Below are 280,837 nucleotides of genomic sequence, written 5' to 3'. Positions count from 1 at the left end.
TCTATATTCATATTCTTGGTTCTTTCGGTAAAGTCACGTTGAAGGAAAACAATAAAATAATGAAATATATATGAAACAATAACACGTTCTACTTATTTAAATAGACTTCTTAATGAATGTTTCTCCTACAACATCAGAGTGCAGCGCCACATTCAATACGCACTACAATGTGACAATAGTTTAAAGCGATTTGAAGCATGTTTTATTTTTTGGGGGGGGGGGGGCAGAGCTTTGTGACGTCATATTTATTTAATTAAGTCGAACGTGTCTATATTTATTTAAAGTTGCGCATTTTGATGTGACGTCACATTTCTCACCCCCACCGTCGTCACAGATCGTCAGAAATGTCTGACCCCCCCCCCCCCCAGGTGCGTGACGTCATTTATGGACGGCCCCAAATAATCATTTGTGTCTTTGTGTTTCTCTCCCATGTGATGGGATTTTGTAGGGTCAACGTTGAGCTTTATGAGGGGCACGGGGTGACCAATAAGGGTCTGAATTGGTCTGTAATAAGGTAAGGGGCACTGATCACAAGGTTGTATCGCCTGATGAAGCTGTTGTAATTACTGGCGAAACGTCGTACTCGGCTTGTCAATGTTGTGGCTTGGCTCTCAAACACACAACCGGTGTGCTGTACTAGTACACTACACTATACACTACACTATACACTAGTGCTGTACTAGTACACTACACTATACACTACACTATTCACTAGTGCTGTAATAGTATTCTACACTATACACTACACTATACACTAGTGCTGTACTAGTACACTACACTATACACTACACTATTCACTAGTGCTGTAATAGTATTCTACACTATACACTACACTATACACTAGTGCTGTACCAGTACACTACACTATACACTACACTATACACTACACTATACACTATACTATACACTAGTGCTGTACTAGTATTCTACACTATACACTACACTATGCACTACACTATACACTACACTATACATTACACTATACACTACACTATACACTACTAGTACACTACACTATACACTACACTATACACTAGTGCTGTACTAGCGACGAATTGGCCACGTTCTGTTTACGTGACAAACATTACGAATTGGTTGTTAGGGGCGGTGGCGATTTTAACCACGCATTTATATATATTTACACGTGATCTCACCCCCCAAAAAAACCTGTATTATGGATGTAAATAAATATTCCACATGATGTACTGTACCGCTCCAGTGACGCACACGCGTGCCGTATTTTAATTGTCTAAGTTGTACGTAGTGCATAATGTACCCGATGTAATATTGGAGACTGAAATCAAGCGTGGCTACTTTTATCGTCACGTGCACGGTGCTGAGCGGCGGACGTGGTGACAATCTTGTTGGAGCGGTACTCTTTGGTTCTATTCGGTAAAGTCACGTAGGTAAAAAAATAAAACGACAAAAAAAATCACGACGTTTCGGCCACAACACAAGTGGCCTTCATCAGGTGAAGGGGCCGGACTGTCCTCGAGACAGTCTGGTCCCTCGATACAGTCTGGTCCCTTCACCTGATGAAGGCCACTTGTGTTGTGGCCGAAACGTCGTGATTTTTTTGTTGTTTTATTTTTTTACCTACGTGACTTTACCGAACAGAACCAAAGAGTATGGATCCTTGCAGTCACGAAAGCTTCAAATCTAGAATTGTTGGAGCGGTGTTTGCCGGTTTCGCCGGATAACGTTGGAAGCAGCAGTTGTATAATAATGATCAATTTTAATAGTGATCAATTACAATATTGATAAATTATAATCGCGTTGAACTATAATCATGATTAACTATAATAATGATCAATTTTAATAATGATTAACTATAATAATCATCAATTTTAATCATGATCATCTATAAGCATGATCAACTATAATAATGATCACTTTTAATCATGGTCAACTGTAATCATGGTCAACTATAATAATGATCAACTATATTCATGGTCAACTATATTCATGGTCAACTATAATAATGATCAACTAAAATCATGATCAACTAAAATCATGGTCAACTATAATCATGGTCAACTATATTCATGGTCAACTATAATAATGATCAACTATATTCATGGTCAACTATAATCATGATCAACTATAATAATGATCAACTATAATCATGGTCAACTATATTCATGGGCAACTATAATAATGATCAACTATATTCATGGTCAACTATAATCATAGTCAACTATAATAATGATCAACTATAATCATGGTCAACTATATTCATGGCCAACTATAATCATGGTCAACTATAATCATGGTCAACTATAATAATGATCAACTATAATAATGGTCAACTATATTCATGGTCAACTATAATCATGGTCAACTATATTCATGGTCAACTACAATCATTAGGGGCCGTCCATAAATGACGTCACGCGATTTTGTACGATTTTTGACCTCCCCCCCCCCCACGTTCGTCACACGGCGTCACAGAAAGTCTGACCCCCCTCAAATATGACGTCACAAAGCTCTGCCCCCCCCCCCAAAAAACAAATAAAACATGCTTCAAATCGCTTTGAACTATTGTCATTGTAGCGCGTATTTAATGTGGCGCTGCACTCTGATGTTGTAAGAGAAAACATTTATTATAAAGTCTATTTAATTAAGTAGAACGTGTGGTCTATATTTATTTAAAGTTGCGCATTTTGATGTGACGTCACATTTCTCAAACCCCCCCACTCGTCACAAATGTCTGACCCCTCCCCCCAGGTGCGTGACGTCATTTACGGACGGCCCCTAATTAATTTTGCGGTCGCATTAATTAACAAAGGTGGAGAGATGTTAACTACCTCGCCAGGTCCGCAGGAGGTCGTGGGTTCCATCCCACCCCGACGCCTGCTGCTGTATATTTGGAGTTTGCGTGTCTCTCTCTCTCTCATCGTCATGTCCACACTGGTGACGATGATGACGACGATGACGATATTAAGCCCACTTCGTTATTTTACCAAGTTAAAGCCACCCTGCCGATGGACAGGGGTGGCTTTAACTTGGTAAAATAAAATCATTAAAACAAATCTTGATTATGCTTATGCACTCGGTACAATATAATTATACTGTGTTGCGTCGTTTAATATTGCGGCCGCGCATATAATTAGTCTAATTAATCTAATTATAACATAAAAGTTTATTCGAATACGATTACATTAACTCAAACATTGTTTATGACGTCATTGTTGCCGGTGGTTACATTGCGCGTCACGGTCGCGTTAGGTTTTGGCGCGTGTATTGCGTCATCCTGATGCGGATGCGTGACGTCACGACGCTGGCTTCCGCTTAACGTCATCGCAACGTCCGGGGAATCGCGCAGCGGGGGGGGCGGGGAACCCGCCACGTGACGCGGCAGCAGCCAATGAACGCCGCGAACGGGACTTGGGAAACACACCGGAATCGATTCCTGACGCCGACGTTACTCGCGTTGTTTGAAACTTACGAATCGATTTCGATATCCGTGCACGATTTTAACATGGAATCTGAAACGATACGCAATCGGGATGTCGAAGTAGTGGCGTTGGGTGGGTGGGAGTTTGGTGGGGGGGGATTGGGGAGTTGGTGGTGGGAGGGGTTGGAATCGATTATGGACCTTACGCACCGATTATGAGAATCGATTCCGCACGTGTTGGGCTTCCTTCCTCACCCACGTGGTGGCGTCTTTAATGATAGCGGCGGCTGCGAGGCTCAATGAGGTTCGACTTCTTCGCGAGATTTAAACTCCTCGCCAGGTCTAAGATGTCTTCGGCTAACGGACAGCAGTGCACGTACAGGGACGCGCTGGACCCAACGGGACGTGAGTTGTTGTTTTTGTAACATTTAAAACAACAAAAATTTTAACAACTTTTCATTCATTCCGTTCGCAATCGTTGCGCTGTCATTCCGCTACCGGCTTGTCTGGGTTTAACCCCCGAACGGGAAGGACATCTTCGCCTGTTAGAAACGTTCAGGGCTGGCCCTGCCCGCGATCCATCCTGGGTTTAACCTTGCGGGCCGGACTGTGTGAGGAGCTCACAAACTCCTTGAAAGATCTGGGACGCAGTTCCCATCGTCGGCGGTGAGCTCCTCCGGCAGGCGAGGCCTTCGTTGGCTGGGTCACGTAGCCCGCGTGCCCAGCCACCGCATGCCCCCAAAGCAGCTTCTGTTTGGCCGCATAGAGGGGGCTAAACGGGCGCGACACGGGCCGGAGAAGAGATGGAGCTGATGGGTGAGTGAGTGGGTGCGTGAGTGAGTGGCTGAGAGGGTGGCTGAGTGAGTGGCTGAGTAGGTGAATGAGTGGGTGGGTGGCTGAGTGGGTGGTTGAGTGGCTGAGTGGGTGGGTGAGTGGGTGGCTGAGTGGGTGGGTGAGTGAGTGGGTGGGTGAGTGGCTGAGTGGGTGGCTAAGTGGGTGAGTGGGTGGCTGAGTGGGTGAGTGGCTGAGTGGGTGAGTGAGTGGGTGGGTGAGTGGCTGAGTGGGTGAGTGAGTGGGTGGGTGAGTGGCTGAGTGGGTGAGTGGCTGAGTGGGTGGGTGAGTGAGTGGCTGAGTGGGTGGGTGAGTGGGTGGGTGAGTGGGTGAGTGAGTGGGTGGGTGAGTGGCTGCGTGGGTGAGTGGGTGAGTGAGTCGGTGGGTGAGTGGCTGCGTGGCTGAGTGGGTGGGTGAGTGGCTGTGTGGGTGGGTGAGTGAGTGGCTGGGTAAGTGTGTGGCTGAGTGGGTGAGTGAGTGACACGGGCTAGAGAAGAGATGGAGTGATGTGGTACAGGAGGACGTGGAGCTGAGTGGACTTGCCGATGACTGGTACCAGCGGTGTCAAGATCGGCCTCTGTGGAGGAGGCTCGTGAAGGACGCTACTGGGCAGTTGGAGGCAGTCGCCCTCCAACAACAACGGAGGGCGGAGGAGCAACGCTCACAACAACGAGCGGAACGCCGGGTGGCTAAAGCACAGCATGTTGGCACAGTAGGGGGTGTGCATCTACCGGTCATCTCAGTCAGCCAACCCATAGCACCCTCAAAGTGCACCTAGCCTGGCACAGGCGCCGTGGTGACGTCGCCACCACTTAGTGGCGAATGACGCCTGTTGGTATTGGTACGCCTGTGCTGGCCCTCCCCGAGGTCGACTCAGCCTCAAATGTGTACGTGGTGCAGCGGCGTGTAGTAAACATCGCCACTGGGGGGGGGGGGGGGGGGGGAGAGACAAAGGCGGCCGGGCGTGGTGTGCCGTGGCGGCCTTCATAGGTGCTACTCGCTAACAGCACTTGCCCCTACAGCCTGTGACAGGCTATACGGGGATCTTTGTCTTTTTCTTTTATTACACGCTTTTATTTAACTCACTCTGTTGTATCAAATCTTGCAACTCAATTTCAACCCACTTCCCAATGTGGTATCGACTGCAAACTTGGTATGCTTATGTCATACTGATGACAATACTATATTCTATCATAAAAAATAATATATATATTTTTAAACAATCTTTTTTATATGTTATGTTTCTTCTTGGGTCTAATTGTCCACGCTCAACTCACGTTGGCTGTGAATGACCACGGTCCCCTTACGTTGTGGCAAGCTTCGGGTCCACTTCCTGGAGTCGTGGAGTTTTGCCATTACTAGTACGGTACATTTCATTAAAGCGTGTTTTTTAAAAAAAAGTATTTTTAAATATTACTTATTGGAGAAAACATTCAAGGCTCGCCCTGCCCAGAATCCGCCCTGTGTTCAACCAGACTTGATTCTTCTAGATTTGAAGCTTTTTCGTGACTGCAAGGATCCATACTCTTTGGTTCTATTCGGTAAAGTCACGTAGGTAAAAAAATAAAACAACAAAAATCACGACGTTTCGGCCACAACACAAGCGGCCTTCATCAGGTGAAGGGACCAGACTGTCTCGAGGACAGCGCTGGAGTGAACACAGCCACGCTCAGACCGCGACCTTTAAGCTTGTGTGAGAGAAATCAAGGTGCCTTGACAAATGAATTGGCATGAAAATTAGCATTTAATTGGCCGACTTAGCATGATGAACGGTGTAGAGGTGGTGTACATGCGGGTGAACATGCCGGTTGGCGAGGGGGGGAGGGGGAGTTTACCTATTGATGGTGTGAAAAGGGAATTTTAAGAGCTGCGAAAGTTTGGGGTACCACTACTTGAAAAAATATACTGTACCATTGAAAATTAGTTTAATGTTTGGTTCGATTTAGAACATCTTTCCAATGGTTGCTTAATTTAAAACCATCTTCTCGGTTGAAATTGTGTCTGTGTTTGTAGATCTGAATTGCCTCATGAACAAATCTCTGATAAAAATCCGTGGGTTTGCAAAGAACCTTGGTATCGGAGAAAATTATATCGTGATCACCCACAGCGTTGTAACAGTGATCAGCTACGGCAGAATAATTCGTTCTGCCGTGTTTCAAATCTGATTTGTGCTCGCGAATTCGGTCAGAGACATGTCGCTTCGTCTCCCCGATATAGCAATCACCGCAGGTACAACTCAATTTGTAAACCCCAGGGTACTGTAACTCCCCCTCTCCCCCCCTCGCCAACCGGCATGTTCACCCGCATGTACACCACCTCTACACCGTTCATCATGCTAAGTCGGCCAATTAAATGTTAATTTTTATGCTAATTCCTTTGTCAAGGCACCTTAATTTCTCGCACACAGCTTAAAGGTCGCGGTCTGAGCTTGGCTGTGTATCACTCCAGCGCTGTCCTCGAGACAGCCTGGTCCCTTCACCTGATGAAGGCCGCTTGTGTTGTGGCCGAAACGTCGTGATTTTTGTTGTTTTATTTTTTACCTACGTGACTTTACCGAATAGAACCAAAGAGTATAGACTTGATTCTATTTTGAGCAGCTCAGCCACAGCCACCGAATGAATGCCCAAGCAGCTTCTGGGCCAGATGGAGGGGGGCTAAACCGCCCTGGCACGCGCTGGAGAATTAATGGAGCTGATGGGTGTGTGAGTGGATGAGTGGGTGAGTGAGTGAGTAGGTGAGGGAGTGAGTGAGTGGGTGGGTGGGCGAGTGATTGAGTGGCTGAGTGGGTGAGTGGCTGGGTGACACGGGCTGGAGAAGAGATGGAGCTGAGTGTTTTTTTTTTCAGTTTTATTTATTATTATTTTTTATTGATGTATTAGGTATAGCCCTGTGAGCCATTCGGCTCTTGAATCGGGTGCAACCACAACAAACAAAAAAACACGAACAAGAAAAACGTCTTAAAGTGACTATGTGTGACTTTGCAAACAGAAAATCCATGGGAAAAAAAACAGCAAAAATATTCCTGAAAAAATCACCGTACACTAATTCTGTGTGCAAAAAATCCCAGTGGGATGCAAGTCAAACAACAACAACAACCACAAGAAAACTTAGATTAAGGCCATCAGTCTAACTCCGTACTGCAACAAAACAAACATGTCCAAACCAAAAAAACGTTTTCGAAATCACCAAAAAATAAATCCATAATTGCAACGTAACAATGATCACAGGGTCTGTGACCGAATTTTTACAATAAACTACATAAATAACATGTAACACCAAATCCTAGAGCCATAGCTGGCTGCATGAGTTACCTCAACAACAGAAGCATCGGTCGGAGTATCAAATTTTTCAATGTACCTTTAAGATCAGCATGCTAATTCAAAATACAGATAATACTTTGCAGCATCATCCGGAGCGAAACATTTTATTTTATTTTACGCCAATGAATAGCAGTGGCAGCTAGGGGCGTACAACTCCTCTAGAGCAGTTTTGAGAGAAGATCTCATTGGTAGCGATTCAAGTTGCAGTTTATTGGCAATAGCATTCCAGACCCTGGGGGCATCAATAGCAAAGGCCCTTCCTCCAGTTTTTGTGCGGCAAAAGGGAATGTGAAGCTGGTAAATGAGCGAAGACCTGAGGTCAAATTTGTTCTTTGAAACAGAGAGGCGATCCAGCAGGTAGTCTGCGGATTTTTTTGTAAGTACATCGTGAATAAATAAGATCTGGTGCACAAGCCGTCGAACATTAAGAGATGTTGTTTGACTCAATGTAGAGATCTTAGTGGCGAGTCGTATATGGCCAGTTCAATGTAAATCTTAAGGCCGAGTGATAGATGGAATCAAGCTTCTTCAGTACAGTACTTGGGGCTGATTTATACACGATGTCACAGTAGTTAAGTAGAGGCAGTGTGGTAGCTTTTATCAATTCCAAACGGAACATTGGGGGGAAGCAGTGCTTGTGTCGATACAGAAAACCAATTTTTATTTGTGTCTTTTTACCAATATAATCAATGTGATCTTAAAAAATAACTTTTGAATCCAGGATGACCCCAATATACTTATAGATCTTGACTTGCTCTATTTCATAATTATTGAAGGAATGTAATTGGGGAAACATAACTTCCTGCTTTAGTCCTGGTGAGAAGCATAGCACCTTGGTTTTGGAGGTATTCAGGACTAGTTTAAGAGCAACTAGCTGATGTTGTAGTTTGTTGAAATCACCCTGTAGCTTAGCAATCACGTCATCCGGAGAGCGGCCAGCAGTAATCAATATTGTGTCATCTGCAAAAAGATTTACCCTGGAATGATCCAGGTCAGTGCCCAAGTCATTGACATAAAGAGAGAACAAAGGGGGCCGAGGATGGAACCCTGTGGAACCCCTTTTGTTATCTTAACACTGTTTGACCTCCAACCATCTGTGAATACAGTTTGGGTGCGAAAAAAGAGGTAATTTTGTAACCATTTTACTGCGTTTTTCGGAAAAACCGAGCCAACTTAGTTTACTAAGCAGGGTGTTGTGGTCTACTGTATCAAAAGCTTTGGACAGGTCTAGAAAAAGACAGGCACAGTACTGCTTATTATCAAGGCTACTGTAAATGTGATTCAGATGGTCTAATGCAGCAGAAGTGGTGCTGTATTTTTTTCGGAACCCAGATTGTTTTAGATGTAGTAGATTGTTGGTGGACAGGAAACTGCTCATTTGGTAGGTCAATAATTTTTCTAAAATTTTCATCAACGGGGACAAAATTGAGATCGGTCGGTAGTTATTTGGATCATCTTTAGGGCCCCCTTTGTGAAGTGGACGGACATAGGAATTTTTCCATTCTAGAGGAACTGATGCTTCTTTGATGGACAGGTTGACTATATGGGCTATAGGTTTGTATATTAGGTGACCAACAGTTAGTAGAGCAAAGACGGGAATACTGTCTGCTCCGGTAGAGGAGGACCCTTTGAGGTAGGACAGTTGTTTCAGAACATTACTTTTGTGGATTGGCTGGAAACTAAATTAGTTTAATGTTTGGACAGGGGTGTAGGAATTTGCACGAGCAGGGGTGACTCCCAATACATTATCAAAAAGATTACCAACTTCAGAAAAATGAAGGTTAAAATGGTCAACTATTTTTTTGGGATCTGAAAAATATTCCCCATTTCGGTTAAGCTCAACAGACAGATTGTCTGTTTTGGATGCCGTTTTGATACATTTGATTGTTTTCCAGAAAATCCTGGCATTTCCATGTGATTCCAGGAGAGTGGAGGAAAAGTAGGCATTTTTTGCATGATGTATTTTTTTGATGCATCTATTCCTTAAAATCCTGTATTCTAGCCAGTCATTGACCAAATTACTTTTCTGAGCACATGCCCAAGCCTTGTCCCTAGTTTTCATGAGCTTTGTAATCAAAGGATCAAGCCATGGTGGGCGGTTGCCTTTAGTTTTAAATCTAACCAACGGAGCATGTTTGTTAAGAATTTGGAGAAACGTGTACCTGAAGGTCTCCCAAGCCGTAGTCAGGTTGGGGATATCACAGACCTTGTCAATATCCGAGTGAAGCACATCATTAGTAAATCCCTGGGTGCTGAAGTGTCTCAGAGTGCTTCTCAACCAATTTAGGGGGGGGCTTTGGGTCTGGCTGATCTCACCACAAAAATGAAAGAGTGATCACTAAGGTTATTACCCAGAACACCAGTCAGTGTGAAATTGTGAGGGGCATTTGTCAATAGGACATCAAGCAGAGATGACTGTCCCGGATTTTTGAGGTTGGGTCTTGTGGGGACATTTATTACTTGAAACAGATTAAATTCATCTGCAAAATTTGTGGCCACGGCCGGCGGATTTAGCCACTCCTTTAGATCCTCGGTCAAGCCGAAAAAGGTTGTAGTTGTCAATCGCAATCTGCAAGTCATTGACGGCAGGAGTGAGAAATGTTTCTGTTAGACAAAAAATGTCCGGGTCAAGATTTGCCACTTCTAGTTTTAGTTGACTTAATTTAATCACAAGCCCTCTGATGTTGACATGTAGAACACCAACACCTTTCCTGCCAAAAAAATCTACAGAATCATACGAGTTATTTTCATTTGGGCCAAGATGAAGCTCAATACCACCCAGAAATAAGAAAAGTAGAATTAAAAGTTTGCACAAGTATTTTCTGTGAAAGGATGAAGAGCGGCGTACCTTGGACGAATAGCAGTAGCTCGCAAATGGTGTTATTTTTAAGAGCAGAATGAAGTTTGGAAGGAGTGCTGGTGAGGTAATGGGACAAAGATAGGGTTTAAAAGGATACAATGATGGAGTGTAGAAGTGTCTATGGAGCTGTTTCATTAGCAGGTGTAGTGGCAAATCGAGCAACAAGTATGGACGCAAAGTAACGAGGGTAGCCGTTTGTAGAGTTGAGTGTGGCACTAGATATGGCCGGGAGGGACAGCAGTAGGACAAACAGCAGGAGAATTGCCATCTCTAAAATATCCGGGGTAAACACAGATTTACACACGAGCGGAAAATAAAAAAATATATATACTTGTAGGCCGAGCGCGAGAAAAACGTCTTGCCGCACTCGTCACACTTGCACGGCTTCTCGCCCCCCACGTGCTAGGGTTGAACAGCGCCCCCCCCCCCCAGACAGGGTCAGCAGATTTTTGGCTGTTGTGGGCTCGGCTGAACCGCTTGCACCACCTCCTTTCCCCGCCGCAGGATGGTGCTCTTGCTAGCCCTCCTAGAGCTCAGCCCACGACTGGAATGTCGTTTCTTGGCCTCTCGTGTCTCTGCTGCCCGACCAGACGGCCCCACTGAAGCCCACACAGGGGACTCTTCATTCACGACCCTTGGACGTCTTGACGAGCTCCGTGAAGTTTTCAGGAACACAGCTTGGGGTCCGTGGCAATGTTGCCTTGGCAGGAACACAGCTTGGGGTCCGTGGCAATGCTGCCCTGGCAGGAACACAGCCTGGGATCCGTGGCAATGTTGCCTTAGCAGGAACACAGCTTGGAGTCCGTGGCAATGTTACCTTGGCAGGAACACAGCTTGGGGTCCGTGGCAATGTTGCCTTAGCAGGAACACAGCTTGGAGTCCGTGGCAATGTTACCTTGGCAGGAACACAGCTTGGGGTCCGTGGCAATGTTGCCTTGGCAGGAACACAGCTTGGAGTCCGTAGCAATGTTACCTTGGCAGGAACACAGCTTGGAGTCCGTGGGAATGTTGCCTTGGCAGGAACACAGCTTGGGGTCCACGGCAATGTTGCCTTGGCAGGAACACAGCTTGGGGTCCGTGGCAATGTTGCCTTGGCAGGAACACAGCTTGGGGTCCGTGGCAATGTTGCCTTGGCAGGAACACAGCTTGGGGTCCGTGGCAATGTTGCCTTGGCAGGAACACAGCTTGGGGTCCACGGAAATGTTGCCTTGGCAGGAACACAGCTTGGGGTCCGTGGCAATGTTACCTTGGCAGGAACACAGCTTGAAGTCCGTGGCAATGTTGCCTTGGCAGGAACACAGCTTGGGGTCCACGGCAATGTTGCCTTGGCAGGAACACAGCTTGGGGTCCGTGGCAATGTTGCCTTGGCAGGAATACAGCTTGGGGTCCGTGGCAATGTTGCCTTGGCAGGAACACAGCTTGGGGTCCGTGGCAATGTTGCCTTGGCAGGAACACAGCTTGGGGTCCGTCACACTATTAACTAGGCCTCACTCAGGCTGCGCCATGGGCGCGATCAACCAGGCCTCACTCAGGCTGCGCCAGGTGCACGATTTACTAGGCCTCACTCGGTGAGTGGGTGAGTGAGTGAGTGGGTGAGTGGCTGAGTGACACAGGCTGGAGAAGAGATGGAGTTGATGAGTGAGTTGATGAGTGAGTGAGTGGGTGAGTGGCTGAGTGACACGGGCTGGAGAAGAGATGGAGCTGATGCGATACGGGAGGACGTGGAACTGAGTGGACTTGCTGATGACCGGTACCAGCGGTGTCAAGATCGGCCTCTGTGGAGGAGGAGGCTCGCGAAGGACGCCACTGGGCAGTGCCAGGCTAGGTGCGCTTTGATGCGGCTGGGCAGTTTGTCAGTCATCTAAGTCAACCCCATGGCACCTTCCCTGTTTGGGGGGCTTTCGGCGAGGCCTATGACGCACCTCAGCGGTGCACCTAGCTTGGCACGAGCGACGTCACCGCCACTGAGTGGTGGCGGCTTGTTGTGAGTGTGGAGCCGTGGGTCTGGATTGGAACTCTGATGATGTCTGTGTCCTGTGCACACACTGTGTCAACCCACACGGTTTTAGCCCGTATTCTTGTTCAGGAAAATTTTAATTTCTACATCATGGGACCTCCTGTGCCAGTACCAAAATGTGAGAAATGGTTTCTCCCTTTTCTCTGGCAACGAAACAGCTGTGTTAAGATGTTAAAACACCAAACGGAAACAATTTACAAGGAATCATGTCTGCATTAACCACAATAGCTGGAGCACGCCACGTACCACACACACGTGTCGGTGATGTGCAGCGCGTCTTCTTCGAACGCTGGGGAGCCGGACAACCCCCTCTCTGTACCAGCGTGGACGGCACCCCCCACGTGTTCACCTTCTGAAGCGCTCGCTCGTCACCGTGGCGTGCGCGATGAACACCAGCACCAGCACCACCACGTGACTTTTCTTTAGTGTTGTTCGCGGCGCATTTAGCGCCACAGCGCGTGAATTTATAGCGTTTGTTTTATTTTGTGTTGCTGGTGACTTTGTGTGTTTCATATCGGAATCGCCTCCAGTGCTTTTGCTGCTGGCGGCAATAAAAGTTGTTTAAAAGTCTAAAGTCTCCTCACTCTTCTCTCACTCTCTCCTCACTCTCTCTCCTCTCCTCATTCTCTCCTCCCTCTCCTCTCTCTCCTCATTCTCTCCTCTCAGTCTCCTCTTTCTCTCCTCTCAGTCTCCTCTCTCTCTCCTCACTCTCTCCTCTCTCTCCTCATTCTCTCTCCTCTCATCATTCTCTCCTCTCACTCTCCTCTCTCTCCTCACTCTCCTCACTCTCTCCTCACTCTCTCCTCTCAGTCTCCTCACTCTCCTCACTCTCTCCTCACTCTCTCTCTCCTCACTCTCTCTCCTCACTCTCTCTCCTCACTCTCTCCTCACTCTCTCCTCTCTCTCCTCTCTCTCCTCACTCCTCACTCTCTCCTCATTCTCTCCTCTCAGTCTCCTCTTTCTCTCCTCACTCTCTCCTCACTCTCTCCCTCTCAGGGCCGCTGTCCCTGCGGGAGGCTGTGGCGCTGTTGGCGCGAGGGGTGTGCGCGGGACTGGTGGTGGCACTGCCCTCCGACACGGTGTACGGCCTGGCATGCCGTGTCGGCAGCCCGCGGGCGCTGCGGCGAGTCTACGACGCCAAGGGGCGCGACGGTGGCAAACCCCTCGCCGTGTGCGTGGGGGACACGCGGGAGGTGGGCAGGTGGGTGAGGGAGGGTGCGGGTGAGAGTACGGTGAGTGGGTGAGGGTGTGGGTGAGAGTATGAGTGAGTGGGTGAGGGTGCGGGTGAGAGTACGGGTGAGTGAGTTGGTGAGGGTGTGGGTGAGAGTATGAGTGAGTGGGTGAGGGTGCGGGTGAGAGTACGGGTGAGTGAGTTGGTGAGGGTGTGGGTGAGAGTATGAGTGAGTACACGGGTGAGTGTAGGTGAGTGTGGGCGAGTGGACGAGTGAGTTGGTGAGGGTGTGGGTGAGAGTACGGGTGAGTGAGGGAGGGAGTGGGTGAGAGTACGGGTGAGTGAGGGAGTGGGTGAGAGTACGGGTGAGTGTGGGTGAGTGTGAGTGAGTGAGTGAGGGAGTGGGTGAGAGTACGGTGAGTGAGGGTGTGGGTGAGTCTACGGGTGAGTGAGTGAGGGTGTGGGTGAGTGTACGGGTGAGTGAGTGAGTGTGTGGGTGAGTGTACGGGTGAGTGAGTGAGTGTACGGGTGAATGAGTGAGTGAGGGTGCGGGTGAGAGTATGAGTGAGGGTGTGGGTGTGGGTGAGTGTACGGGTGAGTGAGTGAGTGAGTGTACGGGTGAATGAGTGAGTGAGGGTGTGGGTGAGAGTACGGTGAGTGAGTGAGGGTGTGGGTGAGTGTACGGGTGAGTGAGTGAGTGTACGGGTGAATGAGTGAGGGTGCGGGTGAGAGTATGAGTGAGTGAGTGTATGGGTGAGTGAGTGAGTGGGTGAGGGTGTGGGTGAGTGTACGGGTTAGTGAGTGAGAGTACGGTCTGAGTGAGTAAGGGTGTGGGTGAGTGTACGGGTGAGCGAGTGGGTGAGTGTACGGGTGAGTGAGTGTACGGGTGGGTGGGTGAGTGAGTGAGTGAGGGTGCGGGTGAGAGTATGGGTGAGTGAGTGAGGGTACAGGTGTGGGGTACGGGTGAGGGGTAGTTGTGGTGGCAGTGGACAAATTTACGTACCTGGGCAGTGTGCTTATGACCAGCTTCAGTTTGACAGCAGAGGTCTCAACTCCGAATCAGTCGGGCGGCAATATCTTTTCATCGGCTGCGTAATTCTGTGCGGGCTAGAGAAGGGATGGAGGATGTGGACCTGAGTGGAGCTGAGTGGACTTGCCGATGACTGGTACCAGCTGTGTCAAGATCGGCCTCTGTGGAGGAGGCTCGTGAAGGACGCTACTGGGCAGTTGGAGGCAGTCGCTCTCCAACAACAACGGAGAGCAGAGGAGCGACGCTCACAACAACGAGCAGAGCCCCGGGTGGCTAAAACACAGCAAGTTGGCACAGTAAGGAGCACAGGTGGTGCAACTGCCAGTCATCCATGGCACCTGGGTCTGTCCCGTGACCTCCTGCCAGTGGGCGTTCCACACTTCACGTCACGATCACTTAGTGGCGGATGGCAGTCGTTGTTGTATATGGGTGAGAGTATGGATACATGTGGGTACAGGTGTGGGTACAGGTGAGAGTGTGGGTGAATGTGGGTACAGGTGTGGGTACAGGTGAGAGTGTATAAATGTGGGTACAGGTGTGGGTACAGGTGAGAGTGTGGATGAATGTGGGTACAGGTGTGGGTACAGGTGAGAGTGTATAAATGTGGGTACAGGTGTGGATACAGGTGAGGGTGTGGGTGAATGTGTGTACAGGTGTGGGTACAGGTGAGAGTGTGGGTGAATGTGGGTACAGGTGTGGGTGAATGTGGGTACAGGTGTGAGTGAATGTGTGTCCAGGTGTGGGTACAGGTGAGGGTGTGGATGAATGTGTGTACAGGTGTGGGTACAGCTGAGAGTCGGGGTGAATGTGTGTGTACAGGTGTGGGTGAATGTGGGTACAGGTGTGGGTGAATGTGGGTGAATGTGTGTACAGGTGTGGGTACAGGTGAGGGTGTGGGTGAATGTGCGTACAGGTGTGGGTACAGCTGAGAGTCGGGGTGAATGTGTGTACAGGTGTGGCTACAGGTGAGAGTGTGGGTGAATGTGTGTACAGGTGTGGGTGAATGTGTGTACAGGTGAGGGTGTGGGTGAATGTGGGTACAGGTGTGGGTGAATGTGGGTGAATGTGTGTACAGGTGTGGGTACAGGTGAGAGTCGGGGTGAATGTGTGTACAGGTGTGGGTACAGGTGAGAGTCGGGGTGAATGTGTGTACAGGTGTGGGTACAGGTAAGGGTATGTGTGAGTGAGAGTAGGGGTGACTGTACGGGTGTGCAGGTGAGAGCGTGGGTGAGTGAGTAGGTGGGGTTGGGTGCGAGAGTGCCGGTGAGTTTAACAGCTGAGGAGTGTACAGATGGCGATTCTGCCAAGAACGACGATTCAATACGGTTGTCGACGGAGCTGCTGCTGCTGCTGATGACCATGCTGCTGATGTTGATTTTGGAGGCGTTCATATTCTTGGGGGTGTTGTTGACGATGCCGATGATGGTTCCGGTGCGCCAGGCTCTGCCACGTCACGGTGTCTGACGAGGTGATGCAGGACTTGCTGCCGGGCCCAGTCACGCTTGTGTTCAAGAGGAAACCCGAGCTTAACCCCGCACTCAACCCCAGCACACAGGTAGAGGTCCACCACCACCTCCTCCACCACCACCATCTTTTCTCTACCTCGATCACCACCAACTCCTCCACCACCTCCTCCACCACATCCACCAACTCCACCACCACGTCCACCAACTCCACCACCACGTCCACTACCACCTCCACCACCTCCACTACCACCTCCACCACCTTCACGTCCACCAACTCCACCACCCACTCCACCACCACCTCTATGTCCACCTCCCCCACTTCTACCTCCCCACCACCTTCTTCACCACGTCCACCAACTCCACCACCACGTCCACCACCACCTCCCCCACCACCTCCACCACCTTCACCACGTGGTCCACGTGGTGGTGTAGTGGTGGTGCAGTGGTGTGGAGGTGGTGGAGAGGTGGTGGTAGCGGTGGTGTAGCGGTGGTGTGGAGGTGGTGTGGCGGTGGTGTGGCGGTGGTGTGGCGGTGGTGTGGCGGTGGTGTGGCGGTGGTGTGGCGGTGGTGTAGCGGTGGTGTAGTGGTGGTGTAGCGGTGGTGTAGCGGTGGTGTAGAGGTGGTGTAGAGGTGGTGTAGTGGTAGTGTAGAGGTGGTGCAGTGGTAGTCTAGCGGTGGTGTAGTGGTGGTGTGGAGGTGGTGTGGAGGTGGTGTGGTGGAGATGGTGTAGCGGTGGTGTAGAGGTGGTGTAGTGGTAGTCTAGCGGTGGTGTAGAGGTGGTGTGGCGGTAGTCTAGCGGTGGTGTAACGGTTAGCGCTACGCCGCGCTGCGAACCCGGCGACCCGAGTTCCATTCCCGCTCACGGCCAACACCGCCGGCGATTATCTGAGCCGGGCCTTGGGCCCTCCCCTTGGTCGACTGAGGCCTCAAACGGGTAGCCGGTGCGCGCGGTGTGTAGTAAACATCGGAACTGGGGAGACAAAGACGGCCGGGCGTGGTTGCTGGCCGCCCACCCCCTCGTGTGCCACAGTGCCGCTCGCCAACAGCGCTTGCCCCCAGCAGTCTGCGACATTGGGGGGGGCCGGGGGGGGGGGTCTTTGCGTGGGCAACCAGAGCTGAGATTCCTGCTCGCAGCCTTAATGGATCGAGTAGCTGGTGGGGGGGGGGGTGTGGGGAGACAAAGGCGGCCGGGCGTGACAAAAGCGAGGGGATGTGCGGGGGGTGGTGGGAGACGTAGGTCACGTGGGGTGGTGTTCGTGCGAGCTGCGTCACGTGGTTTGTTTGTGGGCCCTCTGGAGGACTCCGCTACCTGCAGCCCGTGGCCACCAGAGGGCGACTCCGCGCCAGGGAGTGGCCACGGGCCAGCGCCGTTGACCACTGCCCCCCAACGGGATTTATTTTTTAAAACCAAATTTTTTTTCTTTTTTTACAAAATGTTTGAAACAAATTATTATTTTTAAAAAATATATATATTTGTGTTGTTTTATGAAACACATTTAAAAAAAAATGTAGATGACGTGATTATTTAACGATTATTTTCTATTTGCAAGTTTTTAGTAACTCTTTTTGTTTAAACAATTTTTTTTAATTTTCCTATTTTTACTCGATTTATTTGAGCTTTTTTACAATATGTTTTACTGTTTTTAACTATATTTGTAACTATTTGTAATAAACAGCAATTAAAAAAATATATTTTTAAATTACATTTTTACAGTTTTTTTTTTACAAAAGATGTAAAGTAACTTTTTTACAAATAAAAACAATTTAAACAAAATATTTTAATTCTTTACTACTTTTGAAAACAATATTTTTTAAAACAATTTCTTCAACAATATGTTTTTTACAATTGCTTAAAAGATTATTTGTCCCCACTGATATCTTATGTAGCTCTTTTAAAAAGAAGCGGACCTGGCTATCAACAAATGATAGCTTGAAGAAGTTGGTGGCTTATCATCGTCATAGTCACGTGGACATTTATAGCAGCAGCAGCCAAATATGCTTAACGTGATGTCGATTCTAAATGTGGAGGGAAAAACCGGAGGACCCGGAGAAAAATCCACGCGACCACGGGGAGAGAGAAACACAAACTCCGAATATACAGCAGCAGGTGTCGGGTTCGGGATCTACCCCACGACCTCCTGTACACCGGGCGAGGTAGTTAACATTTCCTAGCCACCGTGATGATGAGAGAGAGAGAGAGACACAAACTCCAAATATACAGCAGCAGGTGTCGGGTTCGGGATCACCCCCACGACCTCCTGTATACCAGGCGAGGTAGTTAACATCTCATGACCGTTGCACGTGCGCCGTGCCGTCCTTCGCGGCCGCTCCTCGCTTCGCGGCACTTGCCCCGCCGGTGTGTTGAAGGCTACGCGGGGGACCTTTGTCTGTGTGTGTGCGTGTGTGTGTGCGTGTGTGTGCGTGTGTGTGCGTGTGTGTGTGCGTGCGTGTGTGCGTGCGTGTGCGTGCGTGTATGCGTGTGTGTGTGCGCGTGTGTGTGTCTGTGTGTGTGTGCGTGTGTTTGCGTGTGTGTGTGTGCGTGTGTGTGCGCGTGCGTGTGTGTGCGTGTGTGTGCGTGTGTGTGCGTGCGTGTGTGTGTGTACGTGTGTGTATGCGTGTGTGTATGTGTGTGCGTGTGTGTGTGTGTGCTTATGACTGGCTCCAGTTTAACAGCAGAGGTCTCACTCCGAATCAGTCGAGCGGCAATATCTTTTCATCGGTTGCGTAACGCTGTGTGGAAGCTACCTGGTCTGTCGCTCCGCACTAAGCTTCAGGTCTTCTCGGCCACGGTCATTCCCTCCCTTCTCTACGCTTGCGAAACGTGGACCCCCCTAATGGAACATCTTCGCCGGTTAGAAACATTTAGGCTGGCCTGCCTACGATCCATCCTGGGTTTAACCAGACTGGATTGTGTGAGGAGCTCACAAATCCTTGAAAGATCTGGGCAGGGTCCCATCGGTGAGCTCCTCCGGCAGGCAAGGCTGCGATGGCTGGGTTATGTAGCCCGCATGCCCAGCCACCGCATGCCGAAACAGCTTTTGTTTGGCCGGATTGAGGGGGCTAAGCGGGCGCGGCACGGGCTAGAGAAGAGATGGAGTGATGTGGTACAGGAGGACGTGGAGCTGAGTGGACTTGCCGATGACTGGTACCAGCGGTGTCAAGATCGGCCTCTGTGGAGGAGGCTCGTGAAGGATGCTACTGGGCAGTTGGAGGCAGTCGCCCTCCAACAACAACGGAGGGCGGAGGAGCGACGCTCACAACAGCGAGCGGAGCGCCGGGTGGCTAAAGCACAGCAGGTTGGCACAGTAGGGGGCACAGGTGGTGCATCAGCCAGTCATCTCAGTCAGTCGACCCGTGGCACTTGGGTCTGCCCCGTGACCTCCTGCCAGCGGGCGTTCGACACTTCACGTGGCCTCAGGGTGCACATAGCCTGGCACAAGCGTCGTGGTGACGTCACCGCCACTTAGTGGCGAATGGCGGTTGTTGTTGTTGTTGTTGTGTGTGTCTGTGTGTGCGTGCGTGCGCGCGTGAGCAGCTGGTGGGGGTCCGAGTCCCCGAGCACGCCGTGCTGCGCCAGCTGTGCCTGCACCTGCAGGAGCCGCTCGCCCTGACGAGCGCCAACGCCAGCGCGCGGCCCAGCTCCCTGCACGTGCACGTAGGTCGCGGGGACGGTGGTGGTGGCAGGGGTGGTGGCAGGGGTGGTGGCAGGGGTGGTGGCAGGGGTGGTGGCAGGGGTGGTGGCAGGGGTGGCGGCGGGGGGCGGTAATGGTGGTGCACGTGCACACGTACGTAGCCACCCGTGCCAATCGGAGGTGCGTGGTGGTGCTGGTGGTTGGCGCTGGTGGTGGGGGGGTGATGGTGGCGGTGGCGATGGTGAATGGTGGCGACGATGGTGATGGTGGCGTGGGCGGTATTGATGGCGTTGGCGATGGTGGCGGTTAAGGCTGCACGGGGCGGGGGTGGGGGACCTTTGTGCGCATGAGTGCAGGAGTTCAGGGAGCTGTGGGATTCTCTGGCGGTGGTTCTGGACGGGGGGCCACTGGGCGACCCCAGTGACCCGACCTCACGTCTGGGGTCAACGGTTATCGACCTCTCCATGCCCGGAAGCTTCAGGATCATAAGGGCCGGCGTGTACGTACACACACACTCTCGCACAGCTGCACACAACACACACAGAGTTTGCCCGCATAGCCTTTAACAGACTGTTGGGGCGAGTGCTGTTAGCGAGGAGCGCCTGTGAAGGGCGGAACGGCACACGAGGGGGTGGGTGGCCAGCACCACGCCCGGCCGCCTTTGTCTCCCCAGTGGCGGTGTTTACACACCGCACCAGGTACTCGTTTGAGGCTGAGGCGACCTAGGGGAGGCTCGGGACCGGTTCAGATTATCGTCGCCGGTGTTGGCCGTGAGCGGGAGTCGAACTCGGGTCGCCGGGTTTGTCACGCAGAGCGCTAACCGCTGCACCACAGCTCCCCACACAGCTACATGCACAGATAACAAAAACAAAGATCCCCCGTATAGCCTTTAACAGACTGTTGGGGCAAGTGCTGTTAGCGAGCGGCGCCTATGATGGCCAGCGCGGCACATGAAGAGGGTGGCTGGTCAACAGCCACGCCCCCTCGGTCCTCGGGGTCTCAACGTGACTCCACAGATCTCTATGCAAGCCTATGTGTGGGTCTGTATGCGATTATGGATCTTCACCTGGGTCATTGGTGACGGACGAAACCACCGACTCGCTACCCAAACTCCACGTGAAATAATTTTCTATTTTTGCAGCTTACCGCCCACTGAGCTTGTACGGCGATCACAAATGACGAAGTGGCTGGCCATCGTCGTCATCACGTGGACATTTTTTTTTAGCAGCAGCCAAATCATCTGAACGCGTCGTGACGTCGATTCTAAACGTGGAGGGAAAAACCGGAGGACTCGGAGAAAAATCCACGCGACCACGGGGAGAGAGGGAGACGTGCAAATTCTAAATATACAGCAGCAGGCGTCAGGGTCGGGATCTAACTCACGACCTCCTGTACACCAGGCGAGGTAGTTAACATCTCTGCTGGGGGTGAGGGGGTTGGGTGACCACACAGTCACCCAACCCCCTTAAGTTCACAACTCAGAGGCCGTAGTGCGGTTGAGGTGGCTGCCCTGGCTCGGACATTAAAAGTGGGTGAGCCGGAATCATTGAGGGCCTGGGTTCCATTCCGGAATCATCGAGAGCCTGGGTTCCATTCCGGGTTGCAGTTGTCGACTGTGGTTCGACCGGGGTGAGGTTTCCCGCACCACCGATTTACCGCGGCTGGCTACGTATGGTGCGAAAGAAGTTTGGCGTACGTGGAGTGGGCGCGGTGGTGGAGAGTCTGCGTGTCTCTCTCTCTCTTATCATCATCACGGTGGCTAGGAGATGTTAACTACCTCGCCTGGTATGCAGGAGTTCGTGGTTTCGATCCCGACCCTGACGCCTGCTGCTGTATATTTGGAGTCTGCGTGTCTCTCTCTCCCTCCCCGTGGTGACGTAGATTTTTCTCCGGTTCCTCCGGATTTTCCCTCCACAGTCAGAATCGTCACCATGCGTTCAGAGTATTTGGCGACTGCTATACATTTCCACGTGATGATGATGATGGTGGTGGTAATCACACTCCGTTGAGCTGTCATTCGTGATGGCCAGGTCCCTTCTGAAAATTAGCTATGTAGAAGCTCAGTGGGGTCCTTGCACCTGGGTAAAATAACAAGTATTAAAGTTTTCGGTTTCATTCCTGGTCAGGAAGGAGAGCTGCTCAGGTATCTGTGGAATGTTTGGGTCACTCCAGAGGCCAGAGGTCCTGAGCCGGCACCTCCGAGAGCCTGAGTTACACTCTGGGTTTCAGTCGCACAGCCACAGAGATTACACCGAGGTCTCATAGAGACCCGTAGACTCGCACAGAGACCCGTAGACTCACACGGAGGCCAGTAGACTCACACAGAGACCCGTAGACTCTTACAGAGACCCATACACTCGCACAGAGACCCGTAGACTCGCACAGAGACCCATAGACTCGCACAGAGACCCGTAGACTCGCACAGAGACCCATAGACTCGCACAGAGACCCGTAGACTCGCGCAGAGACCTGTAGACTCGCTTAGAGACCCATAGACTCACATAGAGACCCATAGACTCGCACTGAGACCCCATAGACTCACATAGAGACCCATAGACTCACATAGAGACCCCATAGACTCACTTAGAGACTCATAGACTCACATAGAGACCCCATAGACTCACAGAGACCCCATAGACTCACTTAGAGACCCGTAGACTCACTTAGAGACCCCATAGAGACCCCATAGACTCACACCGACCAAATTTGTGAATAGACCGGGTCGATGGTTCTCAGGGTCCGGTCACCAGGTGGTCACCAGGTGGTCACCAGGTGGTCACCAGGTGGTCACCAGGTGGTCACCAGGTGGTCACATGGTTTCCGCTCTCTCTCGTGAGATCCAATCAGCTGTGAAAGGCGGCGGTGGCAGGGTCATTGGTGGGCGGTGGGGGAATGTGGTCCTTGCAAATCGGTGGCCTCATCGATTTGCAAGGGGCGGCCTCACAGTTTTAGAAACTGAAAATGCGTCTTCCTCTCGACGTTCTGGTTTCAGGGCGTGCGACAGGACCCTGGAGATTCTGCAGAAGAAACACGGGTTGAAGTTGGACCCCGGGACGGGGTGACGAGGAGGGTGAAGCGAGTATGAGTGTGTGTGTGTGTGTGGCGGAGGCGGGGGTTGGTGGATCATGGGAGGATGGGTAACGAGCGAGGGTTCTGTATGGGACCAGGCGAAGCTTCTCGGTGTCACTTCCCCTCTGCGGGCTCGTGCCGGTGACCACGTGTGGAACTCCACACACGTGGTCACGCTCCCTCCCCCCCACCCCCGCTGTAATAAATATAATATGGGGGGGGAGGGGGGGGGGTGTTAAGCAAGCACGGTCGACGATAACGCGCGTGGGGTTGCGTACGCGGGTGCGCGGGGTGGGAGGGGGGGGGGGAGGCTTGAACAAAGAGCGAGGTGCGTGGGTAGCGTCTGGAAGCATCCAGCAGCATCCCGATGCCTCGTGCCGACGATGCCACACGCCGAAGCGGCCGTAAAAATGTTTTTTTCTCCCGAGCGGGGGAGCGAGGTGTGTGGTTCTTGCCCCCCCCCCTCCGCCGTGACTTTTAGAAGGGCGGTGGCTGAGGCTCGCTTTATAGACTGGACTGTGGGGGGGGAGGGGGGCTCGCTGTGAAAAAAAGCTGCGTTGGCTTGTAACCTCGTAAGGGGTTACTTACGGGGGTTAATCATTGGCAATGCTGAGTGTGTGTGTCAGTGTGTGTGTCAGTGTGTGTGTTTGTGTGTGTCAGTGTGTGTGTCAGTGCGTGTGTCAGTGTGTGTGTGGCAGTGCGTGTGTCAGTGTGTGTGTGGCAGTGCGTGTGTCAGTGTGTGTGTGTTTGTGTGTGTGTCAGTGTGTGTTTGTGTGTGTGTCAGTGTGTGTGTTTGTGTGTGTGTCAGTGTGTGTTTGTGTGTGTGTCAGTGCGTGTGTCAGTGCGTGTGTGTGTGTGTGTGGGGAGCGGTAGTGTAGCGGTTAGTGTGCTGCGCTACGAACCTGGTGACCCAACTTCAATTCCAGCTCACGGCCAACACCGGTGACGATTATATGAATCGGTCCTGGGCCTCCCCTAGGTCGACTCAGCCTTAAATGAGTACCTGGTGCGGTGTGTAACCATCGCCACTGGAGAGACAAAGGCGGCCGGGCGTGGTGCTGGCCACCCACCCCCTCGTGTGCCGTGCCGGCCTTCATAGGTGCTGTTCGCTAACAGCACTTGCCCCTACAGTCTGTTGAGGCTTCACGGGGGGATCTTTGTCCTTGTGTGAGTTTCTGAGTGTGTGCGTGTATCTGTTGCTCAGATTTGTGTAAAAAAAACCGTCGGAAATTTTAATATAAAATGTCTTGCTTCTTCTGCCTCTTGGGTGCTGGATGTGTATATTTAAATAAACGTTGCTGATTTTTGATTAGTTCTCATGTGCTTGAGAACGTGTTTTATACGTTGAATTTCTTTCGCACCGTACATAGCCAACCATGCTAAACGGAGGTGCCGGGTTGGGGGGGGGTGAAGGACAGCAAACTAAACACAACAACAACAAGAAGCAGTTCTAAAGAAATCAGTTTGTCGATCTACATTTTAAAGTGCATCATAGCTCCCAGTGGCTTCCTTAATATCAGAAGAGCGTTCCAGACGGCCCACGATGATGATGATGATGATGCGGTGACCTCCGCCGTCTAGGTTCGATAGCTGAGCCAAAAGGCCACCGCTGCTGCTGCTGCTGCCGCAGGGATGATTTCTGCTCCTTGACGTGTTGTGCGTGCTCACGGTATCTGTATTCACGTGGCCGTGGCTCACATCGTCAATGGTTGTGCAGTGCGTCAGGTCGTGCCGGGCCGACTGGTTTGACCTGTTCGTGATAAAGGTTTTTGTGGGTTAAATCGCGTTAGTTATAAATGTGTCGCAACCCTCCACCACCCGACACGGCTAATCATTAAAAGAATAATGTGTCACGTTAACAAAACGCCAATTATTTACTTCTTCAGCTCCACGGGTGTGTTTGAAGAGTGAATCCACAACATTTAGAATTTGAGTCGGTACGACGTTTCGCTGCTAAAATTACATCCGGCATCGGGCGATTTGCCAGAATAGTGAAGCCACCCACGTGCTTCCGGTCTTAGATCGTGCAGGGTGACGTCATCGTTGTTGAACCCCATCAGCATTCGAGATCGGAAGCGGAGGTGGGGGGGGGTATTGTAATTATGTTATAGATCAGTCATCAGCCACTTAGAATGTGACTCTATAAGGGATTGTAATATGTATTGCGTATTAATGAATAATACGCTTCCAGGCTGAGCTGAGTCTGTAGCTATCACAGCGGTTGAAATTCTTTGTATTTTTCTCAATTTCGATTGCTCCTCTTGCTCCTCTAATTAATAATAGTAATAATTTGTTTTGCATAACACTTCGACGTTATCAAAATCAATTGAATGTCCATCTTGGCAAGCATGTTCTGCCACTGCTGACAGTTGTGTTTGAGATAATGTAATGTTCCTTTGGTGTTCTTTTAGTCTTACGCTGATATTACGTCCCGTCTGTCCAATATAACATTTACCGCATAAGCAATTGATCCGATAGACACTTTCTGTTGATAACTTCGGTAATTCATCTTTAGCACAAGACACCAGTTTTTTTTATTTTATTTTGTGTACCGTACCAAATCTCACTTTAATGTTTTGCTTTTGCAAAACACACGGGCTAATTTGTCAGTAACTCCCGAGATATATGGTATTGTAATTACAGTAAAACCTTGGATTGCGAGCATAATTCGTTCTGGAAAGGTGTTTGTAATCCAAGGCACTCGTATATCAAATCACTCGTATATCAGTTGTGATCACGTGACGCTCGGCAGACAAAGCGTCTATACGTACTACTACTCGTATTGCAAGACCCTCGCTCGTTTATCAAATTTATATTTATACCAAAAAATGTTGCTCGCAATCCAAGGTTTTACTGTATTTTGATCATCTTAACGTGACACATTTTTTTACTGACTGATGGAGGGTTGCGACACATTTATAAATAACGCGATCAAACCCCCCAAAAAAACTTTATCATGACTAATACCGGTCGCGAAAGCACCGCTAACCGTGTTAAACTCGTTGCCCTGTGCAGTGAGTCAGGGCGTGACGGCCGGACTGGTTGGAAGAGGAGGAGGAGGAGGTGGTGGTGATACTGGTAGAAACGAAGTTGTAAACTGAGTGTACCAGCCTGCAATAGATTAATGTGTCCGTCCGTCCGTCCCCTTTCAATACTTTAACGAAGTGAAATCTCGTGCTGTTGGGGTGTAAAAATAAAATCGCGCAAAATTCCAATGTTCCTACCAGCCCACCCTGCAGGGACCTGTTAATCGTGGCTCCGTGGCTACGTGGGTGTCGACCTCCAGTCCCAAAGCACATTCATTCACTCGTCGGTGTACATTTTGACAATGTTTCTGGTGTTTTGACCGTGGGAAGTCGCGCGCGCGATGGCGTTCGCGACAATTAATAAATTCGCGTGGCACTTTGTAAGGCTGCAGAAAAAACTCAATTTATTTTAACCGGCACTCGAAAACCAATGACGCGCGTTTAATGGTTGTCCACTTTTAACTTTGCATGTGAACGTTTTGAGACGAATTTCTTTCAAGCAGCATCATCATCATCAGCGGCAGCAGCGGCAGCCTCGTTATGATCACCGACACGAATGTCAACATCTGCGTGAATGGAAAATGAAAAGGCAAGCTAAGCAGTGCGATTGTGGCAACTCCACAAACTGTGAACCGTACAGGGGGGGGGGCAGTGGTTCTCAACCTTTCGTGGCTACTGTGACCCTCCACCCCCCCCTTGTTGAGTTTTGTTGCAACAGAGTAACACCCCCCCCCTCGCCTCCCACCCTTGCCTGACCCAACGGTGGTTCTGACTAAATATAAGGTACGAACGATGAACATCAAATAGCTTGACCAATTGTCCCGTTTGGCGAGGTGTAATCCGGAGGAGCTTCCAAGTAGCCGCGAGCGGACCAAAAAAAAAAATCAAAACGTGGACGCTCTGCACTTGTCCAGTTCCCCTTTGAAATCGCCGTTGCTTGCAGGACCGGCGAGTTTGGAAGGGGCCTTCGACGCGGCGATCCGGGTTACCGCGCGGATTCATTAAACGTCGTTAGTTTTATATTGGGCGGATTCGCACAACGTGGTTGTCCACCGATGATTCTCATGCGCGACATACGGTTTCGGGCATTGATAAATCTGAACCAATGACACCAGTGGGATATTTACCCGAGAATGTAGGGTGTGTAATGCGCGTGACGTCACTCCACGTCGACCAGCCCCCCCCCCTCATTAATAATCATGAACAGGTGACGTCCTCCAAATGGACCCGCCCCTCGTTAATAATCATGAGTGGGTGACGTCACTCCACATGGACACCCTCCCTTCATTAATTAATAATAATTAGCGGGTGGCGTCACTCCACAAAGGCAGAACCCTCACGTGACGTGATCTCCGTCACGCTGTTGAGACATCGAAGTAAAAAGGACGTCGTGATGAACAAGGGATTTTAACCTTAAAACGAAATATGTCTGTGTCACCGCGGCCTTACAAATTGCACAACGAATTGATGCAATGAATATATCACATCGCGGTCTGCTCTTGGCTTGCAAGTTTCAGATTTACTGCAATACACCCGTCCTTGGACGGGCAAAAGGCTATTGTATGATATAGTATATGCTATATCTCTGCAACCACGAACTGTCCATGAATGAAACTCTTACCACTTGAGAGGGCGGGGCATAGAGAGGGCGGGGCATAGAAAGGGCGGGGCATAGAGAGGGCGGTGCATAGATAGGGCAGGGCATAGAGTTTAAAATGATTACTGCTCGATGCCTCTCCCAGCGCACAAACAGCCCCTAGCCTCAGTCATTCTCTAGATGGTGACCCCAGTGAACACAAACAGCCCCTAGCCTCAGTCATTCTCTAGATGGTGACCCCAGTGAACAAACAGCCCCTAGCCTCAGTCATTCTCTAGATGGTGACCCCAGTGAACAAACAGCCTCTAGCCTCAGTCACTCTCTAGATGGTGACCCCAGTGAACACAAACAGCCCCTAGCCTCAGTCACTCTCTAGATGGTGACCCCAGCACACAAACAGCCCCTAGCCTCAGTCACTCTCTAGATGGTAACCCCAGTGCACAAACAGCCCCTAGCCTCAGTCATTCACTAGATGGTGACACCAGTGAACAAACAGCCCCTAGCCTCAGTCATTCTCTCGATGGTGACCCCAGTGAACACAAACAGCCCCTAGCCTCAATCATTATCTAGATGGTGACCCCAGCTCACAAACAGCCCCTAGCCTCAGTCATTCTCTAGATGGTGACCCCAGTGAACACAAACAGCCCCTAGCCTCAGTCACTCTCTAGATGGTGACCTTAGTGAACAAACAGTCCCTAGCCTCAGTCACTCTGTAGATGGTGACCCCACGATACAAACAGCCCCTAGCCTCAGTCATTCTCTAGATGGTGACCCCAGCGCACAAACAGCCCCTAGCCTCAGTCATTATCTAGATGGTGACCCCAGTGAACACAAACAGCCCCTAGCCTCAGTCATTCTCTAGATGGTGACCCCAGCACACAAACAGCCCCTGGCCTCAGTCATTCTCTAGATGGTGACCCCAGTGAACAAACAGCCCCTAGCCTCAGTCATTCTCTAGATGGTGACCCCAGTGAACAAACAGCCCCTAGCCTCAGTCATTCTCTAGATGGTGACCCCAGCACACAAACAGCCCCTAGCCTCAGTCATTCTCTAGATGGTGACCCCAGCACACAAACAGCCCCTGGCCTCAGTCATTCTCTAGATGGTGACCCCAGTGAACAAACAGCCCCTAGCCTCAGTCATGCTCTAGATGGTGACCCCAGCACACAAACAGCCCCTGGCCTCAATCATTCTCTAGATGGTGACCCCAGTGAACAAACAGCCCCTAGCCTCAGTCATTCTCTAGATGGTGACCACAGTGAACACAAACAGCCCCTAGCCTCAGTCATTCTCTAGATGGTGACCCCAGTGAACACAAACAGCCCCTAGCCTCAGTCATTCTCTAGATGGTGACCCCAGCACACAAACAGCCCCTAGCCTCAGTCATTCTCTAGATGGTGACCCCAGCGCACAAACAGCCCCTAGCCTCAGTCATTCTCTAGATGGTGACCCCAGCGTACAAACAGCCCCTAGCCTCAGTCATTCTCTAGATGGTGACCCCAGCACACAAACAGCCCCTAGCCTCAGTCATTCTCTAGATGGTGACCCCAGTGAACACAAACAGCCCCTAGCCTCAGTCATTCTCTAGATGGTGACCCCCGCAACATAAGGAGCGTTTTGCGTTCTGCGGTTCGGCAAGACTGAATCCGTAATTGCGGTGCGGCGTGCGTTTCAACGGCGTTTTGGCATCGATCCGCCGACGATTTGAGGACACGGGCTGCTGTTGATGTAAGAGGAAAGGCACGGGGCGACCACGCACCTCAGAGGGAAACGTGAGAAGAGAGGCGTTCGGGACGAATTCAACTCTCGTCTCGATGTTGTCCGTACAGCAGGGGGAGGGCGCACGTAGAGCATTTATAAAATGGTTAATAAAACTTGGTAACTCATTAAAACCGTTTGTAACTTTTCGTGTAATTGTAACATGTTGCCATCGTGAAATATACTGCTTTGAAATTGGGTCCATTATTTTTAAACACTCTGTATATTTTCACGCATTGATGAATCGCCTCATGTAACTCCAGGTGCTCTGCGTGTCCCCCGGTTGAGAACCACTGATATTGCGAGCCGATGTCACTCATCAATCAAATATAGTTTCACCGGTGGTGGCCGTGAGCGGGAATCCAACTCGGGTCGCCGGGTTCGTAGCGCGGAGTAGCGCTAACCGCTACACTACCGCTCCCCCTACCACCACCACCATCATCACCAACCCCACTGTTGTACCATCAACATGAAGACTGCCATCCACATCGTTATCACCATCACTGTCATCCCTATGCTCATCACCATCATCCCAGCCGGCAGACTCATCGCGAGCATCGATGGATGTTGCCGCGGTCACGAACACCGCCTTCATCGCCGTTACCACCACCGCCCATCGACAACAGCACGCTCGTGATATCGTTCTGATCGTCTCCAACGGCAACATCTGAACCCATCACTGCCATCAACAACCACCACCACCACCGCTGCCACTATTTTGAACGCCACCATCATTTACCAACAGCGTCGTGACTTCTAAAACTAAAAAAAAAAACCTAAATCAGCACCAACGCCACCCGGAACGCTCCCCACCACATCATCACCACCCCCCCCCCGTCAAACGCCCCCTCCCATCTGCCTGCTCCTCTTAAACACCTCCGACACAGGGGGCAGCAGTTCAAAGGTCACCGCGGGTACTGCCCCCTTACTACCCACGACGCCTGGCTTCGCCCTGTCGGGTACCAGCCTCCACCGCCTCGTCCCAGCGGCCGCGACTCCGCCGCCTCCGGCCCCGCCGCGGCTCCCGTCGCCTCCTTCCCCGTGACAGGTCACCCGGAGGCTGGGGAGGAGGCGGGGCAGCGCCGGGGAGAGCGGAGGAAGTCGTCCCGCCGGGGTTTCCCTCGCCGGCCCGGGTCCGGGGAGTTGGGGGGAGACGTGGGGGGAAACCTTGGAGGGAAGAGAGAGATGGGGGGGGGGAGAGATGCCAGGAGAGTTGGCGTGAAGCTCTATGCGAGGTGCACGTCACCATCCCTTATCAGTGCCCTACCTTATTACGGACCAATTCAGACACCTTATTGGTCACCCCGTGCCCCTTATAAATCTCAACGTTCATCCTACAAACTCCCGTCACAAGGGGGAAACACAATTTTTTTTTCCATAAAAGATGTTTTTTGGGCTATTATTTTTGTTGCCCGTGTTGAAACGGCTGTACATCGTATGAACCTGAAAATAAAAAAAAATTCCTGTACACGAATACGGGGTAAACCATATGGTTTGACAGGTATGCTGTATGTATCTATGTATCTCTATGTTTATCTTTGTATCTCTCTGTGTCTCTATCTCTATGGGTCTCTATGTATCTCTATTGGTCTCTGTCGATCTATATGGGTCTCTGTCTATATTATACATGTCAACCTCTCATCAGTGCCGACTTTATGACAGACCAATTCAGACCTTATTGGTCACCCTGTGCCCCTTATAAATTTCAACGTGCATCCCACAAAGCCCCAACACAAGAGAGAAACACAAATGGGTTAAAAAAATGAGTGCCCGCATTGAAACGGCTGTACGTCCGCCGTATGGACCTGAAAACTAAAATTTCCCCGTACAAGAATACGGGGCAAACCGTATGGGTTGACACGGTGTGCGTCGCCTACGAGTCTCTTTTGTGAGTCGATGGGATCTCTACAAGTCTATGGGTTGAGTGCAAGTCTCGAGGACCTATCTCATCTCTCTCTCTCTCTCGCTCTCTCTATCGATGCAGCAGCAGCAGCAGTAGCAGTCGTGCAGAGTCCCAGATGCGATTCGCCGCTGAGAGCCAAGTCCCGCGACTAACGAGGGAATACCGAGCACGCACATGGCGTCCGTTGTACGAGAGCCATCGTCAATTTCAAGTTATGGACGGCTAGACGGCCAGACGGAGACACGGGCCAGTCGTTTGGCCACCTCACCTGGGTCGCCCTCGTTAGCCGGCGCTGCCGATTTAGCGGCTGCCTCTCGGGCGCCTTGGTGGTCGGCATTCGTCTGTAGATCACGGGGGCTGCCACGATTCCCGCGGGGATTCCGCGGATTTCTCCTCCGCCGCCGCCGCCGCTGCCACGGATTTCTGCTCCTTGTTCGCCCCGGTCGGGATGTGGAAGCGGGTTTTCACGGTCGCCTGGGAAATTAGTTTGTTGGGGGGGGGGGGGGGGGGAGGGGTGGGAGTGTTTGTTGTTGTTGTTGACAGCAGTATATTTATATTCTTGGTTCTTTCGGTAAAGTCACGTAGAAGGGAAATAATAAAATAAATAAAAATAAAACAAAATTCTCACGACGTTTCGGCCACAACGCAAGCAGCCGTCCTCAGGTGAAGAACAGCGAGCTGTCGGAAAGACGGCGTCCTAATGAACACCGCTAAGCTTGGCAGCGTCTTTTAAGCTGGGTGGGAGGAGGAGAGCGCCTTGACAAAGAGGTTTACATATCAACAGAGGAATTTAGCATATTGATGACAAATGCAGATGTGGGATTAGTCACTCCTTGTGGAATGTGTAGGCGGTGGAGGGGGGGGGGGTCTCAAAGTCATATTAAGCTCGTGTATTATGTAGGATTAGCAGTAATAAAGGGAGATAATTTTTAATAATATAGAACTGCAACAGCCCAAACCACCGTGTGGTTGTTAACAAAAGTTTAATCGTTTTGTGGTTATCCACACCATACTGTACATTGTCAACCCATACGGGTTTGCCCCGTATTCTTGCCCGGGGAAATTTAGTTTTCAGATCCAGACAGCGTACAGTCGCTTCAATACGGGCAACAACAAACAAATAAATATATTTTTGCTTGTGTTTATCTCCCTCGTGATGGGACTTTGCAGGATGAACGTTGAGATTTACAAGGGGCACGGGGGTGACCAATGAAGTCTGAATTGGTCTGTAATAAGGTAGGGCGCTGACAAGGGGCTGACAGGTTTGTATATATATACACACACAGGGTACTTCAATAAATGTTAACACTTACATGGGACTGTAGTTTTTAATGGGAAAAGAACGGATAATACACCTTGACATGATAACAAAATGTGATGCTAATAGGTTCAAAAAGTCAAAGAGTCTCTCCCACTTACCCTTCGGTCCTTTCGGTAAAAAGTCACGTGGAGTATAAAATTAAATCACGACGTTCCGGGCGCAACACAGGCGTCCGTCATCAGGTGGAACAACCGCAGCAAGGAACAAACTGCTGTAGTGGGTAGAAGGACTCCCGTAATAAGAGGTTATGTAGGTAAGAGAGGGGGAGGGGGGCCAGGGAGGAGAGGGGGGGGGGGTGCTGCCGGATGAAGAGCAGCTAGTAAGGATCAAAGGGCAAAAGGGGAGATGCGGATACGAAGGCAACACCATAAAGCATCTAACGTTTTACCTGGTTAATAACATCCTTCCAATGATTGCTAAATTTCTACCCACGTAATCATTTTACCGCAAGAACCAAAGAGTATGGATCCCTACAGTCACGAAAACTTCAAATCGAGAGTCTCTCCCACTTGTTCGCCAGGGCCCGGGGGAAGGGGGGGGGGGGAGGCACGTTTCTTGGTGGTGTCGGTGCAAATTGTCGGAAGCGTTCACATATTTTTGAAGCGCCCTGGATTTTTTTGTTTTTTCCGTCCTGAGTTTAATCCGCGATAACCACCTCCGCGCTTCTAGATTTGAAGCTTTCATGACTGCAAGGATCCATACGCTTTGGTTTTATTCGGTAAAGTCACGTCGGGTAAAAAAGAAAACAACAAAAAATCATGACGTTTTGGCCACAACACAAGTGCCCTTCATCAGGTGAAGGGACCGGACTGTCCAGAGGACAGCGTTGGAGTGAAGACAGCCAAGCCCAGGTCGCGTCCTTTAAGCTGTGTGGTCGCGGCATCTTTTGAGGAAGGTCAGCGTCTCGATGAGCTGTGACTTCTTGTCCCGTTGTCTGTTGAAAGCTCTAACAGATAGGTGAAAGCCCTCCCCATAGAGGTTATCAATTCTAGATTTGAAGCTTTCGTGACTGCAAGGATCCACACTCTTTGGTTTTATTCGGTAAAGTCACGTAGGTTTTGCTTTTTTATAAAAAATAAAACAACAAAAAATCACGACGTTTCGGCCACAACACAAGTGGCCCTTCATGCTGCGACCACAAGCTTAAAGGAACGCGACCTGGGCTTGGCTGTGTTTCACTCCAACGCTGTCCTCATGACAGCACGGTCCCTTCACCTGATGAAGGCCACTTGTGTTGCGGCCAAAACGTCGTGATTTTTTTGTTGTTTTCTTTTTTACACGACGTGACTTTACCGAATAAAACCAAAGAGTATGGATCCTTGCAGTCACGAAAGCTTCAAATCTAGAATTGATAACCTCTACGGGGAGGGCTTTCACCTATCTGTTAGAGCTTTCAACAGACAACGAGACAAGAAGTCACAGCTCATCGAGACGCTGACCTTCCTCAAAAGATGCCGTGACCACAAGCTTAAAGGACCCGACCTGGGCTTGGCTGTGTTCACTCCAACGCTGTCCTCTGGACAGCCCGGTCCCTTCACCTGATGAAGGCCACTTGTGTTGCGGCCGAAACGTCGTGATTTTTGTGTTGTTTTATTTTTTACCCGACGTGACTTTACCGAATAAAACCAAAGGGTACACCTCCGCGCTGTTCGAGAAACGGAAGCCGCGGAAAGCTGATATTTACTTGACGTTACCAGCCGCGCAAGGGCTCCCCCCCCCCCCACCACTGCGCTTTCTGCGTAGCTCCTTCGGCAGGAGCCACCACGAATGGTGGCACCAGCGCGGCGGGCTTATCGCGTGGAACGAAAGAGGGGAAGACGGAGGATGAGGTCCCGTCGTGGACGCGGTTCGAACGACCGGATGCGACCGGGGAGGAGAATCCGACGCGGGGTTGTTGTTGTTGTTGTCGTCGTCGTTGTTTTTGTTGCCGTTCTTTTTGATCTTATCTAGGATCTTGTATCGCGTTTTTGTTAAAAGGGGGCCGTCCATAAATGACGTCACGCGATTTTGGACGATTTTCGACCCCCCCCACACCCCCCCCCGCCGCCCCTCGTCACGCGGCGTCACAAAAAGTCAGACCCCCCCCCCTCAAATATGACGTCACAAAGCTCTGCCCCCCCCCCCGCCGCCCCCCAAAACTATATTCCCATTTTGAAAATAAAACATGCCTCAAATCGCTTTAAACTATTGTCACATTGTAGTGCGTATTTAACGTGGCGCTGCACTCTGATGTTGTAGGAGTGTTGTTATAACAGTTAGTGTTGTTATAATAATTCTATATTTATTTAAAGTTGCGCATTTTGATGTGACGTCACATTTGTCAAACCCCCCTCCCCCTCGTCACACATCGTCACAAATGTCTAGTTGCATGACGTCATTTATGGACGGCCCCTAAGCGCTTTACAAGATATTCTTAGCTCTTTCGGTAAACTCACGTTGAAGGGAAACAATAAAATAATAAAATATATATAAAACAATAAAAATTCTCACGACGTTTCGACCATAACACAAACGGTCGTCATCAGGTGTGTCGGTTAGCATTTATTTATTTATTTTTAACGGTGTATTTATTTATAAAAAACGTCAGCGCCACGCGCAGCGATTTGGCAGTTTATTTAGAAGGACTAGTCCATCTATGTTCTGAAAAGAGGAGGGGGGAGACGAAAAATTAATGTATGCTGTCTGAAAGCCACTGTAAGCGTGAACAATCAATTTAGACCTGAAATGGTTAATCAAATCTTTCCAATGGTTGCTAAGCCAGAATCCATTTTCTCGGTTGAAATTGTCTCTGTGCTTGTATATGTGGATAGCTTTACAAGAATTATGAATGGTACATTATTGGTGTTGGCTGATGGGGAAAAGCGATGGGGTTTGAGTGTTGTGGTTGGGGAAGGGATGGCGAGGGAGGGTGATGATTGGGAAAGGTGGTGATGTTAGGAAGGTGAAGTGGAGGATGGTGAGGGAGGGTTATGATAGGGAGAGGTGGTGATGTTAGGAAGGTGAAGTGGAGGATGGTGAGGGAGGGTTATGATAGGGAGAGGTGGTGATGTTAGGAAGGTGAAGTGGAGGATGGTGAGGGAGGGTGATGATAGGGAGAGGTGGTGATGTTAGGAAGGTGAAGTGGAGGATGGTGAGGGAGGGTGATGATAGGGAAAGGTGGTGATGTTAGGAAGGTGAAGTGGAGGATGGTGAGGGAGGGTGATGATAGGGAGAGGTGGTGATGTTAGGAAGGTGAAGTGGAGGATGGTGAGGGAGGGTGATGATAGGGAAAGGTGGTGATGTTAGGAAGGTGAAGTGGAGGATGGTGAGGGAGGGTGAGTGATGTAAGGGTGAGGGTGGATGTTAGGAAGGTGAAGTGGAGGATGGTGAGGAGGGTGATGATAGGGAAAGGTGGTGATGATAGGAAGGTGAAGTGGAGGATGGTGAGGGAGGGTGATGATAGGGAGAGGTGGTGATGTTAGGAAGGTGAGTGGAGGGATGGTGAGGGAGGGTGATGTAGGAAAGGTGGTGGTGTTGGAGAGGAGAAGTGAGAGAGAGGGTGAGAAGGAAGGTGTGATATTAGGAAGGTGAAGGTGCAGAGGTTTTACGGATGCGGAAGGAAGTAGTAGATGGATACGCTTTTTAAAAAAAGGTGAGTTGTTGTTGTTGAGTAGACATCGTGGGGAAGAGCTACCCGGACGGAAGGCCGTGATCCCCGGCGTATTTTGATCGAGAGGACGTGGCACAGATGAATCCGATGAGCTTAAAAAGCTATTTTTTTTTTCAAACAGATGTTCCAGTTATGGGGCACGGAGTCAGAACGTGACAACAATAAACATTTTTTTTAAAAAATACGCGATAGTAGTCCATAGTATAGGAAAGGTAAACAAATAACTAAACAAAATATATACATATTCTTGGTTCTTTCGGTAAAGTCACGTAGAAGAGAAACAATAAAATAAAAATATACTATTTAAATAAAAATATATTATTTTATTGTTTCCCTTCTGCGTGACTTCACCAGACGAGGTAGTTAACATTTCCTAGCCACCGTGATGATGATGATTAGAGAGAGAAATGCAAACTCCGAATATACAGGCGTCAGGGTCGGGATCGAACCCACGACCTCCTGTGCACCTGGCGAGGTAGTTAACATCTCCTAGCAACCGTGATGATGATGAGAAAGAGAGAGACACGCAAACTCCAAATATACAGCAGCAGGCGTCAGGGTCGGGATCGAACCCACGACCTCCTGTGCACCAGGCGAGGTAGTTAACATCTCCTAGCCACCGTGATGATGATGAGAGACACGCAAACTCCAAATATACAGCAGCAGGCGTCAGGGTTGGGATCGGATCCACGACCTCCTGTGTACCAGGCGAGGTAGTTAACATCTCCTAGCCACCGTGGCCGTTCATCACAGAGGTACCTCTGAGATCCATTCTCTTTCAGTGCCCTCTGAGTGCAGCACTTTCCAACCTGCTCTACCGCATGAGAGCTATCGATGCTCACCGCACGGAACTCAACCCACGCCACAGATTGGCACGGTTGGCTACGTATGGTGCAAAAGAAGTCCAAGGGGCCGTCCATAAATGACGTCACGCGATTTTGGACGGTTTTTGACCCCCCCCCCTCGTCACACGGCGTTACAAAAAGTCAGACCACCCCTCAAATATGACGTCACAAAGCTGTGCCCCCCCCCCCCCCCAAAAAATTAAACGTGCTTCAAATCGCTTTAAACTATTGTCATTGTAGTGCGTATTTAATGTGGCGCTGCACTCTGATGTTGTAGGAGAAAACATTTATTAAAAAAGTCTATTTCATTAAGTAGAACGTGTTGCCTATATTTATTTAAAGTTGCGCATTTTGGTGTGACGTCACATTTCTCAAACCCCCCCCCCCCTCGTCACAAATGTCTGACCCCCCCCACCCCACTAGGTGCGTGACGTCATTTATGGAAGGCCCCCAATATACATAAATTAAAATTTTTAAACGATATTTTAATTTCAGATTTGAAGCTTTCGTGACTGCAAGGATCCATACTATATGGTTCTATTCGGTAAAGTCACGTTCATCATGCTAAGTCGGCCAATTAAATGCTAATTTTTATGCTAATTCCTTTGTCAAGGCACTTTAATTCCTCTCACACAGCTTAAAGGTCGCGGTCTGAGCTTGGCTGTGTTCACTCCAGCGCTGTCCTCGAGACAGTCTGGTCCCTTCACCTGATGAAGACCACTTGTGTTGTGGCCGAAACGTCGTGAATTTTTTTATTTTTATTTTTTGTTGTTTTATACTTTTACGTGACTTTACCGAATAGAACCAAAGAGTATGGATATTTTAATTCTCAAGAGCTGGAATTTGGCCGAATTAAGCCAAGCACTTTTAGAATATTTGGTTGCTGCTATAAATGTCCACACGACGATGACGATGGTGAGCCAATTCGTTGAGCTACCGCTTGCTACGTCACAGCTCAGTGGGGCCTTACCTGGTAAGAGTACAAAATTTCAGTTTTCAGTTTATTTTGGTATAGCCCCTGTGAGCCATTCGGCTCTTGAATCGGGTGCAACCACAACAAACACACAAAAAAACAAAAACACGAACAAGAAAACCATCTTAAAGTGACTATGTGTGACTGTGCAAACAGAAAATCTATGGAAAAAAAATCACCGTACACCAACGCTGTGTGCAAAAAATCCCAGTGGGATGCAAGTCAAACAACAACAACAACAACCACAAAAACTTACACCTGTATAGCAACGTTATTCAGGCGAAACTCATTGGCAAAATTGGCGAGGAGGTTACCACCACAGGTGAAGATCTAAACAATAAAACGTTACTAAAAAAAAATATATGTAAAACGTTGACTGATTTTGAAAAAAATATAATTAACATGAAAACATTGAAAACGTGCAGCTCTTGTCTCTCACGCACGCCGTCACCTCTGTCTGCATCAACGGCCACGAGGTGCTCAGTTCGAATTTCGTTCCTGCCGCCCGATTGGCTGCTGGGCGCGCGTGGCCGCTCTGCGATTGGCTGGGAGGGTCCTCCGGGGTCCACGGGGTCCCCATCAAAGACCGTCTTGTTCACCGTTTTCTCAGTCTGCAAGAACACGCGGTTGCAATTTAAACGCGCGCGCATTAATAGCGGGAGGTCTCGTGGTTGACTATATTCAATAATTAGGGGCCGTCCATAAATGACGTCACGCGATTTCTGACGATTTTTAACCCCCCCCCCTCCTCCTCGTCACACGGCGTCACAAAAAGTCAGACCCCCCTCAAATATGACGTCACAAAGCTCTGCCCCCCCCCCCAAATAATATAAAACATGCTTCAAATGGCTTTAAACTATTGTCATTGTAGTGCGTATTTATTGTGCTGCTGCACTCTGATGTTGTAGGAGAAAACATTTATTAAAAAGTCAATTTTATTAAGTAGAACGTGTCGTCTATATTTATTCAAAGTTGCGCATTTTGACGTGACGTCACATTTCTCAAACCCCCCACCCCCCCTCGTCACACATCGTCAAAAATGTCTGACCACCCCCCCCCCCCCAGGTGCGTGACGTCATTTATGGACGGCCCCTAATCAATAATGATATAATGATTATTCGCGATCCCGACAGATTTCAGAAGCCGAGCAGGTCTTGAGCCTGGATAGTGTTTGGATGGGTGAAACACCGGCGTGTTATAACAGGCGCTGTAGGCTGCGTGGGGCTACTCTGCGGACAGCAGATGGCGGTGCATCGTCAACGGAGGGCAGAGAAGCGACGCTCACAACAACGAGCGGATGGGGCTCAGCAAGCTGGCACAGTAGAAGGGTTTCAGCTGGCGGTGCATCAGCCGGTCACTTCAGTCAGCCAACCCGTGGCAACCTGCTGGGTCTGTACCCGTGACGTGTCGAAGGCAGCGAGCCTCCGACGCGTCACTGTGGCCCTCAAAGTGCACCGAGCCTGGCACACGTGCTGTGGTCGATGTCACAGGCACTCCGTCGTGCTGCTGTTGCGTTTGCGTGTACTGTCCACTATTCGCGTGTGTCTACTATTTTTTTTCTTTTTATCACGGTTCGCTGAGCAATTGGCCAGATGTTAACTCCATCGCCTGGTATACGGGAGATCGTGGGTTCGATCCCCACCCTGACGCCTGCTGCCGTCTCAATGATGGGACTTTGTAGGATGAACGTTGAGATTTATAAGGGGCACGGGGGTGAGCAACAAGGACTGAATTGGTCTACAATAAGGCAGGGCACTGATAAGGGATTGCCAGGTATGCACACATCGGGGTCACCGTCGCGAAGAGTCATTGTCGTCAACTCCACGTGACGGACGTGACAGGGCGGCCAGACGCACGGAACGGACCGGGGAGTTGACGATGTTTTAGTTGTCGGCATTTTCCCAAGGAGCGTAACGCTCCCCCGCCCGCCTCCACCGTGGATTACTCAACGTCACGAGGGTTTTCCCGAATCGCCCGAGGTTTATTCGAATGGGAATATTGGTCCCGTTGATAATGTTATCCACGATAGAGGTTTTTGGGTTAGATCGCGTAAATATGAGCCTGTCGTTAAACCCGCCACCACTCGACACAGCCAATTAGTAAGGTTTGTCACGTAAACAAAACGTGCCAATTTGTTACTATTTCAGCACAAACCCGTTGTGTGTTGGAGAGTAAACCCACTACAACGTTTACAATTATAGTGTAGTGTATAGTGTAGTATACTACTTCAGCACTAACCGGTTGTGTAGGAGAGTAAACTCACAATGCTTATAATTATAGTTTATAGTGTAGTGTGTAGTGTATAGTGTAGTATATAAGTTCAGCACAAACCGGTTGTGTGTTGGAGAGTAAACCCACTACAACATTTACAGTTATAGCGTAGTGTATAGTGTAGTACGCTAGTACAGCACTAACCGGTTGTGTGCTGGAGAGTAAACCCATAACATTTACAATTCTAGTACTGTGACGTTCCGCCGGTAATTACAACAACAACAACCAGCCTCATCAGGCGACAGCCAGAGAGTTGTGGAGAAACCCTCTTCCTGTTTTGTGATGTCACCAATCAGGTGCAAATGCCAGACTGGGGACAATGTAGTAATACAAATTACAATAGATATCCAATACTGGGTGGGTTATTCATAGGATAATCAACATACATAATGCGCACGCACTATCATATTATCATCATCATCATGAAGGAGACAACAGGAGGGAAATTCGGAGGCGGGAGTTGGGCTGTACCCTCGCCCTCCTACGCTCCCTCTGGCACAGCAGGAAGTAGGTGGTGAGCAACGCCCCGCTCTGATTGGCCGACACCGCTGCTGCCACCTCTGCGGGCCAGACGCCCATCGAGTCGGCCATGATGCGGAGCACGTGGGCGTCCAGAGGCTCCGGCCTAAGAACGGAAGGAGAGAGAACAACAACAACAACGACAACAACAACACAGCGGGCATCCCCGTCGGCACACCCGAGGGGGAATTTGCACGACGTTTCGACAGCTCTGAGCGACGACCGGCGAGGAAGATGCAGCGAGGAGCGAGGATCGTAAAGGCCCGAGGAGTAGCAGGGCATCGGTGGCATTGTGCGGAGTTTGACCTCTAATGTGGGGGCGGTGGGGCATGGGGTAGGGCTTTTGACCCTCGCATTAGGAATCCGTGGGTGTGCGTATATTACAATTTTTTTTTACTTCATCATAAGCTGCTGACGATGAATGAATCAAAGTGTCCCAGTTTGGGGAGGGTGGACTCGGGGTGGAGTGTCCTGGTGGGTGGACTCTGGGGGGGGGGGTGGAGTGTCCTGGTGGGTGGACTCTGGGGGTGGAGTGTCCTGGTGGGTGGACTCTGGGGGTGGAGTGTCCTGGTGGGTACCTGGAGGGTGGACACTGGGGGGATGGAGTGTCCTGGTGGGTACCTGGAGGGTGGACTCTGGGGGGGTGGAGTGTCTTGGTGGGTACCTGGAGGGTGGACTCTGGGGGGGTGGAGTGTCCTGGTGGGTACCTGGAGGGTGGAGTGTTCTGGTGGGTGGACTCTGGGGGGGTGGAGTGTCCTGGTGGGTACCTGGAGGGTGGACTCTGGGGGGGTGGAGTGTCCTGGTGGGTACCTGGAGGGTGGATTCTGGGAGTGGAGTGTTCTAGTGGGTACCTGGTGGGTGGACTCTGGGGGGGTGGAGTGTTCTAGTGGGTACCTGGTGGGTGGACTCTGGGGGGGTGGAGTGTCCTGGTGGGTGGACTCTGGGGGGGTGGAGTGTCCTGGTGGGTACCTGGAGGGTAGACTCTGGGGGGGTGGAGTGTCCTGGTGGGTGGACTCTGGGGGTGGAGTGTCCTGGAGGGTGAATTCTGGGGGTGGAGTGTCCTGGTGGTTACCTGGAGGGTGGACTCTGGGGGTGGAGTGTCCTGGTGGGTACCTGGAGGGTGGACTCTGGGGGTGGAGTGTCCTGGTGGGTACCTGGAGGGTCGACTCTGGGGGGGTGGAGTGTCCTGGTGGGTACCTGGAGGGTGGACACTGGGGGGGTGGAGTGGCCTGGTGGGTGGACTCTGGGGGTGGAGTGTCTTGGTGGGTACCTGGAGGGTGGACTCTCGGGGTGGAGTGTCCTGGTGGGTACCTGGAGGGTGGACTCTGGGGGTGGAGTGTCCTGGTGGGTACCTGGAGGGTCGACTCTGGGGGGGTGGAGTGTCCTGGTGGGTATCTGGAGGGTGGACACTGGGGGGGTGGAGTGGCCTGGTGGGTGGACTCTGGGGGTGGAGTGTCTTGGTGGGTACCTGGAGGGTGGACTCTCGGGGTGGAGTGTCCTGGTGGGTACCTGGAGGGTGGACTCTGGGGGTGGAGTGTCCTGGTGGGTACCTGGTGGGTGGACTCTGGGGGTGGAGTGTCTTGGTGGGTGGACTCTGGGGGTGGAGTGTCTTGGAGGGTACCTGGTGGGTAGACTTTGGGGGTGGAGTGTCTTGGTGGGTGGACTCTGGGGATGGAGTGTCCTGGTGGGTACCTGGTGGGTGGACTCTGGGGGGGTGGAGTGTCCTGGTGGGTACCTGGAGGGTGGACACTGGGGGTGGAGTGTCCTGGTGGGTACCTGGAGGGTGGAATCTGGGGGGGTGGAGTGTCCTGGTGGGTACCTGGTGGGTGGACTCTGGGGGTGGAGTGTCCTGGTGGGTACCTGGAGGGTGGACTCTGGGGGGGTGGAGTGTCCTGGTGGGTACCTGGAGGGTGGACACTGGGGGTGGAGTGTCCTGGTGGGTACCTGGTGGGTGGACTCTGGGGGTGGAGTGTCCTGGTGTCTACCTGGAGGGTGGACTCTCGGGGTGGAGTGTCCTGGTGGGTACCTGGAGGGTGGACTCTGGGGGTGGAGTGTCCTGGTGGGTACCTGGAGGGTGGACTCTGGGGGGGTGGAGTGTCCTGGTGGGTACCTGGAGGGTGGACACTGGGGGTGGAGTGTCCTGGTGGGTGGACTCTGGGGGTGGAGTGTCCTGGTGGGTACCTGGAGGGTGGATTCTGGGGGGGTGGAGTGTCCTGGTGGGTACCTGGTGGGTGGACTTTGGGGGGGTGGAGTGTCCTGGTGGGTGGACTCTGGGGGTGGAGTGTCCTGGTGGGTACCTGGAGGGTGGACTCTGGGGGGGTGGAGTGTCCTGGTGGGTACCTGGAGGGTGGAAACTTGGGGTGAAGTGTCCTGGTGTCTACCTGGAGGGTGGACACTGGGGGTGGAGTGTCGTGGTGGGTACCTGGAGGGTGGACTCTGGAGGGGTGGAGTGTCCTGGTGGGTGGACTCTGGGGGGGTCGAGTGTCCTGGTGGGTGGACTCTGATGGTGGAGTGTCTTGGTGGGTACCTGGTGGGTGGACTCTGGGGGGTGGAGTGTCTTATTGGGTACCTGGAGGGTGGACTCTGGGGGGATGGACTCTGGGGGTGGAGTGTCCTGGTGGGTACCTGGAGGGTGGACTCTGGGGGGGTGGAGTGTCCTGGTGGGTGGACTCTGGGGGGTGGAGTATCCTGGTGGGTACCTGGTGGGTGGACACTGGGGGTGGAGTGTCCTGGTGGGTACCTGGAGGGTGGACTCTAGGGGGTGGACTCTGGGGGTGAAGTGTCCTGGTGGGTACCTGGAGGGTGGACTCTGGGGGTGGAGTGTCCTGGTGGGTACCTGGTGGGTGGACACTGGGGGTGGAGTGTCCTGGTGTCTACCTGGAGGGTGGACTCTGGGGGGGTGGACTCTGGGGGTGGAGTGTCCTGGTGGGTACCTGGAGGGTGGACTCTGGGGGGGTGGACTCTGGGGGTGGAGTGTCCTGGTGGGTACCTGGAGGGTGGACACTAGGGGTGGAGTGTCCTGGTGGGTACCTGGAGGGTGGACTCTGGGGGGGTGGACTCTGGGGGTGGAGTGTCCTGGTGGGTACCTGGAGGGTGGACACTGGGGGTGGAGTGTCCTGGTGGGTACCTGGAGGGTGGACTCTGGGGGGTAGAGTGTCCCGGTGGGTACCTGGAGGGTGGACTCTGGGGGGGTGGAGTGTCCTGGTGGGTACCTGGAGGGTGGACTCTGGGGGGGTGGAGTGTCCTGGTGGGTACCTGGAGGGTGGACTCTGGGGGGGTGGAGTGTCCTGGTGGAGCCAGGCGTCCGTGAGGGCCTCGCGGGCCGAGGGCCGCAATGCCGGGTCCGGATTGAGCAGCGACTTCGTGAAACGGACAGCGTCTGAGTGGACATCAACAACAACATCGACATCTCTGAGTGGACATCAACAACAACATCGACAACAACAAAATCAACAACAACATCGACAAAAAACATCAACAACACCATCTTCGAGTGAACAACAATAACATCAACATCTCTGAGTTGACAACAACATCACCACAACAACAACAACAACATCACCTTCTCTGAGTGGACATCAACAACAACATCAACAACATCACCATCTCTGAGTGGACATCAACAACATCACCATCTCTCAGTGGACATCAACAACAACATCAACATCTCTGAGTGGACATCAACAACAACATCGACAACAACAAAATCAACAACAACATCGACAACAACATCAACAACACCATCTTCGAGTGGACAACAACATCAACATCTCTGAGTTGACAACATCACCATCTCTGACTGGACATCAACAACAACATCAACAACATCACCATCTCTGAGTGGACATCAACAACAACATCAACAACATCACTATCTCTCAGTGGACATCAACAACAACATCAACATCTCTGAGTGGACATTAACAACAACGAGTATTTTGGGCCACATATGATAGCTCAACAAAGTGGCCTATCACGTGCACATTTATCTAAACGTGGAGGTGAAAAACCAGAGGTCCCGGAGAAAAAATCCACGCAACCAAGGGGAGAGAGAGACACAAATTCCAAATATACAGCAGCAGGCGTCAGGGTCGGGATCGAACCCGCGACCTCCTGTATACCAGGCGAGGTAGTTAACATCTCCTAGCCACCGTGATGATGATGAGAGAGAGACACGCAAACTCCAAATATACAGCAGCAGGCATCAGGGTCAGAATCGAACCAACGACCTCCAGCATCCCAGGCGAGGTAGTTAACATCTCCTAGCCACCGTAGCGTCCCTTAAATTCCCTTGCCACAGGCAGTGAAACAACAGCAAAAAAAAGCAGTCCCAGGTCGCGTCAAGACAACACGCAGCCCCTCAACACAATGAATTGCACGTCAACGTTGAGCGATCGACGGCATCGCCAAGGAATCAAACGTGCAAATCACCCACCGTGTCCACCACCACCACCACCACCACCTCCCTCCCCTGGGTCGAGTCGGCCCTTAAACGCGCTCGCGAGTGCTACCTGCGGACAGGTGAGCGGGGATGGGGCTCATGCCGTCGGTGAGGATCTTGGTGAGCAGCGCCCTGATGTTGAAGGGCTCCACGGTGAACGGCAGCGTCCCGGTGAGCATCACGAACAGGCTCACTCCGCTGCGCGGCGGAGACAAGGGGCGACAAGGGGACAGAGTCGCCGGCGGCCGCTGGGGACCGACTGCTATGCCGAGGGTTACTTTATATTTTGTTGCCGCAACGGCCGAGGTCAGGCGCAGGGCGGCAGCTTCCCCGCGTCGCGTCCGGGCCGGGTCAAGCCACGAGGTGCCAGGAGCAGGAGCGGGAGTCGCCTTTGTCTCCCCAAAGCCGGCCCGGGCGAGTGACCCTATAGGTCTCCGTGTGACCTTATAGGTCTCCGTGTGACCCTATAGGTCTCTATGTGATCCTGTGGGTCTCTGTGTGAGTCCATCGGTCTCTATATGAGCCTGTGGGTCTCTGTGTGAGTCTGCGGGCTCTGTGGGAGTCTATGAGTCTACTAGTCTCTGTGTGAGTCTACGGGTCTCTGTGGGAGTTTATGAGTCTACGTGTCTCTATGTGAGTCTATGGGTCTCTATGTGAGTCTATGGGTCTCTATGTGAGCCTACGGGTCTCTGTGTGAGTCTACGGGTCTCTGTGTGAGTCTAGGGGTCTCTGTGTGAGTCTACGGGTCTCTGTGTGAGTCTATGGGTCTCTGTGTGAGTCTGCGGGCTCTGTGGGAGTTTATGAGTCTACTAGTCACTGTGTGAGCCTACGGGTCTTTGTGTGAGTCTACGGGTCTCTGTGTGAGTCTACGGGTCTCTGTGTGAGTCTAGGGGTCTCTGCGTGAGACTACGGGCCTCTGTGTGAGTCTAGGGGTCTCTGTGTGAGTTTACAGGTGTCTGTGTGAGTCTACGGGTCTTTGTGTGAGTCTACGGGTCATTGTGTGAGTCTACGGGTCTCTATGTGATCCTAGGGTTCTCTGGGTGAGCCTACGGGTCTTTGTGTGAGTCTACGGGTCTCTGTGTGAGTCTAGGGGTCTGTGTGCGACTACGGGTCTCTATGTGCGCCTACAGGTCTCTGTGTGAGACTACGGGTCTCTATGTGAGTATACGGGTCTCTATGTGAGTATATGGGTCTCTGTGGGAGTCTATGAGTCTACGGGGCTCTGTGTGAGTCTACGAGTCTCCGTGTGAGCATACTGGTCTATGTGTGAATCTACGGGTCTCTGCGTGTGAGCCTACGGGTCTCTGTGTGAGTTTATGGGCTTTGTGTGAGTCTATGCATCTCTATGTGAGTCTACGAGTCTTTGTGTGAGTCTACAAGTCTACGTGTGAGTCTACGAGGTCTCTGTGTGAGTCTACGCGTTTCTACGTGAGTCTATATGTGAGTATACGGGTCTCCGTGTGAGTCTACGGGTCTCTGTGTGAGTCTACCGGTCTCTGTGTGAGTCTACGGGCCTCTGTGTGAGTTTGTGGTCTCTACATGAGTCTGTGAGTCTACTGGTCTCTGTGTGAGTCTACGCGTCTCTACGTGAGTCTACGAGTCTCTATGTGAGTTTACGGGTCTCCGTGTGAGTCTACGGGTCTCTGTGTGAGTCTACCGGTCTCTGTTTGAGTCTACGGGCCTCTGTGTGAGTTTGTGGTCTTTACGTGAGTCTGTGAGTCTACTGGTATCTGTGTGAGTCTACGTGTCTCTACGTGAGTCTACGAGTTTCTATGTGAGTTTACGGTTCTCCGTGTGAGTCTACGGGTCTCTGTGTGAGTCTACCGGTCTCTGTTTGAGTTTACGGGCCTCTGTGTGACTTTGTGGTCTCTACGTGAGTCTGTGAGTCTACTGGTCTCTGTGTGAGTCTACGCGTCTCTACGTGAGTCTACGAGTCTCTATGTGAGTTTACCGGTCTCCGTGTGAGTCTACGGGTCTCTGTGTGAGTCTACCGGTCTCTGTGTGAGTCTACGGGCCTCTGTGTGAGTTTGTGGTCTCTACGTGAGTCTGTGAGTCTACTGGTCTCTGTGTGAGTCTACGCGTCTCTACGTGAGTCTACGAGTCTCTATGTGAGTTTACGGGTCTCCGTGTGAGTCTACGGGTCTCTGTGTGAGTCTACCGGTCTCTGTGTGAGTCTACGGGCCTCTGTGTGAGTTTGTGGTCTCTACGTGAGTCTGTGAATCTACTGGTATCTGTGTGAGTCTACGCGTTTCTACGTGAGTCTACGAGTCTCTGTGTGAGTTTACGCATCTCCGTGTGAGTCTACGGGTCTCCGTGTGAGGACCCCGGTTTAACCACTGCCAGCGGCTGAGACCCGGATTGGAACCCTGACTCTGAGCGGTGCCAGCCGAGTGCCTCCGCCATCTCCCAGTGGTCGAACCACCCCCTGGGCTGCAGCCGCCGTGGTTCTGTTGTGTGCGGACGAATGTTTACGAGAGACCAAACAAAGACAAAGGTCCCCCGTGTAGCCTTAACAGACTGTTGGGGCAAGTGCTGCTAGCGAGTAGCACCTAAACAAAGACAAAGGTCCCCCGTGTAGCCTTAACAGACAGTTGGGGCAAGTGCTGCTAGCGAGTAGCACTTAAACAAAGACAAAGTTCCCCCGTGTAGCCTTAACAGACTGTTGGGGCAAGTGCTGCTAGCGAGCACCTACGAAGGCCAAAATGACACGCGATGGGGTGGGTGGCCAGCACCACGCCCGGCCGCCTTTGTCTCCCCAGTGGCGACGTTTGCACACCTCACCAGGTACTCATTTTGAGGCCGAGTCGACCTAAGCGGGTGGCCCAGGCCCGGTTAAAATAATCCCCGCTGGGTGCTGGCCGTGAGCGGGAATCGACCCCGGGTCGCCGGGTTCGAAGCGCGGCGTAGCGCTCACCGCTGCACCACCGCTCCCCGCACAACAGAGACCCCCCCCCACACTCACACTGCGAGCCAATGATTAAACAGATTTCATTAAAACAAAAAAAACTTCGACCTGCCCAGACTAGCAGCGCCATCAATCATTATCTCGTTAACGCAGCTCGCAGCTGATTTATGAGCAGTGTGTATTCTTATTGTTGCTGCTGCTGCTGCTTTTATGCGCGAACGTGGTCATTAAATTGGAAGACGTAGCGGGCGGTCCAGCACCGGCTAAACATTTCGCCACTGATGTTCGCCGTGAGCGGGAGTGTAAACAGTGCAGCGCAGTGCGCTAACCACTGCGCCACCACTCCCCGTATCTTTGTGGTGCTTGCTTACGGGGAGCGTAAGCAAGCACAATAGACTGTTGGGGCAAGTGCCGTTAGCCAGTAGCACCTACACAGACAAAGTTCCCCCGTATGGGGCCGTCCATAAATGACGTCACGCGCCTAGGGGGGGGGGGGGGTGGTCAGATATTTGTGACGTTCTGCTTAATTAAATTGACTTTTTAATAAATGTTTTTTTCCTACAACATCAGAGTGCAGCGCCATATTAAATACGCACAACAATGACAGTAGTTTTAAATGGAAATATGGTTGAAATGGAAATATGGTTTTGGGAGGGGCAGAGCTTTGTGACGTCATATTTGAGGGGGGGGGTCTGACTTTTTGTTACGCCGTGTGACGAGGGGGGGGGGGTCAAAAATCGTCCAAAATCGCGTGACGTCATTTATGGACACACCCAGATCACCACACACACACAGATTACCACATACACACACAGGTCACACACACAGATCACCACACACACACCCAGATCACCACACACACACACACAGGTCACACACACAGATCACCACACACACACCCAGATCACCACACACACACACAGGTCACACACACAGATCACCACACACACACAGATCACCACACACACACACAGGTCACACACACAGATCACCACACACACACCCAGATCACCACACACACACACACAGGTCACACACACACACACACAGATCACCACACACATACACACAGATCACCACACACACACACACAGATCACCACACACACACACACAGATCACCACACACACACAGAGATCACCACACATACACACAGATCACCACACACACACACATCACCACACACACACACAGATCACCACACACACACACAGATCACCACACACACAGAGATCACCACACATACACACACAGGTCACCACACACACATATCACCACACACACACACACAGATCACCACACACACACACAGATCACCACACATACACACACAGGTCACCACACACACATATCACCACACACACACACACATCACCACACACACACACATCACCACACACACACATATCACCACACACACACAGCTCACCACACACACACACACAGATCACCACACACACAGATCACCACACACACATAGATCACCACACACACACAGGTCACCACACACACACACATCACCACACACACACACAGGTCACCACACACACACACATCACCACACAACTCGCACGCTCCCTAGCTCCGAGTTAATTAAAACCTCGCCAGCCGCGTGACTCCGACACGCTGGCCACAGCACCAAGGAGACGACACTGCTGCTGCTGCTCGTGGCTCACCACGCACGGCCTCCTCCTGCTGCTGCTGCTGCTCGTGGCTCACCACGCACGGCCTGCTGCTGCAGCTGCTGCTGCAGCTCGTGGCTCACCACGCACGGCCTCCTGCTGCTGCTGCTGCAGCTGCTCGTGGCTCACCACGCACGGCCTCCTGCTGCTGCTGCTGCTGCTCGTGGCTCACCACGCACGGCCTCTTGCTGCTGCTGCAGCTGCTGCTCGTGGCTCACCACGCACGGCCTCCTGCTGCTGCTGCTGCTCGTGGCTCACCACGCACGGCCTCCTGCTGCTGCTGATGCTGCCGCTGCTTCATTGTCACCGATGGGGCAACATCATTGGGCATTCCCCCGGGCAGCAGCGGTAATCGCTGACATAGCACGCGTGTGTGTGGTGGCGGAGGTGGTGGTAGCGGTGGAAGTGGTGGTGGTGGAAGCGGTAATAGTGGTGGTAGCGGTGGTGGTGGTAGTGGCCAGGGCCAGATCACGGTCCCGTGAGGTCCCTGGTCACGTGTCTTTCTTGCCTTCTTCCTCGCAAAATCATCCGCTTGACGGTCAAAATCTCGCTGTCTGACAAGGTCTGACACTATTGGCATAAGTGACAATGAGCTGAGACGCGTTTGGCAACGCGCTACTCCGCAGCTATTTTTTTTATTCTGCCTAAAAGGGGCAAATGTCCGCTCACCCTGGCAGTTTGTCAATGGCGAAGTTAGAAAAATCCGAAGTGCCACGAAAACATTGGGGAACGCTGACTGCAGATTAAGTTGCCTGCAACGTCTCAAGCAATGTAGTTGGGCACTTCTCACCCTCAGAGTCGGACATGAAAGACTTGAATTGGATGAGTTAATTGGCAAAGTTCATGTCCAGGTCTGATTGATATGCAGCGGAGAGTGCATTTACCTTTTCCACTATGACATCACTCTTAGACACCTGATCTGACATGAATAGAACTCTAAAGAGACTGGTCAAATGCTTGTAAGCATCCAAGCGATGTTCAAGGCATGCCACTAGCTGATCAATGACCACATTAAATGTTTCTCTTATGAACTTCTCCCTCCCCTCCAGTGTCACACCTGGCTCTGAGCTCTCATCTGCAAATGTTTTGTGTTTCCTGTTTCACTGAAGATCGTGCTTATATGACTGAGAGAGAACCTGTCACATTTAAGGCTGCCCTTTCAAAAGCCTCAAACTGGTCTCGCTGTCACGCCACAAAATCCCTCAACGGAGACAAAATCTGCGCTGCTACAGAGATGTCAATGTCACTTTTCTGTAGGCGCATGCTTGTAGCGTGGAACGGGTCAAGTGTGACGTCCCAGAAATGTGCCATGAACACCATCCCTAAGGTGTCCAATTTAGCACATAGTCCAGCGGCCTCAATTCGAGTATCTCTTTTCTCATTACCATCATTGCACATACCACCCAAGGCCTCTCGAATGTGGGTGTAATTTCTCCACAGTGCCTTGGTTGACTCTGCCCGAGCACTCCACCGAGTACTGGACAACGATTTTAATGTCAGTCTGACATCTGTCTTCCAAAAGACTTTCCCCCATCTGTGTGTGGATGAAGAGCAAAATGTGTACAGTGACTGCAACATGTAAAAAAAACTCGTCAGCTTCTGGGCTACTGCCGTCTAAGATGTTAACACCAACTAAGTTAAGTGAATGCGCTGCGCAAGGCACACACTCTATCAGAGGGTTTTTTTTGTTTCAGACGGGCCTGTAGCTCATTGTGTTTTTCTGACACGTTGCTTGCATTGTCATATGACTGACCTCTACAGTTTGAGAGGTCCAACCCAAGGCCCTCCACCATCACAGTCTGATAAACTTTTACCGGTGTGGCTCTCAATGGGCTCAAAGCCCAGGAATCGCTCCACCACATTCCCGCTGCTGTTAACAAACCGGAATATGAACGTCAATTGGTCCACCTGTGACAGGTCTGGGGTGGAGTTAACAATTATTGAAAAATATTTGGCATCCCGAATCTCATCTGCTCTTGTTTGGCGAGTTTTCTGACCCATTAGCTCAATGAGTTATTCACACTTTGTCGATGACAAATAGGACACCGTGCCTCTTCCTTTTCCACCAAACTTTTTAATATGTTCAGCTAAGAATGGGTCAAATTGTGATTACAATTCTAGGATGCCAAGGAAATAACCGTTATGGGTTGACCCAAACCCTTCATCATTTCCCCTAAACGCAAGTCCTCTTTCGCCCAAGAACTTGATCACTGCTGCAACTCGTTTCGAAATGTCCCTCCAGTATTTACGTTCGCCATCAAGTTGCTGCACGAGATCTGCATCTATAGCACTGCCCTTTGTCCGCTGGTGCAAGGCAAGCACGCGTGATGGTTTTTGAAAGAAGTTAGCAATGAGTGGAACACTTTGAAGTAAAACTTCCTCTCTTGCCTCCTCGTCTTTTTTGGCTTTCCTTTTGGAAGCACCGCGATTCCAACGTTTGCGGTCCATATTTCAGGACTAGCATGCCATTTATATGAATATATTTATAGCATATATCGATTCTTATTAAATAATAATTGAATTAATATATATTAATAATGGCAACACCCTTCAAATACTGTTGTTAGAAAACACAATCAAGTGGTAGTATTTTATAGTCTACTTGTACTTAAAGGCAGCTTTGAATAGAAAAAAGAAAAAAATAGAAAATCACGTAAAAAAATAACCCTTTGAAAAGGCTGTTAGAACATAGCCCTTAGGAGGGATTGTTGAAATAGCCTTTAAACAGGCTGTTGTTTTAGAATAAGATGAAAAAGTCTCTGAATATATGACTGTGGTGTACACCAAGCAAGAAAACAGGCATCTGTCTGTGGCTTTTCCTACCAAGTAATGTTGTATATACCTGCCTAACACACAGAGAATTATGTTGCATGAAATTCAAAAGATAACTTTTTTGTTTTTCATTGGCTGAACAACCAACAAAGGTTTCTGATAAGTCGGTGAAATTACTTGGTGGAGACTATGCACGTAGGCCACACCCCATCGATGGGGAGGGGCCACACCCCATAGGCCACACCCCATCGATGGGGAGGGGCCACACCCCATAGGCCACACCCCATCGATGGGGAAGGGCCACACCCCATAGGCCACACCCCATCGATGGGGAGGGGCCACACCCCATAGGCCACACCCCATCGATGGGGAGGGGCCACACCCCATAGGCCACACCCCATCGATGGGGAAGGGCCACACACCATAGGCCACACCCCATCGATGGGGAGGGGACAAAAAGCCTCATTAAGAGCTGTCAACAATTTGCATGTCAACGTGAGCATTGTCCCCTTCCGTGGATCTAAAAACAGACGGTCTATGGAAAAAATGAATGGGGTTTTCCTTAATCTTTCAGTATGGATTGGGTCTCATATATATGTGTAACGGTGCTATTGAGACGTACGGGGCGATTGTCATATCCCTAGCCGGCGCCTTCGGGGGGGGGAGGGGGATGTTTGGATCCCAACGGGTGGGGGCTGAGGGGTGTCCTAGGATCCCACAGAACCCTGCCCCTCGGTAGGGAATTAGATAAAAGACGGGGACCCAGGGGAGAGAGGGGATCTTCAACAAGCCGAAGCCAGAAGAACCAGTTGAAGATCGAAGTTCAGCTAGCTAGACACCCTGGGACTCCTCTGACCCGTTGCCCTTGTAAGGGCCAGGCAGAGCAAGCCAGTGGTTCGACCCCAGAGCCTCAGAGCCCGACGTCCTTTTAAGGGCCGGGTCCGTGTGGCTGGTGGTGGAGACCTGCGCCTTGACTGGGCCAGGTCAGCTAGCCTCCCTTAGAAGAGGGCCGAGGCATAGCTGGGGAGCAGGCGAAGTTTAGCTGGTGAATACCTCCCCTGAGAGCAACGGGTGGAGAGGCCTGTTACCTCTTCGGGTGCGAAGCTGTAACGGGGGTTTAAGGGTTAATAAACGGTGTCGTCTCTACATCGTCTCCGAGTCCCAGCAAGTCACTACATATGCGTTAGTGTATGAAAACATATAGCTTTTGGCATATTTTTTCATGTTTCACAAAACCACGGTGTATTTTGAACAATTTATTTGTCAACGGCTAACTAAGCTCTCAATTAGAAACAAGATGGCGCCGATGATGGCAGCCTCGGCCGGTTGGTGCGCCCTGTTTTGTCCAGTTTTGTCTTGAGAGGGGTCTGCTGTTCAACACACCCGTGCTGGTGAGAGAGGCCTGCTGTTCGGCACACCTGTGCTGGTGAGAGGGGCCTGCTGTTCATCACACCCGTGCTGTTGAGAGGGGCCTGCTGTTCAACACACCCGTGCTGGTGAGAGAGGCCTGCTGCTCAGCACACCCGTGCTGGTGAGAGGGGCCTGCTGTTCAGCACACCCGTGCTGGTGAGAGGGGCCTGCTGTTCAGCACACCTGTGCTGGTGAGAGAGGCCTGCTGTTGAGGGGCCTGCTGTTCAGCACACCCGTGCTGGTGAGAGAGGCCTGCTGTTCAGCACACCCGTGTTGAGGGGCCTACTGTTCAGCACACCCGTGCTGGTGAGAGGGGCCTGCTGTTCATCACACCCGTGTTGGTGAGAGGGGCCTGCTGTTCAGCACACCCGTGCTGGTGAGAGGGTCCTGCTGTTCAACACACCCGTGCTGGTGAGAGAGGCCTACTGTTCATCACACCCGTGCTGGTGAGAGGGGCCTGCTGTTCAACACACCCATGCTGGTGAGAGAGGCCTACTGTTCATCACACCTGTGCTGGTGAGAGAGGCCTGCTTGTCATCACACTTGTGCTGGTGAGAGAGGCCTGCTGTTCATCACACCCGTGTTGGTGAGAGAGGCCTGCTGTTCATCACACCCGTGTTGGTGAGAGGGGCCTGCTGTTCAACACACCCGTGCTGGTGAGAGAGGCCTACTGTTCATCACACCCGTGCTGGTGAGAGGGGCCTACTGTTCATCACACCCGTGCTGGTGAGAGGGGCCTGCTGTTCAACACACCCGTGTTGGTGAGAGGAGCCTACTGTTCATCACACCAGTGCTGGTGAGAGAGTCCTGCTGTTCAGCACACTCGTGCTGGTGCGAAGATGGCGCCGATGATGGTAGCCTCAGCCGGTCGGTGCGCCCTGTTTTGTCTTGTTTTGTCTGTAAAATCAGTGTTTTGCCAAGATTTTCGGAGTTCTCTAACAAGAGACGAACTTTTATATATCAGGGAAACAACTCCTGTGGATTTAATTCCTACTTTTCTGCTTCCAGCGGCAGAATTAGTAGGCTTTCTAGTCAATGCCGCGCTAGGCTTTGCTCAAGCAGCGAAACGCCGCCCAAGGGGTAAACGGTCGGGGGCTCTCGTACGGCTACGCAGACGCGGGATCCGAACAGTGCTTCCGAGCTTTTTCCTCCAACGTACGTTCACTGTACAACAAAATGGATGAACTTCAGCTACTGATGGTAAAAAACAAAGACTTTCTTTCATCTTCTGTTTTGTGCTTCACGGAGACATGGCTGTGTGATTTGATTCTGGACACTTCGCTACAACTAGCAGGATTCCATCTTGTAAGATCGGATCGTGACATAGCACTCTCCGGTAAGACGAAAGGCGGTGGTATTTGTTTTTACATTAACAGTGGCTGGTGTGTAGATGTCACAGTGATTCTGCAACATTGTTCTCCACTCCTTGAATCAATTTTTATAACCTGTAAACCGTTTTACTCGCCTCGCGAGTTCGCATCGCTCATTTTGGTCGGAGTTTATTTACCGCTTTGTCCTCAGGTTAAAGAGGCCCAACGCATGCTCGCCGATCAGATTCTGAGTGTGGAGCGAGCAAATCCAGATTCGTTGGTTATCGTACTTTAACAAAGGTAATCTCAGCCACGAACTCCCCAAATACATACAATTCATTAAATGCCCAACCAGAGAAGGGAACACTCTGGATCACTGCTACACTAAAGTCAGTAGAGCCTACCACGCCATCCCCCGAGCAGCACTAGGACACTCTGACCATGCCATGGTCCACCTGATTCCTGCATACAGGCAGAAACTAAAACTCTGTAAACCTCCTGTGAGGACATCTAAACAGTGGACCAGTGAGGCTGTGGAAGATTTGCGGGCGTGCTTAGACTGTACTGACTGGGATATGTTCACGACTGCTACCAATAGTCTGGATGAACTCACAGAGGCTGTGACGTCCTACATCAGCTTCTGTGAGGACTGCTGTATCCCAACACGTACCAGGGTGAACTTTAACAACAACAATAAGCCCTGGTTATCAGCAAAGCTCAGAAGGTTGAGGTTGGAGAAGGAGGAAGCGTTTAGGAGTGGGGATAGAGACAGATTCAAGGAGTCGAAGAACAGGTTTAGCAAAGCGGTGAGAGAGGCTAAACGACTGTACTCAGAGAGACTAAAACACCAGTTCTCTACTAACGACGCTGCTTCTGTCTGGAGAGGGCTCAGGCAGATCACCAACTACAAACCCAGAGCCCCCCACACCACTAACGACTCCCGCCTAGCCAACGACCTGAACGAGTTCTACTGTAGATTTGAAAGACAATTGGACTGTCCTGAACCACCCCTTCCCACCCAAGAGGCCCCATCCCCCACCCATACTACAGAGACGACTCTCTCCTTTCAGGAGGGAGAAGTTAATAGACTTTTCAAGAGGCAGAAACCACGCAAAGCAGCCGGGCCGGACTCTGTCTCTCCAGCCACCCTCAGGCACTGCGCTGACCAGCTGTCTCCAGTGTTCACCAACATCTTTAACACCTCCCTGGAGACATGCCATGTACCAGCCTGTCTCAAGTCCTCCACCATCATCCCTGTGCCCAAAAAGCTAAGGCCAACAGGACTAAATGATTACAGACCGGTCGCCCTTACATCTGTGGTAATTAATTCTTTTGAGCGCCTGGTCCTGGCACACCTCAAAGCCATCACAGACCCTCTCCTGGACCCCCTTCAGTTTGCCTACAGAGATAACAGGTCTGTGGACGACGCAGTTAACGTGGCCCTCCACTTCACCCTACAGCATCTGGACGCCCCAGCATTCTACGCCAGGATCCTGTTTGTGGACTTCAGCTCTGCCTTCAACACCATCATCCCTGCCCTGCTTCAGGACAAGCTCTTCCAGCTGAACGTGCCCTACTCCACCTGCAGGTGGATCGCAGACTTCATGTCTGACAGGAAGCAGTGCGTTAAGCTGGGAACACAAGTCTCTGACTCCAGGTCCATCAGCACCGGAACTCCTCAGGGCTGCGTCCTTTCCCCACTGCTATTCTCCCTGTATACCAACAGCTGCACCTCCAATCATCTGTCCGTCAAACTCTTGAAGTTTGCGGACGACACCACCCTCATTGGGCTGATCTCTGGTGGGGATGAGTCTGACTCTAGGTGGGAAGCTGACAACCTGGTGACCTGGTGTAGCCAGAACAACTTAGAGCTAAATGCTCTAAAGACAGTTGAGATGGTTGTGGACTTCAGGAAGAATACAGCCCCACTCACCCCCATCACCCTGTTAGACTCCCCAGTCAAAATTGTAGAGTCCTTCAGCTTCCTGGGCACTATTCTCTCCCGGGACCTCAAGTGGGAACTGAACATCAGCTCCCTCACCAAGAGAGCTCAACAGAGGATGTACTTTCTACGGCAGCTGAAGAAAATCAACCTGCCCAAGACAATGATGGTGCAATTCTATACAGCGATCATTGAATCCATCCTCACCTCCTCCATAACTGTCTGGTACGCTGCTGCCACTGCCAAGGACAAGAGCAGACTGCAGCGTATCATCCATACTGCTGAGAAGGTAATTGCCTGCAATCTACCAACCCTCGAGGACCTGCACACGACAAGGACCGCGAGGCGAGCGAGGAAGATTGTGGCCGATTCCTCCCACCCTGGACACTCTCTGTTTCAGCTACTCCCCTCCGGCAGAAGGCTTCGGTCCATCAGGACCAAAACCTCACACCATAAAACAGTTTCTTCCCATCTGCTGCTGGCCTGTTAAACAAGACCAAGGGCTTACACTGATTTTAACATTTTATCTACATAATGACACCTTGCCGACATTAACTATGTTAACCTATTTGTATTTTTTATTTTTAAATTATATCTTAAACCTATTTTATATTCGATATTTATTCAATTTTATATACTTCAGCCCCTTGGTGTTAGTTAGACTTTTAACCCTTATTATTATAGTAAGACTTGTTTAAAACTTATTTAAGATTTTAGATTCCTATATGTTGAATGTATGCACCATCCTGCCAAAGTAAATTCCGTGTCGGTGTGAACTTTCATGGCGAATAAAACCCTTTCTGATTCTGATTCTGAATAAACGACGAGCCCTCGGTCTCCCTAGCTGGCTATATACAGTGCAGCTAATTTGGTTGTAAGGCCAGCTACCTGGCAAAAATGGCAGCTAGCTAACTAATTTATGTTAACATGCTGAATCATATGGGCAGTTAGCTCGGGAAAATGGGCAGCTAGCTAAAGTAAAGGGATAGCTAGCTACGGTAAGTCAAATAACGAATGGCTTGCCATAATATGACGCCCTTCAAAATGTCCTGTTATGCAGAATTAACTGACTTGTTGGTGAATATTGTATCTTGTCACAGCGTATTGTAGCGTGCCAGCCAGTGGCTCAGTTGTACAGAAGCACCGCACTCTCCGAGAGCCTCTCGTTCTCAGCATGCACTGCGTGTACCAAGGGGCCCCAGGTGGTACGCTCGATGTGTGCACCCAGGGGCCTGGGGCCACTAGTGGTCAACTCACACTGTGAGTACCCAGGGGCCTGGGGGCCCTAGTGGTCAACTCACGCTGTGAACACCCAGGGGCCTTGGGGCCCTAGTGGTCAACTCACGCTGTGAACACCCAGGGGCCTGAGGGCCCTAGTGGTCAACTCACGCTGTGAACACCCAGGGGCCTTGGGGCCCTAGTGGTCAACTCACGCTGTGAACACCCAGGGGCCTGAGGGCCCTAGTGGTCAACTCACGCTGTGAACACCCAGGGGCCTGGGGGCCCTAGTGGTCAACTCACGCTGTGAACACCCAGGGGCCTGGGGGTCCTAGTGGTCAACTCACGCTGTGAGTACCCAGGGTCCTGGGGGCCCTAGTGGTCAACTCACACTGTAAGCACCCAAGGGCCCGGGGGCCCTAGTGGTCAGCTCACGCTTTAAGCGTGGAGGGGGCCTACTGGTCTGAGGCTTGGAGGCCCCCTGGCAGTCTGAGGCCCCGGGGTACTGGCCCCACTGGCCCGGTCCATAATCCAGCCTTGGTAGTGGTGGTGGTAGCGGTGGTGGTGGAAGTGGTGGTAGCGGAAGTGGTGGTAGCGGTGGTGGTAGTGATGTTAGCAGTGGTGGTGGCGGCGGTGGTGGTAGTGGTGGCGATGGTAGCGATAGTTAGCACGCTGTGCTATGAACCCAGCAACCCTAGTTCGATGCCCAGCTCACGGCCAACACTGGTGACGATTATCTGAACCGGTCCTGGACCTCCCCTAAGTCGACTCAGCCTCAAATGAGTACCCGGTGCGGTGTGTAGTCGTCACTGGGGAGACAAAGGCGGTCAGGCGTGGTGCTGGCTACCCACCCCCTCGCTAGCCGTGCCGGCCTTCATAGGTGCCGCTCGCTAACAGCACTTGCCCCAACAGTCTGTTCAGGTTACACGGGGGATCTTTGTCTTTGTCGTCGTGTGGTGGCGGTGTCTGGAGGCAGACCCTGGCAGCAGTGAGCCTTGACGACTGACCACGACCGACGTGCCGATGAGTCCTAATGACGACAAAGCCGGCTCAGCCACAGCTTGTCTACGACGTTACCGTGTCTATCTATATGTGTATACATTTACGAATCTTGCTCACTCCGTCTCTCTGGCCTATCCGTTTATGTGGCTATGAAGAAGAGTAATTTTTTGAAACGTCGCCTATTGTATATATTTGTCTCCCTTAATGACAATGTGTTTAGTAGTTATTTATTGGTTATTTGTGCTTAGAGAATTGTATTGCTCGTCCGTGGGGTTAAACTTAAAATCCCGAGTACATTATTTGTACGATTCTAGCGCATTAATATACACTTGGATTCCATACACCACATTAACACATACCTGGATTCCATACATCACATTAACACACACCTGGATTCCATACAATACATTAACACACCCCTGGATCCCATACACCACATTAACACACACCTGGATTCCATAATCACATTCACACACATCACATAAACATACACCTGGATTCCATACATCACATTAACACACACCTGGATTCCATACATCACATTAACATACACCTGGATTCCATACATAACATTAACAGACATTCGAATTCCACACATCACATTGACACACGCCTGGATTCCATACATCACATGAACACACACCTGGATTCCATACATCACATTAACACACACCTGGATTCCATACATCACATTAACATACACCTGGATTCCATACATAACATTAACAGACATTCGAATTCCACACATCACATTGACACACGCCTGGATTCCATACATCACATGAACACACACCTGGATTCCATACATCACATTAACAGACATTCGAATTCCACACATCAAATTGACATGACCGAATACGTGAACACGGAATCAAATTCCATACATCGCATTAACGGGTACGTCAATGCCATGCATCACATGGACATCCACTCGAATTCAATACGCAGCATTAGCATGTCGTCCGAATCCCGTATGTTAACATGTCACTGAATTCCACACAACACACGAACACACGTCATCAGATTCCGTACAATGTATAGGCATGCGGTGGGGTGCACAGAGGGTAAGACCCCCCCCGCCCCCGCCCTACTCACAGGGACCAAACGTCGGCCGGGGTCCCGTAGGGTCTCTGCGACAGAATCTCGGGGGCCGCGTACGCGGGACTACCGCACTGCGTCAGCAGCAGAGCCCCCTCGCAGGGACCCCCACCCCCACACGTGGCCAGCTCATTGCTCAAGCCGAAGTCTGGTGGAGGGGGGGGGGAGGTCGGAGGTTGTACAGCAATAACATCATCAGCAGTAGTAGCAGCAACATCATCAGCAACATCATCAGCAGCGGTAGTAGCAACATCATCATCAGCAACACCATCATCATCAGCAGCAGTAGTAGCAATATCATCACCAGTAAGGGGCCGTCCATAGATGACGTCACGCGATTTTGGACGATTTCTGACTCCGCCCCCCCCCCTTCGTCACACGGCGTCACAAAAAGTCAGACCCCCCCTCAAATATGACGTCACAAAGGTCCGCCCCCCCCCCCAAAATAAAACATGCTTCAAATCGCTTTAAACTATTGTCATTGTAGTGCGTATTTAATGTGGCGCTGCACTCTGATGTTGTAGGAGAAAACATTTATTAAAAAGTCTATTTAATTAAGTAGAACGTATTCTTTGTTCCTTCGGTAAAGTCACGTAGAAGGGAAACAATAAAATAATAAAAATATAAAACAATAAAATTCTCACTACGTTTCGACTGCAACACAAGCAATCATCATCAGGTATGAATACCACAGCAAGAAAATTTTAAAAAAGTGGCGCTTTTTTTAACGTTAGCACCACGTAGAGCGATTTGAAAGATTTGACAGTTTGTTCAGATGGACGAGTCCATCTGAACCAACTGTCAAATCTGAACAAACCGTCGTATCACTTTCCGTGGTGCTAACGTTAAAAATAACCGCCACTTTTTTCAAATTTTCTTGCTGTGGTTTTCACACCTGTTGATGATTGCTTGTGTTGCAGTCGAAACGTCGTGAGAATTTTATTGTTAAATTTTTTTAATTATTTTATTGTTTCCTTTCTACATGTGGTTTTCACACCTGATGATGATTGCTTGTGTTGCAGTCGAAACGTCGTGAGAATTGTATTGTTTTATATTTTAATTATTTTATTGTTTCCCTTCTACGCGGTGACTTTACCGAAAGAACCAAGAATATGAATCCCTGCAGTCACGAAAGCTTTAAATCAAAATTTAAATAAAACATGTTGTCTATTATCAAACCCCCCACCCCCCTAGGTGCGTGACATCATTTATGGACGGCCCCTAACATCATCAGCAGAAGTAGCAGCAACATCATAAGTAGCATCAGTAGCATTCGAAGCATCGCCTTCGATGTCAGTCAACATTGGTCACCCAATGGATAGACTTGGCCCACGGCATAGTAATGTGGAATTTCCAGCACATGCGTACCGATTATTTTGATGTTGTCATCTTCATCCAGCAACATGTTTTCAATCTTGAGATCTCTACAGACACAAAGACAAAGATTCCCCGTATAGACTTCACAGACTGTTGGGGCAAGTGCTGTTAGCGAGCATCACCTATGAAGGCTGGCACGGCACATGAGCGGGTGGGTGGCCAGCACCACACCCGGACCGTCTTTGTCTCCACCGTGCCGATGTTTACACACCGCACCGGGTACTCATTTGAGGCTGAGTCGACCTAGGGGAGGCCCACGACCGATTCAAATAATCGTCACCGGTGTTGGCCGTGAGCGGGGATCGAACCCGGATCGTCAGGTTCATAGCGCAGCGTAGCGCTAACCACTACACAAACGCTCCCCATTAACACAGGGGCTCACACATACTCATTTCACCTGCAACATCCCCCATCAACACACATCTCCCCCCCAGACTCACCTGTGAAAAACTCTCACAACCTCTCACCCACCTACCCCATCCCCCCACCATCCCTCCCCGACTCACCTGTGCATCACTCACCAACAGCCAACACCCCCCCACCGTACCCACCTCCTCACCTGTGCACCACTCACCTACACCCCCCCCCCCCACCTCCTCACCTGTGCATCACTCACCTACAGACAACACCCCCCCACCGTACCCACCTCCTCACCTGTGCATCACTCATCTACACCCCCACCCGCACCCTACCCACCTCCTCACCTGTGCACCACTCACCTACAGCCAACACCCCCCTACCTCCTCACCTGTGCATCACTCACCCCCACCCCCACCTCCTCACCTGTGCATCACTCACCCCCACCCTACCCTCCTCACCTGTGCACCACTCACCCCCACCTCCTCACCTGTGCACCACGCCGCGCGCGTGCAGGTGCGCGGCCGCGGCCAGCAGCTGGCGCGCGTAGCCGCGGGCGCGCGGCTCCCCGAGGGCGCCGTCGGTCGCGACCCGCGAGCCGAGGTCCCCGCGGGCGCACAGCTCCAGCACGAGGTAGAGGGCCCCGGGGCTGTCGAGGGCGTGCAGGAGGCGACAGAGGCCCGCGTGGGCTCCCGCGCGGCGCTGCACCGCCGCCTCGCGTCGCACGGCGCGGGACAGGTACGGGTCGCCGCGCACACGCGCCTTGTCCAGCACCTTGATGGCCACCTGCGGTAGGGCCGCGGTGGCGGTCAGTCGCTCAGTCGCTCGGTCGCTCGTCCAGCCACCCAGTCGCTCAGTCGCTCGGTCGCTCGTCCAGTCACTCAGTCGCTCGTCCAGTCACTCAGTCACTCGGTTGCTCGTCCAGTCACTCAGTCACTCAGTCGCTCGTCCAGTCACTCAGTCACTCGCTCAGTCACTCAGTCGCTCGTACAGTCACTTAGTCACTCAGTCGCTCGTCCAGTCACTCAGTCGCTCGCTCAGTCACTCGGTCGCTCGTCCAGTCACCCAGTTGCTCGTCCAGTCACTCAGTCACTCAGTCGCTCGTCCAGTCACTCAGTCGCTCGTCCAGTCATTCAGTCACTCAATCACTCAGTCACTCAGTCGCTCGTCCAGTCACTCAGTCGCTCGCTCAGTCACTCGGTCGCTCGTCCAGTCACCCAGTTGCTCGTCCAGTCACTCAGTCACTCAGTCGCTCGTCCAGTCACTCAGTCGCTCGTCCAGTCATTCAGTCACTCAATCACTCAGTCACTCAGTCGCTCGTCTAATCACTCAGTCGCTCACTCAGTCACTCAGTCGCTCGTCCAGTCACTCAGTCACTCAGTCGCTCGTCCAATCACTCAGTCACTCAGTCGCTCGTCCAGTCACTCAGTCACTCAGTCGCTCGTCCAGTCACTCAGTCACTCAGTCGCTCGTCCAGTCACTCAGTCACTCAGTCGGTCGTCTAGTCACTCAGTCACTCAGTCGCTCGTCCAGTCACTCAGTCGCTCGTCCAGTCACTCAGTCACTCAGTCGCTCGTCCAGTCACTCCAGTCACTCAGTCACCCAGTTAGAGGCCGACCGAAATTGAATTTCTGGTTTCGGCCGAAACCGAAACCAGACCAAAAGTTAAAAATTGACTTTCGGCCGAAACCGAACGTTTAACTTCACTTTCGGCCGAAACAGAAAGGTACATAACCGAAGTTACCGAACACAAGATTTATGAAATATGTCATGATGCAATGCTACATAATTAAAAATAAATCTAGAAATAATCATTCAGAGCTTGCAGTAAGAGTCGCTAAATATCAAATCTTTAGGTGTTACTTACTTAGTAATTATATCCAAACAAACGAATGTTGTAGTTAAGAAGCAACAGTTTTTACGCATTCAGCCAGACAGGCTGCCGTCTGTTGACCGGTCGTATCTACATTAGCAGACCACGGTTGCGGCTGTAACCTTGCTCCCAAGCTGCTGCTTACGTGTGTGTATGTACGTGTGTGTATGTGCCTCAAATATTGGAAGAAGTCACCCCCTGTGAGTGGCTGGCTGAAGTACCATCTGTTGAGGAAGTACTGAAGGCGATCCGGAGTCTGAGACCAGGAGAGGCAGCGGGCAGAGATGATCTCCCAAGCGAAATGCTGAGGGAGGGTGGCGTTTGTGCACAGACTGCCCTATATGACATCATAACAGTCTGGACCACTGGACGGGTTCCGCAGGATTGGAAAGATGCCCTGGTGGTCCCCCTCTTTAAGAAGGGGGACCGCACAGACTGTAACAACTACAGGGGCATCTCACTCCTCAGTGTGCCGGGAAAGGTCCTGGCAAGGATTATTCAACATCGCCTCGCCAGACACACTTAGGAGAGGCTTGCGGAGGCCCAATGCGGTTTCAGGAAAGGGCGGTCCTGCACAGATGCCATATTTTCTGTCCGTCTGCTACAGCAGAGGTGTATGGAATTCCAACAAGACCTACATCTCTGCTTTATTGACCTGGTCAAGGCCTATGATACCATCAGTAGGCCTGGGCTCTGGGTTGTTCTTTGTGCTTTTGGAGTCCCTGATCCTCTGCTCACGATCATTAAGGACCTTCATAGTGGTGAGCGGGCCCGGGTAAAACTACGTGGCCGGGAGTCAGAGACATTCCCTGTACACCTTGGGGTGCGACAGGGATGTCCTCTGGCTCCCACATTATTTAACATATATTTTGACCACGTAGTTCGTGAAGCCTTCAATAGCTGTACCGGGGGAATCTCCATTTGGTACAGATATAATGGGAGGCTGATCGATGCCCGGGTGCGGTCAAGGGATGGCTCCCTATTGCTCAACCACGTTATGTATGCTGATTATTTGGTAATAGCTGCTCATTCAGAGGAGGAGTTGGAGACGCTGCTGCTGAGACTGGAGCGTGCCACTAAGAGATTGGGCCTTACCATCAGCCCCACCAAAACTAAGCACCTGCCTGGGTATTTTGTTCCATCGGACACTCCACCCCCACAACTCCCAATCGGTGATGGGGCAGTTGTGGAGAGAGTGGAGAGTTTCCCATACCTGGGCAGTGTGCTTATGACCGGCTCCAGTTTAACAGCAGAGGTCTCACTCCGAATCAGTCGAGCGGCAATATCTTTTCACCGGTTGCGTAACGCTGTGTGGAAGCTACCTGGTCTGTCGCTCCGCACTAAGTTTCAGGTCTTCTCGGCCACGGTCATTCCCTCCCTTCTCTACGCTTGCGAAACGTGGACCCCCTTAATGGAGCATCTTCGCCGGTTGTAAACATTTAGGCTGGCCTGCCTACGTTCCATCCTGGGTTTAACCATGCTGCATTGTGTGAGGAGCTCAAAAATCCTTGAAAGATCTGGGCAAGGTCCCATCGGTGAGCTCCTCCGGCAGGCAAGGCTGCGTTGGCTGGGTCATGTAGCCCGCATGCCCAGCCACCGCATGCCGAAACAACTTTTGTTTGGCCGGATCGAGGGGGCTAAACGGGCGCGGCACGGGCTAGAGAAGAGATGGAGTGATGTGGTACAGGAGAACGTGGAGCTGAGTGGACTTGCCGATGACTGGTACCAGCGGTGTCAAGATCGGCCTCTGTGGAGGAGGCTCGTGAAGGACGCTACTGGGCAGTTGGTGGTAGTCGCCCTCCAACAACAACGGAGGGCGGAGGAGCAACGCTCACAACAACGAGTGGAGTGCTGGGTGGCTAATGCACAGCAGGTTGGCAGAGTAGGGGGCACAGGTGGTGCATCAGCCAGTCATCTCAGTCAGTCGACCAGTGGCACCTGGGTCTGCCCCGTGACCTCCTGCCCACGGGCGTTCGACACTTCAGTGGCCTCAAGGTGCACATGGCCTGGCACAAGCGTCGTGGTAACGTCACCGCCACTTCGTGGCGAATGGCGGTTGTTGTGTATGTGTGTGTGTACGTGTGTGTGTGTACATGTGTGTGTGTGTGTGTGTTTGCAGCCTATCGCATAGAATTGCCTAGCGCTGACTGACCGGCCGATAGGCAGTGATAGACGTAGCACTAGGCGTTACATTCTAAAATAGATCTTCGGTTGACGACCGAAAGTCAATATCAGTTTCGGCCGAAACCGAAACCAGACCGAAAGTTAAAAATTTACTTTCGGCCGAAACCGAAAGTATGCAGAAAGAGGCCATTTGCCAACTTTCGGCGCCGACACCGAAATGGAATATCGGTCGGCCTCTACACCCAGTCACTCAGTCGCTCGTCCAGTCACTCACTCATCCAGCCATCCAGTCACTCGTCCAGACACCCAGTCACTTACTCATCCAGCCACCTAGTCACTCACTCGTCCAGTCACCCAGTCACTTATCCAGCCACCCAGTCACTTATCCAGCCACCCATTCAATTACTCAACTCATCCAGCCATCCAGTCACTCGTCCAGACACCCAGTCACTTACTCATCCAGCCACCTAGTCACTCACTCACTCGTCCAGTCACCCAGTCAGTGATACAGTAATCCAACTCAATTATTCACCAAACCACTCATTAACTCACTTACTCACCCACTCACCACCCCACTCACTCTCTCTCTCCAATATACTGAACTCACCCAGCCACCCACTCACCCATCTACCCACGCAGCCACTCACTCAGCCACCCAACTAATCCACTCGCTCATGCCCGCCCCCTCACCCAGCCACTCGCCCCCTCGACTCACCCAGCCACTCGCCCCCTCGACTCACCCAGCCACTCGCCCCCACGACTCACCCAGCCACTCGCCCCCGCGACTCACCCAGCCACTCGCCCCCACGACTCACCCAGCCACTCGCCCCCACGGCTCACCCAGCCACTCGCCCCCCCCCCCTCGACTCACCCAGCCACTCGCCCCCACGACTCACCCAGCCACTCGCCCCCACGACTCACCCAGCCACTCGCCCCCTCGACTCACCCAGCCACTCGCCCCCACGGCTCACCCAGCCACTCGCCCACCCCCACGACTCACCCAGCCACTCGCCCCCACGACTCACCCAGCCACTCGCCCCCACGACTCACCCAGCCACTCGCCCCCACGACTCACCTTCTCGCCCGTGGGGTAGTGGACAGCCTCCCTCACCTTGGCGAATGCCCCCTCCCCCAGCACCCTGCCCAGGAGGTACTGCCCCACACGCTTCGTGTGCGAGTACAGATGAGGAGAAGGGGCACCAGCAGCAGTAGTAGCTGCAGCGGTAGTACCAGCAGCGGTAGTACCAGCAGCGGTAGTAGCAGCAGCGGTAGTACCAGCAGCAGCAGCTGCCGGGGCAGCAGCAGCTGCCATCCTCAGAGCCTCAGGCATGAGTTCGATTCCTGCCATCATCATAATAAGCTTAACTTAACGGGATTGATATTGCGTCTTAACCAAGGCGCTTTATAAATCATTCACAACGGCGGCAGCAGCAGCAGCAAGAATCCGCGTGTGGGTGAATGATTTAGACGAGAGGAAGCAATGGGGAGGCGAATTTGTGATGATGATGGGGGCGAATGAGTGATAGCCATGCAATGATAATAATTATTATTATTCTGATTGTAAACGATGAATTGATTGAATGAATGGGGTTACTGAGTGATAAGACTTGCAATTACAATAATAATTATGATAGTAAATTATGAATGGATTGAATGAATGGGGTTAATGAGTGATAGTCATGCAATGATGATACTTATTCTGATTCTAAATGATCAATTATAACTAATAGTCTGATAGTAAATTATGAATGGATTGAATGAATGGGGTTAATGAGTGATAGTCATGCAATGATAATAATAATTCTGATTGTAAATGATCAATTATAATTAATATTCTGATAGTAATTATGAATGGATTGAATGAATGGTGTTAATGAGTGATAAGTCACGCAATGATAATAATCATTCTGACAGTAGGTGTAGAGAAAAACCCCTCTTAACGACCTCTGTTAGCGACTAATCTAACACGCAGGCTGTCGCGAGCATCGTGGGAGTAACCGATAAACTAGCCAGATGTTTGTAGAAGAAAAAAACCCCAAAACATCCGAATTAGATTTGGCACGGTACATAAAATACAGACATTTTAATATCTGGTACAGGAGATGTGTTACCGAAGCTATCAACAGATGGTGTGCACCGGATCAATTGCACTTGTGGCAAATTCTGTGTTGGGCAGACAGGACGAATGATCAGCACGAGACTAAAAGAACATCAGATAAATATTTAATTCTCCCAAATACAACCGCCAGCAGTAGCAAAACACGCGTGCCAACGCAGACACTCAGTTAGATTTTTGGTAACGTTGAAGTTCTGTGCAAAAACTAATTACTACTGGCCAAGACTCATTCAAGAATCTATTCGAAATTGAGTGAAGTAAAAATAATTTTAACCGTGCGGAATGTTGCGGACTTAGTGCTGCTTGGAAGCGACTCATCAAATAACGCATTGTTTAAATGCATGCCTGTACAGGCCACCATACTTTAACGGGGGTTACCGTTGAACAGACAATATAACATGTACTGCCATTTTAGTGCGCACAAAATCGACAGGCGGCTACAAGAACAGTGTGCTTGCATAATGCGCATACATAATGAACGTTGATCGCCATATAAATAAACCAAACAGTAATGGATATCCATAGTCATTTAGACTCATTCATTAACCCCCCCCATCTCACGTCACTCAAGAAGGGCTCACAAGTGACGTCATCACATCTACCCCTCTATTGAAGGAACGAAACAATAGGATTTCTCTACAAATCGCCCGATGAAGCCGGTCGTAATTACTGGCGAAACGTCGGACTCGGATTGTAAATGTCGTGGCTTGGCTCTCCAACACACCGGTGTGCTGTACTCGTGACGGATTGGCCACGTTCTGTGTCGGGTGGTGGCGGGTTTAACGACACAAATTTACACGATCTAACCCAAAAAACCTCTATTGTGGACTAAATGCCTAACGAAGGGCCTCTACAGGGCCCAATGTGCAGTGTATAGTGTAATGTTTAGTAGTGTAGTGTATAGTGTATGAGTGTATAGTAGTGTAGTGTATATTAGTGTGGTGTATAGCAGTGTAGTAGATAGTCGTGTAGTGTATAGTAGTGTCGTGTGTAGTGTATAGTAGTGTAGTGTATAGTAGTGTATAGTAGTGTAGTGTATAGTAGTGTAGTGTATAGTAGTGTAGTGTATAGTAGTGTCGTGTGTAGTGTATAGTAGTGTAGTGTATAGTAGTGTAGTGTATAGTAGTGTAGTGTGTAGTGTATAGTAGTGTAGTGTATAGTGTAGTGTATAGTAGTATAGTGTATAGTAGCGTAGTTTATAGTAGTGTAGTGTATAGTAGCGTAGTTTATAGTAGTGTAGTGTATAGTAGTATAGTGTATAGTAGTGTAGTGTATAGTGTAATGTTTAGTAGTGTAGTGTATAGTAGTATAGTGTATAGTAGTGTAGTGTATAGTGGTGAAGGGAATAGTAGTGTAATGTGTAGTAGTGTAATGTGTAGTGTAGTAGTGTATAGTAGTGTAGTGTATCGTAGTGTAGTGTGTATAGTAGTGTAGTGTATAGCAGTGTAGTGTGTAGTAGTGTAATGTGTAGTGTAGTAGTGTAGTGTATAGTAGTGTAGTGTATCGTAGTATAGTGTATAGTAGTGTGTTGTGTATAGTCCTGTAGTGTATAGTAGTGTAGTGTATAGTAGTGTAGTGTATAGTAGTGTAGTGTATATTAGCGTAGTGTATAGTAGTGTAGTGTATAGTAGTGTAGTGTACAGTCGTGTAGTGTGTAGTAGTGTCGTGTGTAGTGTATAGTAGTGTAGTGTATAGTAGTATAGTGTATAGTAGTATAGTGTATAGTAGTGTAGTGTATAGTAGTGTATAGTAGCGTAGTTTATAGTAGTGTAGTGTATAGTAGTGTAGTGTATAGTGTAGTGCAGGGGTCGGGAACCTTTTTGACTAAGAGAGCCATGAAAGCAAAAAATTTGGAAATTTATTTCAGTGAGAGCCATATAATATATTTTAAAAGTGAATTCAACTAAATGTCAGTATAATAAGCCTCTGAATGTATTCTTTTAAATAATGTTGTTATAACACTCACCATTAATGCGACTTCTGGTGCTGCATGGATTTGCTGATGTCTTTGTAGTCGGGTTGGTACTTGGTGAGGTTAAGCTTCATGCAAGCGTTGAGGCTTTCATCCGTTAAACGTGATCGTAGGTTGGACTTGATGTTTTTAAGATGTGAGAATGACTGCTCACATGCATACGTAGATCCAAACATGGTCAATACAGCAATACTCACACGCTGCAGTGTGTGGTATGTGACAGGAAGCGCGTTCCAAGTTTTGAGAATCAGCTGGTCTTCGGGTTGGAGTTTTTTCATTTCTGTCCACATGTGCTTGCTCGCCAACTCCGCTTTCTGTCGTGTGATTCTTTCCAAATCTTCATTCAGTGACTTGAACTTATTCACCCACATGTCTGAGGCCTTCAGGTCAGCCACTTCTGCTTCAAAATCTCTGACGGAGACACCAGGGATGTAATTCAGGTCGGCTGTGTTCAGTGAACACTCGTTTGGATGGGTGATGAACTTAAAAAGACGAGTGTGCTCACGAAATTCTCCAAAGCGTGCTTTGAAGGACTGTAGGAGACTGGATGTGCAGCCAGCTAGCTGGTGGAGATCAAGGTTTTGAATGGGCTCACTTGCTGTGCATGCATCTTTAAATTGGCTCAGTTTTTCAAAATGTAGTAAACGACCTGTTTCAAGATCCGTGATGAAAAGCTCCAGCTTGTTTTCAAAAGCAAATACAGCTTGTTGAAGGGATAACACTGTATTTCCAATGCCTTGCATTTTCACGTTGAGCTGGTTCAGATGTTCAGTCAGATCTACGAGATAGTAAAACTTGAGAAGCCACTCGGTGTCGGCTAGCTCAGGATGCCCGACGCCTTTCATTTCAAGGAAAGTCCGGATTTCGTTCAGGCAAGCCGCAAAACGGCTAAGCACCTTCCCTCTTGACAACCAACGCACATTGCTGTGCAAAAGCAGACCAGGATAGTTATTTACAACTTCATCCAGCAGTGTTTTAAACTGGCGATCATTTAAGGCTCGGGCAACAATAAAGTTGATCACACGAATGACCAGCGACATCACTTCGCCAAACTGCCTGTCACACATCTGAGCACAAAGTGCCTCCTGGTGTATAATGCAATGGAAACTTAGGATGGGTCTATTTTCATGTTCACGGAGAAGCGCCACAAATCCTTTGTTTTTCCCCACCATACACGGAGCACCATCAGTACACACTGAGAGAAGTTTATCCATAGGTAGACTTTTTTCTTGAGCAAACTCCATGAAAGACTTGAATAAATCCTCACCTCTTGTGGACCCTTTTAATGGCAGAACAGCAAGACTTTCTTCGCGCAGTGTGTCACCAACAGCATATCTTGCAATCACGCTGAACTGCGACAAATGGCTCACGTCTGTTGACTCATCCAAAGCCAGAGAAAAGAACGGCGCTGCATTTATGTCCTTCACTTGCGTTTCCTCCACTTTGTTTGCCATCACGATGGTACGATCATGAACAGTTCTTGCCGACAGAGGCATGTCTTGTATCCGTTTGATTATCTTGTCTTTGTTCGGAAGATCATCAAAAAGTTCATTGGCTACATCCAGCATGAACGTTTTAGCATACTCGCCATCTGTGAATGGTTTTCCGTTCCTCACTATTGCTAAAGAACCAGCAAAGCTAGCCGAATTATAGTCACCTTGCCGGGTCCATACGCGGAGTTGCTGCTGGCTAGCTTGCACCCTGCTCAGAAGCTCTTGGCACGCTTTCTTTCTGCTGTCTCCCGCAGGGTATTTTGATGCAAAGGTAGCGTGGCGCGTGTCGAAGTGCCGCTTTACATTCGACCGTTTCAACGATGTAATTTTGTCATTGCAAATTAGACACACCGCAGAACCCGCTCTCTCCACAAAGGCGAATTCTTCGGTCCATTCGTCCTGAAATGTACGATACTCGTCGTCTTTTTTTCTTTTCGCCATCTTCTTCGTCGAAGGGTTAGCTTTGAGCTAATGACCGAGCAGACGCAGTCTCAGACTGATTCAAAAGGAGGCGTTTACCTGTTTTACCCAGCAACGGCAAACGTAGGCCAGTATCATCCAATTAAAATAATGGACAATTGCTCCTGCAGCCCTGAACAGGACATGCGCAGTGAAAAATCGATGGATGGATTAAAACAAGTGAGAATATTTTGTTTTATCTGCGAGCCATATGCAATCATCAAAAGAGCCACATCTGGCTCGCGAGCCATAGGTTCCCGACCCCTGGTGTAGTGTATAGTCGTGTGTATAGTAGTGTAGTGTATAGTAGTGTATAGTAGCGTAGTTTATAGTAGTGTAGTGTATAGTGGTGCAGTGTATAGTAATGTAGTGTATAGTAGTGTAGTGTATAGTGTAGTGTATAGTCGTGTGTATAGTAGTGTAGTGTATAGTAGTGTAGTGTATAGCAGTGTAGCGTACCTGGTGCGGTGTGTAAAAAACATCGCCACTAGGGAGACAAAGGCGGCCGGGGGTGGGGCTGCCCACCCCCTCCCTATCGTTTGCCACAGTCGCGGCCATCACAGGCGTTGCTACTCGCTTACAGCACTTGCCCCAACAGTCTGTTACAGGCTACACGGGGGAACTTTGTCTGTGTAGGTGCTACTGGTGAACAGCACTTGCCCCAACAGTCTGTTACAGGCTACACGGGGGAACTTTATCTGTGTAGGTGCTACTGGTGAACAGCACTTGCCCCAACAGTCTGTTACAGGCTACACGGGGGATCTTTGTGTAGTGAGCAGTGGCGCTGTGGTTAGCGCACTGGGTTCACAAAAAACGGTCCCACGATCTACATTCACGGCCAACATTAGTGAGGAATATCTCATCCTGCCCCACTGGGTTGTGTAAACATCGCCACTGGGGAGACAAAGGCGGCCGGGCGTGGTGCTGGCCACCAACACCCCCTCGTGTGCCACAGTACCGGCCTTCATGCTACTCGCGAACAGCACTTGCCCCAACAGTCTGTTACAGGCTACAAGGGGGATCTTCGTCTTTGGTGTGTACGCACCTGTTCAGAGCTCACCTGCTCAGAGCTCACCTGTGCGCGGTGCACCTCACTTGCCCGGCGCTGCTCAGCCACTGCCCCTCTCCACGGCTCGAGACTCCCACTCCCTGCTTCATCACAAACTCAGAGCCATCCCCAGGGCTTTAGAAACCCGCGGAAGTTCCCTTCGCATTCTCCCATAAAACGAACCGAGTGTAGGTGTGTGTGTGTCTGTGTGTGTGTGTCTGTGTGTGTGTCTGTGTGTCTGTCTGTTTCTGTGTGTCTGTGTGTGTGTCTGTGTGTCCGGCAAAACAACTCCCTACCTCCTCGCGATGCCAGCCGGGCAACACTGTCGTGGACAGTGCTGTGGGGGAGAGGGCCAATTCCGATTAGCCCTCTCCCCTCATGGCGTCTGTGACAACCACAGTGGCTAAATGGGGGCTCTGCACGGGTGCGAGGGGCTGGTAACCCCTCCACCTTCAATAAATTACCACTAAACCACGTGAAAAATATATAATTAATAAGCTTGTGCCGGAGACTCCAGGGGGACAGACGTCTATGACGTCTCCTCGCCAAACCCCATCTGGTGGAGCCAGGAGATTGAATTTTTACCCTCGGGGCTCATCCAGAAACAACAAAAAGCCACTACGTGTGGACACGTGGAATGTTCGAACGCTCACTGCAGAGGAGAGGCTGCTACTCCTCTGTCGGGAGCAGGACCGGTACCGCCTGGATCTCTGTGGCATTCAGGAGGTCCGGTGGACCGGCTCTGGCTTCTGCCACCATAAGGGGTGGACAGTCCTCTACTCGGCGCAGGAGACTGCCAAACAACAGGGTGTGGCTCTTCTTCTGTACAAAAGAATGAAGGGGACGTGAGAGTGTGGCGGTGAGTTGTGGGAAGCTGTAAGCCCCAGGCTACTTTGGGCTCGCCTTCCCATCAACCGGAGGTGAGGAGTGGTGGACGTGGTTACTTATGCCCCCACCGAAGACGAACATCCATGGAGGGATGCAGGCAAGGCCATTGAGTCAGATGCCTTCTATGACCTCCTGTCACAGGTGCTGGCTAAAGTGGCCCCTCGGGATAGAGGCATCTTGCTGGGTGACTTCAATGCCCAAGTTGGTCATGATGCTGGCACCTGGTCTGGAGTGATCGGAAGGCATGGACCAGATCAGCCCAATAACAACGGTAGGAGGTTGCTAGATTTTTGTGCAGCCCATGGGCTTGTAATTACCAACACGCTGTTCCGGCATTCTGCGCATCCACACAACATCATGGATGCAAGCCGGAACCCATCAAGAACATCTGCTGGACTACATAGTGACGGACCAGCGGATGCAAGCCCATGTTCTTGACACCAGGACCTACCTTGGAGCTGATCTGCCCTCTGACCATCGACTTGTCATCTGTAAGATGCACCTGCCATTCTTCCACACCGGTGGTGGGTATACACCCAGGACCCCATTCCAACCTAAGGTGGCCTGGTCTCAGCTAGCTGATGAAAGTTGCAAGCGAGAATTTCATCATCGCTTGCGGCTGGGGTTGGCATCGTCCCCCACTCCTCCAGATGTCGAGGGTAAATGGGCGAGGTTTAGGACTGTGACTCATGCAGCTGCAATGGTTGCTTTGGGTACGCGGTCCAGACCTCCCCAGAGACCCTGGCTGACAGAGGAGGTGTTCAGGATGGTTGAGAAAAAGCGACAGGCCCACTCTCATCGGCTACAGAATCCCACGTCAGAGAATGAGGAGGCTTACCGCAGCCTTCGCTCGGAGGTTTGGAGAGCCGCGACACGCTACAAGGATGGGTGGTGGTCGCGGGTTACTGAGGAGATGGAGTCTGCCCCAATGGCCCGCGATCACAAATCCCTATTTAACTCCATCAAAAAAGTAACCTGCAGTGACACAACTATTACTATCATAAGGGGAAAGAACGGTGATCCAGTCTCCGACCCCCAGGAACAGGTTTGCAGATTTGCTGAGCATTTCTGTGAGGTCCTGGGGGAGGGGGAATCCCTCAGCCTGGAAAACAACATGGGACAAATTGGGGATGACCCTGCTGAGGCTGCGGTGTGTCAAATATTGGAAGAAGAAGTCACCCCCTGTGAGTGGCTGGCTGAGGTGCCATCTGTTGAGGAAGTACTGAAGGCGATCCGGAGTCTGAGACCAGGAAAGGCACCGGGCAGAGATGATCTCGCAAGCGAAATGCTGAGGGAGGGTGGCGTTTGTGCACAGACTGCCCTACATGACATCATAACAACAGTCTGGACCACTGGATGGGTTCCGCAGGACTGGAAAGATGCCCTGGTGGTCCCCCTCTTTAAGAAGGGGGACCGCACAGACTATAACAACTACAGGGGCATCTCATTCCTCAGTGTGCCAGGAAAGGTCCTGGCAAAGATTATTCAACATTGCCTTGCTAGGTACACTGAGGAGAGGCTTGCGGAGCCCCAATGCGGTTTCAGGAAAGGGCGGTCCTGCACAGATGCCATATTTTCTGTCCGTCTGCTACAGCAGAGGTGTAGGGAATTCCAACAAGACCTACATCTCTGCTTTAATGACCTTGTCAAAGCCTATGATACCATCAGTAGGCCTGGACTCTGGGTAATTCTTCGTGCTTTCGGAGTCCCTGACCCTCAGCTCATGATCATTAAGGGCCTTCATGATGGTGAGCGGGCCCGGGTAAAACTACATAGCTGGGAGTCAGAGGCATTCCCTGTACACCTTTGGGTGCGACAGGGATGTCCTTTGCCTCCCACATTATTTAAGATCTATTTTGACCATGTAGTTCGTGAAGCCTTCAATAGCTGTACTGGGGGAATTTCCATTTAGAACAGATATAATGGGAGGCTGATCGATGCCCGGGTGCAGTCAAGGGATGGCTCCCTATTGGCCAACCACGTTCTGTATGCCGATGATTTGGTAATTGCTGCTCATTCAGAGAAGGAGTTGGAGACGCTGCTGCTGAAACTGGAGCGTGCCACGAAGAAGTGGGGCCTTACCATCAGCCCCACCAACACTAAGCACCTGCCTGGGTATTTGGTACCATCGGGCACTCCACCCCCACAACTCCCAATCGGTGTTGGGGCAGTTGCGGAGAGAGTGGAGAGTTTCCCATACCTGGGCAGTGTGTTCATGACCGGCTCTGGTTTAACAGCAGAGGTCTCACTCCGAATCAGTCGAGCGGCAATATATTTTCATCGGTTGCTTAATGCTGTGTGGAAGCTACCTGGTCTGTCGCTCCGCACGAAGCTTCAGGTCTTCTCGGCTATGGTCATTCCCTCCCTTCTCTACGCTTGCGAAACGTGGACCTGCCTAATGGAGCATCTTCGCCGGTTAGAAACATTCAGGCTGGCCAACCTTCGATCCATCCTGGGGTTAACCAGGCTGGATTGTGTGAGGAGCTCACAAATCCTTGAAAGATATGGGCAAAGTCCCATCGGTGAGCTCCTCCGGAAGGCAAGGCTGCGTTGGCTAGGTCATGTAGCCCGCATGCCCAGCCACCGCATGCCCAAACAGCTTTTGTTTGGTCGGATAGAGGGGGCGAAACGGGCGTGGCACGGGCTAGAGAAGAGATGGAGTGATGTGGTACAGGAGGACGTGGAGCTGAGTGGACTTGCCGATGACTGGTACCAGCGGTGTCAAGATCGGTCTCAGTGGAGGAGGCTCGTGAAGGACACTACTGGGCAGTTGGAGGCAGTCGCCCTCCAACAACAACAGAGGGCGGAAGAGTGACGCTCACAACAGCGAGCGGAGCGCCGGGTGGCTAAAGCACAGCAAGTTGGCACAGTAGGGGGCACAGGTGGTGCATCAGCCAGTCCTCTCAGTCAGTCGACCCGTGGCACCTGGATCTGCCAGCGGGCGTTCGACACTTCACGTGGCTTCAAGGTGCACATGGCCTGGCACAAGCGTCGTGGTGACGTCACCCCCACTTAGTGGCGAATGGCGGTTGTTGTTGTGTGTGTGTGCGCTGCGCTACGAACCTGGCGACCCGGGTTTGATTCCCAGCTCACGGCCAACACCAATGACGATTATCTGAACCGGTTCTGGGGGTCCCCTAGGTCGACTCAGCCTCAAATGAGTACCTGGTCCGGTGTGTAAAACGTCACCACTGGGGAGACAAATGCGGCCGGGCGTGGTGGTGCTGCTACTCGCTAACAGCACTTGCCCCAGCAGCCTGTTAAAAGGCTACAACGGGTGGAGGGTGGCGGAGATCTTCGTCTTTGTCGTGTTAGAGATCTCAAGATTGAAAACATGTTTGGCCTGATGAAGATGACAACATCAAAATGATCGGTACGTCTCTTTGAAATGCAAGTTCACCCTTTTAACGTGCCTCACACCGGGAAAGCTGCGGTAAGCCCCCCCCCCACCCCCACGAGCAGTTTCCGCGGATTTCTATTCGCCATGCATTATTGAGTTTGGCGGTGGTTGACTGCGATGCTGCTGTGGGTAACGTTGTCACTTGTAACACGAGTCCCTTACGCCAGCAGTTCCAGTGGGTGGTTGTGGTGGTGGGGGTGGTGGCGTTACGCTACTAAGGGGACATACATAAATGACGTCACGCACCTAGGAGTGGGGGGGGTGTCAGACATTTGTGACGATGTGTGACGAGGGGGATGGGGAGTGTTTGAGATACGTGACGTCACATCAAAATGCGCAACTTTGAATAAATAAAGACAACACGTTCCGCTTAATTAAATATATTTTTTTGATAAATGTTTTCTCCTGCAACATCAGAGTGCAGCGCCACATTAAATACGCACTACAATGACAATAGTTTAAAGCGATTTGAAGAGACGCGCAGACTCCAAATATACAGCAGCAGGCGTCAGGGTCGGGATCGAACCCACGACCTCCTGCATACCAGGCGAGGTAGTTAACATCTTATAGCCACCGCGGCGACCCGAGTTCGATTCCCGCTCACGGCCAACACCCAGTGACGATTATCTGAACCGGTCCTGGGCCTCCCCCCTAGGTCGACTCGGCCTCAAATGAGTACCTGGTGCGGTGTGTAGTAAACATCGCCACTGGAGAGACAAAGGCGGCCGGGCGTGGTGTTGGCCACCCACCCCCTCGTGTGTCAATGCCGGTCTGAGTTGGTGTTGGCTAAAAGCACTTGCCCCAAGAGTCTGTTAAGGCTATACGGGGGGAGGGTATCTTTGTCTTTGTCATAGATGGTAGTGGTGATGTTTATGGTGGTGGTGATGTAGTCACGTGGTTTGTGTCGATGGTGTGGCACGTTTACCCAAACGTCGGACATCGCGCGCCGAACACACACGCCGAGAGCTGCACCAGCAGAAATTCCAAGATAGAGGTAAAGATACCCCGCATAGCCCCTAACACACGGTTGGGGCAAGTGCGCCTGTGAAGGCCGGAACTGTGGCACACGAGGGCCAGCACCACGCCCGGCCGCCTTTGTCTCCCCAGTGGCGATGTTTACTGCACACCGCACCAGGTACTCATTTGAGGCTGAGTCGACCTAGGGGAGGCCCAGGACCGGTTCAGATAATCGTCACCGGTGTTGGCCGTGGTGGGGAATTGAACTCGGGTCGACGGGTGTCGTCGCACAACGCGCTAACTGCTGCACCACCGCTCCCCACACAAACCGCACTCACACAATCACTCACGCACTCACACATCCACTCACGCACACCCACACTCACACATTCACTCACGCACACCCACACACAATCACTCACACATTCACTCACGCACACCCACACACTCACACAATCACTCACGCACACCCACACACAATCACTTATGCATTCACTCACGAACACCCACACACACTCACACAATCACTCACGCACACCCACACACTCACACATTCACTCACGCACACCCACACAAATCACTTATGCATTCACTAACGGACACCCACACACACTCACACAATCACTCACGCACACCCACACACTCACATTCACTCACGCACACCCACACACACTCACACATTCACTCACGCACACCCACACAATCATGCACTTACACATTCACCCACACACACTCACGCACTCACACAATCACTCACGCACACCCACACACTCACACATTCACTCACGCACACCCACACACACATTCACTCACGCACACCCACACACTCACACATTCACTCACGCACACCCACACATTCACTCTCGCACACCCACACACTCACACATTCACTCACGCACACCCACACACACTCACGCACTTACACATTCACCCACACACACTCACGCACTCACACATTCACTCACGCACACCCACACACACTCACGCACGCACTTACACATTCACCCACACACACTCACGCACTCACACATTCACTCACGCACACCCACACACACTCACAAAATCACTCACGCACACCCACACACAATCACTCACGCACACCCACACTCACACATTCACTCACGCACACCCACACACTCACGCACTTACACATTCACTCACACACACACACTCGCGCACTCACACACCCGCATTCACACGCACTAACCCTTATTAAGGCACAACAACCGCTATTTGTCACTAAGTGGCGGTGATGTCACCACGGCGCTTGTGCCAGGCGAGGTGCAGGTCACGGGGCAGACCCAGTTACCACGGGTCGACTCACTGAAATGACCGGTAAATGCACCACCTCTGCCCCCTACTGTGCCAACTTGTGTTTTAGCCACGCGGCGCTCCGCTCGTTGTTGTGAGCGTCGCTCCTCCGCCCTCCGTTGTTGTTGGAGGGCGACTGCCTCCAACTGCCCAGTAGCGTCCTTCACGAGCCTCCTCCACAGAGGCCGATCTTGACACCGCTGGTACCGGTCATCGGCAAGTCCACTCAGTTCCACGTCCTCCTGTACCACATTACTCCATCTCTTCTCTAGCCCGTACCGCGCCCGTTGAGCCCCCTCTATCTGGCCGAACAAAAGCTGTTTCGGCATGCGGTGGCTGGGCAAGCGGGCTATATGGCCCAGACAACGCAGCCTTGCCTGCCGGAGGAGCTCACCGATGGGACTTTGTCCAGATCTTTCAAGGATTTGTGAGCTCCTCACACAAGCCAGCCTGGTTAAACCCAGGATGGATCGTAGGCAGGCCAGCCGGAATGTTTCTAACCGGCGAAGATGTTCCATTAGGGGGGGTCCATGTTTTGCAAGCGTAGAGAAGGGAGGGAATGACTGTGGCCGAGAAGACCTGAAGCTTAGTGCGGAGCGACAGACCAGGTAGCTTCCATACAGCGTAACGCAGCCGATGAACAGATGCCGCTCGACTGATTCGGCGTGAGACCTCTGCTGTCAAACCGGCGCATCCTCACCCACACACATACACTCAGCTCCACGCACACTCAACACTCGTGTCAGTGGGGGTTTTGTTTTTATTTGTAAATAAATTAATAGCGAATGTACAGAAGTTCACATTAAAATTCACTCCCTCCGCTCTTTGTGCAACTACAGTGACCCATCCCCCCCCCCCCCAAATACAAATCATCATCCATGGCCATCACCAACTCTGCTTAGGAATGTGAGAACCCAGGCAAAAAAAAACACACGGACCGATATCAATTACCCCTCCCCGCCACCGAGCGACGGGGCAACGCGTCACCACGGCGCCTCGTGCCAGGCTAGGTGCGCCACCGGGGAGGCCGTCGAAGGCCCCAAGGAGGTCACGGGAACAGACCCGGCTGGCTCTCGAACCCTCGCTGCAGCTTGCCTCCGCTGCGGTTCTCAAGAAAGGGCCTCTAGCACCTGTCAAGGTGAAGAGCCACACGGGTCAAATCGTACGGGGCAGCCGTGCACGCGTGTGTGCTGTGAAGGGCCGTTGCCTGAAACGTTGACCGTTATTATCATAAATATATATATAGGCTGAATAAGCAAAACCATGGACGTCGCTCGGAGTTGGCCAGCGTGTGCGTGCGTGCGTCAGTGTAGCGGGTCGCATTTCAGGCAACGTTTGAAAAAAAAAAGTGACAGGATAGTGGTGGTGGTGGTGGCGGCGGTAGCGGTGGTGACGGTGGCACGAGGGGGAGACTCCAGCCTTTGCCCAGCCCCCGCCCCTCCGCCCCTCTTGCTGCGAAACAATCATGAATCTGCATTAACAGTGGAGGAATCCGATGAGCTACAAAGCTCTTTCTATCACAGATGTCCCGTCCACTAAGGGGGGTGCGGCAGGACCCTACCTCTGAATACGACGACAGCGGAAGCGGCAGCGACAGTCTTGAGACTCGGGGGAGGATTTGTCGAGCGATGTAGCAGAGTAAAAATCACAATTAATATTATTAGTAATAATAATTTTGGTTTAAATAATAATCGTTAAATAATAACAGAACAATCTGTCGTGCAGACCCGGGGTCTTTAGACTCGGCGACACTTTGCCGAGTGAAGAAGCGGAATAAATATAATTATTATTATTTAATGTCACTTAATAATAATTATAACAGACCAGGGATGGGGCAAACACAAAATGTCAAGGCCGAGACGTCCGTGGTTCGAAACCGGTGGGAAACAAAATCCACGAGATATTTGGAGAGCCGCGTGAATTCGAAGCACACTGCAAACTTCACCACCCCTACCCACACCCACCACCCCTACCCCTACCCAGACTCACCACCCCTACCCAGACTCACCAACCCTACCCACTCACCACCCCTACCCACACCCACCCTACCTAGACTCACCAACCCTACCCACTCACCACCCCTACCCACTCACCACCCCTACCCACACTCACCACCCCTACCCACACTCACCACCCCTACCCACACTCACCACCCCTACCCACACCCACCACCCCTACCCACACCACCACCTCTACCAACACCCACCACCCCTACCTAGACTCACCAACCCTACCCACTCACCACCCCTACCCAGACTCACCACCCCTACCCACACTCACCACCCCTACCTAGACTCACCAACTCTACCCACACCCACCACCCCTACCTAGACTCACCACCCCTACCCACACTCACCAACCCTACCCAGACTCACCAACCCTACCCACTCACCACCCCTACCCAGACTCACCACCCCTACCTAGACTCACCACCCCTACTCACACCCACCACCCCTACCTAGACTCACCAACCCTACCCACACTCACCACCCCTACCCACACTCACCAACCCTACCCACCACCCCTACCCACACTCACCACCCCTACCCAGACTCACCAACCCTACCCACACTCACCACCCCTACCTAGACTCACCAACCCTACCCACACTCACCAACCCTACCCACCACCCCTACCCACACTCACCACCCCTACCCACACTCACCACCCCTACCCACACTCACCACCCCTACCTAGACTCACCAACCCTACCCACTCACCACCCCTACCCACACTCACCACCCCTACCTAGACTCACCAACCCTACTCACACTCACCAACCCTACCCACACTCACCACCCCTACCCACACCACCACCCCTACCCACACTCACCACCCCAACCACACCCACCACCCCTACCCACGCTCACCACCCCTACCCAGGCTCACCAACCCTACCCACGCTCACCAACCCTACCCACACCCACCACCCCTACCCACACTCACCACCCCTACCTAGACTCACCAACCCTACCCACTCACCACCCCTACCCACACTCACCACCCCTACCTAGACTCACCAACCCTACCCACACTCACCAACCCTACCCACACTCACCACCCCTACCCACACCACCACCCCTACCCACACTCACCACCCCTACCCACACCCACCACCCCTACCCACGCTCACCACCCTTACCCAGGCTCACCAACCCTACCCACGCTCACCAACCCTACCCACACCCACCACCCCTACCCACACCCACCACCTTTACCCACACTCACCAACCCTACCCAAACCCACCACCCCTACCCACACTTACCACCCCTACCCACACTCACCATCCCTACCCACACTTACCACCCCTACCCACACTCACAACCCCTACCCACACTTACCACCCCTACCCACACTCACCACCCCTACCCACACTCACCAACCATACCCACACTCACCTCTACCAACACCCCTAACCACACCCACCACCCCTACCCACAGCACCACCTCTACCAACTCCCACCACCACTACCCACACCCACCATCTCTACCCACACTCACCACCCCTATGCACATCTACCACCCACACTCACCACCACTACCCACACTCACCACCACTACCCACACTCACCACCCCTACCTACACCCCCTCCCCCCCCACAAACTGACTGCGAACAATCACAAGGGGCAGGACCCCCTCTGAACACACTAACAGCAGCAGCAAAAATAAGCAGAATCATAATAACGATTATTAAATAAGCAGAATTATTAACAATTTATTATTATTAAATAATCATAATTATTCGATAACTATGGAATCATTATTTAATAATAATATTACTTGGGCTACTGCAACCTTCCCCAGCGCCCCCAACTCTTCCTGCGAGCAATCAGAATCTGAATTTCTCGTGAAAGAATCCGATGAGCTACAAAGCTCTTTTTTTTAATCATCACAGATGTCCAGTGTCCACTGGACACCCCCCCCCCGCCCCGAACGAAACGAGGTCACAGAGCGGGCCACCCTCCCCCCCCCCGCCCCTTTAAAAAGAGTCACCGCACGCGGCTCCGGCAGAGCCCCCCAAAAGTTGGCGACGCCCCCCTCCCCCCCCCCCCCCCTTGGTGGGCCTGCCGCGACCTTCGCCCACCTCTTTGGGTACAAATTAAAACCGCTCCACGATTTCATTTTTTTTTTTTTATCGCAAAGTGCCGGCTGGTTAAAAGGGGCGACATCTCTCATCACGGAATCCTGCCCCCCCCCCCCCCCCCCCCCCCACTGGCCGCCACCCACCGGGATTGAAATTTTGATTCAAAGGAGGGGGTCCACAATTGTCGACGTGGCATGCTTCATTTGGTTTCCGATTCTCGAAGAGGCGGTCGCGACCTCCGAACGGGATGACGCCGTCGACGCCGCCACAGCATTAGCAGCTTCCGCGTACGCTGCAGAAGAAGTTCAACGTACGTGCGTATTGTTAACAACTTACACGCGTAGGAACGTTGAACTTCTTTTACTGCTACGCGAGTGTGCGAAAGAAATTCAACGTACATTTAACTTATTTTACTGCTGGGTAAATGTGCGAAATTAATTAAACATACAGACGTATGTATGCTGACCTTATTTTGACTGCTACGTAAGGTGCGAAAGAAATTAAACATACGTCTGTGTGCTTTTTGCCTCCGCACACGAATGTTGAACTTATTTTACTGCTACGTTACGGTGCTGAAGAAGTTCAAGACGCCGGTTCGACTCCCCTACCTCCCGGCACGGGCAGTAAGGTGCGAAAGAAATTAAACATACGTCTGTGTGCTTTTTGCCTCCGCACACGAATGTTGAACTTATTTTACTGCTACGTTACGGTGCTGAAGAAGTTCAAGACGCCGGTTCGACTCCCCTACCTCCCGGCACGGGCAGTAAGGTGCGAAAGAAATTAAACATACGTCTGTGTGCTTTTTGCCTCCGCACACGAATGTTGAACTTATTTTACTGCTACGTTACGGTGCTGAAGAAGTTCAAGACGCCGGTTCGACTCCCCTACCTCCCGGCACGGGCAGTAAGGTGCGAAAGAAATTAAACATACGTCTGTGTGCTTTTTGCCTCCGCACACGAATGTTGAACTTATTTTACTGCTACGTTACGGTGCTGAAGAAGTTCAAGACGCCGGTTCGACTCCCCTACCTCCCGGCACGGGCAGTAAGGTGCGAAAGAAATTAAACATACGTCTGTGTGCTTTTTGCCTCCGCACACAAATGTTGAACTTATTTTACTGCTACGTTACGGTGCTGAAGAAGTTCAAGACGCCGGTTCGACTCCCCTACCTCCCGGCACGGGCAGTAAGGTGCGAAAGAAATTAAACATACGTCTGTGTGCTTTTTGCCTCCGCACACGAATGTTGAACTTATTTTACTGCTACGTTACGGTGCTGAAGAAGTTCAAGACGCCGGTTCGACTCCCCTACCTCCCGGCACGGGCAGTTGAACACGACGCTGCAAGCTTCCACAAATGCCCCTCTCCAAAAGAGACAAAGATCCCCCGCGCAGCCTTAACAGACTGTTGGGGCAAGTGCTGTTCGCGAGTAGCAGCGCCGATGAAGGCCCGCACTGTGACACACGTGGAGGGGGAGGTGCGGCCAGAATCGCGCCCGGCCGCCTTTGTCTCCCCAGTGGCGATGTTTACGCACCGCGCCCAGGTGCTCGTTTGAGGCCGAGTCGACCTAGGTCGAGGGCTCAGGACCGGTTCGGATAATCGTCACCGATGGTGTTGGTGGCCGTGAGCGGGAATCGAACTCGGGTCGCCGGGTTCGGAGCGCAGCGAGCTAACCGTTGCGCCACCGCTCCCGTCACACACACACACAGACAGTTTACACGCGCGTGTTGTTCTACACAAGCACACAGGGGTGTGCACCCCCAAGGGCACAATCACCCAGAATTGTAAACTGATCTCACAAGCTAAGCAGGGGTTGAGCCTGGATTGGTGTTCGGATGGGCGACCGCCGCGCATATAGGGGGGGCGCCTCTACTTACGAACATTCGACTTATGAAACTTTCGTAAATACGAACACACCTGGTCCCTATGTCCAGTTACAGCTGTTCAGACCGGGAGTCGTAAGTTCAGCCGCCGTGTGACAGATGTCGGTGGTGGCATCTACATCTGCAGAACTTAAAGAACCAGTGGGATCTACAGAACATGAAGAACCAGTGGCATCTACAGAACATCAAGAACCAGTGGCATCAACATCTGCAGAACATGAAGAACCAGTGGCATCTACATCTGCAGAACATGATGAACCAGTGGCATCTACAGAACATGAAGAACCAGTGGCATCTACAGAACATGAAGAACCAGTGGCATCTACATCTGCAGAACATGAAGAAACAGTGGTATCTACAGAACATGAAGAACCAGTAGCATCTACAGAACATGAAGAACCAGTGGCATCTACAGAACATGAAGAACCAGTGGTATCTACAGAACGTGAAGAACCAGTGGCATCTACAGAACATGAAGAACCAGTGGCATCTACAGAACATGAAGAACCAGTGGCATCTACATCTACAGAACATTAAGAACCAGTGGCATCTACAGAACATGAAGAACCAGTGGCATCTACAGAACATGAAGAACCAGTGGCATCTACATCTGCAGAACATGAAGAACCAGTAGCATCTACAGAACATGAAGAACCAGTGGCATCTACAGAACATGAAGAACCAGTGGAATCTACAGAACGTGAAGAACCAGTGGCATCTACAGAACATGAAGAACCAGTGGCATCTACAGAACATGAAGAACCAGTGGCATCTACAGAACATGAAGAACCAGTGGCATCTACATCTGCAGAACATGAAGAACCAGTGGTATCTACAGAACATGAAGAACCAGTGGCATCTACAGAACATGAAGAACCAGTGGCATCTACATCTGCAGAACATGAAGAACCAGTAGCATCTACAGAACATGAAGAACCAGTGGCATCTACAGAACATGAAGAACCAGTGGAATCTACAGAACATGAAGAACCAGTGGCATCTACAGAACATGAAGAACCAGTGGCATCTACAGAACATGAAGAACCAGTGGCATCTACAGAACATGAAGAACCAGTGGCATCTACAGAACATGAAGAACCAGTGGCATCTACATCTGCAGAACATGAAGAACCAGTGGTATCTACAGAACATGAAGAACCAGTGGCATCTACAGAACATGAAGAACCAGTAGCATCTACAGAACATGAAGAACCAGTGGTATCTACAGAACATGAAGAACCAGTAGCATCTACAGAACATGAAGAACCAGTGGCATCTACAGAACATGAAGAACCAGTGGTATCTACAGAACGTGAAGAACCAGTGGCATCTACAGAACATGAAGAACCAGTGGCATCTACAGAACATGAAGAACCAGTGGCATCTACATCTACAGAACATGAAGAACCAGTGGCATCTACAGAACATGAAGAACCAGTGGCATCTACAGAACATGAAGAACCAGTGGCATCTACATCTGCAGACAATGAAGAACCAGTAGCATCTACAGAACATGAAGAACCAGTGGCATCTACAGAACATGAAGAACCAGTGGAATCTACAGAACGTGAAGAACCAGTGGCATCTACAGAACATGAAGAACCAGTGGCATCTACAGAACATGAAGAACCAGTGGTATCTACAGAACATGAAGAACCAGTGGAATCTACAGAACGTGAAGAACCAGTGGAATCTACAGAACGTGAAGAACCAGTGGCATCTACAGAACATGAAGAACCAGTGGCATCTACAGAACATGAAGAACCAGTGGTATCTACAGAACATGAAGAACCAGTAGCATCTACAGAACATGAAGAACCAGTGGCATCTACAGAACATGAAGAACCAGTGGTATCTACAGAACGTGAAGAACCAGTGGCATCTACAGAACATGAAGAACCAGTGGCATCTACAGAACATGAAGAACCAGTGGCATCTACATCTACAGAACATGAAGAACCAGTGGCATCTACAGAACATGAAGAACCAGTGGCATCTACAGAACATGAAGAACCAGTGGCATCTACAGAACATGAAGAACCAGTGGCATCTACAGAACATGAAGAACCAGTGGAATCTACAGAACGTGAAGAACCAGTAGCATCTACAGAACATGAAGAACCAGTGGCATCTACAGAACATGAAGAACCAGTGGCATCTACAGAACATGAAGAACCAGTGGCATCTACAGAACATGAAGAACCAGTGGAATCTACAGAACGTGAAGAACCAGTGGCATCTACAGAACATGAAGAACCAGTGGCATCTACAGAACATGAAGAACCAGTGGCATCTACAGAACATGAAGAACCAGTGGCATCTACAGAACATGAAGAACCAGTGGCATCTACATCTGCAGAACATGAAGAACCAGTGGTATCTACAGAACATGAAGAACCAGTGGCATCTACAGAACATGAAGAACCAGTAGCATCTACAGAACATGAAGAACCAGTGGTATCTACAGAACATGAAGAACCAGTAGCATCTACAGAACATGAAGAACCAGTGGCATCTACAAAACATGAAGAACCAGTGGTATCTACAGAACGTGAAGAACCAGTGGCATCTACAGAACATGAAGAACCAGTGGCATCTACAGAACATGAAGAACCAGTGGCATCTACAGAACGTGAAGAACCAGTGGAATCTACAGAACGTGAAGAACCAGTGGCATCTACAGAACATGAAGAACCAGTGGCATCTACAGAACATGAAGAACCAGTGGCATCTACAGAACATGAAGAACCAGTGGCATCTACAGAACGTGAAGAACCAGTGGCATCTACAGAACATGAAGAACCAGTGGCATCTACAGAACGTGAAGAACCAGTGGCATCTACATCTACAGAACATGAAGAACCAGTGGCATCTACAGAACATGAAGAACCAGTGGCATCTACAGAACATGAAGAACCAGTGGCATCTACATCTGCAGACAATGAAGAACCAGTAGCATCTACAGAACATGAAGAACCAGTGGCATCTACAGAACATGAAGAACCAGTGGAATCTACAGAACGTGAAGAACCAGTGGCATCTACAGAACATGAAGAACCAGTGGCATCTACAGAACATGAAGAACCAGTGGTATCTACAGAACATGAAGAACCAGTGGAATCTACAGAACGTGAAGAACCAGTGGAATCTACAGAACGTGAAGAACCAGTGGCATCTACAGAACATGAAGAACCAGTGGCATCTACAGAACATGAAGAACCAGTGGTATCTACAGAACATGAAGAACCAGTAGCATCTACAGAACATGAAGAACCAGTGGCATCTACAGAACATGAAGAACCAGTGGTATCTACAGAACGTGAAGAACCAGTGGCATCTACCGAACATGAAGAACCAGTGGCATCTACAGAACATGAAGAACCAGTGGCATCTACATCTACAGAACATGAAGAACCAGTGGCATCTACAGAACATGAAGAACCAGTGGCATCTACAGAACATGAAGAACCAGTGGCATCTACAGAACATGAAGAACCAGTGGCATCTACAGAACATGAAGAACCAGTGGAATCTACAGAACGTGAAGAACCAGTGGCATCTACAGAACATGAAGAACCAGTGGCATCTACAGAACATGAAGAACCAGTGGCATCTACAGAACATGAAGAACCAGTGGCATCTACAGAACATGAAGAACCAGTGGAATCTACAGAACGTGAAGAACCAGTGGCATCTACAGAACATGAAGAACCAGTGGCATCTACAGAACATGAAGAACCAGTGGCATCTACAGAACATGAAGAACCAGTGGCATCTACAGAACATGAAGAACCAGTGGCATCTACATCTGCAGAACATGAAGAACCAGTGGTATCTACAGAACATGAAGAACCAGTGGCATCTACAGAACATGAAGAACCAGTAGCATCTACAGAACATGAAGAACCAGTGGTATCTACAGAACATGAAGAACCAGTAGCATCTACAGAACATGAAGAACCAGTGGCATCTACAAAACATGAAGAACCAGTGGTATCTACAGAACGTGAAGAACCAGTGGCATCTACAGAACATGAAGAACCAGTGGCATCTACAGAACATGAAGAACCAGTGGCATCTACAGAACGTGAAGAACCAGTGGAATCTACAGAACGTGAAGAACCAGTGGCATCTACAGAACATGAAGAACCAGTGGCATCTACAGAACATGAAGAACCAGTGGCATCTACAGAACATGAAGAACCAGTGGCATCTACAGAACATGAAGAACCAGTGGCATCTACATCTACAGAACATGAAGAACCAGTGGCATCTACAGAACATGAAGAACCAGTGGCATCTACAGAACATGAAGAACCAGTGGCATCTACAGAACATGAAGAACCAGTGGCATCTACATCTACAGAACATGAAGAACCAGTGGCATCTACAGAACATGAAGAACCAGTGGCATCTACAGAACATGAAGAACCAGTGGCATCTACATCTGCAGAACATGAAGAACCAGTAGCATCTACAGAACATGAAGAACCAGTGGCATCTACAGAACATGAAGAACCAGTGGCATCTACAGAACGTGAAGAACCAGTGGCATCTACAGAACATGAAGAACCAGTGGCATCTACAGAACGTGAAGAACCAGTGGCATCTACATCTACAGAACATGAAGAACCAGTGGCATCTACAGAACATGAAGAACCAGTGGCATCTACAGAACGTGAAGAACCAGTGGCATCTACAGAACATGAAGAACCAGTGGCATCTACAGAACATGAAGAACCAGTGGCATCTACATCTACAGTAGATTAAACACTTTTAAAGCCATTCCCCTTGTCGAGTGTACACGCCGTACAACAAGCTTGGAATCGACTCACGAACAGCACCTCTGGAACCTAACTCGTTCGTAAGTAGCGGAGTCCCTCCACAGTTGTTGTAGGCTTGCGAGGCCACGCTTCGAGCGGCGGACAGCAGTGCTGAAAAACCCCCCGTTGTTGTGCTGTACTTCCTATGCTCCCACGTCCACTGCTCCCTCCCCGCCTTCACCGAACGGGCACGTGACCAGCGGCAGGGGGTTAAGTACGGTGAAGCGATCCCCACTGACGCACGGTGTGGGGGAGGCGCCCACCCAGCAGTGGATTGACGCGGGGGCGTGGTACCTGCGCACGTTGAAGGTTCACATCGTCATGAGCTGGTCAATCCACTGCTGGATGAAGGCCTCCTACCACCCAAAAGCTGCCACTGCTGCCAAACTCGCGTGATCCCACGATGCAACCACACACACACACGTGTACACACACACACACGTGTACACACGAATACACGTGTACACACGTGTACACAGACACACACACACGGCGCGTGTACATACACACGAGTGTACACACACACACACGTGTACACACGAACACGCGTGTGTACACGTGTACACACGAACACGCGTGTACACGTGTACACACGAACACACGCGCGTACACGTGTACACACACACACGCGTGTACACGTGTACACACGAACACGCGTGCGTACATACACACGCGTGTACACGTGTACACACACACACACACGTACACACACGTGTACACACACACACACACGTGTACACCCGTGTGTGGTCTTGGCAATATGACTACACGAAGGCTGGAAAACGCGCGTGAAGCTATACACAGGAATAATGCAGAGAGTCATAATAACACGATAACATTGTGCTTACGCACACACACACACAACCTCAAATATAAACACAAACACGCACGCTTGTATAAATACACACTCGCATAATAATTATTATCGTATACGCACAGCCACGCAAAGAATGACAGGACGTACACTCACACGCGCACACACACACGCGCGCACACATACACACTCGCCCACACACTTCGACTGACACCTCTCCTCGGATCCAACCTCGACATATCTCCCACATAGGCAGCAACCCTGGTGGGTGGACGAGTGAGTCGGTGTGTGGGTGGGCGAGTGAGTCGGTGTGTGGGTGGGCGAGTGAGTCGGTGTGTGGGTGGGCGAGTGAGTCGGTGTGTGGGTGGGCGAGTGGGTGGGCGAGTGGGTGGGCGAGTGAGTCGGTGTGTGGGTGGGCGAGTGAGTCGGTGTGTGGGTGGGCGAGTGAGTCAGTGTGTGGGTGGGTGAGTGGGTGGGCGAGTGAGTCGGTGTGTGGGTGGGCGAGTGAGTCGGTGTGTGGGTGGGTGAGTGAGTCGGTGTGTGGGTGGGCGAGTGAGTCGGTGTGTGGGTGGGCGAGTGAGTCGGTGTGTGGGTGGGCGAGTGAGTCGGTGTGTGGGTGGGCGAGTGAGTCGGTGTGTGGGTGGGCGAGTGAGTCGGTGTGTGGGTGGGTCGAGTGAGTCGGTGTGTGGGTGGGCGAGTGAGTCGGTGTGTGGGTGGGCGAGTGGGTGGGCGAGTGGGTGGGCGAGCGGGTGGACGAGCGGGTGGGTGACTAATTAAATAAGTTAATGGGTGAGCGAGTTATTTATTGGGCGAGTTGGTGAATGCGTGGGTGAATGTGTGGACGAGTGAGTGGCTCGGTAAATTAATGAATGAGTGGATGGGTAAGTAATTGAATGGGTGGGTGAGTAATTGAGTCAAAGGGTGAAGTGGGTGAGTGAGTGGATAAGTGAGTGGATGAGTGAGTGGATGAGTGAGTGAATGAGTGAGTGGATGAGTGAGTGGATGAGTGAGTGAATGTGTGAGTGAATGTGTGAGTGAGTAGATGAGTGAGTGTATGAGTGAGTGGACTAGTGAGTGGATGAGTGAGTGGACAAGTGAGTGGACGAGCGAGTGGTAGGACCACTATATTTTCCCACTGTACACCAAACCCGCAATTATGTCTCAGTCAGCCTAGGACTGTTACCACCAAAACGGTACCACGTCACAGTTAGAAATCAATTCCTTCCTCCCGAAAAGTCAGATTCCCGTTCCAGAATTGTCCGAGTTAAACTCAGCCAACAGGCAGCAACTCCAACACTCTCTTTTAACACTCTCTATTAACACTCTCTATTAACACACGGAACACACCACTGCCACCACCACAACCACCGCAGAGAATCTCACACTCACTCGTTTATAAAAAGATTCTTCTGGTGTTGACGTGCACTCGCACGCTCGCTCGCTCGCAAGCACTCGGGAAGAGTTCGATTCCCTGCCGCGGCCGTGTAGCCGACACAGGCAGTTTGGGGAAAGTACCGTTAGCGAGCACCTATTAAGGCCGGAACGACGCACCCATACGGGGTAAGGCCCAATGATCTGCTACCTAGCTCTTTTTCAGAAGCAACCGGGCCATCACAAATGACTGTTCCAACGAAGCGGGATTATCATCGCCGTCGTCGTCGTCATCATCATCATCGCATGCACATTTATAGCAGCAGCCAAATTCTCTAAACGTCGATTCTAAATGCTGGTGGGGAAAAACCGGAGGGCCCGGAGAAAAATCCACGTGACCACGGAGCGACACGCAAGCTCCAAATAGACAGCAGCAGCAGGTGTATAAGGGTCGGGATGGAACCCACGAACTCCTGTACACCAGGCGAGGGAGCTAACATCTCCTAGCCACCGTGATGATGATGAGAGAGACACGCAAGCTCCAAATACACAGCAGCAGCAGCAGCAGCAGGTGTATAAGGGTCGGGATGGAACCCACGACCTCCTGTACACCAGGTGAGGGAGCTAACATCTCCTAGCCACCGCGATTTCTCCTGCACGATGGGGCGTTGTGGCCTGTGTGCCAAGCCCGACTGCTTCTGTCTCCCCGGTGCCGAAGTTTCCGCACCGCCGCATCGGTTATACAATCAAGGGGGGGCCCGCAGGCACGCCGCTTTAAAATCTCGCTCACCCACCGATGTTAGCCCCGGTTGGGAATCGAACTCGGCTCACTGGGCTTCGTAGCGCAGCGTGCCAACCACTGCGCCACCGCTCCTCTACATATAGACACACACCGCACGTCATCTGGCAAAAACAACCCCCACACCTCTTTGCTAGTGGTTACCGATCGGTAACGCTGTGGTGGTAGTGGTTACAGGTCGGTAACACTGTGGTGGTAGTGGTTGCCGTACGGTAACACTGCTACACACACCATCACACACACACCAACAACCCATCACAGTCACTGCACCCACAGTGTTACACACGGAGATGTTCTCTCGCACGTATTAATCTAAATAAATATACTATCACTCTCCCCTCTCTCATTTACACTCTTCCTGCTCTCTCCACCATTCTCTCCATCGCTCCGCACTCTGTGTCTCTCTCTCATTCACACTCTCTCTCTCTCCCCACCCTCTCTCCGTCTCTCTCTCTCTCATTCACACTCTCTCTCCGTCTCTCTCCCTCTCATTCACACTCTCTCTCTCCGCTCTCTCCCCACCCTCTCTAAGTCTCTCTCCCTCGCATTCACACTCTCTCTCTCTCCCCACCCTCTCTCCGTCTCTCCCTCTCATTCACACTCTCTCTCTCCGCTCTCTCCCCACCCTCTCTAAGTCTCTCTCCCTCGCATTCACACTCTCTCTCTCTCCCCACCCTCTCTCCGTCTCTCCCTCTCATTCACACTCTCTCTCTCCATCTCTCTCTCCCCACCCTCTCTCCGTCTCTCTCCCTCTCATTCACACTCTCCGCTCTCTCCCCACCCTCTCTCCGTCTCTCTCCCTCTCATTCACACTCTCTCTCTCCACTCTCTCCCCACCCTCTCTCCGTCTCTCTCCCTCTCATTCACACTCTCTCTCTCCGCTCTCTCCCCACCCTCTCTCCGTCTCTCTCCCTCTCATTCACACTCTCTCTCTCCGCTCTCTCCCCACCCTCTCTCCGTCTCTCTCCCTCTCATTCACACTCTCTCTCTCTCCCCACCCTCTCTCCGTCTCTCTCCCTCTCATTCACACTCTCTCTCTCCGCTCTCTCCCCACCCTCTCTCCCTCTCATTCACACTCTCTCTCTCCGCTCTCTCCCCACCCTCTCTCCATCTCTCTCCCTCTCATTCACACTCTCTCTCTCCGCTCTCTCTCCGCTCTCTCCATCTCTCTCCCTCTCATTCACACTCTCTCTCTCTCCCCACCCTCTCTCCGTCTCTCTCCCTCTCATTCACACTCTCTCTCTCTCCTCACCCTCTCTCCGTCTCTCTCCCTCTCATTCACACTCTCTCTCTCTCCGCTCTCTCCCCACCCTCTCTCCGTCTCTCTCTCTCTTACTCTCCCTCCCACACGCTCACCTCCGTAACCCACCACCCACCACCCCCCCCCCCCCATCACATGAGCCACTGCTGCTTCTCCTTCCTCAGCCTCATGGCCCACTTCCTGGTGAGCGACAGGTACATGTCGGGGGGCCCCGGCAGGTAGTCGAGGTAGGGGGCGCCCCCCCCGGCCCCCGCCCCCCCGTCGCGGCCCCTCCCCTTGCGGGGGATGGCCGTCTCGATCTGTGTGCCCTCGTGCCACTCGTTGAAGGAGGTGATGGAGATGATCTCCGGGCGCGTGAGCAGGGCGGCGCGGAACGCGGCCTCGTAATACCTGCACGGAAAGGCAAAGGCACCCCACGTAGCCTCACGTAAGGAACGAGACGGGAGGACTTCTCCACAAATCTGCCCGTCGCCTGATGAAGCCGGTCGTGATCACATGGCGGAAACGTCGCACTCAGATGGTAAATGTCGTGGCTTGGCTCTCCAGCACACCGGTGTGCTGTACTAGTATACTACGCTATACACTACACTATACACTACACTTTACACTACTACACTATACACTACACTATACACTACTATACACTACATTATACACTATACACTACTATACACTACACTATACACTACACTTTACACTACTGCACTTAACACTACTACACTATACACTACTATATACTACACTATACACTACTATACACTACTGCACTTTACACTACTACACTATACACTACTATACACTACTATACACTACACTATACACTACTACACTACTATACACTGCACTTTACACTACTACACTATACACTCCTATACACTACACTATACACTACTATACACTACACTATACACTACTATACACTACACTATACACTACTATACACTGCACTTTACACTACTACACTATACACTACACTATACACTACACTTTACACTACTACACTATACACTACTATACACTACTACACTATACACTACTATACACTACTACACTATACACTAATATACACTACTACACTATACACTACTATACACTACTACACACTACTATACACTGCACTTTACATTACTACACTATACACTACTATACACTGCACTTTACATTACTACACTATACACTACTATACACTACACTATACACTACACTTTACACTACTACACTATACACTACACTTTACACTACTACACTATCCACTACTACACTATACACGAGTATACACTGCACTTTACACTAACGGGTGAAATAACAGGTGAAGGAATGAACGGGTGAATGAACGGGTGAACGAACGGGTGAATGAATGAGTGGGTGAAAGGAATGGGTAAATAAATGACTCAACGGGCGAATGACTGCCCGGGTGAACGAGCGGCTGAAATAACAGGTGAATGGACAAGGTAAAATGAACGAACGGGTGAAGGAACGAGTGGGTGAACGAATGGGCGGAATGAATGAACGAGCGGGGCGGGGTCCCGAACCTGCCGTGGACGCGCCCGCGAGCGTTCTGCTGGTTCCAGGGCCGCACGCTGGCGTCGGCGTAGCCGGGCCCCACGCTGGGCACGAAGAGGAGGCCGTTGGCGTCGCAGAACGCCTTGAGCGAGCGCCAGTTGTGGTGCGACGAGCCGAACGAGAAGCCGTTGGTGGCGAAGTATGTGTAGAGGCCGTCGAAGCCGGCGCGGGCGATCTCGCCCAGGTGGCGCTGCTCCACCACCAGTGCTGGGGGGGGGGGGGGGGGGGGAGGTGTAGCGGCAGTGCCGGATTAAACTAAGTGCGGGGCCTGTAGCACAAATATTATAAAGGGGCCCTGAATGGTTTCAATACAAATGTTTAAGTTGTATAGTAAAGTAATTTTATTTATTCATTTGCTATACAACCGGATAATACGACAAATCGCTAACATTAAACACCCGGTCGTTCATAAAAAGTTAAAGGCGGTATAGTACTATAGTAATAGAGCAAGTGCAGAATCACCGAACCGGAATTGATAGCTTGAAGGCGTTTAGCGCGGGGCACTTGAAAGTGTGGGGCTCGTAGCTACTACTACATATGTAGCTACTTGTGCTACTAGGATCATCTGGCACTGGGTAGCGGTGGTGATGGCGGAGAGATCTTCCCCGCAAGCTCACCCGCCCGCGAGCATCTATCAATCGCTTGCCCCCTCACTCGCCCCCCACCCTCACCCTCACCCCCACCCCTCACCCCCCCCCCCGCTCACCCAGGAAGACGGCGTCGTACTCTGTGCCCCTCACGCTCTGCGCGCCCCCCGGGGTGAGGATCTCGGCCCAGGCGTCGGGCGCCGTCAGGTACGAGTCGTAGACGTACAGCAGCGGCAGAGCCTGCCCGGAGCTCGTGCGGTAGCGGTGGAACGCCGGGTGGTTGCCGTACCTGGCGGGCGACGCGGGGGGGGGAGGGTGGGTGGGGGGGGAGTGGGTGGGTGAGGTGCACCAATTTTAAGTCGTCCACGCAGAACCGTCGGCGGAAGCCCCTCAACAGGAACGCCAGCGCTGGATTCTTGCGGCACCGCCTGGACGTCTGTGGGAAAAGAGCTTTATAGCTCATCGGATTCCTCCAGCGTCAATACCGATTCCGATTCCGGAACGCTCCTCCTTCCGGTATTTGGAAGCCACTGGAGCTATGCACTTTTACAGAATCTGGACTGACAATCTCATTTCTTTACAATTGATTGTTGTTGCTGTTGTTGTGTTTAGTTTGTGGTCCTTCCGCCCGCACCTCCAATTAGCGCGGTTGGCTACGCACGGTGCGAAAGAAGTTAAACGTACACTTACATCCTACTATACACTACATACTACACTACTATACACTACACTGTACACTACTAGACGCTAACACTACTGTACACTTCACTTGACACTACTCTACACCACTATACTACATTGAAAACGAATTTATTTACAACTGCTTGTTGTTGTTGAGTTTAGTTTGTGGTCCTTCCCTCCGCACTTTCGATTCGCGCGGTTGGCTACGCACGGTGCACAAGAAGTTCAACATGCACGTCCAGTAGAAACGCCCGGCCTGGCGCTGCCTCCATCAACCATCCTTCAAAATAATAAAAACACAACACATCCTGAAGCAGAGTGCCAGTGCCGGACACAGCAGTCACCATTTGCCAATGCGGTTTGCGAACTTTGACCACTGCCCTGCGTAGTTAATCGATAAGCTCAATGTTTGCACGCCATTTCAACGATGGACCACTGCCACTAACTACTACCTCCGTGCGGTTGTTATCTTGGTGTGGTCTGGGACTATTTTTGTTTCTCTTGTGCGTGACCTTGGCCCAAGCTTGATAAATCGGGACTCGTGCAAATTATTCATTCATCCTCTTTGGTTATTTCGGTAAAGTAACGTAGGTATCAAATGAAATAAATCAAAATGAATAAAACAAATTGAATAAAACCTGATGAAGGACGCTAGTGTTGCGCCCGAAACGTCGTGAATTATTTTATTTTCTACCTACTACGTGACTTTACCGAAAGAACCAAAGAGTATGGATTCCTGCAGTCACGAAAGCTTCAAATCAAGATATTCATTCATCGTTTATTAATATGTTTGTGACTATATTTTTATTTAAAGCTTTCGTGACTGCAGGGATTTATATTCTTGGTTCTTTCGGTAAAGTCACCACATAGAAGGGAAACAATAAAATAATAAAAATATAAAACAATAAAATTCTCACGACGTTTCGACTGCAACAAAAGCAATCATCATCAGGTGTGAAAACTACAGCATGAAAAATTTGAAAAAAGTGGCGTTTTTTTTAAAAATGTGGTTTTCACACCTGATGATTGCTTGTGTTGCAGTCGAAACGTAGTGATAATTTTATTGTTTTATATTTTTATTATTTTATTGTTTCCCTTCTACGTGATTTTACCGAAAGAACCAAGAATATGTTTGTGACTGTCGTGTTTTCTGGTCTCGTTTGTTGTTGCAACGCTCTGACCCCGTGCCCCCCATACTGGACATAGCTTTATAGCTATTCTGATTCCTTCTCCTGCAGTCTAAATAAATCTTCTGATTCTCAACCAGGCTGGAAAAGGTTGGCAGAGAGAGAGACAGAGAGACATTGAGACAGAGAGAGAGACATCTTCGTTCGCTCATCGATCCGCTCGCTCACACATTCCTTCAGTCACCTGTTTGGTCACCCGTTCGGTCACCCGTTCGGTCACCCGTTCAGTCACCCGTACGGTCACCCGTTCGGTCACCCGTTCAGTCACCCGTACGGTCACCCGTTCGGTCACCCGTTCTGTCACCAGTTCAGTAATTCACCAATTCATTTACCCATTCATTCAGTCACCCGTTCAATCACCCTTTCGGTCACCCTTTCGGTCACCCGTTCATTCACCCGTTCAGTCACCCGTTCAGTCACCCGTTCAGTCACTCATTCATTCACCCGATCAGTCACCCATTTGGTCACCCGTTCACGGATGGACGAATGAGTCAACAAACGGCTGAATGAATGTTCGTTATTTAAGTTAAGCTTGTTTACCCAGGAGAGTCTCATCATCATCATCTCTATCTCTTTCACGAGGATCCTGCCAAGTTATCCACAGTAGTGGTGGGGGGGTGCTGCTGCTCCTGCTGTTCCGTACGATCTCAAATGAGCCGTTTTTTTTTTGGCAAGCGCTGGGATGTTGGCCAACAATGGTCGTGACAATTGCACGTGGGATGACTTCTCTGCTCAGGGAGAAAACCCAAAGGTGTGTGCAGCAAACATGAGCAGAATCGGAATCAGTATATTTAGTTATACTGCAGGAGGGGGAATCCGAAGAGCTATAAAGCTCTTTTTTTGAACAGATGTCCCAGCAGGGGCATGGGATCAGAACGTGACCACAGCAAATGATGCAAACGCACGATAAGAGAGCAGAGTGTAGATTAGGTAAACAAATCACTTGAAAAAAATAAACACACGAATGAAACCAAAACTATTTGTTTTCTTAACAGGCAAAGCCCGCTGAGCTGCAACGTAAGAAGAAGCGACCTGCCCATCACAGATGATAGGATTGATAGCCCAACAAAGTGGGATCATCATCACGTGAACATGTATAGCAACAAAATAATGCGTGTTTATTTATATATACGACTACATTGCCCATACTAATTGCCCATAGACTTACATTGCCCAGAGACTAACATTGCCCATAGACTAACATTGCCCAGAGACTAACATTGCCCATAGTCTTCCATTGCCCAGAGACTAACATTGCCCATAGACTAACATTGCCCAGGGACTTACATTGCCCAGAGACTAACACTGCCCATAGACTAACACTGCCCATACACTAACAGTGCCCACAGACTCAACATTGCCCATAGACTAACACTGCCCATAGACTAACACTGCCCATAGACTAACACTGCCCATAGACTAACACTGCCCATAGACTAACACTGCCCATAGACTAACACTGCCCACAGACTCAACATTGCCCATAGACTAACACTGCCCACAGACTCAACACTGCCTATAGACTAACACTGCTCACAGACTAACACTGCCCATAGACTAACACTGCTCACAGACTAACACTGCCCATACACTAACACTGCCCACAGACTCAATATTCCCATAGACTAACACTGCCCATAGACTAACACTGCTCACAGACTAACACTGCCCATAGACTAACACTGCCCATAGACTAACACTGCTCAAAGACTAATACTGCTCACAGACTAACACTGCCCATAGACTAACACTGCCCACAGACTAACACTGCTCACAGACTAACACTGCTCACAGACTAACACTGCCCATACACTAACACTGCTCACAGACTAACACTGCCCATAGACTAACACTGCCCACAGACTAACACTGCCCATAGACTAACACTGCTCACAGACTAACACTGCCCATACACTAACACTGCCCATAGACTAACACTGCTCAAAGACTAACACTGCTCACAGACTAACACTGCCCACAGACTCAACATTGCCCATAGACTAACACTGCCCATAGACTAACACTGCTCACAGACTAACACTGCCCATAGACTAACACTGCTCACAGACTAACACTGCCCATACACTAACACTGCCCACAGACTAACACTGCCCATAGACTAACACTGTCCATACACTAACACTGCCCATAGACTAACACTGCCCATAAACTAACACTGCCCATACACTAACACTGCCCACAGACTAACACTGCCCATAGACTAACACTGCCCATAGACTAACACTGCTCACAGACTAACACTGCTCACAGACTAACACTGCCCATCGACGCGAAGCCAATAAGTCACTTCGTTGAGCTACAATTTGTGACAGCCAGGTCGCTTCTGAAAACCAGCTGCTTATCTCAGTGGGCCCTTACCTGTTAAAAACATAAACAAAGGTACGACTCACCTATCGATGATGTACTTGACATCGTTGCGGACCGATCGCTCGTCCCTGTTCTTGTACGGCTCGATGTGAAACGTCACCTGCAACCAGACAGACAAAGATGGTCACTGCATCACGCTCTATCAGATGCCATATACACTACACGATACACTACAATATACACTACTCTACACACTACTCTATATACCACTCTATACACTACACGTTACACTACCCACTACTCTATACACTACACTATATACTACCCTTTCGGCTGGCCGTCGAACAAAGACAGTGGTCACCGCACTGCGAGAGTTAAAATGCGCTTCGGCAGCCGTCTGGAACGCTCTTCCTTGCGATGTTAAGAAGCAGCTGGAGCCCTGCTACTTTGAAATCATCGTCATCTAGATTGACAAACTCATTTCTTTACAACTTGCTCCTTGGTCTTTTGTTTAGTTTGCTGTCCTTCCCCCGCACCTCGGTTGTCTACGTATGATGCAAACGTTGAACGTGCAGCCTGCTCTCCTGCAATGCGGTAGTAGTTGCGTTTCCTGAAGGTCACCGTGTTATATAATGAATATACAGCATGGGCTGAAACCACGGTCCGCGATAACGTGCGTGAGATGCGCACGCAGGGCTGAACAAAGACTGAGGACGCGCGGTGGGTAGCATCTAGAAGCATCCAGCAGCATCCCAATGCCTTCTTGTGACGCTCGGTGGCCTCTAGAAGCATGCAGCAGCATCCCAATTCCTTCTTGTGACGCTGGGTAGGATCTAGAAGCATCCAGCAGCACCCCAAAGCCTTTTGCTGTGTGACGCTAGGTAGGATCTAGAAGCGTCCAGCAGCACCCCAAGGCCTTTTGCTGTGTGACGCTAGGTAGGATCTAGAAGCGTCCAGCAGCACCCCAAAGCCTTTTGCTGTGTGACGCTAGGTAGGATCTAGAAGCGTCCAGCAGCACCCCAAAGCCTTTTGCTGTGTGACGCTAGGTAGGATCTAGAAGCGTCCAGCAGCACCCCAAAGCCTTTTGCTGTGTGACACTAGGTAGCATCTAGAAGCATCCAGCAGCATCCCAATGCCTTCTTGTTTATGCTCGGTGGCCTCTAGAAGCATTCAGCAGCATCCCTATGCCTTTGTTTCGCGACGCTAACCTCGAGGCAGCCATACGTCCGCTTATCCCCACCCGCGCGACCGACCGTAGTTCCGTTCACTTGATCACGCCGTACATCCGAATCGCATCCGTGCGAGAAACACAAAAAAAAAACGCGCCCCCTAGTCCGACACCCATCGCGCCGTGCATCCGGGCGTCGTGACGATGCGACGTCACTCGGACAGCGGACCGTCCCCTCGCCGAAACCAAGGCAGCTCGAGCGTCGCGGCCGCCGTGCCGGGCTGCACCTTGAGCGCGTGGCGGTGAGCCGCGTCCAGCAGCATGGGCACGAGGTCGTCCACGGGGTCGCCGTTGTCGTCCTTCCTGCCGGGGGGGTACCACGAGAGCACGAGGACACCTGCGCCAAAACACGCGAAAGTCGGCGTGTAGCCTTCGACGGACTGTCGGGGGGGCGAGCGGTGCGCTAAGCGAGCGGCACCTATGAAGGCCGGCACGGTGCACGAGGGGGTGGGCCCGCCGCCTTTGTCTCCCCAGCTGGCGGTGTTTTTACCCACCGCACCCAGGTAACTCATTCGAGGCCGAGTCGACCTAGGGGAGAGGTCCAGGACCGGTTCAGATAATCGCCGCCGGTGTTGGCCGGCCGCGAGCGGGAATCAAACTCGGCACACCGGCACGCGCCCACCTCATGAGAGGAAGGTGTGGCCCACACGACGCCCGGCCGCCTTTGTCTCCCCAGTGCTGACGTTTAACACACCACAGCCGGTACTAATTGCTGGCCGAGAAGACGTAGCGGAGGCTCATTGGCAAGCTGAACGACTGAACGTCCGTCCAGTGCAATGACCGGGTGAATGACTGAAACTCTTCGCACGCGAATGAGAAGGACGTCTGAATGACTGACCACCCGTGCAAAACGATACAACTGAATTAATTCACACCCGTGTCATCGCTGTCCTTCCCCGCACCTCCAATTAGCACGGTTGGCTCTATGTACGGTGCAAAAGAAATTCATACCGTGTCAACCCATACGGTTTACCCCGTATTCTTGTCGAGGGAAATTTAATTTTCTGGCCCAATTGGTGTACAACCGTTTTCAATATGGGCAAAACAATGTTGTCTTTGTTTGTGTTTCTCCCATGTGATGGGACTTTGGAGGATGAACGTTGAGATTTCTAAGGGGCACGGGGTGACCAATAAGGTCTGAATTTATCTGTAATAAGGAAATTCTACGTATATACAACCACGGTCTATCCACTGCTAGTTAGAAGGCCTCCCCAAGTCTCCGTTACCTCTCAGGACGAGGCAATGAATGAGCCACGAGAGTCAATGAAGGACTCGGCACCCATACAAATGTACCGCTGAATGAATGAGCCATGTGCCCTCGACTGAACGAAACAACTCAACGACCGATTGAACGGCTGACTGAACGAAAGAACACCCATGGATGTGATTGAATGTGTGAGCGAATCGCCTCTTGACTGAACACCCATACAAAAGAGTGAACGAATGAACTCCCATGCGAATGAATACAAAAGCGAATGACATGCCTCCCCCCCCAACGAACGACTAAATACCCATACAAACGAATGAGTGAACAAATTAACACCCATGCGAATGATTTAATAAACGAGTGACATGCCCGTCATCCCCCCGACTGAACGAACGACTGAACACCCATTCAACTGAATGAGCGAACGAATGAACACCCGTGCGAATGATTTAGTAAGGGAGTGACACACTCCAACCCGACTGAACGAACGACTGAACGCGCACACAAACACCCATGCGACCGACTGAGTGAGCGAATCGACACTGAACACCCATACAAATGAATGAAGAGTGAACGAACGCATAAACACCCGTGCGAATGACTGAGTGGCATGCCCCCCCCCTCCCCCCTCGAATGAACACAACACTCGTGCGAGCGAATGAATGAGCGAACGAATGGACGAGCGAACGGATTGACAAACGACCAAATGAGCGAGCGAACGAATGAGGGAACGAGGGAACGAATGAGGGAACGAGGGAACGAATGAGGGAACGAGGGAATGCATTAACGAGACGACCGAATGAGCGAGCGAACGATGAAGCGAACGAATGAGCGAGCGAACGAGCGAACGAATGCGCGAAAGAACGACTGAAGGAACGAGATAATGAAGGAACGAGCGAATGAAGGAACGAGCGAATGAAGGAACGAGAATGAAAGAACGAGAGAACGAAAGAACGAGATAATGAAGGAACGAGCGAATGAAGGAACGAGAATGAAAGAACGAGAGAACGAAAGAACGAGAGAATGAAGGAACGAGAGAATGAAGGAACGAGAGAATGAAGGAACGAGAGAACGAATAAACAAGAGAATGAAGGAACGAGAGAATGAAGGAACGAGAGAACGAAAGTCGAGAGAATGAAGGAACGAGCGGGCGGACGGGCTCACCAGCAGCGGCGTGTCGCAGCTGCCGCATGTGTCCGTGCACGGCGGCGGGGTCGCGGGACGAGTAGGGGCCCAGCTCGGGGTAGAAGGAGGCGGCGACGTCTCCCGGCGGCTCGTGGGCCCCCGTGGGCCAGGCGGCCGCTACCTTCGCGTCCCAGTGGCGCAGCAGCGCGTGGTTCCAGTGCACGTAGCGACCGTTGAAGCGCGGGTTGCCGAACCAGGCGTAGTAGAAGATGTGCACGTCGTAATTCACGTCTCCTCCTCCTCCGTCGTTGTCGTTGTTGTTATCGTTGTTGTTGTTGCTGCTCCCATTCGCGCCGTCCCCCTTGACGAGTCCCGTAGATGCGGCCTGGTCGCCGTCGGAAGCCTCGGTCTCGCCCGGCGGCCCCGCCGGCAGAGGCGACGCGGGAGCCGGCCGAGCGGGAGCGGCGAGGGGGTCGCCTCCGCCAACGGCTCGGGGTCGCGGCATGAACTCCCACAAGGAGCCGCCGCCGCCGCCGGCCCCGTCGTCGTCGTCGTCGGGCCGTCGCGACACGGCCCCGAGCCCCATCATGACCCCCACGACGAAGACCACGAAGACCACCAGCGCCAGCCACTTCCTGCGTAGCCTCACCATAGCGGGTGGCTGGCCCGAGGCAGCGATCGGACGGGGCCGCTGCAGTTGCCAGAGAGCGCATTGGGGCGGAGGGGCGGTGGGCTGCGATTGGCTGGCCGGCGGGGGAAGGGGGCGGGGCGGCGGTGGGAAGGGGGCGGAGCGGCGGGAGGGGGGCGGGGTGGCGGGGGGGAAGGGGCGGGGCGGCGGGGGGAAGAGGCGGGGCGGCGGGGGGAAGGGGCGGGGCGGCGGGGGAAGGGGCGGGGCGGCGGGGGGAGATCTGGATTAAATGTTAAACCTTATGATGGGGATCAAACACTAACAATTTGGTCCGGATAGTTTTGTTAAACAATGGGATCCGGATCCTATGATCAGCAATGGAAACCGGATCCCATGGTGAACAATGGGAACCAGATCCAGGGTTAAACGGTAGAGTTAACGTGGCTAAAGTTAAAAATTTTGATTCAAAGCTTTCGTGACTGCAGAGATTCATATTCTTGGTTCTTTCGGTAAAGTCACGTAGAAGGGAAACAATAAAATAATAAAAATATTTTTTTTATTGTTTTATACTATGGCTAAAGTTGTTCGTGGTGGTGCGAGTGATGATGGCTGTGGTGGTTAATAATAGATTATCGTAGTGTTGGCGATGGTGGTGTTTTTTGTTGGTGTTGATCGTGGTGCCAGTATTTATCGGTGGTGTAGGGGCCGTCCATAAATGACGTCACGCACCTGGGGGGGGGGGGTCAGACATTTGTGACGATGTGTGACGGGGGGGGGGTGAGGAATGTGACGTCACATCAAAATGCGCAACTTTAAATAAATATAGAATTGTTATAACAACACTAACTGTTATAACAACACTCCTACAACATCATAGTGCAGCGCCACAGTAAATACGCACTACAATGACGACAGTCTAAAGCGATTTGAAGCATGTTTTATTTAAAAAATGGAAATATGGTTTGGGGGGGGGGGGCAGAGCTTTGTGACGTCATATTTGAGGGGGGGGGTCTGACTTTGTGACGCCGTGTGACGCGGGGGGGGGGGGGGGTCAAAAATCGTCCAAAATCGCGTGACGTCATTTATGGACGGTCCCGGAGCGGGTTCGCGCGTTGCGCTACGAACCCAGAAAACCCGAGTTCGATTCCCGCTCACGGCCAACACCAGTGACGATTATTATCTGAACCGGTCCTGGGCCTCCCCCAGGTCGACTCAGCCTCAACCTGGTGCGGTGTGTCATGAACATCGCCACTGGGGAGACAAAGGCGGCCGGGCGTGGTGCTGGCTACACGGGGGATCTTTGTCTTGTTGGTACTTGGTGATGGTGAATGCTATATAAGAATATTAATTACTGCAGTCACGAAAGCTTTAAATCAAAATTTAAAACGACCACCCTTCATTTCCCCGCTGGATAAGTTATCCCACAATTGTACAAGCGCGCGCACACACACACACAAACGTAAACACAGCGCTCGTCGTTATCATCTCACGGCGAAGTAACGCGACTCAATGGATCCACAGCACAATTCACAGTGGAGCGGCACGGTGGGCCAGCACCACGGCCGACCGCCTTTGTCTCCCCGGTGGCGATGTTTCCAACGCATCATTTTGAGTCGACCTAGACCCAGGAGCAGTTCAGGTAATCGCCGCTGGTGTTGGCTGGATGACCAGCATGGTGAAGTATGGTCAACCAAGCCTCATGACTCACACGGCGTGGGGAGGGCGGACGCTTTCATCCAGCAGTGGATGGCCAAAGTGGTCTGTAATGTTTTTTTTTATTACACATTCAAACTCGAATCTATTGGAATCTTAGATCAATAACAATCGATGCGAATCAATAACAGCAGATGCAAATACTTATTGACATCTCCACGGTGTTATCACGATATGTGTGCCACGCTTCCTTACGTCAGTGGTGAGCGCCTTGCTTCCATTTAGCTGTCCATGATAAGTCCGTGGGCAATGTCACTCGATGGGCAATGTTAGTCTTTGGGCAATGTAAGTCAATGGACAATGCAAGACTATGTGCAATGTTAGTCCTATGGGCAATGTTAGTCTATGGGTAATGTTAGTCTATGGGCATTGATAGTTCATGGGCAATGTTAGTCTATGGGCAATTTAAATATCTGGGCAATGTTACTATATGGGCAATGTTAGTCTGTGGGTAGTGTAAGTCAATTGGCAATGTTAGTCTATGGGCAATGTTAGTCTATGGTCAATGTTAGTCTATGGTCAATGTTAGTCTATGGGCAATGTTAGTCTATGGTCAATGTTAGTCTATGGGCAATGTTAGTCTATGGGCAATGATAGTTCATGGGCAATGTTAGTCTATGGGCAATATAAATATCTGGGCAATGTTACTATATGGGCAATGTTAGTCTGTGGGTAGTGTAAGTCAATTGGCAATGTTAGTCTATGGGCAATGTTAGTCTATGGTCAATGTTAGTCTATGGTCAATGTTAGTCTATGGGCAATGATAGTTCATGGGCAATGAAAGTCTATGGGCAATTTAAATCTATGGGCAATGTTAGTCTATGGGCAATTTAAATATCTGGGCAATGTTACTATATGGACAATGTTAGTCTGTGGGTAGTGTAAATCAATTGGCAATGTTAGTCTATGGGCAATGTTAGTCTATGGTCAATGTTAGTCTATGGGCAATGATAGTTCATGGGCAATGAAAGTCTATGGGCAATTTTAATCTATGGGCAATGCTAGTCTATGGGCAATTTAAATATCTGGGCAATGTTACTATATGGACAATGTTAGTCTGTGGGTAGTGTAAATCAATTGGCAATGTTAGTCTATGGGAAATGTTAGTCTATGGTCAATGTTAGTCTATGGGCAATGATAGTTCATGGGCAATGAAAGTCTATGGGCAATTTTAATCTATGGGCAATGCTAGTCTATGGGCAATTTAAATATCTGGGCAATGTTACTATATGGGCAATGTTAGTCTGTGGGTAGTGTAAATCAATTGGCAATGTTAGTCTATGGGCAATGTTAGTCTATGGTCAATGTTAGTCTATGGGCAATGTTAGTCTGTGGTCAGTGCTCATCAGAGATAAGATAAGAACAACTCCGCATCGAGTTTCAGACTCCACAGTTGCATCCGATCGTTCAAACCGCGTCTACGCCGAGACTTAATTCTCCGTCTTCCCCTCTGCTCCTATACTGTCCCCCATATACATTTCCCAGCTAAGACAGCATTTATATATATGTGTGTCCGCACGTTTGAATATTTTTAAAATAAAACTAATTCTCATTGCACGTTTCGCCGGCTAAAACACATACACACACACGCGTGCCGATGTTTATCGCTCTAAACATTTTTTTTGCGTGCGACTAACCGGTTTGACCCGGTTCCCCCCCACCCCTCCTCACCGATTATGCAACAAAAAACAACAACAAACCACGCGACTTCATGCGCGTCGAGTCAAAAATCCCTTCGCAATTTTTTTGCCCGTACACTTTTTTTTATCGACCAAAAAAGCCGAACGCCTCTCTCTGCCATTCGCCACCACGTGGTGGTGACGCGCGCCGCCCACGTGGCCTGTGTCATGCCAGGCCACGTGCACGCCGAGGCCACGCGAACCCCCTCGTCATCCTCGCAAGTGGCGCTTCTGTGGCCGTCTGGAACGCTCCTTCCTTGCGACATTAGGAAGCCACTGGGAGCTGTGGCACTTTTAAATCATCATCATCATCTAGATTGACAAACTAATTTCATTCGAACGCGCCACGCTTGCTGGCAGGAGGAGGGTTACTGGACCAACCCTGCAGGTGCCATTGGCGTTGACGGACCGAGAGCAAATATTATCCACAATAGAGGTGTATTTTTTTTTTGGGCCTGATCGCGTACATACAAATGCATACCCGTCAACCAGTACGGTTTAAGCCCGTGTTCTTGTACAGGTAAATGTAGTTTTTCAGGTCCATACGGAGAACCGCCGTTTCAATACGGGCAACAAGAAAATAATTGTGTCCATTTGTTTGTGTTTCTCCCCTGTGATGCGACTTTGTAGGATGAACGTTGAGATTTATAAGGGGTACGGGGTGACCAATACGGTCTTTAATTAGGTAGGGCACTGATAAGGGGTTGACAGGTAATGTCATCATCAAGCCATTGTCTGTGAGGTCTTCCTCTCCTTTTCTTAAAGGCCTCACATCTTCCTTAAAGGTCCTGCACCTCTTTGTCATCGGTCACCACCCCTTTCGTGAAATCCCCACCACTTTCTAAAAAAGGTCCTCCAGCTCTTTCTTCAAAGGCCCCGCAGCAATTTCTGCCCGCGAATTATTCCAAGCGTTCCGTGGTGGCAGTTTCAACAATATTACTATCGTCGTCGTCGTCATGGAAATGGCTCGGTGAGACGAAGGCCCCGCTTGCTCGGGATTATTGGGGTCCGTAGTTAACGCCCGAGAGTCCAGAGGGTACCAGCCTAAGGCACGTGCGAACATTCCCGACGGTTCGGTGCTATATAACACCTCAGGCCCATAAAATGCGAAGGGCACGCTTCGGCTGCAGAGGTTTCCAGATGGAAATAGCTGCGACTTCGTAGAGCCAGGCTCAGGCACGCAAACTACAGCTGCTAACTCTTAGGGCTCAGTGTTCGAGATTATAGATTCCATGCAGAGGTTGCGACGGGACGAGGAATAGGAATGGGCGATGGAGAAGAGGTGAGGATTTAAGAGAGGAACGGAAGGAGGTTATGGAGGTGGATTGCTAAGATGTACAGGGGAGTTGTTGAGTCTGTGGGTAGTGTTGACTCTATGGGTAACGGTATTGAGTCTATGAGCAGTGTTGAGTCTACGGGGAGTGTTGACTCTATGGGTAGCAGTGCTGAGTCTATGTACAGGGGAAGTTGATTCCAGTGGAAGGGTACAAGGAGGGAGAAAGATGATAAACATATTCCAGAATTGCCATATATATATTTCCACACCGAAAAACAATCATCATCATGATCATCCTTTATACACCGCGAAAAAAGTAATAAATTAAGTTTATGTATCTGCGCAAGTTGCACACCTACTTTGGAGATCGTAAAGTTTACATGTGAGAGAGGGCGTTGAGGGAATTGTAAACAGAAAGACTAAATACCCTGGATCACAGCTATCGTGGTTGTTGTGGTGGTGTTGTGGTTGTTGTCGTTGAAGTGGTTGCTGTGGTTGTTGTGGTTGTTGTTGTGTCGTTGTTGTTGTGGTTGTTGTTGTGGTGGTTGTTGTCGTTGAAGTGGTCGCTGTGGTTGTTGTTGTTGTGGTTGTTTTTGCGGTGGTTGTTGTTGTGCGTGCATATGCATGAGTGCGTGCGCGTGTTCACGAACCCGTCCGTGCGTACCCTTTCAGCGTCACCTCGCTGATCTCGTCAATTAGCTACATACTACGGACCGTCGGTCACGCGAACTCTCTCGTCATCCTCGCTAAGCGGCGACGACGGCTTCTGGCTAAGCCGTCGAACGAAGACGGCGATCACCGCATCGTCGCCACGCGGCGCTTCTGTGGCCGTCTGGAACGCTCCTTCCTTGCGACATTAGGAAGCCACTGGGAGCTGTGGCACTTTTAAATCATCATCATCTAGATCGACAAACTAATTTCATTTGAAATTATTGTTGTTGTGTTTAGTTTGTTGTCCTTCCCTCCCCCCGACACCTCCTATTAGCGCGGTTGGCCATGCACGGTGGTGAGAAAGAAGTTCAACATATTACGTAGGAAAAATCAGAAGAGGTTTACCCTTTCTGCCGATAAAACAGGAAGTATGTATTTGGTGTTTGAACCAAATAGATACCTACCACAAGGAATCAAGCACTGCATTAACCACACACAGTACTTGTGGTGAACATGCAAACGAACATGGCTCGGATAATTATATGGGCGTTGTCTTTGAAACTGATTGACCTACACCAGAGACAGCAGCCTTCTTGAGGGCCTAAGTCTCACCACCAGTGTCAGACCAGAGAACGCCAAAAGGCGAACAGCACAAAGACAATGCACGTGTATTATTGCATGTATAGCTCGGGGTGATCAGCTTGTGCCAGTATCAAAGCATGAAAAATAATAAAAATGTGTTTAGCCTCTCTGGCAATACAACGGGAGTTGTGTTAAGATGTTCAAACACCCCCTAAATAAATACCGAACGTCGTTTATATGACGGTCTTGCTCCCCGACAACGCAGCGGGAGGCAGTAGTCGGGTTCCCGAAGAACGTCGCGTTATTGAAACATGCCGTGGTAATAAATATATATGTAATGCAGGGGGTAAAGCACGGTCCGCGATAACGTGCATGAGATGCGTACACAGGGCCCAACGAAGATTGAGGACACGCGGTGGGTATCATCTAGAAGCATCCAGCAGCATCCCAATGTCTTTGTTGTGTGACGCTAGGTAGCATCTAGAAGCATCTAAAACGTGGGTACCGGGGGGAACGCGGGTTCTGGTGGGGAAACGTGGTTTCTGGTGGGGGAATGTGGGTTGTGGTGGGAACGTGGGTTCTGGAGGGGGAACGTGGGTTCTGGAGGATGAACGTGAGTTCTGGTGGGGGACGTGGGTTCTGGAGGGGGAACGTCGGTTCTGGAGGGGGAACGTGGGTTCTGGTGGGGGAACGTGGGTTCTGGTGGGGGAACGTGGGTTCTGGTGGGGGAACGTGGGTTCTGGTGGGGGAACGTGGATTCTGGTGGGGGAACGTGGGTTCTGGAGGGGGAACGTGTGTTCTGGTGGGGGAACGTGGGTTCTGGTGGGGGAACGTGGGTTCTGGAGGGGGAACGTAGGTTTCTGGTGGGGGGACGTGGGTTCTGGTGGGGGAACGTGGGTTCTGGAGGGAACGTGGGTTCTGGAGGGGGAACGTGGGTTCTGGAGGGGGAACGTGGGTTCTGGTGGGGGAACGTGGGTTCTGGAGGGGGAACGTGTGTTCTGGTGGGGGAACGTGGGTTCTGGTGGGGGAACGTGGGTTCTGGAGGGGGAACGTGGGTTCTGGTGGGGGAACGTGGGTTCTGGTGGGGGAACGTGGGTTCTGGAGGGAACGTGGGTTCTGGAGGGGGAACGTGGGTTCTGGAGGGGGAACGTGGGTTCTGGTGGGGGAACGTGGGTTCTGGAGGGGGAACGTGGGTTCTGGTGGGGGAACGTGGGTTCTGGTGGGGGAATGTGGGTTCTGGAGGGGGAACGTGGGTTCTGGTGGGGGAACGTGGGTTCTGGTGGGGGAACGTGGGTTCTGGAGGGGGAACGTGGGTTCTGGAGGGAACATGGGTTCTGGAGGGGGAACGTGGGTTCTGGAGGGGGAACGTGGGTTCTGGTGGGGGAACGTGGGTTCTGGAGGGGGAACGTGGGTTCTGGTGGGGGAACGTGGGTTCTGGTGGGGGAACGTGGGTTCTGGAGGGGGAACGTGGGTTCTGGTGGGGGAACGTGGGTTCTGGTGGGGGAACGTGGGTTCTGGTGGGGGAACGTGGGTTCTGGTGGGGGAACGTGGGTTCTGGAGGGGGAACGTGGGTTATGAAGGGGGAACTTGGGTTCTGGCGGGGGAACGTGGGTTCTGGTGGGGGAACGTGGGTTCTGGAGGGGGAGCGTGGGTTATGAAGGGGGAACGTGGGTTCTGGAGGGGGAACGTGGGTTCTGGTGGGGGAACGTGGGTTCTGGAGGGGGAGCGTGGGTTATGAAGGGGGAACGTGGGTTCTGGTGGGGGAACGTGGGTTCTGGTGGGGGAACGTGGGTTCTGGAGGGGGAACGTGGGTTATGAAGGGGGAACTTGGGTTCTGGCGGGGGAACGTGGGTTCTGGTGGGGGAACGTGGGTTCTGGAGGGGGAGCGTGGGTTATGAAGGGGGAACGTGGGTTCTGGAGGGGGAACGTGGGTTCTGGTGGGGGAACGTGGGTTCTGGAGGGGGAGCGTGGGTTATGAAGGGGGAACGTGGGTTCTGGTGGGGGAACGTGGGTTCTGCGGGGGGATGGGGGTTCTGGAGGGAACCGCCGCCACCAACGCCGCACCATTACTGCTCCCCGCACGCGTTCACGTGCAGGCGGAGCACCCCACGGCTGTGCAGCCGCAGCAGCTCGGCGAACTCGCTGGGCATGGAGTGCACCGTCTTGGGCTGTTGGTCGTCGTAGTAGTGGTGGGGCAGCCGGCGGCCCGGCGGTCGGTCAACAGCGGTGGCCGTGGGGGCCACGGCGGTCTGCGCCCCCTTCTTCCTCTTCCTGCTCCTCTTGGGCGTCCTCCTCCTCTCGTCCTCCTTCACCTGCGCCGGGGTGGGCAGGTCGTGCACGAACGGCCAGAAGCCATAGACGTGCACCTCGTCGCACAGGTCCATTGCCACGCTCGTCTGGGGGGGAGGGGGTAGGGGCGGGTGGGAGATGTTTTGGGAGACACGGGGAGAATGTGGTAGCAGTGTGCGCATTCTATTTAAACTATTAAACCATTTTTAGCTGCTAATAATAATACGAATGTATAATGTGTATTCCATCTGAAGATCCCAATGCGTAAGGTACCACTGAGCTGCTATGTCGCTCTTCTTTCAGAATGACCTGGCTATCACGAATGATAGCTCAATGAAGTGGCTTATTATCATCATCATCAAATATTCTAAACGCGTGCTGTTGATTCTGAACGTGGAGGGGAAAAACCGGAGGACCCCGGAGAAAAATCCACGCCACCACGGAGAAGGAGAGAGATGCAACGACCTCCTGCATACCAGGCGAGGTAGTTAACATCTCCTCGCCACCGTGATGATGATGATGATGAGAGAGAGACACGCAAACTCCGAACATACAGCAGGCGTCAGGGTCGGGATCGAACCCACGTCCTCCTGTACACCAGGCGAGGTAGTTAACATCTCCTCGCCACCGTGATGATGATGATGATGAGAGAGAGAGACACGCAAACTCCAAACATACAGCAGGAGTCAAGGTTGGGATCAAACCCACATCTTCCTGTACACCAGGCGAGGTAGTTGACATCTCCTAGCCACCATGGTAGTGGACTCATAAAGAAATGCTCAGACTTACTTCGGAGGGAAGATGCAAGGGGAAGTTGGAAGACATGGGGAGACACAAGGATACACGGAGAGACACAGCGAGACACAGGGAGACACGGGGAGACACGGGGAGACACAGGGAGACACGGGGAGACAAGGGGAGACACAAGCCGAAGCTGCACCTTGACTCAAACCCAGTTCATCTCATCTCTTGATTGGTGCTTCAGTATTAACCGCTATCTGATTGTGCTCCCACCACACCTGCCCGTCTTGGCCCGTGGTCGATATTTTGATACGCGTCTTGATTTTATATGCGGCACATTAGGAATGGACCACTCTTTTAATTATTTTCTCGTACAGCAATGGAGTAAAGTGTGGTTTTGTGAAGGTCCTGATGTGCTGTGCAATACATCAATGCTCGTGTGTACACCAGCATGCGATACTGAGTCGGGCCTGCAGGTGGCTGGCAGGGTTATTGAGTAACCTGGACCTGTACACCAGTCACGTGGTTAATGGCGACTTGCTGTGTGTGTGTCGCACGTGCTGTTGCATTTTATAGGTAAAGGGCCCAAATGTTGCTTTTTATAGTTATAAAAATGTTCTAGTCTTTAAGCTTGGCTTTGAATTGGTAGTTTGTGATATATTCAATAGGAGAGAGTTTAGCACTGTACACTGTGAAGGATGATGTACTGTAGTTAATACTGGTAATTCTCTAACCCTAATCATGTTTATTCTATAACCATGCCCATGCACCCAGAGTATGACTACTTGCAATGCTAGTAGTCAGTTGTACATAAACAGTACATATACAGATAATGGGTGTAAGATACCAATATAAGTGAATGGTATAGATAGACATATAGCTTAGGATTAAAGTAATTTTCAAATAGTGAAGTGTAAAGGTTATGATTAAAGATAAAGCTGGTTTATCAGGAGTGGAATTGGGTTTAAGGGAAGCTGTTGTTGAGTAACCGACCTGTACACCAGTCACGTGGTTAATGGCGACTCGGTTGAGAATTTCTGTATGACACACGTGCTGTTGTATTTTACAGATTATCACAATTAATGTGTTTGCCCTCGATTTGGAGCACCTGCCCACGTCCTTCATTTCGAGTGTGCAAAATATAGGTAGGAGGACTACCTTCGTTTAATTTATACCATAACGTATTGCGATGCCCTCTCCAATTGGGGCGAGTTTTTTACGCATAAAGTAAATTGAATGCATTAAACGAAAAGGGAGAAGCGGGGAGACGCAGGGAGACACTTGGAGACACGGGAGGCAGTGGTGTAGACACGGGGAGACATGAGACACTGGGAGACACTAGAGACACGGGGAGACACTGGGAGACACGGGAGACAGGGAGGCAGAGGTGTAGACACTGGGAGTCACTGAGAGACATGGGAGACACCGGGAGACACGAGCAGACAGAGGTGTAGACACTGGGAGACACGGGGAGACACTGGGATAGACTGGGAGACACGGAAGTCACTGGGAGACACTGGAGACTGTTCCCGTGGTGCATCGTTACCATCATGAGGCCCGAAGTGAGGTGCGACTCCCTGACGCCGCGTTTCTTCCAGAAGCGGGAGATGGCCCTCATGTAGGAGGGGTTGAAGAAGGCCACGCGCTGCTGGGACTCAAAGTCGTCCAGGGTAAATATGGCCTGGGGGGGCGGGCGGGGAGGAAGGGGGGGGCGGAAGGGGGGCGGGGGGGGGGTGTGAGGAATCGCTGCCGCGTGTGATCCCGTATGGACACGTGGTGCACAGGTGGACACTGGTGGACACGGGTGGATGTGAGCGGGCCCATTGTTACCCTGTACGCGAGCGATGTGTACGCAGACACGGAGAAGGCGGGGATGAGCAGGATGCTGGCGCCATACGAAGACATCTTCCTGATGAACTCCTTCCTGCTCCCGATCAGGGACTCGAATCTACATACACACACATGGGGTTACACACACACACGGGATTACACACACACGGGGTTACACACACACATGGGGTTACACACACACGGGGTTACACACACACACGGGGTACACACACACACACGGGGTTACACACACACGGGGTTACACACACACATGGGGTTACACACACACACGGGGTACACACACACACACACACGGGGTTACACACACACGGGGTTACACACACACATGGGGTTACACACACACACGGGGTTACACACACACACACGGGGTACACACACACGGGGTTACACACATATAAATGCACATGGATTACAAATAAAAATACAAAAATCCCCCATATAGCCTTAACAGACTGTTGGGGCAAGTGCAGTTAGCGAGCACCTATGAAAACCGGCACGGAACACAAGGGGATGGGTGGCTAACACCACGACCTTTGTGTTTACTACACACCACACCCAGGTACTCATTTGAGGCCGAGTCGACCTAGGGGAGAAGCCCAGGACCGGTTCAGATAACCGTCACCCCGAGTTGGTGGCGGCGAGCGTGGTCGGGGTTCTACAGACATCGTAGGGGCGGGGCGGGAGGCGGGGCGGGGGCCGCGGCCCAGGGCGGTCGGCCCCCGATTCGCTCGCCCACCTACCTCCTATTGGACGATTCTGCTTACGGCACAGAGGCCCTGGTTAAACAAAGCACAAATCAAATCCCTCCCCTCCCCCACCGACTTCGCATGTGAAGGAGCTCACAAGGGACGTCGTCACATCTAGCCCTCTATTGAAGGAACGGAAGAGGAGGGAGGATGTCTCCAAAAATCCGGCCGCGCCGCCTGATGAAGCCGGTTGTAATTGTTGGTGAAACGACAGACTCAGAGTTGTAAAAATTGTGGATTTGCTCTCCAACAAACCGGTGCGGCTGTACTTGTGACGAATTGGCCGCGTTCTGTTCGCTTGGCACTAAAACTGACTAATTGGATGTGTCGGGTGGTGGCGGGTTCAACGACACAACGTTTATATTCACGCGATCTAGCCCAAACAAAAACTATCATGAAAGACAAAGATACCCCCCGTGTGTAGCCTTTGAACGGGATTTTGGAGGCACGTGCTGTTAGTGAGTCGGCAATTGTGAAGGCTTGGTGGTGCGGGCACATTGTGCGGGTTGGTTGGGCCTTCAAAGCACCCGGGGCCGCCTTTGTCTCCCTAATGGCAACGTTTAGTACACACACGGCACACCAGTGTGCTCACTTGAGGCTGAGTCGACCATCGGCACGCGGGCTTGCTCGCTCGCTCGCTCACCGCTTGATGAAGATGGTCGGGTTGGAGGTGACGATGTCCGTTTTGCTTCCCACGTCGTCCTGGAAGTCGCCCCCCACGGGAGGTATGTTGCATCTGGTGGACAACGAAGGGGGTGAGCCACAACCCTGCCCACACGTCTATAGTCAACCCTGCCCACATGTCTAGAGTTCAACCCTTGCCCACACGTCTAGAGTCAACCCTGCCCACACGTCTAGAGTTCAACCCTTGCCCACACATCTAGAGTCAACCCTGCCCACACATCTAGAGTTCAACCCTTGCCCACACATCTAGAGTCAACCCTGCCCACACGTCTAGAGTTCAACCCTGCCCACACATCTAGAGTCAACCCTGCCCACACGTCTAGAGTTCAACCCTGCCCACGTGTTTAGAGTTCAACCCTGCCCACGCGTCTAGAGTCAACCCTTGCCCACACGTCTAGTGTCAACCCTGCCCACACGTCTAGAGTCAACCCTGCCCACACATCTAGAGCTCAACCCTGCCCACATGTCTAGAGTTCAACCCTGCCCACACGTCTATAGTCAACCCTGCCCACACGTCTAGCGCTCAACCCTGCCCACATATCTAGAGTTCAACCCTGCCCACGTGTCTAGACTTCAACCCTTGCCCACACGTCTATAGTCAACCCTGCCCACACGACTAGAGTTCAATCCTTGCCCACATATCTAGAGTTCAACCCTGCCCACACATCTAGAGTTCAACCCTTGCCCACATGTCTATAGTCAACCCTGCCCACACGACTAGAGTCAACCCTGCCCACACGACTAGAGTTCAACCCTGCCCACATGTCTATAGTCAACCCTGCCCACACGTCTATAGTCAACCCTGCCCACACGACTAGAGTCAACCCTGCCCACACGTCTATAGTCAACCCTGCCCACATGTCTAGAGTCAACCCTGCCCACACATCTAGAGTTCAACCCTGCCCACACGTCTAGAGTCAACCCTGCCCACACGTCTATAGTCAACCCTGCCCACACATCTATAGTCAACCCTGCCCACATGTCTATAGTCAACCCTGCCCACACGTCTAGAGTCAACCCTGCCCACACGTCTATAGTCAACTCTGCCCACACGACTAGAGTCAACCCTGCCCACACGTCTATAGTCAACCCTGCCCACACATCTAGAGTTCAACCCTGCCCACATTTATAGACACAATCACTCTCACACTCACTCTCACACTCCCTCTCACTCTCACTCCTCCCTCTCCCTAATCCTCTCCTCCCCCCCTCTCACCGGATCACGAAGTCGGCTGCGTCGATCTGGGAGCCGCAGGAGCTGTTGGCGAGGATCCCTCCGTTCCCCACGACGGCACAGCGAGGGTAGCGCCCACTCTGCTCGGGGAACTCCTGCAGCCACATCACCGTCATCATCATCATCATCGGCTATCATCATCATCAGCTATCATCGTCATCATCAGCCATCATTATCAGCCATCATCATCAGCCGCCAGTATTATAATCATCAACCACATCATCAGCAGCCATCATCATCAGCCATCACCATCATCATCAGCCATCATCAGCGGCAGCAGTCATCATCATTAGCTATCATCATGAGCCATCATCGTCAGTGATCACTCATCATCATTATCATCGTGATCAGCCATGCCGTAGGTTTGTAGCTGGCATAGCCATAGGTGGAGGTGGCACTGGGAGAGGGGTATCGGTTGGAGACCCATTCACCAGCTCTCTTCCCTGACGAGCGTTGGACGCACATTCGTGACAGATAGGCGGCTTCTGCAAAGAAGCTACTAACATAGCAGCTCAGTTGGACCTTCCTGTGTCCCAGTAACAAACAAAAAAATGTAGACTTAATAAAAAAAACACAGTCTAGTTTTAGTTTATTCATTTAGTTTTAGATGATTTGTTTACCTTTGCTGTACTCTGCACTCCGGTCGGTGTTTGGTATTGGTGGTTGTTGTAAATTTCTGACCCATCCCGACTAGACATCAGTGGCGAGATGTTGAACACCCTGCCCGGTGTACGGGAGGTCGTGGAATTGATCCCAACCCTGATGCCTGCTGTATATTTGGAGTTTGCGTGTCTCTCCCTGTGGTCGCGTGGATTTTTCTCCGTATCCTCCGGCTTTTCCCTCCACATTTTAGAAACGTGCGTTTACAGTATTAGGCTGATATTAATTTCCACGTGATGATGATGATGACGATCCCACTTCGTTGGGTTATCAATTGTGATAGTCAGGTCACACCTGAAAAGGAGCATTGTAGCGGCTCAGTGTGGCCTTACACCTGGCAACAATAAACAAAAAAATGTTTCAGTTTGTGAAACAGGGTTTCAAAGCTCTTCGGATTTCTCCAAGATAAATAAAACATTCTGATGTGGCTCAACCGAAAAACAAAACATGGATCTTTATATTTGATGACTGTCCTGCCTGCCCCGTAGTCTCACGGAGAGCGGTGGTGCAGCGGTTAGCGTGCTACGAACCCGGCGACCCGAGTTCGATTCCCACTGACGGCCACCAACCCCGGGTGTTGATAAATTGACCCGGCCCTGCCCCCACCCCACCACCCCCAGGGTCGCACCTTGAGGAAGAAATTTGTGACTTTGGCGTCCACCACGAGCGTCTTCCTGCTCTGGTCGAAGACGATGCTCGTGTTGATGGGCGAGTTGCTTCGCGTGATCACCACCTGGCTCGCTCCTCCCGTTGCGTTCGCGTGAGTCGACCTGTGACCAGAGCGATGGAGATGCAGAGAGAGAGAGACATCGGAGAGAGACATCGGAGAGACACCAGGGACAGGTGGAGACATAGAGAGACAGAGAGACATGAGAGAGACAACAGAGAGAGGAAGCAGAGAGAGATACAGGTAAAGAGATACATCAGAGAGAGACATGAGAGAGAGAGAGACAGTAGAGAGAGACATCGGAGAGAGACATCAGAGAGAGGTGTGGACATAGAGAGACGCAAAGTGGGAGACACAGAGAGAGGTGGAATCAGAGAAAGAGACAGAAAGAGACAAAGAGAGAGGCGGAGAGAGACATTAGAGAGAGAGAAACAGAACGACAGAGAGACAGAGAGAGAGAGACAGAGAAAGAGAGAGAAAGAGAGACAGAGAGAGATATACAGAGAGACATTGAGAGGGAAAGACAGAGACGGAGAGAGAGACAGAGAGAGAGAGGGAGAGAGACGGAGAGAGATGGAGACGTAGACTTTGACTTTTAAACAACTTTTATTGCCGCCAGCAGCAACAGCACTGGAGGCGATTTCGATACGAAATACACAAAGTCACCAACAACACAAATGAAAATAAACGCTATAAATCCACGCGCTGTGGCGCTAAAAGCACTGCGCACAAGACGAAAGAAAAGTCACGTGGTTGTGGTGGTCATCGCACACGCCAGAAGGTGAACATGAGCGTGATGCAGAGAGAGAGAGAGATACAGAGATGCATTGACAGGGAGACAGAGACGGAGATAGAGACGGAGAGAGAGATGGAGACAGAGAGACATAGAGACAGACAGTAAGAGACAAATAGAACGAAGCACAGAGAGACATAGAGAGACATTGACAGAGAAACTCAGAGACAGAGAGAGAGAAACGGAGACAGAGAGATGGAGACAGAGAGAAACAGACAGACAGCAAAAGTGCAGCGGCCTGTTGGTTGGAGCGTGGGACATGACCGAGTGTCCCGAGAAGGCAAAAGCCATCAATTGGAGCACAACATCGCTGCACCACCTGGGGGTGTTCCTCGGACCAGAGGAGGAACCACCGCGGAGGAACTGGGTCGAGCTGGAGAAGAAGGTGAAGGAGCGGCTGGGCACCTGGAGTCGCCTGTGCAAGTTCCTCACCTTCAGGATAAAGACGTTGGTGGTGAACCAGCTGGTGACGTCCATGCTGTGGCACCGACTCTTCTCCCTGCACCCCCCCCATGAGCCTCGTCAACGCACTTCAGAAGCGAGTCCTCGACTTCTTCTGGCCGGGTGGAGGACACCGGGTCGCGGCTGGGGTCCTGGCCCTGCCACTGGACGAGGGCGGTCACAGTTCCTGCACGCCGCCCCTGCACCGGCCTGGAGCATCACGGCCTCCTTCCTCCTGAAACAGCTGGGGGGTCTGCAGTGCTCCAAGCAACTATTCTACGTGGACCTGCAGGGCCTCCCACTGGGACAGCTGCCACCCTTCTACAGAAGCGTCCTGCAGACATGGAGCTCCCTCGCCATCAGGAGGCTGAACCAACCGCGATCAGCCAAGGATCTGGTCTTCGAACCGATCCTCAGGAACCCACAGACAAAGCTGCCATCCACCACCACCATCCCCGGCATGGAGAGGCGCCTCGCCAATGCGCGGCTCGCCAGGATGGGAGATCTGGTGGAGCCTGAAACACGGGGCCGGTGGCTCGGACCAGCAGACATGGCCGCAAAGACAGGGGGGCTGCAGTCGCTCCGGGTGGCTGCCCGGATCCTGGCCGAAGCCAAGGGGGCCTTCTCAGCGGCAGCGGGGAGAACGCCCCCCATCGGCGTTGGGGAGGACGAGGCCCCTCTCGGTCCCCCTCAACCGGAGCTCTCAGTTGTGCCACTGCATCGCCAATGAGGACAAACGAAGGCGGATCACAACCTGTGCCGGCTGGAAGACCTGCCGGAGGTGGCCTTCGCAAATGTAAAGAGGAAGGTGCTCTACTCCTACATGGTCCGGTTCCACCAACAGGACACCCTGAGGAGCCACAAGGACCATGCCTGGAGGAAAGCCCTGCCCTGCGTCTCTCCGGGGAGGCCTCGCTGGAGGCAACTCCACTCCAGCCCGACGTACAACCGCATCGGCGACCTCAGCTGGAGCATCGCCCACGGCACCGTCACCACCGACGCCTCCCCGGCGCGCTTCACCGACACGTCCCCGGAGTGCCGGTTCTGCGGTAAAGTGGAGACGGTGGCGCACCAATACGTGGAGTGCAAGAGCCTGGACTCGTTGTTCAAGGTCCTGAGAAACATCCTCCTAAGGTTCAGCCTCCACTTCTTCCCGACGGTCCTCATCTTTGGATACCTGAAGGGCGACGGACCCCAACATCTTCAGGGGCCGGTCAACGTGCTCGTCGGCCACGCCAAGCTCGCCATATACAGGGCGAGGAAGGTGGCCCTGGAGGGGCAACGTCCGGCCAGCAGCCTGGGCATCTTCCGCGCTCTGGTCGGAGCCAGGGTGTGGCCGGAGTTCCGCCGTGCGCGGCTGACCCACGCCGTGCCGGCCTTCAAGGAGCAGTGGGCGCTGGAGGAGGCCGTGTGCTCGGTGGCGGATGACGGAGAGCTCTGCATGCAGATCTGAGCTACCCGTCGGAGGCCGTTTGACTGTGGGAAGGGCTGCGTGCAGATGCAGCACTTGTCGTAGTTTAAAATATATATTTTGTTGGGTCTTTCATTTAAAAGGGGGGGTTACATAAAGCAAAGCATAAAAAAACGAAATGATGAACGAAGCAAAGTGCCGACTACACCGAGCATCTTCTTGTTTCCTCTGATCGTAAAAAAATTAAAAAAAATAAACAGACAGAGCAATGCAGAGAGATACAAAGATACATTGACAGGGAGACAGAGACGGAGATAGAGACGGAGAGACATAGAGACAGACAGCAAGAGACAAAGAGGACGAAGCACAGAGAGACACAGAGAGACATTGACAGAGAAACTCAGAGACAGAGAGAGGGAGAGAGAAACGGAGACAGAGAGATGGAGACAGAGAGAAACAGACAGACAGAGCAATGCAGAGAGAGATAGAGAGATACATTGACAGGGAGACAGAGACACAGAGAGAGATGGAAACAGCCGGAGAGATGGAGAGACAAGGAGAGAGACACAGCCACTTTAGCCAGCACTGGAGATGCCTGTGGTGGTGTCGTTGTGAGCCGCGTCACGTGGTGCCGTGGTTTGTTTGTGGGCCCTCTGGAGGCTCCGCTACCTGCAGCTCGCGTCCACGAGAGGGCGACTCCACGCCATGGAGTGGCCACGGGCGGGTGCCGTGACACTGCCCCACGGAGAGGTCAAGGGGATTTCTGTTGAAAGTTTTTTTAAAAAACTAAAACATTTATTTATTTTTTTACAATTTTTTTAACTGTATTTTTTAAATAAAATTTGTAACAGTTTTTTCTTCGCGATTTTGTTTTACAAATTTTTTAAGAGTTTTTGTTAACTATTTTTTAACGAAATTTTGACGTTTTTTTGACTATTTTTTCACTATAATAAAATTTTTTTTACTGTTTCTTTTTACTATTTTTAAACAAAATCAAATAATAATAAAATACGACGTTTCGGTTGCAACACAAGCAACCATCATCAGGTAAGAATGAATGATAAAACACAGACACGGAAACAACACAGGCAGACACACATGCAGAGAGACAAAAAGAGAGAGAGAGAGACACACAAAGACACACCGAGTGTCTGCCTAAGTTTTTTCGTACTATTTAGAAACACATTTTTTACAACTTTTTAAAAGTTTTTGTTACAATTTTTTTTACGTAAAAAAAATTATCTGTTTTGTAACTGTTTTTCTTACATTTTTGAAAGCTGTCTTTTTCAATTTTTTAAATGTTTTTTTAAAAACAAATTTCTGAAACTATTTTAAAATAATTTTTAAGGATTTTTTTCGCAATATTTTAGCAATTTATTTTTATGATATATCTTTTTTTACTATTTTAAATGAAAATATTCTTGGTTCTTTTGGTAAAGTCACATAGAAGGGAAACAATAAATTAATAAAAATATAAAAATTTACTTGCTGTGGTTTTCACACCTGATGATGATTGCTTGTGTTGCAGTCGAAACGTCGTGATAATTTTATTGTTTTATATTTTTATTATTTTATTGTTTCCCTTCTACGCGGTGACTTTACCGAAAGAACCAATAATAGGAATCCCTGCAGTCGCGAAAGCTTTAAATCAATATTTTAAAACAGTTCTTTAAACAATTTAAAAAATTTTAAAAAAGTTTTTTGTTTACTATTTTGAAACGATTTAAAACTATTTTTTAGAGCGATTTTTTGTTACCTTACCGGGTGTAAGGCCCCACTGAGCTGCTACGTCGCTCTTTTTGAGAAGCGATCAGGCCACCACAAATGATAGCTCCAAAAAAGTGGGCTTATCATCATCATCATCACGTGTGGAGATTTCTAGCAGCAGCCTAATTCTCCACACCGGTGGTTCTTAACCCGTGTGTTCACGCACCCCCTGGGAGTGTAAGCTGCAGGGGTGCAAGGTGCAGGCCGCTCGAAACGCACGTTTCTAAATGTGGATGGATAAAACCGGAGGACCTGGAGCAAAATCCACGCGACCACGGGGATAGAAAGAATGAGACACGCAAACTAGAAATCTACAGCAGCAGGCAGCATGGTTGGGATCGAACCCACGACCTCCTGTATTCCAGGCGAGGTAGTTAACATCTCCTAGCCACCGTGACGATGTTGAGAGAGAGAGACATGCAAACTCAAAATATACAGCAGCAGGCGTCAGGGTCGTGATCGAACCCACGACCTCCTGTATACCAGGCGAGGTAGTTAACATCTCCTAGCCACCGTGATGATGTTGAGAGAGAGAGACACGCAAACTCAAAATATACAGCAGCAGGCGTCAGGGTCATGATCGAACCCACGACCTCCTGTATACCAGGCGAGGTAGTTAACATCTCCTAGCCACCGTGATGATGATGAGAGAGAGAGAGACACGCAAACTCCAAATATACAGCAGCAGGCAGCATGGTTGAGATCGAACCCACGACCTCCTGTGTACCAGGCGAGGTAGTTAACATCTCCTAGCCACCGTGATGATGATGAGAGAGAGAGACACGCAAACTACAAATATACAGCAGCAGGCATCGGGGTTGGAATCGAACCACGACCTCCTGTATGCCAGGCGAGGTAGTTAACATCTCATAGCCACCGTGATGATCGTGAGAGAGAGAGACACGCAAACTACAAATATACAGCAGCGGGCGTCAGGGTTGGAATCGAACCACGACCTCCTGTGTACCAGGCGAGGTAGTTAACATATCCTAGCCACCGTGATGATGATGCGAGAGAGAGAGACACGCAAACTACAAATATACAGCAGCAGGCGTTAGGGTCGTGATCGAACCCACGACCTCCTGTATGCCAGGCGAGGTAGTTAACATCTCATAGCCACCGTGATGATGATGAGAGAGAGAGAGAGACACGCAAACTACAAATATACAGCAGCAGGCGTTAGGGTCGTGATCGAACCCACGACCTCCTGTATGCCAGGCGAGGTAGTTAACATCTCATAGCCACCGTGATGATGATGAGAGAGAGAGAGAGAGACACGCAAACTACAAATATACAGCAGCAGGCGTTAGGGTCGTGATCGAACCCACGACCTCCTGTATACAAGGCGAGGTAGTTAACATCTCCTAGCCACCGTGATGATGATGAGAGAGAGAGACACGCAAACTACAAATATACAGCAGCAGGCGTTAGGGTTGGGAAAGAACCCACGACCTCCTGTACACCAGGCGAGGTAGTTAACATCTCATAGCCACCGTGATGATGATGAGAGAGAGAGAGAGAGACACGCAAACTCCAAATATACAGCAGCGGGCATCAGGGTTGGAATCGAACCACGACCTCCTGTGTACCAAGCGAGGTAGTTAACATCTCCTAACCACCGTTATGATGATGATGATGAGAGAGAGAAAAACGCAAACTCCAAATATACAGCAGCAGGCATCGGGGTTGGAATCGAACCACGACCTCCTGTGTACCAGGCGAGGTAATTAACATCTCCTAGCCACCGTGATGATGATGAGAGAGAGAGAGACACGCAAACTCAAAATATACAGCAGCAGGCGTCAGGGTCGTGATCGAACCCACGACCTTCTGTATGACAGGCGAGGTAGTTAACATCTCCTAGCCACCGTTATGATGATGATGAGAGAGAGACACGCAAACTTCAAATATACAGCAGCAGGCATCGGGGTTGGAATCAAACCCACGACCTCCTGTGTACCAGGCGAGGTAGTGAACATCTCATAGCCACCGTGATGATGATGAGAGAGAGAGAGACACGCAAACTCCAAATATACAGCAGCAGGCATCGGGGTTGGAATCGAACCCACGACCTCCTGTGTACCAGGCGAGGTACTCAACATTTCGGCACCATGACGCCGCACGATTTCCAGGACTAAAAACGAAGCGACAGCCGAGGAATGGAATGGGTCCGAGTGAACGTCCAACCGAGGAGACGGAGCAAAACTCAGCACCGGTTTCCTCATTCACTGACTCATCAGCAGTCAGGCTTCGCTTGAGCCACTGCTGGCGATCTGCCCAGATGCTTATAGGCACGGGCCGGTTTCATCATTCACTGACTCATCAGCAGGCAGGCTTTGCTTGTTCCACTGCTGGTGATTTGGCAGATGTTAATCGGTTAGGGCCCTTCCTGTGAGACGTGGGTTCCAGTTCCACAAATCCTCTGCAGTCGTAAACAACGCACAGAACCATGACGGGAGTCGCCATGGGGGATATAATAATCAGCTAAATTCATCATCAGAGAATTCACATCCTTTCTGTATTTTGTCTCTCGCGCGTAAAGCAATCCCGAGGATTTTTGTTTGACAAATCCAATCAACCAGCGACAGGACAAACTGGAAGAAAGTATTTTTTGTTTTAAACTTTTAAAAAATATTTGACGACAAATCTCCCCTGCAACCCTGGCACTCGCGAGGTCTGCTGAACGAAGCCGAGTCTAATAATAGAACTCGGATTGAATAACAGAGTGGCGGTGGATTGAATCACCTGACACCGATTCTCCCTCTCCTCCCTCCCCTCTCTCCCTCCCTCCCCTCCCTTCCCTCCCTCCCACCCTCCCCTCCCTCCCTCCCTTCCTCCCCCCTTCCCTCCCCTCCCCTCCCTCCCCTCCCTCCCTTCCTCCCTCCCTCCCTCCCTTCCCCCCTCCCTCCCATCTCTCCCTCCTTCTCTCCCTCCCACCCTTCCCCCCTCCCCTCCCTCCTTGTTTACGATCAAAAGAAGCATAAATACCCTCTGTTATTCGACACTTTGCATCGGTCACCAAGTCGTTTTATTTTTTAGGTCCTTCATTTTTTACTCAATAAAACATAACAAATTCACGCCGTTGCTCCTGGAACACACGCCCAGCGTGTACCACTGTGTTCACAGACACAAACAACACACAAAACAGCACCCTAAAAAAAAACCGTTCCTCGATCGCCTCCGTCAGTGGTCACATTACACAGAGAAAGCAAGCCCCCTCTGTAGCCCAACTTGTCAACAAAATGATGGGACGGCCCCCGTCAACTGGACGTAGGGAAATTCCAGACAAATTGCGGCAGAAACCAGGTCCTTGAAGATGCGACAGCGGCTGGATGAGCCATTTGCCTCAATAGCATCGGTTCCTGTGCCCCACGGATCGCCAGTGTCGCATTGTCCCGTGACGAAGTCCACCAAGCCCTCTGGAGCTTTGGTGTCCGCATTCCTCTTGTATCCAACGATAAGAATCGCGGGGGGAGTCCCCCCCCGACTCTCTGCTCACGATCATTAAGGGCCATCATGATGGTGGGCAGGCCCGGGTAAAGCTACGTGGCAGGGTGCCCAGGGCCATTCCTTGTTCACCTTGGGGTGCGACGTGGATGTTCTCAGGCTCCTACGTGATTTAACGTAATCTTTGACCACGTAGTTCTAGAAGCTTTCCATGGCTGTACCGGAGGAATTTCCATCTGGTACAGATACATTGGGAGGCTGAACGATGCCCGAGTGCGGTCGAGAGATGGCTCCCGATTGGTCAACCATGTTATGGTGATGGAGAAATTGTGGAGCGAGTGGAGAGCTTTCCATACCTGGGCAGTGTGTTTATGACTATTTCCGGTTTGAAAGCAGAGGTCTCACTTCGAATCAGTCGGGTGGCATTATTTTTTCATTGTCTGCGTAACGCTGTGTGGAAGGTACCTGGTCTGTCGCTCCACACGAAGCTTTGGGTCTTCTCGGCCACGGTCATTCCCTCCCTTCTCTAAGCTTGTAAAATGTGGACCCCCCTAATGGAACATCTACGCCAGTAAGATACATTAGGCTGCTGGCCTGCCCACGATCCATCCTGGGTTTAACCAGGCTGGATTGTGTGAGGAGCTCACATATCCATGAAAGATCTGGACACATTCCTATCGGTGAGCTCCTCCGGCAGGCGTTGACTGGGCTATGTAGCCCACATTCCCAGCCACCGCATGCCCAAGCAGCTTCTGTATAGCCGGATAGAGGGGGCTCAATGTGCCATGCCCGTTGAGCTGATGCGGTACAGGAGAATGTGGAGCTGAGTGGACTTGCCGATGACTTTTACCAGTAACGGAGGGCAGAGAAGCGATGCTCACAACAACGAGCGAAGCGCCGGGCGGCCAAAATACATGCTGTACTTCTATTTAAAGTTTTCGTGACTGCAAGGATTAATCTTCTTTGGTTCTTTCGGTAAAGTCACGTAGAATGAGAATAAAATAATAAATTAATAAAATAACACAATACAATTCTCACGACGTTTCGGCCACAACACAAGTGGCCTTCTTGTGTTGTGGCCGAAACGTCTTGAGAATTTTATTGCGTTATTTAATTTTATTAATTTATTATTTTATTCTCATTCTACGTGACTTTACCGAAAGAACCAAAGAAGATGCATGCTGTACGTTTAGCGTGGCGAGGGGCACAGATGGTGTATCTGTCAGCCATCTCAGTCAGTCGACCCATGGCACCTGGATCTGTCCCGTGACCTCCAGTCATCGGGCGTTCAACACTTCACGTGACCTTTATGTGCAGATAGTCTGTCACTGGTGCTGTCATGACGTCACCGCCAACTAGTGGCGAATGGCGTAGGTCGCGCCGCGTGACCACCTCCCCCTTTCTCTCCATTAAAGCATCGCCACTGCCACCACGAGAGTAGCGGGGGTTTGGCGATCAGCCAAAACTCTTCCGCTGACAAGCCGCGGCCAGGGGGGAGGAAGCGCGCGCTGCGATTGTCTTACCACGGTCAATCATTCAGGATTATTTTATCTTTTGGTTACAAATCATTTTTGGCAACAACAACAAAAACCTTCGAGAAAGCATGGGGGAGGGATGGGGGGGGGGTCAGCAATAACGCTCGCTCGCTCGCTGACTCGCTCGTCGCGTGACGCGTCCGTCGTCCGCGACTGCTTTGTCAGTGTTCTATCGGCGGCTGCTGCCGCTGCATCACAGGGCACCCTGCGCGCACCGAGGATGACTCACAGGGAGGTCACCACGTGACGACACAGGGAGGTCACCACGTGACGACACAGGGAGGTCACCACGTGACGACAAAGGGAGGTCACGTGACGACGACAGGCGAGCAGCTGCGCGAGGGGCGAGCGTTTGCGGGCGACTGTTGTTTAAGCCACGCGTGTTCTGTTTGGACGTCGATCATCGTTGCAATGGTACCGATGATAGTGGTAGGAGCTACCGTGCGCTTTTGCAAGAGCGAGAGGCGCGTGCACGCGAGCTCATAATGGCGCCAGCCTCTCCGGAGTTCAACACCGTATGGTGTGCGGCGGAGGGGGATTTGTAACCGAGATCCAGTACCGGCGCTGCCATGGGAAACTTCACTGCGGTGTACGGTGGTGGTGGTGGTGGTCGGCCGAATGCCGACTGAGCAACCCGTCCGGGTGTGGTCTGCGGTGGAGAAGTAGGCGACCCTGTGAGCGGGTGCGCGTATGCGCGCGTGGGTGAGCGTGAGTGTGTACACGAGTACACACGCACACTCACCCACACGCGAACAAAAAAGATCCCCCACATAGCCATTAACATGTGACGAGGGTAATGGTTTTGGAGGGTATTCTGCATTTGTACCTACGTGTATGTTGGACTTCTTCCGCACCGTACGTAGCCAACCGTGCTAATTGGAGGTGCGGGGGAAGGACAGCAAACTAAATTCAAACAGCGGTTCTAAACAAATTCGTTTTCAATCTACGTGAGTCTGTGGGTCTCTGTGCAAGTCTATCGGTCTCTATGAATGTGTGGGTTTCTGCGTGAGTTTATGGGTCTCTATGGGAGTCCGTGGGTCTCTGTATGAGTCTACGGGTCTACGTGAGTCTGTGGGTCTCAATGTACGTGTAGTGACGTTATATTTTAAGGTTTCAGGTTTGTGGACACACTGATTGGGAAATGGTCGTCCACACATAGGAACTGGCAGTGCTCAATTCTGCCGCACTTAAAGCCCTTGGGTGGGTTTAATGCTGGGATGACTGGGACTGGGCGTTACCTGAGATTCTGCTGAGTTTTATTCTCCCTCCCTTTTGAAATTGGGGGAGTTTTACAGCTGAGTCGGCTGTGCTTTATAAAAGGGGGAGGGGGTAGTGCAGTGACGTCAAAGGTGTCACTGTGGTTGTTAGCGCCAGCCACTATCACGTCAGTGCTGCTGGGCACCTGGAACCTCTCTAGGGGGCCGGAGTGAGTACAGCATGCGAGCGGCATTTGTGATCGCGGGCCATTGAGGCAGACTCCATCTCCACAGCAACCCGCGACCACCAACCCATCCTTGCAGCGACTCACGGCTCTCCGAACCTCCGAGCGAAGGCTGCGGTAAGCCTCCTCATTCTCTGATGTGGGATGCTGTAGACGATTAGAGTGGGCCTGTCGCTTTTTCTCAACTATCCTGAACACCTCCTCTTGTCAGCCAGGGTCTCTGGGGATGTCTGGACCACGTACCCAAAGCAGCCATTGCAGCTGCATGAGCCATAGTCCTAAACCTCGCCCATTTACCCTCGACATCTGGAGGAGTGGGGGACGATGCCAACCCCATCCGCAAGCGATGATGAAATTCTCGCTTGCAACTTTCATCCGCTAGCTGAGACCAGGCCACCTTAGGTTGGAATGGGGTCCTGGGTGTACACCCACCACCGGAGTGGAAGAATGGCAGGCGCATCTTACAGATGAAAGTCGATGGTCAGAGGGCAGATCAGCTCCATGGTAGGTCCTGGTGTCAAGGACATGGGCCCGCATCTGCTGATCCGTCACTATGTAGTCCAGCAGATCTTCTTGCTGATCTGGCCCATGCCTTCCAATCACTCCAGACCAGGTGCCAGCATCATGACCAACTCGGGGATTGAAGTCACCCAACAAGATGATCTATCCCGAGGGGCCACTTTAGCCAGCACCTGTGGCAGAAGGTCGTAGAAGGCGTCTGACTGATTAGCCTTGCCTGCATCCCTCCACGGATGTTCGTCTTTGGTGGGGGCATAAGTAACCACGTCCACCACTCCTCGCCTATGGTTGATGGGAAGGCAAGCCCAAAGTAGCCTGGGGCTTACAGCTTCCCACACCTCACCGCCACGCTCCCACGACCCCTTCATTCTTTTGTTCAGAAGACGAGCCACTCCCTGTTGTTTACTAGTCTCCTGCCCCGAGTAGAGGACTGTCCACCCCTCATAGTGGCAAGAGCCAGAGCCGGTCCACCGGACCTCCTGAATGCCACAGAGATCCAGGCGGTACCGGTCCAGCTCCCAACAGAGGAGTAGCAGCCTCTCCTCCGCAGTGAGCGTTCGAACATTCCACGTGGCCATCCGTAGTGGCTTTTTGTTATTTCTGGAGGAGCCCCGAGGGTAAAGATTCAATCTCCTGGCTCCGCCAAATGGGGTTTGGCCAGGAGACGTCATAGACGCCTGTTCCCTCGGGGCCTCCGGCACAAGCTTATTAATTAGATATCTTAGACGTGGTTTAGTGGTAATTTATTGAAGGTGGAGGGGTTATCAGCCCCTCGCACCTGTCCAGAGCCCCCATTAATTGCTGTGGTGGCTACAAATGTCCCGAGGGGAAAAGCGGACACAAGTGGACACACGCAGACACACATAGTCACACGCAGGCACACACGCACACACGTGGACACACGCGGTCATACACGGACGCACACGGATACACACGGCTGCACACAGACACACGCGGGCCTACAAACCCAGCGGACTCGCTGTGACGCAGGACGCAGCTGCGTTGGCACCACGCATTACGAAATCGCCTCGGGCTGCCAGGGACCAAACAAACCCACTTATTAATATTGCTATTGTCGTTGTTGTAATTCATCCATCTTCGTCACTCCATTTGCTGGGATAAAAAGTATCTGATACGTATGTAACGTTGAACTTCTTTCGCGCTGTACGTAGACGAACGTTGCTTAGCGGAGGTGCTCGGGGGGGTGGGGGGGGGGGGAAGGACAACAAACTAAACACAACAAGAAGTTCTAAAGAAATCAGTTTTCAATGTAGTATAGTAGTATAGTGGTAACTAGGTTTGTTTTATCTTGCATTTGTCTTTCATTTGTACCTGATGATGATTGTGTTGCAATCGAAACGTCGTGTGCTATTATTTATTTTTTTATTTTCTCTTTCTACGTGACTTTACCGAAAGAACGAAAGAGTTATTAATGCAGTCACGAAAGCACCAATTCAAGTTTTTTTTTATAGTGGTGTAGTGTATAGTGTAGTGTATAGTAGTGTATAGTGTAGTGTATTGTGTAGTGTATAGTAGTGTAGCGTATAGTGTAATGTATAGTGTACTGGAAAGTAGTGTTGTAGTTAGTGTATGTACGTGTAAGTATGTTGAACTATTTTTACACCGTGCATAGCCAAACGTGCGTATCGGATATGCGGGGGGAATGACAACAAACTAAACACAATAAAAAGCAGTTCTAAAGATATTAGATTTGTCAATCTAGATGATGATTTCAAAGTGCAGCACAGCTCCCAGTGTCTTCCTAATATCGGTAAGGAAGGAGCGTTCCAGACGGCCGCAGAAGTGCATCTGAAAGCGCCGTGCGACAACGATGATGTGGTGACCAGCTTGGGTTAGGCAGTTGTATCGATTGGACATTTTTTGCCAGTATCAAAATGATGAATAAAAATAAGATAATACGATTCACTCCTTTTCTGGCAATTAAACAGGAGAGGTGTTAAGATGTTCAAACATTAAATAGATACACCTATCGCAAGGCATCGAGTCTGCATTAAGCACACGTAATTGTGGCAAACCATGCGAACAAACATACTCGGATAATACATGCCTTGTTTTTTAAACTCACCCGCCTTTGCCAGAGACAGCAGCCTTCTTCGTGGACTTGTCCCACCAGTGTATGCCATGGTGGCGAGATATTAACTCCCTCGCCTGGGATGCAAAGAGTCGTAGTTTCAAACCCGACCGTGGCGCTTGCTGCTGTACATTTGCAGTTTGCGGTGTCTCTCTCTCCCCCATGGTTGCGTGGATTCTTCTCCGGGGCCTCTGGTTTTGCCCTCCACATTTAGAATCAACATCACGCGTTTAGAGTATTTGGCTGCCATAGATTGCCACACGATGATGATTAACCCACTTCGGTGAGATATGATTTGCGGATGCCAGGTCGCGTCTGAAAAATAGCTACGTAGCTCAGTTGGGGGTCTTACACCTGGTAACATAAAAATAGTACAAGCTCGAGGTAGGGCTTTAAAAAAACGGAAAGCCACTGACGCAGCCACCACCCACCCACTCACCCGCTCACCAACCACCCACCAACCCGCTAACCAACCACCCACCCACCCACCCACTCACCCGCCCATCAACCACCCACCCACAAACTCCCACCCATCACCAACGACCAACTACCACCACCCACCAACTTTCCACCCACCCACCAACCATCTACCACCCACCACCTACCCACCACCAACCCACCACCCACTCACTCACTCACCAACTAAAAACCCACCCACCCACCCACCACCAACCAACCATCACCTACCCACACACCCACCCACCATCCACCCATTCATTTAGGGTATTTGGCTGATATAAAATTTCCACACGGTGATGATGGCGATAAGTCCACTTGGTTGAGCTATCATTTGTGATGGCCACGTGGCTTCTGAAAAAGACCTACAGAGTAGTTCAGTGGGGTCTCACTGAACAGTGTGAGGGCGACGCGGGTAAGAGAGTATTAATATGAATAGTATTAGAAGTAGTAGTAATAGTATTAGTAGTAATAGTATTAGGAGTAGTACTCGTATTATTAGTAGTAATAATATTAGTAGTAATAATATTAGTAGTATTAATAGTAGTAATAGTGTTAGTCGTAATAGTATTAGTAGTAATAGTATCAGACGTAATAGCATTAGTAGTAATAGTATTAGTAGTAGTAATCGTATTATTAGTAGTAATAGTATTAGTAGTAATAGTGATTTAAAGCTTTCGTGACTGCAGTGATTCATATTCCTGGTTCTTTCGGTAAAGTAACGTTGAAGGGAAACAATAAAATAATATATATTTATTATAAATTTCATTATTTTATTGTTTCCCTTCAACGTGACTTTACCGAAAGAACCAACAATATATATAGCAGTAATAGTATTAGATGCAATAGTATTAGTAGCAATAGTATCAGAAGTAATAGCATTAGTAGTAGTGTTAGTAGTAATAGTATTAGTAATAGTGTAGCGACATCGATGCATGTCGCTGTGTGTGGCCAGCCTAGGAAAGGCACGACATACAACGTACTGCTACCACAGACACCGCTCATTGGGGATGCAGTACCAGCCCTAGCGGGGGCCGGGCAGCACTGAACAACAATCAGGTAATGGCACCGCGCTCGACGCGCAGTGCCAGCCCCTACAGGATAGGGGGCGAGAGTGCCAGCCTCGGAACGGGGTTGCGGGGGGGGCCATGCCACTCTGGTTGAACCCTGAGGACACGTGACCGGTGGTGTCTACCCGGGGACCCCCAAAGGGGGGGGGCTGGGGGGGGACCACGTGTCCGGTGGAGAACCTCCTCGAGAGTTCGAGAAGGGGGTCGTGGCTAGGGGCGGAGCGAGCCCCGCCACACAGGATAAAAAGCCGTGTCCCCAGTGGGACAGGCGGCTGTTGTCTTCATGAAGAAACCTACGTTCTATGCCGGAAGAGGATCTACCACTCCAGGACCCGGAACCGAGTTGTGGTCCAGACCGTGATAGCTTACTCTGAGTGTTCGAGTCGCTAGCCTGGTGGTCTACCACCCTAGGTTATCTGGTAAAGGGGCAGTTAACCCCTTTGAGTTATAGTGTTGAATTAATAAATGTGTTGCCTCCAACGTTAAGCCTGAGTCTCCGTCTGTACCCACTAGAATAGTATCAGTAGTAATAGCTCGCATTGAGCAGCGTGATCAGCGCGGATGGAGCTTCGGGTTTCTCTTGCAGCTCCTCCGTCAGTCGCGATATGAAAGGAGCCATTTGCAGGACTGCGCCTTTTAAAATCTATCTGTCTGGTCTTGATGCGAAGCTTTCATAACTGCAGGAATCCATACTCTCTGGTTCTTTTGGTAAAGTGACGTTAATAGAAAACATAATAAAAGAAACACGACGTCCCGGTCACAACACAAGCGTCCGTCATTATCACCTGCGCTTACTCTGAGTGATGATGGACGCTTGTGTTGCGACCGAAATGTCGTGTTTCTTTTATTATTTTTTCTATCTACGTGACTTTACTGAAAGAACCAGAGAGTATATATCTGTCTTTCTGAAATCTATCTATCTATCTGATATGTATCTAGCTCTCTCTCTCTCTATCTGATATCTATATATCTGTGTATTTGATATCCATCTGTCTATCTCATATCTATCTTTCTGTCTTTTTGATATCTATCCGCAATATATATCTCTGTCTATCCACTATTTATCTATCTATCTGTCTATCGGCTATCTATTGATCTGTCTATCTGCTATCTATATATCTGTCTATCCGCTATCTATCGATCTACCTATTGGCTATCTATCGATATGTCTATTTGCTATCTATCGATCTGTCTATCCACTATCTATCTGTCTATCTGATATCTATCGATCTGTTAATTTGCTATCTATCTGTCTATCTATCCGCTATCTATCGATCTGTCTATCTGCTATCGATCGATTTGTCTATCTGCTATCTGTTCATCCGCTATCTATCTGTCTATCCGATATCTGTCTATCTGTCTACCCGATGCACCTACTACCGGCTCACTCGGTCGCAACTCTTCCAGCCCACCCATTGCCGAACGCTCCGTTCCGTGCGTGTCAATGAAACAAAAAAAACGAAGAGCTTCACAGCTCACCGGATTCCTACATGCGACTCCAAATCCAAAGGAGTCGTCATCCTGGTGCGGTCTCAACCAATCAAAATGAAAGCCGCGACTCCCCCGTGTCCCCCCCCCAGTGTCTGCCCCCCACTGCACCCCCTGCCCCCTCCACCCTCCATCCCCTGCCCCCAAACCCCCCTCACCCCCCACCCCCACCTGCCCGCCCCCCCACACCCCCCTGCCTGCCCGAGTTCCACTCTCCGTGTCCCCCCCGGTGTCTGCGCCCCCCCCCCCACCAAACCCCCCCCTTCTCCCCCACACCCCCCACCCCCGCCCGTCGCCGGCAACATCTTGCCTGAGCCGATCCGTGAGCCCTCCCCTAGGTCGGCTCGGCCTCAAATGAGAATCCCCGGTGTGGTGCGCGTGACCATCGTCGTCGCTGGGGAGACAAAGGTGGCGCGCGGCGCCTTGCCGGCCTTCGTAGGCCCTGCTCGCTAACCTCACTTTGCCCTGGCAGTCTGTTGCAGGCTACACGGGGGATCTTTGTCCGTGTGTCGTGCGTCTCACGTGGGGAGTGGTCAGCGACCCCGCGCTGCGAACCCGGCGACCCCCTCCCACCCCCCATGCCCGCGGCCACCAACGCAGCTGATCGCGATCAGCAGAACCGCGAGTATCCTTAGGGGGGGGGGGGGGATACAAATGTGGCCGGGCGCCGTGAGGGCAGGCCACACCAGAACCCCCACCGACTCCGCCATTGTGCGTGCCGGGAGTGAAACGCCTTACCGGAAGGCGTCGATCTCTGTGCGGTTCTCGAGCCAGGGACAATCGCGAACCTTCAGGATCTTCTCCACCACCGACTGCTCGTTGAACCTAAGGCAGGAGACAGAGCGGGGTCACCACCACCACCACCACCACCCCCCTCCCCGCGTCCATGGAGACTGTTGTTGACCTGTTGACATGTTGACCTGTTGGCATGTTGACATGTTGACCTGTTGACCCGTTGACACGTTGACATGTTGACCTGTTGGTCTGTTGACATGTTGACCTGTTGACATGTTGACCTCTTGAACCCTTGACATGTTGACTTGTTGACCAGCGGCGGCCCCGCGACGTTGCCACTGCAGGTGGGGCTGGTTTATGAGTGACCTCCGAATAGACGGTGTCCCAACGAAGGACAAAACAGAGCCCGTCGCGTTATCGGCATTGCCGTGAAAGTTAAAACTATCACTCTCTCGCCTGCCAACGGTGGGACGCTCGTACGGAACGGCACAACGAAGCAATGCTGTTCCCATGACCCCTCACATCCACACACCACACAAACCCCTTTGACTCTGCCAAAACGCCCAAAGAGCAATTCGAGATCAGCTCACACAACTCGGCAAATTTTAGCCGAGGTCAAGTGGAACAGAAAAGTACATTATGCTGTGCATATACCAGAGCCAGGTCTTTCTGGCGTACCAGCTCTGGCTAAACATCCTCACGGCATGCTCTTTCCCTGGTCGCCTGAGAGCTGGTTATGTCGATTTTTCGTTTGACCGGGAACCCAGCCGTTTGACACTTAACTTCTCCTGCATAGTCATCCTATTCGAATGGAATGTTTCGCAGTGACTCCCACAGCGTTCCTTCCTCATTCTTGGTTCGCTGCACCAACTGCCATCTCCATTGCTGTTGTTTGCTCCTTATGCTGTGGTGAGCTGCTGCATTTGCACGGAGCAAACCTAGCATTGTCGCGTCGTTTCATTACGGCCACGGGCGCCTTATTCGCCGCCTTGAATGAGTCGACCCATCGCCGCGCGCAAATTTCCGGTCGCGCGACCCGCCCCGGCAGCGGCGTTGGCGGCCGCCTTGTGGCTGGCGAGCCGCTGAACAAAGTGGGCCACTCCCCGGTCGCTCAGCGAAAGTCGGTCACCTTGCCGTGACCCTTCAAGTGCCGCTGCCCCGGGTGAGCGTGGCCGAGCGGCGCTGCCACCCGTCGCTCACCCGGTGAGCGATCCGAGCGGCGCTGCCACCCGTCGCTCACCCGGTGAGCGATCCGAGCGGCGCTGCCACCCGTCGCTCACCCGGTGAGCGTGGCTGAGCGCTTAACGTCCCACTGCGCTGACACCGGCGTGGAACCCGCGGCCCCCACGGGGATCACGGAGCACCCAGCCTGCCAAAGTTGGCCTAAAGCTCAATTGACTACCACAACTCAAACCCACTCCACCCACCCACCCACCCCGTCCGGGTGTTGTGAACCGATGTGCTCTCACGTCTTTGGCGGAGGGTCACTGGCGATGCTCGTCAAGGTTTGCCGGCACTGCGGGCTCAGTTTGACTTTCACCTTCGGTCTGGGAAAAGAGGAAACGACGGAGATGGGTTTAACACGTGGAAGACTTTCGCGACCAAATATCATCCATAATGCAGGTTTGTTGGGTTAGGTCGCGTAAAAACAGGGTGCTTCAAAAAAAATGTTAACACTTCAGAGAATTCACAACAATACCGCGAGAAACGTGCCTCCGGGGCTCTGGAGAGCACTTGGAGAAGATTCCAGGCACGCGTTGACAACGATGGCGAACAAGTGGTGAGACTCTTTGACTTTCTGACGCTATTAGCACACATTTGTTGTCATGTTATAGTGTATTATCCGCTCTTTTTACATTCAAAACGATAGTCCCATATCAGTGTTAAAACATTTTTGAAGCACCCTGTATATAAAAGTGTCGTTAAACCCGCCACCACCCGACACAATTAGTAAGTGTTTGTCACGTATAACAGAACATGCCAATCCCTTACTAGTGTGGTAGCATGGTTGGGCAATGTATATTTCCCATTCATCCTTATCTGTAGTAGTAGGCATGTGTCAATAGGGGGGTGGTATAGCGAGTGGGTGAGATGAGTTGGCTTGTTGGGCCAATAGGGCTCCCCAGGCCCCAAGAGAGGAGCTGGGGGGATATTCCAGAGCCCCCTAGAGAGTTCCAGAAGGGAGGCGTGGCTAGGGGCGGAAACACCCTGAAACGGGTATAAAAGCCGGACCTCTAGACGGGTCCGGCAGTCATCGTCAAGCTGAAGACTGAAGACCTGCTTCGGCTAGGACCCTGGGACCCCCAGACCCGACGTCCTTCTAAGGGCCGGGACTGAGTGGACCAGTGGTTGGGACCCGAGGACCTTGGCTGGGTCGGGTCGTATAGCCTCCCCTAGGGCCCCTTAGCCGGAGCCCAGTTGATAGGACACACTAGCCTGGAGGCTATACCTCCCTAGGTATTGGGTGGAGGGGCCGCTACCCCTTTGTGTTAGGAATTGTTACCGTTATTATTTGAATAAACGTGTTGCCTCTGCAAGCCGTCTCTGCTCTCCTTGAATGCACTACACTAGTATAGCACACCGGTGTGTTGGAGAGCAAAGCCACAACCAGAGATCGGGTACAGATCCGGCATCAATCACTGGCCTCATTCCACCCGCCCGCTGACAACCGCCAAAAAATGAAAGACAAAGATCCCCCGTGTAGCCTCAACGTTAGCGTGCAGCACCTATGAAGGCCGGCACAGTGGCACACGAGGGGACGGGCGGCCAGCAATCACGCCCGGCCGCCTTTGTCTCCCCAATGGCGATGTTTACACACCACACCAGGTACTCATTTGAGGCCGAGTCGACCTAGGGGGAGGCCCATGACCACTTAAGATAATCGTCGCCGGTGTTGGCTGTGAGCGGGAATCGAACTCGGGTCGCCCGGCTTATAGCGCAGTGCGCTAACCACTGCGCCACTTTTCCCCACGACCACCACTAGTGACAATGATCTGAACCGGTCCTGGGCCTCCCCTAGGTCGAGTCGGTCTCAAATGGGTACCTGGTGCGGTGTGTAAACATCGCCACTGGGGAGACAAAGGCGGCCAGGCGTAGTTGCTGGCCACCCACTCCCCCGTGTGCCATGCCAGCCTTCATAGGTCTAGATACACGGTGGCTTGGAGATGTTAACTACCTCGCCTGGTGTACAGGAGGTCGTGGGTTCGATCCCGACCCTGACGCCTGCTGCTGTATATTTGGAGTTTGCGTGTCTCTCTCATCATCACGGTGGCTAGGAGATGTTAACTATCTCGCCTGGTCTACAGGAGGTCGTGGGTTCGATCCCGACCCTGACGCCTGCTGCTGTATATTTGGAGTTTGCGTCTCTCTCTCCCCGTGGCCGCGTGGATTTTTCTTCGGATCCTCCGGTATTACCCTCCACATTTAGAATCAACATCACGTGTTATTTGGCTGCTGCTATATATTTCCACACGACGATGATGATGATGAGACGCCACTTAGTTGAGCTATTATTCGTGATGGCCAGGTCCCTTCTGAAAAAGAGCTACATAGCTAAGTGGGGCCTTACCTGGTAAAAAATAAAAATCATTGAGTTAACATGCAAATTATTACCTGGCAGCCCTTTCATTGGTGGAAAACCCACCACCGCCACAGTCGCTGACCACCACTTACATGAACATTGGCTTGTGACATTTGGGCTAGGGTCATTTCAAACTTTTATAAACAGTTGTCTTTAGAAAGCTAACCGCCCTTTTCCCGATGACGACCGCTTGTGCTGCGATCAAAACGTCGTCGTTTTTTAAATGTTTTTATTCACTTTAAACCTACCTACGTGACTTTACCGCAAGACCTAAAGCGTATGAATTCCTGCAGTCACGAAAGCTTCAAGTCAAGTTTTTAGTGTAGTTTAACTTTGAGTATTTGGCTGCTGTAAATTTCCACACGGCGACAATAAACCACTTCGGTGAAGCTACGTAAAAAGACGCACATAGCAGCTCATGTGACAGTTTACATTCTTAGTTCACTTGCTACCGAACAGCACGTGACCCCAGCAGCCCGTTGAAGGCTACATGGGTGGCCGGGCGGGCGGGCGGGCGTGGGGGGGGGAGAATCGTCGTCTCAAATTTCAATTACCTCGCCTTGCTCAAGGGCACCGCCGGTGGCTCGGTGTCGTTCCGCGCGCTGACAGAGGTGGGCGCCGCGACATGTCGGACTTGGTCAGCGGAAGCCCTGGGAGGGAGCGAGCGAGCGAGCGCGTGCAGGAAGGAAAAACAAGCGAGAGACGGTTCAAAGTATGGTCGTGGTGGCAGCGGTGGGGAGTGGTGGCAGGGCTTTCGAGACCGGCGTTGTCCACGCACCGCAGCCGGGTACTCATTTGAGGCCGAGTCCACCTAGGGGTACACTCATGAGCGCTACAGGTGACCGCTATATATTCCCGCTCACGGTGGCCGTGAGCGGGAATATATAGCGGCAGGGGCTTTCGCAACCAATGTTGTCCATAATACAGTGGGAGGGGGTTGATTTAGGGGTTATATTGCGTAAATATCAACGTTTTGTCATTAAAGCGGCCACTACCACCACCCGAACACAGCCAAATCATGACAAAAATCATAATCGGTGCTTTACCATTTCTGGCAATAAAATCAGGAGTTGCGTTACGATGTTTAGACACCAAAAATAAACCTTTGGCAAGGAATCAAGCGCTGCATTAACCACACACCGTACTTGTGGTGAACATGCAAACAAACATGGCTCGGATAATACATGGGCGTTGTCTGTGAAACTGATTGGCCTACACCGGAGACAGCAGCCTTCTTGAGCGCCTAAGTCTCACCACCAGTGTCAGGCCAGAGAACGGCGAAAAGGCGAACAGCACAAGGACAATGCACGCGTATTATTGCATGTGTCGTGACGCAGGACGTCACGACTGTGTCGGCCCGTACGAGGGCTGGGGGCCCCAAGGGGGTGGCTGGGGGGGGGGTCACGTGGTGGAGGACCCGGACCTTCCCAGAGGTGGGGGGGGGGGGAAGGGAGGCGTGGCCTGGTGATCAGCGTGGTGTGAACGCGGAGCGAGGCTGTTCAACCCCGAAGTGAAGACGACATGGTCGGTCCTCAAGTCCCTGGGTCGTCGTCGGGGACCAGGCAGCCCGTTTGCCTGCCTGGGTCACGCTGTGCAGTGTTCCAGAGTGTTAGTGATTTGAGGAAGGTGGTCACCACCTTATGGACAGTGTTATATTGCTTGCCGTTCTAATAAATAGTGTTGCCTCCAAGCTGTGTGTGTGTGTGTGCACCTAATTCGAACCCACTACACATGTTTAGCTCGGGGTGAGTAGCTATATCATGGGATCCCTTTTTGCCAGTATCAAAGTATGAAAAATATGAATACGGGGTAAATCGTATTGGTTGACAGGTATGTTGTGTCTATGTATCGCTATTGGTCTCTATGTATCTCTATCGGTCTCTATGTATCTCTGTTTCCACCTATCTTTATGGGTCTCTATGTATCTCTATCGGTCTCTATGTGTCTCTGTGTGTCTCCATCTATCTCTATGGGTCTCTATGTTTCTCTTTTGGTCTCTTTTGATCTCTATGGGTCTCTGTCTATATCATACCTGTCAACACCTTATCAGTGCCTTACCTTATTACATACCAATTCAGACCTGATTCTTCACCCCGTGCCCCTTATAAATATCAACGTTCCTCCGACAAAGTCGCAAGGGAGAAACACAAACAACTAGAATTTTAAATTTTGATTTAAAGCTTTCGTGACTGCAGTAATTCATATTCTTAGCTCTTTCGGTAAAGTCACTTTGAAGGGAAACAATAAAATAATAAAATATATACAAGCAATAAAAATTATTGCTTTATATATTGTATTATTTTATTGTTTCCCTTCAACGTGACTTTACCGAAAGAGCTAAGAACTAGAATTTTTTTTGTTGTTGCCCGTATTGAAACGTCTCGACGTCATATGGACCTAAAATACGGAGTAAGCCACGTGGGTTGACACGGTATGGTGCATCGAAGAGTGCCCTGTCTAAGCTTTTTGTTATTGTGAGTCACAAAACGTTACCCAATTAAGTTTTACGACTTGAGCACCTACCGAGTGCGTGCTGTCGGTGGAGTAAAACCCTATCGGACTTTTACCATTCCACGGCAAGGTTGCAGTGGCATTCCGCCAAGCGATTGCAGCAGCAGCAGCAGCAGCAACAACAACCAGCTTGGTTTAACACGCAATAGGCTTTCACAACCAATATCATCCATAATACAGGTTTTCTGGGTTAGATTGTGTGCATACAAATGCGCTGTTAAACCCGCCACCGCCCAGCGCAGCCAGTTTGTCACGTAAACAGAACGTGGCCAATTCGTCACCGGTACAGCACACCGGCGTGCTGGAAGGCCACGCCACGACATTTACAATCTGAGTAACGACGTTTCGCCAATAATTACAACCAGCTTCATCAGGCGACGGCCAGATTTGTGGCGAAATCAATTTTGGTCGTAAATTGAGTGGGAGCTTATTCCGCGATGCCTGCTTCAGTACAGCCCAAGGGGCGCCCCAACCAGTGGCAGCTGTCCCCACGTGGCACGCGAGGTGTGTACGGCAGCACCGAGGCTTGCATGTGGGTTACGGGCTCGGGGCGCCAGAGGACCACGGACGTGCGCAGTAATGCACAGACTCGCAGAGATTACACGCAGAAGATCGCACAGCTACTCGCGTAGTTACACTGAGATGCATAGACTCACACAGAGACCCACATAGAGACCCATAGACTCACACGGAGACCCATAGACCCACACAGAGACCAACACAGAGATACATAGACCCACACAACGACCCCACATAGAGACCCATAGACGCACGCAGAGACCCACATAGAAAACCCTAGACTCACACGGAGACCCATAGTCCCACACAGAGACCAACACAGAGATACATAGACCCACACAACGACCCACATAGAGATCCATAGACTCACATAGAGATCCATACACGCACACAGAGACCCACATAAAGACCCATAGACTCACACAGAGACGCACATAAAGACCCATAGTCTCACACAGAGACCCACATAGAGACCTGTAGACCCACACAAAGACCCACATAAAGACCCATAGACCCACACAGAGCCGACACAGAGACCCACATAGAGACCCATAGACGCACACAGCGACCCACACAGAGACTCACATAGAGACCCATAGACCCACACAGAGACCCACTTATAACCATCGACCCACACAGAGCCCACACAGAGACCCACATAGAACCATAGACCCACACAGAGCCCACAAAGAGACCCACATAGAGACCCATAGACCCACACAGAGCCCACACAGAGATCCACATAGAGACCCAGATAGAGACCCACACAGAGACCCATAGACCCACACAGAGACCCACACAGAGATCGACATAGAAACCCATAGACCCACACAAAGACTCACACAGAGACTCATAGACCCACACAAAGCCCACACAGAGACCCACATAGAGACCCATAGACGCACACAGAGACCCACACAGAGACCCACATAGAGACTCACATAGAGACCCATAGACCAACACAGAGACCCACACAGAGCCCACACAGAGACCCACATAGAGACCCAAAGATCGACACAGAGACTCACATAGCGACTCATAGACCCACACAGAGGCCCGCATAGAGACCCATAGGCTCACACAGAGATGCGCGACCACACACACGCAGACACAAAGACAGACAGACACACACGCACAGACACACACACAAAGACAGACACACAGACACACACGCACAGACACACCGCGTTTGTTGACAGCTCGTGAAGTTGGAGCTTGGCCCCAAAAACATCTGGGTGTCCACAACCACCGAAACGGTTTCTGACAACATAAAAACAAAACACAAAGACCCCGTATAGCCTGCAACATATTGTTGGGGCAAGTGCTGTTAGCGAGCACCTATGAAGGCCGGCACGGGACACGAGGGGGTGGGTGGGCCAGGACCACGCCCGGCCGCTTTCGTCTCCCCCAGAGACGATGTTTACACACTGCACCAGGTACTCATTTGAGGCCGAGTCGACCTTGGGGAGGCCCAGTACCGGTTCACGTAATCGTCAGCGGTTTTTGGCCGTGAGCGGGAATCGAACTCGGGTGGCCAGAGTTCGCAGCACAGTGCTCGAACCGCTACACTACCGCTCCTAATCGAACCGGTTTCTGGAACCACAGCAATGGCAACCCCTTATCAGTGCCTTTACCTTATTGCAGACCCACTCAGACCTTATTTATTTCCTTGTGCCCCTTATAAATCTCAACATTCAGCGTACAAAGTCCAATGACGAGGAAGAAACACCAACGAACATTATGAGCAAATTTTGCCCGTATTGAAATGACGCCGTATGGACCTCAAAGTTGTATTTCCCTGTACAAGAATACGGGATGATTATAATGATTGGTGGTGGTGGTGTTTTTGACGATGATGTTCGTGCTGATGCGTAAATGGAAAATACAGAGGAGGAGGAGGAGGAAGGGGAGGAAGAGAGGATTCACGGCTCCCGCTCCTGCTCGTCACGCGATCCTCTGCCTCGTCATTATCACCTCTCCGTGTGAGGTCACGCCTGTTTCTCGCCATCAGCGTCAGGCGGGCGCAGAAGAAACGACCAGTAGAGTCACACAGAGACCCGTAGATTCGCTCACACAGAGACCCGTAGACTCGCTCACACAGAGACCCATAGACTTGCTCGCACAGAGACCAGTAGACTCACTCGCACAGAGACCCGCAGACTCGCTCACACAGAGAACCATAGACTCACTCGCACAGAGAGCCGTAGACTTTCTCGCACAGAGACCCATAGACTTGCTCACACAGAGACCCATAGATTCACTCGCACAGAGACACGTAGACTTGCTCGCACAGAGATCCGTAGACTCACTCACACAGAGACACTTAGAGTCATTCGCATGGAGATCCATAGACTCGTTCACACAGAGACCCGTAGATTCGCTCGCACAGAGACCCGTAGACTCACGCGCACAGAGACCCGTAGACTTGCTCGCACAGAGACCCGTAGACTCACTCGCACAGAGATCTGTAGACTTTCTCGCACAGAGACCCGTAGACTCACTCGTACAGAGATCCGTAGACTCGCTCACACAGAGAACCATAGACTCACTCGCACAGAGAGCCGTAGACTGCCTCGCACAGAGACCCATAGACTTGCTCACACAGAGACCCATAGATTCACTCGCACAGAGACACGTAGACTTGCTCGCACAGAGATCCGTAGACTCACTCACACAGAGACACTTAGAGTCATTCGCATGGAGATCCATAGACTCGTTCACACAGAGACCCGTAGATTCGCTCGCACAGAGACCCGTAGACTCACGCGCACAGAGATCTGTAGACTTTCTCGCACAGAGACCCGTAGACACACTCGCACAGAGACCCGTAGACTTGCTCGCACAGAGACCCGTAGACACACTCGCACAGAGACCCGTAGACTTTCTCACACAAAGACCCATAGACTCATCGCATAGAGATCCATAGACTCGTTCACATAGAGACCCGTAGACTCGCTAGCACAAAGACCCATAGACTCGCTCGCACACAGAGACCCATAGACTCACTCACACGGAGACCCATAAACTCGCTCGCACAGAGCACCCATAGACTCGCTCGCATAGCGACCCGTAGAGTCACTCACACAGAGACCCATATACTCACTCACACAGAGACCCGTAAACTCGCTCGTACGGAGACACATTGACTCGCTTGCAAAGAGACCCATAGACTCGCTCGTAAAGAGACCCATTGACTCACACAGAGACTCATAGACTTGTTCACACAGAGACCCATATACTCACTCACACAGAGACCCATAGACTCATCGCATAGAGATCCATAGACTCGTTCACATAGAGACCCGTAGACTCGCTCGCACAGAGACCTGTAAACTCGCTCTCACACAGAGACCCATAGACTCACTCACACGGAGACCCATAAACTCGCTCGCACAGAGCACCCATGGACTCGCTCGCACAGAGACCCATAGACTCGCTCGCATAGAGACCCGTAAATTCACTCACACAGAGACCCATAGACTTGTTCACACAGAGACCCGTAGACTCGCTCGCACAGAGACCCGTAGACTCGCTCAGATAGAGACCCATAGACTCGCTCGCACAGAGACCCGTAGACTCGCTCGTACAGAGACCCATAGACTCGCTCGCAAAGAGACCCGTAGACTCGCTCGCACAGATACTCATAGAGTCACTCATACAGAGACCCGTAGATTCGCTCGCACAGAGACCCGTAGACTCGCTCGCACAGAGATACGTAGCCTCGCTCGCATAGAGACCAGTAGACTCGCTCACAGAGAGACCCATAGGCTTGCATAGAGACCCATAAAGTTTGAGATCTATAGATTCACACAGAAAGCCCATAGACTCGCTCACATAGAGACCCATTGACTCACATAGAGACAACATTGACTCACATAAAGACCCGTCGACTCAGAGATCTATAGATTCACACTGAGACGCATAGACTCAAATAGAAACCCGTCGCCACAAATAAGGACCCATATACTCACATAGAGACCAATATACTCAGAGATGTACAGCGTCGCCCATTGACTCGCACAGAGACCCATAGATATACACAGAGACCCATAGACTCCCACGGAGACCCATAGATGAAAACTGAGACCGATAGACTCACAGACACCCGTAGACTCACGTAGAGACCCATAGACTCACAGATAGATCCATAGACTCAGAGATCTATAAATTCACAGAGAGGCTCATAGACTCCCACAGAGACCCATAGATTCACACTGAGTTCTATAGATTCAGATACAAAACGATACTCACATTGAGATCTCTATACAAAGGAGGCATCGTCACAGCGAAGATTCACCTCTCCGCTCCTCCTGACGGAATTGTGTGACTTAAACTAAACTGTTTTTTTCACCAGGTAAGGCCCCACTGAGCTACATAGCTGTTTTTCAGAAGCGACCTTGCTACCGTTAAAGATAGCTCGCTGAAGTGGGCTTATCATTACGCGGGCATGTATAATCTAAACGCATGTTTCTAAATGTGGAGGGAAAAGCCAGAGAACCCGGAGAAAAATCCATGCGACCACGGGGACAGAGAGAGAGAGACACGCAAACTCCAAATATACAGCAGCAGGCGTCAGGGTCGGGATCGAACCCACGACCTCCTGTACACCAGGCGAGGTAGTTAACATCTCCTAGCCACCGGGGCACCCCCCAACCTTGCCTCGAGGGGGAGGGGGGGGATCTCTCATCATCATCACGGTGGCTAGATGTTAACTCCCTCGCCTGGTGCACAGGATGTCGTGGGTGCGATCCCATCCCTGGCGCCTGCTGCTGTATATTTGGAGTTTGCGTGTCTCTCTCTCTCATCATCATCACGGTGGCTAGGAGATGTTAACTACCTCGCCTGGTATACAGGAGGTCGTGGGCTCGATCCCGACCCTGACGCCTGCTGCTGTATATTTGGAGTTTGCGTGTCTCTCTCTCTCATCATCATCATCACGGTGGCTAGGAGATGTTAACTACCTCGTCTGTTCTACAGGAGGTCGTGGGTTTGATCCCGACGCTGACGCCTGCTGCTGTATATTTGGAGTTTGCGTGTCTCTTTCTCGTTCCCCGTTATCGCGTAGATTTGTTCTGCGGGTTCTCTGTTTTCTTTTTCCACTTCCACATTCAGAATAAACATCACGCGTTTAGAGTCTTTGGCTGCTATAAAAGTGCACACGGTGATAAGCCACGTTGTTGAGTAATCATTTGCGGCTAACAGAAGAGCTACACAGCTCTCCGGAGAGTATCTCGAAAAAGTGCAACGTAGCAGCTCGTTGGGGCCTTTGCGTGGGACAATAAAATCGTAAAAGCTACAGGTGGATGCGGGGAAGAGGCGTTAAAAGTAACGTAAAGCCACTGACGCAACCACCACCCACAACACACCCACCCACCCACCCACCACCCACCCACCCAACCACCACCTATCCACCCACCCAACCACCACCTATCCACCCACCCAACCACCACCCACTTACCAACCCACACACCACCCACCCCCCATCCACCAACCCACCCACCAACCCACCCCCCTACCCCCCCCCCCATCCACCACTCATCACCAACTCACCCACCAAACCACCCACTATCCATTCACCAACGAACCCACCCACCAACCCCCCCCCCCCCATCCACCACCCACCACCAACCCACAAACCCACCCACCCACAGACCCACCCACCCACTACCCACGTCTCGAGTTTCCTGATCTCCCGGTAGCACCGCGAAAGAATTCCACAGAGTCGAGGTCAGCGCATCCTGCACCGCCCTGCAGCCTCTGACGTTACAGACGGACCCAACAGCACCATGACCCACCACCCCCCCTGGGCGCTCCCGGCCCACCAAAGCCACCCACCCACCCACATCACCCCACAAACAGAACCAAAACAAAATAAGTCTCTACGCGCACGCACAGCCATTCTAATCGCTCGCTCGATCGACGGCAACGTTCTGGTGGATAGGGCCTCTCCGAGTTTCTAGGAGTGGAGAGGTTTGTTTGGCCTACCTCGTCCACCGCTGGTCAAGATGAAACCAACAAATAAAGTCAACTATGAGGGGTTTTTTTTCGTTTGGTTACCTATGAACTATACTTTTTATTGTGCCAGGTAAAGCCCCCACTGTTATGGTTATTTTTCAAAAGCGACCTGGCTATCGCAAATTATAGCTTCAACGACGTGGGCGTGTCATCATCATAATCATAGTGTGGAAATTTACAGCAACAGTCAAATACTCTGAACGCGTGACGTCGATTCTAAATTTGGAGGGGGAAAAAAAACGGAGGATGCGGAGAAAATCCACGCGATCACTGAGAGAGAGAGACACGCAAACTCCAAATATACAGCAGCAGGCGTCAGGGTCGGGATGGAACCCACGACCTTCTGCATACCAGGCGAGGTAGTTAACATCTCCTAGCCACCGTGATGATGATGAGAGAGAGAGAGACACACGCAAACTCCAAATATACAGCAGCAGGCGTCAGGGTCGGGATGGAACCCACGACCTTCTGCATACCAGGCGAGGGAGTTAACATCTCCTAGCCACCGTGGCTTGGGGAAAATTGTGGGAGTTACCCACGTGTTTGATCCCACCGCGGCTACGCAACCTGTCGATTGCAAACGAACTGGTTGTGATGGAATACGTGCCCACTTCTGGGTGGATTGAGTTAACGGCTGTGACGGTGGTGGTGGTGAAGATTTAAGCCGCTTGGAATGCTGTTTCAGCTGGGTTGGCGAACTGGGTCCTGGGTCTTGTCCCAGGGTCTGGGTGTGTCTCTCCCGCACAGCAGAATTCATAAAAAGCCAGCATAGTTGAGATAATGGGGGTTTGAGCTCTGGGTCTGGGCGTCTCTCTCTCAAATACACGGTTCATAATGGCCATGTCGGAACCTCTGAACCAGCACAGCTGAGATCTTGGGGGTTTGAGCCCTGGGTCTGGTTGTCTCTTGCTCTAATACACGGTTCATAATGGCCATGTCAGAGACTCTGAACCAGCACAGCTGAGACCTTGGGGGTTTCAGCCCTGGGTCTGGGTGTCTCTCTCTAATACACGGTTTATAACGGCCATGTCGGAGACTCTGAACCAGCACAGCTGAGATCTTGGGGGTTTCAGCCCTGGGTCTGGGTGTCTCTCTCTCTCTCTAATGCACGGTTTATAATGGCCATGTCGGAGACTCTGAACCAGCACAGCTGAGATCTTGGGGGTTTCAGCCCTGGGTCTGGGTGTCTCTCTCTAATACACGGTTTATAATGGCCATGTCGGAGACTCTGAACCAGCACAGCTGAGATCTTGGGGGTTTCAGCCCTGGGTCTGGGTGTCTCTCTCTAATACACGGTTTATAATGGCCATGTCGGAGACTCTGAACCAGCACAGCTGAGATCTTGGGGGTTTCAGCCCTGGGTCTGGGTGTCTCTCTCTCTCTCTAATGCACGGTTTATAATGGCCATGTCGGAGACTCTGAACCAGCACAGCTGAGATCTTGGGGGTTTGAGCCCTGGGTCTGGGTGTCTCTCTCTAATACACGGTTTATAATGCCCATGTCGGAGACTCTGAACCAGCACAGCTGAGACCTTGGGGGTTTGAGCCCTGGGTCTGGATGTGTCTCCTCTCTCTCTTTCACACACAAACAGGGGGGTTCATGATGGGCGTGTGGGAGACGGCAGTAATTCAATTCGGAATTTAAAAAGTGCTCGCGTAGAACATCGCTGGCGCGCGTATTTGTGTGTGCGTGTGTGTGCGTGTGACTGTGTGTGTGTGCGGGTGTGAGCGTGTGTGAGTGCGTGTGTGTGAGGAGCGGTAGTGTAGCGGTTAGCGCGCTGTGCTACGAACCTGGCGACCCGAGTTCAATCCCCGATCACGGCCAATCCCGGTGACGATTATCTGAACCGGAACGGGGCCTCTCCCTAGGTCAACCCTGCCTGAAATGAGTACCTGGTGCGGTGTATAAAAACATCGCCACCGGGGAGATAAAGGCGGCCGGGCGTGGAACTGGCCACCCCACCCCCTCGTGTAACCTTGCCGGCCTTCGTAGGTGCTCGCGAACAGCACTTGCCCCAGAGTCCGTTGCAGGCTACACGGGGGATCTTTGTCTTTTGCCCTGTGGACTCACCCGGCGCTCTGGAGCTCACCATCGACCGCTGTCCCCTCGCCTCGCCTCCTCTCCTGCTGCGTGCGAGGCGAGAAACACACGGGGCACTGAGGTCAGCAGCTGAGTGCGGCAGGCGTGGGATGACAGTCATTGTCGTCGTCATCAACCAGCCAGGGTCAATCCACTGCTGGATGAAGATCTCATTGCCAAAGCCTCCTCCTCCACCTCCATCATCATCAACCAGCCAGGGTCAATCCACTGCTGGATTGAGGCCTCCTGCCCAAGCCTCCTCCTCCACCTCCATCATCATCAATCAGCCAGCGTCAATCCACTGCTGGATTGAGGCCTCCTGCCCAAGCCTCCTCCTCCACCTCCATCATCATCAACCAGCCAGGGTCAATCCACTGCTGGATGAAGACCTCATTGCCAAAGCCTCCTCCTCCACCTCCATCATCATCAACCAGCCAGGGTCAATCCACTGCTGGATTGAGGCCTCCTGCCCAAGCCTCCTCCTCCACCTCCATCATCATCAACCAGCCAGGGTCAATCCACTGCTGGATGAAGACCTCATTGCCAAAGCCTCCTCCTCCACCTCCATCATCATCAACCAGCCAGGGTCAATCCACTGCTGGATTGAGGCCTCCTGCCCAAGCCTCCTCCTCCACCTCCATCATCATCAACCAGCCAGGGTCAATCCATGTCCTTAGAACTGCAATATCCTTTAGTTTGCTGTCCTTACCCCGCACCTGCGAATGGGCGAGCTACAGCGCAAACAAGTTCAACGAACACACAAATCCCAGATTATCTCGGAACATGTGTTTATCATGCAGGTTTAAAGGGTTTATGTTTGGAGAGGGCGTGTTGGGTGGGAGGGGTGGCATGGAATCAGGGTAGTTGAACCAAAGATAACTTTGTTTATTTAAACAATCGCGAGTAAACAAAGAGAGCGACATAAGAATCGGCGCCCGAGACGATGACCGGGGACGTCGACGCCGTCGTCCAAGGTCGACGACCGCTCTCGTCCACAGCCACCGCGGAGACGCACCCAGCCAGAGGGACCCATGGAGGCCCCAACACACACACACACACACACGTGGTGGTCACCCCAACACACACACACACACACGTGGTGGTGGTGGTGGTCACCCCAACACACACACACACGTGGTGGTGGTGGTGGTGGTCACCCCAACACACACACACACACACACGTGGTGGTCACCCCAACACACACACACACACACGTGGTCACCCCAACACACTCACACACGTGGTGGTGGTGGTGGTCACCCCAACACACACACACACACACGTAGTGGTGGTGGTGGTGGTCACCCCAACACACACACACGTGGTGGTGGTCACCCCAACACACACACACACACGTGGTGGTCACCCCAACACACACACACACGTGGTGGTGGTGGTGGTCACCCCGACACACACACACACACACGTGGTGGTCACCCCAACACACACACACACACACACGTGGTGGTGGTGGTGGTGGTGAATGGCACTTTGACAGAGGGGTTGGCGAGATCACCCTCGATGATTCTGCGTGCTACGCGGGCCGCCACTCTTACCCCCCCACTACCACCCACACCCCCCCACCACCACCCCCACCACTATCACCCACACCACCTTCCCCACCACCCCCCACCACTACCACCCCCCCACCACTACCACCCCCCACCACCTCCCCTACACCCCCCCCCAACCCGCCACGTCTTGCCCAGCCGCTTGAGAGGCTCTCTCTCGCGCGCGCCATCGGAGTTGTCGAAGCGCTTCGGTGTAAAATTGCGATTTAACGCTTTTTTATTTATTCATTTATTTATTGTATTACATCTAATTCCTATTATTTCATTTCCATTCCAAGTGACTTCACCGAAAGAACCAAGAAGACGCTTCGGTGTCGTTCGTGGCTACGCAACGTCGCCAATAAACCCTGGAGAGGAGACGCATGGGGGTGGGGGTGGAGCATGCCGAAACTCTGCTGCGCTGTTCGCTCGGTGCAACACATCCGTCCGCAACTCCCCCCCCCCCAACCCCCCCCCCCCCCCAGGGATGACAACATCTCCCACTCTGCCATGAACTCGGTAAAACTTGGCGCGCTTGGATTCCGAGCTGTCGACCAAGCGCGGGCTGTCGTGAGCTCACACGGCGCTCGAAAAAAAAATTGACAAAAAGACAAAGACACCCCCCCCCCCGTATCGCCTTTAACAGACTGTTGGGGCAAGTGCTGTAAGGGAGCACCATTGAAGGCCGGAACCGCACACGAGGTGGGTGGGTGGCCGGCACCGCACACACCGCACCAGGTAACTTATTTGTGGCTGAGTCGACCGAGGGGAGGCCCAGGACCGGTTCAGATAATCGTCACCGGTGTTGGCCGTGAGCGGGAATCGAACTCGGGTCGCCGGGTTCGTAGCGCAGCGTAGCGCTAACCGCTACACTACAGCTCCCCACTCACACGCTCACTCACTCAATTACTTCTCACACACTCACCCACATGGTCACACGCTCACTCATATGCTCACACGCTCACTCACACGCTCACTCACTCAATTACTTCCTCACACGCTAACCCACATGCTCACATGCTAACTCACATGCTCACTCACTGAATTACTGCCTCACACACTCACCCACATGCTCACACGCTAACTCACACGCTCACTCACTCACTCAATTACTTCCTCACACACTCACTCAGATGCTCACTCGCTCGCACACTCACTCGCTCGCACATTCATACACTCACGTGCCCACTCACTCGCTCGCTCGCACACTCACGTACTCACTCGCTCGCTCGGACACTCACACGCTCACTCACTCGCTCGGACACTCACACGCTCACTCACTCATTCGCTCGCACACTCACACGCTCACTCACTCGCTCGAACATTCACTCACTCGCTCAGACACTCACACGCTCACTCGCGTGCTCACTCATTAGCTCACAAAAACCTGTGGGAGTTAGCTGGGGGAGTTGACGTACCTGGTCGTGCTGGAAGTCGTCACGCGGCATGCTGGACATCGCTCTGCAACGACAAAGGAAACCGGGGCATCGTTAGACCCCCTGAGCGTCGTTAGTCCCCCTGACAGACTTAAATGACTCTGACAACTCTAACAATCAAAGGCAAAATGCGTTGTTCCACAGTGGCAATCGCCATCAACTCACCAAAACACGCACCCACTCATCCACTTACTTTCTCACGAACTCACCCACTCACTCACTCACCCACCCACTCACCCACTCACTCACCAACTCACCCACTCATCCACTTACTTTCTCACGAACTCACCCACTCACTCACTCACCCACCCACTCACTCACTCACCAACTCACCCACTCATCCACTCACTTTCTCACGCACTCACTCACTCACCCACCCACCAACTTACCAATTCACTCACCCAGTCATCCACTCACTTTCTCACGCACTCACTCACTCACCCACCCACCAACCCACTCATCCACTCACCCACTCACTTTCTCACGCACTAACCCAATCAATCACCCACCCACCTACCAACTCACCAACCCACTCACTCACTCACTTTCTCACGCACTAACCTACTCACTCACCCACCCACCAACTCACTAAACCACTCACTCACTCACCCACTCACTTTCCCACGCACTCACCCACTCACCCACCCACCAACTCACTAACCCACTCACCCACTCACTTTCTCACGCACTCAACCACTCACTCACTCACTCACCAATTCACCAACCCACTCACCCACTCACCAAGTCACTTTCTCCCGCACTAACCCACTCACCCACCAACGCACCCACTAACTAACCAACCCACTCACCCACTCATCCACTCACTTTCTCATGCACTCACACACTCATTCACTCACCCACCCACACACTCACCAACCAACTCACCCACTCACTTTCTCATGCACTAACCCACTCACTCACCAACCCACCAATTCACCAACCCACTCACTTTCTCACGCACTCACCCACTCACTCACTCACTCACCCACCCACCAACCCACCAACCCACTCACCCACCCACTCACTTTCTCATCCACTCACCCACCCACCAATTCACTAACCTACTCACCCACTCACTTTCTCATGCACTCACCTCCTCACTCACCCACCCACCCACCAAGCCACCAACCCACTCACCCACTCACCCACTCACTTTCTCACACACTAACCCACTCACCCACCAACCTACCAACTCACCAACCTACTCACTCACTTTCTCAAGCACTAACCCACTCACTCACCCACCCACCAACTCACTAACCCACTCACCCACTCACTTTCTCACGCACTCACCCACTCACCCACCCACCCACCAACTCACTAACCCACTCACCCACTCACTTTCTCACGCACTCACCTACTCACTCACTCACTCACCCACCCACCAACTCACCAACCCACTCACCCACTCACCCACTCACTTTCTCATGCACTAACCCACTCACTCACCAACCCACCAACTCACCAACCCACTCACTTTCTCACGCACTCACCCTCTCACTCACTCACTCACCCACCCACCCACCAACTCACCAACCCACTCACCCATCCACTCACTTTCTCATCCACTCACTCATCCACCCACCAACCCACCCACCCACCTGCTCACTTTCTCATGTACTCACCCAATCACTCACCAACTCACCAACCCACTCGCCCACTCACCCACTTACTTTCTCACGCACTCACCCACTCACTTACTCACCCACCCACCAACTCACCAACCCACCCACCCACTCACAAACTCACCAACCCACTCACCCACCCACCCACTCGATCTCCAAACCAAATTACCACCCCACCCCACAGCGCTGCGATTGACATTTTAACAGAACACAAACAGATTTCGCAAATCTAATCTTTGCTATCCCCCACGCAGGCACTCACTCACCCACTCACCCACTCTCTTTCTCACGCACTAACCCCCTCCCCCACCCACCCACCTACCAACTCACCAACCCACTCACCCATTCATCCACTCACTTTCTCACTCACTCACACACTCACTCACTCACCCACCCACACACTCACAAACCCACTCACCCACTCATTTTCTCACGCACTAACCCACTCACTTACCCACGCACTAACTCACCAACCCACTCACTTTCTCACGCACTCACCCTTTCACTCACTCACTCACCCAGCCACCAACTCACCAACCCACTTACCCACCCACCCACTGCTCACTTTCTAATGTACTCACCCACTCACTCACCCACCCAACCACCCACTAACTCACCAACCCACTCACCAATCCACTCACTTTCTCACGCACCCACCCACTCACTCATCCACCCACCAACTCACCAACCCACTTACCCACCCACTCACTTTCTCATCCACTCACTCACCCACCCACGTGCTCACTTTTTCATACACTCAACAACAACAACCGCCATTCGCCACTAAGTGGCGGTGATATCACCACGACGCTTGTGCCAGTCCATGTGTACCTTGAGGCCACGTGAAGTGTCGAACGCCCGCTGGCAGGGGGTCATGGGGCAGACCCAGGTGCCACGGGTCGACTGACTGAGATGACTGGCTGATGCACCACCTGTGCCCCCTACTGTGCCAACCTGCTGTGCTTTAGCCACCCGGCGCTCCGCTCGTTGTTGTGAGCGTCGCTCCTCCGCCCTCCGTTGTTGTTGGAGGGCGACTGCCTCCAACTGCCCAGTAGCGTCCTTCACGAGCCTCCTCCAAAGAGGCCAATCTTGACACCGCTGGTACCAGTCATCGGCAAGTCCACTCAGCTCCACGTCCTCCTGTACCACATCACTCCATCTCTTCTCTAGCCTGTGCCGCGCCCGTTTAGCCCCCTCGATCCGGCCGAACAAAAGCTGTTTCGGCATGCGGTGGCTGGGCATGCGGGCTAAATGACCCAGCCAACGCAGCCTTATCTGCCGGAGGAGCTCACCGATGGGACCTTGCCCAGATCTTTCAAGGATTTGTGCGCTCCTCACACAATCCAGCCTGGTTAAACCCAGGATGGATTGTAGTCAGGCTAGCCTAAATGTTTCTAACCGGCGAAGATGTTCCATTAAGGGGGTCTACTCACCCACGCACTCACCCACCCACCAACTCACTAACCCACTCACTCACCCACTCACTTTCTCACGCACTCACCCACTCACTCACCCACCTACCAACTCACCAACCCACTCATCCATCCACTCACTTTCTCACGCACTCACCCAATTACTCACCCACCCACCAACTCACCAACCCACTCACCCACCCACTCACTTTCTCATCCACTCACCCACCAACCCACCAACCCACCAACCCACCTGCTCACTTTCTCATACACTCACCCACTCACTCACCCACCCACCAACTCACCAACCCACTCACCCACCCACAAACTCACCAACCCACTCAACCACCCACCCACTCACTCAATCTCCTAACCAAAATTACCTCTGCGCAGACGACGACGCGTTCAGACGCCCACCCCACCCCACAACGCTGCGATTGACATTTAAACAGAACACAAACAGATTTCGCAAATCGAATCTTTCTACCCCGCACGCACCCACACACAAAGACAAATATCCCCCGCTGCAGGTGTAGCCTTGAGAGACGTGTTGGGGTAAGTGCTGTGAGTAGCAGCAGCACCCGATGAAGGCCGGCAAACTGTAGCACACGAAGGGGTTTCGATCCCGACCCTGACGCCTGCTGCTGTATATTTGGAGTTTGCGTTTCTCTCTCATCATCATCACGGTGGCTAGGAGATGTTAACTACCTCGCCTGGTATACAGGAGGTCGTGGGTTCGATCCCGACCCTGACACCTGCTGCTGTATATTTTGAATTTGCGTGTCTCTCTCTCTCTCATCATCATCACGGTGGCTAGGAGATGTTAACTACCTTGCCTGGTATACAGGAGGTCGTGGGTGCGATCCCGACCCTGACGCCTGCTGCTGTATATTTGGAGTTTGTGTGTCTCTCTCATCATCATCACGGTGGCTAGGAGATGTTAACTACCTCGCCTGGTATACAGGAGGTCGTGGGTGCGATCCCGACCCTGACGCCTGCTGCTGTATATTTGGAGTTTGCGTGTCTCTCTTTCTCATCATAATCACGGTGGCTAGGAGATGTTAACTACCTCGCCTGGTACACAGGAGGTTCGTGGGTTCGATCCCGACCCTGCCGCCTGCTGCTGCTGTATATTTAAGAGTTTGCGTGTCTCTCTCCCCGTGCTCGCGTGAATTTTTCTCCGGGTCCTCCGGTTTTCCCCCTCTACATTTAGTATCGACGTCATGCGTTTTGAGTATGCGGCTGATAGAAATGTCCACATGATAAGCCCACTTCCTCGAGCTATTATTTGTTACAGCCATGTCGCTTCGGCAAAAGAGTTACAGAGCTCAGTGGCCTATACCTGGTAAAAATAAAATAAAAGTTTAGTTTATAGGTTGAGAGCAGACGGTCCGGACCCCCCAAAACACGAAGAATAACCCAGAACTCTGGCCTATTGATGATATCATAGGCCTTCGCCAGGTCAACAAATCCGAGATGGAGGGCCTTTGGGAATGCCCTACACCTCCGCTGTAACATGCTAACAGAGAAATTGCTGTGCGTGCAGGACCGTCCTGGTCGAAACCACAGTGGTTTCACTCACTCACTCACACAATCACTCACTCACCATATTAGCAGGGTGTCTACGTACGGTGTGAAAGAAGTTCAACGTACATATTAAACAATAGAGCCTGCATGCGGCGTGAGCGGACTAGTGGCCACGGGAGGTAATGGCAGGGGAGTCAGCCTACAGTGTTAGCGGACTAGTGGCCACGGGACGTAATGACAGGGGAGTCAGCCTACAGTGTTAATGGACTAGTGGCCACGGGAGGTAACGACAGGGGAGTCAGCCTACAGTGTTAGTGGACTAGTGGACACGGGAGGTAATGGCAGGGGAGTCAGCCTACAGTGTTAGTGGACTAGTGGCCACAGGACGTAATGACAGGGGAGTCAGCCTACAGTGTTAGTGGACTAGTGGCCACGGGAGGTAACGGCAGGGGAGTCAGCCTACAGTGTTAGTGGACTAGTGGCCACGGGACCTAATGACAGGGGAGTCAGCCTACAGTGTTAGTGGACTAGTGGCCACGGGAGGTAACGACAGGGGAGTCAGCCTACAGTGTTAGTGGACTAGTGGCCACGGGACGTAATGACAGGGGAGTCAGCCTACAGTGTTAGTGGACTAGTGGCCACGGGAGGTAACGGCAGGGAAGTCAGCCTAGATTGTTAGTGGACTAGTGGCCACGGGAGGTAACGGCAGGGGAGTCAGCCTACAGTGTTAGTGGACTAGTGGCCACGGGAGGTAACGGCAGGGGAGTCAGCCTACAGTGTTAGTGGACTAGTGGCCACGGGAGGTAACGGCAGGGAAGTCAGCCTACAGTGTTAGTGGACTAGTGGCCACGGAAGGTAATGACAGGGGAGTCAGCCTATAGTGTTAGCGGACTAGTGGCCATGGGACGTAATGGCAGGGAAGTCAGCCTACAGTGTTAGTGGACTAGTGGCCATGGGAGGTAATGGCAGGGAAGTCAGCCTACAATGTTAGTGGACTAGTGGCCACGGGAGGTAATGGCAGGGAAGTCAGCCTACAGTGTTAGTGGACTAGTGGCCACGGGAGGTAATGACAGGGAAGTCAGCCTACAGTGTTAGTGGACAAATGGCCACGGGAGGTAATGGCAGGGGAGTCAGCCTGCAGTCCGAATGCACTAGTAGCCACGGGAGGTAATGCCAGAGGTATCAGATGTGACTGCGAGGGACTGGTGGCTGCAAGAGGCAATGACAGGGGTATCAGTTGTGAGTGTGAAGGGACTGGTGGCCACGGGAGTTAATGACAGGGGAGTCAGTTGTGAGTGTGAAGGGACTGGTGGCTATGCGAAGTAATGACAGGGGTGTCAGTTGTGAGTGCAATGGGACTGGTGGCTACGGGAGGTAATGACAGGGGTATCAGTTGTGAGTGCGAAGGGATTGGTGGCTACGGGAATATTCGAGAAGGGAGCGTGGTCAGGTGGCGGAAGAGGACGGCAGAGTCTGCCGGTGGAGCGAGCGTCCAGAGTCAACGAGACGGATCGAGAAGGGGGGGCGTGGCTTCGTGCTGGTATATGAGGGAGATGCGTCGGAGACTCGGGGCCATTGCAGTAGGGATCTCTGCCTGATGTCAAGTGAATGCGTCGTCAATAAAGTCCCATCTCAAGAGAAGTGTGTGTCAAGTCATCACTGCACATGTGTAATGACAGTGTGACACCTGCTGACCTGGAAGGGGGATCACGGGTACGGGCACGGTTAAGTAACAACCAATCAGAGGAGGAGGTGTGCCTGGGGAAAAGTTAAAAGGTGGGGCTAGCCGAGAAACTCCGGGAACCCGCTCGAATGTTCCACGAGAGGGCGTGGCCGGAGGCGGGGCCTAGCCACGCCTGGGGGTATATAAGGGGGAGCGGACCCAGGGCTCGGGGCTCGCGTGTGGGGTCTGGGGTCCTGGCTGCGTCGCTGCTCGCCGACATCTCTCTCCGTTGTCCGGCCACGTGGAAGATCTCCTGCGGGGTTTCCATCGCCGTCATCGTCACGCCGCCAGCCAGCAGCGTGGCCGAGTGAGCGTGATGGGACCACGCCGAGTGATCGGCTGCGTGCAGCCAGTAGAGACGTTAATACCTCGTGTCGTACACTCAGTGTGAGAAGGAATAAGTGTTGGCTTGTGTTGTGCCCAGTGTGAGTAATAAAGAAGAAGCACTCTCGCTCATTACGCATGCATAGACTCACATGCGTAATCGCTCGCTCACATAGTCACTCACCCACACAGCCACCGCATCCTCCGATCATTACCGTTGTCTACGTGCGTACAACACAATAAAAATCCTCGTCGTGTCTGGCGAGGCGATGTTGACTCATTCTTGCCAGGGCATTACCCGGCACACTGAGGAGGAGGAGGAGGAGGTGGAGGAGGAGGAGGAGGAGGAGGAGGAGGTGGAGGAGGAGGAGGAGGAGGAGGAGGTGGAGGAGGAGGAGGAGGAGGAGGAGGGGGAGGAGGAGGAGGAGGAGGAGGAGGAGGAGGAGGGAAATACCCCCCCGCAAGTTAAAAGGATGGGACCACCGGGACCACCGGGGCATCCTTCCGGCTCTGTGGAGGCCGTCCTTGTGAAGTGCGTGCCAAATGCAGCAGCCGTAGCAGCTGCATGCGTGGACTATCTGGACAATCACCCCCCCCCCCTCCCCCATGTCGGTGTCATGAGGAAGAGGGTGGGGGTGGGGGGGGGGACGATGCCAAAACACAGGTGCGAGCGATGATAACATTCCCGCGTGTAAAAAAAAACAAGTAAGATTAGGTTTTCACCCTTTCAATGGGCGTGCCAAAAAGATGTTAAAGCAACCAAATAGGAATAGTGTAAAATTCGCGTTTTGCAACTTTCGTCGGCGAGAAGAGTCCAGGCCGTTCGTGGTTCCGAGTGGGGCCCTGGATGGATCATCATCACCGCATTGAGAGTTATTTACAGGTACATTTTACTAAGGCCGTAGCCATGGAGTCAACATTGGGGGGGACCGAATCTTCCAGGGGGTCTGGGGGTCCCCCCCCCCCCCCCAGAATTTTCTTTGCAAACGAATTTCCTGCCATTTCCTGCCTACAATATAAAAAAAAAATCACTAACGCATAGGATGGACTTTTTAATAATTTTTTTACAATAATGTCTAATAGTGTTATTGTATTACATTGCTCTGTGTTTTTCTTTTTTACCTTTTCTTGTTTCATTGTATGTAATGGCAGAGATTAGGGATTAATAAAGTACAACCATAACCACAATCATATACACAGAAATCTATTTTATAGCAATATATTGGGGGGGGGGACATTTTGAGCATATTTGAATATTGGGGGGGGGGGATTTGTCCCCCCCCCCCATATATATTATAATTACGGCCTTGCATTTTACACACCCCCAATAAACAAGATTATAATCCTCCTCGTCCCCTGTATAGCCTGTAACTGTTGGGGCAAGGTGCTGTTCGCGAGTAGCACCTATGAAGGCCGGCACGGCACAACGATGGGATGGGTGGCCGGCAGCCACGCCCGGCCGCCTTTGTCTCCCACAGTGGCGATATTTAAGGGAGGCCCGTGACCGGTTCAGACAATCGCCGCTGGTGTTAGACGTGAGAGGGAATCGAACTCGGGTCGCCGGGGTTCGTAGTGCAGCACGCTGACCACTACACCACCGATCCCCACACGCACCCGAAACAAAGACAAATATCCCCAGTATAGCCTGGACAGACTGATGGGGCAAGTGCTGTTAGCGAGCACCTATCAAGGCCGGCACGCCACACGAGTGAGTGGGTGGCCAACACCATGCACAGCCGCCTTTGTCTCCCCAGTGGCGATGTTTAAACGCCACACCAGGTGTACTCATTTGAGGCTGAGTCCACCTAAGGGAGGCCCATGACCGGCTCAGATAATCGTCACCGGTGATGGCCGTGAGCGGGAATTGAACTCGGGTCGCCGGGGTTCGTAGCGCAGCGTAACGCTAACCGCTGCACCACCGCTCCCCGCACGCACGCACCTCCACCCACCCTTCCAGCCAAACCCTCCACCCTCACCCACCCGTCCACCCATACCTTCACTTCTGCTTAGTAGCCTGTTGACCGCTACACTACCACTCCCCCACCATTCGACACAAAGACAAAGATCCCCCGTGCAGCCTTATACAGACTGTTGGGGCAAGTGCCATTAGGGAGCAGCACCTATGAAGGCCGGCACTGTGGCACACGAGGGAGTAGGTGGCCGCCTTTGTCTCCCCAGTGGGGAGGCACCAGGTACTCATTTGAGGCTGAGTCGACCGAGGGGGAGGCCCACGACCAGGTTCAGATAATCGTCACCGGTGTTGGCCGTGAGCGGGAATCGAACTCGGGTGGCCGATTCATAGCGCTTACCACTGCCGTAGTCAAGACAAAGTTCCCCCGTGTAGCCTTAACAGACTGTTGAGGCAAGCGCTGTTAGCGAGCAAGCACCTACGAAGGCCATAACGGCACACCAGGGGGTGGGAGTCCAACACCGCGTCCACACACACACACACTGCCCGTCACGAAGCGGCATAAATCACCATCCACTCAAACCTCACAAGTGCAATCCGGGCTGGGGCGTGCATCGACACGCTCACCGCCCACCCGCCTCCGAGTCGCTGGGTCCCCAGTTCGGCGCGACGAGCAGCCTCGGGCACCCTTTGGGCACGCGGAATGTGGAGGCCCATTGAGCGCGACGTCTTACAATGGAGCGTTGAACTTCCGAGCGTTATCAGTGGAGCGTTGATTATGGAGTGATGCCTATGGAGCGTTGTCTATGGAGCGTTATCAACGGAGCGTTAACAATGGAGCATTGCCGATGGAGTGGTGCCTATGGAGCATTATCAATGGAGTGTTGAACTTCAGAGCGTTATCAATGGGGCAGTGTCTATGGAGCGGTGTCTATGGGGTGGTGTTTATGGAGCGTTATCAATGGAGCGTTATCAATGGAGCCTTGTCTATGGAGCGTCTCATAATGTAAATGCTCACCCCGAGCCCTCAATACTCTGATAGTGCGCTGTTTTTGAGTTGTACGCCTTTTGGCGTCTTCTGGTCCAGCACCAATGGAGGCTCGGCTCTAAGAAAAGCCGTCTCGGGTGTGGACCAATCAAATTCAAGGACAGTGCATATTATTATCAGAGTTGTCTTCTTTTTTGTTTGCATTTTGACTGCTTGTGTTGTGGTTATTGCAAACATGATGCCTTGAATAAAGGTGTCAGTTTTTGTGCCAGTTAAAAGGGTAAAACCTATTCCTATACAGAAGTTCTTTGCAAGCCATCTGGCTACCATGAGAGATTCGTTCATGAGGCTATCCACATATACAAACACAGAGACAATTTCAACCGAGAAAATGGATTCTGGCTTAGCAATCATTGGAAGGATTTGATAAACCATTTCGGGTCTTAATTGATTGTTCACGCTTACGGTGGCTTTCAGACAGCATACATTCACTTTTCGTCTCCCCCCTCCTCTTTTCCGAACATAGATGGACTCGTCCATCTAAACAAACTCTCAAATCGCTATCCGTGGTGCTAACGTTTCAAAATAAATAAAAACAAACCGCCACTTCTTTCAAATGTTCTTGCCGTTGGTTTTCACACCTGATGATGACTGCTTGTGTTGCAGTCGAAACGTCGTGAGAATTTTATTTTTTATATATGTTTTATTATGTTATTGTTTCCCTTCAACGTGACTTTACCGAAAGTACCAAGAATATAAAAATATAAATAAATACATAACTATATATTTGTATATTTTTTATATATTTGTTCCTGGGTACTAAGTGTTCTTTTCTAATTGCTTATGCCTCAAAAGTACAGAAAATGGCTATTATTCCCCACAAACTTTGCATTTGTGACCAGGCCAGTGCTATTTGAAATGTACCTGTTTTCAATGAGAAAACGTGGTGTGCGTTTGTGTCATTCCTTCACGTAAAGTCCTGGTCACAAAAGCAAAGTTTGTGGGGAACAATAGCCACTTTCTATTCTTTTGAGGCATAAGCAATTAGAAAATAACACTTACGACCCAGGGACAAAGATTGTGTTACATGGTGGATTCAAAGGGGTGCCAGTCTGCAGCAACAGGTTGGGAAGCACTGCCCTAAATGAATCGAGACAACAAACGTGTTCGCCAGAAGCGACGGAGTCATCAGATTTCAGGCAACTCAGGACGTAAAGCTCCTGGTGCCTCCTTAGACACCAAGGGAGCCACACCACCATCAGGCAAAGGACCGCCAACGGTGGCCCGCAAACGGTGGCCCACAACGCCATCGCCGCACAAATGCTGCCGAATGGAAAGATCCACACAGACCGGCACACACCACGAGACAGCGAAGAGAAGGGGACAACTCCACCAATCGAGTGCAGAATGTGCACCGACAACGGCCTTGTCACCCCCCCTTCACCAAAGAAGACGAAGAACAAAAAGAATAACAACAAGAACAACAAGAACAAGAAGAATAACATAACAACAAGCAGAATAACAAGAATAACAAGAACAACATGAAGAATATTGTCCAGAAACCCTTATCGAGGCCGTGATGGAGGCGTGCCCATTGTCAGCCTTCGTGGATCTCCCAGCGCCCGGCTATCTCAGGAATCTCTTTGACCGCGATCTGCCCCCTCGATTCACCTGCGGCACAATTTGTAAACAAACCCCGACCCACCACCCCCACAAAGACGAGCGCTGTTTGCAAGCACATATTGAAGGTCGGCACGGCACACGAGGGGGTGGGTGGCCAACACTAAGCCCGGCCGCCTTTGTCTCCCCATTGGCGATGTTTACACACCGCACCAGGTACTCATTTGAGGCTGAGTCGATCTAGGGGGGAGGCCCAGGACCGGTTTAGATAATCGTTACTTGGCGTTGGTGGCCGTGAGCGGGAATCGAACTCGGGGCGCCGGGTTCGTAGCGCGGCGTAGCGCTAACCGCTGCACCACCGCTCCCCACCCTCACAACCCCCACCAGTTTAAGTTTATTTCAGTTTATTTATTTTGGTATAGCCCTGTGAGCCATTCGGCTCTTGAATCGGGTGCAACAGCAACAAACAAAAAAACTTAAACACGAACAAGAAAAACATCTTAAAGTGACTATGTGTGACTTTGCAAACAGAAAATCCATGGAAAAAACACAGCAAAAATATTCCTGAAAAAAAGCACCGTACAACAACGCTGTGTGCAAAAAATCCCAGTGGGATGCAAGTCAAACAACAACAACCACAAGAAAACTTAGATTAAGGCCATCAGTCTAACTCCGTACTACAATAAAACAAACATGTCCAAACCAAAAACGTTTTCGAAATCACCAAAAAATAAAGCCATAATTGCAACGTAACAGTGATCACAGAGTCTGTGACCGAATTTTTACAATAAACTACATAAATAACATGTAACATCAAATCCTAGAGCCATAGCTGGCTGCATGAGTTACTCCACAACAACAGAAGCATCAGTCGGAGTATCAAATTTTTCAATGCACCTTTAAGATCAGCACGCTAAATCAAAATACAGATGATACTTTGCAGCGTCATCCGGAGCGAAACATTTTATTTTATTTTACGTTAATGAATAGCAGTGGCAGCTAGGGGTGTACAACTCCTCTAGAGCAGTTTTGGGAGAAGATCTCATTGGTAGCGATTCAAGTTGCAGTTTATTGGCAATAGCATTCCAGACTCTGGGGGCATCAATAGCAAAGGCTCTTCCTCCAGTTTTTGTACGGCAATAGGGAATGTGAAGCTGGTAAATGAGCGAAGACCTGAGGTCAAATTTGTTCTTTGAAACAAAGAGGAGATCCAGCAGGTAGTCTGCGGATTTTTTTGTAAGTACATCGTGAATAAATAAGATCTGGTGCATATGCCGTCGAACATGAAGAGATGTTAAGTTTGACCCAATGTAGAGATCACAGTGGTGAGTCCTATATGGGCAGTTCAATGTAAATCTTAAGGCCGAGTGATAGATGGAATCAAGCTTCTTCAGTACAGTACTTGGGGATGATTTATACACGATGTCACAGTAGTCAAGTAGAGGCAGTATGGTAGCTTTTATCAATTCCAAACGGAACATTGGGGGGAAGCAGTGCTTGTGTCGATACAGAAAACCAATTTTTATTTTTGTCTTTTTACCAATATAATCAATGTGATCTCCAAAATTCAGTTTTGAATCCAGGATGACCCCAATATACTTATAGATCTTGACTTGCTCTATTTCATAATTATTGAAGGAATGTAATTGGGGAAAAATAACTTCCTGCTTTAGTCCTGGTGAGAAGCATAGCACCTTGGTTTTGGAGGTATTCAGGACTAGTTTAAGAGCAACTAGCTGATGTTGTAGTTTGTTGAAATCACCCTGGAGCTTAGCAATCACGTCATCCGGAGAGCGGCCAGCAGCAATCAGTATCGTGTCATCTGCAAAAAGATTTACCCTGGAATGATCCAGGACAGTGCCCAAGTCATTGACATAATGAGAGAACAAAAGGGGACCGAGGATGGAACCTTTTGGAACCCCTTTTGTTATATTTTGATTTAAAGCTTTCGTGACTGCAGTAATTCATATTCTTAGCTCTTTCGGTAAAGTCACGTTGAAGGGGAACAATAAAATAATAAAATATATAAAACAATTAAAATTCTCACGAGGTTTCGACCATAACGCAAATGGTCATCATCAGGTGTGAAAAACCAACGGCAAGAAACATTTGAAAGAAGTGGCGGTTTGCATTTATTGATTTATTTTCAAACGGTGCATTTATTTACTTATAAAAAATACGTTAGCGCCACAGGCAGCGATTTGGCAGTTTATTTAGAAGGAAGAGTCCATCTATGTTCTGAAAAGAGGAGGGGGGAGACGAAAAATTAATGTATGCTGTCTGAAAGCCACTGTAAGCGTGAACAATCAATTAAGAACGGAAATGGTTTATCAAATCCTTCCAATGATTGTTAAGCCAGAATCCATCTTCTCGGTTGAAATTGTCTATGTGCTTGTATATGTGGATAGCCTCATGAACGAATCTCTCATGGTAGCCAGATGGCTTACAAAGAATCTCTGTCTTGGAGAAGTCAATGTCATGTGAGCCTACTGAATTATAACAATGATCTGCCATGGCCGAGGTGTTGGCCCTACCATGTTTAAGGTCTGCTTTGTGTTCACGAATGCGGTCCGAGACATGGCGTTTGGTTTCTCCAATGTAACTACTACCACAGAGGCAACTTAGTTTGTAGACACCAGGGTACTGTATGTCCGGAATCACATCTTTTACAGACGGAACCAGATCACGGATTTTATGTAATGTGTTGAAACGGACCTGGATCTTGTGTTTATTCAAGATTTTGGAGATCTTTTTTTGTGATCCCCGCAATGTAGGGTAAAGTGATGGTTTTGAAAGGCTCCTCAAGAGGGTCCTTCTTCATGGTTTGAGTGATAGCTTTGCGGATTGTATAGTCGGAGTAACCATTAGCATTAAGAGCTTGGTGTACGTGCTTGAGTTCACTGCCTGCCTATGTGTTCCTGGTCGGATATGCATTGGGCTCTATGGTACAGAGTCTTGATGAGAGAATTCTTCTGTGATGGATGGTGGTGGGAATCCGGTTTCAGATAAGCATTCGTATGGGTAGCTTTCCTGTAGACAGAGTGGCCGGTTTAGCCAATTCCAATTTAGATCACCCACTAAAACTATTTCACCTTTAGGGAGGCCCCCAAAAAGCTCTCTCAGTGCAGATGCATCTTCAACATCCTTCCCACTAGGCGGTCGATAGCAGCACACTACCAATATCTGTTGATTATTTGGGAGAGTTATTCTGAGAGCCAGACCTTCAAAGCAACATTTTTAAACAAGGAGTAAGCTAGTGAACATGGAAGAGTATTACGAACATAGATGGCAATTCCACCTCCTTTAGATCCTCGGTCAAGCCGAAATAAGTTGTAGTTGTCAATCGTAATCTGCAAGTCATTGACGGCAGGAGTGAGAAATGTTTCTGTTAGACAAAAAATGTCCGGGTCAAGATTTGCCACTTCTAGTTTTAGTTGACTTAATTTAATCTCAAGCCCTCTGGTGTTGACATGTAGAACACCAACACCTTTCCTGCCAGAAAACTCTACAGAATTATACGAGTTCTTTTCATTTGGGCCAGGACGAAGCTCAATACCACCCAGAAATAAGAAAAGTAGAATAAATAGTTTACACAAGTATTTTCTGTGAAAGGATGAAGAGCGGCGAACCTTGGACGAATAGCAGTAGCTCGCAGATGATGTTATTTTTAAGAGCAGAATGAAGTTTGGAAGGAGTGCTGGTGAAGTAATGGGACAAAGAGAGGGTTTAAAAGGATACATTGATTGAGTGTAGAACCAGAACCCACGAGTGGGTTCTGGTTCTAGATAGCGGGCTGGCTGGGCTCCTCGCTGTCATCCGACCACGCCCGTCGCTTCGGGCGACACACGCCCTCGCTGGGAAGCGTTTATTTAATAGTTATACTAATTACTCATTTGAAAAAAAAACGCAGCTAAGCAAAGCACGCTTCGTTATAAAGAGGTGGATCGGGGAGTGGGTGGGAAGGGTAACAACTGTTGGGGCTGGTATAACCGAACCGCACCTGGGCCGCATCTCGCTCACACTCACTGCCTGATCATCGCGGTGAAGTTTGGTCAAACAAACCCGCCACCGCTCCCTCCGCAGCAATGCTCACAGCCAACATCAGTGGTAAATATTTGAACCGGTCCTGGAGTCTCCCCCCCCGCCCCCGCCCCCGCCCTCCCACCCCTAGGTCGACTCAGCCTCAAATGAACACCGTACCCGGTGCGCTGTGCAAACATTGCCGCTCGGGAGATACAAAGGCGGCCGGGCGTGGTGCTACCCACACACCCCCTGCTCACTAGCGGCACTCGCCCGGACATGTAAATCCTGAGTGGGGGACATTGCACCTTCCTCTTCCTCGTCTAGAAGGCAGTCACAGCTGACCTTTGCCTGCCATGCGCTCACTCTATGACGCCCCAATGATCTTGCGGATTCCTCGACTGAGCTGGCTGGGGCTGGCTGGGGCTGGCTGTGTGCAACGTTGTGGTTGAACTTCTTTCGCACCGCACGTGGACAGCCGCTCCTGATATGGAGGCGCGGGTTGGAAGGAATCGGAAGTTACACGCGGCGCACGGTGCGAAAGAAGTTCGACACGCGAACGCACGCGTTGCTTTGACGCACGACTCTTTGAGTGGAAAATATCCGCTCTTGTGTCGGAGGCCGTGATGAACTCTTGCGTAGTGAACAACTATTGCGTAGTGAACTCGTGTGTGTAGTGAGCAACTCATTTGTAGTGAACAACTCGTGTGCGTAGTGAACAACTCGTGTGCGTAGTGAACAACTCGTGTGAGTAGTGAACAACTCGTGCGCGTAGTGAACAACTCGTGTGCGTAGTGAACAACTCGTGTGCGTGGCGAACAACTCGTGCGCGTAGTGAACAACTCGTGCGCGTAGTGAACAACTCGTGTGAGTAGTGAACAACTCATTTGTAGTGAACAACTCGTGTGCATAGTGAACAACTCGTGCGCGTAGTGAACAACTCGTGTGCGTAGTGAACAACTCGTGTGAGTAGTGAACAACTCGTGCGCGTAGTGAACAACTCGTGTGCGTGCTGAACTCGTGCGCGTAGTGAACAACTCGTGTGTGTAGTGAACAACTCGTGTGTGTAGTGAACAACTCGTGCGCGTAGTGAACAACTCGTGCGCGTGGTGAACAACTCGTGTGCGTAGTGAACAACTCGTGCGCGTAGTGAACAACTCGTGTGCGTAGTGAACAACTCGTGTGCGTAGTGAACAACTCGTGTGTGTAGTGAACAACTCGTGTGCGTAGTGAACAACTCGTGTGCGTAGTGAACAACTCGTGTGCGTGGTGAACAACTCGTACGCGTAGTGAACAACTCGTGCGCGTGGTGAACAACTCGTGTGCGTAGTGAACAACTCGTGTGAGTAGTGAACAACTCGTGTGCGTAGTGAACAACTCGTGTGCGTAGAGTGTGGTCCAACGGCACTGCGCCCTGTCGCCATCATGGCGGTCAGGGTTTAGGGGCTTCAGGGGTTATGGACAGGAGAGGAATGTTACACCACGACCACAAAGCAAGCGGCGGGTGGGAATGGGACACCTCGAGCCAAGGAGCAGGGCGAGGCTCAACGCTGCCGCACCCCACACCCCCCCCCACATCGCCTCTTCTACTCCCCTTGCTCAGACGCTCCCGAGGGAGATGTTAACTACCTCGCCTGGTATGCAAGAGGTCGTGGGTTCGATCTCAACCCTGACGCCTGCAGCTGTATATTTGGAGTTTGCGTGTCTCTCTCTCTCATCATCATCACGGTGGCTAGGATATGTTAACGACCTCGCCTGGTATACAGGAGGTGGTGGGTTCAATCCCGATTCCTGACGCCTGCTGCTGTATATTTGGAGTTTGCGTGTCTCTCTCTCTCATCATCATCACGGTGGCTAGGAGATGTTAACTACCTCGCCTGGTATGCAAGAGGCCGTGGGTTCAATCCCGATCCCTGACGCCTGCTGCTGTATATTTGTAGTTTGCGTGTCTCTCTCTCTCATCATCATCACGGTGGCTAGGAGATGTTAACTACCTCGTCTGGTATACAGGAGGTCGTGGGTTCGATCTCAACCATGACGCCTGCAGCTGTATATTTGGAGTTTGCGTGTCTCTCTCTCTCATCATTATCACGGTGGCTAGGAGATGTTAACTACCTCGCCTGGTATGCAAGAAGTCGTGGGTTCGATCTCAACCATGACGCCTGCAGCTGTATATTTGGAGTTTGCGTGTCTCTCTCTCATCATCACGGTGGCTAGGAGATGTTAACTACGTCGCCTGGTATGCAAGAAGTCGTGGGTTCGATCTGAACCATGACGCCTGCAGCTGTATATTTGGAGTTTGCGTGTCTCTCTCTCTCATCATCATCACGGTAGCTAGGAGATGTTAACGACCTCGCCTGGTATGCAAGAAGTCGTGGGTTCGATCTCAACCATGACGCCTGCAGCTGTATATTTGGAGTTTGCGTGTCTCTCTCTCTCTCATCATTATCACGGTGGCTAGGAGATGTTAACTACCTCGCCTGGTATGCAAGAAGTCGTGGGTTCGATCTCAACCATGACGCCTGCAGCTGTATATTTGGAGTTTGCGTGTCTCTCCCTCATCATCACGGTGGCTAGGAGATGTTAACTACGTCGCCTGGTATGCAAGAAGTCGTGGGTTTGATCTCAACTATGACACCTGCTGCTGTATATTTGGAGTTTGCGTGTCTCTCTCTCTCATCATCATCATCACGGTGGCTAGGAGATGTTAACGACCTCGCCTGGTATACAGGAGGTCGTGGGTTCGATCTCAACCATGACGCCTGCAGCTGCTGTATATTTGGGGTTGATTTTTCTCCGAATTCCTCCGGGGTGTTCCCCCCTCCAACATTTATGACGAACGCCACGCGTTGAGCAAATATTTGGCTGCCGCTATTAATTTCGACACGGCGATGACGACGACGATAACATGCCCAGTTTCATTGGTGAAATCATTGGTCGATAGCCAAGGTGGCTTCTGAAAGAACATGAGCTACGGAGCAGTTCAGTAGCGAGGCCCATACACTCTGGTGATTGAATTTAAAAAAAGAGTTTAAATTAACAAACGAAAAATTATTCTTGCTTAACAAACCGGGAGGGGAACGGCGGCAACCATTAGCCTCTTGGACCGGCACCGCCCAGAATTCGGGAGCTAAGTCACGGCCCAACTCTCGTCGATTCACCGATTGATGGTCCACCACTGGCTCCATTCATTCATTCATCAATTCACTCACTCCAGTCGCTCGCTCCATTCATTCACTCGCTCCATTCATTTACTCCATTCACTCGTTCGCTCCATGCATTCACCCCAGTGACTGGCTGCAGTCATTCACTCCAGCCACTCGTTCGCTCGCTCCATTCATTCGCTCCATTCACTCGCTCCATTCATTCACTCCATTGACTCGCTCGCTCCATTCATTCAATCCATTCACTCGTTCGCTCCATTCATTCACCCCAGTGACTGGTTGCAGTCATTCACTCCAGCCACTCGTTCACTCGCTCCATTCACTCACTCCAGTCACTCGCTCGCTCTATTCATTCACTCCATTCACTCGCTCCATTCATTCACTCCATTGACTCGCTCGCTCCATTCATTCAATCCATTCACTCGTTCGCTCCATTCATTCACTCCAGTGACTGGCTGCAGTCAATCACTCCAGCCACTCGTTCGCTCGCTCCATTCATTCGCTCCATTCACTCGCTCCATTCATTCACTCCATTCACTCGCTAGCGCCATTCATTCACTCCATTCACTCGTTCGCTCCATTCATTCACTCCAGTGACTGGCTGCAGTCAATCACTCCAGTCATTCGTTCGCTCGCTCTATTCATTCACTCCATTCACTCGCTCCAATCATTCACTCCATTGACTCGCTCGCTCCATTAATTCACTCCATTCACTCGTTCGCTCCATTCATTCACTCCAGTGACTGGCTGCAGTCATTCACTCCAGCCACTCGTTCACTCGCTCCATTCATTCACTCCATTCACTGGCTCAATTTATTCACTCCATTCACTCGCTCCATTCATTCACACCACTGACTCGCTCGCTCCATTCATTCACTCCAGTCACTCGTTCACTCGCTCCATTCATTCACTCCAGTCACTTGCTGCAGTCATTCACTCCAGCCACTCGTTCACTCGCTCCATTCATTCACTACAGTCACTCGCTCGCTCTATTCATTCACTCCAATCGTTTGCTTCCATTCATTCACTCCGTATTCCTCTCCTATCGCTACTATAATACCGAACCACTCCTCGGCACTCCCCCCTCTCTCTCCCCTCCCCACCCCCACAACGGAAGTTAGAGGTGTCACAGGATGTTACACAAAAGTGATAAAAGTTCAGAAGAAGTCATTATCACAAGACGAGGTGTAATCATCCGAGTCACGGCCACCGAGCCACAGCGCTCTCTTTGAAGTCCGTTTAACGCGTAGTACGAGTAGGAGTAGTCGGAATCGTTGTAGTCAGTCACCCCCAATCAGGCACCTCCTGTCACCTCGTCAGCTGCCTCCAGTCACCTCGTCAGCCACCCCTGGTCACCCCGTTAACTTCCTCCGGTCACTCCGACAGCCACCTCCGGTCACCCCCTCACCACGTCACTGTTACGCAATCAACGATCCCATGCAGAGCGTGGCTCTGCACAATGACGTCGCCCTTTTGGACCCCATCGCTAACGGCACTTGCCCCAACAGTCTCCTAAGGCTATACGGGGGATCTTTGTCTTTGTGTCCGTGTGTGTGCAGAGGGAGCGGTGGGGTAGCGGTTGGCGCGACTGCGTTACGAGACCCTGCCACCCGAGTTCGATTTCCTGCTCACGGCGGTCACGATTATTTGAATCGGTTCTGGGCCTCACCTAGGTCGACTCAGCCTTAAATGAGTGCCCGGTGTGTAAACATCGCCACTGGGGAGACAAAGGCGGCCGGGCGTGCTTGCTGGCCACCCACCCCCTCGTGTGCCGTGCCGGCCTTCATAGGGCGCTCGCTAGCAGCACTTGCCCAACAGTCTGTCAAGGCTACACGGGGGATCTTTGTCTTTGTGCGTGTTTACGTGTGTGTGAGGAGCGGTAGTGTAGCGGTTAGCACACTGCGCTACGAACCTGGTCAACCGGGTTCGATTCCCGCTCACGGCCAACATCAGTGACGATTATCTGAACCCGTCCCGGGCCTCTCCTAGGTCGACTCAGCCTCAAATGAGTAACTGGTGCAGTGTGTAAACATCGTCACTGGAAAGACAAAGGCGGCCGGGCGTGTTGTTGGCCACCCACCCCCTCGTGTGCCGTGCCGGCCTTCATAGGTGCTCGCGAACAGCACTTGCCCCAACAGTCTGTTCAGGCTATACGGGGGACCTTTGTTTTGTCTGTTTGAGATGAGAGCGGCACAGGTGGTGCATCTGCCAGCCATCTCGATGAGTCAACCCTGGGCACCCTGGCTCTGTCCACGTGACCTCCTGCCGGCAGCGAGCCGTCGACGCCTTCCACGTGGCCGCGAGGCTGCTTCGCGGTGACGTCACCGTCGCGTGGTGGCGAATGGCGCCCGTTGGCATTGGATAGGAGCGGTGGATGCAGTGGTTGGCGCGGCGCTCCGAAACCACGGACGACCCGAGTTCGATTCGGCAATGCGAGTTCTCCCACCCACCCACCCCTAACCCACCCACCCCTCTCCGATGACCTTTGGAGAGAGGCTGAACGGAGTTCGTGAGAACTCGTGGGCACGCGCCACCTTGTTGTGGACGCCCCAACGCAGAAGATCAAAACCCACGGGGGGGGGTGGGGCGGGGTGGTGGTTTAATTTTCCACAAAAGCTGCTCGTGTGGTCCCACCTCCAAAGCGCATCGTCCACTGCGCAAAGCCAATAGCAGCGGCAGCAGCAGCGGATAGCTGATGCCACAAATGGACAGTTAAAAACAACGCTCTCTGGCAGTGTCAGGTCTGTGCGTCATCCAGAACAGGGCCGTAAGTACAACGCGGAACGACGTCCCCCAGATCCACACACGCGCGAAGGACGAGGAGGATGAGGCTTCATCACAGCCGCACGACCACTCCGCTGTTGGCTCCTGACGAGGTTCTCTGTGGCTTGACACCGCCTGGATGTGACATTGCAGCCTTCAGCATCTACATCATCACCACCACCACCACCATCATCACGATCCATGGGCAGATAGCCCGTTGGTGTCCACTGCGCATGTGATTACGATTTCGTTATCGACATCAGCCGTACGAAAGATCCAGAGACCACCATGAACGATCCACTGCTGGCTGAAGATCAACGTCTCTAACCTGTGGATTGTTCTCCAATCTGCGTGTTCCTCTCTCTCTCTCTGTCTCTCAGTGTAACTCCAAGCCCGCATCTCTCCATGCCTTTGCCATGAGCACCATCATCTATCCACTGCTCGATGAAGATCAACGTCTCTAACCTGTGCACTTGTGCTATGTTCTCCAATCGACACAGATCCGTGTGGATTGGAGGTTCTAAAGAAATACGTTAGCAATGTAGTATAGTAGTATAGCGTATAGTAGTGTAATATGTAGTGTATAGTCGTGTAGTATGTAGTGTATAGTAGTGTATATGTATCATGTTGAACTTCTTTCACACCGTACATAGCCAACCGTGCTAATTGGAGGTGCTGAGGTAAGGACAACAACCTGAACACACAGAGCAGTTCTGAAGAAACGAGTTTTCAATTTAGATTTGCAAGTGCACATATCGGAAGGAAGAGCGTTCCAGACGGCCGCAGAAGCGCGTCTGAGGTCGTCTGGAACGCTCTTCATCGTTTCTCTCTTGACTGTGATTATAACAAGAGGTTTCACCGTTTCTGGCAATTAAACAGGAGGTGTTAAAATGCTAAAATAACCGAACTAAATCTGTTTTTCAATTAATATTGTCTGCATTAACCACACACGGTACTTGTGGTGATCATGCAAACAAATAAATATGCTCCGGTAGCATGTGATGCACACACCAGAGACAGCTTTCTTTAGAGCCTGGTCTAACGCAGCGAGTGAGTGAGTAAGTGCGTGGGTGGAAAAGGACGACAAGCTACCATTCCTGGATGTTTTGATCGAGAAGAGACCTGGGACATTCGGGCTACAGGAAAGCCACCCACACGGATGCCTATCTAAAGCCTGACTCCCACCGCCATCCAGCCCAGAAGAATTCACTCATCAAAACACTACACCATAGGGCCCGTTGCATCTCCGACCAGCACCATCTAGCTAGTGAGTTAGAGCACGTACACCAAGCGCTCAGGATGAACGGATGATCGGACTGTACAATCCGCAAAGCTGTCTCCCCAGCCATGGGGAGACAACCTTCTGAGGATCCAACCAAAACCATCACTTTGCCGTACATAGCAGGGGTTACCTAAAATATTTCCAAAATCTTAAACAAACACAAGATTCAGATTCGTTTCAACTCAGTACACAACATCCGTGATTTAACCTCATCTGTAAAAGGGTGTGATTCCTGACATGCAATACCCTGGTGTCTACAAACTGAGTTGTGGTTGTGGCAGCAGTTACATTGGGGAAACAAAACGACATGTCTCGGACCACGTTCGTGAACACAAAGCAGATCTGAAACACGGTAGGACCAATACCTCTGCCGTTGCTGATCATTGTTTTAATGCTGTGGGCTCACACAAAATGTATTTTGCCAAGACGGAGGTACTCTTCAAACCTACCGGCTACCTTCAGAGATTTGTTCATGAAGACATCCAGATATATAAACACAGACACAACTTCAACCGAGAAGATGGTTACAAACTGAGCAATCATTGGAAGGACGTTATTAACCAGGTAAAGTCTTAACTGACTGTGATGTTTCCATCCTACCTGCCTATGTTAGCTGTTATTTACGACTCTTTGTGTGTGTCTCTCTCTCTCTATCCCACTCTCTCTTAGATCTCTCACATGTCCTTTGGATAGCACTCTCATGCTCACATGTTCTTTTGATTGCACCTCTCATGTTCACATGCCCTTTGGATCGCACTGCCATGCTCACATGTCCTTTGGATTGCACTCCCATGCTCACATGTCCTTTGGATTGCACCTTTCATGCTCACATGCCCTTTGGATTGCACTGCCATGCTCACATGTCCTTTGGATTGCACCTTTCATGCTCACATGCCCTTTGGATTGCACCTCTCATGCTCACATGCCCTTTGGATTGCACTCCCATGCTCACATGTCCTTTGGATAGCACTCTCATGCTCACATGCCCTTTGGATTGCACCTCTTATGTTCACGTCCTTTTGATTGCACCTCTCATGCTCACATGACCTTTGGATTGCACTCTCATGGTGCTAATTTCTCATTAACACTGCTGTAGTGCGTAAATGCGGGCATGATACTCTTATGCGGCGACGGAAGCTCATTCATGCTAATCTCCCTCCCTAATCCCTCTCTCCCTACTCTCCCCCATGAACACAACTGACGTGCCTGCGTCCGTGGATGGAATTCCTTTCCAGCTCAGACCCCGCTTGCTTGCCCATCGCCACATATTTAACCTACTACATCATTAGACCTCCTTTGCCAGTACCAAAATGTAATAATAGGGTTTTTCCCCTTTTTTTCTGGCAACAAAACTGAAACCTTTTTTTACAAGGAATCATGTTACTGCATTAACCACAATACTTGCGGTCAAAATGCAAAAAAAACACTCTGATAATATATGATGCATTGTCCTTGAAACTGATTGGTCCACACCAAGGGACCGCTTTCTTTTGAGCCTCGTCTCAATTGGTGCTAGACCAGAGGACGCCACAAGGCGTCACACAGCTCAAAGACAATGCCACTATCAAAGTAATGAGGGCTCGGCGTGAGCATCTACATCATTAGACCTCCTTTGCCAGTACCAAAATATAATAATAGGGGTTTCCCCCTTTTTTCTGGGAAGAAAACTAGATATATTATTGCGTGTTTTTGTTTGCATTTTGACCACAATTATTGTGGTTAATGCACACATGATTCCTTGTAAAAAGGTTTCAGTTTTGTTTGCAGAAAAACAGGGGAAAACCCTATTATTATATATAATTTTCATTTGAAGCTTCCGTGACTGCAGGAGTCCATACTCTTTGGTTCTTTTGGTAAAGTCATCACGTAGGTAGAAATGAAATAAATCACGACGTTTCGGGTGCAACACCAAGCGTCCATCATCAGGTGGGAAAACATGGTCTGCCTCAGCAGCAGACCATGCTTTCCCACCTGACGATGGACGCTTGTGTTGCTCACCGCTACACTTCCGCTCCCGCTAATCTAAGACGATCAAACACACACACGCCAGTTCCTCATGAGATGTGAGTGTGTAAGTGGGTGAGTGAGTGGCTGAGTGAGTGAGTGGGCGAGTGAGCGGTTGAGTGAGTGGGTGAGAGTGAGTGGGTGAGTGAGTGAGTCGCTGAGTGAGTGGGTGAGTGAGCGGGTGTGTGAGTGTGAGTGGGTGAGTGAGTTGGTGGGTCGGTGGGTGAGTGGATGAGTGAGCGGGTGTGTGAGTGAGCGGGTGTGTGAGTGGGTGAGTGTGTGAGTGGGTGAGTGTGTGAGTGGGTGAGTGTGTGAGTTGGTGAGTGAGTCGGTGAGTGAGTGGGTGACTGTGTAAGTGTGTCAGTGGGTAACTGGGTGGGTGGGTGAGTTAATGAGTGTGTGAGTGTGAGTGAGTGGGTGAGTGAGTGATTGAGGTTGCGGGTGAGTGGATGAGTGAGTGAGTAAGTGTGTGGGGTAAGCACATGATTCGTTTGCATCACACGCCGAGTCAATCTCAACAACATTCAACTCCCACAGAGGTGGTGGACGAGGTGAGTGTGGGGGAGAGAGAGGCAGAGAGTAACCGCTGGTACGACTATAAGCGAGGGAGCGAAGTTATACGCCTGCGTGTTGAACTTATTTTGCGTCTCACGCAGCCAACAGTGCTAATCGCGAAGGACAGAAGATTTCTGGATAAGAGGGTAACAGAACCAGCATAGTTCTGGATAAGAGGGTCACACGGGGCAGGAGAGTTCTGGATAAGAGGGTAACAAATGACAGGAGCATTCTGCATGACCGAGGGCAGGACTGGCGAATTGGTGATGGGCGAAATATCGCGTAGTTGGCTCGCTCGCTCGCTTCACCCGCATTGGAGAGCTGGAGACTTGTAGTAGATGTAGCAGATTCCCAGAGACAAGAACACGACGAAGATGAAGAGTGCTGGAGATCGAGTCGTCACCATGGCGTCGCGTGGACCAAGTCCCCGGGGAATCCTCCTCCTCGTCTCTCTCTCTCTCTTGGTCACCTCGGGAGCGTCGTCACCCCGAGTGAGTGAGTGGCGGCAGGGGGGTTGTTGGGTGTCGGGGTGAGGTTGGAGAGAGGAGTGAAGTTGTGGAGGGAGTGTGGTGGTGGTAGTGGGGAGGGGGGTGGGTGGCTGAGATGTTGCGGAGGGAGGTGATTTGGGTGGGTGGGGTGGCTGAGTGGCTGCGATGGGGAGGGTGAGTGGTGTGTGTGTAAGCCTGGTGTGTGTGTGTAAGCCTGGTGTGTGTGTGTGTAAGCCTGGTGTGTGTGTGTGTAAGTCTGGTGTGTGTGTGTAAGTCTGGTGTGTGTGTGTAAGTCTGGTGTGTGTGTAAGTCTGGTGTGTGTGTGTAAACCTGGTGTGTGTGTGTAAGTCTGGTGTGTGTGTGTAAGTCTGGTGTGTGTGTAAGTCTGGTGTGTGTGTGTAAACCTGGTGTGTGTAAGTCTGGTGTGTGTGTGTGTAAGTCTGGTGTGTGTGTAAGTCTGGTGTGTGTGTGTAAACCTGGTGTGTGTGTGTAAGCCTGGGGTGTATGTGTATAGATGATATTGCGAGACCATGCGGATGCTCTTCACCCCCCCCCACTCCTCTTCACCCCCCCACTCCTCTTCACCCCCCCACTCCTCTTCACTCCCCCCCCACTCCTCTTCACTCCCCCACTCTTCTTCCCCCCCCACACCTCTTCACCCACCCCCCCACTCCTCTTCACCCCCCCCCCCATCCTCTTCACCCCCCCACTCCTCTTTACCCTACCACTCCTCTTCACACCCCCCCACTCCTCTTCACCCCCCCCCATCCTCTTCACCCCCCCCACTCTTCTTCCCCCCCCATCCTCTTCACCCCCCCCCCCTAACTCCTCTTCACCCCCCCCACTCCTCTTCACCCCCCCCCCCCCCCCCCCCCCACTCCTGTGTGACATTTGTAGTGCAGAGCGGTGGCGCAGCAGTTAGCGCGCTGCCCTACACGACACACTAACATGCTCTTTGGCTCCTTCGGTAAAGTCACGTGGTAGGTAGAAAAATAACAGATCACGACGTTTCGATCGCAACACAAGCAATCGTCATCAGGTGGGACAACCAGAGCAAGAGAAACAAACTGCTGAAGTAGGCGAGAGATCTGCCGTGGCACGAGGTTATAGAGTAGGCCAAGGCAGTAGGGGGGGGGGGGGAGAGAGAAATGGAGGGGGGGCAGAAAGTGGACCCCCGCAGCAGCACTGGAGAGGTCGGCTGCAGGGGGGGGGGAGAGAAGGGGGGGGTAGCAGGGCAGCAGAGAAAGAGAGACACAGAGAGTCAGAAATAACAGCTGACATGGGCAGGTGGGATGGAGACATCACAGTCAATTAAGACTTTACCTGGTTAATAACGCCCTTCCAATGATTGCTCGGTTTGTACCCATCTTCTCGGTTGAAGTTGCGTCTGTGTTTATACATCTGTATGGCTTCATGAACAAATCTCTGATAATAGCCGGTGGGTTTGCAGAGTACCTTCGTCTTGGAAAAGCCAATTTCGTGTGTGCCCACTGCGTTAAAACAATGATCAGCAACGGCTGAAGTATTGGTCCTACCGTGTTTCAGATCTGCATTGTGTTCACGAATGCGGTCCGAGACATGTTTAGTTTCCCCAATGTAACTGCAGCCGCAGCCACAACTCGGTTTGTAGACACCCTGGTATTGCATATCAGCAATCGCATCCTTTACAGATGAGATCAAATCATGGATTCTGTGTACTGTGTTGAAACGAACCTGGATCTTGTGTTTATTTAAGATTTTGGAAATATTTTAGGTAACCCCTGCTATGTATGGCAAAGTGATGGTATTGGTTGGATCCTCAGAAGGTTGTCTCCCCATGGCTGGGAAGACAGCTTTGCGGATTGTACGGTCAGAATATCCGTTCATCCTGAGGGCTTGGTGTGCATGCTCCAACTCACTGGCTTGGTGGTGCTGGTCGGAGATGCAACGGGCCCTATGGTCTTGTGTTTCGATGAGGGAATTCTTCTGGGCTGGATTGCGGTGGGAGTCAGTCTTTAGAAAGGCATCCGTGTGGGTGGCTTTCCTGTAGACAGTGTCCCAACGAGCCATCAGGTCTCTTCTCCAACAAAACATCCAGGAATGGTAGCTTGCCATCCTTTTCCACTTCCATGGTGAATTTGATAGATGGGTGTATGGAATTAATGTGGTTGAGAAATTGGTTCAGTGCTGGCAGGCCATGTGGCCAGATGACGAACGTGTCATCCACGTATCTCTTCCACAAGGAAGGACGTAGGGTGGATGTCTGGATGGCATCTGTCTCAAATTTCTCCATGAAAACATTCGCTACCACTGGCGATAAGATAGAACCCATTGGGGTACCCTCATTTTGTTCGTAGACTGTACCATTCCAGCTTAAGTAACTGTTGGTAAGGCAGTGTCTTACCAAAGTTGGAACATTTGGATTCAGTCCCTGTTAGCCCAAGTCTTCAATGATTGCTTTGGTATCAGGTACAGGTACCTTGGTGAACAGGGAGACTACATAGAAACTGACAAGTAAATCATCTGGAGACTGTGAGATGTCCTTATTTAGAGGAACCAAGTGAGTTGAGTTAAGTAAGCTGAGGTGGTCTTGCCCGTGAAAGGAACCAGGGTCTCAGACAGAAATCGGCCAGTTTGTAGGTGGGTGAGTTAATGGTGGAGACGATAGGACGGAGCGGGGTACCTTCTTTGTGGATCTTTGGAAGGCCATGAAATCTGGGTGGTGTAGCAGCCGAAGGTTTTAGAGAGCGCTGCTTGTTCAAATCGATAAGAGAAGTCGAATTAGTGATGATATTGTTGTTTTTTGTAGTTAGGCGGTTGGTGGGATCTCTGTTGATTTTGGTAAAGCTGCCATCATTAACAAGGTCCTGAATTGTGTTGTTGTAAGTGGTTTTATCCATGATGACAGTCGCATTGCCCTTGTCAGCTGAGAGGATAACTGTCATCTCTGATGCAGGCCCATGTCCTTGATACCAGGACATACCATAGAGATGATCTGCCCACTGACCATCGACTTGTCATCTGTGAGATGCGTCTGTCATTCTTCCACGCCGGTGGTGGGTATACACCCAGGACCCCATTCCAACCTAAAGTGGCCTGGTCTCAGCCAGCTGATGAAAGTTGCAAGTGATATTTAAATCATCGCTTGTGGCTGGGGTTGGCATCGTCCCCCACTCCTCCAGATGTCGAGGGTAAATGGGTGACGTCTAGGACTGTGAATCAGGCAGCTGCAATGGCTGCTTTGGGTAGATGGTCCAGACCCCCCCAGAGACCCTGGCTAACAGAGGAGGTGTTCAAGCTGGCTGAGAAAAAGCGACAAGCTCACTCTAATCGGCTACAGAATCCCACGTCGGAGAATGAGGAGGCTTACCGCAACGTTCGTTCGGAGGTTCGGAGGGCCGTGAGGCGCTGCAAGGAAGGGTGGTGGTCGCGGGTTGCTGAGGAGATGGAGTTTGCCTCAATGGCCCACGATCACAAATCCCTATTTAACTTCATCAAAAAAGTAACCTGCAACGCCACACCTATTTCCATCATTAGGGCAAAAAACGGTGATCCAATCTCCAACCCCCAGGAACAGGTTTGCAGATTTGCTGAGCATTTCTGTGAAGTCCTGGGGGAGGGGAAATCCCTCCACATGGAAAACATGGTAAGACAAAGTGGGGATGACCCTGCTTAGGCTGCGGTGCCTAAAATATTTGAAGAAGTCACCTCCTGTGACTGGCTGAGGTGCCATCTGTTGAGAAAGTACTGAAGGCAATCCAGAGTCTGAGACGAAGAAAGGCACCGGGCAGAGATGATCTCCCAAGCGAAATGCTGAGGGAGGGTGATGTGCACAGGCTGCCCTACATGACATCATAACAAGTCTGGGCCACTGGATGGGTTCCGCAGGATTGGAATGATGCCCTAGTTGTCCCCCTCTTTTAGAAGCTGGACCACACAGACTGTAACAACTACAGGGGCATCTCACTCCTCAGTGTGCCGGGAATGGTCCTGGCAAGGATTATTCAAAATCGCCTTGCCCGGCACGCTGAGGAGAGGCTTGCGGAGCCCCAAGGCGGTTACAGGAAAGGGAGCTCCTGCACAGATGCCATATTTTCTGTCTGTTTGCTACAGCAGAGGTGTAAGGAATTCCAACAAGACCTGCATCTCTGCTCTATTGACCTGGTCAAGGCCTATAATACTGTAGTGTTGTAAGGACGAGCAGACTTCTTTAGGAGGCACACTCTGTTTATTGTATTATTTCCTTATACAACGCTTAAAACATACAGAGGGATATTCGGTCCCCTCACCCGATACCCTAGGGAGGTACAGCCTCTGGACATGGCGGGACTCACACGTCTACCGCTAACCTTCTTGATACCTAAGGAGGTACAACCTCCGGACTTGGCGGGACTCACACGTCTACCGCTATCCTAGTCCTCCGGCTAGGACCTAGGGGAGGCTATCTGACCCACCGCTGGCCCGGTGGGTCCTGACCACTGGGTATGCCGAGCCTTAGCCCTTAGAAGGGCTGGGAGGCTGGTCCAGGGTCCTAGCTAGGCTTCAGCCCAGTCTTCTGTCTTTGTGCAGGGAGAGACCTCCCCGAGGTCCGTGGGGTCACCCGTCTTATACTCCTTCGTGGCCAGGTAGAACCAATCATACATTCCCACGTGGAACCGTCTGATTGGTTCGTACCAAACCCTGGATACGATCCGTTTCACCTCGACTGACCCCAACCGTTGTACCCAGGGGTAATGCTGCACTGCCCTGGTGGCAATGCAGGTTACGCAACATCACCCCCTCCTTCGGAAGCTCCAGCCATCCCGGCTGCAACAATGGGAAACTCCGAAATTACCAACGGTAGAAGAATTGTGAGTGTGCCTCACGAACAACAAGAACAATAAAACCCCTATAAATACCCCACTTCTGACACCAGTTGTAGTGTTGTAAGTACGAGCAGACTTCTTTAGGAGGCACACTCTGTGTATTGTATTATTTCCTTATACAACGCTTAACACACACGGAGGGATATTCGGTCCCCTCACCCAATACCCTAGGGAGGTACAGCCTCCAGACCTGGAGGGACTCAAACGTCTACCGCTAACCTCCTTGATACCTAAGGAGGTACAACCTCCGGACTTGGCGGGACTCACACGTCTACCGCTATCCTAGTCCTCCGGCTAGGACCTAGGGGAGGCTATCTGACCCACTGCTGGCCCGGTGGGTCCTGACCACTGGGTATGCCGAACCTTAGCCCTTAGAAGGGCTGGGAGGCTGGTCCAGGGTCCTAGCTAGGCTTCAGCCCAGTCTTCTGTCTTCGTGCAGGGAGAGAACTCCCCGAGGTCCGTTGGGTCACCCGTCTTATACTCCTTCGTGGCCAGGTAGAACCAATCATACATTCCCACGTGGAACCGTCTGATTGGTTCGTACCAAACCCTGGCTACGATCCGTTTCACCTCGACTGACCACAACCGTTGTACCCAGGGGTAATGCTGCACTGCCCTGGTGGCAATGCAGGTTACGCAACAGCGTGTAGTTAACACCTCTACATCACTATCAGTAGGAACTGGACTCTGGGTTGTTCTTCGTGCTTTCAGAGTCCTTGACCCTCTGCTAATGATCATTAAGGACTTTCATGATGGTGAGCAGGCCCGGGTAAAACTCCGTGGCCTCGAGGCGGAGCCATTCCCTGTTCACCTTGGGGTGCGACAGGGATGTCCTCTGGCTCCCACATTATTTAATATCTGTTTCGACCACGTAGTTCGTGAAGCCTTCAATCGCTGTACCGGAGGAATTGCCATCTAGTACAGATACAATGGGAGGCTGAACAATGCCCGGGTGCGGTCCAGGGATGGCTCCCTATTGTTCAACCACGTTATGTATGCCGATGATCTGGTAACTGCTGCTCACTCAGAGGAGGAGTTGGAGGCGCTGCTGTAGAACCTGGAGCTTGCCACCAAGAGGTGGGGCCTTACCATCAGCCCCACCAAAACTAAGCCTGGGTATTTTGTACCATCGGACACTCCACCCCCACAACTCCCAATCGGTGATGGGGCAGTTGTGGAGCGAGTGGAGAGTTTCCCATACCTGGGCAGTGTGCTTATGACCGGCTACAGTTTAACAGCAGAGGTCTCACTCCGAATCAGTCGAGTGGCATTATCTTTTCATCGGTTGCATAACGCTGTATGGAAGCTACCTGGTCTCTCGCTACACACGAAGCTTCAAGTCTTCTCGGCCAGAGTCATTCCCTCCCTTCTCTATGCTTGCGAAACGTGGACACCCCTAATGTAACATCTTCGCCGGTTAGAAACATTTAGGCTGGCCTGCCTACGATCCATCTTGGGTTTAACCAGGCTGTATTGTGCGAGGCGCTCACAAAACCTTGAAATATCTGGACAAAGTCCCATCGGTGAGCTCCTCTGGCAGGCAAGGCCAACGTAGCCAGATAGAACGGGCTAAATGGGCGCGGCATGGGCTAGAGAAGAGATGGAGTGTTGGGGTACAGGAGGATGTGGAGCTGAGTGGACTTGCCGATGACTGGTACCAGCGGTGTCAAGATCGGCCTCTGTGGAGGAGGCTCGTGAAGGACGCTTCTGAGCAGTTGGAGGCAGTCGCCCTCCAACAACGGAGGGCGGAGGAGCGACACTCACAACAACGAGAAGAGTGCCGAGTGGCTACGTGACTTTACCGAAAGACTCAATGAGTATGGATTTCTGCAGTCTTGAAAGCTTCAAATCAAGATTAAAACACAAGTTGGCAAAGTAAGGGGCACAGGTGGTGCATCAGCCAGTTATCTCAGTCAGTCGACCCTTGGCACCTGGGTCTGCCCCGTGACCTCCTGCCAGCAGGCGTTCGACACATCACGTGGCCTCAACGTGCACATCGCCTGGCACAAGCGTCGTGGTGACGTCACCACCACTTATTGGACGAATGGCTGTTGTGGTTAGTATAATAGTGTATAGAGTGTATAGTAGTGTAGAGTGTAGTGTATAGTAGTGTATAGTATAGTGTATAGTGTAGTGTATAGTGTAGTGTATTGTCGTGTATAGTATTGTATAGTCGTGTAATGTATAGTAGTGTAGTGTATAGTAGTGCAAAGTAGTTTAGCATGTAGTGTATAGTAGTGTATAGTGTAGTACGTATGTACTGTGTGTTGAACTTCTTTCGCCTCCGTATGTAGCCAACCATGTCAATCGAAGGCGTGTGACGTGTGAAGTGGTGGCCCCAACGCTTTGTCCCTCTGGAGCAGGACGACTCCGGGTCTTACAAAGGAACGCGTTGTGCATCGATGCAATCTGACTTGGGTATAAAAAGACAAAGATAACCTCCCCCCGTATAGCCTTAGCAGATTGTTGGGGCAAGTGCTGTCTGCGAGTAGCACCTGTGAAGGCCGGCACGGCACGCGAGGGGGGTGTGCGGTCGTCCCCACGCTCGGCCACCTTTGTCTCCCCAGTGACGATGTTTACTCCACACCGCAGCGGGTACTCATTTGAGGCTGAGTCGATCTAGGGGAAACCCAGGACCGGTTGAGATATTCGCGATCACGGAAAGTTGGCCCTGAACGAGAAATCCGGATCGTAGTGGCAGCACGCTAATCACTGCACCACCGCTCCAAAAACAAAGACAAAGATCCCACGTATAGCCTTAACAGACTGTTGGGGCAAGTGCTGTTAGTGGACACGTATGAAGGCAAGAACGGCAAATGAGGGTGTGGGGTGGCAAGCACCACGCCCGGCCGCCTTTGTCTCCCTAGTGGCGATGTTGACGACACACCGCACCAGGCACTCATTTGAGGCTGAGTCGACATAGGGGAGGCCCAAGACCGGTTCAGATAATCGTCACTGGTGTTGGCCGTGAGCGGGAATCGACCTGGGGTGGCCGGGTTCGAAATGCAGTGCGTTAACCATTAACAAACCCAAACTATTTTTTGTATTTTTTACCACGCCCACGATGCTACGTAGCTATTTTTTCAGACGTGACCCGGCCACAAATGATAGCTGAACGAAAGTTGGCTTATCATGATCGTCATCATCCTGTGTGAATAGAAAGCGGCAGCCACATAGTGTAAACGCGCGTGGTTCATTATAAAGATGGAGTGAAAACCGGAGGAGCCGGAGAAAAATCCACATGACCACCGCATGGAGAGAGACGAAAACTCCAAATATACAGCAGCAGGCATCGGGGTCGGGATTGAACGCACGAACTCCTGCAAACCAGGCGAGGTAGTTAACATCTCCTAGCCACCGTGATGACGATGAGTGTGAGAGAGAGAGACACACACACACAAACTCCAAATATACAGTAGCAGGCATCAGGGTTTGAATCGAACCCACGACTTCATGCATACCAGGCGAGGGAGCTAACATCTCCTATCTCCACTACACAATCGCCCCCCCCCCCCAAATCAATATTTTCTGTATAGCCTTACCAGGCTGTTGGGGCAAGTGCTGTTAGCGAGCACACACCAACACACACCTACAAACACCGGTTGCTGCTTTGTTCTCAGTAGAGGCGTGTTTCATCGGAGTAAACCAACAACAAAAAAAAACCCCGCAGCGTCGTTAATTTCCTTTGAACCCATAAGGCAACAACGCCGGGGACCTCTTCAAAGGAAATGTAAATAAATATATAAATAAATATATCAATATAGAAGGGAACACGTTTCAAAAGATTGGCCTTCTTCAGTGGGAAAGGACCATGGTCTGAAACGTCAGCAATTATACATATAGAGGGACTCCGCTACTTACGAACGAGTTAGGTGCCAGAGGTACTGTTGGTAAGCCGATTTGTTCGTAAGTCCAATTTCGCTCCTGTCGATTCCAAACGTGTCGTACGGCATATACACTAAACACGGAGAATGGCTTTAAAAGTCGTATAATCTCCTGTAGATGTAGATGCCACTGGTTATTCATGTTGTGGAGATCTAGATGCCACTGGTTCTTCATGTTACTTAGATCTAGATGCCACTGGTTCTTCACGTTTTGTAGATGTAGAAGCCACTGGTTTGTCACGTTCTGCCGATGTAGATGCCACTGGTTCTTAATGTTCTGCAGATGTAGAAGCCACTGGCTCTTCATGTTTTGCACATGTAGATGCCATTGGTTCTTCAGGTTCTGGAGATGTAGATGCCACTGGATCTTCACGTTCTGCAGATGTAGATGCCACTGGTTCTTCATGTTCTGCAGGTATAGATGCCACTAGTTCTTCGCTTTCAGCAGATGTAGATGTCACTGGCTATTCATGTAGATATAAATGCCACTGGTTCTTCATGTTCTGCAGACGTAGCAGCCACTGGTTCTCCGTGTGTTGTAAATGTAGATGCCACTGGTTCGTCACGTTCTGCAGATGAAGATGCCACTTGTTTTTCATGCTCTGCAGATGCAGATGCCACTGGTTCTTGCTATTATTTGTATTATTTGGTTCTTTCGCTAAAGTCATGTAGATAGAAAAATAATAATACCAAAATAGTGAATACAAATAATAAAAAAATATATATAAAAATAAAAGCGAAAACCACGACGTTTAGATCTCAACATAAGCAGTCATCATCAGGAAAACGGGAGTTAACCTCTAAAGGCAAACTGTTTATAAAGGTTTAGAGATATGCTTAGCCCAAGTGTGTCAGCAGCATGGGCAGGGCAGTTAATGTTAATGTAGGAGAAAACAACTAACCGGCAGGGGGTCTCCACCAATCAAAGGGCCGCCAGGCAATCATTGCACCTCGCTACACACACCCACACTGTTGACGGTGGAGGTTGACAAGAAAACACAAATCAAGTCATGACCCAAAGTGGTTGATGACATCTTTCCAATGATTGCTGGGTTAATAACTATCAAATTGGTTGAAATTGCATCTGTCTGTAAAATGTATCACTCGGCCTTAAGATTTGCATTGAACTGCCCATATAGGACCCACCACTGCGATCTCTATATTGGGTCAAACTTAACTTCTCCTAATGATCGACGCTTATGCATCAGATCTTATTTATTCACGATGTGCTTACAAAAAAGTCAGCAGACTACCTGGTGCATCTCCTGACTGTTTCGAAGAACAAATGTAACCTTCACATTTCTTATTGCCGTACAAATACTGGAGGAAGGGCCTTTTCTATTGATGCCCCCAGGGTCTGGAATGCTATCGCCAATAAACTGCAACTTGGATCACTACCTGTGAGATCTTCACTCAAAACTGCTCTAGAGGAGTTGTACACCCCTAGCTACCACTGCTATTCAGAATGGCCTGAAATCAAATGTATCATTCCGGATGACCGCTGCAAAGAATTATCTTGAGTTTTGATTTAAGTGTGCTGATCTTTAAAGGTGTATTGCATTTTTTTTATTCTGCTACTGATACTCCTGCTGTTAAGGAGTGACTCATGCAGCCAGCTATGGCTGCAAAGTTTGGTCGTACATGTTATGTATATTGTTTATTATTAAATTTGAATGACAGTTACATTGTTTTTATAGCTTTATTTTGTTGATTTTGAAAAGTTTTGGTTTAGCCATGTTTGTTTGTTGTAGTACAGAGTTAGCCTGATAACTTTAATCTACATTGTCTTATGGTTGTTATTGTTTGACCTGCATCCCACTGGGAATTTTGCACACAGCGTTGAAATACGGTGTTTTTTTCTGGAAGACTTTGCTGTTTTTTCCTGGATTTTTCTCTTGCGTGTAGTCACTTTAAGATGTTTTTTGTTCATGTTTTTGTTTTGTTGCGGTTGCACCCGAGTAAAGAGCCGCATGGCTCACAGGGTTATACCTAATAAATGAAACTGAAACTGAACTAAATGTGTAATGAGATAGTGACAACTACTGGTTGGTAAAGGGTAGCACGGGTACAGGCACCATTGTAAACATTATCCAATCCCCAAAGGGGAAGGTATCTAGGCCAAATGTGAGTGGCAGGGCCAGCCGAGAAACTCCGAGAACTGGCTGGAAAGTTCCACGAGAGGGTGTGGCTGGAGGCGGAGCCTAGGCGCGCCTGCGAGAATATAAGCGGAGGCGGAGGAGGACTCGGGGTCGGTGTGTGAAGTCTTGGGTCCGGACCGCGTCGCTGCTCGCCGTCATCTTTCTCCGTCATTCGGCCACTTGGCGGATCTGCAGCAAAAGCTCCACCGCCCTCCCCGGCACGCCGTCAGCCAGAGGCAAGACTGGGAGCGGACGGGCGGAACCAGCCATGTGATCAACCGTGGGTGTAGTCAGTGGAACGTAACATCTAAGTGTGTGCCTGAAGAGGACGCCGATAATGTTGGCCTGTGCCGTGCCGTACGTTGAATAAAAAAGAGTACCCTCTACACGACGTGTCGTGGAAGTCGCTCATTACATATGGATGGCTTCATGAACGAATCTTTGTTGATAGCCAGTAGGCTTACAAAGTAATGTTATGCAGATGTAGAAGCCAATGGGTATTTTGTGCATGTAGATGACACTGGTTCTTCACATTCTGCAGATGTAGATGCCACTGGTTCTTCATGTAAATGTAGTTGCCACTGGTTCTTTAAGTTTTGCCGATGTAAACACCACTGACTCTTCATGTTCTGCAGGAGTTGATGCCACTGCATCTTCACTTTCTGCAGATGTAGATGCAACTGTTTGTACATGTTCTGCAGATGTAGATGCCACTAGTTCTTCACGTTCTGCAGATGTAGATGGCACTAGTTACTTATGTTCTGCAGATGTTAATGGTTGTTCATGTTCGGTAGATGTAGATGCCACTGGTTCTTCACGTTCTGCAGATGTAGATGCCAGTGGCTATTTATGTAGATGTAAATGTCACTGGTTCTTCATGTAGATGTAGATGACACTGGTTCTTTTCGTTCTGTAGATGTAGACACCACTGGTTATTCATATTCTGTAGATGTAGATACCACTGGTTCTTAATATTCTGCCGATGTAGAAGCCACTGGTTCTTCACATTTCGCAGATGTAGATGCCACTGGTTTTTCACGTTCTGCTGATATAGATGCCACTGGTCCTTCATGTTTTGTATACCTTGATGCCACTGGTTCGTCACATTCTGCAGATATAGATGCCACTGGTTCATCACGTTCTGCAGATGTAGATGCCACTGGTTCTTCACGTTCTGCTGCTGTAGATGCCACTGGTTCATCACTTTCTGCAGTTGTAGATGCCACTGGGTCTTCGCGTTCTGCAAATGTAGATGCCACTTCTTCTTCACGTTCTGCAGATGTATATGCCACTGTTTCTTCACGTTCCGCAGATGTAGATGCCACTGGTTCTTTGCGTTCTGCAGATGTAGATGCCACTGGTTCTTCACATTCTGCAAATGGAAATGCCACTGGTTCTTCACTTTCAGCAGACGGAGATGTCACTGGTTCTTTATGTTCTGTAGATGTAGATACCACTAGTTATTCATTGTCTGTAGATGTAGATGCCACTGGTTCTTCTTGTTCTGCACACGTAGATGCCACTGGTTCTTCACGTTCTGCAGACGTAGATGCCACTGGTTCTTCACGTTCCGCAGATGTTCATGCCACTGGTTATTCATGTAGATGTAGATGCCACTGGTTCTTCATGTTCTGCCGATGTAGAAGGCACTGGTTATTCATGTTTTGTCGATGTAGATGCTACTAGTTCGTCGCGTTCTGCAGGTGTAGATGCCACAGGTTCTTCACGTTTTGCAGATGTAGATGCTAAATCCCTTTGATGCTCGTGTGTCCTCCCTACTGCCTTGAAAAACTTACCAAGAGATGTCTGCCCAGTCGTTCTTGTCCTCTATTCATAAATCAACTTGTAACAGGTAACACCAGCATGAACAGCTATAACTGGACATAAGAGGACAGGTTTGTTTGTATCTCTTAACGTTTGGAAGTCGACTGTTTATTAAGTCGTATAATAAGAATTTAAACTCGTCAACAACACCACAGTTAGTCCTAAAATAAGAACATACATGTAACATGCGACGTTTCGTGCAATTGTCCTTCATTTCATGTATGGAATGAGGGTAATGTACCTTAAATGTCGACTATTAATATGTTAAATTCCTTTGAAATTCCCACAGGCACATTGGGACTGATTAATACGTTGAGCTTCTTTCGTTCGTTTTACTTGGCCTACTATGTACAGGGCCTGATTCGCTCCTGCCATGGTATCGTGGATTTTTTCGAAGTCAATCCAAGGGGAGTCGTCCAAACAACACGGGACGACGCGTCCACGATCGAAATCAAGCGAATGAGACGTGGGCTGTAAATTCCACGTTTCCATGCCGGTGACCAGGTCCGTCCACGCAACAACCACGGCTGATTTTCGCAGGAACGCATGCGCGCAGCAAATAGTTAATTAATTATAACCTGTAATTAACTTTATGTTAATTTTGACTAGGTGAGTGGGTAGATAAATGCGTGGGTAGGTGAGTGATTAGGTAAATGAGTAGGTGAGTAGGTGAATCAGTTGGTGAGTAGGTGAGTATGTGAATGGGTGAGTAGGTACATGAGTGGGTAGGTGAATGAGCAGGTGAGTGAGTAGGTGAGTGAGTGAGTTAGTGAGTGAGGAGGTGAGTATGTGAGTGGCTGAGTGAGTATTTGAGTGGGTGGGTAAATGAGTAGGTGAATGAGTTGGTGAGTAGGTGAGTATGTGAATGGGTGAGTAGGTACATGAGTGGGTAGGTGAATGAGCAGGTGAGTGAGTAGGTGAGTGAGTGAGTTAGTGAGTGAAGAGGTGAGTATGTGAGTGGGTGAGTGAGTAGTTGAGTGGGTGGGTAAATGAGTAGGTGAATGAGTTGGTGAGTGAGAAGGTGAGTGGGTGGGTCAATGAGTAGGTACTGTAAGTTGCTGAGTGAGAAGGTAAATAAGTGGGTAGGTGAATGAGTTGGCGAGAGAGTACGTGAGTGGGTGAGTTGGTGGGTAAACGAGTGTTATGGTTAGTAGGTGAGTGGGTAGGTAAATTAATAGGTGAGTGAGTAGGCGAGTAGGTTAGAGGATGGGTAAATTAGTGTGTAGGTGAGTTGAGTGGGTGAATATGGTCAGCAGTAGTTTAACGATTAGCACGCTGCACTACGAACTTGGCGACCCGGGTTCGATTCCCACTCAGGGCAAAACCAATGACGATTATCTGAACCGGGTCAGGGCCTCCGCTAAGTCGATTCAGCCTCAATTGAGTTCCTGATGCGGTGTGTAAACATCGCCACTGGGGAGACAAAGGCGGCCACCCGCCCCCACGTGCACCGAGCCGGCCTTCGTGGGTGTTACTCGCGGACAGAACTTGCACAAACAGTCTGTTAAGGCTATACGGTGGCGAGGGGGGGGGGGATTTTTGTCTTTGTAGGTGAGTGAGTGGATTAAGACGCAACGCACCCACAGAGAGGAGCCGCAGCACTCGCGGGTTAGTGTGATCGTGAAACGTCTGTAAACATCGACAGAGGAGAAGGAGATTCTCAGGTGTGGACTCGACACCAACAGAAACCCAAACCCTTCACTCCCTCGCACGTGCCCGTAGGGTGGCACCACGGTGGCTAGGAGATGTTAACTGCCTCGCCTGGTATACAGGAGGTCGTGGGTTCGATCCCGACCCTGACCCCTGCTGTATATTTGGAGTCTGCGTGTCTCTTACTCCGTGGTCTCGTGGATTTTTCTTGGGGTCCTCCGGTTTCCCCTCCACATTTAGAATCGACATCACGCGTTTAGAATGTTTGGATGCTGCTCTGAATTCCCATACGATGATGATTATGATGATAAGCCAACTTCGTTGAGCTATCATTTGTGATGGCCAGGTCGCTTCTGAAAAATAGCTACACAGCAGCTCAGTGGGGCCGTACCTGGAGTAAGTGGACAGGTGAGCTCGTGGGTGAGAGAGAGGGTGAGCGGGTGGGAGAGCAGGTGGGTGAGTGAGTGAATGAGTGAATGGCTGGGTGAGCGGGTGGGTGAGGGAGTGGGTGAGTAGGTGGGTGAGTGAGTCAGTGAGTGGGTGGGTGAGCGGGTGGGTGAGGGGGTGGGTGAGTAGGTGAGTGAGCAGGTGGGTAAGTGGGTGAGCGGGTGGGTGAGGGGTGGGTGAGTAGGTGAGTGAGCAGGTGGGTGAGTGGGTGAGCGGGTGGGTGAGGGAGTGGGTGAGTAGGTGAGTGAGCAGGTGAGTAAATTGATGGTTCCACCGATGTCTTTGGGATGGGTGGGAGGGATGTCAAGCCACCAGGTGTGATATTTGAGTCTCGAAAGAAATGTTTACTAAGAGGTCACGAGGAGGTGTAGGGTTACCGCCTGAGACGTTACCCCCTTCTTTAATGGACGCACACAAAGACAAAGACCCAACCCCCCACCCGTATAGCCTTAACAGATTGTTGAGACAAGTGCTGTTAGCGAGCACGAGGAGGTGGGTGGCCAGCATCACGCCCCCCCCCTCCCCCCCAGTGGCGATGTTTACTACATACCAGGTGTCATCATTTGAGGCTGCGTCGACCTAGGGGAGGCTCACGACCGATTCGCATGATCGTACCTCTGATGAGCACCTTTGGCTACGTAGGGTGCGAAAGAAGTTCAACGTACATACATGCGTACGTAACTGGTGTCGGTCGTGAGCGGGAATTGAACTCGGGGCAGAGGCATGGAGCATTTTTTTTATTATCAACAAGAAAACCTCACCGAGGCTGAGCCTTTGCTGGCTGTCTCGTGAGTTTCAAGACTCAGTGAGCCATTTCTTGAGATTCAGGAGCCAGCAATGACTCACGGAGTCTCGAGATTCAAGAGCAAGACTCGGTGATCCTTTATTTGCTCTTGAGTCTGAAGACTCAGTGAGCCATTTCTCACATTTCTCACTCTTGAGTCCCAAGACTCGGTGAGCCATTCCTGGCTCAGTGAGCCATTCCTGGCTCTCGAGTCGCATAGAAAAACACAGAGACTCATGGACCCTGACACCTGCTGTATATGTGGAGTTTGCGTGTCTCTCTCTCTCTCCTGGTGCATGCTGAGAGTGAATTAACTGAGCGTGGCTGCGAATGTGAGTTCTGAAAATTCTTCGTTTTTCTCTCTTCAAACTCGTTTCTTTCCTCATTATCTTTCTACATATATTTTTTCGTATTCTTGGTTCTTTCCTGAGGACGGCTGCTTGAGTTGTGGCCGAAACGTCGCGAGAATGTTATTATAATTTATTTTTATTATTTTACTATTTCCCTTCTACGTGACTTTACCGAAAGAACCAAGCATATGAATCCCTGCAGTCACGAAAGCTTTAAATCGATTTTTTTCTTTCTTGTCTATTCTTCACTACAATATTTAATCTAGATTTGAAGTTTTCGTGACCGCAGGCATCCACACTCTTTGGTTCTTTCGGTAAAATCACGTAGTAGGTAGTAAAATAAATAAATTAAATCACGACGTTTCGATCGCAACACAAGCAATCATCATCAGGTGGGAAAACCACAGCAAGAAACGGCAATATTGTTTTATTGATTTATTTAACCTCGTCTTTGTTTCGTTTCCGATGACGTGCCCGTCTGGGCAGGCCTGCTCAACTGGGCACGCCTGTTTATATGTATGACCAACAAAACTTCGTGGTAGGTCTCAGCAGGCGTCATTGCCTGAAGCTGGTTACCGAGCACAAAGTGCTCCGGTGGATAGCTTCATTTTGGCATCTGGGAAAGTTGTTGGTTTTGAGAATGTTAAATCGGCATCTCGCATGAACAAATTCACTGTTGTCTTGTTGAGTAGCGAGGCTTTGGCCAACACTGTGGTGGAGCTGGGCTTCGAGCTCAATGTCTCAATGGTGTTTGCTTTGCCTCTGTCTACTTCAGCTGTGAATGTCGTCTTGCGCAGTTCGGTAAAGTTCCTTCATTAGGTATAGCCCTGTGAGCCATTCGGTTCTTGACTCCAGTGTAGTGCCCTTGATTAAGGATGAGGACGCGGTAAAAGATTGATCTCGTTACAGAAAAATCATCTCTCAGTTGAGAATGATTCCCCTGGGATGCAAGGCCCCAGAGCTGAGGCACGTGATGTCCTTCAGGTCTTCATGATCTTCACAGGGCCGCAAAAAATGGCAAACCGTCAGCGTCAATTTTGACTTAAAACTGTCGTGACTGCAGGAATTCGCATTCTATGGTTCTTTCGGTGAAGTCGCGTTGATAGGAGAACAAATAATAACAATGGAATAATCATTATTAAAAATGAAAATAAGGTGAATAAAAAATATTCGATTTATATTATTATTTTATTGTTATTCTTTTTTCTATCTACGTGACTTAATAACAATAAAATGATGAAAATGAAAATAAAGTGAATACTTTACACAAGCAATCAACGATTGCTTGTGATTGCTTGTGTTGCGATCGAAACGTCGTGATATTTATTATTATTATTATTTTGTATTCACTTTATTTTCATTTTCATCATTTTATTGTTATTAAGTCACGTAGATAGAAAAAAGAATAACAATAAAATAATAATATAAATACGCGTCAATTTTGATCCGTATGTTTTTTTCTGACTTTATGTGAACGAAAAGGCACAAATTCGCCCGTTTTCTCATTGAAAATTGTTAAAATTCAAAATATCACTGTCCTGGTTCACAAAAGCAAAGTTTGTGGGGAATAATATCCATTTTCTATACCTTTTAGGCATAAGCAATTACGAAATGACGCTGCCCAGGAACAAAAATTGTGTTACATGGTGTTATTATTCTGATAGTAAATTATGATGAGTAGTTGAATGAATGGGTGGTTATTGAGTGATAGTCATATAATTAATTCTAATTATTATTCTGACAGCAAATGATGATGCATAGATTGAATGCATGGGGTGAATGAGTGATAGTCATATAATGAGAATAATTATTATTCTGATAGTAAATGACGTTGAACGGATTAAATTAATGGGGTGAATGAGTGACAGTCATGCACTGGGAATGTGAAGAGGGAACAGGAGCGGTGGTGGTGGTGCTTATAAGGGGCGAGATTAAGGGGGTGGGGGGGGGGAGTCGTAGGGGTGAGCTCGGGGTAACAACCAGCGAGTTGTGAGTGAGGAGCAGAAACTCAGTGAGCGATGGTGACCGCTTAATGTGGAGGCGGGAAGTTGGTTCCAGTGAAGGGTGGGGTGGACGAGAAAAGAGAGAGCGTGGGTTGACCACAAGGAGGAGGAGGAGGAGGGAGAGAGACGGCGTGGGTTGAGAACGAGGAGGAGGAGGAGAGACGGCGTGGGATGACCACAAGGAGGAGGAGGAGGAGGGAGAGAGACGGCGTGGGTTGAGAACGAGGAGGAGGAGGAGGAGGAGAGACGGCGTGGGATGACCACAAGGAGGAGGAGGAGGAGGGAGAGAGACGGCGTGGGTTGAGAACGAGGAGGAGGAGGAGAGGGAGAGAGACGGCGAGGGTTGAGAACGTAGAGAGGGCGAGAAAGCGACACGTAGAGAGATCCACAAGCGAGGTTTTTTTGTGGTTAGATCTCGTAAATTTGAATGTCGTTAAGCCGGCCACCACCCGACACAGCCAATTAGTAAAGGCATTGCGTCACGTAAACAAAGCGTGCCAAATTTGTTATTGGTTCAGCGCTACTCCGGTCGTTGTGTGGTTGGAGAGCAAACCCACAACAACGTCGACAATCCGCCAATTACAGCAACAACAACAACAACAACAACCAAGCACCGTCAAGCGGACAGCCACAGAGGTGCGGAGACATCCTCCTGAGAGATGCGAGCAGTGGCAAGAGCAGACGGCGGGGGCCACAGACCAAGAGGGGCTTTGGTGGCCCAGGGCGAGGAATGATTGCAAGAGGCAATGGTGGTACGCACACGGGGAGCCAATGCCGGTTTGCGCCATCACCCCGACTGGACACGTGTGTATTGAGAACGCGCGATGCGCTTTATAGCTCATCGGATTCCTTCACGTACTGAACGCACGCCAGAGAGAGGAGGAGGAAGGGGGAGGGACGGAGGGCTGGGGGCGCTCCATGTGGTTTGCATTTTCCCGTTCGCTGGGGATTTGTCGGGGGGGCGGAGGGGGGGTCTGAGCCACGGGCAAACGGAATCGCCGCCCTCGTCACTGACGTCGCCACGGGCAGCAGATTATTTGTTGTTAAACGTTGCTGATGGTATCCCCCCACCATCACCACCAACAGAGCGTTAGGTTGTTTTAATAAATAAATATTCTTGCTCGAATAAATGAAATGAAAAAAAAATCGCAAAAAACTCCCCCACCACCACCCTCCCCGCCTCCCATTGTGGTTAGCCGGGGGAATTCTCTTAGCCAGGAAATCTCTCAAGTCTCGAGTCTCATGTTTAGGTCTTATGCAGATTCATGTAGATATATATCTATGTCGATACATTGATATATATATACATTTATCCAACGTTAGATATATCTATTGACATATAGTGATATATACAGTGAGGGAAAAAGTATTTGATCCCCTGCTGATTTTGTACGTTTGCCCACTGACAAAGAAATGATCAGTCTATAATTTTAATGGTAGGTTTATTTGAACAGTGAGAGACAGAATAACAACAAAAAAATCCAGAAAAACGCATGTCAAAAATGTTATAAATTGATTTGCATTTTAATGAGGGAAATAAGTATTTGACCCCTCTGCAAAACATGACTTAGTACTTGGTGGCAAAACCCTTGTTGGCAATCACAGGGGTCAGACGTTTCTTGTAGTTGGCCACCAGGTTTGCACACATCTCAGGAGGGATTTTGTCTCACTCCTCTTTGCAGATCTTCTCCATGTCATTAAGGTTTCGAGGCTGACGTTTGGCAACTCGAACCTTCAGCTCCCACAGATTTTCTATGGGATTAAGGTATAGAGATTGGCTAGGCCACTCCAGGACCTTCACGTGCTTCTTCTTGAGCCACTCCTTTGTTGCCTTGGCCGTGTGTGTTGGGTCATTGTCATGCTGGAATACCCATCCACGACCCATTTTCAATGTCCTGGTTGAGGGAAGGAGGATCTCACCCATAATTTGACGGTACATGGCCCCGTCCATCGTCCCTTTGATGCGGTGAAGTTGTCCTGTCCCCTTAGCAGAAAAACACCCCCAAAGCATAATGTTTCCACCTCCATGTTTCACGGTGGGGATGGTGTTCTTGGGGTCATCGGCAGCATTCCTCATCCTCCAAACACGGCGAGTTGAGTTGATGCCAAAGAGCTCCATTTTGGTCTCATCTGACCACAACACTTTCACCCAGTTGTCCTCTGAATCATTCAGATGTTCATTGGAAAACTTCAGACGGGCATGTATATGTGCTTTCTTGAGCAGGGGGACCTTGCGGGCGCTGCATTATTTCAGTCCTTCATGGCGTAGTGTGTTACCAATTGTTTTCTTGGTGACTATGGTCCCAGCTGCCTTGAGATCATTGACAAGATCCTCCCGTGTAGTTCTGGGCTGATTCTTCACCGTTCTCATGATCATTGCAACTCCACGAGGTGAGATCTTGCATGGAGCCCCAGGCTGAGGGAGATTGACAGTTATTTTGTGTTTCTTCCATTTGCAAATAATCGCACCAACTGTTGTCACCTTCTCACCAAGCTGCTTGGCAATGGTCTTGTAGCCCATTCCAGCCTTGTGTAGGTCTACAATCTTGTCCCTGACATCCTTGGAGAGCTCTTTGGTCTTGGCCATGGTGGAGAGTTTGGAATCTGATTGATTGCTTCTGTGGACAGGTGTCTTTTATACAGGTAACAAGCTGAGATTAGGAGCACTCCCTTTAAGAGTGTGCTCCTAATCTCAGCTCATTACCTGTATAAAAGACACCTGGGGAGTCAGAAATATTTCTGATTGAGAGGGGGTCAAATACTTATTTCCCTCATTAAAATGCAAATCAATTTATAACATTTTTGACATGCGTTTTTCTGGATTTTGTTGTTATTCTCTCACTGTTCAAATAAACCTACCATTACAATTATAGACTGATCATTTCTTTGTCAGTGGAAAAACGTACAATATCAGCAGGGGATCAAATACTTTTTTTCCCTCACTGTATCTATATAGATATATTGATATATTTATATAGCGTGGTGCCTTCATTGCGAGGGCGTCTGTACAACAAATTGTAACGTAGCGTGAGACTGTTTGAGTTGATACGACGCTTAGCGGGGATGTTTCTGCTCGTGTTGTTGTTAAACGTGGCGGTTGTCGCGGCAGGAGGACAGGCGGGAGGGGTTAAGGAGGGGTAGTGGCAGTGATAGGGGTAGTGATAGGGGTAATGATAGGGGGTAGTGATAGGGGTAGTGATAGTGGTAGTGATAGGGGTAGTGATAGGGGTAGTGCTGGGGGTAGTGATAGGGGTAGTGATAGGGGTAGTGATAGGAGTAGTGATAGGGGTAGGGGTAGTGATAGGGGTAGGGGTAGTAATAAGAATAAGGTGATGATGACACACTCAGTGAGCGAACCAGGCTCAGCGCCTACGGTGGCTAGGAGATGTTAACTACCTCGCCTGGTATGCAGGAGGTCGTGGGTTCGATCCCGACCCTGACGCCTGCTGCTGAATATTTGGAGTTTGCGTGTTTCTCTCTCTCCCCGTGGTCGCGTGGATTTTTCTCCGGGTCCTCCGACTTTTCCCCTCCACATTTAGCATCAACATCACGCGTTTAGGATATTTGGCTGCTATAAATTCCCACGTGATAAGCCCCGTTCGTTGAGCTATCAGTTGTGGCCAGGTCGCTTCTGACAACATCTGCATAGCTCAGTGGGGCCTTACCTGACAAATAAATAAATAAATATATATTCCTGTTTTTCATTTGAACTCCCGAGTTCCGAGATCCGACGAGATGTGTCTACGGTGAACTTCTTTCACACCGGACGCAGCCAACCGTGCTTGACTGATGTGCGGAGAGCGGCGATATGGGCTGGCTTGGTCATTTGTCAGCAGCCAGGATCGATCCACTGCTGGATGAAGACCTCCCCAAGCCTCCTCCATCAACATCATTAAGCCAGGGTCAATCCACTGCCGGATGAAGACCTCCTTAAGCCGCCACCTCCTCCATCATCATCATCACCGCCACCACCACCACCACGGTCAACCAGCCAGGGTCAATCCACTGCTGGATGAAGACCTCCCTAAGCCGCCACCTCCTCCATCATCATCATCACCATTACCACCACCACCGTCAACCAGCCAGGGTCAATCCACTGCTGGATGAAGACCTCCTTAAGCCGCCACCTCCTCCATCATCATCATCAGCACCACCACCGTCAACCAGCCAGGGTCAATCCACTGCTGGATGAAGGCCTCCTCCAACCGAGGCAGCGCTATTCCTCACCGTGCTGTGTCAACGCCACGATCCACCCCAGCGGGCTGCTCTCACTACACACGAGGAGCCGATTCTCGCGTCGCTCCGTCTCCCCGGAGGACCTCTCTCGGTGCCCACCCCATTGGCTTTACCCCCTCCGCTGTCAGCATGAATATTATTGTTCTTGATGTGAAGATTTCGTGACTGCAGGAATCCATACTCTCTGGTTCTTTCGCTAAAGTCACTATCGACGTGACTTCACCGAAAGAACCAGAGAGTAATATTATTATTATTGTTGTTCTTGCGCTACGAAGACGAAGAAGAGAAGAAGATTAGGAGGGAGGAGGGAGGAAGCAGATGAGGAAGAAGATGAAGAAGAAGAAGGACCATTGCCCGAAACGTCGCTGAGCTACAACTCTCCTACACATGATGACTTCGACAGCGGCGCTTCTGTGTTGCTGGCCGCTGGGGAGGGTCGAGCTGCCGGACAAAAGAGGGCTCGGGGCGCGCGTGGTGGGCAGAGCGGTTGTCACGTGGTGGTGGTGGTGATGATGGTGATGCTGGTGATGCTGGTGATGATTCGAATGGGGATGATGCTGATGGTGATGATGATGATGGTGATGATGCTGATGGTGATGATTTTGATGGTGATGATGCTGATGGTGATGATGGTGATGATTTTGATGGTGATGATACTAATGATATTGATAGTGATGATACTGATGATGGTGATGATACTGATGATCATGATGATGATGCTGATGGTGATGTTGCTGATTGTGATGATGTTGATGGTGATGATACTGATGATCATGATGGTGATGATGATGATGGTGCTGATGGTGGTGATGATGATGATGATGCTGATTGTGATGATGTTGATGTTAATGGTGATCATGATGCTGATGGTGATGATGGTGGTGATGCTGATGGCTTTGACTGTCAGCCAAGCGACTCGTGTTCGGCTCACGGAGCCAGTCGGCGCTCTCTCCACAGCTGTTCCGTCTTACGGGTACTCTTGGCGAGTTATGCTGCAGACGCAATCGCAAACATCTATGTAAATAGTGTACGTGTGTGCGGGCGGGTTGGTGGGTGGGTAGGGTTGGTTGGTTGGTGGGTGGGCGGACAGGCGGGCGCCGTGGTGGCGAGACGTAAACTCCCTCGCCTCTGCGTAAAGGAGTTCGCGGGTTCGATCCTGACCGCCGACTGCCTGCTGTATATTTGGAGTTTGCGCGTCTCTCTCTCTCTCACACACCGTGGGGGGCGCGCGGATTTGTCAGTGATGTCAAGAGCGGCCTCTGTGGGCGCAGGCTCGTTCGAGACGCCGCTGGGCAGTGCCAGGCTAGGTGCACTTTGAGGCTGCTGGGCAGTTTGGAGGCAACGATGACGAGCGGAGAGCCGGGCTGGATACAAGTCAGCGAGTTGGCACAGTCTGTTGAGGCTCTACGGGGGATCTTTGCCGTTGTGTGCAACTTGGCAGAGCTAGAACGCACAAGTGGTGCATCTGGCAGTCATCTCACTCAGTCAACCCTGAGTCTATGCAGTGACCTCATGCACCTAGCCCGGCACAGCAGTCAACCCATTGCAACTGGGTGACCTTCTCCTACCAGCAGCAAGAGCTTTCCACACTTTACGTGACAGCCTTTGAAGTGACCCCTAGCCTGGCACAAGCGTGGTGGGGACTCACGCCACAGTAACCAAGTGGCGAACGGCGGGTGTCGGTAACGAATGTCTGAACCGGTTCTGGACTTCCCCTAGGTCCACTCGGCAAAAAAAAAGTGATTACCTGGTTGTGGAGCGCCGCGGTTGCTAGGAGATGTTAACTACCTCGCCTGGTACACAGGAGGTCGTGGGTTCGATCCCGACCCTGACGCCTGCTGCTGTATATTTGGAGTTTGTGTGTGTCTCTCTCTCATCATCATCATCACGGTGGCTAGGAGATGTTAACTACCTCGCCTGGTACACAGGGGGTCGTGGGTTCGATCCTGACCCTGACGTCTTCTGCTGCATATTTGGAGTTTGCGTTTCTCTCTCTATCATCATCACGGTGGCTATGAGATGTTAACTGGTATACAGGAGGTCGTGGGTTCGATCCCGACCCTGACGTCTTCTGCTGTATATTTGGAGTTTGCGTCTCTCTCTCTCTCATCATCATCACGGTGGCTAGGAGATGTTAACTACCTCGCCTGGTACACAGGAGGTCGTGGGTTCGATCCCGACCCTGACGCCTGCTGCTGTATATTTGGAGTTTGCGTGTCTCTCTCTCTCTCTCATCATCATCACGTGGTCTAGGAGATGTTAACTACCTCGCCTGGTACACAGGAGGTCGTGAGTTCGATCCCGACCCTGACACCTGCTGTGCGTGTCTTTTTCTCCCCGTGGTCGCATGGATTTTTCTCGGAGTCCTCCGATTTTTCCCCCCGCAATTAGAATCAACATCACCACGCGTTTAGAGTATTCGGCTGCTGCTTTGAATTTCCACACGATGATTGATGATGTTGAGCCACTTTCGTTGAGCTGCCGTTCACGATAGCCAGGTCGCTTCTAAAAAAAAGAGCTACGTAGCTCAGCGGGGCCTTACCTGGTAAAAGAAAAATTGTTTAGTTTTGTTTTTCTATCTTATCAGCACTGGGGGAAACAAAGACAGCCGGGCGAGGGGCCGCTGACCGCACCAACAAACACGTGCTACGTATTAGTGTGTATAAATAAATGCGTACAGCAACCCAGCACGCTAGGGCTAGGAGGAGATGTGTGTGGCCAGTGAATGGGGGAATTGGAGAGAGGGAGGGAGGAGGGTGCGAGATGAGAGGGGGGAGGAGGGGGGTCGTGTTAAGAGGAGGCGGGGGGGGGGTGTCGGTTGGTGCTGAATTTGCAACTCTCACACAGAGACCCAAGGACTCACGCGCAGATCCACAGACTCACACAGAGACCCATAGACCCACACAGAGGCCCATAGACCCACTTAGACACCCATAGACGCGCACAGAGATCCATGGACTCACAACAGAGACCCATTCACTCACATACAGAGTCATAATCACATAGAGCCCCATAGACCCAAACAGAGAACCACACTCACGTAGAGACCAAATAGATCTATAGACTCCTATAGAGCCCCATAGACTCACACAGAGTCTGACAGACTCACAGAGAGACCCAAAGACACACATATAGACCCATAAACTGAGACATAGAGCTATAGACTCAGCTATAGAGAGACCCATAGACTCACATAGAGACCCACACAGAGACCCACACTCACGCAGAGAACCATAGACCCACATAGACACTCATAGACACACAGAAACCCACGGACTTACGCAGAGATCCATAGACTTACACAGAGACCCATAGATTCACCGGGAGCCAGAGACTCCAAACAGAGACAACAACAACCGCCATTCGCCACTAGTGGTGGTGACGTCACCACGATGCTTGTGCCAGGCTATGTGTACCTTGAGGCCACGTGAAGTGTCGAACGCCCGCTGGCAGAAGGTCACGGGGGACACCCAGGTGCCACGGGTCGACTGACTGAGATGACTGGCTAATGCACCACCTGTGCCCCCTACTGTGTCAACTTGCTGTGCTTTAGCCACGCGGCGCTCTGCTCATTGTTGTGAGCGTCGCTCCTCCGCCCTCCGTTGTAGTTGGAGGGCCACTGCCTCCAACTGCCCAGTAGTGTCCTTCACGAGCCTCCTCCACAGAGGCCGATCTTGACACCGCTGGTACCAGTCATAGGCAAGTACACTCAGCTCCACATTCTCCCGTACCACATCACTCCATCTCTTCTCTAGCCCGTGCCGCGTCCGTTTAGCACCCTCGATCCGGACAAACAAAGGCTGTTTGGGCATGCGGCGATTTGGCATGCGGGCTACATGGCCCAGCCAACGCAGCCTTGCCTGCCGGAGGAGCTCACTGATGGGACTTTGTCCAGATCTTTCGAGGATTTGTGAGCTCCTCACACAATCCAGCCTGGTTAAACCCAGGATTGAACGTAGGCAGGCCAGCCTAAATGTTTCTAACCGGCGAAGATGTTCCATTAGGGGGGTCCACGTTTCGCAAGCGTAGAGAAGGGAAGGAATAACTGTGGCCGAGAAGACCCGAAGCTTCGTGCGAAGCGACAGACCAGGTAGCTTCCACACAGCGTTATGCAACCGATGAAAAGATAATGCCGCTCGACTTATTCGGGGTGAGACCTCTGCTGTTAAACCGGAGCCGGTCATGAGCACATTGCCCAGGTATGGGAAACTCTCCACTTTCTTGATAACTGCCCCATCACCAATTGGGGGTTGTGGGGGTGGAGTGCCCGATGGTACAAAATACACAGGCAGGTGCTTCGTTTTGGTGGGGCAGATGGTAAAGCCCCACCTCTTAGTGGCACGCTCCAGTCTCAGCAGCAGCGTCTCCAACTCCTCCTCTGAGTGTGCCGCAATTACCAGATCATCGGCATACATAACATGGTTGAGCAATAGGGAGCCATCTCTTTATCGCACCCGGGCATCGATCAGCCTCCCATTGTATCTGTACCAGATGGAAATTGCACCGGTACAGCTACTGAAGGCTTCATGAACTACGTGGTCAGAATAGATGTTAAATCATGTTGGAGCCAGAGGACATCCCTGTCGCACCCAAGGTGAACAGGGAATGGCTCCGACTCCCTGGCACGTAGTTTTACCCAGTCCCGCTCACCATCATGAAGGTCCAATATGATCGTGAGCAGCAGGTCAGGGACTCCGAAAGCACGAAGAACAACCCAGAGCCCAGGCCTACTGATGGTATCATAGGCCTTGACCAGGTCAATAAAGCAGAGATGTAGGTCTTGTTGGAATTCCCTACACCTCTGCTGTAGCAAACAGACAAAAAATACGGCATCTGTGCAGGACTGCCCTTTCCTGAAACCACATTGGGGCTCCACAAGCCTCTCGTCAGAGTGCCTGGCAAGACGGTGGTGAATAATTCTTGCCAGGACTTTTCCCAGCACACTGAGGAGTGAGATGCCCCTGTCGTTGTTACAGTCTGTGCGGTCTCCCTTCTTAAAGATGGGGACCACCAAGGCATCCTTCACGTCCTGCGGAACCCGTCCAGTGGTCCAGACTGTTGTTTATGTCATGTAGGGCAGTCTATGCACAAACGCCACCCTCCCTCAGCATTTCGCTTGCGAGATCATCTCTACCCGGTGCCTTTCCTGGTCTCAGACTCTTGATCGCCTTCAGTACTTCCTCAACAGATGACACCTCAGCCAGCCACTCACAGGGGGTGACTTCTTCCAATATTTGAGGCACCGCAGCCTCAGCAGAGTCATCCCCACTTTGTCCCACGATGTTCCTGGGGGTCGGAGATTGGATCACCGTTTCCCCCCTAATGATGGTAATAGGTGTGGCGCTGCAGGTTACTTTTTTGATGGAATTAAATAGGGATTTGTGATCTCAGCAACCCGCGACCACCACCCTTCCTTGCAGCACCTCACGGATCTCCGAACCTTCGAGCGAAGGCTGCAGTAAGCCTCCTCATTCTCCAACGTGGGATGCTGTAGCCGATGAGAGTGGGCTTGTCGCTTTTTCTCAACCAGCTTGGACACCTCCTCTGTCAGCCAGGGTCCCTGGGGGGGGTCTGGACCGCGAACCCAAAGCAGCCATTGCAGCTGCATGAGTCACAGTCCTAAACCTCACCCATTGACCCTCGACATCATGACGAGTGGGGGACGATGCCTACCCCAGCGATGATGAAATTGTCGCTTACAACTTTCATCAGCTAGCTGCGACCAGGCCACCTTAGGTTTGAATGGGGTCCTGGGTGTACACCCACCACCGGAGTGGAAGAATGGCAGGCACATCTTACAGATGACTAGTCGATGGTCATAGGGTAACTCCACACAGAGACCCACACTCACGCAGAGACCCATAAACACATGTAGATACCTACAGACCCACACAGAGACCAACAGACTCACATAGAGACCCATTCACTCACACAGAGACCCAAAGAGTCGTAGTACATCGAGACTCATAGATTTCAACCACCAGACCTACAGACCCATAGACCCTAGGGGGCAGTGTAAGCCTGAAGAGCGACCTCAGCATTAAGCCCTGGCTCGAGTCGATGGTAGTCTTGAGTTTGCTGTCCTCTAGCGGTCCAGAGCCTCACAGAGACACCCATAGACTTACATAGAGACCCATAGATTAACATATATCTCCAGAGACTCACACAGAGACCCACAGACGCAAATAGAAATCCATATAATCACATAGAGACCCAGCTACTCACACAGAGAAGCATAGACTCACACAGAGACTCACAGACTCACAGAGACATAAATAACTCAACTAGAAACCCATAGACTCACATAGAGACCCATAGACTCACAAAGACACGCATATATTCCCATAGACACCCAGAGATTAAGAGAAACTAGATAGACAAGTAGACCCATAGACTCACACAGAGACCCATCAACTGATAATGAGGCTCATAGACTGACATAGACATCTGTAGACTATAAGAAAATCGGTTAACATTGAGACATTAACTCGCACAGAGCCCCATAGACTCTCATAGAGACCAATAGATTTACATAGAGCCCTATTGACTCACAAAGAAACATATGGACCCACACAGAGACCCATAGAAAAAGAGATCAATAGATTCACATGGAGACCCATAGACTAACATAGAGATCCAGAGACTCACACAGAGACCCATAGACTCAAATAGAAACCCATAGAATCACATCGAGACCCAGATGCTCATACAGAGACCCATAGACTCACACAGAGACCCATAGACTGAGACAGAGACCCACAGACTCAAATAGAAACCCATAGACTGACATAGAGACCCAGATACTCGCATAGAGACCCATAGACTCACATAGAGACCAATACACTAACATAGACATGCATAGATTGCCATAGACACCCGTAGATTAAGAGAATCTATATAGACAAGTAGACCCATAGACTCACACAGATACCCATCGGCTCACACAGAGACTCATAGACTGACGTAGACACTCGTAGACTAAGAGAAAAATAGATTAACACAGAGACACAGATTCACACAGAGCTCCTTAGACTCACATAGAGAGATATAGACTCACATAGAGCCCCATAGACTCACATAGAGACAGATAGACTCACGTAGATACCTATATACTCACAAAGAGACATATGGACTCACACAGAGACCCATAGACTCACAAAGAGACTCATAGACTCACAGAGGCCCACAGACTCAAATAAAAACCCATAGACTCACATAGAGACTCAGATAATGGCATAGAGACCCATGGACTCACACAGAGACCCATAGACTCACATAGAGACCCATAGACTCACTTAGACACGCATATATTCCCATAGACACCCATAGATTAAGAGAAACTAGATAGACAAGTAGACCCATAGACTCACACAGAGACCCATCAACTGACAATGAGGCTCATAGACTGACATAGACATCTGTAGACTATAAGAAAATCGGTTAACATTGAGACATTAACTCGCACAGAGCCCCATAGACTCTCATAGAGACCAATAGATTTACATAGAGCCCTATTGACTCACAAAGAAACATATGGACCCACACAGAGACCCATAGAAAAAGAGATCAATAGATTCACATGGAGACCCATAGACTAACATAGAGATCCAGAGACTCACACAGAGACCCATAGACTCAAATAGAAACCCATAGAATCACATCGAGACCCAGATGCTCATACAGAGACCCATAGACTCACACAGAGACCCATAGACTGAGACAGAGACCCACAGACTCAAATAGAAACCCATAGACTGACATAGAGACCCAGATACTCGCATAGAGACCCATAGACTCACATAGAGACCAATACACTAACATAGACATGCATAGATTGCCATAGACACCCGTAGATTAAGAGAATCTATATAGACAAGTAGACCCATAGACTCACACAGATACCCATCGGCTCACACAGAGACTCATAGACTGACGTAGACACTCGTAGACTAAGAGAAAAATAGATTAACACAGAGACACAGATTCACACAGAGCTCCTTAGACTCACATAGAGAGATATAGACTCACATAGAGCCCCATAGACTCACATAGAGACAGATAGACTCACGTAGATACCTATATACTCACAAAGAGACATATGGACTCACACAGAGACCCATAGACTCACAAAGAGACTCATAGACTCACAGAGGCCCACAGACTCAAATAAAAACCCATAGACTCACATAGAGACTCAGATAATGGCATAGAGACCCATGGACTCACACAGAGACCCATAGACTCACATAGAGACCCATAGACTCACTTAGACACGCATATATTCCCATAGACACCCATAGATTAAGAGAAACTAGATAGACAAGTAGACCCATAGACTCACACAGAGACCCATCAACTGACAATGAGGCTCATAGACTGACATAGACACCCGTATACTATAAGAAAATAGGTTAACATTGAGACACATTAACTCGCACAGAGCCCCATAGACTCTCATAGAGACCAATATACTCACATAGAGCCCTATTGACTCACAAAGAAACATATGGACTCACACAGAGAACCATAGAAAAATAGATCAATAGATTCACATGGAGGCCCATAGACTAACATAGAGATCCAGAGACTCACACAGAGACCCATAGACTCACATAGAAACCCATAGACTCACATAGAGACCCAGATACTCGCATAGAGACCCATAGACTCACATAGAGACCCATAGACTCACATAGAGACCAATACACTCACATAGACAAGCATAGATTCCCATAGACACCCGTAGATTAAGAGAATCTATATAGACAAGTAGACCCATAGACTCAAACAGATACCCATCGACTCACACAGAGACTCATAGACTGACGTAGACACTCGTAGACTTAGAGAAAAATATATTAACACTGAGACACAGATTCACACAGAGCTCCTTAGACTCACATAGAGCCCCATAGACTCACATAGAGCCCCATAGACTCACATAGAGACACATTGGCTCACGTAGAGCCCTATATACTCACAAAGAGACATATGGACTCACACAGAGACCCATAGACTAAGAGATAAATAGATTCACATTGAGACCCACAGACTCACATAGAGACCCATAGACTAACACAGAGACCCGCAGGCTTAGAGCCCTGTATCAGAAGTAAATCGAGGCTCGTAGACTTCAACCACCAGAACTACAGATCCATAGACCCTAGGGGGCAGTGTAAGGGGGCAGTGTAACCCTGACGGATGACCCCAGTGTTAAACCCACAGCCTCCAGTCGGTACTCGTGAGTCTGCTGTCCTCTAGCTGTCAGTCTCACACAGAGACCCATAGACTCACAGAGACCATAGACTCAACAAGAGACCCATAGATTCATATAGAGACCCGGAGACTAAGAAAAAGAGATTGATATGGAGACCCATAGACTTACATAGAGACTCATAGAAAAGCGGGGATCCTGTGTCGAGGTCGGTGATGAGCTTCGCCCGGGATCGCACGAACGCCCCCCTCGTCTGCTCCTCCTGTAGCCCTTTGAGACGCTCCGTCTTCTCCTCGTATTCTCGGAGAAGAGCAGAGTCGCTGTCCTCGGCGAGCCGACCCTCCAAATCGGGGACTCGGGCTTCCATGTCGGTGATGTCCGCGTTCTTCTGTCTGGTGCTCCCCCAGGTGTATTGTTGGCACAACAGCCTGCTGAGGGTTCGGGGATCTGGACACGATCCCCATTCGATCGGCTGAGGGTAACGGAGGCCATCGCCCATCCCTTCAGAACGGCATTCGCCCATCCCTTAGGACTGACTGGGGATCACCAAAGCGGGGGGGGGGGGGGGGGCTGGGTGATCACGTGTCCTGCTAGAGATCCTCCTCGAGGATTCGAGAAGGTGGTTAGTGACTAGAGGCGGAACGGGCTCCGCCACACAGAATATAAGACGGGCCCCCAGTGGCAAATGGCGGCTCATTGGGCATCATTGTCCAAATATCAGCACAGGTGTGTATTGGCGATGTTAAATTAACGGGACCGGTTCTCGTATCGACGTCCCCTGCGGTTCCATGCTTGTTCGTGTTATGTTTCGAGTTGGGCGTAATTGTCCGCAGTCCCTAACATTCTGTGAAGCTTCGTGTGGCGTGTGGAGCTATAAAGGACCGCGGCCCCTGGGGTCTGGGGAGCGCTTCTTGGGTTGTGGATAAAGGATTGGTCGATGCAGTAGCTTCTTCGCCTCTGATCTTCATAGCGAGTGTGTCCGGGGTCTGCTCTGGCGGGTCAAGACACAACATCAAACTGGCGACAAGGTTTGACGTACTTGTGTGGCATTATAAACGAACAAGCTGAAAACTAGGAAAAAGGAATTAACTTGTAACGTGAAAATCAAGAGGGAAGTGTGAAAATGCCTCTTCTTACTGGAGCATTCGGCCATTTTGATGAAACGGGAGCAATGGAGTGCTTGTACAGAACGGTTTGATTTTTGTGTAATAGCCAATGACATTAAGGATGAAGTTCAAGTGGCAACTTTTCTTAGTGTGATGGGAGCTGAAACATTTAGCTTGCTAAGGAGTGTGGTGCAGCCTGATAAACTAGGTGACCAGCCATATGAGGGCATTGTGAAAACCTTGCAAGCACATTTTTGCCCTAAGCCACTGGTTATTGCAGAGCGATTCAGGTTTCGTTAACGTAACCAAGAGGAATGTGAATCTATTACCCAATATGTGATGGTGCAAAATAGATTGACTGAACATTGTGAGTTTAATGCAACATTGAATGACACTATCCGCGATCGACTAGTGTGTGGCCTAAGGAGTGAGTCCATACAGAAGCGCCTACTCACTGGAGATAAACTCACCTTACAAAAAGCAGTAGAGGTGGCTGTATGCATGGAGCTAGCTGACAAAGAAGCACTGCAGTTGGGGGCTGCATCAAAAGTGTACAATGTAGCAGCAGCAACACAGGATGAACCAAAGAGGAGCACCGAGGAGTGTTACCGATGTGGAAACCAAGATCATTACCCATATGAATGTTGGGCAAAAGAGCTGACATGTCTCCATTGTAAAAAAAGAGGACACATTGAGCGAGCTTGTAAAACCAAGAGAGAGAGACGAGTGAAGGAAACCCATAAGGAAATGTCGGAAAAATGGAAAACATCCAGCTGGCGTTCTAAGAAGAAATACCTGCATGCTGTACAGCAGGAACAGTCAGGTGATAGTGCCAGAGACTCTGAAGATGAGTCGCTAATCAAGGTGTTAACAGTAAAAGGAGGCATATGGGGTAACACCATTGTTGGAAGGACAGCCGATTGAGATGGAAATTGACACAGAAGCTGCGGTCTCGCTGATGTCAAAAAAATATTTAAGAAAAGACTAAACCATCTTTCACTGACACACACAAAACTCATGTTGAAAACGTATACAAGAGAGACCGTTTCCATCGCTGGAAGGGCGGAGGTCCTAGTGCAATTAAACGGACAAAAAGCCAGACTTCCCATCTACGTGGTCAAAGGAGACAATCCAGCGCTGATGGGCTGGCCTTGGTTGGAAAAGATTCGTCTGGACTGGATGAACGTGAACATATTGCCACAAGAAGGAACAGGGTTGCCAGCTTTGTGGCAGATGTAGTGATGGTAGCATCACTACTGTGTACACACACACAAGTGTGACGTCACTATGCGGGGGAGCGTCATGACCACGCGGGTCTACACACACACACGACGTCATCCCGGCTGGAGGCGGGAATGACGTCAGGGCTGGTTCTGGACTTGGGAGTCCACGAGGGTGGTGTGAGGCCGTGGCACTCTCTGTGACCCCGGCTGGACACGTGACTGGACTCCAGTGGGGGCCGGGGGCCTAGGGGGCACCTCGGGGGCACGTGGACAGCAGGGGGGGGGGGCTTCGAGAGAGTTCTCGGAGGGAGGCGTGGCCGGGGCGGGGCCCGGGCATGCCGAGGCCCATATAAGCAGCCTCCTCACGAGGTTCGAGGCTGCCCGTATCAAGAACGAAGATGCATCATGAAGACGCCAAGAAGAGTCAAGCCTCCAGTCAGCGGACCTGCCAGTAGCCCACCTGGCTGGGTCACGCTAGAGTATCTGAGAAGTGTGTGTTAGCTAGAGTAGGTCGGTGGTCACCACCTTATGTACAGTGTTATATTACTTACCGTTCAAATAAATAAGTGTTGCCTCCCAAGGAGTTGTGTGTGTGCACCTAATTCGAATCCACTACATTTGGTGTCAGGAGTGGCTAACGTTAGGTGTTATCCTAGTCAGTATAATATGTGCACGATTACTAAAACTTACCTGGTCGCTTTCACACGACGAGGAGGCGGGAAGATCGTCTTCGGGGCAGCCCCGGGGTTCTGCAGCCTCGGTGAAGGAGGGAGATGGCGCTGCAGGCGGGGCAGCAGGACGCACATCAGGTCGCTGCTTCGCCGCCATCGAGTGAGAGAGCACCGGAGCTGGAGGAGAGAGGACGCCGCCGCCGCTGCTACTGCGGGTGCCTGGGCGGGAAATTCGCGCGCGCGCGCTGCACGCGCGGCCGCCATCTTGGCGGCATGTCGGGACGCCGTTCCCGCCAAAACGCCGTTCCCGCCATTTTCAACACCTGCGGAGGGAGATCTTGGGCCGTCTTCTTGGCATCCTGTCGTAAGAGGATGCCGTGCTCACCATCCAAGATTCTTCAAGTGCCACCCTGCCATCCTCCGTTCCTCACAGCCTCTCAGGCGAGTCGTGACACAATGCACCCGGCCCTAAAAACACACTTCACCCATCTTGCGTGCGCCGGGTTGCGATTAGGTGTTTTTTTTTACTCGCTGAGTTGCGAAGCGTGTTAGTTCGGTTGGGTGCGTGGCAGATTGACGCGGCGCCCGTGCGTGTGTCTGCTTTGTAACAGTGTTGTTAAGTACGGCGTCGCGATTGTTATCTTAAGGAGCCAGTTAATGATTTGTTGACACTTTGTTGGTTGCCGTTGCGGAGTCGCGATTGTTTTGGGGTATACAGTATGGAGCTTCGCTCGTGAATGTTGTCAATGTGTGACTGCGAAACGTTGCTTGTGAGTGTTAACAATGTATGGTTTGTATGGAGCTTTGTTCGTGATTGTTACTATATAGCTTGTGCCACATTTGTTAACGATGTGTTGATTGTATGGGGCTTTTCTCGTGATCGCGATGTGTGGACTGTGTGTACTGTATAGACTGTCTCTCTGCACTGATACGGGTTGTGACGTACATTGTTGTGATCCTTGTTGCGGATTGTTAAATTGTGATGGTGACATATGGTGCCAGTGATTTTGATTGTGCTGCTGGCTGTGGCTAATCTGGGCCAAAGATCCTGACCAGAATGCCCCCCTGTCATTGTTGCATGTTGACACGAGTGTGGTCCCGTCATGGTGTGGCTGATGGCTTAACCTGGCGGCCCGGAGATCGAGACACTCCGAGGCGCGTCTGAGACAGTGAGCCAGAGGCTCAGGGAGCTTGTGGTGAATTGCTCTCTCAGCTCGGTTGGTACAGCTAAATGCTGCAATGCGAGGCTTGGAGAGAGGGGTTTGTGTGTTCTCTCAGCTCGGTTGGTACAGCTATATGCTGCGCTGCGAGTCTTGGAGAGTGGACTGGGTTATAATTCCCTCGATACGGCCGACATGTGCGCGTCGGAAAGGCGGGGGATGCTACCGAGTGGCATGAGATGTCTGGGTTGGCCTTCAAGGGAGGGCTTCTGAGTTGTGCGAGCGGGGGAAACCGCGCGTAGGGCCGCCATTTTCTGTGAGCGCGGGAAACCGCAGGGGATGCGGGTCGTGCATGCGGCCGCCATTTTGTACGTGCATGGGTATTTGTGTGAACCATTTCTGGGCAAGAGCAGGCATTTTTTTTGTGTCACGTCGATTTCACATATTTTTTTAACGAAAAATGTAGATACTGAGGCAACCCTGAAGTGCGACTTCTTTGCCCAGTACATGGGTCAACCTGGAAGCATGCCTTCCTTGACCCGGGATGTTGTACAACATCCAATGGTTGTACCTTTGGGTGCAGCATACTGGCTCGACCTTGAAGCGTGACTTCCTTGAGCCAGTATATGGGTCGACCCTGAAGTGCGACTTCTCGACCTGGGACGTAGGGAGACGTCCGGAATGTTAAGTGGTATTTGTAGGTGGGTGTTAGACTTTCGGTCTTCGCCCTATTGCCACCTGTGGGGTGGAACGGTAGGGCGGTGTGAGACCCTGCTATCTATGGGGTGGTTGTGTGATTTTGGTTTGATTACTGGTGTTGGTTGTGCATCCAATGCGTCAGAATCTATGTGTTTTTTTTTCTTTCTTCCGCCGGGCGAAATACGATCATCTCCACTTCCCTTGTTCGGGTGGCTGTCGTGTCCGACGAGCTGAGGCGTGGGCTTGTGGTGCTGTGCCTCAGGAGGTGGTTCTTCTTGTCACAGAATTCCTGCACCTGCCGCCCTGGGAGTCACTGGTTGTGCTCACCGGATGTGGACTTGAAGGGAGGAGTGGAGCGCCCGTACGTCACTCCTGCTCATCCTGTTGCCCAACTCCTGGGGAGGAGCCGTGCCCTTTTTGGGCCTTTTTCAAGTTCCCCCAGGACCTCCAGGGAGAGCGTGCTCGCCTCCCTTGGGGGCTCGGCCGCGCAAACTCGTTTGAAGATTGGCCGCTGTCCATGACTCTCACACCTTGTTAATTGCCTACACCGTTGTCAAACAGTCACATTTATATGTCGGTGCGTGCGTACAAATTCACACGGACGGGCTGTGCTAAGGGATACGTGGGTTGACCAGTTATTTTGGCGTACATGTGGTTGTTGTTGGTTCCCCTCGTTCCATACGTCCTTCCCTTCCCCCCTCTCGGTGTGTGTACTTATGTTTCTCAGGGTAATTATTATCGGTCGCCGGTTGTTTGTTGTTGTTGGAGGCACACTGTTTTTTTTTCTGCGTTGTCACAGCCGAGACGGCTGTTTTTTACATGGGGGAGGGTGATGTAGTGATGGTAGCATCACTACTGTGTACACACGCACAAGTGTGACGTCACTATGCGGGGGAGCGTCATGACCACGCGGGTCTCCACACACACATGACGTCATCCCGGCTGGAGGCGGGAATGACGTCAGGGCTGGTTCTGGACTTGGGAGGCCACGAGGGTGGTGTGAGGCCGTGGCACTCTCTGTGACCCCGGCTGGACACGTGACTGGACTCCAGTGGGGGCCGGTGGCCTAGGGGGCACCTCGGGGGGCACGTGGACAGCAGGGGTGGGGGGGGGCTTCGAGAGGGTTCTCGAAGGGAGGCGTGGCTGGGGCGTGGCCCGGGCACGCCGAGGCCCATATAAGCAGCCTCCTCACGAGGTTCGAGGCTGCCCGTATCAAGAACGAAGATGCATCGTGAAGACACCAAGAAGAATCAAGCCTCTAGTCAGCGGACCTGCCAGTAGCCCACCTGGCTGGGTCACGCTAGAGTATCTGAGAAGTGTGTGTTAGCTAGAGTAGGTCGGTGGTCACCACCTTATGTACAGTGTTATATTACTTACCATTCTAATAAATAAGTGTTGCCTCCCAACGAGTAGTGTGTATGCACCTAATTCGAATCCACTAAATTTGGTGTCAGGAGTGGCTAATGTTAGGTGTTATCCTAGTCAGTATAATATGTGCACGATTACTACAACTTACCTGGTTGCTTTCACACGACGAGGAGGCGGGAAGATCGTCTTCGGGGCAGCCCCGGGGTTATGCAGCCTCGGTGAAGGAGGGAGATGGCGCTGCAGGCCGGGCAGCAGGACGCACATCACGTCGCTGCTTCACCGCCATCGAGAGAGAGAGCGCCGGAGCTGGAGGAGAGAGGACGCCGCCGCCGCTGCTACTGCGGGTGCCTGGGCGGGAAATTCGCGCGCGCGCGGTCCACGCGCGGCCGCCATCTTGGCGGCATGTCGGGACGTCGTTCCCGCCAAAACGCCGTTCCCGCCATGTTCAACACCTGCGGAGGGAGATCTTGGGCCGTCTTCTTGGCATCCTGTCGTAAGAGGATGCCGTGCTCACCATCCAAGATTCTTCAAGTGCCACCCTGCCATCCTCCGTTCCTCACAGCCTCTCAGGCGAGTCGTGACACAATGCACCCGGCCCTAAAAACACACTTCACCCATCTTGCGTGCGCCGGGTTGCGATTAGGTGTTTTTTTTTACTCGCTGGGTTGCGAAGCGTGTTAGTTCGGTTGGGTGCGTGGCAGATTGACGCGGCGCCCGTGCGTGTGTCTGCTTTGTAACAGTGTTGTTAAGTACGGCGTCGCGATTGTTATCTTAAGGAGCCAGTTAATGATTTGTTGACACTTTGTTGGTTGTCGTTGCGGAGTCGCGATTGTTTTGGGGTATACAGTATGGAGCTTCGCTCGTGAATGTTGTCAATGTGTGACTGCGAAACGTTGCTTGTGAGTGTTAACAATGTATGTTTTGTATGGAGCTTTGTTCGTGATTGTTACTATATAGCTTGTGCCACATTTGTTAACGATGTGTTGATTGTATGGGGCTTTTCCCGTGATCGCGATGTGTGGACTGTGTGTACTGTATAGACTGTCTCTCTGCACTGATACGGGTTGTGACGTACATTGTTGTGATCCTTGTTGCGGATTGTTAAATTGTGATGGTGACATATGGTGCCAGTGATTTGGATTGTGCTGCTGGCTGTGGCTAATCTGGGCCAAAGATCCTGACCAGAATGCCCCCCTGTCATTGTTGCATGTTGACACGAGTGTGGTCCCGTCATGGTGTGGCTGATGGCTTAACCTGGCGGCCCGGAGATCGAGACACTCCGAGGCGCGTCTGAGACAGTGAGCCAGAGGCTCAGGGAGCTTGTGGTGAATTGCTCTCTCAGCTCGGTTGGTACAGCTAAATGCTGCAATGCGAGGCTTGGAGAGAGGGGTTTGTGTGTTCTCTCAGCTCGGTTGGTACAGCTATATGCTGCGCTGCGAGTCTTGGAGAGAGACTGGGTTATAATTCCCTCGATACGGCCGACATGTGCGCGTCGGAAAGGCGGGGGATGCTACCGAGTGGCATGAGATGTCTGGGTTGGCCTTCAAGGGAGGGCTTCTGAGTTGTGCGAGCGGGGGAAACCGCGCGTAGGGCCGCCATTTTCTGTGAGCGCGGGAAACCGCAGGGGATGCGGGTCGTGCATGCGGCCGCCATTTTGTACGTGCATGGGTATTTGTGTGAACCATTTCTGGGCAAGAGCAGGCATTTTTTTTGTGTCACGTCGATTTCACATATTTTTTTAACGAAAAATGTAGATACTGAGGCAACCCTGAAGTGCGACTTCTTTGCCCAGTACATGGGTCAACCTGGAAGCATGCCTTCCTTGACCCGGGATGTTGTACAACATCCAATGGTTGTACCTTTGGGTGCAGCATACTGGCTCGACCTTGAAGCGTGACTTCCTTGAGCCAGTATATGGGTCGACCCTGAAGTGCGACTTCTCGACCTGGGACGTAGGGAGACGTCCGGAATGTTAAGTGGTATTTGTAGGTGGGTGTTAGACTTTCGGTCTTCGCCCTATTGCCACCTGTGGGGTGGAACGGTAGGGCGGTGTGAGACCCTGCCATCTATGGGGTGGTTGTGTGATTTTGGTTTGATTACTGGTGTTGGTTGTGCATCCAATGCGTCAGAATCTATGTGTTTTTTTTCTTTCTTCCGCCGGGCGAAATACGATCATCTCCACTTCCCTTGTTCGGGTGGCTGTCGTGTCCGACGAGCTGAGGCGTGGGCTTGTGGTGCTGTGCCTCAGGAGGTGGTTCTTCTTGTCACAGAATTCCTGCACCTGCCGCCCTGGGAGTCACTGGTTGTGCTCACCGGATGTGGACTTGAAGGGAGGAGTGGAGCGCCCGTACGTCACTCCTGCTCATCCTGTTGCCCAACTCCTGGGGAGGAGCCGTGCCCTTTTTGGGCCTTTTTCAAGTTCCCCCAGGACCTCCAGGGAGAGCGTGCTCGCCTCCCTTGGGGGCTCGGCCGCGCAAACTCGTTTGAAGATTGGCCGCTGTCCATGACTCTCACACCTTGTTAATTGCCTACACCGTTGTCAAACAGTCACATTTATATGTCGGTGCGTGCGTACAAATTCACACGGACGGGCTGTGCTAAGGGATACGTGGGTTGACCAGTTATTTTGGCGTACATGTGGTTGTTGTTGGTTCCCCTCGTTCCATACGTCCTTCCCTTCCCCCCTCTCGGTGTGTGTACTTATGTTTCTCAGGGTAATTATTATCGGTCGCCGGTTGTTTGTTGTTGTTGGAGGCACACTGTTTTTTTTCTGCGTTGTCACAGCCGAGACAGCTGTTTTTTACATGGGGGAGGGTGATGTAGTGATGGTAGCATCACTACTGTGTACACACGCACAAGTGTGACGTCACTATGCGGGGGAGCGTCATGACCACGCGGGTCTCCACACACACATGACGTCATCCCGGCTGGAGGCGGGAATGACGTCAGGGCTGGTTCTGGACTTGGGAGGCCACGAGGGTGGTGTGAGGCCGTGGCACTCTCTGTGACCCCGGCTGGACACGTGACTGGACTCCAGTGGGGGCCGGTGGCCTAGGGGGCACCTCGGGGGGCACGTGGACAGCAGGGGTGGGGGGGGGCTTCGAGAGGGTTCTCGAAGGGAGGCGTGGCCGGGGCGTGGCCCGGGCACGCCGAGGCCCATATAAGCAGCCTCCTCACGAGGTTCGAGGCTGCCCGTATCAAGAACGAAGATGCATCGTGAAGACACCAAGAAGAATCAAGCCTCTAGTCAGCGGACCTGCCAGTAGCCCACCTGGCTGGGTCACGCTAGAGTATCTGAGAAGTGTGTGTTAGCTAGAGTAGGTCGGTGGTCACCACCTTATGTACAGTGTTATATTACTTACCATTCTAATAAATAAGTGTTGCCTCCCAACGAGTAGTGTGTATGCACCTAATTCGAATCCACTAAATTTGGTGTCAGGAGTGGCTAATGTTAGGTGTTATCCTAGTCAGTATAATATGTGCACGATTACTACAACTTACCTGGTTGCTTTCACACGACGACGAGGCGGGAAGATCGTCTTCGGGGCAGCCCCGGGGTTCTGCAGCCTCGGTGAAGGAGGGAGATGGCGCTGCAGGCCGGGCAGCAGGACGCACATCACGTCGCTGCTTCACCGCCATCGAGAGAGAGAGCGCCGGAGCTGGAGGAGAGAGGACGCCGCCGCCGCTGCTACTGCGGGTGCCTGGGCGGGAAATTCGCGCGCGCGCGGTGCACGCGCGGCCGCCATCTTGGCGGCATGTCGGGACGCCGTTCCCGCCAAAACGCCGTTCCCGCCAGTTTCAACACCTGCGGAGGGAGATCTTGGGCCGTCTTGGTGGCATCCTGTCGCAAGAGGATGCCTTGCTCACCATCCAAGATTCTTCAAGTGCCACCCTGCCAGCCTCCGTTCCTCACAGCCTCTCAGGCGAGTCGTGACACAATTCACCCATCTTGCGTGCGCCGGGTTGCGATAAGGTGTTTTTTTTTTACTCGCTGGGTTGCGAAGCGTGTTAGTTCGGTTGGGTGCGTGGCAGATTGACGCGGCGCCCGTGCGTGTGTCTGCTTTGTAACAGTTTTGTTAAGTACGGCGTCGGGATTGTTATCTTAAGGAGCCAGTTAATGATTTGTTGACACTTTGTTGGTTGCCGTTGCGGAGTGGCGATTGTTTTTGGGTATACAGTATGGAGCTTCGCTCGTGAATGTTGTCAATGTGTGACTGTGCGAAACGTTGCTTGTGAGTGTTAACAATGTATGGTTTGTATGGAACTTTGTTCGTGATTGTTACTATATAGCTTGTGCCACATTTGTTAACGATGTGTTGATTGTATGGGGTTTTTCTCGTGATCGCGATGTGTGGACTGTGTGTACTGCATAGACTGTCTCTCTGCACTGATACGGGTTGTGACGTACATTGTTGTGATCCTTGGTACGGATCGTTAAATTGTGATGGTGACATATGGTGCCAGTGATTTGGATTGTGCTGCTGGCTGTGGCTAATCTGGGCCAAAGATCCTGACCAGAATGCCCCCCTGTCATTGTTGCGTGTTGACACGAGTGTGGTCCCGTCATGGTGTTGCTGATGGCTTGACCTGGCGGCCCGGAGATCGAGACACTCCGAGGCGCGTCTGACACAGTGAGCCAGAGGCTCAGGGAGCTTGTGGTGAGTTGCTCTCTCAGCTCGGTTGGTACAGCTAAATTCTGCAATGCGAGGCTTGGAGAGAGGGGTTGGTGTGTTCTCTCAGCTCGGTTGGTACAGCTATATGCTGCGCTGCGAGTCTTGGAGAGAGACTGGGTTATAATTCCCTCGATACGGCCGACATGTGCGCGTCGGAAAGGCGGGGGGTGCTACCGAGTGGCATGAGATGTCTGGGTTGGCCTTCAAGGGAGGGCTTCTGAGTTGTGCGAGCGGGGGAAACTGCGCGTAGGGCCGCCATTTTTTGTGAGCGCGGGAAACTGCAGGGGATGCGGGTCGTGCATGCGGCCGCCATTTTGTACGTGCATGGGTATTCGTGTGAACCATTTCTGGGCAAGAGCAGGCATTTTTTTGTGTCACGTCGATTTCACATATTTTTTTTACGAAAAATGTAGATACTGAGGCAACCCTGAAGTGCAACTTCTTTGCCCAGTACATGGGTCAACCTGGAAGCATGACTTCCTTGACCCGGGATGTTGTACAACATCCAATGGTTGTACCTTTGGGTGCAGCATACTGGCTCGACCTTGAAGCGTGACTTCCTTGAGCCAGTATATGGGTCGACCCTGAAGTGCGACTTCTCGACCTGGGACGGAGGGAGACGTCCGGAATGTTAAGTGGTGTTTGTAGGTGGGTGTTAGACTTTCGGTCTTCGCCCTATTGCCACCTGTGGGGTGGAACGGTAGCAGGGCGGTGTGAGACACTGCCATCTATGGGGTGGTTGTGTGATTTTGGTTTGATTACCGGTGTTGGTTGTGCATCCAACACGTCATAATCTATGTATTTTTGTTTTTCTTTCTTCCGCCGGGCGAAATCCGATCATCTCCACTTCCCTTGGTCGGGTGGCTGTCGTGTCCGACGAGCTGAGGCGTGGGCTTGTGGTGCTGTGCCTCAGGAGGTGGTTCTTCTTGTCACAGGATTCCTGCACCTGCCGCCCTGGGAGTCACTGGTTGTGCTGACCGGATGTGGACTTGAAGGGAGGAGTGGAGCGCCCATACGTCACTCCTGCTCATCCTGTTGCCCAACTCCTGGGGAGGAGCTGTGCCCTTTTTGGGCCTTTTTCAAGTTCCCCCAGGACCTCCAGGGAGAGCGTGCTCACCTCCCTTGGGGGCTCGGCCACGCGAACTCGTTTGAAGATTGGCCGCTGTCCATTACTCTCAGACCTTGTTAATTGCCTACACCGTTGTCAAACAGTCACATTTATATGTCGGTGCGTGCGTACAAATTCACACGGACGGGCTGTGCTAAGGGATAAGTGGGTTCACCAGTTATTTTGGTGTACATGTGGTTGTTGTTGGTTCCCCTCGTTCCATACGTTCTTCCCTTCCCCCCTCTCGGTGTGTGTACATATGTTTCTCAGGGTAATTATTATCGGTCGCCGGTTGTTTGTTGTTGTTGGAGGCACACTGTTTTTTTTTCTGTGTTGTCACAGCCGAGACGGCTGTTTTTTACATGGGGGAGGGTGATGTAGTGATGGTAGCATCACTACTGTGTACACACGCACAAGTGTGACGTCACTATGCGGGGGAGCGTCATGACCACGCGGGACTCCACACACACACATGACGTCATCCCGGCTGGAAGCGGGAATGACGTCAGGGCTGGTTCTGGACTCGGGAGGCCACGAGGGTGGTGTGAGGCCGTGGCACTCTCTGTGACCCCGGCTGGACACGTGACTGGACTCCAGTGGGGGCCGGGGGCCTAGGGGGCACCTCGGGGGGCACGTGGACAGCAGGGGGGGGTGGGGGCTTCGAGAGGGTTCTCGAAGGGAGGCGTGGCCGGGGCGGGGCCCGGGCACGCCGGGGCCCATATAAGCAGCCTCCTCACGAGGTTCGAGGCTGCCCGTATCAAGAACGAAGATGCATCGTGAAGACACCAAGAAGAGTCAAGCCTCTAGTCAGCGGACCTGCCAGTAGCCCACCTGGCTGGGTCACGCTAGAGTATCTGAGAAGTGTGTGTTAGCTAGAGTAGGTCGGTGGTCACCACCTTATGTACAGTGTTATATTACTTACCATTCTAATAAATAAGTGTTGCCTCCCAAGGAGTAGTGTGTATGCACCTAATTCGAATCCACTACATTTGGTGTCAGGAGTGGCTAACGTTAGGTGTTATCCTAGTCAGTATAATATGTACACGATTACTACAACTTACCTGGTCGCGTTCACACGACGAGGAGGTGGGAAGATCGTCTTCGGGAAAGCCCTGGGGTTCTGCAGCCTCGGTGAAGGAGGGAGATGGCGCTGCAGGCGGGGCAGCAGGACGCACATCACGTCGCTGCTTCGCCGCCATCGAGAGAGAGAGCGCCGGAGCTGGAGGAGAGAGGACGCCGCCGCCGCTGCTACTGCGGGTGCCTGGGCGGGAAATTCGCGCGCGCGCGGTGCACGCGCGGCCGCCATCTTGGCGGCATGTCGGGACGTCGTTCCCGCCAAAACGCCGTTCCCGCCATTTTCAACACCTGCGGAAGGAGATCTTGGGCCATCTTCTTGGCATCCTGTCGCAAGAGGATGCCGTGCTCACCATCTAAGATTCTTCAAGTTCCACCCTGCCAGCCTCCGTTCCTCACAGCCTCTCAGGCGAGTCGTGACACAATGCACCTGGCCCTAAAACACACACTTCACCCATCTTGCGTGCGCCGGGTTGCGATTAGGTTTTTTTTACTTGCTGAGTTGCGAAGCGTGTTAGTTCGGTTGGGTGCGTGGCAGATTGACGCGGCGCCCGTGCGTGTGTCTGCTTTGTAACAGTGTTGTTAAGTACGGCGTCGGGATTGTTATCTTATGGAGCCAGTTAATGATTTGTTGACACTTTGTTGGTTGCCGTTGCGGAGTCGCGATTGTTTTTGGGTATACAGTATGGAGCTTCGCTCGTTAATGTTGTCAATGTGTGACTCTGCCAAACGTTGCTTGTGAGTGTTAACAATGTATGGTTTGTATGGAACTTTGTTCGTGATTGTTACTATATAGCTTGTGCCACATTTGCTAACGATGTGTTGATTGTATGGGGCTTTTCTCGAGATCGCGATGTGTGGACTGTGTGTACTGCATAGACTGTCTCTCTGCACTGATACGGGTTGTGACGTACATTGTTTTGTGATCCATGTTGCGGATCGTTAAATTGTGATTGTGACATATGGGGCCAGTGATTTGGATTGTGCTGCTGGCTGTGGCTAATCTGGGCCAAAGATCCTGACCAGAATGCCCCCCTGTCATTGTTGCGTGTTGACACGAGTGTGGTCCCGTCATGGTGTGGCTGATGGCTTGACCTGGCGGCCCGGAGATCGAGACACTCCGAGGCGCGTCTGAGACAGTGAGCCAGAGGCTCAGGGAGCTTGTGGTGAGTTGCTCTCTCAGCTCGGTTGGTACAGCTAAATGCTGCAATGCGAGGCTTGGAGAGAGGGGTTGGTGTGTTCTCTCAGCTCGGTTGGTACAGTTATATGCTGCGCTGCGAGTCTTGGAGAGAGACTGGGTTATAATTCCCTCGATACGGCCGACATGTGCGCGTCGGAAAGGCGGGGGGTGCTACCGAGTGTCATGAGATGTCTGAGTTGTCCTTCAAGGGAGGGCTTCTGAGTTGTACGAGCGGGGGAAACCGCGCGTAGGGCCGCCATTTTCTGTGAGCGCGGGAAACCGCAGGGGATGCGGGTCGTGCATGCGGCCGCCATTTTGTACGTGCATGGGTATTTGTGTGAACCATTTCTGGGCAAGAGCAGGCATTTTTTTATTGTGTCACGTTGACACACTTCTCAGAGTATCTAAGAAGTATGTGTTAGCTAGAGTAGGTCGGTGGTCACCACCTTATGTACAGTGTTATATTACTTACCGTTCCAATAAATAAGTGTTGCCTCCCAAGGAGTTGTGTGTGTGCACCTAATTCGAATCCACTGCACATAGACATGCAGCTATCTTCAAAGCTGAACTGGGGAGTATGAAGAGGATTACGCTGAAACTATAGCTCAAGCCAGACTCTCACCCCAAGCACATAAGGGCTAGAAACATTACCTATGCCCTCAAACCAAAGATGGATGCCAACTTACAACGGCTGGTTCAGATAGGGGTCTTGGATCCGTTTCCACATAGTGAGTGGGCAACCCCTGTAGTTCCGGTGATAAAGCGTGATGGCTCTGTTTGGCTGTGTGGAGATTTCAAGGTGACCGTTAATCCGGTACTGAAGGTCGAACAATATCCATTTCCCATCATCGAGGAACTGTTTGCTGGGTTGGCTGGTGGGAAGAAATTCAACAAGATTGATCTGAACCAAGCCTACCTGCAGATGCATGTAGATGAGGAGTCACAGAAGTACCTTAAGATTACTACCCACAGAGGACTCTTCAGATTCTGCCGTTTGTCGTTTGGTATTACTTCGGCACCTGCCTTGTTCCAGAGGGCCATGGATCAGGTTTTGAGTGGTCTTGCTGAGGTACAGTGTTACCTTGATGACATCCTTGTCACAAGAAAAGATGATGAGGAACATCTGCGGAACTTGGAAAAGACTCTTGAAAGACTGGAAAGGTAGGGTCTGCGTGTTTGCAAAGAGAAATGTGACTTTTTCAAGCCTGTTGTGGAGTATTTAGGCCATCGGATCGATGTGGAAGGTCTCCACACAGCCCCATCAAATGTGACAGCCATTGCAGAGGCGCCTGTTCCTCTGGATGTCAGCAAACTGTGGTCTTTCCTGGATCTCCTGAACTACTATGGCAAATTTATTCCACAGCTGGCGACACAGCTGAAGCCTATGCATAGGCTACTTAAAGAGGGCAGACCATGGTCATGGACCAAGGAGTGTGACATTGCTTTCAAGAAGGCAAAGGCAGCGTTGATTGATGAGAAAGTGTTAACTCACTTCGACCCGTCCTTGCCAATTCAACTGGCACGTGATGCCACGCCATATGGAGTTGGGGCTGTTTTGTCATACATCACATCTGCTGGAAACCTGTCCTGGATGAGCTGCACTCTGGACATTGTGGTATTATCTGGATGAAAGAGTTAGAGCGTAGTTATTTCTGGTGGCCGGGGCTAGACCAGGATATTGAAGCTACAGCCAGATCCTGCATTTCATGTTAAGTCAACCGAAACATGCCAAGCTTGGCCCCATTGCATCCCTTGGATTGGCCAGCGAGCACATGGCATCGTATTCACCTAGATTTTGCAGGACCAGTGGAAGGAACGATGTTGCTGGTTGCTGTTGATGCCCATTCAAAGTGGCCAGAGGTCTCAGTCATGTCCACCATAACATCGGAGAAGACCATCGAAATTCTGAGGGAGATGTTTGGACGTCTAGGGCACCCTGAGCAAATAGTCACGGACAATGGGCCATCTTTTGCATCTAAAGAAATGCAGAAATTTCAACAGAACAATGGAATCAAGCACATTCTCTCAAGTCCGTATCCATCTACTAATGGACTGGCAGAGAGAATGGTTCAGACAATAAAAAATGCTTTAAAAGCTTCCAGAAGGGAGACACCACTGAAGTAGTGACTCGACACTTTCCTGCTCAAGTATCGCAATACGCCGCATGCGATAACTAGATCGTCCCCTGCTTATCTACTCATGAAAAGACAGCTCCGGACTCGCCTTGATCAATTCAGTCCAACACCCACCAGAACGTTCGTCCAAGACAAGCAGCAACATCAAGTCAATGTACGAGCAAGGCGGTCTAAGGAGAGATAGTTCTCTGTCAAAGATCCTATCTATGCCTGGAACTACACCACTAAGGAAAAGTGGGTTCCTGCAATGGTTCTTCAAAAGACTGGACCTGTCTCAGCGTTTACCTTCATAAGTGAGCTGACACCCTACGGGAACTTCTCAGCACCTACGCCAGCCCCCTCTACACCATTGCCAACGGAGACCACTCCTCCGAGTACACCCGAGGCTCAGCCGGAGCCTACATCTACACCTGAGCCTGTTCCGGTGTTGCGGCGCAACCCACCGAGAGAAAGAAAACTTCCCGTCCAATATAGTTAGTGCTAACCCTGGAAGCGAGGGGCATAATAATCCCCTTTGGGTTTAGCGGAATGTTGAGGTAGTCTACCCTCTCTTCCAAGTTAAAGAAAGCTATTGTTTTGGTTCATGTGGACATTACCATTTAAGGAGGAAGATATGTTAAGTTTCGTGTTGGGTGTAATTGTTCGCGGTCCCTAACATTCTGTGAATCTTCGTGTGGAGCTATAAAGGACCGCGGCCCCTGGGGTCTGGGGAGCACTTCCTGGGTCGTGGAATAAAGGATTGGTCGATACTGAAGCTTCCTTGCCTCTGAGCTTCATAACAAGTGTGTCCGGAGTCTGCTCTGGCAGGTCAAGAAACAACAATTTCGGACTAATTTTTGCGGTAAAATGCCTGTGAAAATTCTCATTGAACAAGGGTACATCGAATTGCCATCGGCCATTGTATGGCATTTTTACCCTCTCTCGCTCGGATGTGTACGGCCAACGCCACTGTACAAGCACTGGCGTCTAAAACAGTTCGGATTCCCCCTGCCGCGCAAATGTTGGTCCCCTTACGTTTGTGCAAGTCACTAGATCGGGTGGCGACCGCGGGAGGGATCCTCTTAGGACCTTCCAATAAGGCCACCAAGGGATTGACGTTAGTTGGAGCCCAGACTTTAGTGTCCAACGACGAAGAACCTTTCATCCAGCTTCTCAATGCTGGGTTAGACACATCCATTGTTCAGAAGGGCACTGTGCTAGCCCAAGCATCGCCCGCACTTCACGAGGGATGTGTTGTTGGCAGTGTGCGGGTCGAGTTGAACACAACGCCGTGTAAGAGTTCGGATGACATGTGGCTAAATTCGCTTTGTTCGGAGAGCGCAGACTTGTCCAAGTCCCAGTGGGACGAATTGAGGGCACTCTTGCGGGAGTTTGCTGATGTTTTTAGCGTGGGGAAATTTGAGATTGGCCGCACTACGCTTCTAAGCCACCATATTGACATGGGAGACGCCGCTCCCATCCGACAGAACCCTTTCCGGCTGAGCCCTGCAGAGAAGGAGCACGTTAAGCTAGCTGTTGATGAGATGCTAGCCGCAGACATCATTTCACCATCCACCAGCCCGTGGGGTGCCCCTATCGTTCTTGTTAAAAAGCATGATGGTAGCTGGCGCTTGTGTGTTGGCTTCCGCAAGCTTAACAACATATCTGTGGCTGATGCGTAACCTCTCCCTCGGATGGACGATTCCCTGGACGCTCTAGCAGGAGCCCACTACTTCTCTACTCTTGATCTCCTGTCCGGATTTTGGCAGTTGCCACTAGACAAAGCCTCTAGGCCCAAAACAGCCTTTCGTACACCTCAAGGCCTATTCAAATTCAATCGGCTTGCGATGATGCTCCACTCCGCGCCGGCCACGTTCCTACGATTGATGGAGCTGGTCCTGGCTGGCTTTCAGTGGGACTCATGCTTGATATACCTCGATGATGTTATCATCTTCAGCCGTACGTTCAAAGAACATCTTGACTGGTTACGTGCTGTCTTTCTCAATGCATGCGACCAATCTCAAATTGAATGGTGGAAAGGCTGCACAAGACTGACTTCAATGCTGAGCCATCATCTCAGCGAGTCCCAGCTTGACTGACACCTGCATGTTCCAGAAGTCCTGGCCGCCTACAGGATGGCTCCTCACGCATCTACTGGCTATTCACCATTTTTTTAATGTACAGCAGGGACCATGACCCCCCGATTGATGTCCAACTACGTGTCACACCAAACAAGGCTAAGTCTAAAATCTCGGATGCCATGCACCTTCCCCTTCAAAAGCTTTCAGAAGCACGTGAAGCTTCCAACACAAAATTCAACGTCACGCCAATTGGCTAATGAGCGGCTAAGGGGTCTCCGTATTTCCACCCACGAATGAGTTGCAGGTGACAGAGCCTGGGTGCACTGTCCATAGGTGCCAGTGAGGACGTCGTCCAAATTGGTTAAACCCTGGAGGGGACCGGTCAATGTCATTCGGGTTTGTTCGCCCATGGTGTGTTCAGATTCCGTTCGGTCGGCAGAGCTGGTCTGTACATCCATCGCACCTCAAACCCTTCATCACCCCGTCGTGTATTCATCGCATCTCCACAATGTAGCGGCCGAGTGTCGGATGTGCCGGACGAGCTGAGGTGTGTACCCACTGGGGTTGGTCCTCAGTGGAGTCGTGTGGTCCCGTCCCCAGGTGGTGCGCGACTAACGGGCTCCACGTCGCCATCTGCACCGACTCCGGTGGCCTTGGAAAACGAGAACTTATCGGCCCGGCTGACTGCTCCCCGTGAGGAGCCTGGTTCGATGGAACAGTTGGATGTTCCCCCTGGGACCTCTCTGGAGAGCGAGCCCACCTTCCCTGGGAGCCCGGCCACAAGGACTCGATCAAAACTGTTCGGTTTTTGTGATCCCCATGCACACACACTTCCACACCGTCAGTTGGTTGTTGTACTCCATAGGCCGTATCGACTATTGGTTTAATCTAGCCTTTATTGTGATTGCGGGTGTTGTTACACGGTGAGGGCGGGAGATGTTGGTGATGGAGGGAATTCTGTGCATCGCAGTTTACTGCAGTTTTTCTCTCATGTTGTTATTCTGTGCTTCCACCCTTTTCCCCATTGTTAAATGTGCAATTGTAGGTAGTGTACATATTGTATAGGTGGGCTGGGGTATTTATTTGTTGTTTTTGTTACTGTTGAGGCACACGTAGTGTTGTTTGATTGTTATTCCTTGTCAGTTGATTATTCAGGGGGAGTTGACCGCCGGGACGGCTGAGTCCTATGAAGGTGGGGGGGGGGGGGTGATGTAATGACATCGCGGGATGTCACTGTGTGAACCCGGGCCATGAGAGGCACGGCGTGCAATGTGATGACATCGCCAACACCACTGGAATGTGGATGCAGTACCGGCCCTAAGCAGGGCTCAGTGAGTGCTGATTCACAGTGACAAATGGCACCACGTGCTGCGTGCGGTGGCAGCCTCTAGAGAATGGGGTGCGAGGGTGCCGGGCATGGAATGGGGGTTCAAGGGGGCCATGGCCCTCTGGTTGACCCCGGAGGACACGTGACCGGAGGGACCTACCCGGGGATCCCCAAACGGGGGGCTGGGTGAATAACGTGTCCTGTTGGTCATCCTCCTCGAGGATTCGAGAAGGTGATCGTGGCTAGGGGTGGTGCGAGCCCAGCTAAACAGAATATAAGCCGGGCCCCCAGTAGGACCGGCTGCTGTTGTTATCTTGAAGACGCTACGTTCTACGACCACGTCCGAAGACAAGTCACCAACACGGGGACCTGGATCCAACCTGGGGTCCCGTCCATTGTAGCTACTCCCAGTGCAGTTAGTGTAGTTAGCCTGGTGGACCACAACCATAGGTTGTTATCTGGTGAAGGGGCAGTTACCCCTTTGTATTGGTGTGTTGGTATTAATAAATGTGTTGCCTCCAAGAGTACGTCTAAGTCTCCGTTTGAGTCCACTACACTACTATATAGTCGGCAGATACTAATATAGAGTTATTAGTTACTAATATAGAGTCGATAGATACTACTATACAGTCAGTGGATACTACTGTAGAGCCAGATACTACTGTAGCGTCAGATACTACTGTAGTGACATCGGGGATGCCACTTGGTAATGCCGGCCCTAAAGAGGCACGGCGTGTGATGTACTCACATTGCAGACACCCCGTATATGTGGGTGTAGTACCGGCCCTAGAGGGGCTCGGTGAGCGCTGAGTCATGGCGCTCAGTGGCACCACGCGTGGCATGCAGTGCTGACCCCTACAGGATGGGTGTGAGAGTGTCAGCCATGGAATGGGATTACTTCAGGACATGGCTCTCTGATTGACCCTGGAAGGCACGTGACGAGTAAGATCTACACAAGGGCCCCCAGGTGGGGGCTAGGGGTAGTCACGTATCAGGCGAGATCCTGCTAGAGGATTCTAGAAGGTGGTCGTGGCCAAGGGCGTGCCAGCCACGACCAGGGAGCATAAAAATCGGGTCCCCAGGGGGACAAGGGGTTCAGCTTTGCTGTTGTTATCCTGAAGATCTGCGTTCTACGTTCTGCATCTGAGAAGAGTCACCAACACGTGGACCGGGACCCAAGCCGGGGTAAGGTCCGTTGTAGCTACTCCCAGTGTAATTAGTATAGTTAGCTTGGTGGTCAACCACTATAGGTTGTTATCTGGTAAAGGGGCAGTTGCCCCTTTGTGTTGGTATCAATAAATGTGTTGCCTCCAAAGAGTACGTCTGTGACTCAGTTGAATCCAATTTACTACTATAGAGTCACTAGATACTACTCACTCTATTGTATGTAGGGTGTGTAGGTATATATGCCTACGGGGGGGTAAAAAAACAGTTGAGGGGGGGGTCGACAATTTTCGGAAACCTTTTAGATCAACTATTTACCTTCCACATTCTATGACGTTTTTTTAATTCAGGACTTCTTGAAGCCTCTTTTAATTTTGGTGATGGACAAATGGACAGACAAACGGAACGCCGGGCTTTCACAATAGCTTAGTACTTGTATGTATATGTTATGTTTTTAAGATAAGTTTTGAAATATATTTTTCCCCCGGGCAATGCCGGGTAATTCCCGCTAGTATAGATATATATCTAAATTGATGCATTGATATATATATACATCTATCTTACATATAAATGTCATTTTTTGTCTGTCTGTGCCCACTGCCCTACGGGGTAAGATTGTTTGGGCAGTACACGAGCGACAGCTGCACATGGGTGTGCACAAAACTCTTGCCACGCTCCAGCTTCACTTCTTCTGGCCTGGCATGGCAGAGGACGTCGCCGATTTGCTGAAGGGATGTGTACAGTGTTCGCGGCGGAAAAGCCCAGCCAGGCCTTGTTGTCTGCCGTTGCAATCAATTCAGGTATCCCGCATTAATGAGTTAGTCGCTCTAGATATCCTTGGGCCGTTTCCCACCACCCCGCGGGGGAATAAATATGCCTTGGTCGGCGTCGAATATTTCTCATGCTGGCCGATGGACTGGCCGCTCCCCAACCAATCAGCAGCAGCCATCACCGAGGCGTTCCTCAATGGATACGAATTGGACAAGGGTGCCCCTGAGCGTCTTTTGACCAACCAGGGCAAGAATTTCTCTTCCAAATTGCTGCGGGAGGTGTGCGACTTATTGGGAACTAAGAAAATACGGACATCGCCATACCACCCCCAGACTGCACAGGACTGACTTCAATGCTGAGCCATAAGGTCAGCGAGTCCTAGCTTGTCTGTCCGTCTGTCTGTCTGTCCGTCTGTGGAGGCATGCTTGCGAAAGATTTGGCTCGCAAACTGTGGGGTATACGTTTAAAAAACGTAGTCAGGTACCATGCCGTAAGTCCCGTGGTGAGCCAGCGCAATTCCCATTCGTCAACTTTAAAGTAGTAAAATTAACAATTTAGCGCTATTTATTTAATTATTTCCTCGTGAAGCGCTAAAGCTGCCTGGGGGTTTCCCCTAGCAATGCACACGCATCATCGGTAGAGGGGGGAATTTCTCATTCGCTTAAAAAATGCAAAAAAATCACAAAACGCTGAGGTCAATTCTTCACAGTGTGATGTCCTCTTCTCCCCCCCCCCCCCATCCCAATGCATGTGTAGAGGTGTTACGGGAGGGTGACACGCGGTTGTATAACGGTGGCCACAAACACGTCCGCTACGGCCACCACCCTGGGGGGCTGTGGGGGACGCTGTAATCCCTCCCAGCCCCGCCCCTCAGAGAGGGACAGTATAAAAGGTGGGACCCGGGGAGCTGAGGGGGAGTTCGACTCGAGCAAGATGAAGAGCCAGTTGAAGAAAGAAGATCGACTAGCTAGACCCTGGAACTCCTTTGGCCCGCTGCCCTTCTGAGGGCCGGGCAGAGCAAGCCAGGGTGCGACACCAGAGCCACGAGGACCAATGTCCTTCCGAGGGCCGGACTCGTGTGGCTGGTGATCGGGACCTGCGCCGAAGCTGGGCCAGGTCAGACAGCCTCCTGAGAGAGGACCAGGATAGAGGGAACCAGGGAGCTGGCGTGGGCTGAGGCTCGGGGAACGTTTCCTCTATAGAGTACGGGCGAAGAGGCCGTTACCTCTTCAAGTATCAGATTCGCCACTGTAATTGAAGCGTCTGTAATAAATACGTGTTGCCTCAAGTGAACAGTCTCCGACGTCAATAAGGCCACTACACATGCAGTTAATACAATAGAGTCGGTAGATACTAATATTATAGCGCTTAGATAGTATTATTGTAGCACGGGCAGGGGGATGGTGGGGGGGGGGGGTAGCGGCTGTTGTATATATAGGCCTTTTCCCAAAAATTCATATTAAGAATAATTCTGCCAATATTTTTTTTAAATAATCGATCGGGGTGAGCATGGGGCATGAAAGGGTGAGGCACACCCCACCCCTCACACCCAGCTGCTTTGCCACATTAAAGCAACTGGAGGGAGGAGGTCATAAAGAGCCATTAAATAATAAACTCCGGGGCAAAGAGAGGTTAACGACGATCTGGAAATCTCCAGATTGTCAAAGGACAATATGACACGACCTCCACGGACGTTTTAGACGTTTCACAAACATCTCCAGACGCAGACACAGAGCAGGGGCAAACGGACATTACCACTGGCGTTTTCTTTAACGGTAAAAGTTCGAAGATTGGCTATAAGAATAAGTCCACATTATAGACTGTAGTCTATATTAGTGGCTTTTATTATTGCTTATTTTATATAACCCTCATTTATTGTTTGTTATCTTTCTATCTACGTTACTTTACCGAAAGAACCAAAGTACATGAGTTCCGGCAATCACGAAGGCTTAAGTCAAAACGTAGCTATATCTCGAAAATAAAAAAGCACAGATCCCTGGCGACACGGACGGAGAGCAAATGGTTAATAAAACCGTCGGAATACCTATGGTACATCACGAATAATAATCATGAAGTATTAGACCTAGGGTAAGTCAAAATAAATACAATGCGAAATAGGTCAATCACACACAACCAAGATAATATGTATGCCATAGGACCAGAGCCCAAACCACCTTTGTCTTCCAACAATTTGACACAACACATGGTTGCAATCAATTACGTATGAAGGGAGGGTCTCTCCTTGAGATAGCGGACACCACGAAGGCAGAAAGGGGGGGGGGGGAACCAAACATCAACATAGTATGGAAAGCAGCCAGTCAAAGGTCAAAGGGGGGGGGGGGGGCAACCAGGTGGCTGCGGCCACGGGAGGATAACGAGACAGAGGGCATCTGTTTTTTTTCTCGCAAGAGACGCGCAGAGAGGGGAGAGAATTTCACACATAAGCAAGGACAGATCATGCAAGTTAGTACTGCGAGGGGCAGGCTCCGGGGGATCAACCATGGGTGTCGTGACTCGCAGAGAAGAGGGGCGAGGTGTTGCTAGGTGCTGAGTTCGGCATGGACCGACAGAGTATTGCTGAAAGTTTTATTCTACATTAATCCTGATGTCTTGAGTCACTTGCAGAGTCAAGGATTGCGATGAGCTGTATTGTACTAAGCTATCAGAGTTGTGTAAGAGGTGTGCGAATTCAATTTACAAGTTTTGAGAGCGAGTGACCCAGCCAGCGACGAGCAGCTCACAGCAGGAGCCCTCTTGGAGGAAGGGCGTAGAGCACACAAGTTGAGCAACGACAAGGCGAAGCCCTGAAGGAAGGATTGGAGAGGCACCACTGAATGCCAGCGCGAAGCTGGCAGCTACCCGCCAAAGGAGAGAGAACGGAGCAGTGGAAAGAGCCTGAGAGCCAGCGCAGCCCTGAAGTAAGGGCAGGACCAGCAGCAGAGGAAAGGCTGCGAGCGCAATCGTGCATCGCCAGAGAGCACCGAGCAAGAGTGCCAGCCCCATAGACCTGCGGACTAGCTGCGAGCGCAATCGGGCACCTTCAAAGACAAGCGTCGTGCCGACTCAGCTCATCCAGCAGCAGACAAGCCTGCCGCTGAGAGAGACATGACATGCCCACACTCACACACCCACGACTCATCGCCCGGCAGGGGACCAAGGCGTTTTTGGTACAAGAAATGCCCCACCTCGGCGTCTGCTTAACGCAAAGACGAGACAATACACCAACACACACATAATGCACGTATTGGGACTAATAAGAGCACTCAAATTTGTTTCCTTGTGTTTTGAACAGGGCTATCCTGAGGTGGTGCGTCAACTATTAGCTGATCATGAAAAGCATTGCTGCCCATTGAGTTATGTAGATACGGTCGTTTCGAAGTATTTTAGTCATTCTTTTTGTTAATTGCATAACTTTACCAATGAGTTAATTGATGAAACATTTAGAAACATCTATGTTACGAATCTACACATTCACCGGGAAACTATTGTGTTGAAATATTTATTTTGATCACAGAATCTTGCCCGCGAATGTATTTAAGCCTTAGCCAATTGATAAGCATTTGCTGAAGCAGGCACACTCCCGTACAACATTGTGCCAAGGCATTTCGTTAATTACATAATCTTACCAATGAATTCATTGAGGTCTACTTTTGCTTTCAGGACGTGTTTTTTTATTGCTGTTTGTATGAATATCGTCACATTCATTTTTAAGGACTTTTCCCTATCGCCGTGTATGCTCGCTTTACTCTGAGGAATTAACCGATTGTTCTGTTACCCAGTTTAACAAACATAATCATTGAGGGTTAAATGTACGGATCAATGAGGAGGACATTTCCAGGAGTACTGACTGTGTTGACATCCCTAGCATAAGAGTTCGCATATTAGTGTTATGTTTTTGTTTAGAGATTAAATTTGCTTAACACAGAAGAGTCTGAGTGGTGCCTTCTTAATTTCATGCATAATAATCTTAATTATAAGAACTGTATCCTGCGGAGAGATCTGAATTTTGAGACCTGACATAAAACACACTAAGACATAATCAGTAAAAGTTAAAGCGAGAATCATTGTATTACCCTGATTGATAATACAACCCGAGACAACGAGGCGAGCTTAATCAGCATACTTTTATCACACTTGCATAACTTCATACAATTCATTGTTTTATCCCGATTGATAATACAACCCGAGTATAATTATCACAATTGCACACATTAGCATAATTACATACACTTGCATAACTTAATACAATTACACCTTCCTAATTAACATACATAATCTGCATAATCACACAAATTAGCATAATTTCCACAAAATTACCCGTTGTTTTATATTCATTTTTTTTTATAACATTTTCAAGACCCGATATATACAACACGGCCCATCCCCCAGCCTACCAAGGTTCCACCTCGGCCGTCTGGGCAATCTAGGCGAGGCCAGGGGTTCTGCCCGGGACTAGGCCTCACGACGGCACTCTGTCAGGTTAGTAGTTTGTGCTATAGAGTCGATAAAGACTGCTATAGAGTCAGCATGAACTACTGTAGTGATAGCAGTACCACCACAGTCAGTATGCACTGCTGTAATAATAGGAGGTACCACCACAGTCAGTATGCACTGCTGTAATAATAGGAGGTACCACCACAGTCAGTATGCACTGCTGTAATCATAGTAGGTACCACCACAGTCAATATGTACTGCTGTTATCATAGCAGGTTCCACCACAGTCAGTATGCACTTTTGTAATCATAGCAGGTACCACCACAGTCAGTATGCACTGTTGTAATCATAGCAGGCACCACCACAGTCAGTATGCACTGCTGTAGTGAAAGCAGGTGCCACCACAGTATGCACGACTTCAATCATAGCAGGTACCACCACAGTCAGCATGCACTGCTGTCATCATAGCAGGTACCACCACAGCCAGTACGCACTGCTGTAATCATAGCAGGTACTACCACAGTCAGTATGCACTGCTGTAGTGAAAGCAGGTATCACCAAAGTCGCTATGCACTGCTATAGTGATAGCAGGCACCTCCACAGTCGGTATGCACTGCTGTAGTGAAAGCAGGAACAACCAAAGTCGTTATGTGCTGCAGTAGTCATAGCAGGTAGTACTACAGTCGGTATGCACTGCTGTATTGAAACCAGGTACCACCACAGTCAGTATACACTGCTGTAGTGATAGCAGGCACCACCTCAGTTGGTATACACTGCTGTAGTGAAACCAGGTACCACCACAGTCGGTATGCACTGCTGCAGTAAAAGCAGGCACCACCACAGTCGGTATGCACTGCTGTAGTTAAAGCAGGCACCACCACAGTCGGTATGCACTGCTGTAGTTAAAGCAGGCACCACCACAGTCGGTATGCACTGCTGTAGTTAAAGCAGGCACCACCACAGTCGGTATGCACTGCTGTAGTGAAAGCAGGAACCAACAAAGTCGCCTGTGGGTCGATGTCTGCGTGTGCGTAAATATATGTGTGTGTGTCTTTTTTGCCCGGGCTACACCGGGTACTTCCCGCTAGTATATATCTTATATATAAAAGTCTCCGTGCGCACGCGCTTGCGAGGGGTTTGGCTCTGCGGTGGGAATAGGCTATTACTTTTTCACGTCCGTCACCATTAAATTAGTTAAAGTAGCGTTTTTTTTGGAGATTTTTTTAAATGAAATAATTTAGTTAGTTTATCTATTATTTATTTTTTTCCCTTCGCCGCACGCTGGGTCACAACGCAGCCAGCTGCACTTGCGCACAGCGCCCACGAGGTTGCCCACTAGCTTACCCCTTGGCAATCCACACGCGCCATCACCCAAGGTAAGTCGCACACTTTTGTATTATTTGCATTTATATAAGACATAAGTCCCACAAATTAGTCTTATAACCATTTATCTCATTACACTTTGCACTGCTCACATGGGTTGCCCCTAGCAACGCACACACGATCGCCACACATTTTCATTCGCCTTACACATGCAGCAAAAACGCACCAAACACGTACATTCTTCACTGTGCGATGTCCTCTTCTCCCCACCCCACCCCAATGATACCCCAATGCGTCCTAAAACTACTATAGAGCCCCACCTGAGGGCACTTAATGAGGAGAGGGCTATAAGGGGAACATGTGAAGCAACGGGGTTGAGTTGGTTGGAGATGAATGAGTGAAGATCATTCAGGACAAATCCGGGACCTTGCCCTCCACACCTCGTTCTCCCCAGCGGTGTTGGCTGATCCCTCGCTGGGGGCACGGGCGAGGTTGGAGGTGCGGGTGTAGACATGCTAGCGGAGGAGAGGCTAGCGGAATCTTTAGTCTGAGTGAGATAGGCTAGCGGGGTGAGAAGCTCGTAGAGTATACGGAGAGAGAGAGAGATTTCGTGACAGGTCAGGAAAGTGGGGAGTAGCAGGCTAGCGGAGCGAGAGAAAGCTCGAAGTAGCAGGCTAGCGGCAGGAAGAGAGGAAGGGTTCGTGACAGGAGTACGTGGTGTTGAAAGTGAGGAGCATCCGTGTGGGATGCTGTGAATAAAGTGACGCGGGAAAAAGACGAAGTTGTCCGCGTGAATAAACACCACACTACACAAGTATAAGACTTCTATTTAAAGCTTTCGTGACTGCAATGATTCATCTTCTTTGGTTCTTTCGGTAAAGTCACGTAGAATGAGAATAAAATAATAAATTGATAAAATAAAATAACACAATAATATTCTCACGACGTTTCGGCCACAACACAAGCAGCCTTCATCAGGTGAAGGGAGCGAGACTGTCTGGTAGGACAGCGCTGGAGTGAGAGAGCCACGTTCAGATCACGGCTTTTAAGCTGTGTGAGAGGAACAAAGAGCCTTGACGAAGGAATTAGCATAAAATTTAGCATTGAAAAGGCTGAATGATTAGCTTGTGACTGGTCACAGAAATAGCTATGTTCAAAGTTAAAGCATACACATCCGCAGAGGCACCCATTGTTAAAAGGAATTAGCATAGAATTTAGCATTGAAATAGCTAAATTAAGGCATTCGCTTGTAACTGCTACAGAAATAGTTACGTTGAAGTCAGAGCATACACATTCACCGAGGCACTTAGTACAAATCAAAACAGGAGAATTTAGCATTCATGAGGCCATTCACATATACAAGCACAGAGACAATTTCAACCGAGAAGATGGATTCAGGCTTAGTAACCACTGGAAAGATGTGTTAAATCATTTCTGTTCTTAATTAATTGTAATTTTACGATGACCTTCAGACCGCAGCTCTTTCGCCAGCATTGCCTCTTAATACCTCTCACACCACGGTTAATGGTATGGTTTACAACATGGAGTATACTAGGGCTTCGCAGCTGTCTCTCTCCCCCTCCTCTGTTCCGACCATGGACGAACTCGTCCGTCTGAACGGGGCCCGTAGCTATCCGTGGTACGGAAATTTGAGGGTAAGAATCCACCCATTTTTTCGCCATATAGCATTGTGATATATAACGACTTATGGTTGGTAGCTTAGCTGATTGGAGAATATAGAGTTTATTGATAACATGAAGGTAATTTATATTTTAGTTTTTATTGGTTCACTATATAGTACTGTGAATAGCTCAGATGTGTAGGCATTTCTGTGACCAGTCACTAGCAAATCACCCAGTTATTTCAATGCTAAATTCGCCTAGTTATTTCAATGCTAAATTCTCCTGTTTTGATTTGTACTAAGTGCCTCGGTGAATGTGTATGCTCTGACTTCAACGTAACTATTTCTGTAGCAGTTACAAGCGAATGCCTTAATTTAGCTATTTCAATGCTAAATTCTATGCTAATTCCTTTTAACAATGGGTGCCTCTGCGGATGTATATGCTTTAACTTTGAACATAGCTATTTCTGTGACCAGTCACAAGCTAATCATTCAGCCTTTTCAATGCTAAATTTTATGCTAATTCCTTCGTCAAGGCTCTTTGTTCCTCTCACACAGCTTAAAAGCCGTGATCTGAACGTGGCTCTCTCACTCCAGCGCTGTCCTACCAGACAGTCTCGCTCCCTTCACCTGATGAAGGCCGCTTGTGTTGTGGCCGAAACTTCGTGAGAATATTATTGTGTTATTTTATTTTATCAATTTATTATTTTATTCTCATTCTACGTGACTTTACCGAAAGAACCAAAGAAGATATAAGACTTCTGTTGTTTGGCATAATTGAGATTTTATTTCGATTTAAAGCTTTCGTGACTGCAAGGATTCATCTTCTTTGGTTCTTTCGGTAAAGTCACGTAGAATGAGAATACAATAATAAAATAACACAATAAAATTCTCACGACGTTTCGGCCACAATGCAAGCGGCCGTCTTCAGGTGAAAGGTACAGACCTGTCGGGACAACAGAGCTTCAAACAGAGCTTCAATGAAGCTCTGTCGTCCCGACAGGTCTGTACCTTTCACCTGAAGACGGCCGCTTGCGTTGTGGCCGAAACGTCGTGAGAATTTTATTGTGTTATTTTATTATTTTATTCTCATTCTACGTGACTTTACTGAAAGAACCAAAGAAGATTTGATTTATTCTGCACTTTATCCTATTATGGCAGCTTTTGTGGAAAACAATTTTTAATAGTAAAATGCTGGTTATCAGCAAATAAAGGTTTTAGTTGAATGTGCAATGTTTAGATATTTTGTGTAACATTTATATTCCTGATTTGAAGCTTTCGTGATTGCAGGAATCCATACTCTTTGGTTCTTTTGGTAATGTCATGTAGGTCGAAAAAAAGAATAGATCACGAGGTTTCGATCCCAACGTAAGCAATCGGTCCTCAGAAAACATAGGAGGCAAGCTGCTGATGGAGGCTGCTTTTTAAGGGTAGAAATGGGCTTAGCCCAAGAGTCATAAACGACTGAGAAACAAACGACTGCACTAACGATAATCGGCGGCATGATGAGAGAGAGAGGGGGTGGGGCAGAGATAAGGAAGGGAACTGCGCGAGCACCAGGGGGAGAGAGAGAGAGGGGGGGGCAGAGTAATATCGGCGGCAGGGGGAGAGAGAGGTGTGTGGGGCATAGATAATCGGTGGCAGGGGGAGAGAGAAACTGTGTTAGTGAATGTGACTCGGAGAGTCAAGAATAACTGCTAACATCGGCAGGCAGGAAGGGGGGCATCATAGCCAGTTATGGCCTAAACTAGTTAATAACGTCCTTCCAATAATTGCTTAGTTTGTACCCATCTTCTCGGTTTAAATTGTGTCTGTGTTTATATATCTGGATGGCTCCATGGACAAATCTTTCTCTCTCCCCCTTGCCGCCGTTTTCCCCTCTTGTCTCATGCGCAGCCCCTTTCTTATCTTCGCCTCACCCCCTCTCTCTCCCCCTGCCGCCGATTATCGTTAGTGCAGTCATTTGTTTCTCAGTCGTTATGACTCTTGGGCCACGCCCATTTCTACCCTTTAAAAGCAGCCTGCATCAGCAGCTAGCCTCCTATTTTTTCTGCCTGAGGACGATTGCTTGCGTTGCGATCGAAACGTCATGATATATTTTTTTCTACCTACAAGACTTTACTGAAAGAACCAAAGAGTATTTATATTCCTATTTCTATTATTATTTAGTGATCACTTTTTTGATAATTGTTCCGTGGTTTGTTAATTCATAAACGACGTGCCGGATATCAGTAAATAATGTCCTATTGATTACCTGAAAGGTCCTATGACTTTCTTATTGGAATTGTTTTATTTTTATAACTTTATTCATTTAACTTAACAATTGTTCTGTGTTTGATTGTTCTATTTCATAATACGTGACTTTACCGAAAGAACCAAGAATATGTTCTATTTCAATTAAATAATTTTAATAAATACATGTTGGAAGCAATTCATATCGTTTCAGTTCTCATCCTTGCATTAGAATATATAGAGCAGTTCATATTTTGATGGTATCATGTGGTAATACTCCATCACATGTTTTACATCTATTACACAGTGAATATTGAACTGAAGCTGACTTAAAAAAATAAAATCGCAAATCAAATAGCAATCGCAATATCTGTCAGAAAAATCGCAATTAGATATTTTCCCCAAATCGTTCAGCCCTACTTCACTCTGCTCGTCATCCTCGCAAGCGGCGGCTTCTGGCCAAGCCGTCGAATGAAGACGGTGATCACCGCATCGTCGCCACGCGGTGCTTTCAGACGCGCTTCTGATGCCGTCTGGAACGCTCCTTCCTTGCGACATTAGGAAGCCACTGGGAGTTGTGGCACTTTTAAATCATTTAGATTGACAAACTATTTTCTTTAGAAATTCTTGTTGTTGTGTTTAGTTTGTTGGCTTGGTACGGTGTTATCTATTTGGTGTTTGAAACAAATAGATACCTAATACAAGGAATCAAGTACTGCATTAACCAAACACAGTACTTGTGGTGAACATGAAAACAAACATGGCTCTGATGATATATGGGCGTTGTCTTTGAAACTGATTGGCCTACACCAGATACAGCAGCCTTCTTGAGGGCCTAGTCTCACCACCAGTGTCAGACCAGAGAACGCCAAAAGGCGAACAGAACAAAGACAATGCACGTGTATTATAGTATGTATAGCTCGGGGTGAGCAGCTTTCTCATGGGATACCTTTTGTGCCAGTATCAAAGTATGAAAAATAAAAGGTGTTTACCCTCTCTGGCAATACAACGGGAGTTGTGTTAAGATATTCAAACACCTCCTAAATAAATACCGAACGTCGTTTATATGACGGTCCTGCTCCCCGACAATGCGGCGGGAGGCAGTAGTCGAGTTCCCGAAGAACGTCGCGTTATTGAAACATGCCATGGTAATAAATATATATGTAATGCAGGGAGTAAAGCACGGTCTGCGATAACGTGCATGAGATGCGTACACAGGGCCCAACGAAGATTGAGAACACGCGGTGGGTATCATCTAGAAGCATCCAGCAGCATCCCAATGCCTTTGCTGTGTGACGCTAGGTAGCATCTAGAAGCATCCAGGAGCATCCCAATGTCTTTATTGTGACTCTAGGTAGTATCCAAAAGCATCCAGCAGCATCCCAATGCCTTTGCTGTGTGACGCGAGGTAGCATCTAGAAGCATGCAGCAGCATCCCAATACCTTTATTGTGTGACTCTAAGACGAGGCAACCATATGACCGCTTATCCCTACTCGCGCAACCGTAGTTCCGTTCGCTCGATTGCGTCATATATTCTATTCGCATCCACCCTATATCGCATTATAGGGAGAATGGACTGTGCTTTAAAACATCGTAAAACAATTAAGTTAAACTCACGAACACTGGTTGCCTACTTCTCAGCCAAAAACCCACCACTCCCTGAGCCTCGTCTGGTTTTATTGCCCAGCAAACATCTGTGAGCTTCATAGCTCATAGGATTCCTCCTCTGGTATAAATACATTTTCTGATTCTGGTAATTTCAGGGTCTTGTGAAATTTCACCCCGAGTGAAAACTGTCAGGCCGAAACGAATCTCAGTTTCATGGAGAATTCTTTGACCTGGCGATTGATATCTTAGGCCTGGCAAAACTCCTACGGCGAGTTCGCTAGGCAACTGGCTGGCTGGTGACAAGAAATGGATGCATTGCTACGCCATGTAAATCCAAACTACAAATTGTAAACTCTGATGTCCCTTCAGCCCCATGTCCGGAGGAAGCCACAGACCAGAGCTAAACCCCGCACATTGAGTCCCTTCCAGGCCTGACGAAGACCTTAGGCCTCGTAAACGTCTTTAAAGGCCTCGGAGAGGGAAATTGTAGGCCCCCCGGTAGGCACGCGGGTTCCAGAGGGGGCACATGGGTACCGGACCGGGGGGAACGCGGGTTCTGGTGGGAATGTGAGTTCTGGTGGGGGAAAGTGGGTTCTGGAGGGGGAATGTGGGTTCTGGAGGGGGAACGTGGGTTCTGGAGGGAGAATGTGGGTTCTGGAGGGGGAACGTGGGTTCGGGAGGGGGAATGTGGGTTCTGGAGGGAGAATGTGGGTTCTGGAGGGGGAACGTGGGTTCTGGTGAGGGAACGTGGGTTCTGGAGGGGGAACGTGGGTTCTGGAGGGGGGATGTGGGTTCTGGTGGGGGAAAGTGGGTTCTGGAGGGGGAATGTGGGTTCTGGAGGGGGAACGTGGGTTCTGGAGGGAGAATGTGGGTTCTGGAGGGGGAACGTGGGTTTGGGAGGGGGAATGTGGGTTCTGGTGAGGGGACGTGGGTTCTGGAGGGGGAACGTGGGTTCTGGAGGGGGGATGTGGGTTCTGGAGGAAGAATGTGGGTTCTGGTGGGGGAACGTGGGTTCTGGAGGGGGAATGTGGGTTCTGGAGGGAGAATGTGGGTTCTGGTGGGGGAACGTGGGTTCTGGAGGGGGAACGTGGGTTCTGGAGGGAGAACGTGAGTTCTGGAGGGGGAACGTGGGTTTTGGAGGGGGAATGTGGGTTCTGGAGGGGGAATGTGGGTTCTGGAGGGAGAATGTGGGTTCTGGTGGGGGAACGTGGGTTCTGGAGGGGGAACGTGGGTTCTGGTGAGGGAACGTGGGTTCTGGAGGGGGAACGTGGGTTCTGGAGGGGGGATGTGGGTTCTGGAAGAAGAATGTGGGTTCTGGTGGGGGAACGTGGGTTCTGGAGGGGGAATGTGGGTTCTGGAGGGAGAATGTGGGTTCTGGTGGGGGAACGTGGGTTCTGGAGGGGGAACGTGGGTTCTGGAGGGAGAACGTGATGTCTGGAGGGGGAACGTGGGTTTTGGAGGGGGAATGTGGGTTCTGGAGGGGGAATGTGGGTTCTGGTGGGGGAACGTGGGTTCTGGAGGGGGAACGTGGGTTCTGGAGGGAGAACGTGGGTTCTGGAGGGGGAATGTGGGTTCTGGTGGGGGAACGTGGGTTCTGGAGGAGAAACGTGGGTTCTGGAGGGGGAACATGGGTTCTGGAGGGGGAATTCTGTTCTCGGGGGGAACGTGGTTTCTGGTGGGAATGTGTGTTCTCGGGGGGAACGTAGGTTCTGGTGTGGGAACATGGGTTCTGGTGGGAACGTTGGTTCTGGTGGGGGAACGTGGGTTCTGGTGGGAACCTGGGTTCTGGTGGGAACGTGGGTTCTGATGGCAACGTGGGTTCTTGCGGGGAACGTGGGTTCTGGTGGGAACGTCGGTTCTGGTGGTAGAACGTGGGTTCTGGTGGGAACCTGGGTTCTGGTGGGAACGTGGGTTCTTGGGGGGTTCGTGGGTTCTGGTGGGAACGTGGGTAACAACCAGTCCCCCCTCCCCCCGGCCGCTGTCGCCACCGCCGCACCATCACTGCTCCCCGCACGCGTTCACGTGCAGGTGGAGCACCCCACGGCTGTGCAGCCGCAGCAGCTCGGCGAACTCGCTGGGCATGTAGTGCCCCGACTTTGGCTGCTGGTCGTCGTAGTAGTGGTGGGGCAGCCAGCGGCCCAGTGGTCGGTCAACAGCGGTGGCCGTGGGGGCCACGGTGGTCTGCGCCTCATTCCTTCTCTTCCTGCTCCTCTTCAGCGTCCTCTTTCTCTCGTCCTCCTTCACCTGCGCCGGGGTGGGCAGGTCGTGCACGAACGGCCAGAAGCCATAGACGTGCACCTCTTCGCACAGGTCCATGGCCACGCTCGTCTGAGGGGGGGTTATGGAAGTGAGGAGGGGAAGGGGATAGGGGAGGGGGGGATGGGGGAGGGGTGGAGATGTTTTGGGAGAGATGGGAGAATATTATGGGACTGTGCGCATTTTATTTAAACTATTAAACCATTTTTAGCTGCTAATAATAATTCGAATGTCTAATGTGCATCCCATCCGAAGATCCCAATTCGTAAGGAATCACTGAGCTGCTGCGTAGCTCTTCTTTCAGTAGCCACCTGGCTATCACGATTGATAGCTCAACGAATTGGCTCATTATTACTCTTTGGTTTTGATTTAAAGCTTTCGTGACTGCAGTAATTCATATTCTTAGCTCTTTCGGTAAAGTCACGTTGAAGGGAAACAATAAAATAATAAAATACATATAAAACAATAAAAATTCTCACGAGTTTTCGACCATAACACAAACGGTCGTCATCAGGTGTGTCGGTTTGCATTAATTTATTTATTTTTAAACGGTGTATTTATTTATCTATAAAAAACGTCAGCGCCACGCGCAGCGATTTGGCAGTTTATTTAGGACTAGTCCATCTATGTTCTGAAAAGAGGAGGGGGGAGACGAAAAATTAATGTATGCTGTCTGGAAGTCACTGTAAGCGTGAACAATCAATTAAGACCTGAAATGGTTTATCAAATCTTTCCAATGATTGCTAAGCCAGAATCCATCTTCTCGGTTGAAATTGTCTCTGTGCATGTATATGTGGATAGCCTCATGAACGAATCTCTCATGGTAGCCAGATGGCTTACAAAGAACCTCTGTCTTGGAAAAGTCAATGTCATGTGAGCCTACTGAATTATAACAATGATCTGCCACGGCCGAGGTGTTGGTCCTACCGTGTTTAAGGTCTGCTTCGTGTTCACGAATGCGGTCCGAGACATGGCGTTTGGTTTCTCCAATGTAACTACTACCACAGAGGCAACTTAGTTTGTAGACACCAGGGTACTGTATGTCCGGAATCACATCTTTTACAGACGGAACCAGATCACGGATTTTATGTAATGTGTTGAAACGGACCTGGATCTTGTGTTTATTCAAGATTTTGGAGATCTTTTTTGTGATCCCCGCAATGTAGGGTAAAGTGATGGTTTTGAAAAGCTCCTCAAGAGGGTCCTTCTTCCTGGTTTGAGTGATAGCTTTGCGGATTGTATAGTCGGAGTAACCATTAGCCTTAAGAGCTTGGTGTATGTGCTTGAGTTCACTGCCTATGTGTTCCTGGTCGGATATGCATTGGGCTCTAAGGTACAGAGTCTTGATGAGAGCATTCTTCTGTGATGGATGGTGGTGGGAATCCGGTTTCAGATAAGCATCCGTATGGGTAGCTTTCCTGTAGACAGAGTGGCTCATTGAACCATCAGGTCTCTTTTTTATTAGGACATCCAAAAAAGGTAGCTTGCCATCTTTTTCGACTTCCATGGTAAATCTGATGGCTGGGTGTATGGAATTGATGTGGTCGAAGAATTGGTCTAGAGCAGGCCGGCCATGTGGCCAGATGACAAAAGTGTCATCCACGTACCTCTTCCATAAGGTTGGGCGCAGAGTGGCAGTCTGGATGGCGTCAGTCTCACATTTCTCCATTGTTTCCCTTCAACGTGACTTTACCGAAAGAGCTAAGAATACCCTTTGGTTATTTCGGAATATTCACGTAGGTATAAAAAAAAATCACGACGTTTCGGGCACAACACGAGCGTCCGTCATCTGGTGGGAAGGCATGGTTTGCTGCTGAGGCAGACTGTTTTTAAAGGTTTGAAATGGGTGTAGCCCAAGGGTCATAAAGAAGTGGACTGGGCTATTGATGTTAATGTGAGAAATTAGCATGTTAATGTGAAATCGAAGAGTGGTGCAATCCAAAGGTATGAGTGCAACCCAATGGGTGCAATCTAAAGGACATGTGAGCATGAGAGTGCAATCCAAATTCATGAGAGTGGTACCCCAATGGGTTCTCCCTTATCGACAGTGGTAGTGAATGTTTTCATGGAGAAATTTGAGACATATGCCATCCAGACATCCACCCTATGTCCTTCCTCGTGGAAGAGATACGTGGATGACACGTTCGTCATCTGGCCACATGGCCTGCCAGCACTGAACCAATTCTCTCAACCACATTAATTCCATACACCTGTCTATCAATTTCACCATGGAAGTGGAAAAATTTTGCAAGCTACCATTCCTGAATGTTTTGATCGCGAAGAGACCTGATGGCTCGTTGGGACACTCGGTCTACAGGAAAGCCACCCACACGGATGCCTATCTAAAGCCTGACTCCCACCGCCATCCAGCCCAGAAGAATTCACTCATCAAAACACTACATCATAGGGCCGGTTGCATCTCCGACCAGCACTACCGAGACAGTGAGTTGGTGCACGTACACCAAGCTCTCAGGATGAACGGATACTTGGACCGTACAATCCGCAAAGCTGTCTCCCCAGCCATGCGGAGGCAACCTTCTGAGGATCCAACCAAAACCATCACTTTACCGTACATAGCAGGGGTTACCAAAAAGATTTCCAAAATCTTAAACAAACACAAGATCCAGGATCGTTTCAATAAAGTACACAAAAACCGTGATTTAACCCCATCTTTAAAGGATGTGATTCCTGACATGCAATACCCTGGTGTCTATAAATTGAGTTGTGGTTGCGGCAGCAGTTACATTGGGGAAACGAAATGACGTCTCAGACCGCGATTGTGAACACAAGGCAGATCTGGAACACCATAGGACCTCTGCCGTTGCCAATCATTGTTTTAATGCTGTGGGCTCACACGAAATTGATTTTTCCAAGACGGAGGTACTCTTCAAACCTACCGGCTACCTTTAGAGATTTTTTCATGAAGCCATCCAGATATATAAGCACAGACACAACTTCAACCGAGATGATGGGTACAAACTGAGCAGTCATTGGAAGGACGTTATTAACCAGGTAAAGTCTTAACTGACTGTGATGTTTCCATCCTCCCTGCCTATGTCAGCTGTTATTTCCGACTCTTTGTGTGTCTCTCTCTCTATGCCTCTCTCTTAGATCTCTCATGCTCACATGTCCTTTGCATTGCACTCTCATGCCTTTGGATTGCACTCTCATGCTCACATGTCCTTTGGATATTAACATGCTAATCTCTCACATTAACACAGCCACTTTCGTGCCCTCTTCGAGCAGGCCGCTCTCCAATCTTACAGTTACATGCTAATTTCTCACGTTAACATCATGCTAATTTCTCACATTAACATCATGCTAATCTCTCACATTAACATAACCACTTCCGTGCCCTCGTCGAGGAGGCCGTTCTCCTATCTTACAGTTACACGCTCATTTCTCACATTAACATCACTAGCCCCGGCCACTCCTTTATGACCCTTGGGCTACCCCCATTTCAAACATTTTAAAACAATCTGCCTGAGCAGCAGACCATGCTTTACCACCTGATGACAGACGCTTGTGTTACGCCCGAAATGTCGTGATTTATTTGATTTTATACCTACGTGACTTTACGGAAAGAACCAAAGTGTATGGATTCCTGCCCACACAAAAGCTTCAAATCAAGATTGGCTTATTATTATTATTATCATCATCATCGTGTAGAACTTTACATCATCAGCCAAATATCCTAATCGGGTGTTGTTGATTCTGAATGTGGAGGGGAAAAACCGGAGGACCCCGAAGAAAAATCCACGCGACCACGGAGAAAGAGAGAGAGACACAAATTCCGATTATACAGCAGGTGTCAGGGTCAGGATCGAAGCCTCCTGTACAACAGGCAAGGTAGTTAGCATCTCCTAGCGATGGTGGCGGTGGACTCATAAAGAATTGCTCAGACTTACTTAGGAGGGAAGATGCAAGGGGAAGTTGGGAGACACGAGGAGACACAAGGATACACGGAGAGACACAGGGAGACATGTGGAGACACGGGAAGACACAGGCTGCTCCCTCTGCATCTGCCGGAGCTACACCTTGACTCAAACCCAGTTGATCTCATCTCTTGATTGGTGCTTCAGTATTAACCGCTATCTGATTGTGCTATGACCATAACCGCCCGTTTTGGCTTGTGGTCGATATTTTGATACGTGTCTTGATTTTATATGTGGCACATTAGGAATTGACCACTCTTTTAATTATTTCCTCGTGCAGCAATGGAGTAAAGTGTGGTTTTGTGAAGGTCCCTTATGTGCTGTGCAGTACATCAATGCTCGTGTCACCAGCATGCGATACTGAGTCGGGCCTGTAGGTGGCTGGCAGGGTTATTGAGTAACCGGACCTGTACACCAGTCACGTGGTTAATGGCGACTTGCTGTGTTTGTGACACACCTGCTGTTGCATTTTACAGTTAAAGGGCCCAAATGTTGTTTATATACATATAAAAATGTTTTAGTCTTTAAGTTTGGCTTTGAATTGGTAGTTTGTGATATATTCAATAGGAGAGAGTTTAGCACTGTACACTGTAAAGGATGATGTACTGTAGTTAATACTGGTAATTCTCTAACCCTAATCATGTTTATTCTATAACCATGCCCATGCACCCAGAGTATGACTACTTGCAATGCTAGTAGTAAGTTGTACATAAACAGTACATATACAGTACAGATAATGTGTGTAAGATACCAATATAAGTGGATGGTATAGATAGACATATAGCTTGGGATTAAAGTAATGTTCGAATAGTGAAGTGTAAAAGTTATGATTAAAGATAAAGCTGGTTTATCAGGAGTGGAATTGGGTTTAAGGGAAACTGTTGTTGAGTAACCGACCTGTACACCAGTCACGTGGTTAATGGCGACTCGGTTGAGAATTTCTGTATGGCACACGTGCTGTTGCATTTTAGAGATTATCACAATTAATGTGTTTGCCCTCGATTTGGAGCACCTGCCCACGTCCTTAATTTCGAGTGTGCAAAATATAGGTAGGAGGACTACCTTCGTTTAATTTATACCATAATGTATTGCGATTCCCTCTCCAATTGGGGTACGTTTTTACTAAAAAAATAAATTGAATTAATTAAACGAAAAGGGAGACGTGGCAAGACGCAGGGAGACACGGGAGACACGGGAGGCAGTGGTGTAGACACGGGGAGACACGGGAGACAGGGAGGCAGAGGTGTAGACACTGGGAGTCACTGAGAGACATGGGAGACACTGGAAGACACCGGGAGACACGAGCAGACAGAGGTGTAGACACTGGGAGACACGGGGAGACGCTGGGATAGACTGGCAGACACGAGAGACGCTGGGAGACGCTGAAGACTTTTCCCCGGTGCATCGTTACCATCATGAGGCCCGAGGTGAGGTGCGACTCCTTGACGCCGCGTTCCATCCAGAAGCGGGAGATGGCCCTCATGTAGGAGGGGTTGAAGAAGGCCACGCGCTGCTGGGACTCAAAGTCGTCCAGGGTAAATATGGCCTGGGGGGGGGGGCGGGGGGGGAGGAAGGGGGGTGGGGGTGTGAGGAATCGCTGCTGCGTGTGATCCCGTATGGACACGTGGTGCACAGGTGGACACTAGTGGACACGGGTGAATGTGGGTGGGCCCGTTGTTACCCTGTACGCGAGCGACGTGAATGCAGACATGGTGAAGGCGGGGATGAGCAGGATGCTGGCGCCATACGAAGACATCTTCCTGATGAACTCCTTCCTTCTCCCGATCAGGGACTCGAATCTACATACACACACATGGGGTTACACACAACAACAACCGCCATTCACCACTAAGTGGCGGTGACATCACCACGATGCTTGTGCCAGGCCTTGTGCACCTTGAGGCCACGTGAAGTGGCGAACGCCCGCTGGCAGGAAGTCACGGGGCAGACCCAGGTGCCACTGGTCGACTGACTGAGATGACTGGCTGATGCACCACCTGTGCCCCCTACTGTGCCAACCTGCTGTGCTTTAGCCACCCGGCGCTCCGCTCGTTGTTGTGAGCGTCGCTCCTCCACCCTCCGTTGTTGTTGGAGGGCGACTGCTTCCAACTGCCCAGTAGCGTCCTTCACGAACCTCCTCCACAGAGGCCGATCTTGACACCGCTGGTACCAGTCATCGGCAAGTCCACTCAGCTCCACGTCTCCTGTACCACGTCACTCCATCTCTTCTCTAGCCCGTGCCGCGCCCGTTTAGCCCCCTCGATCCGGCCGAACAAAAGCTGTTTCGGCATGCGGTGGCTGGGCATGCAAGCTACATGACCCAGCCAACGCAGCCTTGCCTGCCGGAGGAGTTCACCGATGGGACCGTGCCCAGATCTTACAAGGATTTGTGAGCTCCTCACATAATCCAGCCTGGTTAAACCCAGGATGGATCGTAGGCAGGCTAGCCTAAATGTTTCTCACCAGCGAAGATGTTCCATTAGGGGGGTCCACGTTTCGCAAGCGAAGAGAAGGGAGGGAATGACCGTGGCCGAGAAGACCTGAAGCCTCGTGCGGAGCGACAGACCAGGTAGCTTCCACACAGCGTTACGCAACCGATGAAAAGATATTGCCGCTCGACTGATTCGGAGTGAGACCTCTGCTGTTAAACTGGAGCCGGTCATAAGCACACTGCCCAGGTATGGGAAACTCTCCACTCTCTCCACAACTGCCCCATTACACTCACACGGGGTTACACACACACAGGGCTACACACACACACGGGGTTACACGCATATAAATGCACATGGGGTTACAAATAAAAATGCAAAGATCCCCCGAATAGCCGTAACAGACTTTTGGGGCAAGTGCTGTTAGTGAGCACCTATGAAAGCCGGCACGGAACACGAGGGGGTGGGTGGCCAACACCACGGCCGGGCCACCTTTGTGTTTACTACACACCGCACCCTGGTACTCATTTGAGGTCGAGTTGACCTAGGGGAGAAGCCCAGGACCGGTTCAGATAACCGCCACTCCGAGTTGATGGCGGCAAGCATCGCCGGGGTTCGACAGACATCGTAGTGCGGGGGCGGGGGGCGTGGTCCAGGGCGGTCGGCCCCCAATTCGTTTGCCCACCTTCCTCCTATTGGACGACGCTGCTCACGGCACAGAGGCCCTTGCAAACAAAGTGCAAATTAACCCCCCCCCCTCCATACCGACTTCACATGTGGAGAGCTCACAAGGGACATCGTCACATCTAGCCCTCTATTGAAGGAATGGAAGAGGAGGAGGAGGGAGGATGTCTCCACAAATCCGGTCGTCCCGCCTGATGAAGCCAGTTGTAATTGCTTGTGAAACGTCAGACTCAGAGTTGTAAATTTCATGGAGTTGCTCTCCAACACACCGGTGCAGCTGTACATGTGACGAATTGGCAGAGTTATGTTCGCGTGACACTAAAACTGACTAATTGGCTGTGTAGCGTGGTGGCGGGTTTAATGACACAATGTTTTTATTAACGCGATCAAGCCCAAAAAAATAACTATCATGAAAGACAAAGATTCCCCCGTGTGTAGCCTTTGAGGCACGTGCTGTTAGTGACTCAGCAATTGTGAAGGCCGGTGGTGCGGGCACACTGGGCGGGTTGGTTGGGCCTTCAACGCACCTAGGGACGCCTTTGTCTCCCCAATGACAACGTTTAGTACACACACGGCACACCGGTGTGCTCACTTGAGGCTGAGTCGACCGAGGCAACACAAACGACAAAGATCCGCCAATGTTGGGGCAAGTGCTGTTCGTGAAGAGGAGCAGCAATTGTAAAAGCCGGTGGCGCGGCACACTGGCTGGGTGGGTTGGGTTGGGCCAGCGCCACGGCCGGAGCCGCCTTTGTCTCCCCAGTTGGCGTCGCTTTCTGCGCACTTGAGGCTGAGTCAACCATCGGCACGCGGCCATGCACACTCGCTCGCTCGCTCACTGCTTGATGAAGATGCTCGGGTTGGAGGTGACGATGTTCGTTTTGCTTCCCACGTCGTCCTGGAAGTCGCCCCCCATGGGAGGGATGTTGCATCTGGTGGACAGTGAAGGGGGTGAGCCACAACCCTGCCCACACGACTAGAGGTCAACCCTGCCCACACGACTAGAGTTCAACCCTGCCCACACGTCTAGAGTTCAACCCTGCACACGCATCTAGAGCTCAACCCTGCCCACACATCTAGAGTTCAACCCTGCCCACATGACTAGAGTTCAACCCTGCCCACGTGTCTAGAGTCAATCCTGCCCACACATCTAGAGTCAACCTTGCCCACATGTCTAGAGTCAACCCTGCCCACGTGTCTAGAATCAACCCTGCCCACACGACTAGAGTCAACCCTGCCCACATGTCTAGAGTCAACCCTGCCCACACATCTAGAGTTCAACCCTGCCCACATTTATAGACACACTCACTCTTACACTCCCTCCCTCCCCCCTCCATCCCTCCCCACTCTTCCTCCCCTCTCACCGGATCACGAAGTCGGCTGCGTCGATCTGGGAGCCGCAGGAGCTGTTGGCGAGGATCCCTCCGTTCCCCACGACGGCGCAGCGAGGGTAGCGCCCACTCCGCTCGGGGAACTCCTGCAGCCACATCACCGTCATCATCATCGGCTGTCATCATCAGCCATCATTATCAGCCATCATCATCAGCCGCCAGCATTATAATCATCAACCACATCATCGGCAGCCATCATCATCAGCCGCCATCATCATCAGCCATCATCAGCGGCAGCAGTCATCATCATTAGCCATCATCATCAGTGATCAGCCATGCTGTAGGTTTGTAGCTGGCGTAGCCATGGGTGGAGGTGGCACTGGGAGAGGGGTATCAGTTGGAGACCCATTGACCAGCTCTCTTCCCTGACGAGCGTTGAACGCACATTTGTGACAGATAGGCGGCTTCTGCAAAGATAGCAGCTCAGTTGGGCCTTCCTGTACCCGGTGACAATTAAAAAACAGTCTAGTTTTAAATTTTGATTTAAAGCTTTCGTAACTGCAGGGATTCATATTCTTGGTTCTTTCGGTAAAGTCACGTAGAAGGGAAACAATAAAATAATAAAAATATAAAACAATAAAATTATTACGACGTTTCGGCTGCAACACAAGCAATCGTCATCAGGTGTGAAAACCACAGCAAGAAATTTTTTAAAAAGTAGCGGTTATTTTTAACGTTATTACCGGGGAGAGCGATTTGACAGTTTGTTCAGAAGGACGAGTACAGAGGTTCTTTGCAAGCCATCTGGCTACCATGAGAGATTCGTTCATGAGGCTATCCACATATACAAACAAAGAGACAATTTAAACCGAGAAGATGGATTCTGGCTTAGCAATCATTGGAAGGATTTGGTAAACCATTTCAGGTCTTAATTGATTGTTCACACTTACGGTGGCTTTCAGACCGCATCCATTATTTTCGTCTTCCCCCTCCTCTTTTCCGAACATAGATGGACTCGTCCATCTGAACAAACTGTCAAATCACTCTCCGTGGTGCTAACGTTAAAAATAACCGCCACTTTTTTCAAATTTTCTTGCTGTGGTTTCCACACCTGATGATGATTGCTTGTGTTACAGTCGAAACGTCGTGATAATTTTTTTGTTTTATATTTGTATTCTTTTAGTCTAGTTTTAGTTTATTCATTTAGTTTTAGATTATTTTAATACCTTTGCTGTACTTTGCACACCGATCAGTGTTTTGTATTTTTGGTTGATGTAACTTTCTGACCCATCCCTACTGGACATCAGTGGCGAGATGTTAACTACCTCGCCTGGTGTAGAGGAGCCCATGGGTTCGATCTTGATCCTGCTGTATATTTGGAGTTTGCATGTCTCTCTCCCAGTGGTCGCGTGGATTACTTCCGGATCCACCAGTTTTTCCCTCCACATTTAGAAACGTGCGTTTAGAGTATTTGGCTGATATAAATATCCACGTGGTGATTATGATAAGCCCACTTCGTTGAGTTATCAATTGTGATAGCCAGGTCGCTCCTGAAAAAGAGCTACGTAGCAGCTCAGTGTGGCCTTACACCTGGCAACAATAAACAAAATAGATTTAGTTTGTGAAAAAGGGCTTCAATGCTCATCGGATTTCTCCAAGATATATAAAACATTCTGATGTGGCTCAACCGAAAAACAAAACATGAATCTCTAAATTCGATTACTGTCTTGCCTGCCCCGTAGTCTCACGAGGAGCGGTGGTACAGAGGTTACCACGCTACAAACCCGGCGACCCGAGTTGGATTCCCGCTCACGGCCACCAACACCGGCGATGATTATTTGAACCGGTCGTGGGCCTCCCCTAGGTGGACTCAGCCTCATATGTGCCTGGTGCGGTGTGTAAACATCACCACTGGGGAAACGAAGGCGGCCGGGCGTGGTGCTGGGCACCCACACCCTCGTGTGCCATGCCAGCCGTCGTAGGTGCTCGCTAACAACACTTACCCCAACAGTCTGTTCAGGCTATACGGGGGATATTTGTGTGCGTGTGTGTGTAACTGTGTGTGTCACTGAGGTGCCATCTGTTGAGGAAGTACTGAAGGCGATCCAGAGTCTGAGACCAGGAAAGGCACCGGGCAGAGATGATCTCCCAAGCGAAATGCTGAGGGAGGGTGGCGTTTGTGCACAGACTGCCTTACATGAAATCATAACAACGGTCAGGACCACTGCACGGGTTTCGCAGGATTGGAAGGATGCCCTGGTGGTCCCCCTCTTTAAGAAGGGGGACCGCACAGACTGCAACAACTACAGGGGCATCTCACTCCTCAGTGTGCCGGGAAAGGTCCTGGCAAGGATTATTCAACATTGCCTTGCTAGGCATATTGAGGAAAGGCTTGCGGAGCCCCAATGCGGTTTCAGGAAAGGGCGGTCCTGCACAGATGCCATATGTTCTGTTCATCTGCTACAGCAGAGGTGTAAGGAATTCCAGCAAGACCTACATCTCTGCTTTAGTGACCCGGTCAAGGCCGATGATACCATCAGTAGGCCTGGGCTCTGGGTTGTTCTTCGTGCTTTCGGAGTCCCTGATACTCTGCTCACGATCATTAAGGACCTTCATGATGGTAAACGGGCCCGGGTAAAAATACGTGGCCAGGAGTCAGAGCCATTCCCTGTACACCTTGGGGTGCGACAGGGATGTCCTCTGCTCCCACATTATTTAACATCTATTTTGACTTTTGACCACGTAGTTCGTGAAGCCTTCAATAGCTGTACCGGAGGAATTTCCATTTGGTACAGATATAATGGGAGGCTGATCGATGCCCGGGTGCGGTCAAGGGATGGCTCCCTATTGCTCAACCACGTTATGTATGCCGATGATTTGGTAATTGCTGCTCATTCAGAGAAGGAGTTGGAGACGCTGCTGCTGAAACTGGAGCGTGCCACTTAGAGGTGGGGCCTTACCATCAGCCCCACCAAAACTAAGCACCTGCCTGGGTATTTTGTACCATCGGACACTCCACCCCCACAATATCCAATCGGTGATGGGGCAGTTGTGTAGAGAGTATCCCATACCTGGGCAGTATGCTCATGACCGGCTCCGGTTTAACAGCAGAGGTCTCACTCCGAATCAGTCGAGCGGCAAAGTCTTTTCATCGGCTGCGTAACGCTGTGTGGAAGCTATTTGGTCTGTTACTCCGCACGAAGCTGCAGGTCTTCTCAGCCACGGTCATTCTCTCCCTTCTCTACGCTTGCGAAACGTAGACCCCCCCTAATGGAGCATCTTCGCTGGTTAGAAACATTTAGTCTGACCTGCCTATGATCCATGCTGGGTTTAACCAGGCTGGATTGTGTGAGGAGCTCACAAATCCTCGAAGGATCTGCACAAAGTCCCATCCGGCAGACAAGGCTGCATTGGCTGGGCCATGTAGCCCGCATGCCCAATCACCGCATGCCCAAACAGCTTTTATTCGGCCGGATCGAGGGGGCTAAACGGGCGTGGCACGGGCTAGAGAAGAGATGGTTTGAGGTGTTACAGGATAATGTGGAGCTGAGTGGACTTGCAAATGACTGGTACCAGCTGTGTCAAGATCGGCCTCTGTGGAGGAGGCTCGTGAAGGACGCTCCTGGGAAGTTGGAGGCAGTCGCCCTCCAAAAATAACGGAGGGCGGATGAGCGATGCTCACAACAACGAACGAAGCACCGGGTGGCTAAAGCACAGCAAGTTGGCGCAGTAGAGGGGACAGGTGGTGCATCAGCCAGTCATCTCGGTCATCTCAGTCAGTCGACCCGTGGCACCTGGGTCTGCCCCGTGACCTCCTGCCAGCGGGCATTCGACACTTCACGTGGCCTCTGTTGTATATATAGGCCCTTTTCCATTTTGATATTAAGAATGATTTTGCCAATATTTTTTTTATCAATCGTGGTGTCACTTGGGGCAAAAGGGGGTGATGCGAGGCCCCCCTCCCCTCACACACAACCAGGCAACCGGAGGTAAGCCATACAAGGTAATAAAATAAAAAAACAAAAGAGAAGGGGGGGGGGGAATTCCTAATGAGAGTCTAAAAAAAATCCCGACACGGCTTCAAAGCCTCGTCAGTTTCCAGGGCGGCGCAAACCGTACAGACAAGTTTTGGTTATTTTAATTAACAGAAAGTCCAAAAAAACTCAGCAACAAGAATAAAGTGAACAACATAGACCAACACACTCACTCCGATTAAGGACCAGGCCACAATCTACAGTAGTGGGTTATCAACACTCATATATGATTTTAATACTAAAGTTATTCACGAATATTGGGAAACATAAACTAAATTATAATTATGAAGTGTTAAACCGGGGTGCCAGCCAGAAGAGATGAGGCGAGGTGGGTCGATCACGTGACCAAAATAAATGTATCCCAGAGAGAAAGAGAGCCTCCCGGCCGCCTTTGTTTTCCAGCAGCACGTGATAAGAATTTGCATACGCAGACAGAGAGCATCTCTTAAAAAGTAAAAATTAAACACCACGATGGAAACACTACTACAACATACCTTGAGTCACGTACAGAATCATAACTACAAGTGGTACGGTATCAAACTATAGGAGGTAAAATAAATTTTTAACTTCCAAACCGTACAACAGAAAACGACTTCAAAAGCCACAACACCCCCGTTGTGAGAGACAAAAGAATGTCTCACCGGGAGGGAAGAGAACGGGGGAGAGGACTCGACCGGACAGGGGGAACCTCCCTCCCTCCAGATTAATTATTGCATTACTACAGAAGAAGGGCAATCTGGAGCATCTGTTTTTTCTTTTGATGGCGGGATGGCTTGAGGAAGGCGACAGGAACCATGCCTTGATGAAACTTATATTTCGATTTAAAGCTTTCGTGACTGCAATGATTCATCTTCTTTGGTTCTTTCGGTAAAGTCACGTAGAATGAGAATAAAATAATAAATTGATAAAATAAAATAACATAACACAATAATATTACGTGAATTCACCGAAAGAACCAAAGAAGATGAAACTTATATTACTCAATAAATATGACACACACACACACAGGCCGGACAAACAGCTGTTCCCACAGGCTGAGAGCGAAATCAAAGGAAGTTCCGGTCCTTTGTGAGAAGGCGAGCCGAGGTGGGCGAAATTCCACGTATAACCAGGGACACTCAACACATCGGCTCGGCAAGGGACAGCTCTGCAAGGATCGAAGTGCTGCGAACAAGGAAGACTGCGAAGGGCAGGCTCCGGGTCATGGCCTCGAGATCAACTAATGGGTGCTGTGTCTCGCAGAGAAGAGGGGCGAGGTGACGCTCCGGTGCCGAGTTCGGTATGGACCGACAGAGTATCGCTGAAAGCTATTCTACCTTTATAGTGAGTACCAGCTCCCACGTGCAGCTGCTGTAGCTCGAGTTGAACTGGCGAGCAGCGTCAAGCAATCAACCTCGAGAAAGGGCGGAGAGGGCCAAGCATCGACCAAGCCAGAAATTGCAGAGAACGAGCTGCGCGCGCAACCGGCACCGCCAGAGAGAGACGGAGCAAGAGAGAGAGCGCGCAGCAGCGCCACCAAGCGAGGGTGCCAGCTGCCAGCGGACAAGCGTTGCGCCGACTCGGCTCATCCAGCAGGGGAAAGAGCCCGACCAGCCGCCCGTGAGGGAGAGGAGAGCGCCGGCGGAGAGCGCCCGTGGGTTCGACCCACACTCCCACCAGCGTCACCAAGCCAGGGTGCCAGCTAACCAGCGGACGAGCTGCGGGCGCTATCTGACGGCGGGATCATCGCGCGCCGACGGCGAGCCTCGTGCCGACTCTTCCATCCAGCTGTGGACAGAAACTGTGGCCGCCCGTGTGAAAGAGGGAGTGCCAAGCTGTCCGTACGATACACACACACACCCTCACAACCCTCACCGCTCCGCAGGGAACGAACACATTTGAATACAAGGGATGCCCAACCTCGGCGTCTGCTTAACGCGAAGAATTGATCAAGGAGACAAATAACACCCCCACTCAACACATACACGAACGAAAATTGATAAGAAGACTCATGATAAGTGCATCAAGCATCAACCAATAACGAAGAACACGGCTGCCATTGAGTTACGGGGAAACGGTCGTTTAGAAGTATTTTTTAGTAGTTATGGTTCTTTTATTTGCATAAACATTACCAACAAATTCATCGATGAAAACTAAACGTTTAGAAACCTACGTTACGAATCTATACACTCACAGGGAGAATATTGTGTTGAAATCGTTATTTTGATCACAGAATCTGCCTGAGAATGTATGGAAGCCTTAGCCAATTGATAAGTATTTGCTGAAGCAGGCATACTGCCCCACACCATTGTTCCAACATTTCGTTAATTACACAATCTTGCCCATGAATTCATTGCCGTATACTTTTGCCTTCGGGACATGTTTCTTTATTGCCCTTCGTATGAATATCGTTGCATGAATTTTTAGGGACTTTTTGTTCCTATCGCCGTGTATGCTCGCGTACTCTGAGGAACAATCGATTGTTCTGTTACCCAGTTAACAAACGTGATCATTGAGGGTTAAATGCATGGATCAATGAGGGGAACATCACCAGGAGTACTGTGTTGACAATTCCAAGCATAAGAGTTCGCATATTAGAGTGTTAAGGTTTTGTGTAGAAATTAAAATTGCTTAACACAAGAAGTGTCTGCGTGGTGCCTTCCTAAGTTCATGCATAATAATATTAATCATAAGAACTGTATCCTGCGGTGAGATTTGAATTTGGAGACCTGATATAAAAACACTAAGACATAATCAGTAAATGTTAAAGCGAGAATAATCTATTATACCGATTGATAATACGAACCTAAACAACGAAGCATACTTACAGCACACCTGCATAACTTCATACAATTAATCGTATGATCCCGATTGATAATACTACCCTCGACAGCGAGGCAGGGCCTAATTATCATAACGGCTTCATTAGCATAATCGCATGCAATTGCATAACTTATTACGATTACACCTCCCTAAGTAGCATAATTTATGCACATAATTACAGCAATTAACATATTTTCGGATAATTACGCATTTTTCCAATTTTATTTCATTTTTATTATTTTTTAAAATAAAATTTTCAACACCCGGCATATACAACACCTCAAGGTGCACATGGCCTGGCACAAGCGTCGTGGTGACGTCACCGCCACTTAGTGGCGAATGGCGGTTGTTGTTGTGTCACTGTCTTTGTGTGTCGCTGTGTGTGTCTCTGTGCGTGTGGTAGGCGCGCGACAGCACTCCCTCCCCCCTACCCCACCACTCCCAGGGTCGCACCTTGAGGAAGAGATTCGCGACTTTGGCGTCCACCACGAGCGCCTTCTTCTTCTGGTCGAAGACGATGCTCGTGTTGATGGGCGTGTTGCTTCGCGTGATCACCACCTGGCTCGCTCCTCCCGTTGCGTTCGCGTGAGTCGACCTGTGACCAGGGCGATGGAGATGCAGAGAGAGACATCGGAGAGAGACATCAGGGACAGGTGGAGACATAGAGAGAGAGACAGACAGAGACAGAGAGACATGATAGAGAGAGAGACATCAGAGAGAGGTGGAGACATAGAGATACATGAGAGAGACATAGAGATACATGAGAGAGACATCAGAGAAAGACATCGGATAGAGACATCAGGGAGAGGTGGGGACATAGAGAGAGATATACAGGTAGAGAGATACATCAGAAAGAGACATGAGAGAGAGAAAGCAGAGAGAGGCATCGGATAGAGACATCAGGGAGAGGTGTGGACATAGAGAGACGCAGAGTGAGAGACACAGAGAGAAGTGGGGACAGACAGAGAAAGAGACAAAGAGAGAGGGGGACAGAGACATTAGAGAGAGATACATAGAGAGAAAGACAGAGAGAGTGAAACGGAGAAAGAGAGACACAGAGAGAAAGAGAGACAGAGATAGATATACAGAAAGATATTAAAAGAAAAATATGGAGTCGGAAAGAGACAGAGAGACAGCGAGAGATCTAGAGAGTGGGTGATGCAGAGAGAGATGAATACAGAGTTACATTGACAGGGAAACAGAGACAGAGACGGAGATAGAGATGGAGACAGAGAGACATAGAGACAGACAGAAAGAGATACAGAGAACGAAGCACAGAGAGACACAGAGAGACATTGACAGAGAAACTCAGAGACAGAGAGAGAAACGGAGAAAGAGAGCTGGAGACAGAGAGAAACAGACAGACACACAGAGCAATGCAGAGAGAGATAGAGAGAGACATTGACAGAGAAAGACAGAGGCACAGAGAGAGAGAGATGGAGACAGCGGGAGAGATGGAGAGACAAGGAGAGAGACACAGCCACTTTAGCCAGTACTGGAGATGCCTGTGGTGGTGTCGCTGTGAGCCGCGTCACGTGGTGCCGTGGTTTGTTTATGGGCCCTCTGGAGGTTCCGCTACCTGCAGCTCGCGTCTACGAGAGGGCGACTCCACGCCATGGAGTGGCCACGGACGAGTGCCGTGACACTGCCCCACGGGAAGTCAAGGGGATTTTTACTCATTGGTTTTTTCGGTAAAGTCACGTATGTAGAAATATAATAAAATTATATTAAAGCAAAAAACAATCAGGACGTTTCGATCACAACGCAAGCGACCTTCATCAGGTGTCAAGAACAAATCACAGAGGTAAATACAACAAAAAGATGATAGACGAGAATTCAACAAACCTGAAAAAACATTACGTGAAGCACATCCAGTCAGGCCAACAACACAGTTAGACACTTCCTGGCGGACCACGAATTTCAGAAGAGTGTTTAATTTCGTGTTCTACCTTTGGATTGCACATACTAGCATAGATAGAATGAAAAATACGAGGTACACGGTCAGTAGAAATACATATACAAGTCCACCAAGAGGTAAGGAGGGAGGAAAGACGGACAGGGAGGCAGAGAGAGGGGGGGGGGGCGGAGGGATGAACAGAAGCTTAAATAGGAAATACGGTTGGAGGGGGGGAGGGGCCAGAGCGAGAGCGGCAGCTCAAACACGCACATCTTACACATACAAAACGGCAGCTCAAAAAAGGACCACCTCTTGTAAATACAAAACGGCAGCTCAAAAAAGGGGCACATATGGCGAAAAAATGGCTGGATTCTTACCCTCAACTTTAGCACCACGGATAGCTACGGGCCCCGTTCAGACGGACGAGTTCATCCATTCAGACGGACGAGTTCATCCATATAGCATTGTGATATATAACGACTTATTGTTGGTAGCTTAGCTGATTGGAGAATATAGAGTTTATTGATAACATTAAGGTAATTTGTATTTTAGTTTTTTATTGGTTCACTATATAGTACTGTGAATAGCTCAGATGTGTAGGCCTTGACTTCAACATAGTCATTTCTGTGACCAGTCACTAGCTAATCACTCAGTTATTTCAATGCTAAATTCGCCTAGTTATTTCAATGCTAAATTATCCTGTTTGATTTGTACTAAGTGCCTCGGTGAATGTGTATGCTCTGACTTTAACGTAGCTATTTCTGTGACCAGTTACAAGCTAATCACTCAGCTATTTCAGTGCTAAATTCTATGCTAATTCCTTTGTCAAGGGGTGCCTCTGCGGATGTGTATGCTTTAACTTTTAACATAGCTATTTCTGTGACCAGTCACAAGCTAATCACTCAGCCATTTCAATGTTAAATTATATGCTAATTCCTTTGTCAAGGCGCTTTGTTTCCTCTCACAGAGCTTAAAGGTCGTGATCTGAATGTGGCTCTTTCACTCCAGTGCTGTCCTACCAGACAGTCTCGTCCCTTCACCTGATGAAGGCCGCTTGTGTTGTGGCCGAAACGTCGTGAGAATATTATTGTGTTATTTATTTTATCAATTTATTATTTTATTCTCATTCTACGTGACTTTACCGAAAGAACCAAAGAAGATGAATCATTGCAGTCACGAAAGCTTTAAATCGAAATTCAGTAGTAGCTAGTTTTGCACAAAACTTCAACATTATCAAAATCAATTGAGTGTCCTTGTTGGCACGCGTGTTCTGCTACTGCTGACAGTTGCATTTGGTAGAATTTAATATTTATCTGATGTTCTTTTAGTCTCTTGCTGATCATTCGTCCTGTTTGCCCAACATAGCATTTACCAAACGTGCAGTTAATCCTGTACACACCTTCTGTTGATAGCTTCGGTAATACATGTTTTGTTCCAGATATTAATTTCTGTATTTTATGTACCGTGCCAAATCTGACTCGGATGTTTTGTTTCTCCAAACATCTGGCTAGTTTATCAGTTACTCCCGCAATGTACGGTATTTTGATCGTTTTATTTACTTGGGTAGTTTCAATGCTTTTGTTATTTGATTTGGTTTTGGTATTCAATGCCCTGTTGATTTGTACATCATTGTAACCGTTCATTTGCAGCGCTTCTTTAATATGTTGAATTTCACTTCTCAGATTGTCACCATCTGATACACTGAACGCATTTCTAAATCATCTCAACTGGCAAAACCCATCCATCCAGTTCACCATGGAAGTGTAAGCTGACAGAAATCTGACACTTTCTTAGCTCGATGAATGAGCTCTTGATAAGAGTATATTTAGGTTTGGGGTGATGGTGTGACTCGGCAATAAGATAGGTGTCAGTATGCATTTTCTTTAGGAAAAATACTGGGTGTAATTTTACCATTTCTGCTCCGTCCGAGAAGAATATCCAGAAATTTTAGAGTTCTGAAAAAGGGGCGTGGCCAAGGGCGTGGCCTGGCCCCGCCGCAGGGATAAAATCCGAGCTCCGGGGAGGACCGGGGTTGGTCGCCACTGGGAAGAAACCTCCATCATCGTGGTCTTCGGTCTCTGGTCATCGCGCACGTGGACCAGGCTGTCCTGGTCCGATTTAGTAGTTGTCCCATCCAGTGTGTAAATAGCCATCCCCCCCAAGTGTATTTAGTTCGTATAAGAACGGTGATTCACCAACCTCTGTCGTTATCCCGTTCACGTTAAGAGTTCATGTGATGTTAGTTTAAAAAAAAAACATGTTGCCTCCAAGTTCAAGTGTGCGCCTCAATTGAACCCATTACAGTAGTAATAGCTCAAATTGAGCAGCGTGATCAGCGTGGATGGAGTTTCGGGTTTCTTCTCTTGCAGCTCCTCCATCAGCGGCGGTGTGAGAGGAGTCATTTGCAGGACTGCGCCTTTAAAAATGTATCTATCTCTCTGTCTATCCGCTATGTATCTATCTGTCTATCCACTATCTATTGATCTGTCTATCTGTTATCTGTCTATTCGCTATCTATCAATCTGTCTATCTATATGATATCTATTTGTCTATCCGCTATCTATCGATCTGTCTATTGGCTATTTATCAATCTGTCTATCCACTACCTATCGATCTGTCTATCTGCTATCTAAATATCTGTTTAACCGCTATCTATCGATCTGTCTATTTGCTATCTATTGATCTGTCTATCTGTCGATCCACTATCTATAGATCTATCTGCTACTGTATCTATCTATCCGCTATCTATCGATCTCTCTATCCACTATCTATCGATTTGTCTATTTGCTATCTATCTGTCTATCCGCTATCTGTCTATTAGATATCTGTCTACCCGATGCACCCACTACTGGCTCACTCGGTCACAACTCTCCGGCCCACCCGTTGCCGAACGCTCCAGTCCGACTGCGGTCTCAACCAATCAAAACGAAGGCCGCGACTCCCCGTGTCCCCCCTAGTTTCTTCTCCCCACCGCCCCCCCCGCCCCCCGCCTTCTACCCACCGCCCCCCCATACCCCCCCACCTCCCGCCCCCACCAGTCCCCACCCGTCCCCCCGCACGCCGCCCGCCACCCCATGCCCCCCCCACCGGCCCGAGTTCCACTCTCTGTGCGCCCCCCCCTCCAAACCCCCCCGCCCTCCCCACACCCCCCACCCCCACCCCCCCTGCCCGCCCCCCTGTGCTGCTCACCGGCCGGCGTCGCCGGCAACATCTTGCCTGAGCCGCTCCGTGAGCCCTCCCCTAGGTCGGCTCAGCCTCAAATGAGAATCCCTGGTGTGGTGCGCGTGACCATCATCTCCGCTGGGGAGACAAAGGTGGCGCGCGGCGCCTTGCCGGCCTTCGTAGGCCCTGCTCGCTAACCTCACTTTGCCCTGGCAGTCTGTTGCAGGCTACACGGGGGACCTTTGTCCGTGTGTCGTGCGTCTCACTGGGGGAGCGGTCAGCGACCCAGCGCTGCGAACCCGGCGACCCCCTCCCCCCCCCGGGGTTCGAACCCCCCCCCCCCACGCCCGCGGCCACCAACGTTGCGATCAGCAGAACCGCGAGTATCCTTGGGGGGAATACAAAGATGGCCGGGCGCCGTGAGGGCAGGCCACACCAGAACCCCCACCCACCCCGCCATTGTGCGTGCCGGGAGTGGAACGCCTTACCGGAAGGCGTCGATCTCTGTGCGGTTCTCGAGCCAGGGACAATCGCGAACCTTCAGGATCTTCTCCACCACCGACTGCTCGTTGAACCTAACGCAAGAGACAGAGCGGGGTCACCACCACCCCTGCCGCCCGCGTCCGCGGCACTACCCCCGTCGCTCACCCAGTGAACGATCCGAATGGCGCTCCCCCCATCGATCACCTGGTGAGCAATCCGAGCGGCGCTATCTCCATCGCTCACCCGGTGAGCAATCTAAGTGGATGACTCCCCAGTCGCTCACCTGGTGAGCGTGGCCAGACACTTAACGTTCCACTGCACCGACACCGGGGTCATGGAGGGCCCAGCATGCCGAAGTTGGTCCTAAAGCCTCCATCGGCAACCACCACCCAAACCCCCCCACTCTGTCCAGATGTTGAACCGATTTGTTCTCACGTCTGTGGCGGAGGGTCACTGGCGATGCTTGTCAAGATTTGCTGGCACTGCGGGCTCAGTTTGACTTTCGCCTTCGGTCTGGGAAAAGAGGAAACGACGGAGATGGGTTTAACACGTGGAAGACTTTCACAACCAAATATCATCCATAATGCAGGTGTGTTGGGTTAGGTCGCATAAAAACAGGGTGCTTCAAAAAAAATGTTAACACTTCAGAGAATTTGCAACAATACCGCAAGAAACGTGCCTCCAGGGCTCTGGAGACCACCTGGAGAAGATTCCAGGCATGTGTTGACAACGATGGTGAACAAGTGGGAGACTCTTTGACTTTTTGAAGCTATTAGCACACATTTGTTGTCACGTTACAGTGTATTATCTGCTCTTTTTACATTAAAAACGATAGTCCCATATAAGTGTTAAAACATTTTTTAAGCACCCTGTTTATAAAAGTGTCGTTAAACCCGCCACCACCCAACACAATTAATAAGGGTTTGTCACGTAAAACAAAACATGACACACAAAGTGGTCTCTACGCTGTTGCACCAGCCACGCTGAGCGCCGGGAGCCACCATTGGAGGACTTGCGGTCACGTGACCAGGAGCGGGGAGCTCCAGTCCGGATACAGGAGGGGGCGTGGCCGAGGGCGGTGCGAGGCGACGGCCAGGGGATAAAGGGGGAGGGCCGAGGGGACTGGGGGCTCGTTTGGGTATCCACTAAAGAGGACTCTGCTCTTCGCTGCCGCTCTTCGTCGTCATGTAGGTTTAGTCGGGGAAACGTGGGTCCGGAGCAAGTGTGCTACCAACCCGGTGATAGCTTACTCACACACACATAGTGAACAGTCTAGGACAGTATAGCCACACTTAACAATAGAGCCCAGTGATCATTGAATTGTTTATTAAATGCGTTGCCTCCACAAATATAGTGTGTGCTCCTCTGTACTTACACTACAGTAGTCTAGCACACCGGCGTGTTGGAGAGCAAAGCCACAACCAGAGATTGGTTACAGATCTGGCATCAATCACTGGACTCACTCCACCAGCCCGCCGACGATCGCTCCTCCCCCCTCCGTTGTTGTTGGAGGGCGACTGCCTCGAACTGCCCAGTAGTGTCCTGCTGCTGCTCTATTTAAGACCGGGAGCAAGAGGAGAGCCTCACCAATCTGGCAAATTGCCCGATGAAGCTGGATGTAATTACCAGCGAAACGTCGTACTAGAATTTTTAATGATATTGATTCACTCTTCAACACACTGGTGGCTAAAGTAGTGAATTATTTGTCATTTGTAAACGTGACACATTTTGTACTGTTTGGCCGTGTCGGGTGGTGAAGGGTTACGACTCATTTATAAATAACGCGATCTAACCCAAAAACCTTTATTATGCTACGGGGCAGTTGGAGTCAGTGGCCCTCCAGCAACAACGGAGGACTAAAGAACGACGCTCACAACAACGAGCGGAGCGCCGGGCGGATAAAATGCAGCAAGTTGGCACAGTAGGCGGTACAGCTGGTGTGCATCTATCGCTCATCTTGGTCACCAACCCATGGCACCTGCTGGGTCTGTCCCGAGACCTCCTCCTTTCAGCGAGCCTTCAACGCTTCATGTGGCCTCAAAGTGCACCTGGCCTGGTACAGGTGCCATGGTGACGTCACTCTCACTTAGTGGCAAATGTCGGGTATTGGTATTGGTGGAAGGGTGGTGGGAGGCTAGGTGGGTGGGTCGGTGGTGGGTGGTAAGTGGGTGGGTTGGTTGGTCGGTTGATGGGTGGGTTGGTGGGTGGGTGGTGGGTGGGTGGTGGGTGGATGGTAGATGGGTGGGTTGGTGGGTGGGTGGTAGTTGGGTGGTGGGTGGTAGATGCTTGGTGGGTGGTGGGTGGTTGGTGGGTGGGTGGGTTGTTGTGTGGGTGGGTGTTTGGTTGTAGGTGGGTGGCGATTGTTACATTGGGGAAACGAAACGACATGTCTCGGTCCGTGTTCGCGAGCACAAGGCAGATCTGAAACACGGCAGAACTAACTCCTCCACCGTGGCTGACCACTGTTATAACGCTTTGGGCTCTCATGATATTGTTTTTTCTGAGACCAAGGTGCTCTGAAAACCTTCAAGCTACTATCAAAGGTTTGTTCATGAAGCCATCCAGATATATAAACAGACATAACTTCAACCGGGGATATGGATACAAATTGAGCAATCATTGGAAGGATGTTATGGTGTTGCCATTATATCCGCATCTCCTGTTGCTTCAGCTCCCCACTCCCATCCCCGCTCTCTTCACCTCCCCACCCCCCGACATTTTGTCTCTGCTCGCCCTTTAATCCCTTCCAGCTGCTCTTCACTCGGCAGCGCTCCACTCTCCCTACCCCGACAGACGTTGCTATAGCTGAAATTGCCACCATCCTTAAAAATTCTAAGAAACCCATTAGTAACATCAGCAAAGACGAACGCTTTGAACTTGTCGGCCGAGTCATCCTCTCGGCCGACAAGGGCAATGCTACTGTCATAATGGTTAAAACCACATACAACAACAAAATCCAGGACCTTCTTAATGATGGCATCTCCACCAAAATCAACAAAGATCTTACTAACAGACTGACTACAAAAACCAACAATATCATTACCAGTTCGACTTCTCTAATCGAACCAGTCAAACGTGCCTCCCGAAACCTTGTGCTGCTAGACCACCCAGATTCTATGGTCTTCCTAAGATCCATGAGAAAGGCACTCCACTTCGGCCCATCGTTTCCACTATCAACTCACCTACTTACAAGCTGGACCGTTTTCTGATACCTTACTTCAATTCACTGGCAAAAACTACTTCAGCAGTACATAACTCAGCTCACTTAGTCTCTCTAATCAAGGGCATTTAACTGTCCCCAGATGATATTCTGGTCAGCTTTGATGTTGTTTCTCTGTTCACAAAGGTTCCTGTGCCTGACACCTTAGCAATAATGAAGATTTAGTCCAACATGGCACTGCCTTACCAACACTTACTTCCCCTGGAATGGTACTTTCCACAAACAAAATGAAGGTACCCCCCTTATCACCAGTGATAGCGAATGTTTTTATGGAGAAATTTGAAACAGATGCCATCCAGACATCCACCCTACGTCTTTCCTTGTGGAAGAGATATGTGGATGACACTTTAGTCATTTGGCCACATGGCCTGCCAGCACTGAACCAATTTATCAACCACATTAATTCCATACACCCATCTATCAAATTCACCATGGAAGTGGAGAAGGATGGTAAGCTACTATTCCTGGATGTTTCCTTTGAGAAGAAACCTGATGGCTATTTGGGACACTCTGTCTACAGGAAAGCCACCAACACAAATTCCTATCTGAAACCTGATTCCCACCACCATCCGGCACAGAAGAATTCCCTCATCAAAACACTACACCATAGGGCCCACTGCATTTTTGACCAACACCACCTAGCCAGTGAACTGGAACACCTACACCAGGCCCTTACGATGAATGGGTATTCGGACCGCATTATCCACAAAGCTGTTTCTCCAACCATAGAGAAACAACCCACTGAGACGTAAATCATAACCATCACGTTACCTCCATAGCTGGCGTTACCAAAAATATTTCCAAAATCTTAAACAAACACAAGATCCAGGTCCGATTCAGTACAGTACACAAAATCCGTGTTCTAATCCCATCTGTGAAGGATGTCATTCCTGACATGCAATTTCCTGGAGTCTCCAAAGTAAGTTGAATCTGTGGTGATTGTTCCATTGGTGAAACGAAACCACATGTGAATCATTTGGCGGGACCCTGGGGTCCCGCAAAAATCAGGTCAATAATGATTATTTTTCATTCCGCCCACTCGTGATCCCGACAGCAACGCGCCGCCCGCCCAGACTCGCGCCAACAAGCGCCAGCAGGTGGCGATCAACACAATGGGCGCCACCCCACCGGCCAAACGCAAGCCCCGGGGGGCGTCCGCCGCGGTCGCGCGCGGCGACAACGCCCTCCGGTCAGCCGTCGATCCTCAACTTCTTTGCCAAGGCGAGCCCGCCCCCGCAGTGAATTTAACGTGTTTATGTAATTTTTCAACTTTTTACGAAACTTAGTGCCCCGAGTAGCTCTCAACGAGGCCAATCGATTGAAACTAGTTTTGTTGTCGGTAAGGCAAGACTCGTGTCGCTACGTGGTTTTTCCCACCCCGGGGCAGTGATGGGACCCCGGGGTCCCGCCAATTGCTTCATGTCTCGGATCGTGTTCGCGAGCACAAATCAAATCTTAAATACGGCATTACCAATACCTCTGCCGTGGCTGACCATTGCTATAACGCTGTGAGCTCTCATGATATTGTTTTTTCCGAGACCAAGGTGCTCTGCAGACCTTCGGGTTACTATCAAAGGTTTAAATTTTGATTTAAAGCTTTCGTGACTGCAGTAATTCATATTCTTAGCTCTTTTTGTAAAGTCACGTTGAAGGCTCAGCTGATCGAGTCTCTCACCTTTCTGAAGAGATGCCGCGACTCTGCGGTAATACCAATCGTATTTACACTGACCTCTGTTGCTGTAACTTCTTCTAATGCGAAACGAATTCTTTTCAAAACTAGCTTAGCTCTTATCTCAGAAACAATCAGACTTATACGCACTGAACTAGATCAGTTAGACAAGACACTCTACAAATCACACTTATCATTGACGGCAACAATGTCCACATCGGATTGGGAACATGTAGACAATATGACTGCCTCTTCTGCTGCTACTATGTCGACCAAATGTAAGGACAACCTGATTTCCAAATTTAACCTCCTCTTCAACAAAAGACCGGACCCACACACCAAAAAGTTAGACGTTAACAAAGTCGTAATTAATCGCAGTAACAGTTCTATTTCCGATGGTCTGAAATCCGTTTTAGCTAAAGGTCTAAACTTTGCAGTCACACCTAAACACATACCAGTTAATGATATAATTGCCCAAGTAGACGTTGCTCTCAGGGGCCTGGGTCACATCGCTGCAGACGTAGCAAGATCTGAAATCGCTGCAACCCTCAAAAACGCTAAGATGCCAGCTAGCAACCTCAGCAAAGATGAGCGTTTTGAATTATATAAATTAAAAAAAGAGGGATGACATTGTAGTCCTCTCAGCTGACAAGGGCAATGCTACTGTCATCATGGATAAGATAGAATACAACAACAAAATTAAAGAATTACTCGACGATGGTAGTTATACAAAAATAAAAAGAGATCCCACCAACAGCCTCATCACACAAACCAACAAAATAATTTCTGATTCAACCGCATTAATTGATCAATCTAAACAGTTTTCATTGAAACCTTCTGCTGCCAGGCCACCAAGATTATACGGCTTACCAAAAATACATAAAGTAGATACACCCCTTCGTCCCATCGTCTCTACTATCAACTCCCCCACCTACAAACTGGCTCGTTTATTGTCTGAAATCCTGCGTCCTTTCACTGGAAAACCACCTCTGCGGTACAAAATTCTACTCACCTGGTATCGACAATCAAGGATATTTCCATCCCCAGACGACCTGCTTGTCAGTTTTGATGTAGTTTCCTTATTCACCAAGGTTCCTGTACCTGACACCATCGCAAACATTGTAGACTTGGTTCATCAAGGACTAAACACTGAGGTACCCCCCCTGGTGAGACACTGTTTAACCAATACATACTTCACTTGGAATGAAACTTTCTACAAACAAACTGAGGGCACCCCAATGGGCTCCCCCCTATCTCCGGTTATAGCTAACATTTTCATGGAGAAATTTGAGACTGACGCCATCCAGACTGCCACTCTGAGCCCAACCTTATGGAAGAGGTACGTGGTTGACACTTTTGTCATCTGGCCACATGGCCGGCCTGCTCTAGACCAATTCTTCGACCACATCAATTCCATACACCCAGCCATCAGATTTACCATGGAAGTCGAAAAAGATGGCAAGCTACCTTTATTGGATGTCCTAATAAAAAAGAGACCTGATGGTTCAATGAGCCACTCTGTCTACAGGAAAGCTACCCATACGGGTGCTTATCTGAAACCGGATTCCCACCACCATCCATCACAGAAGAACTCTTTCATCAAGACTCTGTACCATCGAGCCCAATGCATATCCGACCAGGAACACATAGGCAGTGAATTTTGATTTAAAGCTTTTGTGACTGCAGTAATTCATATTCTTAGCTCTTTCGGTAAAGTCATGTTGAAGGGAAACAATAAAATAATAATATATATAAAACAATAAAAAAAATTCACGACGTTTCGACCATAACGGTCGTCACGACGTTTCGACCATAACGGTCGTCATGACGACCGTTATGGTCGAAACGTCGTGAGAATTTTTATTGTTTTATAAATATTTTATTATTTTATTGTTTCCCTTCAACGTGAGTTTACCGAAAGAGCTAAGAATATAGGCAGTGAACTCAAGCACGTACACCAAGCTCTAAAGGCTAATGGTTACTCCGACTATACAATCCGTAAAGCTATCACTCAAACCATGAAGAAGGACCCTCTTGAGGAGCCTTTCAAAACCATCACTTTACCCTACATTGCAGGGATCACAAAAAAGATCTCCAAAATCTTGAATGAACACAAGATCCAGGTCCGTGTCAACACATTACATAAAATCCATGATCTGGTTCCGTCTGTAAAAGATGTCATTCCGGACATACAGTACCCTGGTGTCTACAAACTAAGTTGCCTCTGTGGTAGTAGTTACATTGGAGAAACCAAACGCCATGTCTCGGACCGCATTCGTGAACACAAAGCAGACCTTAAACACGGTAGGACCAACACCTCGGCCGTGGCAGATCATTGTTATAATTCAGTAGGCTCACATGACATTGACTTTTCCAAGACAGAGGTTCTTTGAAAGCCATCTGGCTACCATGAGAGATTCGTTCATGAGGCTATCCACATATACAAGCACAGAGACAATTTCAACCGAGAAGATGGATTCTGGCTTAGCAATCATTGGAAAGATTTGATTAACCATTTCAGGTCTTAATTGATTGTTCACACTTACAGTGGCTTTCAGACAGCATACATTAATTTTTTCGTCTCCCCCCTCCTCTTTTCAGAACATAGATGGACTCGTCCTTCTAAATAAACTGCCAAATCGCTGTGCGTGGCGCTGACGTTTTTTTATTATAAATAAATAAGTACACCATTTAAAAATAAATAAATTATTGCAAACCGACACATCTGATGACGACCGTTTGTCTTATGGTCGAAATGTCGTGAGAATTTTTATTGTTTTATATATTTTATTATTTTATTGTTTCCCTTCAACGTGACTTTACCGAAAGAGCAAAGAATATCAAAGGTTTGTTTATGAAGCCATCCAGATATATAAACACAGACATAACTTCAACCGAGAAGATGGATACAAATTGAGCAATCATTGGAAGGATGTGGCTAACCAGGTAAAACCTTAACTGCTTTATAGTTTGCCTTCACATCCGCATCTCCAGTTTTCTTCAGCCTCCTACCCCCAGCCCCGCTTACTTCCCAGCCCCGGCATTTTGTCGTGCTCGTGTCGGAGCTTGCAGCACTCCACTCCCCCTACCCCACACCCCCACCCTCTCTATCTCTCCTCCCTAGCTCCTCCCCCCTCTCCTACCTATAAAGCCTCTTGTTACAAGCAACTCTTTTGCCCACTTCAGCAATTGTTTCTTGCTGTGGTTGTCCCACCTGATGACGGACGCTTGTGTTGCACCCGAAACGTCGTGATTTAATTTATTTTATTTGAGACCTACGTGACTTTACCGAAAGAACCACGGGGGATCTTTGTCTTTTGCTCTGTGGACTCACCCAGCGCTCGGCTGCTCACATTTGACCGCCGTTGCCTCGCCTCGCCTCCTCTCCTGCTGCGAGGTGAGACACACACGGGGCACTGGGCTCAGCTGCTGAGTGCGGCAGGCGTGGGAAAACACAGTCGTCGCCGTCGTCATCATCCACCAGCCAGGGCCAATCCACTGCTAGATGAAGACATCCTGCCCAAGCCTCCTTTACCTCCATCATCATCATCAACCAGCCAGGGTCAATCCACTGCTGGATTGAGGCCTCCTGCCGAGCCTCCTTCATCTCCATCATAATGAACCAGCCAGGGCCAATCCACTGCTGGATGAACACCTCCTGCCCAAGCCTCCTTCACCTTCATCATCAAACAGCCAGGGCCAATCCATTTCCTGAAAACTGCACATCCATTAATTTAATTTTGTAAAGCTTTCGTGACTGCAGGAATTCATATTCTTTGGTTCTTTCAGTAAAGCACACTCACTCGCTCACTCACTCACATACACGGTCACTCACACGCTCACTCACTCGCTCACATACTCACATACTCACACGGTCACTCACACGCTCACTCACTCGCTCACATACTCACATACTCACTCACTCGCTCACACACTCCCACGCTCGCTCGCTCGCTCTCACACTCGCTCTCGCTCTCACACTCGCTCACTCACTCACGAACTCACTCAATAACTCGCTCACTCACTTTCTAACTCGCTCACTCATTCACATAAGTGGCCACGTGATTGATGAATCGGGAGTGGACGTACCTGGTGGCGCTGGAAGACGTCACGAGGCATGTTGGACATCGCTCTGCAACGACAAAGCAAACCAGAGCGTCGTTAGTCCTGCCGAGTGTCGTTCGTCCCCCCGAGCGGTGTTAGTCCCCCCAAGCGTCGTTAGTACCCACGTGCATCATTAGTCCCCCTGAGTGTCGTTAGTCCCCGTGATCGTTGTTAGTCCCCTCGAGCATCGTTAGTCTCCCTGTGTGTCATTAGTCCCCCTGAGCGGCGTTAGTCCCAAAGAGCGTCGTTATTCCCCCTGAGCGGCGTTAGTCCCCCTGAGTGCTGTTAGTCCCCCCGAGCGTCATTAGTCCCCCCAGAGCAGCAGCACCCAATGACGGCCGGCAAACTGTGGCACACAAAGGGGTTCAATCCCGACCCCAGACGCCTGCTGCTGTATATTTGGAGTTTGCGTGTCTCTCTCTCTCATCATCATCACGGTGGCTATGAGATGTTAACTACCTCGCCTGGTGTACAGGAGGTCGTGGGTTCGATCCCGACCCTGACGTCTTCAGCTGTATATTTGGAGTTGGCGGTGTTTCTCTCTCTGTCCCCGTACTCGCGTGGATTTATCTCCGGGTTTTACCCCTCCAACATTTAGAATCAACGTCACGTGTTTAGCAAATATTTGGCTGCCGCTATGAATTTCGACACGGCGATGACGATGATGTTAACAAGCCCGGTTTCGATGGAGATGTCATTCGTTGATAGCCAAGGTCGCTTCTGAAACAAAAGGAGCTACGGAGCACCTCAGTAGTGAGGCCCTTACACTCTGGTGAATGAATAAAAAAAGTTTAAATGCACAAAAAATACGTTTTTCTTTCTAAACCAACCGGGAGAGGAACAGCGCCACCCATGAACCTCTTGGAACGGCGCTGCCCGGAATTCTTGAGTGAAGCCACCTCCCAACTCTCGTCAATTCACTGATTGATGGTCCACGACTGGCTCCCTTCATTCATTTACTCACTCCAGTCACTCGCTCCATTAATTCACTCCAGTCACTTGCTCCATTAATTCACTCCATTCACTCGTTCCATTAATTCACTCTAGTCACTCGCTCGCTCCATTCTTTCACTCCAGTCACTTGTTTACTCGCTCTTACCTACCACGAGCGTGGTTACTCCCTCCATTAACTCCACTCACTGACTCGCTCCAGCCGTATTGAGGACGCGGGTCTGCTGCCAGACGCTCCGACTGCACCGTCTCGTCCACCGGACGTGTCCAACCGCACAGCGGCGAGTCAATGGCCATCACCTCCCCCGCCGTGCATAGCATCAGCGGGCTGATCCTTTCAGCGAGCACCGATTAATGCCGGAACGGCACACGATGGTTGTGAGTGTGTGGTGCCACAACAACGGAGCAACTCTGCCAGCGCTGCTATCCCCTCGCACTCCCCCCCCCCACACGAATGCATGCACACCCCCACTAAACACACACATGTGTAAAGGTGTTATTGGGTGAACGTACACCGTCTCAGGGGGATAGCAAATACTTACCGATAGGGAGCAGTCAACGGGCTGAGCCAGTGCCAGTGGAATATGACTCAAGGGGCCAACAGTCAGCCGGGGAAAGGGATCCTGGAATGAATGGGCATAGCCCCCAGGTGGGGGCTGTGGAGGGGGAACGATGCCACCCTTGCAGAACCTGGTGGAGGGTTCGGGAAGGGAAGGCGTGGCTAAGGCGGAGCAAGCCACGGAGGAGGATAAAAAGGCCGGGTCCCGGGAGGCTTGAGTAAGTCTGGGCCAGCTGAAGAAAGAAGAACCAGCTGAAGACTGAAGACCGGCTAGCTAGGACCCTGGGACTCCTATCACCCACTCTACTTCTCAGGGCCGGGCAGAGCAAGCCAGTGGTCCGACCCCAGAGCCTCGGAGCCCGACGCCCTTATCAGGGCCGGGTCCGTGTGGCTGGTCATCGGGACTTGCGCCTTGACTGGGCCAGGTCAGCTAGCCTCCCTTAGGGCCCCCTTAGCGGAGGACCCGAGAGTATAGCCAGGAGTAGGCGAGTTAGCCATAGGGGTACCTCCCCAAATAGCAGCGGGTGAAGGGGCCGTTACCCCTTCGAGTACGAAGCTGTATAGTATTGCCTTATATTGGTTGAACTGCTTAATAAATAGCATTGCCTCTACCCCGTCATCTCCGTCGTCTAAAGAACCCACTACACATGCACCTACGTAGGGTCTCGTGGGGGGGTCACCTGGTACCATGAGTTTTTACCCGAGCGGCCCCTAGTGGAGACGTCCCACGGTTTTCCCAGTGCCAGGAGATTGGCCGACCCCCCCCCCCTCCCCCCAAGGCCGAATTGCATTGCGGCCCCGTGAATTAGCTTAAAATTGTATGGGCACGACGAGCTCACCGAGCAAACCACAATGAGAACACGCCCAGCGCAGGGAAATAGGGCCTTGGGGGGCAAACGCTCAGCAAGCAGAACATACGAGTTGGGAGGGAAATTCCTGCGTGGTTATGGGACGGCCACCCCGATGAAACCGGTTGAGTCCGGGGGGGAGGACGGGTGCGCAAATAATGGGTGAAGGCACTCCGGCGGCGCCACGCCAGATAGGGGGCGGGGCATCGGTTTAAAATCGAAAGGTAGGCCCCGGATTGGCCGGCAGGGTAACACCACGTGACCCTAGACTTTTTGTATTCGGAGGAGACAAAGGGAGGGGAGGGGAAAACGTTAGTCAGTCCTCCTGCAGCCATTGAGCCACACGGTCGGACTCCCAGCCGCTCGCAGCATCCGAGCGGCGCGGGCGAGTGCTGCTACAACTCGACCCCAGGCAGAGGCCTCTCGGACCCTCGTCACTCCGACTCCCACCGCGTCCGTGCGACACTGTGAGTACGTCCCCGCGGTGAGAAGGAGAGTAAGGGTCCACCCAGGGATTGAATAGGAATAGACTGGGCGCTGCTCGCTGAGCATTTTGCTCTTGGCCACCACGCAGTGCTTTTCTTCAGGCGCGCCATTAATAAACTTCAGCACAGAACACACTTACGCCTCGTGATTTCTGTGTGTGTGGGGAGAGCGTAGGTGTGGTGTGAGTACGTGCGTACGTGCGTACGTGTGAAGCGCGCGTGTATTCAATCATAAACGACCGCTGACGTTTGTATGCTTGTTTACTTAGCGCGTTTTACGCAGTGTGTTCATGTAGCGACGATATCACTCAGCGGTGGAACGAGCGAATATTATCGTCGGCCCGGCCGTCGTTTTGCCCGCCTGCCCATGCCCGCGTGCGTATTTGCACAGCGGATTAAAGCCGACCTAACGGAAGGTGGAGAGGGACGCGTGCATATTCATACGGCTATTTTTAGCGCGAGCCGTGGTGAGCGGGGGTACGCCCATGCAGGCACGCGCGAGCAAGCAGCCACCTCCGCATTAGTGGGGGAGTATGTGTGCGAGTGTGTGGTATAACTCCAGGCGGTGGGGAGCCAGCCACTTGCCATGTCCAACAAAAGAGAACGCGGGGAGGCCGATGACTTGATCGGCGGCAGCCCGGCGAGAAGGGGCGGAGGAGGAGGGGGGAGAGGAGGAGGGGGCCTCAGCCCCCACAAGTGTGTGGGTGGGTGGGTGGATGGCTGGGGGTTTCGTGGGTGGTGTGTGGGTGTGTGGGTGGCTAGGTGTGTGTGCGGGTGGCTGGGTGTGTGGGTGGGTGTGTGGGTGGGCGGATGGCTGGGTGTGTCGGTGGATGGGTGGTGTGTGGATGGGTGTGTGTGTGGGTGGCTATGTGGGTGTGTGGGTGTGTGAGTGTGTGGGTGGGTGGATGTGTCGGAGCTGTAGTGTTGCATTTAGAGCATTGCACTACGAACCCGACGACCCGAGTTCGATGCCCGCTCACGGCCAACACCAGTGATGATAACACTGGTCTACAATTTTTTAGATGACGTCTGCTTCAGAGATGAAATGTGCTGTTTAGTATGGATTTTGATATGCTGAATTCAAATATAACAATTAAAACTAGGGGAGGCCCAGAACCAGTTCAGTTAATTATCTGAACCGGTCCTGGCCCCCCCGAGGTCGACTCAGCCTCAAATGAGTACCCGGTGCGGTGTGTAAACATCGCCACTGGGGAGACAAAGGGGGTCGGGCATGCTGCTG

The 280,837-nt window shown here is 50.6% G+C and overlaps 5 protein-coding genes across 6 annotated transcripts; 1 reads left to right on the top strand and 4 right to left on the bottom strand.

Annotated features, from left to right (window-relative positions):
- The first annotated feature begins 3,584 nt into the window (after window positions 1–3,584).
- On the top strand, window positions 3,585–24,100 carry LOC116955598 (threonylcarbamoyl-AMP synthase-like). 2 transcript variants are annotated; one of them, XM_032976750.2, is made up of 6 exons: window positions 3,585–3,802; window positions 13,422–13,626; window positions 16,067–16,181; window positions 19,628–19,747; window positions 20,081–20,223; window positions 22,717–24,100. In XM_032976750.2, the coding sequence occupies exons 1-6, from the start codon at window positions 3,697–3,699 to the stop codon at window positions 22,784–22,786; spliced, it is 759 nt and encodes a 252-aa protein (XP_032832641.1). In that variant the 5' UTR covers window positions 3,585–3,696; the 3' UTR covers window positions 22,787–24,100. The 2 variants fall into 2 exon arrangements, with proteins under 2 accessions (XP_032832641.1, XP_032832642.1); XM_032976751.2 differs by lacking the exon at window positions 3,585–3,802 and adding an exon at window positions 3,848–4,213.
- Window positions 24,101–24,194: 94 nt separating this feature from the next.
- On the bottom strand, window positions 24,195–73,868 carry HUNK (hormonally up-regulated Neu-associated kinase). Its single transcript, XM_076053255.1, has 11 exons — window positions 73,282–73,868; window positions 67,242–67,507; window positions 62,660–62,955; window positions 61,804–61,859; window positions 60,433–60,583; window positions 45,167–45,294; window positions 43,911–44,034; window positions 40,608–40,761; window positions 38,317–38,476; window positions 31,346–31,551; window positions 24,195–30,341 (listed from the first exon to the last, which is right to left on the bottom strand). The coding sequence occupies exons 2-11, from the start codon at window positions 67,494–67,496 to the stop codon at window positions 30,012–30,014; spliced, it is 1,860 nt and encodes a 619-aa protein (XP_075909370.1). The 5' UTR covers window positions 67,497–67,507; window positions 73,282–73,868; the 3' UTR covers window positions 24,195–30,011.
- A 21,106-nt stretch (window positions 73,869–94,974) lies between these two features.
- MANEA (mannosidase endo-alpha) lies at window positions 94,975–105,484 on the bottom strand. The gene is made up of 6 exons (XM_032976731.2): window positions 104,789–105,484; window positions 102,645–102,754; window positions 101,273–101,349; window positions 97,113–97,282; window positions 96,376–96,613; window positions 94,975–95,233 (listed from the first exon to the last, which is right to left on the bottom strand). Exons 1-6 carry the CDS (start codon window positions 105,399–105,401, stop codon window positions 94,975–94,977), a joined length of 1,467 nt encoding a protein of 488 aa, XP_032832622.1. The 5' UTR covers window positions 105,402–105,484.
- Window positions 105,485–107,133: 1,649 nt separating this feature from the next.
- Window positions 107,134–267,872, bottom strand: LOC116955524 (alpha-N-acetylneuraminide alpha-2,8-sialyltransferase-like). Its single transcript, XM_032976657.2, has 12 exons — window positions 267,767–267,872; window positions 155,018–155,060; window positions 152,041–152,096; window positions 141,480–141,575; window positions 138,815–138,892; window positions 137,349–137,435; window positions 120,112–120,253; window positions 118,806–118,918; window positions 117,549–117,641; window positions 116,139–116,256; window positions 115,855–115,989; window positions 107,134–113,674 (listed from the first exon to the last, which is right to left on the bottom strand). Exons 2-12 carry the CDS (start codon window positions 155,054–155,056, stop codon window positions 113,345–113,347), a joined length of 1,287 nt encoding a protein of 428 aa, XP_032832548.2. The 5' UTR covers window positions 155,057–155,060; window positions 267,767–267,872; the 3' UTR covers window positions 107,134–113,344.
- On the bottom strand, window positions 246,747–255,541 carry LOC142905958 (alpha-N-acetylneuraminide alpha-2,8-sialyltransferase-like). Its single transcript, XM_076053202.1, has 5 exons — window positions 255,417–255,541; window positions 254,892–254,984; window positions 252,624–252,741; window positions 252,354–252,488; window positions 246,747–247,079 (listed from the first exon to the last, which is right to left on the bottom strand). Exons 1-5 carry the CDS (start codon window positions 255,539–255,541, stop codon window positions 246,750–246,752), a joined length of 801 nt encoding a protein of 266 aa, XP_075909317.1. The 3' UTR covers window positions 246,747–246,749.
- Window positions 267,873–280,837: the final 12,965 nt, after the last annotated feature.

The sequence above is a fragment of the Petromyzon marinus genome, chromosome 60 (genome assembly GCF_048934315.1).
Source record: "Petromyzon marinus isolate PM22_M1 ecotype Great Lakes invasive population chromosome 60, UKy_Petmar_22M1.pri1.0, whole genome shotgun sequence".
Classification (NCBI taxonomy): domain Eukaryota; kingdom Metazoa; phylum Chordata; class Hyperoartia; order Petromyzontiformes; family Petromyzontidae; genus Petromyzon; species Petromyzon marinus.
The sequence above is the reverse complement of the archived record's forward strand: the minus strand, read 5'-3'. Positions and strand labels throughout refer to the sequence as shown.

What these genes read in the sequence shown, in the direction of transcription:
- LOC116955598 (XM_032976750.2), top strand. Translation starts at nt 3,697, where the DNA reads ATGAGGTTCGACTTCTTCGCGAGATTTAAACTCCTCGCCAGGTCTAAG. An exon ending in CGCGCTGGACCCAACGGGAC is followed by an intron (nt 3,803 to 13,421) that starts GTGAGTTGTTGT and finishes TCTCCCTCTCAG; the next exon opens with GGCCGCTGTCCCTGCGGGAG. An exon ending in AGGATCATAAGGGCCGGCGT is followed by an intron (nt 20,224 to 22,716) that starts GTACGTACACAC and finishes TTCTGGTTTCAG; the next exon opens with GGCGTGCGACAGGACCCTGG.
- HUNK (XM_076053255.1), bottom strand. Translation starts at nt 67,496, where the DNA reads ATGCCTGAGGCTCTGAGGATGGCAGCTGCTGCTGCCCCGGCAGCTGCT. An exon ending in ACTACCCCACGGGCGAGAAG is followed by an intron (nt 62,956 to 67,241) that starts GTGAGTCGTGGG and finishes GCCCTACCGCAG; the next exon opens with GTGGCCATCAAGGTGCTGGA. An exon ending in GGGAGCGTAGGAGGGCGAGG is followed by an intron (nt 38,477 to 40,607) that starts GTACAGCCCAAC and finishes GTGTTCTTGCAG; the next exon opens with ACTGAGAAAACGGTGAACAA.
- MANEA (XM_032976731.2), bottom strand. Translation starts at nt 105,401, where the DNA reads ATGGTGAGGCTACGCAGGAAGTGGCTGGCGCTGGTGGTCTTCGTGGTC. An exon ending in GCTGCGACACGCCGCTGCTG is followed by an intron (nt 102,755 to 104,788) that starts GTGAGCCCGTCC and finishes GTTTTGGCGCAG; the next exon opens with GTGTCCTCGTGCTCTCGTGG. An exon ending in CGCGGGCGCGTCCACGGCAG is followed by an intron (nt 95,234 to 96,375) that starts GTTCGGGACCCC and finishes CTTTCCGTGCAG; the next exon opens with GTATTACGAGGCCGCGTTCC.
- LOC116955524 (XM_032976657.2), bottom strand. Translation starts at nt 155,056, where the DNA reads ATGTCCAGCATGCCGCGTGACGACTTCCAGCACGACCAG. An exon ending in ACACATCGCTCGCGTACAGG is followed by an intron (nt 115,990 to 116,138) that starts GTAACAATGGGC and finishes CCGCCCCCCCAG; the next exon opens with GCCATATTTACCCTGGACGA. An exon ending in TCACTTCGGGCCTCATGATG is followed by an intron (nt 113,675 to 115,854) that starts GTAACGATGCAC and finishes CCTCCCCCCCAG; the next exon opens with ACGAGCGTGGCAATGGACCT.
- LOC142905958 (XM_076053202.1), bottom strand. Translation starts at nt 255,541, where the DNA reads ATGTGGCTGCAGGAGTTCCCCGAGCGGAGTGGGCGCTACCCTCGCTGC. An exon ending in GCAGCCGACTTCGTGATCCG is followed by an intron (nt 254,985 to 255,416) that starts GTGAGAGGGGAG and finishes ACTGTCCACCAG; the next exon opens with ATGCAACATCCCTCCCATGG. An exon ending in CCGAGCATCTTCATCAAGCA is followed by an intron (nt 252,742 to 254,891) that starts GTGAGCGAGCGA and finishes GTGTGTATGTAG; the next exon opens with ATTCGAGTCCCTGATCGGGA.